At 47.0% G+C, this 226,398-nt stretch overlaps 3 protein-coding genes and 1 long non-coding RNA gene across 4 annotated transcripts; 1 reads left to right on the top strand and 3 right to left on the bottom strand.

Moving 5' to 3' along the window:
- Positions 1-7,162: 7,162 nt before the first annotated feature.
- LOC149348111 (uncharacterized) lies at positions 7,163-32,027 on the bottom strand. The gene is made up of 8 exons (XM_089585739.1): positions 31,976-32,027; positions 29,151-29,294; positions 22,160-22,392; positions 18,476-18,597; positions 16,263-16,380; positions 13,557-13,730; positions 12,191-12,337; positions 7,163-7,637 (listed from the first exon to the last, which is right to left on the bottom strand). Exons 1-8 carry the CDS (start codon positions 32,025-32,027, stop codon positions 7,488-7,490), a joined length of 1,140 nt encoding a protein of 379 aa, XP_089441865.1. The 3' UTR covers positions 7,163-7,487.
- A 28,834-nt stretch (positions 32,028-60,861) lies between these two features.
- LOC149348109 (uncharacterized) lies at positions 60,862-120,478 on the top strand. Its single transcript, XM_089541688.1, has 8 exons — positions 60,862-60,994; positions 68,583-68,805; positions 76,020-76,176; positions 77,622-77,734; positions 90,461-90,599; positions 92,949-93,125; positions 95,035-95,157; positions 120,269-120,478. The coding sequence occupies exons 1-8, from the start codon at positions 60,862-60,864 to the stop codon at positions 120,476-120,478; spliced, it is 1,275 nt and encodes a 424-aa protein (XP_089397814.1).
- Positions 97,427-100,416, bottom strand: LOC149348110 (uncharacterized). Its single transcript, XR_016292717.1, has 2 exons — positions 100,226-100,416; positions 97,427-97,593 (listed from the first exon to the last, which is right to left on the bottom strand). It is a non-coding gene; the product is annotated as an uncharacterized LOC149348110 (long non-coding RNA).
- Positions 120,479-122,532: 2,054 nt separating the features above from the next.
- Positions 122,533-210,507, bottom strand: LOC149348108 (fatty acid synthase-like). The gene is made up of 28 exons (XM_089585738.1): positions 210,372-210,507; positions 207,392-207,718; positions 205,723-205,923; positions 204,560-204,682; positions 202,182-202,415; positions 198,656-198,957; positions 197,022-197,408; positions 189,408-189,597; positions 183,503-183,732; positions 178,749-178,952; positions 175,371-175,628; positions 172,733-172,949; positions 169,715-169,969; positions 168,974-169,147; positions 165,649-166,873; positions 160,667-160,821; positions 158,428-158,637; positions 156,850-157,179; positions 153,930-154,049; positions 152,067-152,422; positions 149,250-149,603; positions 146,165-146,408; positions 143,961-144,203; positions 141,917-142,155; positions 139,310-139,537; positions 134,958-135,218; positions 125,162-125,419; positions 122,533-122,646 (listed from the first exon to the last, which is right to left on the bottom strand). The coding sequence occupies exons 1-28, from the start codon at positions 210,502-210,504 to the stop codon at positions 122,533-122,535; spliced, it is 7,572 nt and encodes a 2,523-aa protein (XP_089441864.1). The 5' UTR covers positions 210,505-210,507.
- Between the last annotated feature and the right edge of the window lie 15,891 nt (positions 210,508-226,398).

Genomic DNA, 226,398 nt, shown 5'->3' with positions numbered 1-226,398 from the left:
TAGATCTTTATTTCAGACAAGGTCACGGATACAAGGGCAATAGGCAGATGCACTCTGCCTGACGGGGCCCAAGCACCCGACACAATGCTCAGGACAAGCGGCAAAAGAAGCAAGAACTTCACACGTTCTCATTACAAAAAAAAAACACATAATTATACGAGGTAAAACTAGGAGGAAGGTGCATACTTTTGCAATGACATAATTATAAAGTTAATATTTACAAGGCACTTCACAATAAGAAAAAAACCAGAAATCACAGAGTTGACGGAAAAACAAGGACATCAAGAATTTCTGCGTGAACAACCCTTTAATCATTCGGACGAGAAAGGAGGTAAGCTTTAGCATTTCTATTGAAAGACTTTTGGGAAACTGATTTCTGAATAATTTCTATGGCCTGTGTATGTTTATTTAGAAGACTGGGAATTAAATATGAAAGCATTTCGGTTCCACAGTTAGTCCTTATGAGTGGTACTCTGTAACTGACGTGCCTTAATTAATAAGGCGCGTCACTACTAGAGTTTAATTGAACGTATTTAGTGGGATGATGTTTGAAATTGTTAAACACATAAGAAAGCAGTTTCAACACAAATAATTCGTTGACTTTTAGAATAGAATGCTTAGAGAAGTACAAACCTGTATGTGCTCTGAATGCCCTAGCTCATACCTTGAGTTTCAGCGATCCAGCGAATTCAGAAAGATCTTATTGCCAAGGGCCTAATACCTTCAATCGGCTGCGTGCCTGACACTTTCCTGAAGCATAGGAGGAACGAGCAAAATGAATCGCATGTGCCTTCTTTGCTACAGCTAATTCCACCTGTAGCATACAGCTACTCAAGTCAACTTGGTACAGGTATTGAAAAACTGAGATTTAAGAACCGCTAAAAGACACTGGTGCCGCTAGTTATACCTCACTACCACTTATATTCGTTTATATGATTTTGGAAACAATTACCAATGTGGCCTGAATTTTAAGCAATAATTGTTTTCGGCGTCATTCGTGATAGCGACCGCTCCTCATGATCATCATCCGGCTGTGCCATCAGCCAGTACCAGCCCTGTTGTGCCAAGTGCAGGAGAAACGCCCGTCCTTAATTTCTAATCGGCCGCCACCCGATCTTGCGCTTGTCCGTAGGCGGCCAGCTCAAACCCTGCGTAATGATTGGAACTAACCAGCTAGCTCAGCAAGATATTTTACCCAGTCTGATGCACTGATTTAATAATAAAAATAATCAGACCAACTACGTACACTCCCATTCATTCTTACCCTGCCCTGTGATAGATGTTCCTAGCACAACTTCACCAGCGCTGCGACGAGGAACAAAGACAGAGAAGGAAGGACAGGGACAAGCGCTACTAACAACTGAAGGTTTATTTGAAAAAAACATCGATTATATGCTCACAACTGACAACCCAAAGCGCCTGCGCTTCCCGCAAAAAGCATGCAAAAGAAAGTTACGAATCTAGAGACGAAATTTCACACTAATGTATGGTTACAGAAGGTGTGCTAACGCAGCGACACGTGCGCGTTAGCACACCATCTGTAACCATACATGAGTGTGAAATTTCGTTTCTAGATGAGTGTGAAATTTCGTTTCGTCCTTGTCCTTCCTTCTCTGTCTTTGTTCCTCGTCGCAGCGCTGGTGAAGTTCTGAAGATGTACCAACTTGCTCAAACCACGATTTTGCTCATGTTCCTAGCTTATCCTAGCGATTCCGTAATCTCATCTGCTTGCCTGCCTCCCTGTTTCCGTCTGCTGCATTACCTTATCTTGGAATGCTCTGTGTCACCTTAAGATACTGTCTTTTGTCTGATTGGCGCCTTGACTGTCTTGTTAAGGGCCATTTTCTCTGAGATTTCATCTGGACTAACATTAACTCACCTTTGTCCCTTAACCCAAGCTGCTGCGTTTCCATGTCTTAACTGCTTTGATTTTTTCGAATGGCTCGTTGCGCTGTGATAGATCAACTCAACGAAAGCGTCAGGCTATTTTGGCCATCTTCGCACCAATTTCTGTTATCTAGAATGGCTGCGTCAAACAACCGAAAAAACATAGAGACAAAATAATCGCTCTGTTTCTTCGTTGCGCACAGAAAGAAAGCTTACATGACGATTACTCGCAAATTTATTCTATGATCATGATGATTTGGATCTAATGGAGCTCAAGGATGAGCTCGAACACTCCTTTTGCAAAAAATTTCATCCGAGAGAAGCCGAATACGAAGTCAGGGAACACTTATACTCATTGGGAAATGATGGGCGCTTCTATAGAAGCGCCCATCGTACTATAGCCTGTATATTGTCACGTTGTAGTGACGGCAGTCCAGCGGTCAGGAAGACACCAACCAGTCTTGGAAACGACGCTCTTTATTTGGGCTGACTTGCGCCCGCAAAAGAACTGAATCACTGGGCGGCGGCGTAAGCAACAAACGTGCTCGTCGGTCGTCGATCTACGAATGTCCGCCGCTCGCGGCATCGCTCAATTTAAAGCCGGCAAGGAAACTTCCAGATAGCAGGACAAGATCATCTACAGTAATCTGGAAAAACCTAGATGCAGCCTTTCATGGCTGCGATCAATCGAGATTAGACTGGTCGCTTCTCGCGTCACGAACAAAAATGATAACACCCCTTTCCTGCTACCTTGCGCGAACGAACGGGCACTACAATGATACGTGGCAATATACTATATATATATTGACTATAGTCAGCGCCTCCCGCTTGAGAAGTGACTGCTCAGACATCTGAGCCGCTGCTGCGTGGTGGTGACTGCCTGAACCCGAGTTTAACTCTGAGAGGAGATGATAGCTTTTAACTGTGGCAAACGCAGAAAAAAATCTCTAAATCAGGAGCTGAATGTAAGACAAAACGATGAGCGATGAATGTTAGGCGTACTGCACACCACACTTGCGGAAACCCTGTTCCTAGCTTCGTGCATCGCCAATTTTTTCTTTGGCGTGCGAAATATACTGGTACGCATTTTCTCTAACAGGCTTGTTAGTCGAGCACCACTGGTTGTGATTTATCTCTTTCCTGAATTTTTATGTTGCATTTTGCTAGGTACTGGTTTTGAAATTTTTAAATATGAACGATTTCAGGAAATATTTAGGGATTGCTTTGGGTACCTTATCATAATGCATCGACAGCTAGTAAATGGCGTCGACCTCTGCATTTTGAAACCCTGAAACCTCAGTTAGGTAAGACAAAAATCTTCTGTACTACCTCCGATTTGTACCGCTCAATATAACTAACTGCAGTAACTGAAACTGATGTCCCCTGCTGATTCTTAAGGATTTGTCACTTCTTCCTGTTATTTACGAGGAATTCAAAGTTGAATTCTTTAGTTCCCAATTATAATAATAGTAATGATCTTTATTGAACCCATATAAGTGAGGGAGTGCGGGAAAAACACAATTAAGCTTGACTGGTTGCCAGCTCCCAAGAGTACAATTGACGCACACGAAAACACTTGGCGAATCATCTTCGAATAAAAACAAGCAATGATAATGCTGAATTAAGTAACTCACAAAAATTATAGAAATGAAAGAAAAAACTACAAGTTTTCCACTGAAATGCATGAAAACGCCAATGATGAAGCAAGTTGTTGTCTTGAAATTTAAACAGCCCTACCTTTAAACAGCGCCCGTTCTGTCATGTCTGTCTGTATATTCGTCAAAAAATGTAGCGCTGTTTAAATTTCAAGAAAAAAAAATGCATTACGAACCATCCCCGCAACGTGTTTTATAAAGCAAGTACACATTGATAACCCATGCAGATACCAAGCGATATAGAAGTTGAACAGTTGACAAGAAAATAAATGATACATGTTGTTAAACTTGCACAGAAAATTGCTTCTCCATGAATGTACACATTAGATAAACAGCAGGCAAAAAACAGGAGAAAGTCGATTACATGATAGGATTTTTGCCACAGGAAAACAACTATATTTTCTTTAATTAGGTAATAATTCTATGCATATAGCAGAAATTTAGCAAGTGTGGAAGCGTTATGTTTACCATTTGTAGTTCATACGCTGTTCTGCTCGTTTTCATTAGGCATGAATCGGTGCTTCTAGTGTCGTGGGGTATTGTCCTTTTATTTCATTTATTTACCCTAAGGGCCCTTTCGGGCATCACATTGGGGGGGGGGGGGGGGGATACAACTATTCAAAATTTGTTATAAATGCACATAAGCAAAAATGCACTTATAAGGTAACCATAGAATATATAAAAGTAAAAAATGTAGGAAGAAATAAACAAATTTGAACCTGTGTATTTATACAATAGATATATAGATTTGAATTATTGCACAAGGCTACAACAGAATTAGCCCTGTACATGAAGAGGAAAAAACGAGATAAGTAGTCTAAAACAATCAATAACAACAAAGCAATCAAAACAGCCTAACATTAAATACCTTCTAAAGCCTTGAGGAAAGATGCATGATTAAATATGGAGGCGACGTCTGCAGGCAAACTGTTCCATTGTGAGATGCCAAGTAAAAGAGGTGAATATTTGAAAAAATTTGTGCGCGCGAATTTGGGGCTGATTTTAAATGGGTGGCCTAAATGAGAAGATATGTGGGCAGCAGGACGCAGAAACAATTCTCGAAATTCTGATGAACCATGATTGTGCATGAACGATAGGCGGGCATTTCGTCTTCTAATTTAAAAATAGATGTTATTATAGATGTTCTAATAAAAATAGATGTTATTTTTCACTTCAAACTAGTAACGATTACACAAGCAATGCGTGTATAGCTCATCTATTTTCATTATACTTAGCTCCGAAAATCGCATAAAAGTCCGCCATTTAGCATTTTATGTTGTGAAGTACTTGTTAACAAAGGGTGCTGTAACACCTTGTACTAGGCAAGATGAGACAGCAATTGGGGCCGATACGCTACAGCGCGAGCGTTACATCATCTTCCAGGTCAGCTGCGCTCCACCTAACAATAATAGGTGGCATTAAATATTGTTACGAAGAAGAAGAGGGCAGTGGCGCGGGACGGAGCGCTCGCGCTAGGCCCACAGCCATTAAATCATATCATCTGTCATCATGTCGCCCTTTTCCTTGGCTTGCCACCTCGTAACATTTGGTGGAGGTGCGGGGTACATCGTCATCCTGGTCCCTGGAGCGTCGCCACCTTCTGCTCGCCTTCGTCGTTGGCCGAGGGGACCTGGACTCCGCCGCCCGGCTCAACCCGAGCCCGACCAGACCAGAACCGACCAGCCGATAGTGTTACCGATGGACCGTGAACGAAGAAGTGGCGGTGCGCTGAACGACGACGACGTTGACCGTTGGTAGCTGGGCCCTCGGTGTCTGAGCTGAGTGCTGGCCACCTCAGAGCAGCCGCCAACACAGACTTACCGCCGTAACATCCCCGTAACAATATAATAGAGGTGAATTATATAGAGGTGAATATATTCACCTCTTCCGAAAAAGAGGAGCATTGCCGTGATTCCGACAGCATCGCAGTCGACGTAAGGTGAAAATGGAAAACAAGAGAGGAAATAAAACCACGCGGAAAGCGGGAAACTAAAGCGCGACGATGACTCCGACACGTTCGCCGTTACTATGTGCAGTATGGCTTAAGCCGTACAACTTGCACAGTACCAAAGCTGGCCTGTCGGCGTAGCGGTTGCGAGGAACCCTCCGGAAGCACACTTTGCCTCATCTAAACGACGCAAGTGGAGTGTCACTCACGGAAGAGAGGACTCCGCAATGCGTTCACGTACCACACTTTGCTGGCCGAGTGCGTAGCCTCGCCGCCAGCGACTTCAAAGGCAAAATATGTACAGTGCATAAAAAGTACTTACAACTTTATTTTACATGCTGTAACACTGTTTTTAGAAAAAATTTGTTCCTTATAGCTACAAGCGAAGCAACAAATAAAGGAAACGTGATCAGATGCAACATCGCTGCCCGCCGCCATCTTGTTTGTTGCCGCAATTCTGGATAGTCTTGGCTGGTCTTGGCTTTTCTTCTATTTCTATTTTATTTTATCGTTAAAAACTGTTTAACCTCGTTTTATTTGCGCTATCACGTTAAGCAATCAAATATTATGAGTCCTTTTTCTTTTCCGTCGTCCTCTTCATAAATTCCGCTCATTTTCTGACGCCATTCCTTTTTACTACGAGTGCACTTCGCTTTCCCGTTTAGCACCAACGTTACTAGATTACCTCAATCTAGTAACGTTGGTTTAGCACCGCGTAGCCCAAAGTGTCACTCGGAATGCCGAAGTGCACTCCCCGTAAGTGCATTTAACTTGTGCGCTTGACAGGGGTATAACACGCTGTAGCACTTTGCAAGGGCCAAAATAGCGGCAGAACAGTTTCTCAGACAAGCCTTGGCGACGGATAAGAGTCCACACCCAGACTTGGTCGCCGGGGTCAGCTTGTCGATGGCGAAGATTGTGCGGCGCGCATCTGTGCTCTGCTCCCGATAAGAACGAGGGCCAGCTGACGAGCCACGATAATTGCTCGAGACTATCATGTACTATCGTGAGAAAAAGTAAGTGACCCCTTCGTCCTCTTCGTGTTCCGAACATTGGTGCACTGCGTGGGAGCGCGGCCACGTGGCAACATTAGATCACAAATTTGGAGATGCGTTCGTGCCCCAGGGCACAACGCGATTAAAACTAGCGATGAATGAGAGACCACGCTGAGAAGCTCCGACGAAAAAACTCAGCGCTTCGCCGTCCGCCTGGCGGCCGAGGCTGAAGACCTCTTCTCCTAGACGGAATCGGATGTCCTCCGGCCGCGGTGCGACAGACTGCCTCCCCGGACGCCTGCGTGCGGACCCGGAGGTGGCTGCCGCGCCATATTCGGCGGAAATAAATGTTCTTCCTCCTCCTCCTCCTCCACCTGAAGAATCAGATCTGGGGGCGAGAGCGGCGCACTGGGCCGGTTTCGACACCAGGTGTGCTTCGTCAGGTGGAGCCTCCATGCAGTGCGCCAAGGTTCGGGACACGAAGAGGGCAGAGGAGTCACTTTTGTATTACAAGAGTGATCGAACCTGCTTGAGGCCGTGTGAGGAAACTGAGTACGTAAAGCAAGGGCTACGCGCAGGTACGCACTTTATTATTCTTGTCATCCATACCTGCTGTGGGCCCCGATTCCACACAACATTAATGTCAGAGTGCAGCACGATTGTGACGCTATGGCTACTAGCAGCTCCAGGGATAATCGGTTGGCTAAACTTGCTTATCGAAGCGCACATTACGCCACGCACTTAATCACGGCCTATCCCCTATTTCCTGGAATACCGCTCACTGAGACTGCTTGTGTCGTGATCAAAAGACGATCTTAGTCCTCACGACACTCACAAAACGAAAGAAATGCAAAGTCAAAATAGATGTGCATAAATAGCCCGGTGATTTTGCACCAGTCAGTGGTGCCGCACTGTTGGCATGGCAGCCAGCGACGCACTTTTCTGGGGTGCAGCATTCCTAAAACCCGATGCATTACGAGTTGTGCGGTCAGGAGACATTGTTCAAGCCAACTCGCGCATCTTGACCAGGCGGAACGAGTCGCCGCCGCAGTTAGACGGGCCCAGGTTGAATGTGACGTCGTGGGCGAGCCACACCAATGTGCGCGTGTTGCTGGGGTCCAGGCGAGTAAGTAAGCTCCGGGCATTGGCCATCTGCAATGGAAACGAATCGTACTTACGCTTTCCTGCCATGGGATAACGCACATACATTTGTGGCCTCCCTTTTATTGCGAAAGCAATACTACGCTCATGAGCGGCCTTTCCCGTAGTGGCGGCCGGTAGCCACGTTTGACCTTTAGAATCACCTCTGTTCTCTGTTGGGGTTCGATGTATTCATTGGCGTTGGCGTTGACCACGTTTTACACTCCGATCATTTTAAGGGAAGGAAGTGCGCTCAATGGCTCCCTGGGTCAGCGGACGCCTGAATCGTGCTTATAGCTACGTGGGGTGATGAGAGAGAGATGCGAGCTGCAGGCATTGACAAGGTTGTGCCAGAAACGCGGCGCTGAAGATGGCGTTCATCGTGTTCATTGGCCTTGGCGTTGTTAACGCTTTACACTCCGATCATTTTAAGGAAAGGAAGGCGAGGCACGCCAGCTGTGCTTAGTGACGTCACTTGCTCCTCGCGCATGCGCAGTACGGTCGTGCAAGAGAGCACGCGAAACGGCGAGACTGTGGCCAATGTAGCTCACGCAACAATATACGGCTAAGGGCAGATATTGCTTTCGCAATCCTGCAGGTTTAACCAGAGCTAAACCACAGCCAATTTTTTTTACTTCACAAATGTGTGAGAGATTATTGGAGGAACATATACCAAGTGTTTCAGGAAAGCCCGCCACTAATCTTTAATACTACGGTTTCTCAGTCATAAACATCACTCCTGTGACATATGACTACAGGTGATGGTGGATATCAAGAAATAATGTGAATCACGACAACCAGGAGTACAGGTAACTAATTGCAGATAGCTAACTTTTATCTATAATAGTTAGGCGGCTGGTTGCATCAGAAGATTTTTAATGGGCTGTTGGTAATAGCGATATCGGTTTTTATATTTAGAAAGCGGGATTAAACTCAACGGTGTCGCTAAAGAAGTTTTAGCCGTCACCGGCCAAAAAGCGCACAGTTTCGAAAAGCACGCTTTCAAAATTCTAGACACTAATACGACTAATATTAACAACCTTCTACAAATCTGCAATTGCAACTAACTGCGTAACTGCTAAAGGTATACATTAACCACTGTGATGATAGTGAATTTTTGTGGCGCGAAGGCATGCTTTGACAAAGAGCGCCATGGCACATGGTGTTTTCCTTTGCTCAAGGTGGGGCCGAAGACCCATTTCCCAAGGATTTCATTCTGAATAAGCCGTGCACAAGGCCAGAGGTAGCTTGTACCCATTGCATCATCGGTGGGTGCTCTAAGAAGAAGAAATTAACCACGAGAAATTAGTTAACCATTATGCTGGCAACATCATTCACACGTTTTCTAATATCCGCCAGCACTGTTATTAACTGGACAGAGAACTCAAGAAGCACAATTTAAAAAATTAGCAGCGAGCTTCTCTGAAACCCTTGGTATGTTCTTGCAGTCTAGATTTTGACATAACGCAAATGTGGGTTTGCGTATAGTTCCATACATACATGCATACGAGCATAGACAGAGGGAAGCGCTTTTCCGCGTACGGACAAGGAAGTGCTGCCGTTACTTGCAAAGCCAACTCACCTTTTGTGTAACTCTTTAGGGCAGTATGTGTTTTCTTCAAGTTTTATTTAAACATTGCAGGTTAGTATTGCCAAAGTAGAATGTAAAATTCTAAGCTGTGGGACTTAACGTTTAGAAATGGCTCGCGGATAGCATGGAATGCGAGGAACATGGAACACTCTGGGGTTTTCGAACGTGCGCTGGCATCGCGCAACACAAAGGCGTTTTTACATTTCACTTTTATCGAAAACCGCCCGCTGTGACGGGGATCGCACTCCCGACCTAGCAGGCAAAATGCAGAGGCACTGAAACCCCGTTTCAGGTCCGAAGCAAAATACACACAGAAATCCCGAGCAAGAGAAGACAACAACGTCGTCCACCCTACATAAATCCGCCGGCATGCATTTCCCCCCGCATTGGTCATCCCCTTCAAGTAGCCCGGCCATGTACGCGTACAACTACATTTGCATCGTCATTCTTTCCACGCTCAGCCAAGGACTGGAACGGCCTTCCACACGACATCTGCGCAATCACCTGCCCATCAACATTTGCGAACTGTTTAGCAGCTACCTTTAACAGCGAATAATATTTTTACCTTACGTTTTTTCTTTGTTTATTCAGTCTGATTTTTCAATGTAACCCACCCCTTATGTAATACCCCAATCATGGGGGCCTTTAAGGTAATGAAGTGAAGTGAAATGAAAAAAGAAAAAAGGATGGTTTGGTTTGGTTTATGGGGTTTAACGTCCCAAAGCGACTAAGGCTATGAGAGACGCCGTAGTGGAGGGCTCCGGAAATTTCGACCACCTGGGGTTCTTTAACGTGCACTGACATCGCACAGTACACGGGCGTCTAGAATTTCTCCTCCAAAGAAATTCAACCGCCCCGGCCGGGATCGAACCCGCGTCTTTCGGGTCAGCAGCCGAACACCATAACCACTGAGCCACCGCGGCGGCAGAAGAAAAAAGGAAGGAGAAAACATTTGAACTGCCTCTAATTACTATCTTCCGGCGTCCTTAATGCACGCTGTCTAAAAATTCACATTGGTTGGTTTATGCGGTTTAACGTCCCAAAGCGACACAGGCTATCAGAGACGCCGCAGTGAAGGGCTCCGGAAATTTCGACCACCTGAGCTTCTTTAACGTGCACTGACATCGCACAGTACATGGGCCTCTAGAATTTCTCCTCCAAAGAAATTCTAGCCGCCGCGGCCGGGATCGAACCCGCGTCTTTTGGGTCAGCAGCCGAGCACCATAGCCACTGAGCCACCGCGGCGGCTTTATCCGAATGCAGTAAACATTCTCTGTAGTTATTATTCCGCAGTCAGCACAAACCAAGCCTTGCTAAGGAGGTCTCCTTGAGCCGGCTCAAGGTGAAGTGGTCTTTACCTGTAAGGTTTCGTATCAGTGCAGTAGCCGTCGTCGGCCATCACGTACAGTCTTTGTCAAAAGTTTAGAGCCCATGGGGTTTGCTTCTAAGCCTCGCAGTGGAACTCCTGTAACATTCGTGGTAGTCCTACCCATTGGAGGAGGCAGGGCCAGAAATCTTCTTACCTTCAGCAAATTTGGAGCGCTGGAGATGCATTACGAACCACACAGTGTGCTTCAGAAGCAGACCCCCTGGGCTCCGAACTTTTGACAAAGGCTGTACCTCCGAGATTACTCTGCCGTACCTACTGGGTACATGGCCAGGAAACTCAACGGTTCGCGAGGAGAGTTGTCTGGGAGCCCCTACTATCGCACCGTCACTTGGGGCTGACAGACAGTGCGTACGCTTTCAGTTTGTCACTATTTTGCACGGATTCAATGGAGGCTTATAGTCCTCTCTAATACCCCCTCTTTGTTTAACACTCTATGCGTGTGGCATTAAGAAATAAAACCTAAAATGTAAATTTCTATTTGCTGAATTTAGAGTACATGTTTCTGTGGGCGAATTTTCCGTGCTAGCATTCGTAGACAAGTTTATTTGGCGCAGGTTTTTTAGCACGCTTGCGTTCGGAGATTCAGCACTTATCTATCACGTCCTCAGGTTAAAGCAGGTAGCTTAACTTTCAGTGCGCGCACCATTCATACTGTTACATTAATAAATATCATCATCATCATCAGCCTGACTACGCCCACTGCAGGGCAAAGGCCTCTCCCATGTTTCTCCAATTAACCCTGTCCTTCGCCAGGCGCAGCCACCGTATTCCCGCAAATTTGTCTGCCGCCCCCTGCTACGCTTGCCTCCTCTTGGAATCCACTCCGTTACCCTGAAGGACCAGCGGTTATCTTGCCTTCGCATTACATGTCCTGCCCAAGCCCACTTCTTCCTCTTGATTTCAACTAGGATATCATTAACGCGCGTTTGTTCTCTCACCCACTCCGCCCGCTTCTGGTCTCTTAACGTTACACCTATCATTTTTCTTTCCATAGCTCGCTGCGTTGTCCCTAACTTAAGGTACTGCTGATCCAGTCCTGTCCTTGTCGCTTCCAGCACTGTATAAACGACAATCATGACAGAAAACATATTCCTGACGGCTGTTGCACGTAGAAAACAGCCGCTTGATGGAGCCGGATCTGTGTGGTCCACTTCGCCGATAGACCACCAGTGAGCGATGGCAGCTGGCAGCTAAATTGCCCGCAGCGCTTTACGGCTCTTGTGGTGCTGCCTCTTGGAACTACCCTCTAAGCGAAAATACAGCCCTAAATTTGGTCATTGGTGTCTTACAACTCACACCCTAATGCCCCTAATAAAGGGCGTCTGTCAACCACAACCCGCCCCCCTATCAAGGGATTTATGCAGATTTACATCCGGCCTTAAAAGACGGTTTGAACTGGAATGAGTGCTACCCTGCTGGTGAAATCTCTTCCAATAAATTACGTATGTCGTGTAAGTTGCATAGAAGACAGCCTGTGTTTGAGCATAAACCTGTTCATGGTGTAGATATGGTTACAGACACAACAGGTGCGACGTCTTCTGACCCATGACTTGCCCTCGCCAAACGTCTTTGGTTCAAACTGACCTTGCAAGTTACGGTCTGCGTCATCTCGAACGACGCCACTCCCTTCACTGTGCCATCATAGTAGCCGGCGAAAAAGCAGCAGCCGTCCGGCAGGTACTTGACGTCAGCACTGGAGGCAACGTGGCGGAACACTCCGATCAGGCATTTCTGCGAGGCGAAAACCGCGCAGAAGAAATTGCATGCGTCGCCATCTACCGCGGCAAAGAAGCTGTGTGTGAAACATTTGCCGGAGCTCCCATTAGAGCGGCGACAAAAGCATCAATCTCGAATGGTCTGAAGGAACTTGCTTCCTGTACGCTTTCTTAACCCTGAGATGTATTCCCGAAGAGTTGCCAGTTACATAAGGAATAAGTGGTTGTTGCTCACCTTGTTACGGGGGTGATAGTAAGTTTAGACTTCAGAAACTCTTCTCAGCTTTTCTACATCGTAGGATGCAAACGCGTAAGCAATTGCTCGGGCTAAGAATACAGCATCTGGCTCTGCACGCGTGCAGAACATAGCATGAGGTGGAGCACTGTCCTGTGCCCGTGAGGATAAAACTTATTTCTAGAATAAAACTAAGGAAGAGTCGATGTTCCCCTCCATAGACAGATTACCGCCGTGTCAAAGCAAACAGTTGATATTCAGTAAAAAGGCTTTGTTTTTAAGCAAGTCAAGGAGGAAAATTGAAATTTAGGCATAGTACCCACCGGACGTTTTCCCAAGTAAACTACAAGGACTTCTAAGAAATTTTTTTGGCTGTAAAACAGTGAAGCTTGGCTCCACTGTCACTGAATTGAAAACGCCAATCATGGAGTCCACTTTCTTCTTGACATCATGAGTTTGAATACAGTGGTGAAGAAAAAGTAGCCTTTTCCAATAGAATTTTATCAGCAACAAATATATCTTTTGCAACTAAACTAACATCAACATGGCTAAGAAGAGACTAATATCAGAGTTCTTGAAGAGAAAAACATGTGGATCGTGTTGGCCTCAGAGTACCGTTTAGATAAGAGAGGAGGGGTAATTACAGGTGAATGGTTTATTTTTTGGGGTTTCGCGCTTCTCCCACTAGGTGCGCTGGGGTCTAACAGGTGGTGTGACGTCATAAGCGAGGAGAAAGATGGGCTATCAACTCGCCTCTTCAGCGCAGCGTCGCTCGTAGCCACGCCGGGCGCTTCGCGCTTCTCCCACTAGGTGCGCTGTGGTCTAACAGGTGGTGTGACGTCATAAGCGAGGAGAAAGATAGGCTACCCACCACGGTCAACGACGTCGGTTTTTTTGCGACACGAGCTTCTTAGCGCTGTCGCGTTAAAAGTGTCATAACCGGGAATCGGGGTTTTTAACCGCCTAGTGCAATAAACTGAATTTCGCTGACTTTACTCACAGTTTCAAAGTTTTCACTGGACCGTTGGGTGACAGCCGTCTGTCGTAGCCCTTGTGGCGTCTGGGTTATCGCGCTGGTGTTGATTCCGTGAAAGACATCCATCCTTAGGCTGAGTGTTAGGGCAAATACAGTTTTCGGGTTAGTTATATTTGCGATCAATCGCACAACATCATCCTGCAAACCGAAAGCAGAGGACAGATATGTTGTGATTTCCATAAACAAATTACTGGCGTGACACGAGACACCATACCCCACCCCGCCTCTGCAAAAAATCGTTCTGAACTTTCCATTCTGCTATGTTCAGAAGGGTGGAGGATTGGGCTAGTTGGTACACATTTGTCATTTTTCGAAAGCGCTAAAACAACACGGACAAAGAAGGAATATACAGGGACTAGCGCTCGTCCCTGTCTGTTCCTTCTTGCTAAATATCCGCTGCCGTAGTGCTTAAAAACACATTGTGCCTCTTCCACCCCCCCCCCCCCCCCTCCCTCTTCCAATGTCAGAATGCATAAAAATCAGCTGCGACAAGTGGTCTCTACTGGAGCGAACTTCTTTGCATTCGTCAAATGTTTTACGATGGTAACAACTTTTCTCGGAGCCAGAAGTTCTGCGAGGATAACTGCCACCAAGTCGGGCCGCAGCTTAAGCTAGAAACATTGCGCGCCAGTTTGTTCTGAAATGGCGGTGTTAGAGACCTCCCTCAGATTGCGTCTGCCTCGTGGTTTGGGCATTTGTTGACGTTTTCATTAAGATTGGTGTTGACATTCGCCCGACATACTATCTTTAATGAACCAAGTACTAACAGCAAAAGCCTTTCTGCCCTCGACTACCCTCCATTTGACAATTGCCTCTGAGGAAGCACTTTGCCGCTTGAATTCACTACCCGTAACCGTTGCTAAGATTCTCCTATAGCTTGGCCTCACACAGGCATGGACCTCCGACTGAAGACTTTCTTTCAACGTCTTCTGCTACGGTCTCGAATAAAAGACGAGGACTTCAGTAATGCGATATGAACTTATGTTTAGTTCCTGCTGTCTTTCTCGTTAGCTCAAATCATCCACCTCGTCTCGTGTAGTATAGCGAACCGGTTATTGTCGGCTTAACCTACTTGCCTTTCCTTGCTTCTGTTTCACTTCATATCTCATATTCTGTGGGGACGCTCACTTTAGATCAGAGTAACATACCCGGAAGACCCTAGAACACCTTCTATGCATAGCCGTGTAGTAAAACATTAGACCTGTGAAATATGCTCACTGAAAAAGAAGAGCGTTCCTTGCCCTTGTATCTAGCCGGCATAACTTCGCTTATGAAGTTTTTTCAGTTGCTTATTTTAAAAGTGCGCGTTCACAGGCGTAAATTTAGTAGCCAGTTATGTTTTTATTCTAACGAAAATTGCAACTATTGCAACTAGGAGGCACCGCCACAATGTCTTGCCTCATTGTGAACAAGGCTCCCGTGTGGGAGCCGAAACGTCATTCCATCACTACTTTTGGTCGGTGAGACTTACTAATATCATGTACCATCTCGAACAGACGGTATTTCGTCAGACCCTTGACTACAATGCAACTATTTTGTTGAGAATGCCCGTAATTATCTCTAAATTGCTGGTCATAATCATGCAAAGGTGACGTGTTAAATTGTGTTGATATGAATATAAAATTGTCTCCAAATGGAGTTAATACTTTGACCCCTTAGCTTTGCCCTATATTGCATCTTACAAACCAGAGTTCCAATTCGCAGTGATAACGGTGTAAAGATTTTATTGGAACCAAGTCTGCATTTCTAAAAATTATTTTTGAAGAATTGCGTTTGTTTATTAGCTTCACTAAGAAGTGCGCCCTAACGAAAAGAAGTTTGCTACCTCCCGTTGTTCCTTCTTCTTATTCGAGTTATATTGATAAGGTTTCTGTGGCATGAAATTTCATTAGGACAAGATGAAAATTTAGCAAATTTCATCGAACTTTGGCCTCTCGCAGGCAGCAACAGAATATACATATAGAGCGAGTGGACACCAGAGCTTCCACGATTCTCTTGCCACCCGCAGCGAAAGTGTCCTCCGGAAGAAAGTAAGTTCCTAGAAAGCAGGGTGATGCTGCAGAGCTACTCACTGCAGTTATGTGCCTTCATGTGGCTTGCTATAATGGTACGTCTATTTTCAGCTCACGCAGTATGCGTGCATACTATCGTGGAATCCGAAGACTTTTTTCGCCACGTATTTTCGTACAAGCTCCGACTACAAGGGAGAACATGGAGGATCAAGAATAAACTTATTTGTAATTTTCGCATCGCACCAAATCAGACACGCATGTATATGGCATCCGGTCCACCTAGTGACGCGCGCAAAGATATCTGTTGTCAAGTTCTTCATTTTCTAAAGCCGGCAAACCTCATCTTCGTCCACGTGTAAGGTTCCATATCCGATGGGCGCCCATACATGCAAGTTAAAGGTGTTTGTTCCCTCTTTGCGGTGCCTTTACGAGATTTTGCGCAGTTGGACATAAACAGCACTACACTTTTTACGGTGTAGCGACGCCCAAAAATGAACCTGTGAGTTTCATAAAAAAAAAACTATCTTTTCAGGTGCTAAGGCGACACCACAGGCTGAAGTCACATGTTACTGCGAAATAAATTGAGTTACCTTGCAATTTCAAAAGTGGTATCAAAAGTCCGCTATTTCACTCGCGCCCTATTCCGTTGCGCTCTCACCATTCTCGGTTGCTCCTGATAGAAGAGGCACTTGTAGTCCCATGCAGTTGCAGGCTGTGGCTGCGGCAGTGCCTGACCTCTTTCCGTAATTGTCAAGATGATTACTAGAATTTCCATACTGGGGCATATGGAAGAGAACGACAGCATTTACTTGAACTGGAAAAGCACAGTTATGAGCCATCACGCAAACAAAAATGCTTTTCTAATGACAACACCATCGAAAAACAATAATTTATGCTAAGAAAACTTTGCCAGAAGCTATGCTTTCTTATCAATGACGTGAGGTGCCTGTATCATGATACACCTTTGATCGTATTTCCCTTGCAGTGCTGCAGAGTGCCTTACTGTCTGTTGCAGGCGTTCCCTATCTAGCGTGATAAGCTGTTTCTAGCTACCAGTCTCTTTTCTCTACTGAGCTGCCTTCCACTTTGCACTTTTTCATACACAACCTGCCATTCAGTGTTCTGACCCTCCGAGCATTGCCTACCTTTATAAAAATAGTCTATAACAGTCTATAGATTTTTTATTATTGACTCTACTGACTTCCTACAGATATTGCTTTTTGTCTATTCATAGTCTATAGATTTTCTATAGACAAAAGTCTACTAAAAGTGTATGGCGATAAATCTATAGATTGTTTATAGACTGTCTATGTCATTTGTATTGCCTATAGACTGTTCTCTAGAATTTGTCTATGGACAGTCTATAGACTTTATAGACAGAACTCCATGGACACTCTGTAGACTGTCTAAAGCTTTATTTTGTAAGGGAGTGCGCCTTCCTTTGTCTCGACCTGCGGTTGCTTAACGCACAGCATTATGCGGGCCAATCAGCGCTAAGCAACGTCACCCTGAAATGCTGTTCTGTCATATTTTCTTGCCAAGAGGGTTCATATAAACAACTAATGTCGGCGTAGAGTTGAGGCTGATGTCACTGTGACGCCATGGAAACCCCTGCATGTGGTGCGCCTCGAGACATTACAGCTGTAGCGGAAGACGCAGACCACGACTCGAAAAGTGTGGTCCCGTGAGCGCTCTTCGGTAGGATTACTTTTCCTAACGAGTCCTGCACTCGTTCCATGACACATACCCCGCGTCATATGCCGAATATACATGTGATCTATCGAAAGGTGTTGATGTTATGAGATTTCGTTATGCATAGCCGGTTCGTAGAATTATTCATACGTTGAATTAAACATTTTTCTATTACGGAGGATGCCATTCCGCCTGTCAATAGTCTGGTTTGGTTTGGTTTGGTTTATGGGGTTTAACGTCAAGCTATGAGAGACGCCGTAGTGAAGGGCTCCGGAAATTTCGACCACCTGGGCTTCTTTGACGTGCACTGACATCGCACAGTACACGGGCCTCTAGAATTTCTCCTCCAAAAAAATTGTAGCCGCCGCGGCCGGGATCGAACCCGCGTCTTTTGGGTCAGCAGCCGAGCACCATAGCCACTGAGCCACCGCGGCGGCGACTGTCAATAGTCATAACGGTGCTTGACCTCTAGTCTTTTAGTCTCGGCTACTATACGAGAGCAGCTCGTCAAGTGCAACTGAAAAACAGGTGAAAGTCGCAATTTTCTTGTTTTATTAGTTCTAGTCTTGTGCGGTCACGTGAGTGAATAATGTCCCACTTCGCGTTTCTGACGGAAGAGTTTTAGAAGTAGTGCATCTTCGAAACGTAGAAGTGCTTGAGAAAGGAGGACTTGTGTGACCTGTTTTCTGGCAGAAATGTGAGCACTGCTTTTATATATCTTTATATACTTACAGTGTCCTTAACAGATTTTAATCGAGAGTGTGACAGGGCTTGGAAGAACAACTTTTTATCATGATTTCTTTTTTATTGATTTCTTCCAATCACTGAAATTGCTGCTGCATTCAATTGAGGGAAAAGTATAACTTTTTTTTAACGAAATTATCAAAATGGGAGGATGGCGTATCTGATCTTACCGAATGATCTGGCTCAGCCGAGGCAAATGTTGATGCAGTCTAACTCTGGAAGGGGACCAAAATTTGTCCCAACGCATTTCTTGTAAACGCGTTCCAACTTACCGCAAATGTTCGAATTGACAGGTACTCTTACAATGTCCAAGCTTACATAAAATTCGCAATCATTTTGAGGACATTGTGGAAGTGGTGACAGAAGTGGCAAGCTAGATGAAGTTGACACTTTACCACTCGATCTTCCTCGACAGCTCTCGGAAGTAGCACTTACTGGCTGATGTCTTGCAGAAACGTCGTGTATGCATTAAAGAAAACTTGCAGTGCAACTGGCTTGAAGGCAAAGAAAAACACAGCTTCAGGTGATCCGAGCTGCGTCAACACGTCCCCAATTTTCTGAAACACAAAACGCAAGTAAACAACGAAATGAAAACAAAATGGCGTCGATTCACTTCATATGCGAGACGTTCCCACAATATGGCAGACCACTCAACGGTCTTTTCTTTATCACAAACAAGCGGCATCACAACCGCTAGGAACTGGACATGTGTTGCAAGGTGGAGTAGAAGTGCAAGCCTTAGCAGAGCACTCGCCACTGCTGGATACATAGCTTGTTGGTGCTGTGCACAGCGAACCTCAACGCGCTGAGCAACATGATATGAGCAAGGCCAAACGTAAAGACAAAAAAAAAATAAGCAGGATGTAGCCGCTACTACCCACTGACATTTTAATCCGAAACAGCAGAGTTCTTTAGATATTGGAAATGTGTTACCGCCTTTTGGAAAGCGCCATGTCGGCTTAAATTTTGCCAGTTACCTGTCGCGATCGACCTTGTTAAGAACCTGATTTCAAGTAGCGGGTAAAAGTTTAACGTTCTCGGTGGCTGGCGATGAAAAGTGTCTGCACAATTTCCCGGTTCCCTTCTTGTCGACAAGCAAGATAATCTGTTATCGCGAACTTTGATAATCACTTTTATTTCTTGCAGGGGTATCCTAATGTCACCTTATTTCGTCGCTAGCCTCGCGATGCTCGCAAAGTTCTCAGCCAGACAGTGGTCCATATGACTCAATTGTGAACACAAAGCTATCTCTTATTAAGTGATTTCTGCGGACTCCGGAGGAATACCAAAACGTCGTACGTAGTTGCAATTTTCTGACCATATTAGGCATAGCTACTCACATAAGCAACGACCTCAGGTTTCTCACTCTTCTAATATCAGTACTCATCAGTTTTCGTTTCCTTTTCATCAGCTTGAAGCACTCTGCTGCAACAAATTAAATGTTGTGATCCGGGATTCTACTTCACTCAGTCTAGCACCATATATCTGAACGCGTTTCCTGCAAGTAATATTGATGGGCAAATTTAAATACAACCGAACTCGGATATATCGAACTCGAAGGAAATCATTAGGTAGTTCGGCATTCATTTATTCATTCATTCATTCATTCATTCATTCATTCATTCATTCATTCATTCATTCATTCATTCATTCATTCATTCATTCATTCATTCATTCATTCAGAATTTATTTCAGACAACGGAGAGGTTGTCCAGGGTGACGTGGCAAAAGGCATACATTGCCTGACGAGGCCATGCCACACGGATGACAAGCGGCACCGCAGGCTACACAAATCAACAAAACCATTACAGGATAGTAACACACATTCATTATTTTTACACAACATATTAAGACATCCTTAGAAAACACTGGCTTTCGGCAGAAAAACAAACAGCATACTTTAACCACAATTCGACCATAGCAATATTTACAAAACATACACAACTGATAGGTATACGTTTAGTTTTCACCTTTAAGGTTCATCTACGAGCATTGCTTTATTTAACATTTTGTATTTACGCATAGACGGGGTGCTGCGTGCAGTATCCAGAATAATAGGGTATTGATTAATTAAGTCAGGAATTTGCCATCCTAACCTCTGAAAACCATAATTTGTGCGTACACGAGGTGTTTCCATACATTGTTTCCGAAATTCGTATGTGCTAAGTTTAGTGTGATAGGTGGTTTCGAAGGTTATATCGATGATTCTATATCGTAAAATACCGTGGATAAGTTTTCCTGTAACCTACAAGCATGAATACATCCCACCCACGCTAGTGACGCTGTTCTTGCAGTGACGTCTGGCGCTGGCAGCCCACCGCTGACGGCGTGCTGTGTATGCCTAACCTGCTTGTCCCCGAAGCCTCAGTGGAGGGCTCTGGGAACTAGGCATATACATGTATGTCTAGTCCTGCTACCAGTATAGTATAGAAGGAATATTTCCTCATTAAAATTAAGTTAGAGTTGGTTTTCGCAACGGCTTCAGCACAACAACGCCTTCATTGAGCGAAGCACACCACGCGAAGACCACTGCTAGGTTTACGCGAGTTAGGTTGGCTTCACCACATTCCAGCGACGCGCTGTGAAAAAATGAGCTCAAGAGTCCGAAGGCCACCCTCATGCACAGGGTACGTTCAGCGAGTCACGCGAATTCACAGCGCTATAATAAGGGAGTAATTACTCATTGACATCCACCCGAGCGCAGCCATACGGCTACAAAGGAAAGCAATACAGCTTTCTCAAAAACTTCGTAGTTAAAGAAAAATTCGTCCTGGTCCGGGGTTCGAGCCCAGGACCACCGCTTCACCGGAGCAGTCGCTCTACCAACTGAGCTAACCGGGACGGCAAGCTTATGGTAGGGCGAGAGCGAATTGATCAATAACTCGAAGTGGGAACTGTGTCAATGAGTAATTACTCCCTTATTACAAATCTACTCCGCCGCCGCGGTGGCTCAGTGGCTATGGTGCTCGGCTGCTGACCCAAAAGACGCGGGTTCGATCCCGGCCGCGGCGGCTAGAATTTCTTTGGAGGAGAAATTCTAGAGGCCCGTGTACTGTGCGATGTCAGTGCACGTTAAAGAACCCCAGGTGGTCGAAATTTCCGGAGCCCTTCACTACGGCGTCTCTCATAGCCTTAGTCGCTTTGGGACGTTAAACCCCCCAAAACCAAAACCAAACAAATCTACTCCACATTGGGGGATTCCCCTAAACATGTGACCATCACAGCGCTATAGTTCTTCAAGCAGATGCCCAAGACCGGACCCAGCGCTCAAAATATGATTGAAGAGCGTAGTTACTAGAAGCGCCGCATTCAAGCGCGCGGCGCTCAAGTTGAGAAGTCTAATTGCCGGCTAAATTGGAAATCGATATAATGGACACTATATATTTACAAGGTATTTTCAAGGCGATAATCTGCTTATTCGATACAGCCAATAATTCGAAATTTACGGGTTCGATATATTGCCATATAAAACTATTTGACCAGTACGGGATGCTCCTAAAGAAGCCAAATTGCTCATGTACAAAACTCTAATTCGCCCTATTCTTGAATACGCTCCTAATGTTGGGAATCCATATAAGCAATGTGAAATCGATGAAATAGAACCCGTACAACGTAAAGCTGCAAGATTTATTTTCCGCCGCTACGACTTTCATTTTTCACCCTCATCTGCGATGTCTTCCCTAAACTTAAGCCCGCTCGCATCCCGCCGAAAAACTGAGTCCTTAAAACTTCTTCACTAAATAGTCCATTCTGCTAATTGCCTTTCAGAGGGTAAGTATATCTCGTTTTCAAAACCATCTGCAACCAGGAGCCATCACGATCTTAATATCCAGCCTTTGTTTGCCCGCACTAACGTTTTCAAATACAGCTTTTTTCCGCGCACTGTGGAGAGTTGGAATTCTTTGCATGGTAACATTCGTGCATTATCAATCTCTGATTTTGCGTCGGCAATTGAGTCGTAGCATTGTATGCTGTTACTTTCAGCGTTTATATTTGTAATGCTTCTAATGTACGACTATATGCGTGGAATTGTTCCACATTTTATGTACCCACTCCTGCTGCAGCCCCTAGAATGGGGATGCAGTATTTTCAAATAAAATAAAATAATGCGATACTCACCGTGGAGACTGCATGTAGCAACTGCGTATCGGAAGGAGACTGGTAATCCGAGATGCCTTGCCTTTGGTTAAGGAGACCAAATCCTCGCAACCGGAGAGCCCGACTTATCTCTCGGGCGCTGCTGGCAAATTCCGGCTGGTTGACCATGAAGTGCACATTGCTCACAGTTCGTCCGACGTTGAGAGTGAACAGGTACTTGCTGTCGTGATGGTGCATGAAGAGGTACAAGGTTTCTGCGGCAGCCCAGCAAAACAACATCAGTACTGGGTGACATGGAGAAACGTTGTGCATGTCAGGACTTAATCGTTCCTCCCGCTTCCACCCATGAGTTGTAAATATAGCATGCTCTCATTTTTAGCAATGATCGCGGACACTTTTCCTGGCCTTCCAGTGCTTACTGCTGCCCAGCGCACAATGTAACGGAGTAGTGGACTGGAGGATACACTCAGTGCCCTTCCCAGTGAAACTGCCCAGTTTGTGCCGGCGAAAAGAGCCTCGGGCTACTCATCTCGCGCCTACTGTTGCGACAGTAATGTCTGCAGTGAATCGATGTAGCCCTCGTCTCACCGGCATTAGTCCTTCGCAGCCACCTCTGACCGAATACCAAGCAACATGCGGAACATCTAGTCTGTGAGGTGACGTAGTATTTGGTGCAAAAATTCAGGGGGGCATGTTGCCGACCGAAAGTGCGGTGAGGCGAAAGCCTTAAGCGCGGTGTTACTGCTTGTGTCAGTGATGTGTGGTTAAGGTGTTAAGCTTCGGCTCTAAAAGTGGAACGCGACAGCGTCTTGCAACGCTGCCAGAGAGTCCACAGAACGCCATCACCCGTTCGGTTGTACGCCTTGCTCGTCGGTAAATTAGTTTTGAGGAAAGGAAATGTATGTCTCGCATATCTTTGTGGACACCTCAAGCTCGCAGTAACGGGAAGGGAGGAAGATGGGAGTGAACGAAGACACCGTATTCACTGGTTGGTTTATGGGGTTTAACATCCCAAAGCGACTCAGGCTATGAGAGACGCCGTAGTGAAGGGCTCCGGAAATTGGGACCACCTGGGGTTCTTTTACGTGCACTGACATCGCACAGTACACGGGCCTCTAGAATTTCTCCTCCAAAGAAATTCAACCGCCGCGGCCGGGATCGAGCCCGCGTCTTTCGGGTCAGCAGCCGAGCACCATAACCACTGAGCCACCCCGGCGGCACTATATATAGACGCGCCTTGTTCATTCCAAACCATCGAGCTGGCATGGCGGAGTGGTTAGCGTGCTCGTACCGCACTCCGGAGACCCTGGTTCGATTCCCCAACTCGACCAGTTTCCTACTAAGTTTATTTACTTAACTGGTCTGACTAGAAAGGTTAATTAGGCTAACTGCTTAACTAATATTACTCAGTTGGTCATTAATTATCATGCGATTATCACAGAATGCATTAAATCGCGTTTCCGATATTATTCGAATGCCATCGATTAAGTATCGATTGGCATATGCCCATATAAGGCATGCATCCGAAACGGGACACATCTGCCGACATGGCTGCTGACGACATTTTGCGGCATTAAAGGCTTTTGCCTTAATATCCTTGTTACTGCTCCAGATGCCTAACTGCTTCGCCAGTGCTACAATCGTAACCACGGATTGCAGGCTCGTAATTATAACGCTGTATGGGCAGTTAGTAGCCTCTCTCTGTCCGCAGTCTATCCGCATCTTCAGAACCTTACATAGCGTTACATTGTGGTCGACCTCATCCAACCCGCTGGCAGAGCATGCTCAAGAAATCAATATACCTGCGCTTAGAAGACACGGACTGAAAGATAGAGACACACACACAAAGCGCTTTGTGTGTGTGCCTCTATCTTTCAGTCCGTGTCTTTTAAGCGCAGGTATATTTCAATATGGTAAACCAACTCGCCCAACAAACCACTCTGCTCAAGAAATTAATCACACCATTCACTTGGAGAACGCCACAATCTTAGATACCATCAAACCCACATCGGCACGACTGATCTTAGAATCTTTTTATATACAGACCACAGATCATGTCATTAACAGTACGGAGGGTAATCTCCCGGGTAACTACGCCCACTCACTGCTCTGTCAAGAGCGCATATAATGTTAATGCTTGATGTTAATGCGCTTGATGTTAATGAAATGAAATGTTGTACACATGCCCACCTGCTTGGTCTCTTTGAGACCGCAGTACTTGTAAATAAATAAATAAAATAAATAAGCGGCCCATTCCGTCCATCTTTCATAGTGAACAAGGGACCCGTAGCGATGTTGTTGTTGTTGTGACTGAGAGAAGGATGAAAAGGAAATTGCACGGGCCTGCCTACTGGCTCTAGCCAAGCCACCACCGCTGCCACGTGCAAATAGAGGAGGGTTAAAAGATAAGAGGAAAGAGACAAAGGAAAGAAAAGACGCGCGTCGCAGCAACAACATCGTCCAACAAATAAGCGGCCCATTCCGTCCATCTTTCATAGTGAACAAGGGACCCGTAGCGATGTTGTTGTTGTTGTGACTGAGAGAAGGATGAAAAGGAAATTGCACGGGCCTGCCTACTGGCTCGAGCCAAGCCACCACCGCTGCCACGTGCAAATAGAGGAGGGTTAAAAGATAAGAGGAAAGAGACAAAGGAAAGAAAAGACGCGCGTCGCAGCAACAACTGCGTCCGCAGTAGCGGACGCTGCTGAAAAAACAAATAAGCGGCAACCCGACCGCGGCGGCCGCGTTTCGATGGAGGCGAAACGCAAGAGGCGCCCTTGTGCTGTGCGATGTCAGTGCACGTTAACGATCCCCAGGTGGTCGAAATTATTCCGGAGACCTCCACTACGGCACCTCTTTCTCTGTTCCTTCTTTCACTCCCACCTTCCCCCCTTCCTTTACTGCGCGGTTCAGGTGTCCGCCGATATATGTAAGACAGATACTGCGCCATTTCCTTTCCTCAAAAACCAATTTACCAATTTACCGAAGCCGCGCTCGCCGAAGCGAGGTCAGGGATGGTCCCGAAACATCATGTTTTAAAAACCATCTTTGGCGAGTGTATGTTTTATTTTACCACATTGAACACTGATTGGTCCTCATGCTGCAGGCGCGCGTGTAGCTGCCGTAGCTACCGGGTACGTGGCGCCATCTGTCGCCGTCAAGGCGATGTGTGCATGCGAGCATTGGCTGCGCGCGGGCTCCCTGTACTCCGGTACCGGTAACGGGAACACAGTACACGGTATGCTAAAGGTGTCTATTAGCGAAGCTGTTCCAACTAACGCTTTCGCGCTCCTACCTTCCCTTCACGACATCCGAGCGTTTAGTGACGCTAAGCGTAGACAGATCCAGGGTGGGTAACAGTGTGTGCGCAGACACCTCCCCTGACCTGACCTTCTCTAAAAATGTGACAGATCTAAAATGGCGGAATTCAGAGAAAAATTTCGGCAGCGATCAATTGATAGCGAACTGCTTCACATGTGGGAGGCAAAACATGGCATGGAGCGCAGACTAAAGAAGCAAAAATGGAACCGTAATCTTAGAACGAGAGTCGCTAGACATACCAAGGAAATTGAAAATTATGCGATCAAGTTATGCGTACAAAACTGGTGTAGCAGAAGTGACGGGATGGAAGGCAGCATGAGCCTTTCCAGAACGTGGGGCCTGCTGAGACACCTGTTAGATCCGACCAATTCAAAAACCCAATCGGGGATTACATTATTAAAAGCCAGGCACGCATTTGAGGGAACAGATGCGGAATTTATGCACAAACTAATCAACATGTACATTCGTGATACCCATAGTACCACCCTCCCAGAATACGACGGCGCTCCCAACGAGGAACTCGACGCACCCATCACGGAGGCGGAGGTCAGGGCAGAAGTATTGGGACTAAAAACGAAATTGGCCCCGGGCCCTGACGGGATCACTAACAAAATTTTAAGAAACCTAGACGACGACTCCATCAGCGCTCTGACGGAGTACATGCAAGAAATTTGGACTAAAGTACACCTGCCTCGACAGTGGAAGTCGGCAAATGTAATTCTAATCACAAAGCCGGGTAAACCTCCGAAGCTGGAAAATTTAAGACCTATTTCCCTTACCTCATGCATGGGGAAATTGATGGAGCGCGTAGTCCAGACCAGATCTTGATGGAGCAAAACGATCTGTGGCCGCACGAGATGGTCGGCTTCCGACCGGGCTTGTGCACGCAGGATGTTATGCTCCGACTGAAACATGACATAATCGATTCGCGTTCTAGAGACGCCAAAGTAATTCTCGGCCTAGACTTGACAAAGGCTTTTGATAATGCCAAACACGAAGCTATCCTCCGAGGTCTCCGTGAAATTGGGGTAGGTGCGCGAACATACGATTACATCAAGGACTTTCTGTCAGGCAGACTGCTTGCAAGTTCCAAGACATCGAGTCTCGCACACTGAAGTTAGGGAGCAGGGGCACGCCGCAGGGCTCGGTTCACTCCCCACTCCTCTTCAACGTGGCAATGAGGGCCCTCCCCGAAGCTCTGCGGAGCATAGAGGGGCTAAATTTCAGTATGTATGCGGATGACATCAAACTCTGGCTTAACCAGGGGAGCGATGCGAGTATCGAGGAGCGCCTGCAGGCTGCGGCGGACACTGTCGTCGACTATGCTGCCAGTAGGGATCTCTCATGCTCTCCTCAAAAATCAGAATTATTCGTCTATAACCCGAAGTCCCTCCGATGCAAGCACAACTGGAAATTTGGCATTAAAGTAGAGGGGAAACCAGTTGCAAAGGTAGATCAAATCAGAATCATAGGGCAATTTATTCAGGATAATGGATATAATTATGGGGTAATCAAAAAGCTCGAGGGATTTGCCACGCAAGCCCTTGGCATATTTAGAAGGGTCACGCTGAAAGGACGAGGCCTGAAGGAAAGAAGCTTGCTTAAACTAACTCAAGCATACGTAATAAGCCGCGTGAGTTATGCCACACCTTTCTTAAATGTTAGGGCTGAGGAGAAGAAACTAGAGTCGCTCATTCGACAGTGCATAAAGAGGGCCCTGGGCTTACCGATTAGCACCTCCACAGAGAAGCTCCTCTCTATGGGAGTGCACAATACCTGGGACGAAATAGCGGAGGCTGTCAGAATTTCACAGCTCGAAAGATTAAGCCGAACAATCGCAGGCAGAGCCATCCTTGAAATGGTAGGCCTGCAAACAGATAGGGGACTACGAGCCAAATCGAGCATTCCGCAGGACTGCCGAGAAAATCTAATCATTCCCCCACTCCCTCGTAACATGCATCCCATATTCAACACTGAAAGGAGGGAGAAGAGAGCAAAAGCACTAATTAGACGCTTCGATCCGATGGACAGCGAGTCCGTTGCGTACGTGGACGCAGCAAGTGGCAAGTCGGGTGCGGTGGTCGCCTCAGTGGTCGACGGCCGCGGTGCCCCCCGTATCGGCAGCCACCATTAAAAGCCGCAACGCGGAAACAGCTGAAGAAGTTGCGATAGCGCTCGCTTGCGTTGGAACGGAAGCCAATTTTATAATTAGCGATAGCAAAATGGCCATCTATAATTTTGGAAAGGGTAGCATCTCGCCGAAAGCGGCAAGGATTCTGGCCAGTAGACAGCTAAACAGAAAAGTTAGCCTAATTTGGACTCCTGCACACGCGTCTATTCCTGGCAACGACGCGGCCCACGAGTTAGCCCGAGCTCTCTACTTCCGGGTGGCTGTGGAGCCGCCCGACTGCCGAAACATGGACGAGCGTGTGCAAAATTATACGGAAAATGTTGAAAATTATAGGTTACAGAGGAGACTGGTGCCACCACCGGATAACAGTCTAAACAATAGGGAGGCAATCGCATGGCGACGCCTCCAAGCTGGGAACTTCGTAAAGCCGGTCTGGGCCTATCATGTTCATAGAGATAAAGAAACCCATAAGTGCAAGCACTGAGGGGCGAGAGGGGCCCTCGACCACATAATCTGGGAATGCGCTAGCTCCCCAGGGGCTAACGAAAACATAAATTGCAGAGAAACCTGGGAAGCCTTGCTGTGGAGCGAGGCCCCTGCTTCACAGCAACAAGCCATCCGCCTGGCGGAAGAAGCCGCGAGGAATCAAGACCTCTTCTCCTGCTTCTAATCGCGGAGGTCCCGGCCCCCGTCACCAAGGCCTGCGTGCCGGGGACGGGGAGTAGGGGCTTCCTTATCTGGCGGAAAATAAAGTTGATACCTGAGCTGTTTTGTAATGCTATGACTCATGTTCCCAGCAAGCAGCGTCCGTGTTGTCCAGTCCCTCTCTGTCCGTGTGTTTTATGCGAAGTATATTACTAGAGCTACACTACAGCCCGTCGAGCGCGGCGGTGGAGCTACCATTGACCTTTAGCGTGACCACGTGACACCACGTGACAACATGACGTCACAGCAGAGGAGAGATGCGCTGCCGGCTCGCGCGGTCGGCCGCGGCGGTGGAGGCTCCACATCAGAGACGCTGCAGCTGACCACGTGACGCTACAGCAGCGGTATAAAGCTGAGCTTGTCTCGCTCTCCGGGCACTTACGAGGCGGCCAGGTGTTGGGATGCCGCCTAGAAGCAGGGCTCATTTGAACGAGAAGCGAAAGCTTCAGCGTGCCACAGAGACCGATGAAGAGCCGGATGAACGTCTGGCTAAGCGGCGTGCTCAATATGCGGCTCGACGACAACGTTCTACAACAACTGAAGAACAAAGCGAGGAACTTTACCAAGCCTAGCCATCAATATGCTTCGCATCTGACTAGGCTTAACCTTAGCTAAGCCTCAGCCATTTTTATGTGCGGTGGGAAGATGAGTCACAGTGTCGATTGAAGGCCCGCCCAGGAGGCAAGGAGCGTCCGGCGATAGCTACGGGATATAGGCGTCATTAAAGCCATTTGCTTCGTTCTAGAGTTGCTGTATATGCTCAGCATTTTCACTCGCAAGTATGTGCAGTTGCCGCGTTGTCTCAGCCACAGCTTGAGTTGTAGCGAGGCCCGACGTGAGCTCGTGTATACTTGCCGTTGTAGCCTCCGTTCGGCGACTGGTCGATGTCGAGGATCGTGTAGTTGCAAATGCCCGGCGGCGGCAGCCGCTGTCCCGCGTATTCCGCAATCCGGTGGGGGTCCCTTGATGCCTGGATGGTGCACAGCAGGGTGCCTGTCCCTGCAGCCACAGGTGGTGCAGCAACTTGGATGCGCAGTTATGAGTTTCCATGCGGCGTGCTTTTGTGTGTGGACAGAAAACGCTTGGACATCGTAACGGAAATATTTAAAATGAAATAGCAGGCTTCACATATAGTGAACTAGCGCAGGGCTGTAGAGAGTCGTGTACATATAAGGTGAGCGCTTTCCGCGTGCGACTAATTTGATAAATAGCAAAATTAAATTAGCTAGAAACCTATCGTTATCATCAACGCTAAATTGTTGGCGTTAAATTCCTGAAGGGTTTCAAAAATGTACATTTCTGTTGTCTCCGACCCGCCGCGGTGGCTCAGTGGTTAGTGCGTACGGCTACTGAGCAGGAGTACCCGGGTTCGAACCCGACCTTGGCGGCCGCGTTTCGATGGAGGCGACACGCAAGAGGCGCACGTGTGCTGTGTGATGTCAGTGCACGTTAAAGATCCCCAGGTGGTCGAAATTATTCCGGAGACCTCCACTACGCCACCTCTTTCTCTCTTTCTTTTTTCACTCCTACCTTCCTCCCTTCCCTTACGGCGTGGTTCAGGTGTCCGCCGAGATATGTGAGACAGATACTGAGCCATTTCCTTTCCTCAAAAACCAATTTACTGTTGTCTCCATCAAGGAAACAAGCGCCATCATTTTTTTATTAGATTAAAGTGAAGTCTGTGGGTTTCAAATCTTTGGCGTGACTATGAAATCCGGATTTGCAGGGTGAGCACCCTCAAACGGGGCCTTATTGAATGAACTGGTTTTATCTATGTGTAATGAGCCAACAAGCAACCGGACAAGGCAGTGGTTCGGCAATAGTTTTGTTGATCGCACGCGCTATTTCACGGCATGCCATAAAATTTCTGGCTCGTGACCTGATAACATTTATGCTCCTTGCACTCCTGCAACACCAAGATGTCGCCCCGATCAAATGGGAGCCTCCACATTACCGGTAGTCTGTTTATTGCCTGCGACTTCGTGCAATTGGTGCAACACTGGGACGCGGCAGCGCCCAGATCCGTGACAAGTTTTACATCTTTGGCATTCGACAAACAAAGACAATGTACCTTGATAAACAAAACTGCAGTAGGTGGTTTTCAGCAACAGCTTAAAATTGCAATTTTAAAATTCATGCTTGAGCTAACGACGAAAAAGTTGCAGCGCATCCAAGTATGTGCTGACCTAGTCGATGCAGGTAGGTCCACTTACTTGAAAAACAAAGTTTTGTTGTCGAACAACGAGAAAAGTATTTCGCAAAGGCAAACGCTTCGAGAGTCATAACAGGGCAGACGATTTTTTACTGTTCCCAACACCTCATGTCAGAGAAGGCGTGCACATAGTTAGCTATTAACTCATCACAAATGAAGTGCCCAACATTCTTTTGGTTTGGTTTATGAGTTTAGTGTCACAAAGCCACGTAGGCTGTGAGGGAGGCCGCAATGGAGGGCTCCGGGTAATTTAGATCACATATGGGGTTCTACTATGCGCCCTAACGTCGCACATTGCACATGCCTCTAGCATTTCGTCTCCATCGAAATGCGACCGCCGTGGCCATGATCGAACACGCGTCTTTCGAGTAAGCAGCCGAGGGCATTAACCACTGAGCCGGCATGGCGACTCCCCAACATTGCACCTTGTTTTTGCGCAAAGGCTTGAAAATAGCATTGGAAGCCGTCATGAAACAAATGGGTCAGTTCTTATTTTCCTCCAAGGAAAAGGAAGCCCTTAGCCCTAGAAGGTGACCGCCTCGAAATTTTGTTTTCATAACGCCGCAAAAGCGCCAATCTGAAGCTACAAGGCTGAATACTCGCACTAAGACCCTGCGACCAATTCTTGTAATAGTGTTTGTTGTTTTTTCCTGTACTTCGGTTGAAACTGAGTGCGTCCACATGGCGAGTGTTATGTGTCGATTTAGTCATAATTCTCCAGTGTTCGGTTTCGCTTTTTGAGCTTGAGTCAAAGCGACTCCATGATGCCTCCATTCATTGAGCTTAGGTAACAGTAGCTTCTACACCTTTAAATGCCTCTCCTGTCAGCCGAAATGGCGGATTAATCGCTTTTGTTGACGCTCAAATCCGTGTTTTTCGATTCTCTAGTTTTTACAATATTCATTCTAGCAACTCTTTCTTGGACCCAAGAGAAGCCAGCAGTATGTTTAAATAAAAAAAGCAAAAAAAAAACAGAGGTTATAAGAAGGGAGGGGGGGGGGGGGGGAGGGGAGGTTCGGGGTGAATCAGAAGCGCCGCTTGGAACAGCAGCGTTAGCGATACAATGCATGCACTAGCCGGAGCACCCCATATTATGGATGACTGGTTCACAGGGTTTCCATACCGCTCTATCTGGAAGGCTGGAGATCACATGGGTATTGAAAATGCAGGCAGTGTTCTTCCTTCGCGGAAATGAAGAAAAAAGAATGCAGGTCATGACTTTCCTTCAGCCAATCGCATATTAATACAAAATGATTAGAGTCATTGCAGAACCTTAAGATTACTCTGGTACTCAAGTGTCAGTACTCAGAAAGGTGTTCCTATGTCTATTATGTTGAGATCTTGCTTTGTTATAGCCCGAGCGGATATCGGCTTCAAAGCGATATAGGCACTCTTCCTAGCCCATAACAGGAGCACAATATCGAAACTGATTTGCACGCAAAATGGGGGCTTCACTCCGAAAACGTACAGTCAGCTGGCCAGATCGCTCTTGGTGTCGTAGGCGGACCTGTTGTAGGCATGGTTCTTCTGGACGTGGTCGCAGGTACTGAATAGAGCATAAAGTGGGAATGACAAATTATGTCCAGCTGATTCGTTCGAGATATACCTGGCTTCAAATTGAAGATATCTCAGCCTAGTAAACTTTAAACAAAGTGCCTCTGAAGAATTAGGAAATAAATAACATACTGGATACAAGCATGCTCCACGGTAGTGGTTAAGAAAACAGTAAGAGACATTTAGGAGCCTTCGTCTGCGGACGAAAGTGCAGCAACTCTTCCTTATGGAAAAAATACATTCCTTGCTGAATAAGGAAACCACCAGGAAATCAACACACACAAAAGAAAATTAGAGATCCCTGCGGCCACCCGCACCCGTCGCCTCTCTTTGCTCTCTTTATCATTTTATTTTTGTTTGTTAACTAATTTAACTACTAAATTAGCGTAATTATCTTATGCTTTGATTAAAGACTGATTAAAAAACTGATTAATTTACTCTGATTATACCTTCTTTTGTCTCAATCAACCATTTTGGTTTTTCAAATTTGGCGCCATGGTTGCTTTCTCGTCCACTTACTATATCCCTGTCCATCCTATTCAACCGTCCAATGGTTTTTGCTGATAATTGACTAACCAGTTAATCTATCTCAACGAAACTTTTTTGTCCGAATAATTATCGCTCATAAAATACATTTCAATTCATTTCATACTTTATTTTCACTCCTTTGTCTATTTTTCCATTATCTTGTCGCCCACGGCTGCTCCCCGTCCACTCACTTTATCGACTTCCGCGCTATTTCTTTGTTTTTTTTCAACATTTCTGGCTCTGATTAATTAACTAATAATCCTATCAGTATATATATATATATATATATATATATATATATATATATATATATATATATATATATATACATATATATATATATATATATATATATATATATATTTGCACAGCATTCTCCCATCATCCTCTTTCGATTACAACCACTCGTTTGATGCTACCTCTTCTGAGAACGTCAAAACTTCTGCGGACACGTTTTGCGGGACACGTTTTGCTGACACGACCCTGCCGAAACAGCCTAGAAATGGTTTTGCATTAATAATAGTATAAAGAGAAAAAATATGCGTAGGTAAATCAATAACGTTTGCGATGAAGACACAGACTAACAAATAAGCACACAGAGTAGGCATCAGCAAACAATGATCTTTAAGACACTGCTTGAGAAGCACCTCGAAGGTAGATTGAAATATATCTCCCTGATTTGTCAGAGAAAGTATGCATAGAACATTAGGAACTATCTTGAGAGGACGTAATTCCCGCGTTAAAAGGCTAGCGAAAGACCCCAAGCTAAATTTAAATAGATCATAAAATAAGACAAACGCCCAAAACTAATTGAACCGAGCCAAAAACAGAGACAGATTGTATTGGATTCTCTTACCTCTTACTGTAGCAGTCCCGGAAAAGGCTAAAATATTTGAAAACAGAAAAACCGAAATAATTAGCGCAGAAATTCATTGTTGTCGTGGGTCAAAAGACTTAAATAAAGGACGTGAAAATTTTCTATATGTGGGGACTTTCAACAGGAAAAAACAGAGTTCCTTTTTTATTTTGGGCTTCGATTTCATGCATTTTTTCGCTCGCTTTCATGACCATGTCGATAAAAAATATCCACAACAAAATACTTACTTTTCTCTCCACGCTCTTAAAATGTAAAGGAAAAAAGTTTTATGCGAGTTATCAGTACAGCTCTTTAGAGAGAGAATCACCACTAGGCAAAATAACAAAAGTTTATTGAATGCACAAGAGAAAGCAGATGGGAGGGTGTATGCTGGGGTGAAATGACTGCGAAATATCGGCGCCCCCTGTCACCACCCGTGCAGTCGTGGAAAAAGGCTTGCGAGATCCAGATTCGCGGAAAAAGAATTGTTTCCTGCATTGGCTCACTAGCCAGTCATTCTGTATTTTTTTGAGCGGTTGTTGTCCGCAAGTCACCTCTACCTTTTATGTTTCTTAGTGACTTCCTTTGAATGATCGTGCGTAAGTAAATATTCTTTAGAAACCGAATCCGCTAACCGTTTCTCCACCACTGTGCACATATGTCTGCGCGCACATGTTTTCAGGAATGCAACATCGGGTTGCATTCGAATGCAACATCGGGTGCCGAGCAAAGCCCATCTCCAACTGATGAAGATCTGTGTGTGTGCGCGCGTCGCAGCGCGTTTGCTGTAGTCAGTGTGTATCATTGGGTACACCATTCCGGAAGCAGATCTTTTCGACAGTTACCTTACCTTTGTTTTCTTTCCTCAGTGCTCTGGGCTGGCAAGTCCCCAAACAATTAAAATATTTTACCGTCTTTCTCCTTTTGAAGATGGACCTGCAAAGCCTCGAATATTAATCCCGATTTTATTCTTCAACTGACTTGGCGCGTCACATGACGACCTACGGAGACCTCTGGGAAAGCACAACTTTTTTACGCCAGACCTGAAAAGAAAAAAAGCGTCCATTTATACGATGCTGTTCCCTTACTTTACACATTGTCTCAAATAGTGCGCCAGTGGCACTAATTTAATAATAAGGCGTTTAATGACGGTAAGCATCGTTGTCAAGAACGCAAGAAATATTTAAATGGAAGGATTAAGGTTGCTCTTTTTGTCAATCTTTGCTGCATTTACGGGGGCAATATGAAATTCTTTTTTTAAAACATGCATTTTTTTTCATTACTCGTCAAACCAAACTGCATTGAAACTTATATTGTGTTAAAATAGCCATTCCATGTTCTAAACGTTCAGATAAGCACGAACCCAAGAAAATATATGACAGGCACTAAGCAAATCCCTGTAACTTAATGGGGAAAATGCGCAAATCTGTTGCGCGAGTCTTCCATTGCTGTGTGTATATAACAGCTGTAGCAATAGCGAAATGCTTGTTATCTCTACCACCGTGAACACGGCGGAATGCTGGAAGTTTTTCTTTTGCGACATTAAGATTCTGAAATTTACATCACTCTAGGTGGCACTTCGTTAGAATGTACAAAGAGCTTCAAATGAATGAAACACTTAACGAATATTTCCTATGTCTCTTCGATCGCTATACCGACGTGCGGATCCTTTCGGCAATGAAATTTCTCTGTATTCACTGGTTGTTTTAGTATATAGGCGGCCGCCTTTTTCTCATTACATGGCTTTTCAGCTTAAACAAGCTATCTTGATAATCCTAGGCTTCAGAGCGTGATGAAATGATGCCTACGTTTGCCTTAAACTATGGTCGCTCCACAATGTCATCTTGGAGAATACATCACTCCTTTCCCCGTTGTCCTTTCAACGTATGGGCGTTGCTAATGGATAAAGGCAGAAGAAGCTGCCTCATGTCCTTGTTACGACATTCTGTAAGCAATTGGGCTATGAATGTAACAGACAAAAAAAAATAAAAATAAAGGGTGTGCCGATAACAACCCCTAAACAACGGCTCAAAGCTCAGGCGGAGAGAAAGCCGCAAAGAAGAATAAATAAATACACAAACGAAACGCTACAAGCAAGTGGTAACCAACGAATGCAGAATCATTAGGGTAAGAATCAACTCCAGAAATATCGTCTATTTCGTCGTCGAGAGTTGGCGTGAGCATGGAATGCAGGAAAGGCATAGTACAGTCTAGTATGCTTAGTGCTTGTGGAAGATGCACTCGCGCATTGGCGAGGTCACTGGGCTGCCGAAACCGCTGCTGATTTCGCCCGCTGCTTTTTTTGAAGCGAAAAGCTTCACTACGCTAGTAAACACCGCGCTTCGCGTGAGCCCGCGTATGTCGGAGCACGAGTGACGTCACGCACGGCGCAGGCTACTGCGCATGTGCGCCGCCGCTTCTCCTCCTCGCCACTGTTTGACCTTTCGCCGCAGCCGTGCGCAGTGCGCATTTGAAAGGAGGGGTATATAAGGCGATCTTGCCCATAGAACAGGCGCACGCTGCCGCGAGCTATGCGTCATCGTTTGACGTTCGCCGTAACCGCTTGCCACAGAATAGGCGTGCGCATTCAACACGGAAGGAGAAGACAGTGATACTACCGATACAGAAGTGCTACCATGAGAGTTGGAAGCATATTCATAAGCTAAATCATAAAGCATAACATAACCATAAGCTAAACCGTAAGCATCAAAGCAGCTTTTCGCTTCCAGATATCCAGGCTTAACCTTAGCTAAGCCAAAGCCAATTTTTGCACACGGGCCGCGCTTATGGTCCCACTAGCGGCTTTCGTGGCTTGCGGAGCCGCCTCTAGCAACCGCTCCTCTGCCAGTCTTAAAGCGCGCTAGGCAGTCCTTGTCGCTTCTGGTGCCTCATGTTGAGCCGCAATGCTTGTCGCTTCAGGACGCGCGCTCAGCCTTCTTTGGCGCATACTTCGCTTGACGCGATGAAGCGCTGAACCCCTGTTCGGCCTTAACGAAGTGTTGCGCTGCGTTGGTCGCTTTCTCACCTTCGTGGGCGGCCGCACAACGCTGTCATAGGCAACATTTCAGAACCTTCCAACCTCGTGACACATTCTGCTGCGACGGAAGGCCGCGGCGGGAAAGCAGAATAAACACACTGAAGATCATGACAGAGATTTAAAACATGCACCGCGAAGCAACCAGCTGAAACATGTCGTCCGAGAGGGGGCCCGGATCTCCAAATGATGGAAGGCAATGGGGAACGAAGCTGCTCTGTTCTGTTCGGGCTGCCACTGATTCGAACTCCGCTCAAGGCTTTTGTGTGGGAAATTTAAGTGCATGAGCACTAAGGCCCTCACCTGCCTACTTCAGCGTTGTCTGTCTCAAGCCTCTGCAGACGTGGTAACCAGGTCACCGGGTCGTGCTCAACCAGCCAACGGGCTTTATGGACAACTACGCACAACACTTAAAGACAGAATACTCTGTGGCCGCGAGTGGGTTTCGAACCCGCAACGGCGCCAACACTTCAGCTTCGCTGCATTAGACCATTGCGCCACCAGTGTAGCCGAGAATCCCACGTGTTTAACTGCCAGTCTCTCGCTCTGTGCTTTCGGTGTCACCGTCTTCATAAACTTCCACCCTTGCCTCGAACAGAAAGAGAAGTGCTGGCGCACCTAATTCGGATTTGCCCTAAGCATGCTAAATCGTAGGTCACTTTTTAACCGTGACATGCTTTTAGCTCCTGTTGCCGGTGACCTGGTCTCCAGAACGCAGCAGAACACGGTGCCGAACCTGAGCGACCATTGGCGACACTCCGCTTCACCGCCTGGTGCCGTCGTTCGTCAGCCTAGCCCCGTTGTGGGCGAAGCCAGGGCGCGGCGCGAAGAAGCTGCAGCCCGAGAGGCGCATGCGCAATGCTTGCGGCACCTGTTGAGCGAGGCGACAGCGCCACGTAAGTTGACGTCGTTTCAATCTGTTTCTACTTGAATCACGGACAGTGTCAGATACTCTGACACACTGCAGTTTGCTGATTACCCCTAAGGTGTTCCTCTCTGTGGACGCCACAGCAGACGGTAACGAAAAAAAATCTCTGCCTCTCCCGTAACAGAGAGTAGAGTAAGCATAAAATGTTTACGGGCATAACACATTGGTTGTAGAGGCACTAGTCACAATGTTGAAATGGGTCTACTGTTCAACACACCACACCACACCACACCACACTCTTCTTGTTGCGTCGAAGCGATCATCTGCAATAGTGCGGGCTTAGGTAGGCAGCCGCGAACCGTGGCGGCCTTGTCGCTTTCGGGAGCGGCCTCATAATCATGGCGTTATCGGCAGGGGCGAGCAGTCTTCTGCTGTGGCGTATCACTCGCAAAGCGATCGCTTTCCGCAAGACGCTTCCTCGTCTCCTTTCATCAGACTTCATTGCTTGGCTTAAGCAGCTGTGACGGTGGCGGCATTGAAATGCAGGACGATGCAGAAGCGTACACGGACACGACGAGACGCAGGCCTGACAAGAATGTATACGCAGCGCGTTCGAATACTCCGCGAGCGTGTATACATGCGCCTGCCAAAGGAGAAAACGGCATGAGTTGAAGGCCCAGCGGCCAATCTTTTACATGCGTGAGTGTGGGACCGCAGCGCCATCCTTGGGGACGGCGTGGAAGCAGTTTTTCTGCCCAAAGCCCTTCTCGCCGTGGAGCTCCCCTCTTGCTCTAAGCAGCCCTCTCCCAAAGCCCCTAACAGATCACGTATGAATCTCGTTAAATCTCGTACGGTGTCCGGATGTTCTCGTTTCAGCTCCCGGATGTGTGGAATTCACTGCCCGGATTAGTGGAATTCAGTGTGCGGATGTTGGCGAATAACAGAAGGATGTGGTTCAGTATGGCAAATGTGCGAAGAAAACGCTGTAGAGCTCTACTGAATAGAACTGTAGCTGTTTCCTTCAGTAGGAGGAAGAAACCAACAACCACAATGCAGGTGGTAATCTCGTAGGCCGTGTTGATGTTGACTGCGACTGTGTACACCTAGACTCCCGGCTGACATTTAGCGCCCGAGTGAACAAGGTTACATGCTCCAGTTTCCGCGCGTTGGGCACCGTTTCTCGCGCTACAAGGAATTTCACTTCGACAGACTGCCTCTTGCTCCTGTACAAATCACTTTCCAATATTAAATTTCTGTAGCGCACTCTGGAGCGCTGGCCATTGCACAGTGCGTCTTGATTGAACGTGTAGAGAAGCGCTTTATTCGAATTATGTACTATCGGTGCTCAGGCTGGTGATGCTACTTTGACTATAACTGCCTGTTGTACAAGTCAAAGCTTGTTTCACTCCCTGCTCGACGCCAATTGCGTAACGCTGTTTTCTTACAGAAATGTTTTCGTGGTGTATTTCATTGTCCCACGTATAAAGCAGCGCTTTATACGAATGTGCCAAGATCAACCCTTATAAAAAGGCGCTATTGACAGTCTATCGATTTTTTTTACTCTGCTGCCTTCCTATATATATATTTTTGTCTATGCATAGTCTATTGCCTGCCTATCGACGAAATCCTTGTAAAAGTGTATGGCCATAAACCTGTAGGTTGTCTATAGGCTGTCTATACAATTTGTAGTGCATATAGGCTATTCTATAGGATTTGTATATGACAGTCTACAGACTTCATAGACGTCTATTGACCGTGTGTAGATTGTTTAGTAAAAGTGTATGGCCATAGATCTATAGGTTGTCTATAGACTGTCTATACGATTTGTATTGCCTATAGGCTATTCTCCAGGATTTGTCTATAGACAGTCTACAGATTTCATAGACAGAAGTCTATAGACAGCCTATAGACTGTATAAAGTAATATTTGTAAGGGAAACGCCCGAAGCTGTTGTCCATTCTCTACAAGCGGTGCAAAGCGTGTGTGCCCAATGATGAGCATTCAGCACATGTTTCACAAGCCTACCATGCTTAAACAGACCAGTGGCGGCATTGTTATGAAAAATAGTTTCACTTTATGCGAGCTAGCCTTTCTCTTCTGTTAGCTTTTAGCCCTTTTTTTCTCCACCTTGGAGCATTCAGTAAACAAACTGAGAAATGCATGCGCCGGTAACATAAATGGTGTGGCGCCATCCATGGCCGCGGCCAGTAATCAGCTCGAATTTGTTCTTCGACGTGGTGGTAGACAAAGCGAAGGCGGCGGCTTCGGCCAAAGCGTAAGTCTCAGCGTCTGCGTGGAACGTGTACTGGCACCACTCCCTCCTTTTCTGCACATGGCAGGCGCTGGACGTCATGCATAAAAAGTGCCCAAGAAAGCCGAGAGGAGTGTACGATGGGGGGCTAGTTGGTAATCCATGAACTAAGAACGAAAACCATGCAAAGGACGATACACAGGGAAGAAGTAGACAGGACGAGCGCGGACCTGTCGCGCTCGTTCTGTCTACTTCTTCCCTGTGTATCGTCCTTTGCGTGGTTTTCGTTCTAAAGCCGAGAGCGCTATCGCTCAGAGAAGTGGCTCAAGAGGGATGCTCCGCAAGACTCGAGCGCGGCTGTGAAAGTCTGTGAGCCGTCCTAGAATAAAGAACGCCTTTCCCGCAGTGCATTTCAGGTTTGCACCTAATCTCAAGAACGAGACAGTATGTAATTTTTTCCCCCTCTGGATACTATTCCCATCAAAAGCATTGGAATGTTTTCGGGAGGTCTTGGATCGTGTGCGGACTCAGGTTTCGCGTCATATGCGCTTTAGCTTCTTTTGCAGCATCAAGTTCGGGGGAATGTTTAAAGTGATTTGACCGATAATGGGAGCTGAGCATACTATGCCCTCTCACACGTGTGCATCTCGAAACACACAGCCACGCAATGGGAACTTGTCGTCATTCAGAATCAGGCAAGGACGATGCAGTGAAACACATGACGCCTGGCATCATAAAGTAGACTATCAAAATCGCTCTTATCACGTGGATGAGGCTATCTTTAACAAATATGACGCTGAACTTATACTTCGTAACATAGGCGAGGTTCTTTGCAGTTTGAAATACAGCACAGGCGTTCTTGTGTGTTCAAGCTGTCATCGGCTGACACACCGGCCATGTTTCATACCGAGTAATTGCGATGTCAGGCTCATAACAAAGCACACGCAATTATGAAGGGATTTGCTAAGTACCGCAACGTGCCACCTCGCCGGTAGATATACAGGGTTCTCAAACTTTCCCTCAGGGACACGAGGCTTCAGGTTTCTTTTTACAGCTCAGCATAATGAGTGCCCGAGTACCTGTGATTATGAACGTCATAAGCCTAACTACAACACCCACAAAAATGAAAGTCCTTCCCTGTAGACTTCCAATTAACCCTGCGCAGAGCCAGCTGAAGGTCAATGTATTCCTGCAAACTTCTTAACCTCGCTCTCTGCCTGACTACCTGTCACCCACTGCTACGCTTGCCTTCTACTGGAGTCAACTTTCTTATCCTGGAGGTGCATTGGTTATCTTCCTTTCAGATTACATGCCCTCCGCATGAGGTACCAGCAATAACAAGAAAGGGCTGCGAAATCTACCAAAAAGAAAACAGCACGATACCCGGGACAGGAGGTGCGCACACCACTCGGTGTAGCAGAAGCCAGGAACCACTGAGGGCCTACACGGGCATGGCTGCGTAGTAGCTCTTCTTCCTTCTCTGTTCGCCCTAAAAAACGCATGGTGCTGCTCTCACTGTCGTCCACAAATGAAAAAAACAGCGCATGCAGACTATGGCGGATTGGCCATCACAATTTGCAGTAAAATATTCCGCCAATTATGACAGAAGGCGTGGAAAAAGTGGCTATTAAATCTTCGACAGGCGTAATTTAAAAAGTATCAGGCTTCAGTAAACCGATTATAGTGCGAAAGTACGGGCGCGTCTTCAATTTCATTGTTGTCAATGTCAGTGCCTAATGCACGTCGGCGGCCTATGCTCCGGTGTTGCGTTTCTGCAGCAGTGTTGCCAACGCCAACGCGTATTGTTCTATTGCCGTGTTTTTGGCACAACGTCATCCACGCCAGCGCATGCAGCGCACATATCTCTATCCCTAACGACAGCTAGCTCAAGGCGGGAATATTAGTTTCAGAGAGAATTAGAGGACGAAGATGACGATGTGCAATGCACAGCGCGAGAGTCTGCTGCAGTTTAACACGAGGCCTGAGGACATCATCATCATCATCACGAGGCGTGTTCGGCTGTGGCGACAGCCTAGTGTTGCCTGCGATGGTGATATGTTCGCGCCGTAGCGGGTTGGACTCCCAGCCGTGGATGTTTATTTGGTTGTTTTTTTTTAACTTAACGTGGCTTCGCGGTTGCTAGGTAACGGCACAAGATCCTAAGATCCAAAGATGGCAAAATCCCTGGTCGGTGTCGGTGAGCGCATGAGTGCTTTCGAACTAAAATAAGAGCAAAGGAGTGAACAACGCTGTTATCATTGCACAACTGGTGTCAGTGTGGTACCATGCAGTCTTGAAGGGCGGCGCTGCTAAAAACGTTTAAAGATGACATTCTCTTCTTTTTGCTTTTATTAACTATTTGTCTATTTTTGTTTGTTCTTGTTTTTGATTTTTGTTTCTAGATGACTGCAGGGACCCACATTGAAGCGGGTGTATTTTTTCGCTTTTTTTTTCGTTTCATTAATTATGCCTCGTCAACCAAATTTTTACCACGTCAGCATTTTATCACACAGCATCTTTAACAATCACAGTTTCACAAATTTATTTTCGGATAACCGCGTAATCTTGCGGACAAAATGGCGGACACTTTTTGGTGACATGATGGAGCCATATAATGCTCCCCCATTAAATACGAAGAATTTAGCGTGTATTATTCTTAATTGTACCAAACCAAGAGGAAGGCGCAGGTCAGTGGGTGTGATGTGCACACCACACTGTCGAGGGATTTTTGGAACGCGGCGTGTCGGCAGTGGTGCGTCGGACATCAGAGCGCCGTGCGTGCCAGCTCCGCGTTGCGCGTGTGCGTGTGCGAGTGGTGTGCGCGAGGCAGGCACGAGGAGCGTAGAGCTACGTGTCAGCAAACCGAGGTGTTGAGGAAGACACCGCAGCACAAGTCTGGTCATTCAAACGTGGAAGTGGCAGCTGTCGGACGTTGGATCCGAGCTGCCAGTGACTTCCCTTGAATCATCGACGCAAGACCATTAAGCCTCATTCAAGCGTGGAAGTGGCAGCTGTTGGATGTTGGGTCCCAGCTGCCAATGACTTCCCTTGAATCATCGGCGCAAGACCATTGAGCCTCATTCAAGCGTGGAAGTGGCAGCTGTTGGATGTTGGGTCCCAGCTGCCAATGACTTCCCTTGAATCATCGGCGCAAGACCTTTGAGACCCGTTCAAGCGTGGAGGTGGCAGCCGTCTGACTTCGGGTCTGTGCTGCCGTGGACTTCCCTTGAATCAACGGCGCAGGCCTACTGCGATCGCCACTTTGCTGCCACAGCTTCCTTGGATGATGGGCTGCATAGGCCTACGGTGTATCGTGACGCCGTCGACGGGGCCTGGCTACTGTTTTCCTGCTGCAGCCGCCCAGTTCCTGGGGGTGGCTGAGAGGAGTTCGTCAGTCTCCCGAATCCATCTCCGTTCCTCATCTCCTGGATCTCTACCACCGCCTCCCTGGACGCAACGCCAGCGACGCATCGCAACTCGCCAACCCGCGTCTGTGTTACCCGCAAGGCATTCCCACTCCACCTGGGACGCTTTGTATCCCGTGAACTCTCTCCTTTTTATCTGTTGTGTTTTACGCGTGCCTAGTGTGTGTTTTCGTTGGTGTTTTCGCTTCTTCTATTTTCTCCTTTCTTTTAAAGTATAAACACGGCTTCGTTTTGTTTTGTTTGATTCGTTTGTTCACTTCTTCGAACCTGCACGCGAAAGCGTTCCCCTTCAGCAGTCGGGGACGCGTCACCCCAATTCGCGACAGTGGGAAGGCATAATCTGCCATGTGAAGGGGGCGATATATGCATGCGTGCTTGCGTGCAAAGGGAACGCAAGGAAGACGCAAAGAAAAACGAACTATGCGTAACCTACACTGAGAGTACAATGCGATAGTGTTAGAGATCCCTTCCGCGCAAGTACTACTTCTTTTCAGTCGATTCATACATCGGGGGGGAGTCCACGCACCGCTTCTGGCGCAGCGGTGCAGCAGATAAGCAGTGCGCTACTGGCCTGGCAGGCGGTTGTTTCAAAGACAGAACTGCCGGTGGCGCTTGTGAAACCCAGCTTTCGGCTTCCTGCCATAAGCCCCGTTTTTTAGAGAGAGATAGCTCTTCTGGGGGCCGTCTATCTCTCGCCCGATGAGCTGATGTGCAGTGCCACGGTGGGCAGGCGACAGTTGCATTGAGTATATTTGAATTAATTTTATTGCCACCTTTCACGGTGGGCACTTCGCCCACAACCTAGAGGGCAGGTTGCCAGCTGCTTTATCGTACTGACGGACGTCGGCTCTTTGTAGAGAATACGACCTCTTTACTTCTCGCTTTTAGACAGATTTAAGCCGGCTAAATGAGAACAGCAGTGGATGGAAACGTTTTTGTCAAGCGTTGTTTTTCTATTACCAGAAGAAAGCTCGTGGCTCCGAGGCACACCGCGTTTGACAAACACTGGGGGGGGGGGGGGGGCACTTCGCTCTCTCTTAAGTGTGCTACCCGATATCGTTAATTGGCCAGTACTCAGGTATGCGGAATCGGTCATTCTCAACTTCACATTCAATTATCATTCTCATACTACTGCCGGCGCAATGAATGATGCAGCCCCTTATTTAAATTGAAATTGAAATTGAAATTTATTTTCTTTCTTTCTACAGAAAGAGGGAGCCGGGGCAAAAGGCCAATTGGCCTGACGAGGTCCCGGCACCTGAAGCAGGGGCAGCGGTGCGCAGCACATACAAGCATGATATCATGGCAACAAAATACAAAAAAATTGGTGACATTGGTGGCACAAAAAGAGATGGAGATGCACTGTATTGAAAGTGTGGCTACGGAATATAACGCACAGGGGATGTAATATATATATATACATAAATGCAATGACATAACAAAATGCAAGCAAAGAAACACTGCATGCATTACTGGCAACGTCAATAGAACAGAAGATACACAATAATTATACAGAAGAGGTGCACAGACACTGCACAGAAAACGTACACCATGTAAACAAAAAATATTTACCAAAGACTAAAAGCATAGTAACTTAATAAAGTAACACGATATGCAGTACAAAAGTAAAAAGAACAAAATGTAGGCCAAAAACGAGACGACCTTAAGAAAGTTTCATGTTAGTAGAGGGTCAGTTTCTAACAAAAGCTTCTTGATTTTTTTCTTAAAACTATAAAAAGTGTCTATAGACAGTCTGTAGACTTCTTATTCACTATGCTGTATTCCTATAGATATTGCTTTCTGTCTATTCATAGTCTACAGACTATCTATAGACAAAAGTCTACTAATAGTGTATGGCCATAAATCTATGATTGTCTATAGACTGTCTACGGCATTTGTATTGCCTGTAGACTCTTCTCTAGGATTTGCCTATAGACAGTTTATAGACTTTAAGACAGAAGTCTACAGACACTCTATAGAGTTTCTAAAACTTCTTTTGTAAGGGGCGGGTAAGCGATGCACCACTGCCTTCCGATTGCAAATGCTGCCACCGGTCGGGCTTGCGAGACGCAAGTCACAACCAATCCTCTAGCGACCCATCTGTAATTTAACTGCCTCCTGCCACGGTGGGCACTTTTTTACAATCCTGTGGGCAGCTTTTGATGACGTCAGAAGTCACGTGACCTAAGTAGTCCACCTAAGTTGCTTCTCTGGAGATATTTCTCTCACTCCGCCGCCGCTGACGACGATGAACTGTATCCTAACCGCTATTGTCCTGATAGACCACCGCGGTTCAGTTGCTTTGTTGTCCTGCTGCTGATGGCAGAGCTGCGGGTTTCGATTGCCATCGTGGTCGTATTTCGATGGAGGCGCTAAATAAAAAAATATAGACGACCAATGGGATTGATGCGGTAAGGTAAGGGTTAGCATTAGTGTCTCCCCCAGACGATGAAGCCACTGCCGCTGACGGGTTCAGACCGTGCGACCGGATGGAGGGATGCAGTACGTCAATTACTGTTTGACACGACGTACTCACGCTCCACTCTCTCGATCGATTAGAGCAATCCCTGTGTGACACGTCGTAACCACTCGCCTACCACCCTCTCTTCGGAAGGCGGTGCGGAGGTTTTTCGTCTCTGCATTTTTGAACTTGCTTACCGAGGCTTCAGACGGACGGAGAGACGGATGAACATGTTTTTTCAACGGGGTGTTTTTCCAACGGGGGTTCGGGTTCTAATGCTAATGCCTTAAAGCACTCCCGTGCTGTGCGTTACGTCACAGAGTGTTGGTTTATCTTGACCTCAGGGGTCAAGATAATCGGGAGCCATCCGCTACCACGTTTATCGCAGCGAATGTGCAGCTATGAGGCTACTATTTCATTCCCTCCGAGTGAATGGAAGTAATGAATGCCTAGCATGAAAAAAAAGACAACTTCTGTGCATTTACAAGCTTTTATTTCATTATTTTTTTTACAGACTTTCAGTCCTTCAGGAATATGAGGCTGCTTTATAATACAATCGAGGCCTCTTATAACGAACCTGACGGTCGCGCAGATTGCACTCGTGGTAGCCGAGGCTTGTAGCTAGTGGACTTCGCATAATACAGTTAAAAATGCAAAGTTGGACAGCTCGGCATTTACTTCTTAAGCTTCCCCGCCGCGGTGGCTCAGTGGTTACGGCGCTCGGCTGCTGACCCGAAAGTCGCGGGTTCGATCCAGGCCGCGGCGGCTGAATTTCAATGAAGGCGAAATTCTAGAGGCCCGTGTACTGTGCGATGTCAGTGCACGTTAAAGAAGCCCAGGTAGTCGAAATTTCCGGAGCCCTTCACTACGGCGTCCCTCATAATGGCCTTAGTTGCTTTGGGACATTAAACACCAAGAAACCAAACTAAACCAAACTTCTTAAGCTTATTCAAAATGTACCCTATAGATCACTTTGCAAACTCTCCAGAACAACTACATGTTCGTCGCTGATACTGCTAGCGACAAGCTGTTTTAGAGACGCGAAATTACCATTGTCAATGGAAGCGTTCGCGGCAACTTGTGGTATGTCCCCCCCCCCCCCCCCCCCCGTCATCTTCTTCATCAGACTCCTGGAAGTAGAAAAAGTGTTCATGGTTGCGTACTAATATTTTCGTCAGTGCATGACTCTCCGACGACGGCGCCATCACCAATCAATGACGTCATCCCAGGCGACATCAGGACGGGACAGCTGTGCAGCGACGATGCATTGACACAAATCCACATGCCTCCCGTAACGTTGCTGTTCGAAAGGGTCATCCACCATTCATGGGCCCATAAACCCTGCATTACAACAGAAATTCTTGATGCACTCCGCAGTCATTGCGAAATGCGAAAGGGCAGCGCAATTCACAGGATGCCAAAATGCTGCCGCGTATGACTAGCACCTCCTCTCTGGTCGGGTTGGGCATCGAAAACTGTTCGTATGGGCCTTCCTCCTCCGCCTCGTCTAGCATCTATGCCTGGTTTCCTTGCTGGACGCTAGGTGTGGTGGCGATCTCAGCCCGACGGAAACGAGTTCATGTACACGCGGACGAATCGCGCTGAGTCAGCCCGACATCTGGCGCGAGCAGACTTGACCCGAAAGCGTCGGGCTCATTCATGTATACGAGGCTTACAGCCCGTCGTCACTGTCCCGGCCAGACGTGGTAAACTTGTGAGCAATGAAAATGGCGCTCCTAGAGTGAATTAACCAGTAAGCGATTGGGGTAATTGCACAAAGACTCAATTGCACAAAGAGCGACTGCTCCGGTGTGGCGGTGGTTCCGGGTTCGAACCCCGGACCAGGACGAATTTTTCTTTAACTACGAAGTTTCTGAGAAAGCTGTATAGCTTTCCTTTGTAGCCGTATGGCTGCGCTTGGGTGGATGCCAATGAGTAATTACTCCCTTATTAGAAATCTACTCCACCTTGGGGGATTCCCCTAAACATTTGACCAAAGACTCAGAGAATTTCTAGCCCGAACCCTGTTCGTGGTGGGATTCCATGTCTCTACCGGTGCCTCCAGTAGAGCCCGCAAGGCATAGCCGGAGTTTATTAGTGCCTTTCTTTCTTGCTGATACATGCAGGAGGCAAGGTCCACGTACAGTGTGGATGACACAAATAGGGGAATTTGATTAACCATTCCTCTGATTACCGCGGATGTGGTCGTGGCCCGCCAGTTGCCTCACAGCCTATTGCCTGTCTGGGCCCTGTCAAGCAGAGCCACATAGCCATGCGCTCAAACTTTCCCGCTGAGAGTCGGGAACTTGTACAACTTTCCATTTCGCATATTCGCCGCAGAGGAGCAAGAAAATTAGTATTTCGCCAGTTCAGCCAAGCTTATATGTTCAATTTACGCCCTTTTTTTAACCAAGAGTTCAGTTCGCCTTCTAGGATATATGGCGCCCATTCGGCCAGCTTCTACGCTGAATGGCGTTCGAACGACCGCGTAAATCACGAGTAGGGACGCAAGTGGCTTGGCTTGGGATGGCTACGTTTTTATTTTCCATAGGGAATCACTACTTTACCACCAAATACCCTCGACTGCCTCCAGCGTGTCTGTGCAAGCACTGCACAGGAAACTTTTCCGTTTTTATATTAACATTAGTTTCGGGGTATGTAGTGTCAATGAGGAGGGAAATGCATAGATTCCTCGGGCCATTTCTTTGCGCCACACGTCACATCGCGCGATACTCAGTGCCGATGAAGAAGACGTGCGCCCCTTGCTTCAAGCTGTGCCTGCAATCCGCGTCCTGCGAAGAAGTCCCCATCCAGGCCGGCGTTGCCAATTCTAGTGCGTTTCTCAACAACGGTGTGGATCATCTTTCAAGTGCCTGTGGTGAGTCACTCTCTGCTGGCTTCCTCACGCGTTCGTTTCAAGTATAAACGTGTGGACTTAGTGCAAGGCACTGTCCCAGTATGGCCTGGACTTAATGTACTGAGGGCATTGTGTACAATATTCCGCTCTCTTGTGGTAGGCAGTATATTGGACAATCTGGTAGGTGCCTGAACGATATGCTTCGGGAGCACAACAACAACATGAAGACATGTATACCGGCAGCAATCTAGCTTTGCATTGCAAAGATTGCAAGTGCGTGCCTCTTTTGGATAAATGCACAGTCGTTGCCAAGAGTAGAGATGAGCTAACTCGCGAAATTGTGGAAGCTGCACAGATTGCTGCCTTACAAGATAACTGTGTTTGTACACCGTCCATTTCCTTGTCTAAACGAGAGCTGGCCTTCTTGGGTTCAAAACAACCGTGATCTCCCATTTTTTATCGCATCTTTTTTCAGTTCATTTTTTCTTTTAGGTCAGCGCATGCGCTACTTTTGCTCAGGTTCCGTTCACTTGAGTGGTTTTGGCTTTCTTCGTCAGTCGGAAGTTAGCGCCTGTGTTGTGGGTTTGTGTTCTCTCCCCTTTTGTCCGTCGTCCTGGTTTTGCGCTACTCTTATGTTATGTTCTGGACTTAAGTTACGTTCAACTCTGCAGCACTCTGGGTAGTTCGGAGGCTTGGCCCGAGGTCGCGGGTTAGAACCCCGACCGTTGCGGCTGCGTGTGTACTCTGACATCTGCTCTGTCATCGCGCTGCACCCTCACGCTATGTGATGTCAGTGCATGTAAAAAGGTCTACTGGTCGAAAGGAATCTTGAGCCCTCCAAAACGACCTGTTTCGTGCTGTTCAGCTGCAGCTTTCGAACGTTGAACCAAACGCCACATACCGTACTGTTTTGTGAAAATGTTCGCTTCAACAAAAGCATGAAACCTATATATGTATAACATGTTTAAAAGCAGTTTTTTTTTCTGGCCGTGCCCAGCTGTAATGGCTGATGCAAGGGGGGGGGGGGGGCAATATAAGGAGGCGAAAGGGGGGGGGGGTGAAGGGGGTGGAGGGGTGAAGCGCTACGGTTTCGTACAGCAATCTAGTTGCGAATGCACGCCATGTGTACCTTCTTTCTCTCACCCACCGCAGAAAACATTTGCCCGAGCGCGATGTAAAGATTGACGCCATGAATGAAATGAATTTAGGTGCGGTTGCAAAAACTTCGTACGAAATTGCCGAGAGGAGCGTTAAGTGCTTAGGAGACCTCAAGGGCTGAGAGTACCCGAAGAAAGGAGCCACAGTGTCTGTTATTGGACGAATGCATGCGAAAAATTGATCGCTTTGTGTCGCAATGAGGCACTTTCTCTGTCAAGTATGAGTCCTAGAATTCCAATTCCGTGCCTCCGCAGTCCTGATAATGCTTGTCCTTTACGATAAGTTCTTATCGCTTCTTTACATGGTAGTTTATGGCTCCTGGAGCTGCTAAAACAAACAAGCGCCACAGCAATGTTTCAAATGAGCGAAGTGTTTGCTGCGGACTTTTTTTTATTAAGGATCGAAATTCGAAGTGCCGCTTTTACCTGATAGCTGTCTCAATTCTCCGGACCACATACTGATGACCAAGTAGAAACATTCGCCAGTTGGTGCTTGTTGGATATGGCTCAGGTACGATAACTGGCGCGCGAAACACGCAGTGGTCGAGGGCTGAAAACTGCACAGAGGAGATGCTAGATGAAAGCTCAAGTTGACTAAACACAGCTCTGGCAAAAGGTGGAAGCCTCGAACTACAAATACCATTTTTTTCTTTTCTCTTTAGGCAGACCTAGTTGCTGCAGAGCCGTGGTCCACCCGTATTGTTAAATACATGCTTTATCAAAACCACGTGCAATTTTTGTGCAATCTTGTGCTTTTCCTAGCCCTTATGATACAAGCCGTATATCTTGTCAAAATACGTGCGTTATAGGTACGTGTCGGCTCTATGTGGTGAGTGAATGAAGAAGTAATTCTTAGCTCAACCTCATCTCAGTTTTCAGTGTACTCTGTTACATAGACCTTAATTCGCCATTGGAGAAGAAATTCTAGAGGCCCGTGTACTGTGCGATGTCTGTGCACGTTAAAGAACCCCAGGTGGTCGAAATTTCCGGAGCCTTCCACTACGGCGTCTCTCATAGCCTTAGTCGCTTTGGGACGTTAAGCCCCATAAACCAAACCAAGCCATCAATTCGCCTTTATATCGATAATTCCGTTAAATAATCCGTCGTTTCTCTTTTCCTCGTGAGAGTAGAAATGGATTGGCCATTTATTCGGCACACAGAGCTCGTGTTGATACCATCTTTTTTGACTACAATGTCCGAAATTCTTGTTAATGGCACTCGAGTGGTGAGTGGCAGAGCGAAGAAAGCAGCTGGAATGCAAGCTTCTTTTTCTTGTGGAAGGTGTTCGTGCTTGCGCGGCAGCATTGCTTTTTGAGCCAAGTAGCTATGGCCAGCGCTCGCTTTTTAGCGCTCCATAAAAGACTGAGCGCTCTAGAACTAGAAGTCAAGACACTGACGCGTTGTGTACAGTCCGCGTACCCCTCTCCAGAACTCGGGAACGGTGCACGCCAGGGAATGCAGGAGCTTTTGCCGGAACCTCCTTCATTCAATAGAGATTTTCGAGGTATAAGAAGCAATCTAGAAATCACAAAAAAGCGCGCGAATGCTCCGGCATTGCTCTCAGCCCGAGTTGAGCTCTAAATTGAGCAACCAGTACAATGTCTAGTACTCCTTCATGCGCCCTATACACCTACGTAGATGTCTACACGATTCAAGAACACCGATCGTCGCCGTTGCCTGTTATCTGAATAAGTAACCCTGTTTTTACTTTGCAGGATGCCAGTTCCCTGATCAGAATGTCGGACGAAAATGTGGTCTATTACCAGGCGCCTTATTCCCAGGCCGCCGACCAGAGCGTACAGGCCCCGTACGACTACACTGCAGCTAGCACGCAGTACCTCACGGACAGACCTCCAGGTACGCATTGCTGATGATGCTTCCATCCCAAACCATCGAGTTGGCCTGACCTTGAAGTGTGAAGTGACAGACTATCGAGCAAACATTGAAGACACTGTCGGCTACTCGTTACCCCTTCCCATGGCCAAGCGCCTTCCTTACCTAATGAAAGACTCTCAGCTCAACTCAGTATTTTTGGGAACGGTCGCTGCCGCAGGCGCATGTTTTAAAGCAAAGTTCAAAACAGATAAATCGATGGCTTCGAGTTCTGCCTTAAAAAATGGTAGCGGTTTAGCATTGCTAAGTACGCAGAGTTGTGCGAAAGCACGGTGGGCCAGTCATAGTTCGGGGCTGGACCACCCAATCTTCTGGGGTGGGCCAAGCATATTTTGGTGGTGTCCCAGGTCGGTGCTGAACGTAGATGCACCCAGTTGTGAAATTTTCGGGGGTGGACCAACCCGATTTTCGGAGGAAGCCCAATTCTATTTTGATACTTGGCCAAGCCCTTCTTCTACCCGGGCACAACTAGATTCACCGGCAATCAAATTCCGCCAAAGGTCATTCCAAGGGCAAATTTCGGCTGTTCTAACCATATCTGGGATATGTGCGTTACCATGTGTTGTCTTTCTTATCCTGCAAGGCCATCTCCAAATTGAGCACTGTTTGGTGTCTCATATGCCTTTAAAATCTGCCAAGGTGATTCCTGGGTCGCATTTCGGGTCGTCCTGACCATGTTTGGGACATGCCTCATGTGCAATACGATGTGCTGTCTTCCCTACTTCCAGGGCCATCCCGAAAATTGAGATTTGCTGGGTCCATTGGCATGCACACCCATTCCCTTACTGAGTCTGGGTGAGGCCTCAGTTTCTACGCGCGAGACATTGTCCAAATCACTGGGAGTAGGCTAGAAGTGGTTTCGAGCCAATTAATCTCATTTCTCCTCGAATGCATTCTCCAGCTTATTTACTCAGGAAGCAACGCAAACTAAAAGACATACACACAGGACGAACGCTGACAAGCGCGCCCAGCGTTGTTTGTGCTTGTGTAGATTACTCTTTCTCGCATCTTGCTGAAATCAGCCGAAAAAAATTCATTCAAAATACAGCGCTGAATTAGCCCTTCTTTCTGCAAAAGTCATGTCTTCGATTCTATTGTTTGTCGAGCCGGTGGATAGAAATTATTCACGAACATATTACGATTTTAACCCTACGACACAACCTGAAGGACACCAGAATAGCGACTAGTGGCTGTTCGTAACGGACGAACTCCTTTTTTTCTGCATAAAATATGGATGCACAAAATATGATGTTGATCTTATTTAAAAGGGTGTAGTGGATTCAGTCGGCAATTGTGGCTGACTGCTAGGCATGAACTAGTTTTTTTGTATATATATATATATATATATACATATATATATATATATATATATATGAAAGAAGCCAACAGCCACAGAAACCAAGGGGCACAGGGGATTTTTTTTTTTTTTTTTTTTTTTTTTTTTTTTTTAAATTAATTTATTTATTTTGTGGTGTTGATCAATTTAGAATATTACTGAACATGTCATCGCTTAAAGCTAATTGATTAGAAAAGCAGAAGAAAAAACAACCACTGCCGCCGGTGGGATCCGAACCCACGACCTCCGAATTACGCGTCCGGTGCTCTCCTCTGAGCTACGGCGACGGCTGTCAAATCTTCTGCTTTCGGGGGTATTTATGTTTACAAGTAACCTAACCTTGAGAGTGTTCATCAGCGCCACCCATGTTCATAAGCGGCGGACGTAGAACGTCCTGAGTAACCGCAGGTAGTGACGTAGAACGTCATCGAACGGAAAGGGTGGAAGCTGCGTGAGAACCCTCTTATGCTTCCTATGGAGTCAAGGCTGCCAGAACCGAGGCCCTCGCTAAGCAATTAAGCAAACAAGGGAAGGGGAATGAGGGGCTCGTTATAAATATGAAAGAAGCCAACAGCCACAGAAACCAAGGGGCACAGGGGATTTTTTTTTTTTTAAATTAATTTATTTATTTTGTGGTGTTGATCAATTTAGAATATTACTGAACATGTCATCGCTTAAAGCTAATTGATTAGAAAAGCAGAAGAAAAAACAACCACTGCCGCCGGTGGGATCCGAACCCACGACCTCCGAATTACGCGTCCGGTGCTCTACCTCTGAGCTACGGCGACGGCTGTCAAATCTTCTGCTTTCGGGGGTATTTATGTTTACAAGTAACCTAACCTTGAGAGTGTTCATCAGCGCCACCCATGTTCATAAGCGGCGGACGTAGAACGTCCTGAGTAACCGCAGGTATATATATATATATATATATATATATATATATATATATATATATATATATATATATATATATATATATATATGTGTGTGTGTGTGTGTGTGTGTGTGTGTGTGTGTATGTGTGCGTGCGTATGTGGGTGCGTGTGTGCGTGCGTGCGTGTGTGTGTGCGTGCGTGTGTGGGTGCGTGTGTGTGTGTGTGTGTGTGGGTGCGTGTGTGTGTGTGTGTGTGCGTGCGTGCGTGCGTGTGTGTGTGCGTGCGTGCGTGTGTGTGTACGTGTGTGCGTGCGTGTGCGTGTGTGTGTGTGAGAGAGAGAGAGAGAGAAGCCAACAGCCACAGAAACCAAGGAGCACAAGGAGCCAAGGAGCTCAAGAAACAAGGAGCATATATATATATATATATATATATATATATATATATATATAGCACAATAATGTAAACGTACTTGGTTGCTAGTTTAAATAAGGTGCGAAATTGAGAAACGCTTCTTTTAAGCAATTGAGTCTTGAAAAAGGACAGGCTCTGTCCGAAACGTCGACTCCCAATAAACGTTTGCTTAAAAGAAGCGTTTCTCAATTTCGCATCATATGTATATATATATATACCGTATTTACTCGCATAATGCTCGCACTCGCGTAATGCTCGCACCCCCCACATTGGCTATCAAAAATTGGGAAAAATTTTTTCCCCGCATAATCATCGCACCCCCAAAATTACTGCCGCGAGCCGTCTGCTTCTCGTAGCTCTCTGATCAAGACGGACTCTGATCAAGAGTAGAATTGCCTGATAGACGTACGCAACGCGAGTAGTGACGGGAGGTTGCGCGCGGCAAATAAAGTGCTTTAGCAGCTTGAGCTTACGTTCACCTTGTACTTTCATAACGAAGGTAAGTTCCGCTTGAAAGTAATGTTTTCGTTATATTTACAATAGCGGACCTGACAATCCCGGTCTGGCACCCATTCATCTTTTCATTTAACACTCCGAAACATTTGCTTGAAAATTTTCCCCGCATAATTATCGCACCCCCAAACTTCGCGTTGATTTTCAGGGAAAAAAGTGCGAGGATTACGCGAGTAAATACGGTATATATATATATATATATATATATATATATATATATATAAAAGAAGCCAACAGCCACAGAAACCAAGGGGCACAGGAGATTTTTTTTTTAGTTCATTTATTTATTTTGTGGTGTTGATGAATTTAGAATATTAGTGAATATGTTATCGCTTAAAGCTAATTGATTAGAAAAGCAGAAGAAAAAACAACCACATCCCACCGGCGGCATGTGGTTGTTTTTTCTTCTGCTTTTCTAATCAATTAGCTTTAAGCGATAACATATTCAGTAATATTCTAAATTGATCAACACCACAAAATAAATAAATGAATTAAAAAAAATCCCCTGTGCCCCTTGGTTTCTGTGGCTGTTGGCTTCTTTCATATATATATATATATATATATATATATATATATAAGAGTATTGCAGTGCATTTTTTCAAGACATTTTCTTTGGGCAGCCTCTTTAAATTGGAAAGTGAGGGCGAAACGTTAGTGTCTTTGCACTGTAAAGTGGCTTTTTCTCCAACTGAGGTGGATGACTTTTTGAATCTTGCCTCATCCCATGCCAACTTTTTAAAAAGCCCTTTTGCTGAAATGTATTTTATATTACCGAGGTGCGACTAGAGCAATTTAAAAGATGAATTTTTCTCCTGCATATTTGTTCTGGCTGAGTGGTGAACATTTATTTAAGCCTAGATAAACTATGCAATGAGTGTAAGGCTGACGGTAACGTATTTAGGAGCGTGGCTTTCTTAAAATGGTCTCAAAGCACCCTGCTTAGAGTTTTCGTTTTTGTTCTGGACTTTCAGAAGCCAAGTTTACTTCGTAAGTATAGCCTTTTTTCATGTAGTGAAAGGTAATTAGCTAAACTGAAGAAGCGCAAGTGCTTTTTTCGTGTACAGTTCTTCAGCTGAACTCGATTAGATTTTGTTGCTAGTTTGAGTAGAGTCAGAATTATGGAAACAAAAGATGACGCCTTAGAAGGAACAATATAAAATAGAAATAAAAAGTGAAAATGCCACAAAAATTTAATCAGTACCGTCTGCACCATATTTTACACTAGCAGAAGTTTTCACTGTGATAGTATTGTTGGCTATATCAAGCAGTTGTCGGGAACGAGCACACAGTGGCCATGAAATCTTAAAGCGCTATGAAAGTCGCAGAACATTGACTTGTATAAAATCATATTAACAGCCACAGAGATGCCTTGTTGATGCGATTTTCTGTTGTACAAATGACTTGGGAAAATAGCTCAGGACATCGTTATCACTCAGCTAACATGCATCGTGGAAGAAGTGGGAAAGAACAGACTCAGAGAGCACATTTGTCTCAGCGTAGAAGTTTCTAGTGTTCTCATCCACTACTTCAGCTGCCAGACTTCACTCCTCTTGCAGCAACTATAATAATTCAGCATGGTACAATGGAGAATATTTTTGGATAGCCTGCAGCCTCACCCAGCACACAAATTGCTAATATGTTTTATATGTGCGGATCAATTAGGGGCATTAGTTTTCTAGAATTTAAAACAGCGTCCAGGTTATTATGTACTTTAGATTACTTTCTGGTTTGTTTTGCACCATCAAAGCGGCTTCTAGAATTCGGATTGCAATGCCGGCTATTTTGTAGTGATTATTTTCTTAAGGCAGGTACAGTGGTCAACGGTTGTTTTTCTCTGCTAAAAATTTACGCACGCCAAGAAACATATTTATCAACTGTACGCACACCAAGAAACATATTTATCAACTAGAGCTCATCCAAAGGAAGGCAGTACGTTTCATTTTTAATAAATATAGAAGGTCTGACTCCCCAACACAGCTCCTGAAAGACAATAGCATTCCGTTGCTTCGTACACGCAGAAAACTTAACCGTATTTCTTTCCTTCATAAAATTATCTCAGGCAAGCTTAACATTTCTCCCCCTTCATTCATTAAGCATTCCACTGCTCGAAGGACCCGCCATACTAGGGAGCACTCCTTACAGCCTCTTTTCGCTAAAACAAACTGATTTAAGCGCAGTTTCTTCCCTCAAACAACAACAGATTTGAACGCACTCCCTGAACTCCCCTGACGTAGAACAGGCGCTAAAAACATTTTTGCTTCAGTAAAAAGGAAGTGACTCTCCTGTATTCACTTTTAAGCATGTATTTCTCTTTGTCGTTGCTATGTTCATCTTTTAAGTTTCATTTTTGCTGTGTGTCACATGAAATGTTTTCACGTGGTGTTGTAATTTGTGTTTTCTTATGCCCCTCCTGCTTGGGCCAACGCTGGGCTGCAGTATTTTGAAATAAATAAATAAATAAATAAATAAATAAATAAATAAATAAATAAATAAATAAATAAATAAATAAATAAATAATTTGTCATATGGTATGCTCTGCTACGTAACGCTCTAAATGTAGTGAAACCGGTGAAGTACATTAAACATACCCAACAATTCTGGACAAAAGAATTTTAGAGTGGAAAACTGTTTATGCCGGCAGTTTCTTCATATAATGTAAAATTTTACTGTAAAAATCAATATATCCGCAGATGAACCGACGGCAGCCTTGCATTTATTTTTCCATATTAACGCTTTTGCTATGGCCAGAAGCGTCCCCCCACTGGTTTTCTAAGGAAGCCTTAACTGTTTACTGCCGTCGATGCGAACACTTTAAAGGAAAGACTTTGCTACATATCAGAACAATGGACTGTTACCTGCAATATTTCCAAAACAGTATCTTACAATATTTCAATTTTCAGAAGTTTTGTCCCAGAATGTTGGGCACCTCTAAGACCGACCTCATGGTAGCACAACAGTCGCAACGGGCGCATGGTGACGTGTCTGACGCTTCGCATGTCGGGCTTCTGAAGATTTGAAAGGTTTAACAGCTTTAGCTGAAAAATTAAGAAGCGCTTACAATCTGCTCCGTAACATGCTAAATGGAACTGTCGCCTTGCGGCCGGCTGCCATCCATTAATGCCTATAACCTACAGACATTTCTGCCACCTGCACGATCACAAGATCGCAATGAGTGCTCGATCACGTGAACGGTGCTCCTCCCTTTGGAGGTGCATGTAAGGTGATAGCAGGTGGTCGTCATGTGACTGATCACATAACCATAATCTCAATGTTGATGGTATACACACTGAACCTGCTGGAGAGGGCACTGTATAACGTAGTGGATTCTCATGCTCCTGCCGATAGGTGCACCGCCCAGGCACCCACATGGCAGTGGCGATGTGGCCGCACGTGTTACGTGTTACCACCGGCAATCCGAGTACGTTTAGATTGATTTCAATTAGAGAACCCCCCAAAGTATGCAAAGATCGCTTCTGTTCACGGCGCACCACTACATTTTGACCCCTCCTTTAGCGGCAGCTGCCCACACTGTAGTGCAGTGTCTTCTGACACCTATCACATGGTGTGGGCCTGCCCCTCCAACCCCGCTATTCCCCCCATCCCCAACCCGGGAGGACTGGGAGGCGACCCTGCTCGGCTGCCACGACTTACAGGCCCAACAAGCCTTAGTCGGGCGAGCCCGGGCGGCGGCAACCGCCACTGGGGTCCCATACTAGGGATCTCCACCTAGTGTTTGTAAGGATAGGTCCCTTACGGGCTGATCCAAACATACCTCCTGTTCATTTGTAATAAATGTTTTCACCACCACCACCGCCAATTCAGGCGCGCCCAGACGCACACCATTCGGGAAGAGAGATTCAAATAATTCTGCATGAGTTTCCGTAGCGTGTTCTAACTTAAGACCTTACGATGGTCTCCTCATTCGGTCGAAAATTGGAGCTAACGTCTTTTGTTCGTGAATAAGCTGGCCCCTATCTGTTTAAGGGCTACTCAGTCGGTTTATACAATGCCTAAATCATTACATTCTTAGGGGCTGTCCATGGTTTCCTGACGTTTTACCCACTCTAAATGCTCTTCAGAACTAGCAGACCATTCCGAATAACGGTGTGCGCCTTATACTTTCATTATATCTTACCCTGTAGTCTCATTTGCAGTTTTATGTCTCGCGCAGGCAGAGTGGCATGATCTCAACCACGGGGACAATAATGTGGTGCTTCGTCGCCCTTTTTGTCTTGCTAGCGATCTTCACGTCAGCGGTCCTTGTAATGGGTAAGTGCAGACTTTTCCCCACACTGCATTGACATCTGACATCGTATTTTGTGCCTGCGATCTCCACCTCCTTTATGCTAGTCGGTTTCGTGTCAGCAATTTGATCCTTTATGGAACAGTATCGTTGTTGTGACTGAAGGAAGAATGAAAAGAAAAATACACGGGCCTGCCCACTGGCTCGAGCTGAGCCACAATCGAAGTCACGTGCCGACACAGGAGAGTTGAAAAAGACGTGAGAGGAAAGATTGAAAGAGACGCGTGTCAGAGAATCTTGTCCGCCGAACGGTGCCTGTTTTAAGATAAGATACCCCGGTTCACACCCATGGAAGAGTTACAAAGGCAGTTTAAAATTTATAGTGTGGTCATGGGTGCCGCTTTGTCGAATTCTTTTTTTTTTCTGAGGAAATTAAAGGTGCAGTAAACATCAGTAACTGCTCCACTTCGCGATGGACACCTCAACACACCGCGAGGGAAGGAAGAAAGGCGGGAGTGAAAGATAGAAGGAGGTGCATGATAGAGAGGTCCAGTATAATTTCGAACACCTGGAGACGCAGTGGCGAACGGCGCCGGCTATTCGTTTCGGATTGGGCGAGCGGGATGGCTCCAGGAGCACGCGCAGCTAGAGTAGCTCACCGCCCTGGTTTCGCAGCGTCGCCGTTGTCCCTCGTAGCCAGCTCCGCAGCCTGGGAAGCGGAAGCTGTACGGCAACGTACTTCCATTCATATCTTTTGGTCACCCCGAGGTGAAAGCCTAATTCCTGAAGTGTCGTCTAGGTCGCCGCTTTATCGAAGCTGACTAGCTGAGCAACAAGCGCATCTTGTCTACCACACAAAAAAACTCACTGCAGACTTTCGAGCTCACCCAGAACGAATAGTGGCAGCACTACCTACACTCATCCTTATCCACAACCTCTTCCCCGGAAGGGCGGCCGCAAACTCCTAGACAGAGACTAGGACTACTTGAAACACATGACAACGCATGATACATTTTAAGGAAAGTGCACACTTGTGACCTCCGTGCTGTTAACTTATCCGGAAGCATTTGAACACATTGTGAATGCTATCCAGGTGAACGCGGTAGCTCCCGGTCGAGGCATAAAACGGCGCAGGCGATGTAGCGCCTGCCCGCGATGACAACAGTCACTGCAAGCATGGCTGACCACGCCACTGTCCTTTACCGGTGTACCATATTCAGGGATTGACTCCGGCGCCGAGACGGATGCGCCGGGTGATCCAGAAAGATACACTCCGGCACCCTCTGATCCTGTGTTAGTGGTGCCGGACCATCCTTGGGCGTCGAGGACCACTACCGAGAGGACGACTAAGGCGGAGACTACGGTGGCGACAAGGACCACTACCGGGAGGATGACGACGGCGGCGACTACGGTGGCCACGAGGGCGACTACCGAGAGGACGACGGCGGCGACTACGGTGGCGACGAGGGCCACTACCGAGAGGACGACGAAGGAAGCGACTACGGTGGCGACGAGGGCCACTACCGAGAGGAGTACGACGGCGGTGACTACGGTGGCTACGAAGACCACTACCGGGAGGACGACGAAGGAAGCGACTACGGTGGCGACGGGGGCCACTACCGAGAGGAAGACGACGGCGACGGGGCCCACTACCGAGAGTACGACGGCGGTGACTACGGCGGCGACGACGGCCACTACCGGGAGGACGACGAAGGAAGACACTACGGTGGCGACGAGGGCCACTACCGAGAGGAGTACGTCGGCGGTGACTACGGTTGCGACGAGGGCCACTACCGGGAGGACGACGAAGGAAGCGACTACGGTGGCGACGGGGGCCACTACCGAGAGTAAGACGACGGCGGCGACTACGGTGGCGACGAAGGCCACTACCGAGAAAACGACGAAGGAAGCGACTACGGTGGCGACGGGGGCCACTACCGAGAGGAGTACGACGGCGACGGGGGCCACTACCGAGAGGAGTACGACGGCGGTGACTACGGCGGCGACGACGACCACTACCGGGAGGACGACAAAGGAAGACACTACGGGGGCGACGAGGGCCACTACCGAGAGGACGATGGCCACGACTACGATGGCGACGACGATGACGGTGACAACGATGCCGACGAAGAATCCTTCGAAGGAAACGGAGTGGACGGGGAGAGTGACCTCGGGGTCGCCGACTACCGCCACGCCGACCGCACCCACCCTCTCACCCAGGATAGGTGAGTGTTCGTCCGCAATCCACCCATATAGCGCGCCACGTGATGAATCGCAGTATGCGTGAAACGGGATCATCAGTATTGGAGGACATGGGCAGTGAGGTGCATGAGCTATGGAGGAAAATATAAAAATGGTCTTGAAGAAAGCAAAGGTACAGTACTGTCTAATTTTAGAGCGCAGCTCTTAGGAAAAAATTGGTAAATTGATTTTTGAGGAAAGGAAATAGTCAGTATCTGTCTCACATATATCGGCGCCCGTTTCTGCGTTTCTCGGCGCCCCCGTTTCTATTGCCGTCGATGTCGCCGTCGTCGTTGTCCGTTGTAACCACGCCAACAACGAGGAGCGATTGCCTCGAAGAAAGACTACGGTCGTTCCGTATATGCACAAGGTGGCCCACAGCATAAAAAAGTGGCAAATAGGCATGGCGTCCCTGTGGTGTTTTCGGCGCCACGCAAGCTCGCCGGGTTGTGCCCAAGGATCAGCGCGGAAGGCTTTCGACGAAGAGCATGCGAGATAAAGCATGCGGCACAATTTGTCAAATGCGCCACGGGCGTTGTATATCTGATTCCGCTCAAGTGTGGTCGCGTGTATGTGGGCCAGACAGGACGCTGAGTGAATGAACGCGCAGGGGAGCATCAGCGGTTAATTATTAACAGAGAAAGAGCAAATTTGCCTGCTCATTGCATTGCATGCACCGGTTGTGAGCCACTGCTAAAAAGTATCAAAATTCTGGGAAGGAGCAATGACAGTTTCCCGTGAACTTCTAGAGGCATACCACATCAAGGCAAGAGGAGATAACTGTGTGAGTGACACCTCTGTTTCACTGTACAACGCGGAGAAGAATTTTTGGAGCGTTTTTGATGGATTGTCGCGCAGGGTTTTATTTGCCTACTTATCCTCTCTTTCCCCTCTTTGTAGGCACGTGTGCACACTGCCTATAAAGCGGCACTGAATCGAATAAACACCGGTTAATATTTTACGCTCTTTCAGTCTCCCTCGTGTTTTTTTCCTGCGTTTGTCTTTTGTGCGCAATTCGTACCTACAACAGTATGCACCAACTCGCCCAACAAGAAGTTATTCTTAACCAGCAGTGGACACCCTTTAAGCTGCGAAAGCAATGGAGCGGGAGCTTAGAGAAAAAGAAAGTAAAAGCTCAACCTCCTCCCCTCCTTAGCAACCGGCACGCAAGTGGAGGGCGCAGCTGTGCATAACAACCGTGACGTCACACAGAAGCGCTAGAACGAGCGCACGCGCGTCGGCGGTGGCTATAGCGATGGCAGCTGCACCGCCGCTCCTTCGCCAGACGTCTCGTTGCAGTCGAGTGAGTGAGACGCACGGCTCCGAAGCGGCCCTGTGATTCCGCGCCAAGCGGTTCGGGGGAAGCAGCAGTGGGTTGACCATAAAGCTTTCGCCAAGCACGCTTTAGTATTTCCAAAGTGTCTTCGGTATTTTTTGAGGAAAGGAAATGCGCGGCATCTGTCTCCCACAGCTGCGAAACCAATATAGCGGGGGCTTGGAAAGCAGAGGGTAAAATTTGTAAATTGGTTTTGGAGGAAAGGATATGCGCAGTATCTGTCTCACACATCTCAGTGGACACTGAACCAGAGGGCAGGCGCATAACTGCCCTCTTGGAACAGTGGACACCTCAATCATGCTTTAAGCTATGTGGCGGTAGTGACAGATGTTCCCTGCATGCTTTGGCATTGACAACGTTCTGCCAGAAACGCTGCCACCTGCAAGGGTGGCGGGGTGGGTGGGGACTTTAATGCAGACATAAAGACAAGCGGGAATTTCTTACCACTTATCCGGGAGAACATCCCGTTCCTCTCGCTCGTAACGGCTCCCACAGCTGTGACTGCCTCGCGAAATACTTGCGCAGATCCCGTCTTTGAGAACCAGGCCAGCAAGTCGAGCGTATATCTGTAGCGTGCCATCGTTGTCCGGCAGCCGAAGACGACGACTGTCCCAGTACGCCTGCCAAGCACGCGCAGACTGGATTTTCATGGCTGCTTAACTGCAAGGCCGGCGCAGCGCTGTTCCATCCCAGCCTGGCTGAGCGCGTCCAGCCGAATATATTTGTGGAGACCTGACGATGACTGGTGCCCACGCCCACCACGTACCCACGTACGCGACGAGGACTGGCACGATCGGGAGGGAATGCAGCGGCACAGTTAGCGATGACGTCGGTGTCAAGATGAGCAGGTTTAAGGCGGTCAACTGAGATTGTGTCCTGCCGGCCGTTGATGAGCAGGAGAAAGTGCTTAGGAGCACGCCGGAGCACTTGGTACGGACCATCGTATGGTGGCCGTAAGGGCGGGCGTACGGCGTCGTGGCGAACAAAGACGTGAGTGCACCGCTGAAGGTCGGAGGGGACGTGGACACGACGGGAATACTGGCGTTGACGTGGTGGAACTACACTGCTCATAGCGCTACGTAGGCGGTAGGCGTAATCTGAGACGTCAGCAGGCGTGGGTGGTGAGGGCTCGAAGAATTCGCCAGGGACACGGAGAGTAGTGCCAAACGTTAGCTCTGCTGCACAGGTAGAAGAGTCACTGCGAAGTGCAGTGCGTAGACCAAGCAGGACGAAGGGTAGGCGCTCAATCCGTGGCGAAGGAAAACCGGACGCCATAAGTGAAGCTTTCAGCTGCCGGTGAAAACGCTCAATGACACCGTTGGATATCGGGTGGTAAGAGGTCGTCTTGATGTGATTGACGCCGAGGAGCCGAGATAGGTTAGCAAATAAGATGGAGTCAAATTGACGACCACGATCAGTCGTAATGGTGCAAGGGACACCGTAGCGGCTTATCCACAATGTGATGAGTGCTCCTGCGGTCGACTCCGCCGTTATGTCCAGAAGGGGCATCGCTTCAGGCCATCTCGTGAACCTGTCAATGCAGGTTAACAGGTAGCGGTGGTTCCCGCAGGTAGGAAGGGGACCTACAATGTCGACGTGCAGATGGCTGAAGCGGGCGTCCGGGGACGGAAACGTGCCAAGCGGCGTCGTAGTGTGTCGATGCACTTTGCTTTTCTGACAGCTCAGGCACGCGCGCGACCAGCGGCGTACGTCGACGTTGATGGGAGGCCAGACATAGCGAGCCGTGACAAGGCGCTGTGTTGCGCGAATGCCAGGATGGGCCAAAGAATGGAGGGCATCAAAGACGGTTCGTCGGTATGGTGGAGGCACGTAGGGGCGAGGGCGACCGGTTGATGTATCACAAAGGAGGGGAACGGCGCAGTCAAGGAGCAAGACGTCCTGCAACACTAAAGAGGTGTCGCGCGTGCGAAATCGTTGCAACTCGGCATCGGCTCGTTGAGCAGCAGCCATAGCCGTGAAGTCGATGACTGGCCGTCCATTGTCCGTCGCATTGACTTCAGCACGAGAAAGAGCGTCGGCAACTATGTTGGACTTGCCGCTGACGTGACGAATGTCGCAGGTAAATTCGGAAATGTAGGCGAGCTGCCTGATTTCGCGAGGAGCGTGGGAGGTACTGCTGGATGCTAGCGCGGACGTCAGAGGTTTGTGGTCAGTGAGGATATGAAATCTGCGTCCCTCGAGAAAATGTCGGAAGTGCTTCACGGCTGAATATATTGCTAGCAGCTCTCAGCCGAATATATTTGTGGAGACCTGACGATGACTGGTGCCCACGATTCGTCTCCACATATCCATCTATTTCTCCGTCCACAAAACTTCCCTCATAACAATCAAGAACTGTTAGCGGGGTGTTTCTTGAAGAAGAAATATGTGTGAAAAATAACAAGTCGTCTGTAATTGTACATCATGTCTCTCTCGAATTCTTTGCCTCAATCTATAGAAAAGCTGAAACAGATGATGAGCTGCGCTCAAATTTCGCATTAGGAAGTAACGTCAACGTCAGCAATTTTTGTAGTGGGCACCTCAACCAGACCGCAAGTGAAGTTAGGAAGGTAGGAGTGAGAAAAGAAAGACAGGATTTTTTTCAGCCGAGGTGGTGCGCCCACCTGTGCGGTAAGAGAGGAATAAATCAAACAGGTGTATTATAAACGAAGAACAGAGCAGTACCCATACCGCGATGAGATATACACAGACCGAGGCAAGCAACTTAAGTGTGTGTTGTTGAAAGTTATATGTTATATTTTTTATTTAGCGATGTAGCGCTGCACTCTACCGTGCAATCTACTGTATCAGCCGCAAGACCTTATTAACTTTCATCGTCATGATCATCACCATCATCAGCCTGACTACGCCCACTGCAGGGCAAAGACCTCTCCCATCTCTCTCCAATTAACCCTGTCTTTCACCAGTTCCGGCCACCGTATTCCCGCAAATTTCTTAATCTCATCCGCTCACCTAACTTTCTGCCGCCCCCTGCTACGCTTGCCTTCTCTTGAACTCCAATCCGTTACCCTTAATGACCAGCGGTTATCTTGCCTTCGCATTATATTCCCTGCCCAAGCCCACTTCTTCCTCTTGATTTCAACTAGGATGTCATTAACCAACGTTTGTTCCCTCACCCACTACGCCCGCTTCCGATCTCTTAACGTTACACCTATCATTTTTCATTCCATAGATCGCTGCGTTGTCCTTAACTTAAGCTGAACCCTCTTTGTTAGCCTCCACGTTTCTGCCCCATAGGTGAGTACCGGTAAAATGCAGCTGTGTCACACTTTTCTCTTGAGGGACATTGGTAAACAGCCATTCATGATCTGAGAGAACCTGCGATGTGCGCTCCACCCCATTCTTATTCTTCTAGTTGTTTCCCTCTCATGATCCGGATCAGCTGTCACTACCGTCCTAAATAAACATATTCTCTTGCTACTTCCAGCACCACGCCATCAATTTCGAACTGCTGTTCTCTTGCTAGATTGTTGAATATTACTTTGGTTTTCTGCATCTTAATTTTTAGCCCCACCGTTCCTCTCTGCTTGTCTAATTCATTGATAATGATTTGCAGTTTATGTCCTGAGTGACTTAGCAAGGTAACGTCATCAGCAAATGGCAGATTACTTAGTACATTAACTCTTATCCCCAATTGTTCCCATTTCAGGCCCCGGAATAGGCTCGAATTCTCTTAATTGAATCGATCTTAAATTAATTTTTGAAATGAGATAAATTCAATTCCAATGCCACCGGCCAACCTGGGACGGTCTCCGGCAGGTGGTAGTTTGGGAAGAGAAACATCCTTCTTCTGGTTTGAGAGAGACAAGCCAGAGGAATCAGACCTAGATTTTTTTTTCAACAAAATTGTCTGCGGCAGAAACTGACCGACGACAACTAGCAGAGGACGAGACGCCGTTAGAATGAAGAACCTATTCAATACAGCTCTCTGTGCCGTCACAGCGAAGGCTTGGGTGGCGCCACAGTAAGCGATGAGGTTAAAAGTGCAAATGGGCTTTCAATTGAAGTTTCCCCGTCTTTAAGGGCGCCCATGGCTCTCATATTGTGCGCTAAGATCATAACACACCATGCCTATCCCGGCCTTTAAGAATTATTCAATGTCTACCTACATGGCATGGCACATGAACGGGTTATCGTTTCGGCAGCGCCGAAATTCGGGCGTCACGACCGGGATTTGATCTTTCTGCTCAGGTCTAAGCAGCGGAGAGCCAAAGCATGCGAACCACTGTAACGGGCCTAGAAGCATGAAACGTACTTACGAGGGATAGAAGTCTTCAGGATGACTAAGTGGAAACAGAGTCTGACAGCTTTCAATTACTTGGCACCAGCTCAAGCCTCTGAAATGTAAAGACGTACAGTCTCTGTCAAAAGTAACCAGGCTACATGGTTTGCTTTTAATTTGTATAGTAGAGCCTTTACAGCTTTCCCTAAGGTCGAAAAGTTCTTTGAAGATGAGAACAGGGGTTCTCCTTACCATACAGAGATTTAGAGCTTGAGGGCTGGCATAATAGTTTAAATAAACGACTGAGAAGCAAAACCATGCAGCCTGGTTACTTTTGACAAGGACTGTACTTAAGTTCTTCAATATTATGAGTAAGTGAAATTGGGTAAATACTGACAGACGCAGCCCCTCCGCGATAAGATTGCAATCCGCGCTTAAGCAAAGCTTTAGCGATATTAGGCTAAGTTCGCCCGCATGTTCGGCGTAAAGCTCTTCCTGACGCCCGTCTACAGGTTCCGACATTAACGTTTATTTGCTCAGAATAGGACCTAAAATCATTCCTTGCTTAATAACCGTGAACTAATCAGTACTCTCTATTTGAAATAAATATTTTTGTGAAATTTGTGCAGATTTGTATTGTAGTTCTAGGTAGGAGGCTATATCAACATTTCTTGCACTTGCACTCGCTACAAAGCGGTGCCAAAACATGGTATAAAAATGACGATGGTTGTTGTTGGGGATAACACGGGCAGCGTTAAGAGACAGAAAAAGATGAAAGGGGGAGGATCTAGACAAAGCGGAGCATGTTGGTGTGTGAAACATAAACAATAGGATAGCACTTTAGACCCGCTGCGGTGGCTCAGTGGTTATGGTGCTCGACTGCTGACCCGAAAGACGCGGGTTCGATCCCGGCCGCGGCGGTTGAATTTCTTTGGAGGAGAAATTCTAGAGGCCCCTGTACTGTGCGTTGTCAGTGCACGTTAAAGAACCCCAGGTGGTCGAAATTTCCGGAGCCTTCCACTACGGCGTCCCTCATAGCCTGAGTTGCTTTGGGACGTTAAACCCCATAAACCAAACCAAACCACTTTAGACCCGTCCTAAAGGCATGACGCGACAGAGTTAATGGTTATTTGCTACTTTGTTTCTTAATAGTACTCCTATTTCCACACACTCATTACCGCGCATCAGCAGACGTACTAAACCTAGTGATAGACCAGAAACGCAAAAAGTGCTCCTTTAACCAAGTCCTACGAAGGCGCCTCAGTTGCCTACGTGGTAGCGTGCCTGGCTGACAACCCAAAGCTCATGGGTTCGACTCACTACTAAATTTCACCAAGTTTCTTTTTAGCGTCATAAATTATTTTACATGTTTGTATGTCACGATTATACTTTGGTAACCGCCGCGGTGGCTCAGTGGTTATGGTGCTCGGCTGCTGACTCAAAAGACGCGGGTTCAATCCCGGCCGCGGCGGTTGAATTTCTTTGGAGGAGAAATTCTAGAGGCCCCTGTACTGTGCGTTGTCAGTGCACGTTAAAGAACCCCAGGTGGTCGAAATTTCCGGAGCCTTCCACTACGGCGTCCCTCATAGCCTGAGTTGCTTTGGGACGTTAAACCCCATAAACCAAACGAATTACATTTTGGTCGACCTAACGGTCGCAGTTTAACTCGTGTTTTAATCTTTTTCATTGCGCAGCTCAACTTGTGACGTCGCGACTCTTTCGACTCTTTGTGAATTTGTGTGACATCGCCCACTGTTATTCCTGAGTAGTCCGATACAGGAAAGGAATTCGTTGTCAGAGAAGATAAAATTATCAAGGGGTGACAGAGAGTTATGTACGCAGGTGAGATTATGAAGTGTGCTGAGATAACGTTGGGGCCAGCTAGAACTGGTGAGGATTAAACGGAGGTCATTGCATGAAGCCACGTCCTGCAACGGAGGTAAGTGGGCTAATGACGATAATGGAGATTCGATGGTTTGAACTTTTTGCGCAGCCATGGACCAGCAGCCATTAGTATGCACCATGGGCTCCAGGACGAAATCGGTGCTGCAGTTCCCGCCAGATGGCCTCTGCGACTACATCTTCTTCGACTCAGTCGAGAAGGATAACCGAAACCCGCTGGCCTACCCCAGACAGTGGGGCCAAGACCTGCGCGTCTTCATCGACGCCTATGCTCGATACAGCACAACGGCCTTCGGCATCGGCTTCGCCTTCGCGTAAGAGGGAGATACCTTTAGCTCTGACAATTGGACAAACGCAGCTGAAGCGCTGTGGTACAGCTCTTAATTTCACTGCATGCTTCCGGTATCAATGCCCGCACTGGTGATGCGAAGCATGGATGTGGCAAGGAAGCAGCGAACGCAAGTATTCGATATTTATGAAATACTCCGTATATAAAAGGACACGAATGGCATCTGCAGTCAACAGCGGCGCACTCTTGAATGCAAGCGCAGATGACCAGTGCTCATGCTGTAGCCTAAGCGTGCAGATATGACACACGCCTGGTTGAGATGCCTGCCATTTTTTATTGCGAAAGCAATACTACTAGCACTTTCCAGGGTGACCACCATCGTGCCGCGGCGGTGACCACCATTTCCCTTCATTTGACCTTGATTGCATTAGTTGGATTAGATTGGATTAGATTGGATTACATTAGATTGGACTGGACTGGATTGGATGTGATTGGATTGGATTAGATTAGATTAGATTACATTAGATTAGAGTTGATTACATTGGATTGGATTCGATTGGATAGGAGTGGATTGGATTGGAGTGGAGTGGAGTGGAGTGGATTGGATTGGATTGGAATGGAATGGATTGGATTGGACGGGATTTGATTGGATTGTATAACCGATGCATCACCACAAGTCTAACCACAAGCACCACCACCAGCTACACTACCAGCTGTACCATGGCGTAGGTACAGATATTGCTTTCGCAATTACCGGGCTTAACCAAGCTAAGCCACAGCGAATTTTCTTTGCCGGACTTCGGACAAGCCCCTTCAACGACGGCGAACATTTTTTTCACCCGCCGGTAGTGAGTTGTGTCACGATGCTGCTATGGAAATCCTGCTAGATGAGTTCGACGTGATACTCATTTTGACAGGTTTTGAGTATTCATGGTTAGAAATATGAGGGGCTCGTTATAGCACACAAAAGAAGGCAGCTAGCAGTCTTCGAAACCAAGGAGAGCATAGAGGAGTTATTGTTTAATTTTGTCGTGTTGATCCATGAGGAGTAAGTATTGTGATCAATTTATTGCTCAGAGAAAATTGATCGGCTTAGTGCCTTAGTCAGCGAAAGCTGATTGTCTTTAGGGGCCATGTGGTCAGGAGGGGCACGCCCAATTTTATGTTTCAGAGGCGACTACCCAGATTGGCCTCTACACGCTCACGTGCATACTCAGCCTTCTTGAGGCCTTCGATTCGATCGCTTTCCCGGTACACTTCACAGACCCCAGGACTCGCTTGCAAGCAGCAAATAGTCTAGTTCCGACTGTTGTCTCATTCGCTGTCTAAACCCTCCGTTGGCTATGAGAGGAGAGGAAAGGCGCGTAACTAGGTCACTGGATCAGTGAGCACCTCAGTATCGCTCTTTGAGGTATGGGCGGTTGTGTCCATCTAAAGCGGTACGTGCAACACGTTACACGGCGGCTGTTGTACCCCCTAAACTGCTTCTACTAAGCGGCTCGTTCAAAGCTATCACAACTTTCGATGGCAAGCACCGTCGTGCAGCCAGTGGGAAATCGAACCCACGAGCTCCTTACATCATATTTACTGCTTTACGAACTGAACTATGACGACGGCTGTACAGTCTTCTGCTTTCGGCGGTATTTGTGCTGCGTGCAACCTAACCTTGTGAATCTTCACTTGTGCTACCGTAGTCTATAGAGGCAGGCATAAAAAGTCCTGCATTACCGCAAGCGCCACGTGGAGCGTCATCGGACGGTGATGGTGGAAGCTGTGCTAGGTTGCGCGGAGTATAAATACCCCCGAAAGTGAGATGACTGTATAGCCGCTGCTTATCACAGCTGGTAGAGCGCACCGTACACGACACACGGAAGTCGTGGATTCCGATCTAAATGGCAACATGTGGTTATTTCGTTGCGCTGGCATTAGAACCCCCCTGTCGGGAAAATTTCTCCCTCCATCCGCCCGTGTGACGAACGCATACCCTGCCGCATTATACGCATTCATCGTATATAATTTTAACGGAGTAGCGGTACAGGCCCCGTTGCCCAGAAAATTCGGCGTTGACGTTGTTGCCGTTGTGAGCGAAAAATCACGAGCATGACTCTTGCAGGTGGTCCCCAGAGAGTAACCTAGGAGGCAGGAGTGCCACTTAGGTCACGTGACCTTGTGTCGTCATCACAATCTGCCCAAGGGATAGTGAGAAAACTCACCACCGGGGCAGGTGGCGGTTAAAAGCTCAGGGCGTAGGGGTCGGTAGAAGCGAAGTAGTAAATGTAACAATGGCGGCGGAGCCCAACAAAGTGGCTACTAGGAGGCCCGGAAAGAAAACTACGGAAAAGAAATTTAACGCCAGGATCAGTTACATAAACATGCAAGGGGGTAGAAAGAGAGCAAAATGGCTAGAAATATAACAGCAGTTGATGGGACGAAGAAGTAGGTGTGTACGCTCTATGCGAGACAAATCTGAGGGATCTAGAAGATCCACCTTTAATCGATGGCTATGTCTGGCAAGGGTGCAAAAGAACAACAACGGAGAAGAAGGGAGGAGGACTAGGTATGCTGATACACCAAGGAACAAATTGGCAAAGAATAAAATCAACTTGCAAAGAACATGTCTGGGTATCAGGTACAATTTGTGGTAAAAGGACATGGCTAGCGGTAGTTTATTTAGGGACCGGGGACAAATGCAGGCAAGAAAACAAGGATCTAGTTAAGTGTCTCAATGACGATATAAAGCAGTTTGGAGACGGTGCCGAAATTATTCTGCATGGAGACATGAATGGCCACATCGAGGATTTGGATGGGTACACGGATTGTAACGGGAAGTTAATGCTAGACTTCTGTGAGCGGCACAACCTAGATATTGTCAATAGAGAAACCAAATGTGAGGGACAAATCACGTGGGAATCCCGTAACGGGCAGACAACCATTGACTACTGTCTAATGTCGCAGGGCATCTATAGCAAGCTCGCAATAATGGAAATAGACGAAGAGGGGAAGAACAGCCTAGGAAGTGATCATAAACGTATTAGTGTACAGTTGGGAGCCCTAGTCTAAAGAGAAATGCAGCTAAGTCAAAAAGTCAACGCAAAATTAGAAGACCAACATATAGCGCTAATAGCAGCCGACATAGACGAAGCAATCGAGAAACGCCCTATGGAAAAATGGGATTATAATCAGAACTGCTCATCGCTACAAAAAAGAAACAAGTGAAAGGAGTAAACCGCTGTAGAGGAAAGAAGAAGCCACGAAGCTGGTGGAATATGGAAATTAAGGGGGCCATCGAACAACGGCGGGCGGCTTCAAGGGAACACAGAGAAGCAAAAAGGGCGCAGTTATCTGAAGAGGAAATAGGCGAAAAATCGGAATCTTAACGACAAAAGAAACAGCAAGTTCAGGTCCTCGTCCAGGCTAAAATAAAGCAGTCCTCTGATCTATGGCTGGCTGAAGTTCGCGATGCAAATAAAGGGGGGGCAAGAAAATTCTGGAACCATATAAGCTGGTTAGGAAAAACAAATCAAAGAAAGCAGGAACAGATTAAAGATGCTGAAGGAAAATGTTTAGAGGGAGACGATGCTGTGAACTGCATTACGTCAGTTATAGCTGCGTCATTTAGCAGCAGCAATAGGGTAATCTCCTCAAGGAAGGGAGCAACACAGGACAGCACAATAGAGGACAGCTTAGAACTGACTAGTCTTAACTGGAAAAAGGCGGAAGCAAATATTCCTAAAACCACATCGGCAGGTATGGACGAAATTCCAATTAAGCTGATTAATGCACTTGGCCCAAGAAGCAAGGAAACGCTGATAGAAGCATTGGAGACAGTCATAACAAATAAGCAAATTGCGCACAGCTGGAGGCAGAGCAAAATGAATTTGATTTATAAAGGGAAAGGAGATAAGATGAACATAAAATCCTTCCGTACGATTACGATAACATCTGTTATATACAGGCTGGCAATGCAGGTGGTGAAATAAAAAATGCAGTCATGGGTAGAAGGTAATCGGGTACTCGTAGAACTTCAGAATGGGTTCAGAAGGGGTAGGCGATTAGATGTTAGACTGTTCGTGCTTACCCAATGCACAGAAATAGCTAAGCCAGAAAACAGACCTCTATATTTAGCCTTTCTGGACATAAGCGGTGCATACGATAACGTGAATAGGGAACTCCTGTGGAACATGTTAAAAGATGTAGGTATCGGTCATGAGGTAATTGATTTTCTAGAGGAAATCTACCGAGATAATAAAGTAAAGTTGAAATTACATGGAAAGGGATAAAAAGTACCACAACTGTGGTGGTACACAAAGGATTAAGGCAAGATTGTCCTCTATCACCGCTGCTGTTCAGGCTTTATGTGATAAATATGAAAGAAGGCTACAAAATGTAATCTAGGTTATTATCTGTCGTACAGATTAGGCGGAAATGTAGTTGAGCAGCGGCTCCCGGGTTCAATGTACGCGGCGGACGATATTGTACTGTTAGCAGATAGCCACGAAGATTTACAAACTTTGGTTAATTGTTGTGGAGACGAAGCAGACGCTTTAGGTTTCAGTTTTAGCTCAACTAAGTCAGCTGTGATAATTTTCAACGATTCAACTGATCAGGTGCTTACAATACAAGGCCACGAAATACCCAAAGTGGCCGAATACAAATACCTCGGGATATGGCTAAACGAAGGGCAGATATACACGGAAAAGCATGAACAGGCTCTTAGGGGAAAAGGACGAAGAGACGCCGGGATAATGAAACATAGGGCGTTATGGGGGTACAACAAATATGAAGTACTGAGAGGTATTTTGAAAGGAATAATGGTGCCGGGGCTTACTTTCGGAAATGCGGTTCTGTGCTTAAGGGCAGAAGTTCAGTCGAGATTACACGTAAATCAGAGAGCTGTTGGAATATTAGCACTTGGTGCCCACTGCAAAACCGCAAACGAGGCAGTACAAGGGGATATGGGCTGGGCATCGTTCGAAGCACGGGAAGCTAAGAGTAAAATACTATATGAAGAACGCCTGAGGAAATTGGACGATAACAGGTGGGCAGCTAAGGCAGCGTTGACTCCCAGTGGCGGAAACGAACTAGAAAACTAACCAGTAAGTATGCCGGCCATGAGGACGGAGAAAGAAAGAGCATTAAACGACAGGTTAAAAACGTGGAAGTTAAAGATTGGATTAAATCAATGGAAAAGAAGCATAGTGTAAAACTATACCGACACTGGAAAAGGCAGATCAGGAAAGAAGTTTTGTATGCTAACTCCAGAGGCAGTGACCTATTCTTTGAAGCTAGGCCAGGGTGTCTTAGAATGCGCAGCTACAAAAAAAAATTCAGCGATGATGATGACACATGTGCAGTGTGTGGTAGAACTGGGGAAACAATTGAACACCTCATAATCAAATGTGATGGTATCCATCCGGATGTCGATGCAGGTACAGTCACTCTTCCTGAGGCCCTATGGTTTAGAGAGAACAATGGTCATATAAATAAATCTGCAGTGGAAGTTAGCAAAAAGCAATTGGAAGATTGGTGGGTGAAAAGCAGAGATGTGACTGAGTAGAACGTGTTGTCGGGCTAGTCGGTTCAATACTTCAGATATGGCAGTTGCCCGAAACAAACACACACATGACAGGTTACGGGACGAGCGGGACGAGGTTTGCGCTCGTCCCGTAACCTGTCTTGTGTGTGTTTGTCTCGAGCAACTGCCATGTCTGCAGAGATGTGACATAAGGTTAGAAGTGTAGGGAACCGTAGTGAACAGAAGATGGCGAATCTTAATGAGAATTGCCAACACAGTTGAACAAAAATAATGTAAGAAAAGCTGAGCACGGTGGCAATTGCCACCACCCCGTTTCAAAGGGTGCGCTCCTGTTCATCCATCCATCCAATGATTGCTCGCTCGAGGAGAGCAACCTCGTTGCACAAGGCCCACCACTGGGAGCACCTGCCATCGCAGGGCTCTGGCGCATCACTTAACTGCTGCACCACTGCGCCAGGTGGGTGAAGTGGAGTCCCAGGGATCTGTGGATGTAAAGTCGATGTCGATGTATGTGTGTTCGAGAATACTGTCAGTAAACGTGTGTAATGCGAGACAGTATCGAAAGGTATATGAAGCTTAAATTGGGAGCATTCCCATTGGGTAGAAGAAAGTGACGTCACCCGACCGGAACTGACATCATTTCCGCTGATGGTCTTAACAGCTGCTATCGCTATCGCACTGACAACACATAATGAAGTTGGCTGTCGCTGTGAATTCTTTTTGTTCCTCACAGTTCCATCATTTGTTCCTTTCTTTTATTTCTTTATTGGCCCCTAAAGGCTTTGTGTGCAAGGGGGTTGTTTGCAGCATTTGGAGCAAAAGAGTCAGTAAAAAACACAGTAGTAAACAATAGACAATGGCAGTAACCTAGAAAAAATACGTGAGCAGCGGAAACAATGTAATAGAGTGCAATTTGGCATGTGGAATTCACAAAATTTGAAAATAGCGGACACCATTCAGATACGAAGTCCATGCCGAACACCAAGTAAAGATAAAAAAGACAGCATTAAAAAAAAGAAAAAAGGAAGATTGTTTGTTTGAATGCATGGGTTTTTGCCAGACGTCAAGTAAAATCGGATTCGCTGCATATGTTATAGTAAAGTGTTCCATTTGGTAATGTTGCGTGGTGTGAAAAACAGACACAATGTTGGATCATACCCAACAGTTCTGAAGGAAAGCATTTTTGGGCGGGAAACCGCTGATGAATGCATATTTTTTTCATATAATGGAAGATTTTACTATAAAAAACAATATATCCGCAGATGACCCGACGGCAGTCTTGAATTTTCTTTTTCTATTAATAATTTTGCTGCCGGAAAAAGCGTTCCCCGTTGGTTTTCGGTGGCAGTCTTAACCGTTCGATGCGACAGATGGAAACACTAAAAATATTTTGCAACATATCAGAGGAATGGACAAATATCTTCACTATTTATATAACAGTGCCTTACAATTTTTATAATTTTCACATTTTTTTGCATCAAAATGTTGGACATGTCCAATTTATGGGCTTTTCTAAGAATGTTCAAGACGTTATAAGCTGCTTAGTTGTTTCTGAAAGAACTGGTTCACAGTAAGCCGGTCAAATAGGGCCGATCCCGCCATCATTCAAGTTATTGTAAACGCAACTGCATCAAGTCCAATCCTCTTGCTGATGCGGATACAAGAAATGTAATCCCCATCTGGTGCTTGCGGTCGTGGTGCAGCAATGCGTTCACTGTGATACGCGGGATCCGGGCTTCCAAACATCCGTCACTGCTGCTGCCCTTCTGGGACAAGAACATTTTCCACTTCGGGATACTGGATACGGATACGAGGAACACGGCGCAGCTGACCGTGACCATCGCCATCAACCTCTTGAAGGTACAACTGCAATCGCTGGCAGATCATTGTATTTACTTTGGCACACATGAAAGAGTAATGAGCAGGTGTTGTTATACGATTCTTTGAAAAATGTTGATATCTAGTACAGCAGATGGGGAGTGCAAATAGACCACAGTAAATCACAATAAATCGTTTGCTGGTCAAATGTTTAGGGGCATCGCCCAAGATGAGGTAGATTTGTAATAAGGGAGTAATTACTCATTGGTATCCACCCGGGCGCAGCCATACGGCTACAAAGGAAAACGCCCAAGGTGGAGTAGATTTGTAATAAGGGAGTAATTACTCATTGACATCCACCCGAGCGCAGCCATACGGCTACAAAGGAAAGCTAACAGCTTTCTCAGAAACTTCGTAGTTAAAGAAAAATTCGTCCTGGTCCGGGGTTCGAACCCTGGACCACCGCTTCGCCGAAGCGGTGGTTCCGGACCGAACGGTCCCGGCTGCGCTCGGGTAAATGCCAATGAGCAATTACTCCCTTATTATAAATCGTTTGCTATGAGCGTAACAAAAACTAAATTTCGTGTTTTGTAATACCATTAACGACATTTCGAACTATAATGCAGTAAATTTTACTGTTTAGGCGTTATATTTATAGACACTTTAAATTGGTGTGAACACAATGATCGCCATTTGTGAATGAGGTCAGCATAAGATGAGCCTCAGAAACACTGCACCTCTCGCTCAAGGGACAAACTATTAGAAGAACGCTGCATGAAAAATGTAAAGCATTGAACCAGAGCTCCCAGATGCCTCAACGAGAAACATAAGAAAAATTCCTCTGAGGTGCGGTTGGTGTCTAAATGAAACAAATATAAAATTGAATATTCGGTTCGTTGCTTTCAATTGCGCCCCTTTGTTATTTTCGCACAATGTCTGGCAAAACAAACAAACCCTTTTGAAGCCATTCCTTAGCCTTTCGAAGCAGTGTGCTGCATCTACTGAAATTTTCGTTAAGGGAAGTCCGAGTGCTGGGACGCGCCTTTTTCGTTGAAGGTACACGGAGCTTCAAATATAGCTTTGTATATCCCCCGGCAAAACCTTTTCTGAACTACAATAAGGGACCTCTAGTATACGCCTTACGTTGTTTCCAGTACATGACTGACAAGTTCTTGCTAAGCGTTGTTTCATCATCATCATCATCATCATCATCATCATCAGCCTTACTACGCCCACTGCAAGACAAAGGCCTCTCCCATGTCCCTCCAAATAACCCTGTCCTTTGCCAGTTGTGGCCACCGTATCCCCGCAAACTTAACCTCATCCGCCCACCTAACTTTCTGCCGTACCCTTCTACGTCTGCCTTCTCTTGGAATCCACTCAATTGCTTCGTACTAGGTTAAACCTGAGGCACCTTGGAGCAGGGTTCATGCAAAGCCTCTTGTGAAGACTTTCTGAGCTGACTGCGGTTTATGAATGCGTTTCAGGTGCTCGACCAAGAAGTTTACGCGCAGCGACGCCTGAGAAACCCTTCATTCATTTTTTTCGCGGGGATAATTCCTGATGACAGTTGGCTCGACTTCTATAAGGACTTATTTACGTAAGTATTACGCACAGCGCTTTAAAACTATGGCTTAAGGCACAGGCACTCTTGAATGCTTACGGAAGCTAGCAAAATCCGTTGCATCAGTAATCCTCAACCAGTGAGTTCTAAAAAGCACGTGGTTACCGCGTTTTAGAATTTGTTAGTCCGTGGAGCAGTAATGCTTGGCCATTTTTCATGCCAGAAATTTAAACATGAAATTCATGGTTAACTCCTTTTCCGACATTACCTGAAGGTCTCATGCTGGGTGTTCGAAAGTAAGCTTTAAAAAAATTCAGGGGGGCACTTTGTTGACCTAAAGTGCGGTGAGGCGGAACCCTTAAGCGCGGTGTTGCTGCTTGTGTCACTGATGTGCGGTTACGATGTTAAGCTTCGCTTCTGAGTGTGCAGCGCGACAGCGTCTTGCAACGGTGCCAGGGAGTCCACAGAACGCCATCGCCCGTTGGGCTCTACGCCTTGCTTGTCGGTAAATTGGTTTTTGAGGAAAGGAAATGTATCTCTCTCGCGTATCTCGGTGGACACCTGAACCTTGCCATAAGGAAAGGGAGGAAGATGGGAGTGAACGAAAAGACCGTATTCACCAGACGCGCCTTTGTTCATTCTAAACCATCGAGCTGGCATGGCGGACAATAAAGACAAAAAAAAGCTGGCATGGCGGAGTGGTTAGCATGGTCGTCTCGCACTCTGGAGACCGGGGTTCGATTCCCGAGCTCAACCAAATTCCTTCTCGATTTTATTTATTTATCTGACCTGACTAGAAAGCTTAATTAGGCTAATTAATGAATTAAGCAATGAACTAAACTCAGTACCACTTAGTTGGAGGATCACTATACGATCCCTTTAATTGAATGCATGGTTACTAGCCTAAGTACAATTGGCCCCGTTTGAAATTCGCGCACTGTGACGTCACGACCGTTTGCACCAACTGAAAAGTGTGACATTTCTGTCGACAACTCCTGCTTACAACGATGAGGCATTAAAGGCTTCCGCCTTAAAATTTCTTTCAATTATACACTGAGTGGTGCATGAAAACCACCTCTGCACATACTCCGTGCATGCGGGAGAACACAGATAACCACTGCTATCTTCAGGCACCTATTTAACTAAAATTTACTTATTAACTTCTTAGCCACAGTGGCTTGCGCTCATCTTTATAATGTAAACATAAAGGCGGTCTCGTTTCTAAACTACTTTATTTGGTAGAATTCTTCTGTACCATGCAAGCTGTGGGAGTCGACGCGAAATTCCTCTCTTGACTGACGCAGTTGCTTAGTCGGCCTTTTCTTACATTTAGATAGCAGATCGACGCGGTTTGAAGACGAAACTCCGAGTCGAGGTGGGAAGGATTTCGCGCCTTCCTCACCGCCTTGCTAATTCCGAAATATGCGGATAGTGCTGGAAATCTGGACACGAATACCTTAGAATACATGAACGTTATTAGTATTCAAAATGAAGTTGTGCGGAAAAAAATTCTTGTGGCTTAGCATTGTAAAGCACGAAATATTTTGCGAAAGGACAGTTTTTTTGCAGATGGAAACCACCGCCACGTACCCGAAAGCTCTACTGAGTTTTCCATTTATCCAGACAGACGGCTATGCGCGACTTCAACTTTTTCATCGTCAACTCAAGTTTACCTTACATACGCGGCGGCCTGTGCTCCTGTGCCGAGTTCTGTAGCAATGTTGTCAATGCCAACGTGCAATGCTCTAGTGCCGTGTTTTATGCGAAGCATATTACTAGAGCTACACTACAGCCCGTCGAGCGCGGCGGTGGAGCTACCATTGACCACGTGACGTTTAGCGTGACCACGTGACACCACGTGACAACATGACGTCACAGCAGAGGCGAGATGGGCTGCCGGCTCGCGCGGTCGGCCGCGGCGGTGGAGGCTCCACATCAGAGGCGCGGCGGCTGACCACGTGACAACATGACGTCACAGCAGAGGAGAGATGGGCTGCCGGCTCGCGCGGTCGGCCGCGGCGGTGGAGGCTCCACATCAGAGGCGCTGCAGCTCACCACGTGACGCTACAGCAGCGGTATAGACCAGAATCCAGAGCCGCTCCTGGGCGCGGCCATTTTCCGCCGACTGGTGCGCCGCGGTGCGGGCGTTTCTTTGGGGACTGCGGGGCTGCGGCAGCTCCGCGGCCGCGCCTGCATATAGCCGCGCTTCCGGCGCTAAAAAAACATTGCCGAGCATACTTCCGCAGCGTGGCTGTGTTGCAGGAAGTATTCACGTTATCAAAGGGAGCACATTGATGCGTTTTAATGACATTTAGTTTCACATTCACGTGAATTGTGCTGACGCTTAGAACGCGCTCCGGCGCTCCTGCTTATATCGCTACCGTCTTGGTGCTCCACTGCAAAAAAAAAAAAACTTTTTGTTCAATATGAAGTATTTGGTATGCGGCTAGCTTGCAGTTTCAATTCCCATGCACTCTTAATCCTTCGGCCATAAAGTACCACCCACAAACAGGGCTTTCTTGTCGCATGCGTGGTGCGCCAGTTTATCAAAACAAATTACCGCTGTGAGCTTAACTGAGTCGCAGCGCCAACAAAAAACAAAATTTGTCATTGTTTATGCAACCTGGCGCGTAAAAACGTACTTTTCCTCAAATTATCAAAGCTTGAATAGATATTAGCAGCGAATCCAGCTTTCACGAATTCTGAGGTCCGAAGTCGCTTTCATTTTATTCGGTAGCTCTCGCCGCGTGTGACAGCGTTGCGTAGGCGTGTGGCTAACTGTGAATGAATGTATTAATATCGCGCATTTTCCCATGATTAAGGTAGATAGCAAAAGCAGAAAGACACTACGGTAAACCCTTTACGCGTGCGGAAAGAGGAACTGAAATCGGTAGCAGTCGTGCTTACAATCCTGTGCATGAAATGTGTTTAATGGGAACTAGAGCAAGCTCAGCGCAAGGAGGTGAGCGAAAACACGCGCTTCATCGGGACAACCTTCAGTCTGCAGCTCGCCTATCCAGTTACTACACCACTCATTCAAATCAATAAATCCACATTCCTGCGCCTAAAATTATCATAGATGATAGCGCACGTAAAAGACGGCAACAAACGACACGCCAGCGCAGAAATCTGCTTAGAAGTGCCGGTTTCCAGTCCGCACGCTACCTGGCCGACTACTCCGCGGGAAAAATCCTTGCTGTTTGCAATACTATTCCAGAATTTCCCTGAGCAGCGCCGCCGCACCAGCGGCCCGGTGGAGCAGCGTCGCCGCTGCGGTGCCAGCGTTTAGAATCCTGAGCCAGCAGAATATCATCATTGAAAAACGTAGCGCGAAAAACGAGACACAGAAAAGGTGAAGACAGGACACGAGCGCTAATCATCAATATTGCTACGGACGCTGGGAGGACGACGAAGTGGTTTTGTTAAGAAGACGACGCTGAGGTGCGAGCTTGTGTGCTGTGAGACTACTCCAAGCCGTCGGTCCCTTGCGTAGCAGATTACCTCTGCTGTTTCTATTGCTGCTTCTAGCCGCCACGTATCATTTGGTGGAGGTTGCTAAATTCGATCCCCGACCTCAAGCTGGCTCTCCGCCGTGGCCGCCGTCTCGCCACCATGTCTAACGAGTCCGAGCCATCTCCCTCTCCGTCAACGCCGCCAGCGGTCGTCGTCGCCCACCACCGCGAACCGGGCACGTTCTGTGGTACCGACGACGTTGATGTGGACGACTGGCTGGCCCTTTACGAACGCGTCAGCACGCACAACAGGTGGGATCCAACGCTGATGCTCGCTAATGTCATATTTTATCTGACCGGCACCGCGAGAGTGTGGTTCGAAACCCACGAAGAGGACTTGACCTCATGGGACATCTGTAAACAGAAGCTCCGCGACCTCTTCGGAAAACCCATCGGCCGCCAACTCGCCGCCAAGAAGGCCCTCGCGTCACGCGCCCAAACTTCCTCCGAGCCATACATAGCGTACATACAAGACGTCCTCGCTTTGTGCCGTAAAGTGGATAAAGACATGTCCGAGGCAGATCGAGTTGGCCACATACTGAAAGGCATTGCCGACGATGCCTTTAACCTGCTTCTATGCAAAGACTGTTCCACGGTCGCCTCTGTTCTTGAGGTGTGCCGGCGTTTCGAGCAAGCCAAACACCGGCGCATTTCTCACCGTTTTGACCGGCTGCCGAACACTGCTGCTAGCTCCTCGTGTGAAGATCTGCCAACATTGCGGCAGCCTTCCGACCCGGCTAACTTAACCCGTATCGTGCGCCGCGAACTGGAGGCGATGACGCCCGCTGTTTCTTCCTTGCCACTGCCGGACAACACCTTGGCCCTCATCCAAGCCGTCGTTCGACAGGAGGTTGCGAACATGGCCGTCCCTTCTCGCGTCGTGGACAACGCTCATGCCAGCCCGGACCCTCCAGTGATCGCAGCTGCCACTTACAGTCGCAGCTTCTCGCCTCGGTACCGATATCGCAATCCTGCCGAATGGCGTACCTCTGATGACAGGCCGATCTGTTTTACCTGCTCTCGCGTCGGACACATCTCCCGTCACTGCCGCAGCCGTTGGTCCCCGCCACCTCGCCCCTAATCCTTCGTCGATCGCCGCAACGACTACGGCCCGCGCCTCTTCACCCCACGTCCCGATCCGCTCCGTGACGAGCCCGCTCCGCAAGCTCGTGGGTCCAGCCGCTCACCTTCCCCATTAGGCCGCCGCTCCCGTTCTCCTACCACACGCCGCAGCCCTTCTCCTTCGACCTCCCGCCACTTCTCGGAAAACTAGCCGATGCAGCCCCCGGAGGTGACGCTGCATCATTGACCCGGCCTGAAAATCCTCTCTTGACCCCCGCTGCCCAACGTAATCTTTTCAATGTTCTCGTGGATGGTGTCCCGGTCCTTGCCCTCATTGATACTGGCGCCCAAGTGTCTGTCCTGAGCTCTTCTTTGCGCCGCCGTCTGAAGAAAGTTTTAACGCCTGCCGCCATGTCCACGGTTCGCGTCGCCGATGGCAGCCCCGCTGCCGTGATTGGAATGTGCACTGCGAGAGTCAGCATTGCCGGACGTTATATACCCGTTCTGTTCACCGTCCTGACCAGGTGCCCTCAGGACATAATCCTTGGCTTTGACTTTTTAACCGCCCATTCAGCTCTTATTGACTGTTCCTCAGGCCTTCTCCGATTGGATCTGCCCCTGTGCAATGACGACTCCACCAGCTCACCTCGCCTTCAATCCACCGAGTTTGCTCGTCTCCAGCCACAAGCTGCTGTCTACATCCCTATGTCGCCTTCTCCTCCCGTCCCTGATGGAGACTACGTCGCCTGCCCTATCACCGCTGTGATTCTGAATCGTAACGTCCTCTTTCCCCACACCATTGTCCACATCACCAACAACTGCACCTGCCTCCCTGTCCTCAACTTCAGCCTGTCCCCTCAGGTACTTCCGACCGGCATTTCACTTGCTGATCTGTCCCCATTGACCGATTGCACAGTCTCTGTCCTGGCTCCTGACCCAACGACTGCCGTATCCAATGTCCCTACATCGCAGCCCTCCAGTGAGGATTCTATTTCCCGGATGATAGCGGCCGATCTACCCTCTGCTGATTCTACAGCTCTTCACAGCCTCTTGTCCTCCTACAGTGATATTTTTGACTTTGGGGACCGTCCCTTGGGTCAAACCTCTGTTGTCGCCCACCACATTGACACCGGCGAGGCCCGCCCTATTCACAGACGGCCCTATAGGGTCTCCCTCGCAGAGCGCCGTGTTATTCAGGCCGAAGTGGACAAGATGCTGGCCCGCAACATCATCGAGCCTTCGAGTAGTCCTTGGGCGTCCCCTGTCGTGCTTGTTAAAAAGAAAGATCAAACTTGGCGATTCTGCGTCGATTACCGCCATCTGAATGCCGTCACAAAGAAAGACGTCTACCCTTTGCCCCGAATTGACGACGCTCTCGACTGCTTGCACGGCGCCAGTTACTTTTCTTCCATCGATCTTCGCTCAGGTTACTGGCAGATCGCTGTCGATGAAAGGGATCGGGAAAAAACCGCCTTTGTCACCCCGGACGGCCTGTACCAGTTTAAAGTGATGCCTTTTGGCCTGTGCAATGCCCCTGCCACCTTCGAGCGCATGATGGACTCCCTCCTGCGCGGTTTTAAGTGGACGACATGCCTCTGCTACTTAGATGACGTGATTGTTTTTTCGTCCACATTCCAAAGCCATCTTCATCGCCTTTCAGCCATCCTTGCCGTCTTCCGCCGCGCTGGTCTTCAGCTGAACTCGAAGAAATGTACCTTCGGCCGCCGACAGCTCAAGGTCCTTGGCCACTTGGTCGATTCTGCTGGGATCCAACCCGACCCCGACAAGGTCCGCGCCGTGCGTTCATTTCCTACTCCGCGCTCCCCCGGTGATGTGCGCAGCTTTCTCGGCCTACGTTCCTATTTCCGCCGGTTCATCCAGAACTTTGCGGAAATAGCCCGACCTCTTACCACGCTCCTCAAGAAGGACATCCCGTTCTCTTGGGGACCCCCCCAAGCTGACGCCTTCGAAGCCCTTATCAATGCCCTCACTGCTCCGCCTGTGTTGGCTCACTTTGATCCTTCAGCCCCTACGGAACTTCGGACCGATGCGAGCGGCCATGGCATTGGTGCCCTACTTGCTCAGCGGCAACGCAACAAGCTTCGCGTTATTGCGTACGCCAGCCGTCTCCTTTCTGTGTCAGAGCGCAACTATTCTATCACCGAGCGGGAATGCCTCGCCCTGGTTTGGGCTATTGCCAAATTCCGCCCTTACTTGTTTGGGCACCCTTTCTCTGTTATCACGGATCACCACGCCTTATGCTGGCTTTCTTCGCTCAAAGACCCTACAGGCCGGCTGGGGCGCTGGGCTCTTCGCCTTCAAGAGTACACATTTTGTGTCGTCCACAAGTCCGGCCGCTTGCACCAGGACGCGGATTGCTTGTCCCGTTACCCTGTCGATGCGCCTTCCTCCAACGAATGCGAGGCTGACGCCTGCGTCTTATCCATCTCGGCCTTCCGCAACATTGCGCAAGAACAGCGCTTGGATTCTTCGCTACGTTCCCTCATCGACCGCCTCACTGCCAACCGCTGTGATGCGTCCCTTGCCCCGTTTGTGCTCCATGAGAACGTCCTCTACCGGCGCAATATGCGGCCTGACGGCGCTGACCTCTTGCTCGTGGTCCCGCAACACCTGCGCCGCAGCGTCCTTGAGCAGCTTCATGACGTTCCCACGGCCGGTCATCTTGGAGTCTCCCGCACTTACGACAGCGTGCGCCGCCGCTTCTTTTGGCCCGGTCTATACCGTTCTGTCCGCCGTTATGTGGCCGCTTGCGAGCTGTGCCAACGACGGAAGACGCCCTCGGTTCTCCCTCCCGGACACCTTCAGCCGATTCCCATCCCCGAAGACCCGTTTTCCCGTGTCGGCCTCGACCTGCTCGGCCCTTTTCCGGTGTCTGCTATGGGCAACAAATGGATCGCGGTCGCGACGGACTACTCCACGCGCTACGCTATTACGCGAGCGATCCCAACCAGCTGCGCAACTGATGTCGCTGACTTTCTCCTGCACGACGTCATACTCCACCACGGTGCTCCCCGTCACCTGCTCACCGATCGCGGCCGCTGCTTTCTTTCCAAAGTGGTCGCCGAACTGCTCCGCTTCTGCTCCGTCCGTCATCAATTCGCCACGGCCTACCATCCGCAGACGAACGGGCTCACTGAACGTCTGAACCGTACCCTCACCAACATGATTTCCATGTACGTCTCCGACCATCACCGCGACTGGGATATTAGCCTCCCATTTGTTACATTCGCCTACAATTCTACGCGTCACGATACAGCCGGTTTCTCCCCTTTTTATCTTCTCTTTGGCCGCGATCCTTTGCTGCCCTTCGACAGTGTGCTGCCCGCCACCGCCTCCACGAGTCCTTACGCCCGGGACGCCATCGCTCGCGCCGACGCTGCCCGTCTTGTCGCCCGCCAGCGGCTGTCAGCCTCCCAAGTCAATCAGAAACGACGTCATGACTGTCGCCGTCGTGAAGTCACCTACTCTCCTGGCTCTCTTGTTTTACTCTGGGTCCCTTCCCGCCGTGTGGGCCTTTGTGAAAAACTGCTTCCCCGATATACAGGCCCTTATCGGGTCGTACGTCCGGTGACCGCGGTGACGTACGAGATCACCCCGCTACATCCGCCATCCCCGGCCGCTGCTCCCCGCACCGACATCGTCCATGTGTCCCGCCTCAAACCTTACAACTCGCCGTCTAGCTGGCCTGTGTAGTGCGCACCGGGACGGTGCTTTTGCCGTGAGGAGGGTCATGCTACGGACGCTGGGAGGACGACGAAGTGGTTTTGTTAAGAAGACGACGCTGAGGTGCGAGCTTGTGTGCTGTGAGACTACTCCAAGCCGTCGGTCCCTTGCGTAGCAGATTACCTCTGCTGTTTCTATTGCTGCTTCTAGCCGCCACGTATCAATATCATCATGATGGGCACAAACAACGAGACAGACGCTCACTGCCTCGCCGCACTTACTCACATCCAAATGAACGGAAAAAAACTCGGAGATGTCACGTTAACGACTAACTGCACGCAAGATAACCGCAGTACTGTCTGGTAGAGGGGAAATGTGAGTAGTGACGCACAGCACACACCCTCATACGTTATGATGAAGCACTACAACGACAGAAGCGAACACGTAAACATGCATTCCACGCGCGGCGCCGGCGCGACCCGCAGTCCATCGGTCCGCGCGCGCCGATAGAAGGCGACTGGTGTCGAGAGTAGGGGCGCGCCAGCAGCCTGCGTGTGAGGGTAAAAGAATCTGGTCTATAAAGCTGAGCTTGCCTCGCTCTCCGGGCACTTACGAGGCGGCCAGGTGTTGGGATGCCGCCTAGAAGCAGGGCTGATTTGAACGAGAAGCGAGAGCTTCAGCGTGCCACAGAGACCGATGAAGAGCCGGATGAACGTCTGGCTAAGCGGCGTGCTCAATATGCGGCTCGGCGACAACGTTCTACAAGAACTGAAGAACAAAGCGAGGAACTTTACCAAGCCTAGCCATCAATATGCTTCGCATCTGACTAGGCTTAACCTTAGCTAAGCCTCAGCCATTTTTATTTGTCATGACGTTTTTTGCGCCAACGCATGCAAGGCACATCTCTACGCCACTACTGCCACATAGTTAAAAGCACGGATATCAGTTTGATAGCAGTATTAGCGGAGGAAGAAAATGATGTGCAGCGCACAGCGCAAGAGTGTGTTGCAGTTTAACAACAGGCGTGTTCGGTTCCGACGCTAGACTAGTGCTCTCCGCGGTGCAGTGGCTTCCGAAGGTGATCTGTTCGTGGATCCCAGTCGTGCATATTTATTTGGTATGCAATGAATTTTTCGGGCACAAAACACCGTCGAGGGCCTTGCGAACATCGACGGTCACAAGTTTGTGAACTTGAGTTGAGGTAGGTGACAGAAAGGTGTGCTGGAGAATCAGAAACAGGTCCTGTGCGCACACGCGGCGCCGGAAGCCAATGAGAGAATGGGGGAGGAATTCCCTCGCCTCAAGAAAATTAGAGAGGCGAGTCAGAGCCATACGCTTAAGGGTCTTACCAACTCACGACGTCAGGGAGATTGGGCGGAGGTTAGAGAGAGAGGGAAGTTTGCCCGGCTTTGGAATCAAAAATGAGGGAACGGGTCCAGGAGCTCGGCAGGCAGCCGCTGTCCCAGGCCTCATTGTAGGTTTGAAGGAGGAATTCTTTGTAATACTTGTTGGGGGGCTAGTTGGTCCATGTTTACAGAAAATGGTTGTAGCGCCGAAACAGACAACACACAGAAAGCTTGCGCCTGTCCCGTCTAGCTTTCTGTGTGTTGTCTGTTTCGGCGCTATAACCATTTTCTGTAAAGGAATTCTTTGACGTATTCAGGAAGGGTACGAAGTGCGGTGTATGTAATGGCATCCTCACCGGGAGCCGAGCGTGTAACATTAGCAGTCAGTGCCGATTCGAGCTCCCAGAGAGTGAAGCATTGGTCCAGATCGGGGCTAGGTCCGCCCGAGTACACCAGTTAGGACGGTGTCAGAGGGGGTGGGACGTACAGAGAGGCGAGCTGATGAAAAACATCGGAGAGAGTCCCCTGAGTGAGGGCTTTAGCTAGAGTGGGAGCAAGGGCAGGCTTGGTGCCAAGAAGGGATTTAAAGAGAGACCATGCGGATCGCGAGTTCAATGCAGAGTCAAGGACATCATAGAGAGCTCTTCGATGAGAGTGCTCGAGGAAGGTGCAGTGGGCGACGATCTCGGCCCGCAAAGCAGTGATCCGGGAGGAAAGTTGGGCATTTTGGGATTGGGAGCGAAAGGAGCATTGAAGACGTTTACTGCGACGCCATAAACGGAGAACGCGAGGATCTGATTCTGGGATTGGGTGACGAGAGCGAACGCGACGGCTACTGGACACGAGCGCTGCAGAGATGCGCGACGTCCAGTCGTCGTAGGATTGAAAGGAGTCGAGGGCGAGATTAGTGCGAAAGGTGTGCCCGAAAGCATACAAACATCCCAAGATCCTTGCTTGGGGCTGACCAATTGGAATAGTGTAACACGACTCCTGGTTAGTTTCCAATATAAACATGAGTTCGCAATTGGTAGCGAGGAGCTGGAAGTAGTAAGAGAATACGTCTACTTAGGACAGTTAGGTACCGCCGGTCCGGTTCATGAGAGGGAAATAACTAGAAGAATAAGTATGGGGTGGAACGCATATGGCAGGTTCTCTCAGATCTTGAAGGACAGTTTACAAATATCTCTCAAGAGAAAAGTATACATCACCTGTATCTTGCCGGTACTCACCTATGGGGCAGAAACGTGGAGGCTAACAAAGAGGGTTCAGCTTAAATTAAGGGCAATGCAGCGAGCTATAAAAAGAAAAATGATAGGTGCAACGCTAAGAGTTCGGAAGCGGGCGGAGTGGGTGAGGAACAAACGCTTGTTAGTGACATACTAGTCGAAATCAAGTTGAAAAAATGAGCTTGGGCAAGGCATGTAATGCGAAGGCAAGATAACCGCTGGTCCTTAAGGGCAACAGAGTGGATTCCTAGAGAAGGCAAGCATAGCAGGGGGCGGCAGAAAGTTAGCTGGCCGGATGAAATTAAGAAGTTTGCGGAGATACGGTGGCCGAAACTGCAAAGAATAGGGTTAATTGGAGAGACATGGGAGAGGCCTTTGCCCTGCAGTGGGCGTAGTCAGGCTCGTGATGAAGTTATTAAAGATGCCGGCTTCATGAAATTACTAAAAGTTAATTAATCGACTTTAGTTAAATAGTTGCCCGGCGTCTGCAATCCTTATTTCATTTTGTGTCCCCGTGGCTGCATAACTTATGTGCTTTATTGGCCAAGGTGAATTTCATGCACCACTCATTCCCTAATTTGAAGAAGTCTGAAAAACTTAATTTTGGACATCCTGTATTTTTATGGTTTTACTACCAGTAGCAATGCTGCTTGAGCTAAGCCTCGAGTTACTTTGAGCTCGTGCTCAACCCTTTCGTGCGGCTAAGTGTTGAGTTGCGAGCGACGTTGAATGGCTCTTGAAGTTGATCGCGCATACGGAAGGCTGCGAAAGCCTGTGTGCCAGCTTAGGCAGCAATGCAGTGTCTTGTTCTGACCAGGCAGCACCCTTAGTCCTTTTGAAAGCACATCTAAGAATTATCAGGCCGGGATGCCAAAAATCCAACTTTGTGCTCTTAACCCATACAAAATGTCCAATGGCCGGCTGTAGGCATTTGGCCTAAATAGCTATAAACCTTCCCTGTGGCCATCTGTAGGCGTAGTTTCAGGAGGATATACTTTTTCTATAGGCAGCAAAAAATAGTTGCATGGTTACAAAGCTCTAGCTGTAGTGGCATAGATTTTTCAATAGCTGGCATAAGCACCGCTTTGGATGTGTATAGACGTTCATAAAAGGCCATAGACGGAGATAGCTCTTTCGACAGACGCCCATACAACGTTTTCTATAGGAATATCAAACGCGGGACGTTTTAAGGCGGAAGCCTTTAATGCCTCATAGTTGTAAGCAGGGGTTTCGACAGAAATGTCGCGCTTTTCAATTGGTCGAAACGGTCGTGACGTCACAGTGCGCGAATTTCAAACGGCAAGTAACCATGCAACCAATTAAAGGGATCGTATAGTGATGCTCCAAGTAAGTGGGACTGAGTTTAGTTGATTGTTTACTTAACCAATTAGCCTAATTAACCTTTCTAGTTAGACCAGATAAATAAATAAAAACGAGTAAGAAATTGGTCGAGTTCGGGAATCGAACCAGGGCCTCCGGAGTGCGAGACGAGCACGCTATACCACTCCTCCATGCCAGCTCAATGATTTGGTGTGAACAAAGGCGCGTCTAGTGAATACGGTGTCTTCGTTCATTCCCATCTTCCTCCCTTCCCGTTAAGACGAGGTTTAAGTGTCCACCGAGATATGAGAGACAGATACATTTCCTTTCTTCAAAAACCAATTTACCGACGAGCAACGCATAGAGCCGAACGGGCGATGGCGTTCAATGGACTCCCTGGCAGCGTTGCAAGACGCTGTCGCGTTCCGCTCTTAGAGGCGAAGCTTAACACCTTAACCGCACATCAGTGACACAAGCAGCAACACCACCCTTAAGGCTTTCGCCTCATCGCACTTTAGGTCAACAAAGTGCTCCCTGATTTTATTACGGCCAGAGTATCCAGCGGTGATGAGAAAATGGACTGTTTGACATGAAGTCTTTGTTTCTGCGCAGGAACGTGTATAAGCCAGACCTGTTCATCGCTCAGGGCCACTTCTTTTATGGTGACAACACCTTGCCCAAGTGCCGCGTGATGCCTCCTACGGTACTCACCAGGCCGCCAGGAGTTGAAGAGACCTACCAAAACGACTTGGTGGGAACTACGTGATTGGCCAGCATGTTATAGTCGCTCGCTGTCTTCTCAGCTAGATGTAGTATAAAATATCGTAGCGAAAATTAACAGTGTGAAAGGGTTCATTGGTATATTCCTGCGGTTCATGCGGTTAGACGTCCCAAAGCGACTTAGGCTATGAGGAACGCCGTAGTGAAGGGCTCCGGAAATATCGACCACCTGGGGTTCTTAAACGTGCACTGACATCGCGCAGTACACGGGCCTCTAGAATTTCGCCTCCATAGAAATTCGACCGCCGCGGCCGGGATCGAATGCGCGTCTTTCGGGTCAGCACCCGAGCACCATAACCACTGAACCACCGCGGCGGCTAAGAGGGTTAAAGGGACCTATGCGAGACATGTAACGCAAAAAGTAACTATGCTCTGGCGTGTTTTAAAATGCACGAGTGACTAAGTGGTCGTGCTTGAAACGCAAGTTAAACCAGCCTGATTCATCAGAGAATAAGTTCATTGTGTGCTTGGTTGTAAGAGGGGATTCATGTGAAAAAGTAAATAGGCAACGACGGTACATAGTTGGGCCTGAAGATGAGACCAAATTTTTTGGTATAGGCTGGTCACGGAAGACGCAGGGCGGAGTAAATTGGAAGCTTTTGGTTGAGGGCTTTGCCCTGCAGTGAATGCAATACGGACTGTAACTCTTTTTCGGTACCCTTCCCTGACATGCCTATCTGTGCTCTTATAGATCACTGCGGATTTTAAAGTGTGAAATAAAAAAAAATGTCTTCAAATTGTTACTCGCAAACGAACAAGACTGTTGGTGTGATTAAGCTGTATGGTCAGTGTTTTATGCTCATGGAACGTTTTGCGCAATTGTGCGTCGTTGTTATTAGCTCAATAGAGTAAATTATCGGGTTAGTTGGTTCATAATGCACACATGATGGAACGAGCGAGACTTACCCAGGACAATAAAAAGAGGCGCGCGCGCGCGCACACACACACACACACACACACACACACACACACACACACACACACACACACACACACACACACACACACACACACACACACACACACACACACACACACACACACACACACAACACCGCTGAGCCTGGGACAGGGAATAGTTATTCGCAATCGTTTCGCCAGTTACCCGCCCTCGTAACCACTGTCCCTAACTGAGCCGGGGTAGCACCTTGTAGGCGTTTGAACGGATTGTTTATTAACCTTTCATTTCAAAATCTTCTGCCCGCATTGAACTTGTAATGCGGCTGCCACAGTTTATAGATGAGCACGCTTGTGTTTACAAGCACTAAGCACAGTGATCTTAATGTGGAATGGCACGGACCGTCAACCCTTAGCTTCGAGATCGCGCTGCTCTGAGCGCACAGAATTTCTAGGCTGATTTCTTAGACCCCCACTATTGGGAAATGTGTGTGGTGCATTTGCAGTTGTAAACAATGTCTCTGTTTTCGAACCATAGTGGTGACGGAGAATGCCTGCTGGACCTCTGTGCATGGAGAAGACGTCGTGTGTCGCCGCTACTTGTGGCCATTGATAGCTAGTTTTACCAAACGCACCAGATGCACTACTCCTCATGCTGCCCCTGTATAAAATGCAAGACTCTGATTGCGTTCCTTAGCTGTCGAATTCCTTCGCTGGGCCAAACTTAGGTGTTAGCTCATGTGTAGTTTCGAAATGTCCAAACCCCACAGTTTACAATTTCCGAGTTTATAATCGGGCCAAACTTAGCTAGTAGCCGACTGTGACGCCACCTACGACATTAAGTGTACAGCGGCGGTCTAAACATTCTGATGGTATCGAATAAAAGCTACATGTCGCCGCCAAGATCCAAATCCCGCAGGCATCGACCTGCAAAATTATTTTCTGCGTTCATTTTATAGGCATTGGTTCAGAGATTTTTCTGCGCGGCTGCTCGCAAATGATGCTACCCAAGAGTGTAAGCTGCTTGCAGTACATCGCACTAAAAACTAACAAAGAAACCGGCTAAACAATCTACGTTCACCAAAGAGGTTAGCTGCTGCTGCCACCATTCATACATAGTACTATGAGGTTCGTAGTCTGACTTACTTGGTGCTTGTACAACATGAACTGGTTGGCACGTTGGTCAGACGTGATTTCTAGTGCAACAGCACAGCGGAAAGAGGCCACAGGAAGAGAAGGGACGAGGCATAGCGCTGTCTCGTTCTTTCTCTTCCCGTGGCATCGTGCCGTTGCACTGTGGCACTAGAAATCATGACTTCGTGGTTGTAGAGCACTGAGCCGCACTGAATGGATAAATTAGGTGCACGAGTTACAGAAACCTCCGGAACTGTGCGCCCCTAATTACTTAACGCTCTTTTTCCAGAACATGGCTGCCGAAACCTTAAACAGGTTGTCAGGGCAAGGACTTTCGTTGATCTGGGCGCTCTCGGTGACCATGAAGGGCCGCTGGACGATGACCCTGCCCGGGCAAGGGCTCGCAGATTTTCTCTCAGACTGCGTGCACAACATAAGCGCCACCTCCTTCGGTAGTTATACCGAGGTGAGTTCCTTGTCTTCATACGGTTATTAACAAAGTTTCCAAAACACTCGGCTTCCTGAGACGTAACCTGCGTTTAGCTAATCCAGACACAAAGCTATTAGCATACACTAAATTAGTTCGCTCGAAATTGGATTACGCCTCTTTGATCTGGAACCCCCATCAAGAATACCTAGTAACAAAATTGGAGTCCCTGCAAAATAAAGCCGCCCGGTTCATATCGAAGAACTATTCGCCATCAGCGAGTGTAACTGAAATAAAAAAAGCTCTAAATTTACCTCTTCTCGAAACATGGAGAACGGTTTGCATACTGTCATTTTTCTAGAAACTATATCACAGTCATTCTTCCTTTGCTTCGTACCATATCAAGCCGGCTCATCGGATATTCCCACGCATTGATCACCAACTGAAAGTTGAACCCATCTTTGCTAGAACTAATCTCTTCTTTCATTCGCCTCTCCTCATCGCCATTCGTCAATGGAATCTACTCCCTGGCACCATTGCGTCTGCCAATAATTACGAAGCGTTTGTAACCGTTCTAAAACGTCACAACCTTCATATTTTTCGCATTCTTGTTGAAGCACTGTTTTTGAAGGAAACCTCAGTGTTCTTTGTCATGTGCCTTTATATTTTGAGTGTTTGATGCTTTTCAACAATGTGTTCCCGGCCAACGAATTTTGTACTTATCGAAAATTTTTCTTGCTTTGTTTTTACTGTTGTCCCCCCCTATTTAATGCCCGCTCGGGCCTTGAGGGTATTTGAATAAATTGAATAACCCTGTGTTTCCAGAAAGAGATTCGTGGAGTGGATGTATCGGGGTACAGTACAGGACACTCTAATAGGGAACACCTAGTTTTTCATAAGATTGTAGCCGCATTTCTCAGTTTCTCAAAGCAAGTACCTAGCTCTTTAGCCTCGTGAGGTGTTGTTGTTCTCAAGGGCTTGATGTCAAATACACTAGCGTGCACTGTAAAATGGAACACATAGTTTTCACACATGCCAGTAAGGTGCACCACCACATATTTGTTTTAACAATTATTTGGCGATGTTAAGTATGAAATCCAAAGTAATAAGCTAAAGGACTTCACGCTGAACGCCAGGGGTGATCAGTGCTAGGACCATTGAGGTGTTCCCCCATAGGGGACCATCGCGCACATCTCATTTCATTTCATTCATTCATTTCATTATATTACTTTAAATACCCCATTAGGGGTATTACATAAGGGGTGGGCAGAAATAAAAGAAATTCTCTCTTTATACATGATATGCGGAAACACTTTCACGGAACATCGAGGGACACTTGTAAGCTTCTTTAACAGATTGCTCATTGCCTAAACAAAGGAAATGGCCAGTGGAAGCTTTCTTCATTTATTGGTACCCATGGAACCAACCTTTTGCAGATGACAAAAGGCTTTATACGGGCCCATGGGCACCACATCTCAAAATGCATATGAATATCAAATATCCGGTTGCCACTGAACGGCATTTACAACAGCGTCACGGCGCTATCAACACCGCATTTGGCGCCATTGTTTTCGTGTACGCTGGTCCCGCAACCATTTTAATGGTTCACAGGGTTTACTTCAATGCACATAATTATTTTGGTTAGAGCGCACGGCAGTTATTTGAAGCAGGAGAGGCTTTATGGCATAGACAAAGTACACAACCTTAACGATGGCACACACTTTTCAGAAGAGGCTTGTGATGGCGAAATCAGTGATATTATGATGCTCTAAATACGTAGAGGGTTATTGGTGCTGCCTTTCTATTATGTGCCGATTTGGTAGAGATTTTTAATCCAGCGTAATAAATATCATAATCCAACGCTAAGAACATGAATAACAGCCGTTAAGATTTCTGCGCGTCTGCTGGTGAATGTAACTGACCCTTCCGTCTTGACACTCTATTCCAGATATGCAGGAACCCCAATTTCCCTCAGCCCGGCTACAGCGGTACGCAAGATGCCGTTCTGGCTAGGCACGACAAAGACAACGTTCTTTTCGCCTACGACAATGAAGTGGGCCTGTGCAGAAAGGTGAGACATCATAGGTCATTTGTCGGCATTTAGGACGTGCGAGATATTTGCAATGGGTAATTTTGGTAGGATGTTTAAGGGAATCCCCCAAGGTGGAGTAGAAATGTAATGAGGGAGTAATTATTCATTGACATCCACCCGAGCGCAGCCGGCTACAAAGGAAAGCTATACAGCTCTCTCAGAAACTTCGTAGCGAAAGAAAAATTCGTCCTGGTCCGGGGTTCGAACCCGGTACCACCGCTTCAACGGAGCAGTCACTCTACCAATTCAGCTAACCGGGATGACAAGCTTATGGTAGGGCGAGAGGGTGATCAATTATGGTAGGGTGATCAATAACTCGAAGTTGGAACTGTGTTGGTCCTTTGTAGCCGTATGGCTGCGCTCGGGTGGATGTCAGTGAGTAATTGCACCCTTATTACAATCGTTAATTTTGTGCCTCGCATTCTTATGTGTTCTGCACTCTCGTTTAGCTACCTTAGGTTTCTAATGCTTTGGTTCCCTGACTCGCACGAGAAGAAATTTCACTTTCACACGGTATGAAATCATAGCCTATTTTTAAGTGAGTAAACGCATCAATCATAGGAGAGGGAACCTTAAAGGTATGTATGCATTTTGATAAAGTGCGAAAAAAAAAGAAAGACTAAGCCTGTAATAATGTGATAGGAAAGAAGTGAAACGTAATGAAAGAAATTTACTAATCCATTTTAGTTTATTTTAGCGGAAAACCGAAAGCCGCTTAATCCACATTCGACCGTTATCTTTAGACGGACATCTCCAGCACGCCTGGATGGTGGAATGGATTTTCTACCAAGATAAGAGGGTATCTTACTAGCTTTGCTGCAGAGCCAGGAAGTGCTGAGAAACCGCAACCAGAACGTGTTCAAATCGGCTGGCGCCTCGCAGCCCCCGAGTGGCGACAAGGACTTCATACGAGTCTGCTGTGCAAAGGATTCATTGACAGTTCTTGCGGAAGAGGTCGCGCTAAAAACCACAGAAGAGTTTTGTTTCCAGAATTCGGTATCACTATGGTAGATGAAGACGGTGGAGCACGTTGTTCGACTAACACGCTGAACACCGCAGCGTAGGCGAAGCATAAATGTCGTTCAGGGCAAGACTGCGCTGAATGGAGTAATGGTGAACATTTTAAGATGCCGCCGGAAAGAAGAAATCCTGCACGACGCGCGTCTGTCACTGCAGGACCAGAAGTCAGAAGGCACCAAACACGATACGCGAAAGAGCACGCCTAGTTGGTGTGGGTAGTACCCAGGAAAGCCGGAGCCAACGCACCTGCAGAAACGAAAGGCGATGTAAACAAAGATGGCAAGAACAGGAAATTTGCGTGCGTACTTCGACGCATCCAACCAACGCTGCTAGGCCCGGAAATAATGTGTAGCAAAAAGTGATGTTATGAAGTCCCTTGACGTTTACTTTTGTGTGTTGGTTGGATGTGAAAATATTGGAAGATATTTATAACGATTGCACAGCTACTATAGTTCTCCATAAAGTCAGCAATAAAATTCCAATACGGAAAGGTGTCGGGCAGGTAGACACGGTCTCGCCAGTGCTATTCACTGCCTGCTTACAGGAGGTATTCCGGGGCCTGAAATGGGCAGAGTTGGGGATAAGAGTTAATGGAGAATACCTGAGTAATTTGCGATTCGCTGATGACATTGCCTTGCCCTTATAAAAATTTCTATAGAAAGTCCATAGACTGTCTATAGACTTTAGTCTATGAAGTCTATAGACTGTCTATAGACAAATCCTTTAGACTGGTCTATAGACAGTCTATAGATTTATGGCCATACACTTTTAGTAGACTTTTGTCTATAGACAGTCTATAGACAAATGTCTACTGAAAGTCTATAGGTCTATAGGAAGTCTATAGACACATGTCTATAGACAGTCTATAGACGATCTATAGACTTATGGTCATACATTTCCTATAGAGTTGTCTATAGACCGTCTATAGACACTTGTCTATAGACGGACTATAGACGACCTATAGACTTATGGCCATGGACTTCCTGTAGATTACTGTCTATAGACAGTCTACAGACAAAAGTCTACTGGTCCAGTAGACATATGTCTATAGACTGTCTATAGACATTCCATAGGTGTGTGGCCTGGCAGTGCTATAGACCTTTGTCTATAGACAGTCTATAGACCTCTGTCTACTAAACTATTAGTAGACCATTATCTATAAACTGCCTATAGACAGTCTACAACCACTGAAAAAAGTCACCAGAGTTCACAAATGACACAATCAATATACTTACAAATTTAGTTTTATTTCCAAGCTATCCAGGCCGGGAATATGCAATACATGGACCATAAGAATGCACAATAACATAAATGTTGAAAGTAACAGTCCCGCTAGTTTCCTCAGAAGCATTCTTGCGGCCTGTTGTCTGCAGTCAATCATCCGGGCATGTTCACCTGTACAGCACAAAGGAAAAAAAATAACAGAGGAACTGAAAAAAAAATTCCCATACCATCTCTACACATGTGCTTTACAATGAAAGGCATATCCTGGCTATGCCATTCTAGAAAGGCAATCTTGATCTTTTGGTTTGGTTTTATGGGGTTCAAAGACCCAAGGCGACACAGGCTACAAGACGCTGAAGTGAAAGGCTGCGGAATAATTTCGGCCAACTCTGCAGAGTACACAAGCCTTTAGCATTTTGCCTCTATTAAAATGCGACCGCATAGGCCGGAATCGAACCTGCATCTTTCAGGTCGCCAGACGAACATGATAGCCACTGAGCTATCACGCCGGCGCAATCATTTCAGTAAATACACGACAGATTATAAGTGTCTTCATAAAACATTGTAACAAAGACCCGTAATCCCTGGAGCACTCTACTCTGAATCCAGTACTGATACTGATTTCTGTACGGCAATCCTTTTACATTATTTGTAACAGAAGACATTGAACAATTGTGCCACATATCTGCATTGACTCGCAAGGAGGTGTTAAGAATGCCACCTCCATAAAATAAAGATTCAGCGCACCTTACACAGGGATCCAAAAAGAAGAATATTGCAGCATTTATTCGTATAACCGCTATAGAAGAAGCGCTTCAAAATACCCTGCGTGAAGCCTGGTATACCCGGCCAAATTTTTAACTGGCTCTGGTGTTGCATCGCTAAATGCACCTTGTAAAAAAGGTGCCTTTTAGCTACACTGCTGGCATATTCATGCTGTAATTTGACGAGTGAAATGTCATTTCGTGGTTCCTTTTTGTTCATATATTGTTTGAGTGCAGCACTTGCGTGTTTAGATCAACGTTATCAGAAATATTCGTCTGCCACTACAACAGCTGAAACAAGCGGCAGACGCAGCAATGAATCTGGTCCATATGGCCTCATCCTCTGGGTAAACTACCACTCCTTTCATGGCGGACAAGTCGTTTACCTAGAGTAAGTGCAAATGCGCCACCAGATCCATTGGTGCGTATTCCGCTTGTTTCGGCTGTTCGTAGCAGCAGACGATGAATATTTCTGATAACTTTGATCGAAACACGCAAGTACTCCACTCAAACGTTATATTAACAAAAAGAAACTATGAAATGCCATCTCACGTGTCAAATTACAAAATGAATATGCCAGCAGTGTAGCCAAAAAGCACCTTTTTTACAAGGTTCATTTATCGATGCAACACCAGAGCCAGTTAAAGATTTGGCCGAGTGTACGTAAGTCGATACTGAAACGGGCACAAGCTATACAAAACCGGCAAGCAGAAGCGACCAGTTCACCACAGATTTGCGCCTATAACTTGAAGCACAAAGATGGAACAGCATACTCGTACATCTGCGCGTGCTCTTAGAAACAAGCGGGTTGCAGCGCTTCCATGCAGCGCTCATTATTCAGAAAACCCATACTGCACACAGAGGCTGCAGCTGCGCCGTTTCAAAAGCAGTCGCGAGTTTAAGACAACAAATTACTGTCACGATAAAATACCGTCTGAAATTCAATTAGTCTTTCCTTCAAGTGCAGCCCCAACAGCGCCGTAAAGAGGTGTGTTTCTTGCATGGAGGTAGCCTAACCCAACGCTGCTAGAAAAATCAACGAAAGCATTGAACGCGCTCAAAGTACGAAGTATTTAAATGAAGCAATTAACGCTTTCAAGAGGCGCTTTCGTAAGTTAGCAGTCTGAAATCAGAAACACATACTTTGCCTCTCGCGCAAATGGTATTAGAGAAATCTGTGCACGCGTGAGCGGGATTCATGAACGAACCACTCGGAAAGAAATGTAAGCCACCTCTTGTCGAGCCGACCTTTACCCAGCTTTCAAAATGAAGTGCCCGCAGGCGAGCGGGGGCGGCCAACGGCTCTGATGACAGACATGGAGGAATCCGTACGTGTGCAACGACGGGGAGACGGGATGGAGCTCGTGGGTTCTTCGCGGTGTTTGAGCACGCCGGCCAATCGCGCGGGCAATGAATTTTATACCATCACACTAAAAGAATTCCTTCAGCGCTGCTTAACTACAACCTTGACAAACGTCTCGCGCTCCAGTCTGTAGCGTTACAAGACACCTTTGCTGAAACGTCGGCGCCCACGACGCGCACCGAGCGAGCGTCCATATACGTAGGAAGGAAATGCACACCTCAAAAAGAACAGCACTCCAAGGTCCAGACAAGCGATAACACAAAGATTAGAAAATAAATGTAATCCACCACAGAACGAGAGTGTATGTAAGTACGTTTTCGGAGGTGCAAAGTAAATTGAGCTCACACGGCGCTAACTACCGCACAGTTCCATTTCGGCCGTCATTCACAGGCTAAACGACATTTCTGGCCGCGCGACTACCTTGAAACACGAAAACTCTAGTAGACAGCTCGCGAGGAGCGGCTTATCATCAAGGGCATCGCACAGACTGCCTTTCCGCGCGTTAGTAAAGACAGCGGCACAGAGATAAGCGGCATTAGTCGAGAACCCGATGGCTTCCGCCTTAGAAACGAAGATAGGACGTTTGTCACTGCGCACATAATCTGTTCTGCACACACAGCTCTGCTTAGAGTGGTTTAGGAGACCAAATGAATAAAATATAAACGTATAGACTTACCGTAAGCGGACGATGCAGCTGGATTTTGAAGAAAACGTAATCCGCGAAAAAAACGCCGACTCCACCGATGCGGCCACGCACAGGGTTGTTTGCAGCCCGAATGATTTTCCGCCGTCTCGTGGTAAAACGGTAAAACGTGAAACAGAAACCCATTTCACGGTCGTATCTTTATCGCTCGCACTCTTTCCGTGTGGAGCTTGATCTGATATTCAAGACCACAGAAGGTAACTGGTTTATAAGCGTGAATTCTTCGCATACCCTCTAAAAACCTTATTGCTTTCGTGAAAAGAGAACCGAAATCTAACTGCTTGACTGTATACGCGCCGCATCTCCCACCGAATAGTATGTGGTACAATTCTCAAATAATAATTATAATGTTGCATAGCATAACGTCTTTTTTGCGTGTGTTCGTGTTTAGAAAACTGATATGCTCGATATGTGGTTTCAGAGCAAGTGTCCAGGGTGGGGGAAGACCTCTGACGCAGTGGAGGTTGTTAGGAATCATCGGCTCCGAAGCAACAGGTGCAAGGGTAGGAACGAAAAAATACTGGCTTTCTGATTGTTGCGTCGGTGAACTTATTCACGTGAATACAAACTGCAAAGGTATAAATGGGAGATGTTAATCGCACAGAGGACCAGGCTCTTTGAGACTATTCTGAGGTGTTTCTAAGCGATGGGCGCTTCCTTGAATTCTCACACCCGTCTTTCCCCCTTTATTTTCAGGACGTTTTAACGAGAAATGTAGAAGCGTTGATGAAATGTGTCTGCTTTCAGCGCGTTGGACAGTAACGATCGAAAGATGGAATGGAACTGTGTCGAGCGATTCCTTTAAGGGACAGCGTATTCATTCGATGCAGTACAGTTTGCGGCGCCTTTACTTCTAGAACGGCTGCCTTTCCGCGGCTTACTTGTTAGCATTAAATATTTAACTGTATTGACAATATACGTCGCGATATAACGAAAAGGAGCTTGTCAAGGCTCCTGAAAATATACAGGTGGGTGTTGTAATGTCCTCACGCAATACTTTTTTAATTTCCGTAATAGCGAAGGAGGTGGAGGACTCCCGACATAGTTGCGGTCACCAGATGCAGGTCCCCGCAGCATGCAGTGCAAAAATAAATTGGCATTGTTCTATACTTAGTCGAAAGTCAGTGTATCGAACATTGTTAGATAAAATTAGGATTGTTATAGACTGGTCTATAGACAGCAGACTATCTCTAGTGTACAGTGCATAGACGAAAGGAAATTGAGGTATTGGTAGACTGTAGTCTATAGAGAGTCTATAGACCGACTATAGACGAAAGGAAATTGAAGCAGCTATAGACCGTAGTCTATAGAGAGTCTATAGACCGTCTACAGACGAAAGCAAATTGAGGCTATAGACCTTAGTCAATAGACAGTCTATAGACCATCTATAGACGAAAGAAAATTGAGCCAGCTATAGACTTTAGTCTATAGAACGTCTATAGACAAAAAGAAATTGAGGCAACTACAGACCTTGGTCTATAGAGAGTCTATAGACCGTCTATAGACAAAAGGAGATTGTGACAGCTATAGACCTTAGTCTATATCGAGTCTATAGACAAAAGGAAATTGAAGCAATTATAGACTTTAGTCTATAGAGAGTCTATAGACAAAAGGAAATTGAGGCAGCTATAGACCTTAGGCTATAGCGAGTCTATAGACTGTCTATAGACGAAAGGAAATTGAGGTAGTTATAGACCTAAGTCTATAGGGAGTCTATAGACCGTCTATAGACGAAAGGAAATTGAGACAGCTATAGACATTAGTCTATAGGGAGTCTATAGACCGTCTATAGACGAAAGGAAATTGAGACAGCTATAGACCTTAGTCTATAGATAGTCTATAGACCGTCTATAGACAAAAGGAAATTGAGGTAGTTATAGACTTAAGTCTATAGAGAATCTATAGACCGTCTATAGACTAAAGGAAATTGAGGCTGCTATAGACTTTAGTCTATAGAGTCTATAGATAGTCTATGGACAAAAGGAAATTGAGACAGCAATAGACTTTAGTCTATAGATTTTCTATAGACTGTCTATAGACAAAAGTAAAAGTCTATAGGATGTCTATAGAGTCTATAAAAAGTCTATAGAAAGTCTATAGACCATTTTTATAAGGGTGCTAAGCCATTCAGGACAAGAACTGCAAAGCATGATCAATGAGTTAGACAGGCAGAGCAGAACGGTGGGGCTAAGAATTAACATGCAGAAAACAGCCTAGCAAGGGAACAGCAGTTCGCCATTGGTAGCGACGTGCTGGAAGTAGTAAGAGAATATGTCTACTTAGGGGAGGTAGTGACCGCAGATCCGGATCATGAGAGAGAAATAACTAGAAGAATAAGAATGGGGTGGAGCGCATATGGCAGGTTCTCTCAGATCATGAATGGTAGCTTACCAATATCCCTGAAGAGAAATGTATACAACAGCTGTATCCTACCGGTACTCACCTATGGGGAAGAAACGTGGATGCTGACAAAGAGGGTTCAGCTTAAGTTAAGAACAACGCAGTGAGCTATGGAAAGGAAAATTATAGGTGTAACGTTAAGAGAGTGGAAGAGGGCGAAGTGGGTGAGAGAACAAACGAGGGTTAATGACATCTTAGTTGAAATCAAGAGGAAGAAATGGGCTTGGGCAGGGCATGTAATGCGAAGGCAAGATAACCGGTGGTCCTTAAGGGTAACGGAGTGGATTCCAAGAGAGAGCAAACGTAGCAGGGGACGGCAGAAAGTTAGGTGGGCAGATGAGATTAAGAAGTTTGGGGGGATACAGTGGCGGCAACTGACAAAGGACAGGGTTAATTGGAGAGACATGGGAGAGGCCTTTGCCCTGCAGTGGGTGTAGTCAGGCTGATGATGATTTTGTGACAAGGCTGGCGTTGATGGCCGAGGACAGGAAACCCGCGTCAGCAGTAGCTCAGAGCTGGCACAGTGGATCCCTCGCAGCGGCGACGACAGCCTGGAAGCAGCAGGTCACCGCGTCCACGTCTCCTAGAGTCGTTCACTACGGGACTCCGTTGCGATGACAGGAAGCAGCAGTGTGGAAAGCGTTGGTGTCCATGCCCTGTCAGTAGGTCTCGAGAAGCAGACGACGAAGCCCTCATGCCGCGTTGCATCGCTGGTGACGAGGACGTAATTCTGCATATGCACACCTCATCTGGTCAAGAGGTTCCCTTTGGAAGTATGCAGCGGTAGCTAATTAGCATATACAGGACATGAGGAATGACGGCACTGATGAGAAAAGCAACCTTGCACGCCACAAAAGAGCCGGACTGACGTCCACCTTGCCTGGTCAAGAGGCTCCCTTGAAAGTATGCAAAGGTAGCTACCTAGCACATACAGGAAATCATTAACGACTGCACTGATTAGAAATATAACCTTGCACACCATAAAAGAGCTGGTCTGACGACCACCTTGCCTGGCCAAGAAGCCCCCTTGAAAGTATGCAGAGGTGTGCAAGACAGACAATACGAAACGAACAATTTATATTGAAAGCAGCATTAACAGACCGATTGTTATGTGGGCTGTCAGCTGTTGCAGACTCGTGACACAGACTTGCACTGTGAGTAGTAAAGCTTTTGTGGAGGGAGGAGGTAGAATACGTGAGGCTGGCAGGAATGGAATATCTGGCGTGGTGCATGGATGCCGCATCTAGCCAGGGAACCGAGCTCGCACTCGCTGAGGGGGCATCGAGAATCCAAGCCAGCGTTTCTGAAAAGACAAGTGGGAAAGCGTGGATGTGTGCATTGTTGTGCTTTTGCTCACATTCCGCTGGCCTCTCTGGAAACCAGCGCCGCGCGCCCGTCGTCTCGCAAAGCAAGCGCACACTCTCATCGGACATGTCGCGGCTTGCAGCGTGAATCATCCTGCCTCGCTGGCGCGGACCCTTCCTCCTCCTCCTCCTCACCGTCGGTTCGAACACCTACGACGCTTCGCCGGCCGCCCTTTCCAGTCTGCAAGCCTTCAACGGCCGAGCGCCCTCTCGACCATTCGTCTAATTTGAACGGTGGCCAGTGCCGTGACCTGATTGGAGGATTTGAACGGCTGGCTGCCGCAACGGACACCGGCGGCTATAAAAACGGAGCCGCGCTGAGCCCGAGCAGCAGACGGGCAGCAGAAGAGCCATCACGCCGGAGCTACGCTTGCCCGGGGCCGCCCTTCCCTCTTCTTGTGCTAGCCCGTGGTGCTCTCGGCCCTTGTATCTACCATGTAAAAGCCCTTGTACACATTGTACATAAACGTCCCTTGACTCACCGTCGCCTCGACCGTTTCTTGGCTCGGAGTCCCAGACCCAACAGCACGCAATCGAAGTGTCCGGTGGACACGCTGAACACTTCCCGCACTGAAGGGAGCAAAAGCGGCGTATGGCACACGAGCATGGTTTAGCTGGGCTTGCCGCCCCATTCCTGGTGTCAAGACGGCTAAAAATAGGGGTCGCATGAGAGCCAGGAAGGGAACACTGCGTGGTGCATGGATGCCGAACCAAAGATCCGAGCTTTGACTCAGTCGTCTTCCTGCTGTCCGCATTCAAGGGAGACCCGTAGCTAGTCTACCTACAAAGATAAAAAGTGAACCAAGGCAAACGTGGATGCCGTCAGCTTTCCAAAGGCGTCCGAGCAAAATCCGCTCCCTTCAGCAGCACTTGGTGTAAGTGTACTGACTTAGGGGGTACCGGTTTCATGTGCAGCCATGTCAGTTTTCTCGTTTCGATAAGTCGCTGTCCTGTACTTATCGAAAACGCCGAAGACTGGACGCTGCGATACAGTGACGTCGAAGATTCCGACAGTACAGTGCTTGGGGCGGTGGGCAGAGGGTGCACGACAGGAACTCTGCAAGACCCGCTTTCATATCCAGCCCGATGGCATCGCGAGCCGAATGCACCAGTGCCGATGAGGAAAGTGTAAGTCAGAACATCTGCAAAGAAAAAAAAAGAGAGTGACAGGCGCGCGAGCATATCGCAGTTACCCATACTTACTGTTGCAGCCTAGTGAGCGCGACCGAAGCCTGAAGCCGTGTGACTGAAAAAAAGGGAAAGCGAACAACCCACCTTGGCTGCAGCGGAAGCACGATGTGCCGCTGACTGTGGGCAACGTCCCTTCTTCGGAGTTGCTGGATGAGACTGGCGAGAATTTCTGAGCGCCATGTACAAGCACAAACCACATGTGGCTAACACGACATAGTGGCTTGGTCGCAACGCCGTTCGAAAAGGATTTTTCTCTGTGACGTAAACGGCAGCGGGCTCGCACATCTAAACCCTTGAGGCAGCGAGCAAAGCGGACTTTATATGCAGTTTCCTCGCTGACTCAATACCATAGCTGGCGTGCCTAGTGTGAGCTAAGGCCTAAAGATGTATGCACCGCGAATTCTAGCTCACCGCGTCTCCGTCACAGACAAAAAACCCGATGGCGACAGTACATGAAACCTGTGCTTAGGAGCAGTGGGAGCAGTGCATGGCTATTTTTCACATTAAATTTATTGTTCCACTTCAAATACAAAAACCATTGCGCATGCTCTGGTCTACACCAGCCTTCGATACGGGACCACTGTGTTTGCGCCTTGAAACCACGCATATATACACCTTTGGCCACGCTTGCCTAAGCAAATAAAAAATAGACAAATGAGAAAAAAGTTAACAGCCACCCGAGCTCAAGATTTTATACTCGGCTTCGTAAAGGGAAATGGAAGTATCGCGAATGCAGCCCTTTTCTCTTAATGTTAAAAGCTTCAAGGGACAGCCGCATGTGTTCAATTTTTCTTCTGACAGGATGTCTCTTCGAATCGCGATGCACATTTGCTGCAGTCACTTACGTGCGAAACAAGACGGGAGCATTTGTCAACTTTATTCTTTACGGTTAGCGCATGCTCCTTGAGTCGCTCATTAATTAATCGGCCTGTCTGCCCAATGTAATTCTTTCCACGTGAAAGAGGGGAGGCATACACCACTCTGAAGAAGCATCGGACGAAGCTTGTCTTGTGCCTGATTTGGTAGCCATGCCTTCCATCACCGCAAACTTGTTCGGCGCAGAAAACGCAAGAGGGACACCATGCTTGTTCGCAACTCTCTTGGGGTGGTGCGAAACCATCTGAAGACGAGGTACCACCGCTGTCCTGAAATATCTCACGTTCAACCGCAGCCCTCTTATTTGGCATTCTGTTTTTTTTTTGCTCCTGAATCAGGGCCTCGGCAGCAGCTGCCAAGAGCAGCAAAGGGAAACCTGCTTCCAAAAGCCTGCGCACCTGATTGTCAGAGCTTCCCTGCATTTTATGCACAGACGATTTTTGGAGGGCTGGTTTAATGCGCGAGGACGCTTGTTGCCCTTTCTATTGTCCACTGTTGTGCTCATCGTACAGCATAATAATAATAATAATAATAATAATAATAATAATACTAAATTATTTATTTGAAAAATTACACAGTACAAATACGAGCCTGCCCAAGCCAACAATGGGCTTGTGGGGCAGTGCTCGGCAGAATGGAGCAAGCCAGAGAAGGCACAGTTAATCAATACTGCACAAATTTAGAATGAAACTAAGGAAAGGCTGTGAGAAAGGACGGGGGGGGGGAGGAAAAAAAAGAAAAGAAACAAAATTAACAAATCAAAGATAGCAGATTTCACTTCGTTCTGAGTGCTGAAAGATAAAACATTATCTGGCAGGTCGTTCAACACATCAGGTACATAAAAGGCACGGACACGTTTACCATATCTTGTCCGTACTCTGGGCAAGGTGAAGCGGTCGCGTGGACGTAATGCTCTGGCGGGGACATACGGGAGGCAGAACTCATTGTTCCATATATACATAAGGATCACAGTTTCTTTGAATAGTAGCCTGAACGAAGGCATGTGCGAGCATGAAAAAAGATTGGAATTATTAGTAATGTGCACACCATACATCACAGCCCGAATTATAGATTTTAGTAAAGAATTCACTTTGTTGCGCCAAAACACTGAACAAAAATAAAAAGAACAAATTCCATATCGCAGCACACTGTACACCAATGCATGTGCTATTGTTTTCCTAATGTAAATTGGGCATAGTGCTTTAATAGAATATAGCAGGCAGGCTATTTTGCGCAGCCTTTCACAAACGTTAACCAAATGAGTGTTCTAGGACATGTTAGAATCGAAATGGACACCGAGATAATTGACACTTGAGAGGTATGGAATAGGAGAGCAAGAGCAATTGTTACACAGAGGAGAATGAAGAAACACTGGAGTAATGACAGAAACAGATTTCAGCGGATCGTGAAAACAGACTAATTTTGTTTTATTTTGGTTAATAGAAATGAAGCTGTTATGGTACCAACTGATAACATTTGCAGTGTCAGTTTGTAATTCAGCCACGGCTTGATGGTAATTAGTATGACGCGATACTAAAAGCGTGTCATCTGCGTATTGAAACACCCGACAGTGAAAAATTGCTTGACTGAGATCATTAACGTACAGGTTGAATAAAAGGGGAGCTAAAATCGACCCCTGGGGAACTCCAGCGGTACTGTCTAGGTTTGCTTTTAATATTTCCGAAAACTACTACTTGGATTCGACCGTGCAAATAATTCTCAAGGAAAGTTAGGAAGGGCCCTTGGAAGCCATAGCTATAAAGTTTACGAATATTTCATGGTTTACGGAGTCAAAAGCTTTTGATACATCTAGAAATAATGCACTACTTTCGAGAGTACTATTAAGGAAATCGGTTAATTCATCTAATGCCAACCTAGTGCCATGCCCGCAAGTAAATCCGTATTGATTAGGCGACAGTATGTTCTGCGCATCAATGAAGCTCTGCATTACGTGAAAAATATGTTTTTCAAGTATCAGAGCAATGCACGAAAGTATCGAAATGGGTCTGTAGTTTGTGACAACATTAACCTGTCCGCTTTTGAAAAGAGGAACTACAAGCGCTTCCTTGAGGCCAGGTGGTATTACTTGTGTGGCTATAATGTTATTTATAATTGCTAAAAGAACATTCTTCAGGGTCTCAAAATATCTGCGAAGGACGTTCACAGACACACCATCTAATCCAACCGACTTGCGCTGTTTAAAGTTCAATAAGATATGACGAATATCATCTTCAGTACACTCAGGCAGGAAGGCAGACTCAACCACCGATTGTGGCATACAATAACTAGCCGTATTACCGGACAAACTTGTTGCAGTAGACGAGAAAAAGGAATTAAATTGGTCTGCTAACGTAATAGATGGTGGACCGAAATTCTTAGCAATAGTTTGGTATGCGCCTTTCCGGGGACGACCCCTTAATTCGTTAACCACAGACCAAGCCTTGGACGGGTTATTTCTAAACTCAGAAAAATTACTCTGGAAGTGCTTTCGCCTGGCACCTCTAAGCACAGCAGTGACTTTATTGCGAGCCATCTTATAAGCTTCACGAACATGCTGATTATTAGGGGAGCGACGACAACGCGCCCAGGCCAGTTCTTTTTCAGCTATCGCGGTTAGAACATTTCCATTTATCCACGGGCATCCCGGCTTTCGTTGCTTTAAAACGACTACGTTTTTGCAAGAGTACACTGTCTGCGTATAAACGGTAATAAAAGATTCATACAAGTGACTGGCAGGAACTTTCGCAAGGAAAGATTTCCAATCATAGAGTTGCAACAACAAGTCCAGCTTTCTTTTTTCAACAACCTCTATCTGTGATACCGGGTTGTTAGCCGCAGCATACTGAGACGATAGAAAGCTACACCCAACAAAGAAGTGATCGGATAGCTTTTGCTCAATAATAAACGGAAATACCTGGTCGTTCTCAGTGCGAACGTTGACGTGATCTATGCACAAAGACACAAGTGATGCACCCAAAAATTTCGACACGTGTGGGAAGGTTGATAATGGATTCTATTCCAACGTCAGCAAGCGTGTTCAAGTAATCAGCTACAATGTGCCGCTCTTTCTTCAGCACGTCAATGTTAACATCACCTATCATGCACACGTGACCAGATGGAAAAGCAAGTAGACGCAATTCATCTACAAACTTTCTGACACTTTGATTTGGCGGCCTATAAATAGCGAGCAATGTGATGGCAAAAGATTGTCAAGATAAGGATGTCAGGCAACAATTAGCCCCAAGCGATGTTTTTAATGCGAAAACATTGCTTGCCTAATGGATGGCGTGACCACGAGATGTGTACACGAGATAACGACGATAAGAACGTTGTTAAGTAACAACAACCAGGTAATGAAAGGTGTCAGTTAATCAAGTAAAACAGGCAGTAATTAATGAAATAAAAGAATAATAGTTAAGTAATAAATAATAAAAAGTGGCAGTAATATTGACAGTAATAATATTGACTGCAATAGTTAGTCACAGTAACAGTTAATATTAATACAATAACAACGTTTTGTTGCACAAAAAGAATACAAAGTTCCAGAAGCAGACCTATCAAAGTCACCAATGGCTTGACGGACTAGGACCGACAAAGTCAGCGGACGAGCACGCAATCGTTGTCATCGAAATACGGAAAACTTAAGTAAGAGAGAAAGAACAGTTAGGAAAAATAGCATAAAGAAGAGGCGAGTCACAACATAAGGATCAACATATGATATCTGGCGCTTACATATACAGAAATAATGACAAATACATTTCGGCGGGTTACAGGGAACTAGCGTATTTTTGAAATGAATTTCTCGATGTAATCAGAGTACTTCATCTGGGAAATCATTCACAATTCTCGGCACATAAACACAACGTCTAGCTTCGCCATAGCTCGTGCAAAAGCGTGGAGCTACAACACGAACACTAGTGCGAAGACTTCGGGAAGCTGTGTATTATGATTTAGAGTCTCTGGACCACAAATGCCGTAGCACCACAGTTTGCAAAAACAGAGTCTAGAAGCATGGAAGGCGAAGTACTGAGAAGACGTTAGGATTTGTAATTGACGAAGTGTTGTATACTGTATTCCTTAGTATGTTCTTTAAAAAGAATTTTGCCATCTGGTGGGGTAAGACGCAAACACAGTGGTCCCGTATCGAAGGCTGGTGTAGACCAGAGCATGCGCAATGGTTTTTTTGTATTAGAAGCGGACAATAAATTTGATGGGAAAAAATAGCCATGCACTGCTCCTAAGCTTATTGCAAATGTGCGATAGGCGTGTGTGCCACGACACACCACTGTCGAAGTATACTCCCAGGTATGTCACCCGGTTCAAAGTTCACCGGTGTGCAAAGAGAGGGATGATAATTTTCAGTGCTTAGGGAAATTGGTGCGTCTACTACTGTTAATTTAAAGGAAATCTGAAGCACACCAGTTGGGTTTTCAGGCGCTAACATTTATGCATGCAGTTATCAGCAAACTACGTTAATGTTTTGTGTGCATTATTCTGTAGACTAGAGATGGCCATGTCGTAAGAAAAAGTTGTTAGAGTAAAACAGTGTCGTCAGCATACTGAAATACTAAACCTTTTGAGCTAACCTGAGCCAAATCATTAAAAAATATATTGCCGATTAGAGGGAATAGTATGGAACCATGAGGAACTCCCGTCTTGACTGGAAGTTTATCTCTTGATTTTATGATTTCGTCTACAAAAACGACTTATGATCGTTCAGCGTGATAGTTCTTTAGGGCGTCATAAAACAGATCCCTGAAGCCACTGGAATATAGTTTTTGTAATAGAATCCTGTGGTGAACTGCATGGGAAGCTTTAGATATGTCTAGAAACACAGCAACGTCAAACAAATTTTGATAAAAAACTGAAAATAGTTCGTCAGAAAACTCCGCTAGAACGGCTATCGTACCACGGCCTGTAACAAAACCAAACTGTCGAGATAAAAAAATAAAAAAATTTTCAAGAAATGATGACATAGATTTCACAACAATTTTTCAATAATATGGAAAAGTATGGGCAGTATCGAAATGGGTCAATAGTTTATGTCATCTTTTTGACCTCCTTTGAAAAGATTTGGTTTGGGTCTATAGGGCTTAACGTCTCAAAGCAACTCAAGCTATGAGGGACGCCGTAGTGAAGGGCTCCGGAAATTTCGACCATCTTGGGTATTTTGACGTGCAAGGACATCGCACAGAGCACGGGCCTCTAGAATTTCACCTCCATCGAAATTCGACCGCCGCGGCCGGGATCGAACCCGCATCTTTCGGGTCAGCAGCCGAGTGCCATGACCAATGAGCACTGCGGCGGGCCCTTTGAAAAGGGGCTCAACTTCAGCAGTTTTTCAGCTCTTTCGGAATACTCGCGATATCTACAGAAAGCCGTTCAACATGAGCACAATGTCGGGTATGGCTGCGAAGATCCTTTACTACACAGAATCGCTGATAAACCTTCAATACCAGGGTGCTTATTGGGCTTAAAGCTGAAAATTATTGGACGGACTTCCTTTTCGGAAATCTTGGGTAGAAAAGTAGATACTGAAAATAATTATATTAAGGGGCTCTGCAACGCCTTCCGAGGAGAGCACATCAACTCACATGAACACCCAAGCCAAGTAATGCACTTCTACAGGCAGCTGAAAACTCACAAAATTCAGGGAGGCGATTTGTTGACCTAAAGTGCGGTGAGTCGGAAGCCTTAAGCGCGGTGGTGCTGCTTGTGTCACTGATGTATTGTTAAGATGTTAAGCTTCGCCTCTAAGAGTGGAACGCGACAGCCTCTTGCAACGCTGCCAAGGAGTCCACAGAACGCCACCGCCCGTTCGGCTCTACGCCTTGCTCGTCGGTGAATTGGTTTTTGAGGAAAAGAAATGTATCTGTCTCGCATATCTCGGTGGACACCTGAACCTCGCCGTAACGGGAAGGGAGGAAGATGGGAGTGAACGAAGACACCGTATTTACTAGACGCGCCTTTGTTCATTCCATACCATCGATCGCATTTACGTTTCCGTAGATCTCCTTAAACGGCACATTTCATGTGATGTCAAGCCTGTTTCTTTCTCAGATCATGCTATGGGCATTGCGCGGATTGGAGAATGCCCCCGTCCCAAATTTAAGCCGCAGTGGGAACTGTGGAAGCTTAATTCCGAGCTTCTAAATGATGGGAATTTTCAGCAGCGAGTGATGACAGCTTTGGAATCTTGTTTGGTCATGGATGTCCCATTATTTGCAGCTTGGGAGATGTTTAAGCTAGAAGTTCGTAGCATAGCTATTGAGATCGGCTCCGTGAAGTCTTATCTTAAGCATGGTGAGGAGAAACGGTTACTTCAGAGTCTTTATAATCTGCATGCGCTTGAATGTGAGGCTCCTGGCTTGTACACAGAGGAAATTGGTGCTGTTAAGTGCAACCTTCAGAAGTTTGATGCAGAACGCTACCGTGCGGCCCGTGTACGATCCCGCAGCAACCGTGCTCTGCACTCTGAGGAGCCTACTAGACAGGCCTTGCTAGATGAGCGTCGTCACGTGGCTGCCAAGCGAATTTCTGAGCTCTACTGTGGTGGTGCCCTGGTCACAAGTACAGATGTCATAGTTACCGAGTTTGAAAACCACTATAGCTCTCTGTTTGCTGCCACGTCTAGCACAGCTGATGATGATCATATAGAGCGATTGGTGTCCATGATTAACCCACTCAATGAGGATGAGTGCAAGGCAATAAGTGGCTCTTTAAGTTTGGGTGCAATTGATCAATTGCCGCTTTCGAAAACTCCGGGGCCTGACGGCCTCTCAAGAGAATTTTACAAGGCATTTAAATCCGTTCTAGCCCCTGTCCTGCTCCAAATTTTTGAGACAAGTATTGATGTTGAATTTCTGCCTCAGTCATTTACGAAAAGTCATATTGTCTTTATACCAAAAACCGAGGATAAGGAAAAACTTCGATTTGTAGATGGCTACAGACCAATCACGCTTTCTAATGTAGATTATAAGATTTTTGCTAAAGTACTGTCAAATCGGCTGCAGCTTGCAATGTCTACTTTGATTGGGCCTCATCAAACATGTGGCTTGCGGAGACGATCAATACAATCTAACCTACATGTAGCGCGTACGGTGTTGCAGTATTGCAGTGACGCTCAAGAACAATTAGCAATGCTGCAAATTGACCTGGCAAAGGCATTTGATCGAGTGTGCCATTCATTTCTTTTTGCGCTTTTAAATCACGTTAATCTCGGTTCAATACTTTCTACTGGCATACGCCTTTGTTACAAATCCTGTACCACGCGCTTGATTGTTAATGGCTGTCTCTCGCAACCAGTCCCAATTCAGTCTTCGGTGAAACAAGGGTGCCCACTGTCTCCGCTCCTGTTCGCATTATACTTGGAGCCACTTTGCATAAGTGTTATAAACAGTAGAGCTGTCAATGGTTTCCGAATAATGGGCCACGAACTGAAGGTATTAGCTTATGCAGATGACCTTGCGTTTTTTTGTACTGATAAGCCAAGCACCGATGAGGTTATTCGTTTAACGGAGGACTTTGGTTCGGTGTCAGGAAGTCGGATTAATCGCTCTAAGAGTTGCGGTCTTTGGTTTGGTAGCTGGGGTTCGACACCTGCTGAATATGCTGGTATAACATGGACATGCAGGCCACCAAAGTACCTTGGCGTTCCTTTGAGTGCCTATAAGCATAGCGCACATTATTGGAAAGACCGCGTGTCAACTCTTCAGCGCTATGCTCAAACGTTTGTCCCCCATGGCCTCTCAATTTTTGGCAGGGCGATCGCCTGTAATCTGTTTCTCGCCACTAAAATATATTATGTACTGCAAATTATTCTTTGCGCAAGACTTCCTATCCAGCGTTTTCACAGGGTTTTCGCTACTTTTGTGTGGGATTTGTCTTTTGAATCCATGAGGCGTGATAACCTTTTTCGGCCTGTAAGCGCTGGCGGCCTTGGTCTAGTTCACCTGTATGTCCGACAGATAGTGTCACGTTTCATGTTTTTCCGTGACACTACACACCCAATAGTACGTTCATTCCTGCAAACAAATTTAGTTCATGTTTTACCTAACCTCATTGTGTCTTCCAATGTTTGTGACCGTCCGTGTTTGTGGGGCATAATGCAAGAGGTGTATTTGGCTGTCCGTTTCCTACTTGTTCGTTTTTCTCCTGAGTTCCTTTTCTTAGTGTCGAGGAAAAAGTTGTATAAGGATTTGATTAGTATGCTTTTCCCTCCGCCCATGTACCGCTCTCTGTATTTTGGTTTACCGGGGCATGACGTACTCAAAAGAGTACGTAAGATGCCAGTCTCGCCGTGTACAAAGACCTTTTTCTTTAAGTTACACACCGGTACGTTGCCCGTTAGAACATGTTTAGATAAAAAGGGCATTTTTGTGTCTACCGTTAATTGCCGCCTTTGTGATGAACCAGAAACAATTGAGCATTGTTTCATCAGTTGCAAAGATGCAGTACTCTTCTAAGATATCCTGCAACGCACATTTAAAAAAAGAATTCATCTGACTCCACATTCTGTTCGCTATCTCACTGCGCTGCCATTTGTTGATGAACCCGTGGACATGTTCTTTCTGATTGGACTGCACAGCCTCTGGAAAACCCGCATGATGGACAGGCACTGTGAACCTGTTGTGTCTACAAAGGATCACTTCAGTCGAATGGTTGTTCATATAAGAGACGTGTATGCCCAGACTGAGTACGAACCGGAGTGGCACTCACTATTAGTGATGTGCTCTGCATTGCCCCTTTTCTAGTACATGCTCTTTTGAATATGTATTGTTTACCACTGTTTTCATAATGGCTTGTATATAGTTCATGTACATAGAACATTACATCACTGTAATAAATACCATGTTGAAAAAAAAAAGCTGCCATGGCGGAGTGGTAGCGTGCTCGTCTCGCACTCCGGAGGCCCTGGTTCGATTCCAGAATTCGACCAATTTCCGACTCGGTTTTATTTGTTTATCTGGTCTGACTAGAAATGTTAATCAGGCTACTTGGTCAATTAAGCAATTAACTAACCTCAGTCCCACTTACTTGGAGCATCACTATACCATCCCTTTAATTGGTTGCAAGATTACTAGCCAAAGTAAAATTTACCCGTTTGAAATTCGCGCACTGTGACGTCACGACCACTTCGACCAATTGAAAGGGTTTCGTTTGGTTTGGTTTATGGGGTTTAACGTCCCAAAGCGACTAAGGCTATGAGAGACGCCGTAGTGGAGGGCTCCGGAAATTTCGACCATCTGGGGTTCTTTAACGTGCACTGACATCGCACAGTACACGGGCCTCGAATTTCTCCTCCAAAGAAATTCAGCCGCCGCGGCCGGGATCGACAATTGAAAAGCGTGACATTTCTGTCGACAACTTCTGCTTACAACGATGAGGCATTAAAGGCTTCCGCCTTAATAATACGCGAAGGTTGGCGCGTCCTTCCCGACGACTTTTTCATGCTCGCGCCCTCCTCTGTCGCCCACAACTGTGTATGCCAGTTGAGAGACTGCTATTGGTTAGATTATTTGCGACGTCAGGCAGCGACCATAGTCAGGAAGCTCCGCCCCGTCGGGAAGCTCCGCCCCCGTAGGTGGGGCCGGTGGCGGAGCGCCTACCTCCCTACAAAACAGATGAACGCAGCGCAACGGAACGAGGTCAAGAAGAAGAAACACGAACCACAGGACGGGCGCTGTGTCCGTGTTTTGTGTTTGACTACAGATAACTTAGCGTCTACAAAGCGCATTAAAAAACTTCTTGCTGGAGAACGTTCGTGAAGCGGCGTGGTTTAACATGCCAGGCATACCCCTACGTTATTAGAGCCCTTTTCAGAGCTCCTTTAAGCGTGTATTGAACGTCCTGACAGAAGATACGTTCTCGGAAGCTAGTGCAAGCAAATGGCTGAACTTATCCGCCACCTCGACCGAGTCGTCTGAAATAAAAAAAAAGTAAACCGAGGAAAATAGTGCTTTTTCCGAGGAAGCAGTGATTTTTCCGCGAATATGGTTTATCAGTGGCCATGTTTTTGCGGTACCCGTTGAGATTGGCGAAATTGCTGGAAGAAGTACTGGCGCTTCGTGGATCTTATCAGAGCAACTACCCTATTTCTTGCTGCTTTGTACTCTAGATGTAGGTTTTTTATCGTTTGGGACATTTTCACACCATTTCCAGAGCACGTCTCCGTGTGAAATGGCACGCATTATGTCCGCGGTCAACCAATTGGACTCCTTTCTACTTTTCCTTATTACGACATGCTTAAAAATATTTTCTAATTCCTTTATTTGGTCGCAGAATATTTTATACACCATATGTGGTGAATTAGACTTAGTTACGGATATCCAAGTAAAACTGCTGATCAGGTTATCTAAGACCTTCTGGCCAGTCACAGTGAGATAGATTAAGTTATTGGGTGCGGTGGTTCGACGTGCATTTGGCAACGGAACAGATGGCGACGAACGACAGTAATCAGCAAAACGTTGCAAAATAACACAAGAAGCAAAGGAGTAGATAGGAGCTCGAAAAGGGATGTTTTCAAGACACGATGTTCTTAAGTGGTCACAAACTATTTCTTTCTTCACGTGTAGGATCTGTTAATGTATATGAGACACCGTACACCGTACGATGACAGGAGGGACAAGTAGTCTGATTCGGAGCGCAGTGCAGGACACAAGGCGTTTGTATTCAGGTCTCCCATTAGACACAGTTATTCTACTGAGTTTCATGACTTCCACGTTTCATCGAGTTCCAGCAGAAAACGGGTAACACTGTCACAAAGTGGCCTATAAAAAGTTACGAGACTTAAAGACCATGACTTAATGGTCAAAGCCGCTGCGGATGGTGCTTTGGAACTACCGTCTGCCTATCATAAGATGTCGAATCCGGATACCAGCACACAATAAATAGATACCAGCGCCCTGCTCTCAAGCATAAGAGGAGCCGGCACCTCAAGGCAGCGGGTCTCTCACCGCGCAACCCTGCTTCATATATTGCCTGGACGCAGGGACCATACCATCGCCTACTACTGGACTTCATAAAATCAGCTAGCCTATTACCATTACTTTAATCATTACTACATCTTTCATCGCGCTTTCGCCCATTGATGCCCTGAGGCAATAAATCTCAAGTTACAGTTGGTTTCTCAGCGCCTTCGGCAGCAAAGCACGCTTTATTAGGGTGGGCTTCTCCTCATGGACCCATGTGGCGGAGGAAATGAGTACGATAGACAGAAGGTCACTCTCAAGCACACCGGCAGGTGCCCACAGGTGCCGACAGGTGCCCAAGGCAGCGAAAGTGACTCGCCTAAGCACGCGGAAAGTAATCGAACTACTCGATTCAGAAATGCACCGCTTGCAGGAACAAGGAGTGCAGTTCGATACATCAACACTTTTCAATGCAGTTCAACTCTTTTACGCGCCGTTTTCAAAGAAATAATCTGTGTACAATATAGACAATATTTCGAAACATCCGGGTTTGACAAACTCGGGCTCGACTGTAACTGCACCGCCATACCAGGTTGCGCTAAACTGCCTGCGAGTCTCGAAACATCACTAAATTTTGGACCACATACACTGGGCTGACTTCTCTAGGCCGAACATGGAGTCGAATGCGGCAACTCACATTGCCCACACGTCCTACTACTTGTAATGAAATTTTAGGTGGGCTTCTTGATTCTGGCTGACAAATAGAAAAATAGCGTTGATGTTGAGTCCTCAGGGTCCAAAGTGGGGCAACTGGGTATGGTGCTGCCCCGAAAGTACCCACATCAGGTCCCTGTGCGGGAACAAGTGGGCTTGCCCCCGCAGAAGCGCAATCGGTCTAATGTCGGTATTGCAGGGCCTAACTTAGATGGAAAACAAACTTTGCCTTAAGGCGTTCTCACAACTGTCCAGAGTACAAGCAATGCAGGCACTGCCAGGATTGTGCAATGAAGGCCCGATGTGTACATTGCTCTCAAATGGGAACGATCGGGATGTTTGTGGGACGCCTACTTCAGGTTCGTGTGGGCCCCGTTGCAAAGCCCACAGGAATCAAACACGAGGTGTGGGTGCGCTGCACACATCAGGCCGGCACGGGCCAACACTTCATAGCCCCCCTTTTGCGAATAGGTACGTAGGACAAATCGAGTCTGATGCTACAATGGCTGAAGAATGCATTTCGTGCTCCTGTGATTCTTTTGCCTCGCAGGTTGCATTGACTGCGATACTCCCTTTCAACCACCAGCACCAGCTGGCTCATTGCACCTTGACTTCCATAACGTCTTCACTGAGTCATCTCTGGAGCTTAGGCTATGAATAGGGCCCGGAAATTTAGGCACTTAAGACCCCTGAAATAGGCAAGCATCTAAACTCTAAAAAATATTGGAATAGGCTTTCTAAAGCACAAAATAAGCGCTTTGAATAATACTCTTTCTTCATAAGTACAAGATTTGCAAGTCAAGCACGGAGCATACGCAGCCCTCAGCTGAAGCATTAGAGCGCATTCTCAGGTTTTCGAACTTGAAGCTGCTTCGGTTTTCACTAAGCATAACTTAGTACTTTAAAAGATCATTTTGACATCACATGAACTTAGTGGCGCGAACCTAAAACATGAGTGTTAATAAAGGCTTAGGCCTTCAGGTGATGTGGCCGTATCGTCTCCGCGTAGAAAGTCTCTTATTTGGAAAATTGTTTCTAGGCATATATTTTTTTCTACCAATTGTTGAATCTTCGTAGAAGCAGTAGCACCCTTTTATTCCAGTCCCCGAAGTGCTGCTGGTACTTCTTCGACTGCCTTGAGTGATTCATATATTGAGAGTCAAGCCTTTTCCAACTTTGTCATCCTTTCTGTCAATGTTGAGAAGTTTGCATTAATGTATTTTAGGTCTCTTTCCAAACACGCCTCTTGCTACACTTCGAGATAAACACTTCGTTACACTACGTTCAAGCTACAATTCGAGAAAAACGTTCGGCGAGACCCGCGCCATTTGTGCGTGCATCGGCGCGCGTCTCTCACCATATATAGACAGATGTCTCAAAACTGAAAAACGGCACCGAGGACCGAAGTGCCCTATTTAGGCATTTATAGGCAAAAAGTGCGGTTAAACAGGTTGTATTTCCTAAAAAATGACAAAAAGGCAGGCAAGTGCAAAACTCCCACGTTTTGGCATGCTTTGCCGTTTAGGCAAAGCATGATCAATCAGTTAGACAGGCAGAGCAGAATGGTGGGGCTAACAATTAACATGCAGAAAACCAAAGTAATGTTCAACAGCCTAGCAAATGAACAGCAGTTCGCAATTGGTAGCGAGGTGCTGGAAGTAGTAAGAGAATATGTCTACTTAGGGCAGGTAGTGACCGCAAATCCGGATCATGAGAGGGAAATAACTAGAAGAATAAGAATGGGGTGGAGCGCATATGGCAGATTCTCTCAGATCATGAATGGTAGCTTACCAATATCCCTGAAGAGGAAAGTATACAACAGCTGTATCCTACCGGTACTCACCTATGGGGCAGAAACGTGGAGGCTAACAAAGAGGGTTCAGTTTAGGTTAAGAACAACGCAGCGAGCTATGGAAAGGAAAATGATAGGTGTAATGTTAAGAGATCGGAAGAGGGTGGAGTGGGTGAGGAAACAAACGCGGGTTAATGACATCTTAGTTGAAATCAAGAGGAAGAAATGGGCTTGGGCAGGGCATGTAATGCGAAGGCAAGATAACCGCTCGTCCTTAAGGGTAACGGAGTGGATTCCAAGAGAAAGCAAACGTAGCAGGGGACGGCAGAGTGTTAGGTTGGCGGATGAGATTAAGAAGTTTGCGGGGATACAGTGGCGGCAACTGACAAAGGACAGGGTTAATTGGAGAGACATGGGAGAGGCCTTTGTCCTGCAGTGGGTGTAGTCAGGCTGATGATGATGATGATGATGATGAGGCATTCATAGGCATGTTTAGGCAAATGCCTAAATTTTCGGGCCCTAGTTATGAGGCACGCTGTTAGCTTTGCTCAATATTCTAGCAGTAATACGCCGTTACATGTTCTGAATATTGCCTAAAGTTTTACTGTGGTCCTATCGATTGATTTTGGCTGAATAAATGTTTTTTATAGATTTCGCCAAAAGGACGTTAAGTTTCGGACAGCATGACGCTATAGGTAATCTTTACACTCGATAGCAACGAAAAACCTAATGTTATCCTCTTTCTCATTTTTTCCTTCCTCCTCTACAGTTGTGTACCGTGAAGTCTCAGCGTGTGGCATTACCGTTCGGCGTCGCCGTGTACGATCTGGACTACGAAGATTTTTCGAACACGTGCTGGGCGACGAACAAGTACGGGCCCTTGTCGCGGCTTCACGCTATCCAGGGCGTCGTCAACTTCTTCAGGACGAGGTTCAACCATTTCACCGAATTTCTAGCCTGCCTGCGGCTCAACGAGTGACATTCCTTCACTGAGAGCTGCCGCGGGGACTATAGTTTCTTTGAATGGATTGTATTGTGTGAAATAATAAATATCTTTCACTATTATTGCCTTTATAATGAAGAAAAAACAGGAAAAGACAGTGCAAGGATGCAGTCTTTGAGCTTGAATCGGAAGGGCTACAATGCACTCCTGGTAACGGACAAAAGGGCTTAGATAAAAAAGGAAGAGGGAATGTAAAGGTGAATGAGAGGGCATGTAGAAGAAATTGAAGTCAGTTTGCAAAAAATTGTGCCCGTAACTATATAACAGTTACGGGCACAAATACGGCACAAAAGCTTCGTGACTATAATAAAAGCATTCTGACCATACCCCCTCTCCCCCCTTCACCATTGTTTGCTTGGTGAGACCTCCTCCCATTTTTACGCCATTACGATGCTCTGAATATTATCTGAAATGCAACTGACTTTCTTTGGATTTTTTTCGGCTCCCATAGTACCTATTTCTTAGATCCGGCTAAAGGGATTTAACTTAAAGAAAGCATGGTCGCTAGGGATAATTTGTACTTTTCACTGTGACAAGAAGCTTCATATTTATTTCCTCACATCTAAGTCCCAGCAGCTATGTGCTGCTGTGTAGGCTCAACGCTTCTGATTATGTTTAGGCATCGTTATAACCTGAATGACGAGAATTTTCCTAATACCTTCGACGCTATGAACAAGTACAGAACCTTCTCACGGCTCCACGCTAACCTAAGCATCCGTAACTTATATAGCACGACGTTCAACTGTTTTACAGATCTGGCATCCTGCCGGAGGCCCATTTTACGTGACATTCGCTTGTGGACTGCTCAGCCTCTGGGGCTACTGACAATTTGAATAAAAATTTTATTCCATGAAGGGGTGAGCTTGTTTGTTGATTGTCGTTATAATACAGACACAAATAGAAAAACGAAAGAAACAGGACAGCCAGCAGCCACAAACTGACCGGCGAATAATTGCCCCCCCTATGCGGAAAAGCACACACCGACTGACGACGGAGCAGCGCTCGACGCCGCCGCGCCGACAGCTCCACCTGTCGACGAAGATGGCGTCACCTTTTGGCAGCTGCGCTCGTCGATGAGCCACCCCAGGCGCTGGATGTTACGCCGGACGGACGGACGGACGGACGGACGGACGGGAGAATAAGCCATTAAAGGCTTTCGCCTTAAAATCTTTCCCAACGCTGATGTTGGCGGAGGCGTGAAGAAGCAGGACGGCTGAGCCTTGCATTACAACCATCGGCGATCGCTCTGCCCGTGTTGCATAAACTGGGCAAAGTATAACTTCTACCACTGCTCCGAAGTAAGTTACAAAGTAACCGTAGTGCCACACACATTCGCGGACCATAAGACGATTTCCAGTGGCACGTTCCATCTGCTTGCACACAGACTGTACGTCTATGCAATGATTTTTTTCCTAAGGAACGACTGTTTTGTCTCGAGAGAAGCCATCGCTTTTCATTCCCACTTGCCGGGTGGTTACTAAATTTCAACTCCCAGGTTTCTATCACATATATGCTCTTAACCATTACTTCTAGTACTTAACACATCTTAGGCATAGTTCACCTTTTATACTTGCCGCTGGATAAATTCTGGGCTCCAAAGATAGCATCAGTCTTCACGCCAATTTCACCTTTTATGACGCTACATTACCCCTCTGCTCTGTCCACGTCGTCATCCTCACCAACCCCTTTTTCTACTCTTCTCCCTTTTCCAGAGCAGACTAGACGACCAGAATAGATAGATTTAGAAATTTACGCATTCATTTGCTGAAACAAGCTTTGTGGTAACACTACCTTCGGAGGAGCGCACAACCAGTTGGGATTAGTTAGCGCGAAAACTCTTTACTGGTTGGGCAGTCTCAACGCATTTATTCTGTAGAAACGACTGCTTTCTTCTGAGTGTGCACCAGACGCTGAAGCTTTAGCGCCGGTGGCAATGACAGACTCGTAGTTAGGCATAAATAAGGGGCGCTAACTTTTCGCCGCAGTTCATTTTCTCCGTAGGTCGCCTCCTTTGTTTATGAGGTCGGTCTTCACTGCAGGACCTGCTGAGCAATGATGGCAGAACAATGTCGGGCTCCTTGTCCCAAGATGAATTGCTCGTGAGAGCCGGTGACCACCTTCACTTCCACTTTCCCTTGAACGACCTGCAAAATTGTGGGACGAAGGGCAGAAACAATGTCATTATCTTTTAAAAACAGCTGTACAACTGGCATCATACACTATGCAAGACAAGCGCTCTGCACACGTAAAAAATCTAGACCAGCAGACGAACTCAGCGGTAAATGTGTTTCGCATACTTGCTGGTTCATCTTGGAGCAGTTCGAGGTCATCTCTGCTCAAACTGCACAACGTTCTGATACGACTGCAAGACCTTTTGCGAACCACGGAAGGGCCGTTACAACGGCTGATAGAAATTTTAGAGTGTGTTTGGGTGTTCCGAAAGCGACTACTAGCCCTCTGGTTATTCCAAAGGCACGACAGCCTCCGTTTCAAGCCTTGCGAGCAACCAAAACTTGCCGGAACATTTTGCGTCTAAAGTTCCAACATGAAAGACACCCGTAGTTTCGGCGCTACAGAATCGTGACAGCGAAATTCAGCAAATGTTTCTAGACCACCACCAGCATCTTCCGAATTATGAGTATTAGAAGGGAGATATAACATACCCCCCATGGCTCCTGTTGACCCCTAAGATCGAGTGGTCTGTAGAAGGTTTGTGTTGTGTTGTGTTGGATTTATTGGCGCATAAGCAGCTAAGGCTATCATGCGCCAAGAACAAGGTATGGAAAAATTGGCTTGAGCAGAGTTTGAAAACAAAGTGGACAAAAACGGTGGTATAAAGGACCTAAAAGTGATTTTTACTACCTAGCTGATGAAAGACAAGAATTTTAAAAATGTCTGATTGCAGAAACTTTTAAAGGTTAAGTTACCTCCGCAGACATCCTTGGCTCGGCAAGGATTTCGAGGCTCCCAACAACTCAGATAAAGACCTCAGCCTCCTTCTCATGATTGAGAAAGTGGCTGAGGTGTATAATTGTATGTAGTGAAGCACAGGGTGGGTAGATTAGAGGGTTGGGTTGGGTTTTATGGCGCATGAGCAAGGCTAAATGCATGTTTCTAGAATTTATGTGTTACAGTTGTTGTAACCTATAGTTTGTTTAGAATATTTGCTTCTTTTAAAAGTTAAATGTGCAGGACAAGTCGACAAGTGCATTCTCTCCCAAAACCAGTGATGGATGAAAAGGTATTTGCTCATTGTAAAACCGTATGAAATGTTTCTTCCTCAGTGTTTCGAGCTTTCGACATGAGTATAGCAGGTCTGTAGAAAGGATAATTAGAGAACGCGGCATGACGGCACATGGTGGTCACCATTTAGCCATGTACCAAATATACATGTGGTATCCTGGCCATATTGATGTCTATACTGGTGGCTTAAGTTTTCAAAATTCATCAGCATCTGTATTCGTAATTCGAGAGCTCAATTAACGACGAGTAGTTAACAGGCTCAAGCAAGAGTATCAGTGACAGATGAGATATGTGCTGTTTACTTGGCGCTACAGTTCATAGTATCAATAGGAGATCCACATAGGTGGGTGACCTTCAGCGACTCACAAACTGCGTTAAACTCCCTCGACAGCGCAAGTTCTGCAGCATGAAAGACAAGTCGGTTTACGAAACGATTAAAGAATTCTCAAGGCATCAAAGATGCAGCAATTAGTACTCTTTGAATGGATACCCGAGCATTGCTCTATCTAAGGAAACACTGAGGCAGACGTAGCAGTCAGGCAAGCTCATGCTAATGCTACAACTTGAACGAAAACATCTTCGACGGAGGTCCGTCTGGGTGGGTTTTTTGATAGTTCAGAGAAAAAAAAACTGACGCCAACCGATATTTTAATTTTGCCCGACGTTTCGGGACCAACTCGGTCCCTTCTTCAGGGGTGACTAAAGTGTGCCAGCAGCAGCGGGGTGTTGCCTTCGCTCTCCCTTTGTTAGCACGTGGCGGAATCCACTAACGTACGCAGTCCACTAACTGACGCCAACCAATATTACTAACGTAATGTTGGTTGGCGTCAGTTTTTTTTTTTCTCTCAACTAATGCTACAACTTGCCTATCATTATCAAGATGTGAAGTCCGCCACCTTTTAAGATACGAGTCGGTATGACCAGACAAATGTGGCTCCTGCCAGCCAAACTATACAACTACTAAACTTTATCAACTTGACCCCTCTCCGCAGTGGTATCCTAGTGGTTGACCATCCGCCTCGCATGCGGAAGGTATGGGGTTCGATCCCCAGTGCCGGCTGCGGCGGTCGAATTTCGATGGAGGCGAAATTCCAGAGGCCCGTTCGATGTCGGTGCACGTTAAAGAATCCCAGGTGGTCGAAATTCCAGGAGCCCCTCACTATGGTGTCCCTCATAGCCCGATTCGCTTTGGGACGTCAAACCCCATAAGCCATATAAACGCAAACCGGGAAGAGCTTAAACACGCCTCTGCGCCAGCACAACACGTCTTTAAAAGGCAACCTGGCTTTGCATTGCATCTGCCTATCTCTTACTGGTTGATGCCATTCGGCACAGAGTTTTTTCTCGCGCTCGAAGACGTCTCCATCAGTGCTTTCTGACACTTCCGCGAAAAGAAAAGATCTGCTGTGTTCTCACCTCTGAGAGGCCGTAGTCTGGCGGCAGTTGTCTCGCCATCTCTCGCGGCTGGGAAGCCTTCACAAGCACGACGCCGCCGCAGAACTTTGCCTCCGGCTGATAGTTCGAACCGACACTGACGAGGTCACAGAAAGCTCGCATCGCCGTGGCTACGTCCTCGCGGCTCAGTGGCGCATCTGGAATGGCCCTGAGAAAGATGTCAATAGCCACTTCCTGCATGGCGTCCCAGGTAGCGCATTGGTTCAGCTGGTTTCGAACCTGCGACAGGGACGTAGAGAAAAAGAAAGTATTTTTTTTTCAGGGAAAGTAGGGGATGGTGAACTGAGGACCATTATTCATTCATTCATTCATTCATTTTATTTGTTTTTCACAACATGACGTACACATTGTGACAGGGGCCAAGAAGAAAAGCCGTTCCTTTACGGCTTGAAAAAAAAATCTTGGTCCCCCCTGGCATTGACAGCAACGAAGCAACACAATCCAGAAACAAATGTACAGAACAAAATGTACAGATATATACAGAAACAAACAAAATTATAACTTGGCATTTTTATGAAAGATATGGCGACAAGCTCATGGAACGGTCGGGAAATAAAGACATGCAGTTATAATGAAACAGTGGCTAAATATCTGTACAAGGTGTTTTGTTTATGAAATGTGTGGTGTGTATTAGGGACATGCAAATTAATAAAACAACGCCTTCAGGTTCCGGAAATTTAGTCCTAAAATATCTGTTTCCGCTTTAATATGTTCATTTAGTAATCGAGGCAGGTTATTCCTAAGACTCTGAAACCCATAGTTCGTACGGCATTTTGGCACTTTCCAACGGTCTGTTGTCCTCGTATTATAGGCCGCGTTGCCTATTAATTCTAAGTTCGATATGTCCAAAAACAGCCTTTGATTTTCCTTGATGCTGAGTTTATATTCGCGTAGGAGTTTATAATGATACATTTTAGTTATTGGAATGACCTTAAGATTTCTGAAGATAAGTTTACTTGAGTAAAACTTAGGCAAATTATTAATGATCCGTAAAACCTTTTTTTGCATCCTTAAAAGACTACTGAGGTTTTTGTCGGTCGTTGTGCCCCAGACTAAATGAGAATTGTTCATGTAGGAAGAAAATAAGGCATAATAAATGGCTAGTTTTGCAGACATTGGAAAGACATAGCGATTTCGACTGAGTATACCTGTTATGGAACATAATTTCTGCAAAATATGGTTTACGTGGTCTGGCCTGCTACTGCACACTGGTGAAGCGGTGAGATGAGAACAAAAAGGGTTATGCTGGGCGACAGCGGGGAAAGATGACCGAATCCACTGTACACAAGCATGTTACGTGCGCCCTTAATTATACCGGCCAGTCGAGCCCCGCGTCACGCAGGAAACGAAACAACGGCCGTATTCCTTGGCGAGTCTCCAGTCAAGGGCTGAGTCCTCCAAGAATGGGCTGCTCTCGAAACGCGCGAAGGAAATGGTTAACTTAGCGCCAGTCTTTCAAGCGCATGCACAGGACATAATGTGGTCACTGCGCTTCTCTAGGCCAATTAAATGCAGGCACCACTTCGCGAAAGCAACGCTTATCTAGTCGTACTATGGGGCATGCACTTTTTCAGTACATTGCTGCAAGACTGTCCGCGATTTCATAGCAGCCTACAGATGCCATCTAGTGATTTCAATATCCGTTTACGCGGCCTTCAAAGGCGCGTATGTGGTTTCATATAGGTGCAGGCATGCAAATCAAAACCAACCTTCAATACTTTTCATAAGAGATGAAAACAGGTATTAATACCTTGTAGTGAGCATGAAAGAGCCGTCATAGTACTTCAGTGAGCATGCAAGATAATAAACGAACCCCAGACAAAGATGACGTTTACGGCTCATTTCGCAGCACCTTAAAAAGAAAATATGCAAATAATAACACTTTACTTTTGTGCGGCTGGCTCTTTGAGTTTCTATGGACATTTTTCATTCTGCCTTGAATCTGATTCTATAAACCCGATGCCCAAAAAATAAGCCAAAGGAATTGAGTTATGCGACCAGCCTCCTCCATAACTGCACTGAAAGTTTATCTCATTTATCCAGTCGGACAGAGAATTGTACCGATAAAGTACTATTATAGAAGGTAAGCTTTGCCATGGAAAGATTTTTCTTCTGCTATGAGCCGCCACGGTAGCTCACTGGTGATGGTGCTTGGCTGCCAACCCGAAAGACGCGGTTGTGATCCCGGCCGCGGCGGTCACATTTCGATGGAGGCGAAAAATGCTACAGGCCCGTCTACTGTGCGATGTCAGTGCACATTAAAGGTCCCCAGGTGGTCGAAATTAGCCGAAGCCCTCCACGACAGGTCACTCATAGCCTGAGTCGCTTTGGGACGTTAAACCTAAATGAATCAATCAATCCTGTGCGATGCTTCTGCTACACGCACAGATTCTCTGACGTTGTTTTCCACGCCTCCTTGCTGGCTGTTCTTGAATTTTGTGTTCTTAATTTTTCTTGTGCCTACTTTCCTCTTCGGCAGTTAGCAATTGGTAGCGAGGTGCTGGAAGTGGTAAGCGAATACGTGTACTTAGGGCAGCCAGTGGCTGCTGATCCGGATCATGAGAGGGAAATGACTAGAAGAATAAGAATGAGGTGGAACGCGTATGGCAGGTCCTCTCAAATCATGAATGGCAGTTTACCGATACCCCTCAAGAGAAAAGTATACAGCAGCTGTGTCTTACTGGTACTCACCTATGGGGCAGAAAGTTGAAAAGAGGGTTCAGCTTAAGTTAAGGACAACGCAGCGAGCTATGGAGAGAAAAATGATAGGTGTAACTTTAAGAGACTGCAAGCGGCCAGAGTGGGTGAGGGAACAAATTCGAATTAATGACATCCTAGTCGAGATCAAGAGGAAGAAATGAGAAGGCAAGATAACCGCTGGTCCTTGGGTAACACGGAGTGGATTCCAAGAGACAGCAAGCGTAGCAGGGGCGGCATAAAGTTAGGTGGGCGGATGAGATGAAGTTTGCGGGTATACGGTGGCTGCAGCTGGAAAAGGACAGAGTTTATTGGAGAGACATGGGAGAGGCCTTTGCCCTGTAGTGGGCGTAGTCAGGCTGATGATGGTGATGAGTTTCCTCTTCACCGTTTTTATACTACGTCCATTCCTTAGAGCATGCTCGATTCTATTTATATTAAACTTCGTTATGTCAGTTATCTTGCGCTTATTGAATAGCTTTGAATACTGTGCTAGTTGTATTCTGTGTGGGAGGTTTGATGCTTTCATGCATTGCCGTTCCTTCATCAGATCTTACGTGTCCTGAGATAACTTGTCAGTATCTTGTCGAACCATCCTACATCCAACCTCTGCTACGCACTCCGTAATGATAGCTGTGAGATTATCGTTCAAAGCTTCAACGTTAAGGTCGTCGCTCTCAGTTAAAGCCGAGGTTTTGTTCAGAAGCGATATCTTGAATTCATCCATCTACTTTCTCTCTCACCGCCACCTCGTCAATGGGTCTCCACTTCACTACTTAATTCCTTTTTCTGTTCAAGTCTAGGCTAATCCGAGACCTTGCCATACTGTGGTGGCTACAACGCACCTTTCCAACGACCTCTACGTCCTGCACAATGCCAGGGGAGCGCAGCGTATGAAGACTGTTTCAGTTTAGTCTCGCCATTGGGGCTTCTCCGCGTACACTTCCTGTCCTCCTGTTTGCAGAAGGTATTCATAATCTCTAAATTATTTCTCTCTGCAAACTCTACTAATAACTTCCCCCTGCTATTCGTAAAGCCTATGCCATATTCGTCTGCTGCTTGGCCTCCAGTCTGCTTCTATCCGTCCGTCCGTCCGTCCGTCCGTCCGTCCGTCCGTCCGTCCTCCTTGCCTACCATGGCATTGAAGTGACCCATCCGTACACTGTACTATGTTTTTACTTTGCTCATTGCTGATTCCACATCTTCTTAGAAGCTTTTGACGGTTCGGTCGTCATGGATGGATGTTGGCGCGTAAGCCTGTACAACCTTAAGTTTGTACCTCTTATTAACCTTAATTGCGATAACTGCCACCCTCTCATTAATCCTAAGAATTCCTGTATATTGCCAGCTTTACCACGATTGATGAGGAATCCCACATCTAGTTCTCGTCTGTCCGCTAATCCACAATTGCATAGTACGTGTCCACCCCTTAGCACTGTATTAACTCGGTTAAACTGCATTAAAACCTTACCACTTTTATTACAAATCAACCAGCGTAACTTAACCGCAGCTAATAGAGGATTTGAAGCCGTTCGTGATTAAAAAGTCTTAAGTGACTTTCTCTTTAGGCATATATTTTTTTTTTCAAGGGTGCTTTTTACAGGTCGCTTAGCCACTTGTTTGTTTCCTGGGTAATAGCTAGTGCAGTCTGATTTGAGCAAATACTGAGTACTGTTAACATCAATGAGTCAAAAGAAGCATTACTCAGACCTTGGACCATTAAATAGTATATTTAGTCAAATTGAGGGCATATGAAGACCGGACAGTAATGGCTCCATTAACCGCTTATGTGGCTGTAAATTTTTCTGTGCAGTCTTGACACATTCACTGAAGAAGTCGCAAGCGTTTTAATTTCCACTAAAGTAAATTACATTTTGTACTAAAGGAAATAAGAAAGAGTTCTGCATGGTATGCTACTTTCGTTACATTCTATGATGTTTGTATGTTTTTAGTTGTTGCGTTCTACCGTGAGCTCCTTTGCCGACACCATGTTCGGTTTCCGACCCAGTAAGTCCGCACAAGACAGTTTCTTACAGCTTCATCACGAGGTTCTCGAACCCATAGAACACCCACACAACGACAAAATAGTCCTAGCACTCGATCTCAAGGGTGCGTTTGACAATGTAAAACACGGCGTCATACTAAAGCACCTTAGCGAGACCAACTGTGGTCCTCGTACATTCAATTACATCAAAGATTTCTTAACAGACCGCTTGACCTATATACGTATACAAGAAACCGAGTACGGCCCGTTTGAGATGGGAACGCGGGGCACACCACAAGGTGCTGTGTTGTCCCCGCTTCTCTTTAACATTGCTATGATGTACCTCCCGGCACAGCTGGCGGCTGTCGGCGGTGTTCAGCATGCGCTGTACGCCGATGACATCACCATCTGGGCCACTACGGGAAACATAGGCGAGATGGAGGAATGCCTGCAAGCAGCGGCGAGCATAGTTGACCACTATGCCACGTACTGCGGCCTCCAGTGCTCCCCGTCCAAGTCTGAATTTGTGCATATTCGATCTTCTCCGAAATGCAAAATCTCCGTTCAGCTTTCTCGCGCAAGCGGCCCCATCCGTGAAGCGAAGGAGCTACGAATACTCGGTCTCTTCATTAATCAACATCGTAAGGCAGACACAACTCTTGCCAAACTCCGCAAAGTCGGCGACCAGGTGGGCCGAATGGTTCGCCGCGTTTCCAACAAGCGAGGAGGGTTGCGAAGTAAGGATGCGATGCGGCTCGCGCATGCCTTCGTAGCTAGTCGAGTACTGTACTCGACTCCTTACCTCCGCTTACGGAAACATGACGAAGATCACTTGGAGATTGTACTCCGCAAAATTTTCAAGAGAGCCCTCGACCTTCCGATATCCACTTCCAACGCGCGACTCCTCGCGTTGGGGGTGGTGAACACCTATCGAGAACTCCGCGAGGCGCATCTCGTTAACCAATACACGCGTCTCGCCGAGACCGTGTCCGGTCGCCGCCTCTTGGACCGGTTACATATCAGACATGATCACCATACCATGGAACGGGTTCGAGTGCCATAACTGTGGAGAAGCGCCCTCTACGTTCGACCCCTTCCGACTAAGATGAACAAGGAGGACCATAATGGCCGGCGCCAGGCGCGGGCGAATGCCCTGCACCGCCACTATGGCTCAAAGAAACACGTCTTCTACGTCGACATTGCAGGCCCTTACCGCTCCAGGGGGGAATGGTACACGGCTGCAGTTATACACGAGGGAAAACAGGTGGACGGCCTCTCGTTCAGAGCGCCCAACTCAATGCATGCGGAGGAGGTGGCGATCGCCCTCGCAGCCTCCCATCCCGACTCTAAATTCATCCTCACAGACTCTCGCGGAGCCTGTCGTAACTTTGAGTTCGGTTGGATGACTCCACTCGCTCAACAAATTTTATCCGCAGTACTCGCGACGGCGATCCAACTCATCGCTCAATCATATGGGTCCCCGGCCACCAAGGCATGCCAGGTAACGAAGCCGCCCATGAGGCAGCCCGCGCACTCACTCACCGGGCACCAGGCGTCCCTTGGGAGGAGCTTAACCCAGATCACAGCCCTCTCCTTTCTTTTAGAGAAATTATTGAGCACTACCGTGCCGAACACCGGCGATACCCAGTTCCTATAAATGGACTGGGTAAAGCTGGCGAACGAATTCTCCTCAGGCTCTTTACAAACACCCTGCTGTGCCCGGCGGTTCTCAAGCACTTTAATCCTTCTTTTGACGGCCGCTGCTCATTCTGTGGGGAGGTGGCCGACACCTTCCACATGGTTTGGGCATGCAGAAAAAATCCTTCTCTCCCCCCAATCACCCCTTCCCCTACCCGAGAGGACTGGGAGGCGGCCCTGCTCAGTTGCCAGGAACTATTACTACATACTAGGGACCTCCACCTAGTGTTTGTAAGGATCGGTCCTTACGGGCTGATCCAAACATACCTCCTGTTCATTCGTAATAAATGTTTTCACCACCACCACCAGGAACTATCGGCCCAACAGGCCCTGGTTCGGCGGACTTGTCTAGCGGTCTCGACCAACGGGATCCCGGAATGAGGGACTCCACCTAGTATTGTAAGGGGTGAGACCCATTAGGGGCCTCTCCCCGAGCACCTCTCTGTAAATTACTAAATAAATGCTCTTCACCACCACCACCACTCTGTTTTAAGTGTTTATGCTATCATTGGCGGCTGTCAAATGCGTTTAATTTGTTACAATTTTCACATAGGAGGGCAGGCCCTGTAGTCAGTTGTTCTGTAACGGGTTTTGTGTGCTCCTCCTTGCACTGTAACCCAAAACCAAAGCAATAAAAAAAATTGACGGGGCACTTTGACTGTCTAAAGTGCGTAGAGGCGAAAGCGTTTTCCGCACCACTTTGACTGCCTCAGTGGCACTGGTGATGTCACCACTGGATGACGCCACACATACTTAATATCCAATTACTAAGTAATGACAAATTACTAATTAATTGATAATTACTGATTAATGACTAAATACTAATTAACTGTTAATTAATGACGGTTAAGCTTCGCCTTTAGAAGTGGTGGTGGTGAAAAACATTTATAATACAATAAATATTTACAGAGAGGTGATTGGGGTAGGCCCTATTGGCCCTTTCCCCTAACAATACTAGGTGGAGCCCCTATTCCGGGGCCCCATTGGCAAGCAACGCCGCCCGCGTCCGGTGAACCAAGGCCTTTTGGGTCTTTAGGTCCTGACAGCCGAGCAGGGCCGCCTCCCAGTCCTCTCTGGTGGGGTTGGGGTTGGGGGGGATAGATGGGTTTGACTGACACGCCCAAACCATGTGGACTGTACTGTGCCCGGCGGTGCTTAAACATTTCAATACATTCTTTGATGGCGCGTGCCAGTTCTGTGGGGAGGTGGCTGACACCTTTAGAAGTGGAACGCGACAGCGTGTTGTAGCGCTGCCAGGGAGTCCACGAAATTTGCAGATTCCCAGGCCTCGTACCGCCACTACCTAAAGGGCGTGGGTGGTGGTGGTGGTGAAAACATTTATTAAATCATAGGGAGAGGTGTTGGGGGTCGTGACCTGAAGGGTCACGCCCTTACAACCACTAGGTGGGATGCCTAGACAGGTACCCCATTGGCGTTTGCCGCAGCCCGGGCGCGCTGCGTTAAGGCCCTTTGGGCCTCGAGGGTGCAGCAACTGGACAGGGTCGCCTCCCAGTCCTCTCGGGTGGGGTTTGGGATAGGGGGTAGGGATGGGTTCTGCTGGCAGGCCCACACCATGTGGTAAGTGTCAGACACCTCCCCACAGTGTGAGCACCGCCCGTCGAATTGAGGATCGAAATGTTGCAGAGTTGCCGGGCACAACATCGTGTTGGTGAGCAGGCGCAGGAGTACCCGCTCGTTGACCTTCCCCAGCCCTTTGCACGGGGTGGGAAGAGTTTGGTGCGTGGATTTGTAATACTCGCATATTTCTTTAAAAGTATAAATCGGATTGAAATCAGTGTCCTGGCGGCGTCGGGTCCCGTGGGAAATGCCCGGAGAGAGCGCGCGGGCGGCGGCGTCGGCTGCCTCATTTCCGTGGACGCCTTGGTGACCTGGAGCCCAAACGAGAGATCGGTGCGTGGCGACGCCGGCAACACATCGTATTCTTGCCACTGCCACCTCTCTCGACCGAACAGTTACTCTGTCGTGGGTCCCTGGGTATGCCTCGATCCCCGGTAATGAAAGGGTTCATGCGCTCGCCCGAGAACTCTCCTCCCGGACCCCGGATGATCAGGCACCCAACCCTGCGCAAGAGACCCCATCGGTCCTCTCTACATATCACCAACTAACCACATTCTACAAACTCAGCCGCATGGCACTGCCACCACCCCACAGTACCTTGTCGCCCTTATCCAGCGCCACATGGCGACAATTACATACAGTCTGCTTCATTTCCTCCCACCGTCTCTCATGCTTTCACCCCACCTTTCCTCCTGATTGTAACACCTGTGGCGTGCCCAGATCCACACTTTTCCACTACCTTTGGGAATGTCCTTCCCCAAAGGCAGTACCCCCCATCCCCAATACCACTCATTCTTCCTGGGAGGCTGCTTTACGGACCGCTCAGCCCGCCGGCCAGAAATGGCTAGTGGATCGGGCTTTGCGTGAAGCACAAGCCCGGGTACTCCTGGACCAGTAGGGGACCACCCTGGAAGATTTTTTTTGGTGTGTAATAAAGTTGTTTCCATCCATTCATCCATGGAGCGCCACCACTAGTTCGGCGCGATGCCTTGCCCTTTGAACGCAACGCTTCTTGAGGAAAGGAAATGGCGCAGTAATTCTCTGTCATCTCGGTGGACACCCGAACCCCACCGTACAGGAAGGGAGGAAGTGGGAGTGAAAGAAGAAAGCGAAAGAGCGGCCGTAATGAAGAAAATGAAAATTGTATTTGAGGAAAGGAAATTACGCAGTAACTGTCTCACATATCTCGGTGGACACCCGACAAAAGCGTGACACCTCTGCTGACAACCTTCTGCTGACAACCTTCTGTCGACAACGATGAGGCCTTAAAGGCTTTCGCCTTAAAACGCCCCGTCTTCTTCTGTTCTCATTCGTGTTTCTTCACCACTAGTCGTTTTCGACTGTTTTTGCAAGCAAACTACCTTTTTTCGAGGCAGCGAGTAGCGCCCAAGAGCGAGTCAGTTTACATAGAACCCCAGCGGTGGCCTAGTGGTTGAGCATCCTTCTCGCTGCGGCAGGTGCGGGGTTTAATCCGCCGGCAGTGCCGCCGGCTACCCTCCAGGGATACCATGGCCCTACGTGGCCTGGACACATGCGCGTAATGTGAGGGCTGTGCGGTGGCCCTGAGACCTTGTACGGTCCAAACTCACTTGCTTAATAAAGTTTTCCATCCGTCCATCCATCCAGGGATACAATGGGTACAAGCTTTCACCTGGTCTGTTGTTCGGCTTAATCAGGGTGAAGTGCCTAGGAAATGGGTCTTTGACCCCACCTTGAGCAAACAAAATGCCATGTGCCATGCCGCTCTTTGGCACCAGATCCCCTTGCCCCATAAAAATTCACTATCATCATCAGGTTCACCTCGAAAACGTCGATGTCAGCGTACTGCATGAGGAAGGCACAAATCTTCGAAGCATCGGCGTCGGTCTCGCGTCCCTCGGAGCGGGACTTGTGGTGCGACCAGAGCGCAGCAACGTAGCGTGGCGCACCGTCGAGCAGCGTGAGGCTTCCCACTGCGGCGCCCCTGGCCTGAAGTTGAACGCCCAGTTCGAAAGCCACAGCTGCTCCGAAAGAGTATCCCGCCAGGTGGTAGGGGCCCCTGGGCTGCACTCGTTTCACTTCCTGCGCCGTAGAGGAAATGAAGGTCGCATGTCAAGCCTGCCATGCCTCTCTTTACTCTTCATGCAGTTTCTGCTCCGCTCGTCAGCTGCTGCGCATTAAAGAAACTGGCAGTGGCTTAGCTCTGGTTAAGCCTGGATATACAAGCGAAAAGCTGCAGTTATGCTTTGTTTGACGTCATGGCTGTCGCAGTTCGCGCACAATGCACTGGGAGCACCACGATAACGGTTGTTGTTGTTGTGACTGAGAGAAGGATGAAAAGGAAATTGCACGGGCCTGCCTACTGGCTCTCTCCTTCCCTTCCTCTCTCTGAGAGAGGATTCCGTGTGGATGTGTATATATAAGGTGTTTCGACCAAGGCCTCGTTTTCTTTCGCAACCTACCGGGCTTCACCATGCTTAGCTTGTGCCATTTTTTTTTTAATTTCACGATAAGCTTCCATGTTGATCGCGGCAGCTTACTTCGTGCGACCCCGCCTTCCATCTCTCAAGGGAGTAGAAAAATGAAAGCGGAAGAAATCGCTTTTCTTGCGTTTGGAAACTGCTGGGCTAAAGTGGAGCGGTAGAAAGTCGATGGGCGCTTTGGAGAGAATTCAAAATCAGTGTCGTCAACGACGAAGGCTCTTGTACAACGAACGGGTGAGCGACAAAACTCGAAGCACATGTTTCTGCATTCAATGTCGTAGGTAAGGAGAGTACAGCGATTGTCGGCGATTTGTTTTGAGCTTGCGCAGGAAACAAACCTGAAAAGTTTTCCAGTTTTTGTCGCTTGGGCTTCAAATGATACCGGGGAGACCTTTTGTGTTTCTTCGCACTAACCAGATTGGTTTGGTTTGGTTTGGTTTATGGGGTTTAACGTCCCAAAGCGACTAAGGCAATGAGAGACGCCGTAGTGGAGGGCTCCGGAAATTTCGACCACCTCGGGTTCTTTAACGTGCACTGACATCGCACAGTACACGGGCCTCTAGAATTTCTCCTCCAAAGAAATTCAACCGCCGCGGCCGGGATCGAACCGGTCAGCAGCCGAGCACCATAACCACTGAGCCACCGCGGCGGCGCGCTAACCAGATTCATTAACCACGTCCAACTTTGTATAGCGATTTCTGATTCTGTGCACGGAAGCAGAGCGACAACTATGAGGTCAGGTTTTCCGCTCAGCGTTGTGTAAGGAGTGGACGGAAGGCCTAATGACTGCAAGGTCACAATTCTTCACAATGACACAATTCTTTTGATTCGATGTAATTCGATTCTTATGATCCGCCTGCCTAAAAGACTGATTCCACTCACAGCCAGGGCATGCAGGAATAACAAAGTGCAAAAAAGGAATCAGAATGGGAAGTAGTTCTAATAAAATATCATATCACCTCACTCCCATTTCCATGAACAAAGGACCTTATCAACGTACACGCATGTCGTAATAAGGCCTGTCATTCCAGACACAGTCAGGCGCAAAACTTTTCGTGCTGGGTAGGTGCCTGTTAGTCATGTGTACTCACTGCTCAGCGAAGTTTGTTAACATATAACTCCTCGCATCTGCATAGAGCCTTCTTGTTAAGGCAAACGGCCATTTTAGAAATGCAGGCTCGGTGCCTGATAAGCAATGCGCCGTCATGATCTTCCAAACATTCCACCTCAGCGGGAAAACTTCCTGTTCGCATGCTATCTCGGTTTTACTGGCAGCACAAAGATTACTCAGTGTCTCATAGTAACTCTGCTACCTCATTAGCTTGCAAATATTCATGCAACAGCTCTCCCCAAAAAATTAATTGATGGGCTAGTTAGTACTGCAGATTTAAAGTCCCCTTTAACATAACAGCGCAATGGCCGTATGCCGTTGAGCTGTTATATTAAAAACATGACATTAAAAGCTTTCTAAATCGCACATGTTTATAAAAGGAACTATGACAACACTTGCAGGTGTCGGCGAAGCGATCGCCGTGGAAAAAACGACGTGGTTCCACGCGCGCCGATTTTATTTAGACTAGGCCGCGGCGCCACGGCGTCAATTTTATGAAAATCGCCAATAAGCTCAAAAGAAGAACTCTAGTTTGGGCTAGTTGGTTCATGATTCAACAGGAAAATGGCGCAAAAGACGTGGACAGAAGAGACAAACATGACAGGACCAGCGCCAACTTACAACTGAAAGGCCGGTTTGGTGCGAAATAAAATTCAGTTGTAAGTTGGCGCTGGTCCTGTCGTGTTTGTCTCTTTTGTCCACGTCTTTTGCGCCATTTTCCTGTTGAAGCTCAAAAGGCAGCACCACCTTCAAAGGAAAGGAAGAGCGGAGCAGTGGGAATCAGCGAAACATGCGTTTCTCAGGGCCAACTAGAGTGGCGCTTCGAAAGCGACGGCACCGCCATTGGATGGGAACCATAGCCAGGAAGATACGGAGACCGACTTTGGCTTCGAACTTGATTCTACACCCAATTAACTACTCGGCACAATTCATAACGGAGCCTGCCACACATCCTCAGCTTCTATCGGCGGAAAAGGAACCATCCTGCCAATTTTTACCAGGCCTATTATATATTTCAGCAGGAGTGCTATATTGATCGAGTTTGGAAAGTCAGCTACCATTGCACAGTGGCATAGCAGGGAATCACCGCGCGGACGAGGTTGCACGAACTGTCCACTACGACGGCGACTGTTCGTCGGTCCCCTTTTCGAGACCAGACGCAGCGGGCAGGCTTCGCGCACTTCCACGGGAGATCTCAGTTGCCTTGTGGAATTCCGGCTAGTTTTAGAACTCACGTTTACAATCCCGGGACTCTGACCGGAAGCTCCGGCTTCCACCCGGCCTATCACGACGGGAAGCAACTTTGCTCTGTCGCCTATGGCTTCGTGTAGCTTTCACAAACCACTACTCCTTTATAATCGGTATGGCTGATAGCCCTGCATGTATCATTTGCGTTTGCGACAAGTCTATAGCCCACATTCTTTGTGAATGCCCCGCATACATTGTCGACAGGCAATCTCTCAGCCGCGCGCTGGAGCGTCTAGATCCGCGCTCGCTGAAGAAAATGAAGATTCTCGGCCACTGGCCGCGGCGATCGTGGGCGGTGAAGGCCTCCAGACACTGCTCTGGTTCTTGTGAACTTCTGGCCTGCACGATATGCTGTGACTTCATCGCACGCTTACTGACTTCGCATACAGACTTAATGTTCTGGGTACTTCCTTTCCTCCTTCATCTTTATACGCCCTCATTTCTTCTTTCCCCCGTGGGGGATTGCAAACCGGTTTCTTCTTCTGGTTAACCTTTCTGTCTTTCCTTCCCTTTTTGCTCCTCCTCCTCCTAAGAGCAAAAAAAAAAACGTTGCACTGTTTAATGCTGCAAGGTTATCAGCTGGGGAGACTCCATAACTACTTCTGTAGTTACTAACGAGGAGCTGGGGTTTAAGACCCAAAGCAACTTAGGCTATGTTGTTCGGTATATGGAAACAAGGTAAAGCTACATAGCGATGGAGAAAAACGAACTCCCAAGCAGTTCACCTTCTCAGATAGCGAACGGCATGCTCAACTGCACGCCGACACGGGCCAATCTGTGCTGAAGCACACGGTCTCCAATCGCACGTACGACCACATTCTCGACAGCCTCCACTACCTATGCTACAAAGCATAGACCCTCTTGCATAAGATTCTACTTGGCCACCTGACAAATTAGGCAGGCTTCGGTTCTGTCACAGTTGCGCCAAACAACCAACGTCCAAACAACGACGCAGTAAGGAGTAAACCGTTAATAACCTACGTCACTCAACCGCTACCGCCATAAAACAAGATGGCCAAACATAACTGGTTGCATACGGGCCACTCTAAAGGTTGCTTATTATCGCGTCACCGAATGACGACCCTTGTTAACAGCACACACACACATTTAATGCACTGCCGTAGCTCCAACCATGGTGCCGGCCACCGGGCAACTGCCCGCGCTCGTTCCCCCACTCCGTGCGTTCACCCTAGTCCCCACACGGGGTGGTGGCGCCATCTTTCGCGCCCGCACTCAACCACCATACACGACACTTATTTTTCGAATCATGTCCTGGTGCAAGCTCTACCCTTGACAACATACATGCAAATGCTTTGCGACCGCACACGCACCTGCAGGTAGGTGGTGGCCATCTCTTTGATGGAGCACACGGGGATGTCGGCAGTTCTCTGAAGTCCGATCGTGCGAACGGGGAGGTGCGCAGCGAGCTCGAAGAGGCCGCTCACGTGGCCCTGTACCGAGTGCACCACGAACAGAGGCACGGATCCCCCGAGGCCGTTCATTTCCACCAGGACGCGGTCGGGAATCAACTGCTGTGCGAGTGACAGCCGCGGCACTTCCTGCCGCTTGTGCGCTGAATCTGCAACGAAAATAAGGTTCTAATCGCTAACTTGGCGTCGTTAAAGAGTGCTTATTTCTTCTCCGCGTCGTAATATCCAACATGGAAAGAGAAAGAAGTGTGAGGAAAAAGTTTTTCGTTCCGACGAAGATGGTTCCAGTAAAGCCTGAATCACCGGTCTGCTGCAGCAGGTTGGGAAAACAAGAAACATTTGACCAAATGTTTAGGGGAATCCCCCAAGGTGGAGTAGATTTGTAATAAGGGAGTAATTACTCATTGACGTCCACCCGAGCGCAGCCATATGGCTACAAAGGAAAGCTATACAGCTTTCTGTAGCCGTATGGCTGCGCTCGGGTGGGCGTCAATGAGTACTTACTCTCCTATTAAGAAACATTTGGGAGGCAACAATGGAATCAGCGCTTTTGAGTACTGACGAATATATTTCGAGTAGAAATACTCGTTGCAACAGTGCCATTTCAGGCGCCAATGTACGTTTTGTCCGACTTCAGAAGAAGGAGGGTTTGCACAGAAGTAGAAAGAATTTTACAAAAAAAAATGCGCATAATATGTCTGCGCTCCCCGGTTTTCCTGTACGCATATGAGGTATAAGGTGCTGAAAATGCATTAAATTCTACGTCGTTTCTTACTCTCTCCTTTGTGCGTCAAAGACGTGCAAAAATGCGAAAATTGAACCAAAAGGAAGCCAGTCTTGGCAAGTAAGGAAGAGTATGGAAACAAGTACAATGTGGTATTGATATTTTAAGTTACGAAATGCTGAAAAGTTAAGCCAAAGGAAGCCATCTGGCCTACCCTGCACATGGCTGGCATTGCAGCGATATACAGGGTGTTTCAGCTAAGATTTTACACTTTTTAAAAATAGGTTTTATTAGTTAGAAAAACGCTTTCGTTTCGGCACGAGTACTCCCCGCGATCTGTGACTGTAAAGTAAGGAATGACGAATGCCGCACATACGGGCATGTAGGCCGAACCTAGGCGAAAGACATGGCGTACTAGCGTGGAAGGGAGTGTTAAGGGTCTTGTTCAGCGGAATAACCGACGTCGGCGTGTCGAGAATAACAGAAAAAAAAAATGGGGTAATTTGGAGTGGAACCCGTGACTTTTGGATATCCAGTCTGGCACGCTGCCTTTAGCCCACCGAGGCATATTCGTTCCCCTATAGGTTAAAGGGAGGCGCAGCGCCGTGACGTCAGGCACAATTAGTGACATGAAGGACCTGAGCTGTCACTTCACAGACCATAAAGTAATGCTGCTGGCGCTGGGGGAGAAGATGCCAAACAGCGGTAAGAAGTGCGCGTTGGCAACAGTGTCGCGTACGAGTGTGAAGTCGCTGTGCCATGGAAATGCGAGATGACAGAGTTTAAATTGACGGGTGATGGATTTGAAGCAGGACTTGAAGAAGGCGTGCACTTTGATTTTGAAGGATGAGAAGAAAAATACTTGGAAAGAGCATGCTGAGATGAGGTGAGCAATAAAGCATTATGTGATGCTGAAAGATAGAACAGTGTCTGTGACTGCGATGTACTATGCAAAGGCGACCCCTGCAGACACCCATTAACGCTATCCCTTCATACCCTTAATGCAGAGGTTGTGTCCCCCCGCCTCTCTCTGTTTTTTTTTTATTTCTGGAGGTGTTTAATGAGAGAGCAATGCCAAAGAACACAAAACCGTAACTACAAGCCCTATAAATGTGCCATTTAGCACTTTGTGTGCTCCTTTTTCACTCATCTGCGCTTTATTCACGCTACAGAACTCTAATTCATGTTAGGAGAAGGTAAGTGACGCCAACCAAGTAAAATACAGGAAAAACACGACGTTTCGGGACCGGCTCGGCCCCTTCTTCACGGTGTGACTACGGGCTAGCGCAGCTTGGCTTTTAAGCCCCTGCGTGGAGGACCTCCAGATCAATGGCCGCAGCCCATGGATGTAGGATGAGGGGAGTGTCCCCAGGGAACGTTTAACATTCTCTCGTGTTTGCTGAATGGGCTGCGGCTGCAACCATTGGGCTGCGGCCATTGACCCGGAGGTCCTCCACGCAGGGGCTTAAAAAGCCAAGCTGCGCTCGCCCGTAGTCACACCGTGAAGAAGGGGCAGAGCCGGTCCCGAAACGTCTTGTTTTTCTTGTATTTTACTTGGATGGCGTCATTAACCTTCTCCTAACATTAAATCTCCCAACCAGACAGACTTCTGTCGAATGTTTTCTTTTGAGTTTTAACTCTAATTCACTATACCAACTAACACAAGCAGCAATGTCCTTCAGTCGCATGAAGGCACTCCATGTGAAATAATTTTGTCGCGTGTCAGGTGAGGTAACCTCCGGAAACAACGCCAGGAATAGAGTGGGATACTCAAAGCATTGCACTGAGAGCTCACCCTTTCTTTGCCGTGGCTTGGCGCCGTTTCTCTCAGCGGCCGCTTTGTTGCCAGAACCCTCTCCTATTTCACGCAGGCTGTTGAGCGCAAGCTTGCGTATTTCGGTCATGGACATGATGACGTCGTAGTCTCTCTCCAGCGTCTGTTGCACCTCGACGCCGATCAGAGAATCCATGCCGAGGTCGCCGAGGCTGAGCTTCGGATCGAGGCCGCCTGGATCCTTCACACCTGCATGACGGTCGTAATGAAAATACTGCCGGCTTTTTCATAGGCGACGAACCGACGGGGTAGCAGCACTGCACCCAACCCTCATATCGCTATAATCCCCGCATACCACGTGATCACATGGATAATGTCCTCCTCAAAGCCTAATGTCACATAAGTTATGACTCAAGTTCGCCAAGCGAACGTTGTCTCTTAGAACGTGAAAGTTTTCTTTCGCGATAGAAGGCCGCCGCCACCAGTATACTTCAGAGAATGCCTCTCACACAGCTGTGGCCGCTACATGCTGCTTAACCGCCTCGAGTTGTGTAAGTGCAGATCTGCCGTCACAGCAGCTGTCTGTCTAATATTTTGGACATGACTTAGTGGTCCACTGTGGGAAATACCTCGAGCACGCACTAACTATGGTTACCAGATGCTACGTAATATGCTCCCGTCGCTTCTAAACAAACGAGTTGTTTCATAACCACAATACTGTTTTTTTGTAACTATATCATAGCCACAATAATTGCACTTTCTACCTTTTTCAGCATTGCACCGTACATTGTAAACTTCATTAAACACTCTCGTAGTCTTGTAATTGTCTTTGCTTATGTCTTGATTCTGTACCACATCCTCCCATGCGTTGTGTTTGTATTCTAGTTTTGTTGTCAATGCCATGTTTTTTGGGTCGTGAACCCCGTCAAGCCAAGTTGGAGGCTTTTTGTTCACGGTCCTCAGCATCTGTAATGTTCATGTTGAAATAAAAAAAATGATGATGAATAAACAGAAATTATTTCGGTAAAAACACAATGTTCTGTAATTGTTGCTTGTAGGTGCAAAGCCAGTCCCCTCGCGACAACTGACGACTTCTCCCTTCTACAGAAAGATCTGTCGTTACGACATAACGAAAGAAATCGGCCGCATTTTGGGACTTATCCCGTCATACGTTTCGACTGGATGGTGCGTAGTGATCTGTATTCAGTGATGACGATTTCCTCCAAGTTGAGGACAGCAAGGATTGAACTGAATGCACCAGCGGTACTTTAACCACGTAGACAAGCAAAGTACAATTCGTATCAAGCACCGCAGAAACTGAGGCCTTCAGGGAACAATAAAAATCAGGGGGGCACTTTGTTGACCTAACGTGCGGTGAGGCGAAAGCCTTAAGGCGGTGTTGCTGCTTGTGTCTCTGATGCGTTATTAAGATGTTAGGCTTCGCCTTTAAGAGAGAAACGCAACAGCGTCTTGCAACGCTGTCAGGGAGTCCACAGAACGCCATCGACCGTTCGGCTCTACGCCTTGCTCGTCGCTAAATTGGTTTTTCAGAAAAGGAAATGTATCTGTCTCGCATATCTCGGTGGACACCTAAACCTCGCCGTAACGGGAAGGGAGTGAACGAAGGCATCGTATTCACAGAGGCGCCTTTGTTCATTCCAAACCATTGAGCTGGCATGGCGAAGTGGTAGCGTGCACGTCTCGCACTCCGGAGACCGGGGTTCGATTCCGGAACTCGACCAATTTCCTACTCGGTTTATTTATTTATCTGGCCTGACTAGAAGGGTTAATTGGGCTAATTGGGTAATTAAGCAATTAACTAAACTCAATCCCACTTACTCGGAGCAACACTATACGATCCCTTTAACTAGTTGCATGTTTACTAGGCAAAGTACAAACGGCCCCGTTTGAAATTCGCCCACTGTGACGTCACGACCGTTTGGACCAATTGAAAAGCGCGACATTTCTGTCGACAACTCCTGCTTACAACGATGAGGCATTAAAGGCTTCCGCCTTAAAAGAATACACAGTATTAGCAGCCCGGCGCAGCTTACCAAAGATGCGTGCGATTGTCTGGACGATGTCCTGCGCCTGGGCTTTGACCCCGCTCGTCTCCGAATGCTGTTCGTTCTTCACGAAGCTGGAGACGATGGGCTTCTCCTGGCTCAGGAATCGGTCGAGCACGCTCAGACAGCTGCTAATACGCTGCGGAGCGTAGCCGGCGACTGCCGTATCGGAGTCTTTGGCCTCGCGCAGCACACCGACGTCACCGATGGCGCCCCACTGGATAGCCAATCCTGGAAAAACAGTGTGGAAAAATTTTAACTCGACAGCGTTGAGGCTCACGTATGGCCGAAAAGCTGATGACGTCATCGAGGTAGGCGTATTTGGTCGTGAGTGAAAAATCCCGATGAAAGCAAAGAATCAATAAAAATTCGGGGGGCACTTTGGCTCTCTAAAGTGCTGCAAGGGGAAAGAGTTTCCTGGCGCACTGTTTATTTTTATTTACTCTTTATTTTTCATATTTTGTTCTTTTTGCTCCTTTTTTACTTTTCTTATTTTTATTTTCATATCTTATTTTTATGGCTTTTTTGGCTATATCCTTATTTTTATTTTTTATTTTTCCTTTTCTTGACTTTATTCTTTTTATTTTATTTAAGAAACCCATGCATTCACTAGATGCGCCTTTATTCATGCTCGAACCTTGAGCCTTCGTGGCGGAGTGGTAGCGTCTCCGCTTCAAATGCCAAAGGCCCTGGTTCGGTTCCCACCCTCGGCGCAGTTTCTTTTTAAGCAGTGACGCCGAAAGGCGGACAAATCTGCCGACACGTCTGTCGACGCGTCTGCTAACGACAGTGTGAGGCATTAAAGGCTTTCGCCTTAAAATTGAGCTCAAAAGAATTGGATTAATGTTGGTTGCGGTCGAATCCAACCCGATACCACCGGACTGCCAAACGGACACGTTGGCCATAGGCCACGAAGGCTCATTGGTTCAAGCTAAACAAAGGTAGACCTATCGAACTTGTGGTTTTGGAATTAGCGAACCGCCTTAAAGTCAGCTACTGATGCGCACCGTAGTAATTATGGGTATTCGAATTAGGAATGAGGTAATTCAGTAGGCGATGTGAACGATACCTGACAACGCTATCCCCAGTTTTGGTGAGATTTCTCAGTATCAAGATGCCTTGCTGAATTTGACAGCTATCTTGGTGGAAACCACGACCACCATTACTCTCTTTCAGTACATTGTAATAAATTCATTTGGTTATCACCCTTAGCCAGTCCTTTTACGGAATGCTTTTGCACTTGTGCGTGTTCTGTGATGCGGCTAAAAGATAGTGATGACTCCGGATTAGAGCATATCGGCCTAAGCCGAATTTTCAGTTTGGGCGGTTATCCTATTCCTCTGGGCTGCGGTTAAACCACACCATCATCTAACACGCAGTAAGCACCATCCGTGTACTAGTGAGTTGTGAAACAACAGTCAGTAATGCATACAAGTTGGCGATTCGGTTATATCGTCTCTGTATATTTGCGCCAGCGTAACAGATGAAGACGTAGAAGAAGAAACACGCAGATCAACTATTGAGCATCAATTTGCTCTTTACTGCAGGAGAGCAAACATAAAGATTACTCACTTTGGGCCGGTAAGATATAAGGAGCAGTATCAGTTCGTGGGTAGCCGATGCGTACACCTTGCAGACTGTTATCTAGATGCGTAATTAATTTCCCTGATGTCGCCATTAAATGACTGCTGCTCCTGTCATCACCCTGTTCTTTAATGCAGCAGGCTTCCAAAGTCTGCCTGCTTATTTCTGAGTTTTTCTTTTCTCAAACGTGTGTGCCTTTCAACAGTGCCGTACACTTTCAGCATTTTTGGCACTTTTTTCAATCTTCGGCAAAATAGCCGACCACCTCTAAAGCTTCTACTGCCTCGCGAAGCTACCGCAGAGTGTTGTTCGGGGACGTGCCGCTTTGGCCGAGGTAGCAACCACTCCGTGTTGCTTGTTCTGAAATGTGTGGCATGTTTTAGCTGTTCTAACTACCAAAAAAAAAACGGCGAAGCAAGACATAAGCGAACACATCGATTCCTCCTAGGCGTCTAACCATGAACGTATCCTCCCAGTTACATTGACCAGCGCAGCGTTCCCTAATTTGCGCGAAGTAGGCTCTCCTTAAAACTTAGATCAGCCGTGCTGCTGCTCGAAGAGTCGCCGTATCAATGTTCTGGGTGAGGTGGAACGGAGTGTTAGCTCACCGGGCAGCCCATCGGCAACGCGGCGCTCACAGATGCGCTCCATCGCAGAGTTTGCGTAGCCATATCCAGTTTGGCCGACGTTGCCGTGACCAGAGGCGAGAGACGAGAAGGCGACGAAGTGGTCCAGCTCTGGACAGAACTTGCGCGAGAGTTCGTCCAAGTGGCGTGTGCCGTCCACTTTGATTCCGCATACTGCATCGAAAGCCTCAGCAGTCTGGTTCTCGAGCAGCGCATCACGAAGCACCTAATGCGAGAAAAGTTTTCGGCTTTAGGATGCCCACATTCATGCAACTTTATTCAGTTTTGCACAGAACTGCATGTTTATGGACGCGCAATGGTCCTCCCCGTGAGATCTGAGGCTATCGTTACTATCACAAAAGGGGTTGTTCATCCTAATTAAACCAGCTACTTCAAGACCTTACACCGACTTCTCGAAAATAAGCAAAAGGGCACTACGACCACATGTCGCATGTGATTTGCTTAGTCTCAATCACAGGATAACTAGTTGTAGTCGCCTGCGAGTAGTGCCCAATGAGCCCTCAATCTTTTCTTTGTAATCCATTACGTGCTTTTCATTACAGTTCCAGCCAAAGCTTGGCTTCATAGGAATCATTCTACCGCCACAGAGTGCTGTTGTCAGTTTGCCCTCTAAGCAGAACACACGCCGCTTGGCACCCCCGTAATTTGAGGGGCAGCCGTATGCGGCTTTTTAGTGACAGCTCATTTTTTTTAACTTCGAATATAATGCCATCAACGGAAAAAAACACATTGGCCCATGCAAACAAAGCACATCGTGTGCTTAATTCCTCAACGCCTCTTTTCGCCCGATCGTGACATGCCGTTCCCACACCGTTTATTTATTACTATATGTAGCTTCAGTACTCAGTTTAATGCGAACATAATAGCCAGTGCTTTCATATAAACACGTCTGGCCCCACTATGAGGAAGTTGTGTTAAAAATGGAGGGTGTAACTTTCAACCGGTATTGAACAATTCGTTGCGTCTCATTTCCTGATAAGTTCGCCACAGAAGTATGGTAAAGCTTACCTCACCATTTCATGAACAATTTCCTCCTCGAGCTGCCCTTAGAAACCTTGCAGTGATTGTTTGAAAAACAAAATGTTCGCAAAAATTTTTTATATTCATTTCAACGGTCGTTGTAACGTTTTCATTTTTTTGTGAGGACTCCGCTTCTTTTGCTAGTGTTTTCGACATGATAACGCACATGGCTGCCGCTTGTAAACGTGGTTCTTGGCTCCTCTTAAGGAATACTGTGTTTTTACTCTGATTGCCACAAACCACTGCACTGCAGCGCACATTTCCCCTTTTCTGGATGTTTAACCTGCTGCAGTATTCTGTGTAATATCTGCCTCATTTAGTTTGGTGGCTCCTGTAAGAGCGTGATATGACTTACAGTACTGATAAACAAAAAAAATTCGCTGTGGCTTAGCTTGGTTAAGCCCGGTAATTGCGAAAGCAATATCCGTAGCTACGCCATGGTTCAGCTGGTAGTGTAGCTGGTGGTGGTGCTTGTGGTTAGACTTGTGGTGATGCATCGGTTATACAATCCAATCCAATCCAAACCAATCTAAACCAAACCACTCCAATCCAATGTAATCTAATCCAATCCAATCCAGTCCAGTCCAATTCAATCTAATCTAATCTAATGTTATCTAATTTAATCTAACCCAATCCAGTCCAATCCAATCCACTCCAATCCAATGTAATCTAATCTAATCTAATCCAATCCAGTCCAATCCAGTCCAATCTAATATAATCTGATTCAATCTAATGCAATCAAGGTCAAATGAAGGTCAAGGATGGTCACCGCCGCGGCACGGCAAAGGCGTGAAAATGCAAGTAGTATTGCTTTCGCAATAAAAGGTGAAATAAAGTATTCCCCTGGATAAAAACTCCTCTCCTGTTCCTGAGCCTTCGAGATGGTTCATGGCCTTCCAGTTGGCCTGTCACATCAATCGAAGAGGGCCAAGCTCTAGTCTAGAACATCCCACCTGCGTGGTCCTAACGGCGGAAGCGGCTGTTGAAACCCCAGCGACCATCAAGGCAAAAAAATACAACGCAATCCATGACTCTAGCCGCGAATGCCAACATCCAGACCATTTCGAAATAGCTGTCATGGGTAGATTTCGCATGTCCAGTATAGGACACAGCGCGCAGGTGCGAGGTTTAGACAAGCGGTTTACACTTTCTCCTAGCCGCACACAGCGCACTAAATGCTAACTCTTGCTAATCGGCGCCATGCCTAGCTAGAACAATGTTGTGGTAATACTTTTTCTGCTCCGCCTTCACGATTTGGGTATTAAAAGGTCTTACTGATCATCTTTTCTAGAGCCGGTCCAAAACAAAGCAGCAAGGTTTATCAACTCATCCTGCTGACGTCATCAAAGAGCGTCTGCACTGAAGCATTCTCCTCAAACGCTATGCGCGCGCAGAAAACATCCTCGCTTATTTCTTTTTATATCTTGTATCACAATAATCTTCCCTTTTCTCCGATCAGTATCATCCCCCCGTGTTTCATCTCGTCTCTACTATGCGCATAAATTCTGTTCAGTGTTCGCGCGCACTAGATTCAATTCAAATCATTTCACCTTTATTTTCGATATTCCACAGTTTTGACGGTTGACGGAAAGAGTACCATAACTCACCTCTCGTTCTGGGCATAAACGAATATAATTCTTTGCCATCCAGCATCGTGTCACTGCTGATCTTGCCGCCTTTTCTGTCTGCATCACCACCTTTTCTTTGCACCCATGGCACTTCACAATATTTTTTATTCTTTATTGTGTTTTTTTCTTTCTATTGCTCAGTGCCGACTCTAACATCGCTTGGTCATTTAGTCTAGGTATTGCTTTTAAATTCTTTGCCGTATTTAGATGTACAATAATGTGTACTTTCTTCTTTCGAAAACCAAATGCTGTGCACCTTTGTTGTGCTTTGTTTTCTATGGTCCTGCTTTTTCATCAGTCACCATCTGCCCCCTATGTAATGCACTGCGGGGCCCTTAGAGCACTGTGAAATAAATAAATAAATAAATAAATAAGTGGTCATCATGCCTTCCACTTGCCAAGGATAGGTTGAAGATTCCGCCGATAGGTCCGATGGCCGAGGCTTCCTTAATGATCTGGCGGGCTCCTTCCTCCGTCGACGCGTCGGCTCTGCTCGAGATGACCTCGGCTCCACAGTGTTGCCAGCGGTAGAGGCAGAGCTTCTGGTACCCCGTCCGCACTCCCGAGCGGGAGCTGAGCAGCAGCTTACGGCAACCGCGGCCTACCATCCATTCGGCGAGTTCCAGGCCGAAGCCGCCCAGACCTCCAACAATGACGTAAGACTTGTGCTCATAAAACCATGTGCGCGCTACCGCCTCCACTGCAAGAGGCGATGCGGGAGCCATTTCGCGAGTGCGCTCTTCCGGACGAACCTGCGAGCAATGAGGATTGTTGCGTGAGCGGTCGACAGTAGGCAGGGCCCTCTTCCAGCGATCATTTCACATTGTCCAGCACACCGAAAAAACCATTGATTTCTTATTTCAAGAAATGCTTGGGCGCGGCAGACAAGGACAAAACGTAGAAAAAACACCACAGAGCGCCAACTAACAATTGATTTTATTGAAACCCGCGTCAACGAATATATGCTTTGCGCTCATCAACGACAAAAAAGAAAAAAAGATAACATGCAGTGAAGAGAGCATTAGGCACAAAATGATTAGCACCCATGGCACGTGTGACACAAGCGAACATCGTCATGCCCCAAACATAATCATTCTGATAGGAATTCTAATTCTCTCTTGAGAAGCGTCACAGATGGATTGCTCACGCTTGTGTTTGTCCCCGAACGAAGGATGACTGCTGCTTCAAAAATTTTTCTTTGAAGCATTGTCTTTTCTGCGGCGTAGAATAACTGTACCGCTGAAGAGCGGGAAATAGCCGCATTCTGTGCAGTGCGCCGGCAAATGCTGCCCAGTGCTGTTCTTGAGAGAGTTTGGGTGTTCTCTTAGTCTGTCATTTATGCACCTGCCGGTTTGTCCAACATAAAACTGACCACAGGTGAACTTGATTTTGTAGATCACGCCTACTGCACATGGCAAGAAAGGATTTTGGTGTTTTTTGCCGCAGACTATTCTTTCTGATTTTACCCTGCCAACCATCGGGCATAGTGTTGACAGTTTACAGTTTACATTGATTTCTATTCGTTTCCGGTCACGTTTCGCATTTCGCAAATGCACTTTGGATCGGAAGGTGGGGGCCAGGGCTTGCTTTACCAAAACAATTTTCAAAACAACCCTACTCTTCTTTGAAAGCACTGTAGTAGACAGAAGACACTACTTTGCTACAATTATTCCCGGTGTTCACCTATGTTTAAACGCCCACAGTAAGTACAGTCGCGAGCAAAAAATATTAGCACAGATCACTGGCGATCAGAATTCGTATATCTCACCAAGCGGCGCTGCGGTACGCGGACCTGCCTAACGGGCCTGTTTGCAGCCTAGGGGGGGACGGCAGGAAGTAAGCTTTATCAAGCGTGCAACGCTCGAGCGTTCAAGTGCCGACCCTACGTGACTGTGCTGCGGCATTTATTTTGGCTCGGTCATCATGAGCAAAGATGGCTTCTTTTTTATTAGTTTTTTTATGTCCGCGATGGTCAATCAAAAAGAACTCGCGGGAACAATAGATGATAGCGCTGCTTTTAGCCAGTAATTTTTCTATACGTGGCAGTCCGCTGAACCCCCCTAATACTGTAGAATGGGAACGACCCGGCACTCTCGTTATCAGCCTCTTCGCCACCCGCAGCGCCACGCGTTGTCATTCCGGCGCTCTGGTGTTCCGTCATGTGTGCTAATCTTTTTTACCCGCGACTGTACGTGTACACAACAAAACCGGCGGAGAGCAGCTTTTCAGAGCATCTAGGCTGAAGGCTACCAAATCGAGTTCGTGACCCTTAACTTTTATCGTGCTGTAATTCGCCAATTACTAAACTACGATGCCAACACCCTGATAGTTCCGGTCGTTCCTCGTAAGACTACGCGGCGATACGGCTGACAGCACGCCATGTAACTAAGTAGTAGCGTCTTTTATGAAGTTTAGCCGGAACATTTGTTTTTGGCCCGTGCGTAATCTCTCAGCAGAGAGGAAGCTGTCACTTGGAGACAATTACAAACAGGCTCTTTCCCAAATCTACATATACTAAACAAAATGCACCCTACCATATACGCGGACAAATGTCCCTGGTGCGACGGAAAACCTACTCTCTATCACATCACATGGGCCTGCCAAAACATAGACGTGGTCCCCAAAATACAAAACCCGAGTGCGGAGCAGTGGGAGACTCTGCTGTCCAGCGACCGCTGTGAAGACCAAGAAGGTCTGGTACAGCGAGCTCAACGGGCGGCAGTGGCCAGCGGAGCCCTGGACTGAGGGCAACCGACCACTGATTAGAGGCGGACGACTTCGACAGAGAAGACTCCTGGGGGTAGAATCAAGGAGAAAACGTCTCTGAAGATGTCCCCAAACCGCAGGAAAAAGGACTAGAGTAAAATAAAGTTTTTCCTTCCTTCCTTCGAGCCCCAACTGCTATCATTTAGACTATGCTTTGCGCTAGCCCCGTTCCGGACAATAAGGGCTGAAGTGTAGTCACGGCAAAACAGCTTACGTTTCCTTTTTTTGTTTTCTTTAGATGGTATTCTCTCTGCAAACTTTGTCAAATCCCTGAGCAAATGATAGGCATTGGTGATAAAAACTCGGTGCTACTTTTACCCGTCGCACCTGAATGGCATTTACTATCTCGTGCGGTTGAGCTCAGGAGCTGTCAGTTACAGCATGCTATGAAGAAGCCGTTTACATGCGATAATGTCTCAAGTATCGCTTCAAACTCCCGCCTAACTTACCTCTAGTACAACTTTTCCAATGTGCTTTCCGGAGGACATGAAGCGGAAAGCCTCTTCCGCCTTGTTCCGGCCGAACCGAATGGTGTCTAGTGGGCGCACCACACCAGAGGCGATGCCATCCTGAACGAGTTCTTTAAGGTGGCGTTGGTCTTCCGCCGCAAACAGGCCTTTGCCGTGCATTGTGTCCAGCTGAATTGCACAAAACATCGTCCTCTTGAGGAAGACTGACATTCCCAGCGGGGAGTCCTTGGCTAAATCGAACTTTCCGATTTCCAGGAAGCGGCCGTGGGTGGCCAGGCAACGCAAGCTGGCCTGCAGCTTCTCTTCTGACAGCGAGTTCAGCACGAGGTCCACTCCTAGTCGAAGGAGAAGAATGCTTAGCGGAAGATCAAGCAACAGAATTTATTTATTTATTTATTTCACATACTTTCCGGCCCCGAAGGCATTACAGAAAGGAGTGGTACAAAAAAATACAGTACATAGTTATACAAAACAAGTTATATGATGGCAGAAAACAGTTTTCTTGAAGTGCTCAACATCGGTAATGGCAGCGATGGAGGGAGGAAGGTCGTTCCAGTCAACGCTGGTTTTAGAAATAAAATAATCATGACACAATTTTGTTCTCGAAAATGGAACACCGACTTTAAATATATGATCGGAACGGTATGAAATGTATGAAGGGCTCGAAAAAAGATGATCCTTTAACACAAGGTTATGGTGATACAGTCTGTGGAAAAGACACAGTCGAAAACACTTTCGGTGCGAAGAAAGGTCTGGTGAGGCAAGTTTGTTTTTCATAGAAGTAATGCTGGCGTAACGGGAATAGTTAGATAAGATGAAACGTGCTGCATGATTTTGAATGGATTCTATTGTGTTTATCAGTGTGATTATATTAGGATTCCAAACTGCAGATGCATATTCTAACTTTGGTCGTACTAATGTTTTAAAAAGGGTTAGTTTTAACGGCAGAGGCGCGGTAGAGAAATTTCGGCGCAAGTATCCAAGAGTCCTGTTGGCGTTATTTGCGACATGTTCGACGTGTCTATGCCATGATAAGTTACGTGAGATATGAACACCTCCATACGTTCTGTGTAGTTGTAATGGGGCCACAAAGCTGAAAAATTAGCCTCTGCTGCTACCCCTTCTGGCTTTTCATGTTAGACTCGCCTTTGATTTAGGCATCAAACCCGATGGCCTCCCTGTTGAAGCGTGCTGCCCATTTCAGTGCTCGACATCGTACAATTGTTAATTATCTTCGCAGTGATGCAGACGACAGCTATATAGAGCACTTCAGGAACGCTAAGAAAATTGAACTTAGTACTGCAACAGGCAACAAACAGAACAGCCTGTGATACCGTAATGTGACAGAGCCTGCTCCTTTAAGTACAGCTGCAGGCAAACTGTTCAAATGAAGTTCTATCACATTACGCTAAAATCTGAGTCAAGCCCTACAAAACCACAGCACCCGTTTGAACGCTATCGCAAGTCATTCAGTAAGAGAAACCATCACATAGCTTCTTGACATAAGCTCTCTTTAAAGATCGTAGTATTGCGATGGAGCGAATAATGCTACTTAGAAGGTTGTGTTAATTTCAAAAGTATCCAATGAATGAACGAAGCCTTAGCTCGGTGGCTTTATTAAGGGCGCCAAGTAGCACGTTGTGTTTTCTGGTATATTATAAAACCACCAGCATTTAAGAACACCTTGAAGAAATACAGAATAGTTCCATTGTCCACAAAGAAAAAAAACTGTCCAACATAGCAATAGTAAAGTAAACAAGGAGTGCGACTGGTCAAGCATGCAGTGCACAAATCTTATCAGAACGGAGTGCTCTGTTATCGGAGTGCTCATAGTGTGCTCACCTCTGCCTTTAGTTTCTCGAAGCAGGTGCTCCTCGAAGGAAAGGTCACGAGAGCTTGCGATGTGCCGGTCCTCCAGTTGCGGGAAGCGGCGCTTGAGAAATTCCCGCTTTTCTTTGGAACCTAGGAAGCACGAAGAGAGGCTGTGAGAGGCGTTGTGCGCTGAGACCCTCTTCTGTTCCTGTAGGAAGGGCAGCATCAGTGCTTCCGCCATTGGAGACAGAACAGTAGTTTCAGCGAAAGGGTTTCATTTTTATTGATCAAACTGAAATAAAAACAAAAAAACTCCACGTCAAGGTGACGATCACTTGATGGCTGGAAACCGACGGCTGTCATCTCATTCTTCTTCTGAATATCGTGCATGGTGGAATACTAATTGGGAGCGAAACCGAGCTAAAAGAATTCAATACGAAAGTACGACTCAAAGCAGGATGAAGCGTTAAGGATTAATAAGCTGTTTCCTACGCTTACTAAGTTTAATTGCATCGTAAAATGTGGCCTTAGCACGTTGACTACCCTATTCCGATATCTTTCACAAATATCAGCACTTCTGCGTAAAATACTAGAAGAATATATCTAAACATTCTTTTGGTTAACTTTTGTGTATCGTGACAAAGGAGACCGCTACACGTTAGGCTCTTCTATTTAATGTAAGAAAATTACTTTACCACAACAAAATGGCAAAGAAGTATTGCACTAAACTAGTTTCATTGTTCGTAACGAATTAAATATACAGCTATAAGAAGGGTGTTTCACAAAAATGTAAGCTAAATTAATAAAAGAAAGCGCGGACGATTTAGCGTGGTGAGGTCAACTGCGAAATGCTTGCGCTAGTGCTACTGTTTTCAATTCGATCACGTTTCGATGCTCGATTTTCCACGTCAAAGATGGCTTGAGACAAAGATCAGTGAAATCGGACTTGACCTCTGCCTCAAAATTCCTCTGAAAAGGGGTCTTTCAGGTTGGCTATAAAATGGTTCCGTTAAGTAAAACAAGCGACGGAGCGTTCATGTCACGTACGAGACCTGGAAAGCGAGCCGATAATTTACAACATATGTATTTTTTTCATTTCTGCTTTCGTAACTCGCAGCGACCAGCGGTGGCGGGCTTTCGCGTGAATCCCGGCACACGACATCATGTCGTGCAAGTGACGTCAAGAGCGGAGGGCTCTCAATGGTTCGGCGCGCCAACTCTTTCAGACTTCACGCAGCAACCATGACCACGGTCACTCCGGCGGGACAGGAAGCTCCAGCTCCCCCGGGGAATTTTCATGCGCGTCGGCAGGGGGCAGAGGAGCCGAGTGGGTGGTGCCGGCGGAGAAGCGACGATATTGAAGCGAAAAGCTTCACTACGCGGGTCAGAGCCGAGCTTCGCGTGAGCCGTACTGGCGAGTTATGCGCATGCGTGAAGCCGAGTGACGTCACTCGCTGCGCAGGTGGTCGCTCCTTGCCGCAGCCGTCGCCGCCACCGACTCCGCCGCCGGACCTTTCGGCGCAGCCGCGCGCTACTGCGCATGTGCGTCGCCTCCTCGCTGTCTCTACAACTGCGCGCTTCGCCTCCCCCCCTTCCGTTTGACCTTTCGTTGCAGCCGCGTGTTGCCCGCGCCGCAGCCGGCAACAAGACAACAACAAGGCAACAAGGCAAGGAAGACAATGCGTCCAACAACAATAAATAAAGAAGTTTAATACTGTTGCTTCTCTGTCTAACTCGTAAACATATGCCATTGAGTAACCAAGTCTACGCCTATAGATAAACAATGTATACAATACCAGCTAAGCTACGAAGCATAATCATGACGTCAAACCAAGCATATCTGAAGCTTTTAGCTTGTATATCCAGGCTTAACCAGAGCTAAGCCACTGCCTAATTTTTTGAGCGCTCGAAAAGTGAAGAGAAGAGAGGAAAAGGCGCGAAGGCTCCGAAATTCAAAATTTGATTACAGATACCTCAGCTTCTACAAAACGTTAAAAATGTTCTCTCTGGAGGATATTTGCGAAGCGGCGTCCTTCGACATCTTAGGCATCTCGCAGCTTTATTGAGAGCCCATTTCAGAACAACTTTAAGGGCATTACGTGAATGCGTTAACGGCTTAATGCCCATATATGCGGAATTGGTCATTCTCTATTTTGCATTCATAGGTCGCCACTCCTGGCACAGGGGTGGATGCGCCAATGCCATGCGATGGCAGGTGCTGCCACCGGTGAGACCCCTGGCTGCTCTTCCCGAGCAACCTCAAGGTCAAGGAGATAGGCTCCGGACAGGCAAAGCGTCTTTTAAATCTGAGAGTGGGGATTTCAGATCCCCGCACTAAAATTTTTTTCAACCAAAAAAGACGTTTTCTTCGCCAAAATATTGTCGAAACTTTGGCCGACATCATGAACTGGCTAGCACGTGCTAACAGCAAGCTACTTAAATGCACCCTAATCGTTGCGCATTTAACAATAACAAAGAGCCTCTTCTGTGTAATTAGGTGTTTAAACCATGGTGTTAATATAAGCCGTCGCAATGTTTTGATCATCGTCGTCATTCCTACCAAAGATGTTTCTGGTCACGTAAAGGCGCCAAAACGCACCACGCGGCAGGCGAGCGTCCGCAGCCACGTCTGCAAGCCCACGTCACACTTACGCAGGGTTTCGGCACGCACTGGTTACCTCACGCCTGTACGTGTGCTGATGATAAAAATCAATCGAATCCTTTTTGATAATTTGCGAAGGTGATGAATAAGTTCATTCGGTGCATTCCTCTAGGACCCGACTGATGACACGAACGTGGTCTAGCATGAAGCACTGTGAATTGTGTCCATAACAACGGGCGCGCACTGTCACATACACACCGTACACGACACAGAGAATCTAAGCGAAGCTGACTACTTCCGTTCGCAGTGGAAAAATCTTCCTCACAGCGGTCGCCATTAGATACTGACCCACGGTGGTGAAGACGAGGCATCCCATGGAGAGCGCGACGGTGATGGCCGCCTGACCAACGCCTCCGCTGCCGGAGTGGACCAGGAGTGACTCTCCCGGCCGCATGTTGCCTCGCACCAGAAGAGCGTAGTAGACAGTCGAGTAAGCCGCTGGGACCGTAGACGCTTCTTCGAGGCTCCACGCATCGGGCACCTCCCATAGGAAGTCCGGATCAGCCACTACGGCCGTGGCCATGCCTTGTGCGGGAACCAATCCCATCACCCGGCGTCCCTGGGGATCTCGACCCGAGAACTCCACGCCAAGAAGGCAGTCAGGGGTAGCCGTGTCACCTGCGGCCCGTGGACGCGGAACCCCTCTTATGTGCATTGCTATAGTCTGGCGCTCAGTTTAAAGTACGATTCCAGTCGCGCCCACCCAGTGCGGCCGGCAACGCTGTGCGTGACATCACTTGCGATTAACGTTATTTGCCCCAGCAACCAGGCTCGTATGTACGTCGTAATTTTATGTGTGTGTGATACAATGTCGACAGCTCTACGCAAGTTGCTGCCAACTCTTGGACGTTCCCAGGTGCTTATGCGAGTACAGGATTAGTGGTAACTCGCCAGGCCACACTGGTTGCCACTGTTGGCCGTGCCGTACCTGTGTCGTTACGTGCACTGTAGAGATTGCTTTGCCCGCAAGCTTCTCGAAAGCGCATGCATTTTGGCGCGATGTAGCCAAAACTTGCTGGGCCACAGCGTCGGGGGTAACCTCGTTTTCAAAATTGTAAAAACTGATATGGATATCGCTTACGGTGGGTTACACGCCTCTCAATAATTCAGGAGCCTAACAGTAATAGTTAAAAAGTTAACTATTCAATATTAGTAAACCGGCCTGCTAGTTAGCACATCTTAGTTGTACTGTAATTGACTGCAGCGCTGGCAATGCTATGCTGAAATAAGCGGTCTTCTAACTCAAAAAGCCTATTTTAAGAAATGGTGCAGTCATAGGTGAAACACCCTGTATACTTCGCGCCTTGGACAGCGTCGGGGTCCACTGAAGTCAAATTAAAGTTTACGTTGGAATAGTACAACGCATAGAAAGCGCGAAGGTACGAAAAGATTTTCTTTTCGTAATTAACAGTTTTGTTAATAGTTCATGCTGTTTTAGTGATAGGGCATGCTCTGTTATGCCCACAGAAATTTCTTAGCCGCGGCTCATTCGCTTCCCCCTATCTTTACATGAGCGGTTTACATGAGCGAACTCTACATGAGCGGCTGATTTATAACCCAGAACGGAGCAAGGATTTATGCTCGAATGACAGTTAACGCAGGAGGCGTCTTGGGAACATACTGGCGAGAGCTGAAGTATTGTTTTTGCTGCACGCTTCTGCACAGTTGTCTGAAACTAATTATGTATCCAGCCGTCGCCTTTTATCACAAGTAATGACTTCCTCCGAAACCAAGACAAAAGTTGGATTCTTGATCAGTAGACTGACGTCACCATGCATGTTTTAAAGCAGGATTCAGTTCGTATAGGTTTGGAAGCAAAATCACCTGCTTTATAACCAATAACCAGGCCTCTTGCAGCAAACTCACCGAACAGTGCATTCGACGAAAGCTTGCCCGTAGCAAGCAACACGTCTCGGAAGTTTAGTGGAGCATAGTACACACTGCAGAGAAGTTTGGCCGAGTCTCTGGAAGGTTTCGTGCAGCGCAGAGAAGACTCGCACCAACGCAGAGTGGACAGGTCGCCGCGAGTCTGCACGTCGAGGAAGGCGTACTCCGTGTGCTTCCTGGGCTCACCACCTGCAGTTTGCATTGCATATTCACATGCATTTTTTTCCCCCTTGTGAAAACGATACCGATGTCATCACCATTAGCCTGACTACGCCGACTGCCGAGCAAAGGCCTCTCCCATGTCGCTCCAGTTAACCAGTGTCACCATGCGACAAAACTGGCGTCTGCATTCTCGCCTCGGAGAATGAATGGTTCGCCCTCAAGAAGCACTAATCAGCTCTTACCACCCACTGCCACCCTCGAGCCCCTATCCACCCTACAATTACCCGCTTTCACCAGGCAGTATCCACTGCTCACCCTCCACAAGACCGCCACCCACTGGAAGAAGCAGCGGTACGAAAGAGCGACGGCTAAATCAAATGCGAAGACGCTGCGGAAAATTCAGCTGCCCTCCTGAAGCACCAACCACCTTTCATCCTCTAACTAGTCATCGATGAAATCATTTTAGCATCAGACGGTCACCGACCCGTAATATTTTACTTTAAATTTTACTCTTCAATTTATTTACAATGCTCATCTTATATAATAAGGGAGTAATTACTCATTGACGTCCACCTAAGCGCAGCCATACGGCTACAAAGGAAAGGTATACAGCTTTCTCAGAAACCTCGCAGTTAAACAAAAATTTGTCGTGGTCTGGGGTTCGAACACGGGACCACCGCTTCACCGGAGCAGTCGCTCTACCAATTGAGCTAACCGGGACGGCAAGCTTATGGTTGGGCGAGAGCGAATTTATCCATAACTCGAAGTAGGAGGAATAACTCCTAGCTCAATTGGTAGAGCGACTGCTCCGGTGAAGCGGTGGTCCCGGGTTCAAACCCCAGACCAGGACAAATTTTTCTTTAACTGCGAGGTTTCTGAGAACGCTGTATAGATTTCCTTTGTAGCCGTATGGCTGCGCTTTGGTGGACGTCAATGAGTAATTACTCCCTTATTACAAATCTACTCCACCTTGGGGGTTTCCCCTAAACATTTGGTCAATGTTCATCTTAGTGCTCATTTTCAGGCTTGTGGTGTCGATCAAACAAGGCGCTCGTATATATGTGTTGGTGCAAGCGTTTCTTTAAGTGCCACATGCGGTCCAGTTCTAGCCTCAAAGCGTTTCTGTGGGCGGTTTCGCGCGGTCTACTGCCTTACTACCGCTACTGAACATGGCCATGTATTCCGAGACCAAGAATGTTGTGAGCCCAGGAACAGCTGCGTCCGTTTTACGGTGCCTGGACAAAATGCTGCAAAGGTCTGCAGACCAAAATGATCGGCTGCGTAATATTGGCGCGAAAACTCATCGTTTAACGGCATACGCTAATATTGTTATGTTTTAATGTCAGATATTTAACCCAGCGGAAACTGGCTACCGTCTACGAATCTACGAAGCTACGAAGCTGCGAAGCTGCGAAGCTGCGAAGCTGCGAAGCTGCGAAGCTACGAAGCTACGAAGCTACGAAGCTACGAAGCTACGAAGCTACGAAGCTGCGAAGCTCCGAAGCTGCGAAGCTACGAAGTTGGCTACCGTCTCTTAGAGAGCGCGGGTTTCAACCATGATTGTGAACGAAACTTTTCCACATTTAACTCGTTATTTCTTAGAGGGACCAAGATTAAAATGACTCATATTTAATAGATGTCTGGCCTTCAGGTATGCTCCTCATGAAGTGTCATTTAAAATTTCACGGAGAAATCATTGCACCACTAAAACAGTCGGAACCTTATGGACACACGAGCACTTTGTAGAGGCCGCAAACCTGGTCCAGCTTCAGCCTCTAATTCTTTCGCTTGCCTCCTGCGCACCTTGGAAATGTCTTTTCAGTAATACCTGATCTTGTCTTCACAACCACAGCGGTCACCAGTTAACTGTAATCAGCTATCGCTATCACCCACCAGAATAAAAAAAGTTAACGGGACATCGGTGTATGACAAGCAATTCAACCATTAAATTTAAACGTCGGCTTCACCCATTCCCCCTTACACAATTCCTTTCATATCATTTCCCTGCCTGTAGGAACCATTTCAAGCTCAGCCATTCAGCGAGCTATGAACTCACATCGCTGAGTTGTCAGGTGCCTATACGATCCCCACTGTCCATCGTGATAGACATTCATGACCAGGTCCCTCTCCAAAATTTCCTTGCGTGCCGAATTTTCAAGCATCAAGTCCGTTGAACTGCTCGACGGCGTCTGGCTGGCGTCAAGTAAGCACCTGCAAAAAAAGTAGCATGTAATGCAACAAGGCAAAAGAGGCGAAGGCTCAGAACAGATGCCACCGGTGCATTGTTGTCAAAACAGCCCAACACGCAGCGTAATGGATGATTCCATGCGAAGGAACTTGTGAGCACTAATCAAGCAAACCGAAGAAAAGGAAGCACGGAAAAGTACGAAAGAACTGGCACGATATAGAGCCAAGCAAGTAACGCAAAACTTCGGCTCGTCGGCACCACCCGAGTCAACGGCCACAGCGTGTGTTTAAAAAAGGCAACAACAAACAACGAAATAAAAAAAAATAAAAATATACAGCAAAGACAAACTTTCCGCATTATGCGCCCCTTCGTTCCGGTTTATCTTCGACGGTCAATCTATTACTCCATTCTATTTCACTTTCTTAAAGTCGAAAGGTCCACAAATTCTATCAGAGGATATTTGATTTAGAATAACTATTTTTCTCCTGATCCTGCGCCCACGTGCAACTGTATATTTATGTTTTTCTACCCTCCCCCTCTATCTAACGCCATCTTATGAGCGAGCCATAAGTTTATAGAACTGTTCTTTAAAGCTCCATTGGTCGCACTCAGTCTAAAGTAAAGTAAAAATTCGGCAGCGACACCTAAGATTGCTTCCGTGGGGGAATGGGAAAGTATTGATACGAGGTGGCAAGCCAAGGAACAGAACGACATGATAACCGATGAAATATGATTGTAATGGTTGCGGGCCCATCCCGAGCTCTCCGTCCCGCGCCACAGCCCACTTCTACGTCATCTGCTTCGTAACAGTCATACTCTCCGTGGGTGCATTGACACCCACACAAATATGCACGCATGATACCACCCTGTACGCTGTACGACGAACGGCTGCATCATAATTTTATACGAAAATTGGTTTCTGAGGAAAGGAAATGGCGCAGTAAATGTCTCAAATCTCGGTGTACACCTCAACTGCGCCTTAAAGGAAGAAGTAAAAAGTCCGTGAAGGCATAGAGTTAAAGGTTCATATGTCGTCGGTTTGAATCCCTCTCGCAAGATAGCCTCGAACTTGACGACCTCATGTAAGCTCTATGCAACGAGAAATTGTATGACACTACGAATAACACTGTACGAGAAACAATTGCTGACAATTTTGGTACGAATGTGGTAGGGAAAACTGGTGCTATACTGAGTTCAGCCAGTGGTGATTATATATAGAAGAATGACATGTACTCGTATTTGAGTGTCTGAAATGAGGATGCTTGACTTGCTGTGTGCGTCCTACGGCCGTTTAATGACGTCACCCGATTTTTCTTGCCATCGCTAGGATCTTTTTTTGCGCCATCTACGAGTACACACACGAACGCATGCCACCGAATTTTCTCGTAATGGGACTTGTAACGCTTTCGCACTAACAAGGCAAATTTATAGGCCCGAAAACCGAAGTTCCTTGCTCGAGAAAACTTACTTCACCCTCAGGAGTGCTTTTACTGCTTAATACAATCAGAAAGCTTTCTTCAGCGGAATTGTACTTTTTTCGCACATTTTCGGGTGACATATTGTTCTCCTGCCAACACACGGCATAAGTGGCTCCAGAGCAAGGTTACCCTATTACTAAATTTTATCAGGCGAAATCTATTAAGAAATTAAACTCTCGACCTGGCCACACTTCGGCGAAATAAACGCTCAGTTGTCAGTCTTTGCTGATCATTTTCTTCACGATTTTTCGTCACGCTGCGTGGAAACGAACTGGAACCTGTTCAGCGTGAAACTTGCTACTCTCATTGACAGATTCATACCCGTCATCAGTATCCCTTGCACTAACACAGCGCCTTGGTTTAATAGGCATCTACGTCGCCTTAATAACAAGAAAAAGCGCCTTTACAGACAAGCCGACAAGAACAGACACTCCGAATCTTGGCAACGGTACAAACTATGTGATAAGGAATATCAGTCTGAGTTGATATCTGCACGTAGGCACTTCTTCACACACGATCTACCGGCAATGCTAACAAACAATCCACGGAAGTTCTGGCAGATAATAAACCCCGCTAATCATCCTGACATTACTCTTACTAACGCGGAAGGCAGCAGTGTTCCAGTGGCCGAATGCGCCGAACTTTTCAATAACGCATTCACATCCGTTTTTACCCGTGAAGATCTCCCTCTACCTTCTATTTCTGTCAGCACTTCTAATACATCAATGTCCGAAATATTTATCAGTGAGACCGGTATCTTATCCTTACTAGGGAAGCTTAAAACAACATCAGCATCAGATCACCTTGGCTTTAATAACAAAATACTCAAAAATTCATCTGATGGTATTCATCGCATCTTGTCCGCTATTTTTTCACAATCTCTATCATCAGGCGTGATTCCGCTGGACTGGCGCCTAGCTAAAGTTGTGCCAATTTTCAAGTCTGGCGATCGTTCCTCACCACTAAATTACCGACCCATTTCATTAACTAGCACTGTTTGCAAACTTCTTGAACACGTAATTCACTCGCAGGTAATTAACTATCTTGAAGAACATAACATTATCTTTAAATATCAACATGGGTTCCGCAAAGGCTACTCTTGCGAAACGCAACTTGCCGGATTCATTCAAGACATACATTCATCGATTGATGCTGGCATTCAAGTAGACTCCATATTTCTTGATTTTTCTAAAGCTTTCGACAGAGTACCACACAACCGGTTATTAATGAAACTAGCACTGCTTAATATTAACCCTCTTGTCATTGCATGGGTTAAAGATTTTCTCTTTTCCAGGTCTCAATTTACAACTGTCAATAACCACAATTCGTCTTTCAGCCAAGTACACTCTGGCGTCCCACAAGGCAGTGTGCTTGGCCCCTTACTTTTCCTAATATTTATCAACGATTTACCGGATTCCATTTCTTCCCATATCAGACTTTTTGCTGATGATTGTGTAATTTATCGCAAAATTTATTCTAACACCGATTGCCAATCCCTTCAATCTGACCTGGATTCAGTAACAGCATGGTGCTCAACCTGGCTTATGCAACTTAATCACTCAAAAACTAAATTGATGTCTTTTACTAACCGAATGTCTCGAATTCAAACAGCATACTCCTTAAATAATACCTCACTCGAGCTAGTCACCACGTATAAGTACTTAGGACTTCACCTTCATTCAAACTTAGCATGGAACCACCATATTAACCTTATGCTTGCATCTGCTAATCGGTCATTAGGTCTCCTAAAACATAACCTAAAGCATGTTCCTCCTCACCTCCGTGCTCATGCCTATACCACTCTAATTCGACCTAAAATTGAATATGCCTCGGCTATTTGGGACCCTTACCAATCTTACCTAATAAATAACATTGAATCATTGCAGAACCGCGCCGTTCGTTTTATTTACTCCGATTATTCACGTAACACCAGCGTCACAGCCTTAAAGAAACGCGCAGGTCTCCAGGATTTATGTCTCCGCCGTAAAATTGCACGACTGTCACTTTTTCATAAACTTTATCATCATCCATCACTGCATAACGACTTTTTTTCTTTGCCTACTTCGATTTTTGACCGCCGCGATCATCCCTTTAAAGTTAGACGTTTCACGTGCAGAACATTTATCTATGCGCATTCATTCTTACCACGCACAATATCTGACTGGAACACTCTGCCTTCACATATCGCAACCACCACTGATCCTGATAAATATTTTAAACTTATATCTTCAATAACTACTGCTTAACTCTTCGCATACATTGTTATTTTATTTGTTCATGGCTTCCTTTTTTGCAGGGTTTGTGACTAAAAAGATTCATTGTATTAGTGTTCTGTTTGTATAATTTTAATAATGCAGTAATCTTCGTTCTTTACCGCGCTGCCATTCTTTTGATATGTCATGCAAAGTGTCTTATTTGTGCTTTTGATTGATTCTTTTGCTTACTTATTTCATCCAGTGTGTCTTATTTGTGCTTTTGTTGTTTGTTTTATATTTGTGGTCTTTCTTTTATTCTGTTCAATTGTCTGTGCCCCCCCCCCCTATGTAATACCCTCTCGAGGGCCTTTAGGGGTATTCTGTATAAATAAATAAATAAATAAACAATGAAACCCATTCTGCTATGGTTGCTACGCCAGCAGGTCCCAACCTTTTTCGCCAAATTCGTCTTGATAGTTTTTTGCCAACAGTTCAGCGGCAGGAATAACATTAAGACACTTGAAATAACTTGCTAGAATATGTATCTAATATTCATTATTTATTTATTTTCACAATACTGCAGACCCTCATTTGGATCCAGGCAGGGAGGGCAAAAAAAAAACACATTCACACAACACTGTAGAACATATACAATCTGAAATAGCTCACAAAGTGCATTGCCAAAATCAACAGCCGACATCACTTGTAGGGGCAGGGCGTTCCATTCGTCAATAGTTCTCGGGAAAAAAGAAAATTTAAAAGCGTTAGTATGCGCGAAGTATGGTGCTAAACTGATGCTAAACTGATGATGACGACGAGTTCTACGCGTTTCAGAAAACTGCACATGGGGGCTGGAGAGATGCCTAGTTTTCCATAGATTAGTTGGTGAAGGAAGGATAGGCGGGCTATCTTGCGTCTGACGTGGAGAGGTTAAGTATAATTTGCTGCTATTAACGAAGATGGGCAATCAGTTCTGTTGTACTTATTAAATATAAAACGTACTGCGCGCCTCTGTATTTTTTTTAATTCTCTTATATCTTTTGTTGCATGTGGGTCCCAAATTATGGTGGCATGTTCGAGTTTTGGTCTTATAAGAGTATTGTAAGCTAATAGTTTGCAGTTGCTAGGTGCGTCCTTAAGTTTATGGCGAAGAAAACCAAGAAAACCAAATAAGTACCTGATGCGACTCGTGCCTCTCTCCACTCTCAAGCAGTTCACCAAACCGACAATTCCGCTCCTGCAGGAGTCATTGGCGATCAACCAAACGTTTTGCCCCGGCGGTTTGTTGTCGCATTGGAGAATGTTCGTCTTCAGCGAGTCAACCCAGTCGAAACTCGAGTTCTTTATTGGGACCACATCTTGCTGCGTAACTCTGGATGTCAAGTTCGGTTTCCGCAGTAGCAGGACTGCCGACAAGGTGTTAGACTTGCGTCCTACCAAGCAAAAGCCAAAACCTGCGAACACAGATACTACTGTCTCTCTTGGATAGTGTGACAGTGGAACCGCAGCTACGTTAGACAAGAACACCTCTGCTGGAGTCAGGGCTGTGCGGTGGCCAAGAAGTATGAATGCACGCTCATTGCTTTGCTTTGACAGATGTTCAGCCAAAGCTTCCAAGCGGCTTCTTTCGCTGGGGGCATTGCGGATGACGATCAAGTCAGCCTCGCTAAGGTACGCGCTACTGGCGGAAGTCATGTCCCATAAGACAGTCCTGGCGCCTTCTGGCACTAGCTGCGACGAGAGGCTTTCGGGGTTTGGATGGGCAATGGTGTACTCCGTCTTGAGCATGGTATTGGACAGAGGGAGCAGGGAACATACTAGAGGCGCCACAAGCCAGCCGCTTTCTTCAAGGGCCAATTCGAGAACACGGAACCTCCTAGAACCCGTGTTTTCCACAGCTACGTCTAGAAGGTTTCTCAGAGGATCTTCTTGGAAGAGGATTGTATTGAGGAGGTCTTTATTCAGATCGTTCCCCACGGCAGCTATCGCCGACTGCACGGTGAGGGCCAGAGTCGAAGCAGTGCTGTGCATGTTCTTCTCGATGTTGGCCAGGACACGCAGAATCACGTGGTCTTCCTCAGGACTTTCAAGATACCGAGTCAGCACTTCGCCCGACACCTTGCAGCCATTGTTTGTGAGTTTTGCGATATCAGCCATGTTATTTCCACATGCTGAGATGATTCGCCCGGCAACGACACTACACATCTCAACGTAGTGCCGGACGCAAGCTTCCCGTTCTTGCTCGGCAGACTCGTCGTCAATGTACGGAACAAACTTGTACTCGTCGAGGCGTGGCACCTGCTGCTCATGGCGTCGCGGGACGGTGCTTTCCTTGAGGCCTTGTATTGCAACGCCTCCGGCACGGCACGCATTCAGGTAGCAATCGTGTGTCACGTGTATACCTGCAGAACCAAAAGGGTGGGTGACCTTATTTTCGCACGCGTTAATGGCTGTGGCAGCCATCAGAGGCCCCCAGCAGGAAAGAGAAGGCCCACGTGAACAAAAAGAAAAAACGAAACTTTGTATGCAGGACGGGACAGCATTTAGATTTCTTAAAAGGGTGTCTAAAAAGCCAACCATGGTCTCATCTCTAAAACGCATTTTTTTTTCTTTTCAAAACACTAACACACACAACTGAATTGAACCAGTTCCTTGAAGGTGGTGATGGCTCCTAGTTTTTTTGTTTTTTTTTTGAAGTGTTTTTCATTGATAGAAAGCAGGAAGCAGCATAAAGTATAGAATAGTACACAGAAATACAGCCTGCATTCTTTATTAGGAGCTGAGACAGATTTTTGCACTTTGGTTCGACATCGACAGCGAGGAGCTGTCGGCGATTATGCTAATATGTTAAAGCATAAACAGCTACTATAAAAAGGTGCTAGGAGCCATATTGCAAGGCTTTCAAGGAGTTACCTCACAGCCACTGTAGGTGAAGGACTTTCCCGAATGAGAAGCGTAGCACTCGTGCTTTGGCCGTGACGTCTACAAAGTCAAGACATCACCCAAGCAACACCCATGCTGCTGTCGTCATTCTTTATCCCGTTGAGTTACTGCACAGAGGGGCTGCGTGCCGGGACCAAAAACTTCCTTAGAACCGTCACTATTTTGAACACTTACTTTCCTACATAAATTTAGAAAACGGCTGCATTTTTTCCTCCGTTAATTTATTTCATTTTTGTCAATCCTTGGTGTTCGTCAGGATTAATGAGGGCGAAGTGCACGCATTTGCTGTGTTACTAGCTAACGCGTTTTTTTTTCTCTCTCTCTCTCTCTTTTTCGCGCTACGCCATGTATTTCAAGCAGGGGCTACCCGATAGGAAAGTTGGCCGCGGAGTCCACTTTGTGTTGCGTACTAAACGAAAAAGTTCTTGCGAAACCACTTTCACGCATTCACACAGATTGTAATCTAAATGGAAACTAAAGAAGCATGGTTGTAAAAGACGCGCCTGTGCTTCTCATAATTCGTACGTAACTTTTAAACTCATGGTAGTGTCAGCGGAACATGACACCTGCATACTTTTCTAGCAAACCAGTCGCTGCATCATGCAGGCCGACACCCTGATTTCGAGAATGGGAAAAAAAAACGTAAGCATAGATCGCGACGCCGTATCGGACACCAAACGAAAGCTATGAGCTGTCAGAATGCGATTAAGGTGACCGGCACAGGGTACTTAATATTTCTGATGCGGCAGTTTCATAAAAACGCCCCACTATAGACAGCGCCGTGTTTTCACCCCGCGTAAATGTGAGCTAACGACGAGATACACCGGAGACCATGAGAGAAGACATAAGCTGAAAGATCCAACTTGACTATTTTGTGTTCTAGTTGTGTTTGGCGAGCAAGCTAAACGTGCGCACAGTCACTGATGTCATTCATTGAATTTATTGAACCAGTTTGTAATATGCTGCAAAACATTCCTGATTTCCCGCTAATTCTTATTGAACACTAATGAAATTTCTTTGTTCGATTAGCCTAATTTTAGACCGCATATTCCTGAAAAAAAGAAATTTTTTTCGAATGAACATTCCATGTTACCATCCTCAGCGGTGCTGAAAATCATGATGCGAAAGGTTTATGCTATCGGCTTAGTTCACTTGCGCACAGATGACTCTTACTTGTTATGTTACATCAGCGAAATACTGGATATTTGCATGGGGCTGTAAAGACCTTACACTTATCCTTCCCGCCATGGCCAAAGGGTGCCAACCTAGCGGTGAATGAGTCACAAGTCCCGGTACGCCCCGCCGCGGTGGCTCAGTGGTTACGGCGCTCGGCTGCTGGCCCGAAAGACGCGGGTTCGATCCCGGCCGCGGCGGCTGAATTTCGATGGAGGCGAAATTCTTGAGGCCCGTGTACTGTGCGATGTCGGTGCACGTTAAAGAACCCTAGGTGGTCGAAATTTCCGGAGCCCTCCACTACGGCGTCCCTCATAGCCTTAGTTGCTTTGGGACGTTAAACCCCCATAAACCATAAACTAAACCAAACAAGTCCCGGTACTGACCAGCATCGCCTGATACCCGTGCCACGCGAGCGTGGAGCTGAGGGTCAGCGCGGCAAGACTGGATCTTTACGGGCAGCCTGAAAACTCGCTGAGGGTTCGCCAAGATGCAGAACTGGAGCATGCAGTCGAGGAAGGTCACCCAATTGTCCTCCCACTTGATTGTCCCGTAGGAACCTGTGAACAGGGATCGAACAAGCCAATCATCGCTGCGTCTTGCTGGTCCCGATAAATGCAAGTACAAATTAAGCGCACCGAAACCTCCAGAACAGCACAAGACTCAGATTTTGACTAGCAGCAAGCATTATTAATAGCCCCTCCTAAGCTCCATTCTGGCTACATTTTATTCCATTTCTTTTAACCACCGGGAAGACAATTACACCTGTAAAGGGTGATGACAGATTAGGAGCCAGAGAGGATAACAAAGATTAAACGAAACTGTTGGCTCTTCTGCAAACATCATAAGCAGCTTGAGAAAAACAGCGCTTGCAGACAAAGGACCAGAACGAGAAGGACACACAACTGCGCTGTGTGTCCTTCTCGTTCTGGTCCTTTGTCTGCAAGCGCTGTTTTTCTCAAGATGTACCCCAACCAACTCGCCCAGCAATATACCTTGATCATCAGCAGGTTATCTTCGCAATGTATTTGAGTGGATTATATTGTAGCTTCTTGGTGCATGGCAGGACAATTAGCTGAGCGTGGTTATCAGTGAGAACCGCTTTCGGTCGATGATTACTCGCTCACCCTGTAAGTCGGCCTTCAGGATACCTTGGAACCTTCCTCGGTATTCGTAGCCACGCAGCCTGAGCTCCTTGTAGACGTCGTAGGTGTCCAGCTCGTAGGCCGCTGTCTGGGCTGGCGGTCCCGGGGGCTCTTTGTCCAAAACCTTCCCCCCTTCTTCGGCTATGCGGATGCGGCCACTCGCCACAATCTTACCGGCTTCGCAAATCTCGAACTCGCCCGATGCTCGCATGACATTCACCAGGAAGCGCACCGGACCTGCCCAGAAATGACTGCGAGGTCAGCAACGCGGCTGTGCGCCGCAGTGTTTGCTTAGCACATCAAGTCCGATTAAATCGCATGCCGAACCAAACTAAGCCTAAGTCGTAATAAGGGAGTAATTACTCATTGATGTCCACCCGAGCGCAGCCATACGGCTACAAAGGAAAGCTATATAGCTTTCTCAGAAACTTCGTAGTTAAAGAAAAATTTGTCCTGGTCCGGGGATCGAACCCGGGACCACCGCTTCACCGGAGCAGTCGCTCTACCAAATGAGCTAACCGGGATGGTCAATACTGTTCCCACTTCGAGTTATTGATCAATTCGCTCTCGCCCTACCATAAGCTTGCCATCCCGGTTAGCTCAATTGGTAGAGCGACTGCTCCGGTGAAGCGGTGGTCCCGGGTTCGACCCCCGGACCAGGACGAATTTTTCTTTAACTACGAAGTTTCTGAGAAAGCTGTATAGCATTCCTTTGTAGCCGTATGGCTGCGCTCGGGTGGACGTCAATGAGTAATTACTCCCTTAATACAAATCTACTCCATCTTGGGGGATTCCCCTAAACATTTGGTCAAGCCTAAGTCGCTTTAAACTAGTCTCGTTGGTCAAATGTTTAGGGGAATCCCCCAAGGTGGAGTAGATTTGTAATAAGGGACTAATTACTCATTGACATCCACCCGAGCGCAGCCTTGCGGCTTCAAAGGAAAGCTATATAGCTTTCTCAGAAACTTCGTAGTTAAAGAAAAATTCTTCCTGGTCCGGGGTTCGAACCCGGGACCACGAACTACGAAGTTTCTGAGAAAGCTGTATAGCTTTCTTTTGTAGCCGTAAGGCTGCGCTCGGGTGGATGTCAATGAGTAATTACTCCCTTATTACAAACTAGTCTCGTGAACCTAATTGCCAGCTGTACGACAGGTCATTGCTCTAGCTGTGACCAGAAGGCGCTCCGACTCCAAGCAGATATTGGTGATGTCTGACACAGCAATAAGCCAGAGCTCTACACCGCTTTTTTAACGAGCACGCACCTGAAAGTAGCGTAGGACAGGTTAGCTCTGGGGCTTTACACTGCCTACACAAGCTCATTATCCCGAGAAGTATGACTCACGTGAAACCCTAGCAGCTTAGCCTATGTGGCTGCGTGAGTGCGTGCCTGAGTGAGTCGTCCAGCCCGTATCTCCACTAGCGCTGACTTGTGGCACCCGAACTGTAGGGTATCGTTTGGCAGAATGGAAAATCAGAGGTCATAAAATCAATAGAGAAAGCAGGATGACGGGAAGAGTCGAAAATGTGTAAGTGTATAATGTTTGACCTCTTACTACTAAGTCAGTCAGGTTAAAGCGTTAGTAATGTGAGGCTAAACCACGGAAGTCATGAAATTCGAGCAGACAGGCACATGGTCGCCTGAATCTGACGTAAAAAATCTGTTATTTGCAGCCGCGCCATGCCACGACGCACATCAACGCTTTACTGCATTCAAATGGTGCTTGTCCCTGGCAGGGCCTTCTGCCACGCCCATGCGTTTCGTCCCAGCAAACTAGACGTCTCTGAGAGGTTTTTGGTTTGCTGGGGTGCGTAATGCGAGTACAGAGTCTTCACCAAATAGGTGAATTCAGGCCTCTGCAGTCGCAGCCCAGGTTTCTCCAATATGAAAGAGAACAACCAGTTCGCGCAAAAAAGCAAATGCGTTAGGCATTTCTCAACTCAAGTTGAAAATGACACATGGATATTATGCACCAAGAAGAAAACTAGTCATACAACCGAAAAAGTGCGCTTTTGATCCACAATTATGAAGTAATTAAAAACTGAATACCGTGACTTTGTTCCCTTTCACATTGGAGGGACCGATGTACACAAAGCGCACTCACGCCGCCGCGGTGGCTCAGTGGCTATGGTGCTCGGCTGCTGGCCCGAAAGACGCGGGTTCGATCCCGGCCGCGGCGGTTGAATTTCTTTGGAGGAGAAATTCGAGGCCCGTGTACTGTGCGATGTCAGTGCACGTTAAAGAACCCCAGGTGGTCGAAATTTCCGGAGCCCTCCACTACGGTGTCTCTCATAGCCTCAGTCGCTTTGGGACGTTAAACCCCATAAACCAAACCACAAAGCGCACTCACAAGCCGCGGCCACTGTGGGGGAAGACACGATGCGAATGCAGGAAAGCACGTGCAGTAGCCCTCGGTATGGACCACGTGCAAATAATAAATGTTTGCCACCCTCCCCTCGGATACCTTTGTGTTCGCCATAGATTCCGCAGCCTGTCCACGGATCGTTTAATCATCAACTCTGGTTCAGTAAGAACACTTGCGGCTTCTCCGCCAGAACAAGTCTGTCGTGGGGATAGTTGTCCAAAGATGTCCTAAAACGCGCTTTTCGGGACCTCGGTTGCGTGAGCAACGTCCTTTTTAGAGCCGCACCAGAAAGCGGGTGTGCTTTCGTCAAACAGTAGATGTAGTCGAGATGATGGTGACAATGATGACTATGAAGAAAGCAACTTAACTCGCACAAGTTCGCCGCGCTAATGCGCACGCGCAAGCCAAATACTTCATTATGAAACAGCGCAGCTTGGGGAGTGCATGGACCCAAAGAAAGTTATCGAGACAGGCATTGCACAGGCCTTTAACGCCCCCACTCAAAGCGCCTGTTTCGCCTGCTTTCTTCGAGTCTTCCAGGCCCCACTTCCTCCTCCTCCCCACGCCCCCTTTACTGCGCTGTTTCAAAGTGAACGTACACACTTGCCCAATCATCAGCATTAAATCGGCCACCTACCACTCCTGGGCAGAACAGTGGCCCGGTGGAGAGTGATGTCCTCGAAGATCACCGGCACTTCCTGGAGGGGCTTCCCGTAGCGCTTGGCCAAGTACTTCCACGCCATCGTCATGTAGCCAGCCGCAGGGAACAGTATTCGCCCGTCGATCTGGTGACCAGCCAAGTAGGCGTCCCCCTCACTGGCCTCAAGGTCTACTTCAACGACGTCCTCCGTCGACTGCGCATTTTTTATATGTATTTTCAGGTCGGCATGAAAGGTGCAATTCAATGACATATTGAAACGTCTTTTTTTTTCTTTTTTATGACCATCAGTATTAAGAGTTCATGCAAAGGATTCTGTGGGATCCACAGGGAAGCTTTTCAGTCTTGTATCCTTGCACAGCGTTCACGGTCTCACTGGTGCAAGTAGACCGTCATCTTAGAGCGACACCTGTCGTTGGAGCCTCCGCCACAGACTGTGGTCGCCGCGTTTACAATGATTGTAACGGCGCTTCAAACTGAGCCAGATAGCCATTTGTAGATTCTAGCATGCTTGCATGAACCTACAATTCTACAAGAGGATCTCGAGCGAAAAACCTTCCTGGCTCCGGAGCAAATCTGAAGAAAGGAACCTGACAAAGAGGAGGTTTTAGTCGCATTAACTTACGGCGTCAGCGGTTTGAAGAGAGTGCTGAGTTGCGTGAACAGGAACCTGCTTAGAAATGCGAAAAATGAGAGGTGAAGTGCGCTTGCTCGCAAGCAGCGGTGTTCGTCACAGAAAACGTGGAGCTTGGCCACGGCTTTTTGACCGCCAACCCGCCGGGACACCTTTGCGACGCTAAAGAGTGACTCTTCCTTCTACTCGACTTCAGCGTAGGCCAGGCTAAGCACTGCTGCGTCCATGTCCACCAGCCCTGCTCAACTGTTCGGGGCTGGAGTCTCAAAGGGTTTTAACCCAACGGGCGTGAGTAGCGGCTTCGTCCAACGGGGTCCCGGACTAAGGACTACACCTGTGTAAAGAGCCGCTTTTGCCTGCAAACTCTCACATAGTGGTCGCTGGACACTTGGAAAACTCATTTCATTGCCGCTCTTCTTCCTTTTTTCCCCTTTGTTCCCCTCCCCAAGTGTAGGGTAGCCTACTGGGCATCGCCTGGTTAACCTCCCCGCCTTTCTGTTCATTCCTCTCTCACTCTCTCTGTTTCTTTTACTCACTGAAAAAAAGTTTTTACCACCACCAGTATGTTACGATGATGTAAGTGACTTCTCTATCTGTTTGACAAGGGATGTAGGGGTAAAGGGAAGGACACCGAACCTAAAATTGGAACGGCTAGGCTTACCTACTCTGTGATCATGCGAGCTTTTGGTTTCACGTACCATAGTTGGCAGCAATGGGACAAAAAATAGAGGGCAAGGAAAAAATAAACCAAGCGTTATTTTTTTTTTTTTCAGAATCGAAAAGGCGCAATAACTGTCTCACATATCTCGGTGTACACCCGAACCGCGCCGCAAGGGAAGGGGTAAAGGTGGGAGTGAAAGACAGGCAGAAAGACTTGCGCCATTTCCGTTCCCCTCCCGCTCCCCCCCCCCCCCCCCAAATAAAAAAAAGTTAACAAACGTTGCGCTTCGCACGTCAAACTGTGCAAAAAAGCATAACGAGATTAAGAAGAAGTTATGCAAGCAGAAGTAAAACAGACGTGAGAATATGGCGAGACTTCTTGACGTCCTGCGTCGGCTATGAAATTCCGTTTCTCCGAGGAATCAGTGGTTACAATCATACATCGCCTCCCGCACGCTCTCCCTCGCTCCCCTCCCCACTAGCTCACCTCTCCCAGCTAGTTTATCCCTTCCCCCCTTACCTCCCCCCCACCCCCCTTATCCAGATGGATGTCCCTTATGATTCAGGCATACATATACCTCTCTCTTTCACCAGCAGAAGAGCGGGTGTAGTTTGCTGTTAGGCCGAAAAGAGAGGAGACTTCATTATAACACATTTCTTTCTTTCCTGGTTGGCCCTCTTAATTCCGAAGTCCAGCGCGATCTCCCGCGCACTCATACCAAGCAGAAGCCGGTGGCTGGACCAAAGGAAGGGAGAGCGATTGATCACACTAGGCTTTAGCGAGGTTGCAGGTGTATGGTTGGAAGGAGAGATACTAGTCCGACTCTGGAGCTGGTTAGTGCGGGGAAAAAAAAGCATACACCCATTGACAGGCGTGAAGCTCGCATTCTTCGCCGAATACAGTTTAATCTCCTACATACACCAGCCAAAACTTTATCTATACCGGCACACTTCCACACCTCAGTGCCCAAACTGTCCACACACATATGCAGACATAGAACACTGCCTTACACAGTGCCACGTAGCCTTCCAGTCCCCCGCCTTTCCTTTCCCGCCACCCCCACCGTGGCCCATCTGGCTTGCCTCCCGGGACCTGAACCTGCAACGTGCCCTCGTCTCCTTGGCCCAGGACCTATTGAACGCCTAACATAAAGGCTGTTAATAAAAAATGTCACACCACCACCACCACCCATTGATGCAAAAGTAAAATAGAGCTCCGCAAGCCTTGCTGCGGGCCGCTGGGCCAAACCTCGTGTTATAAACGATATTATCGCCACACCGTTTGTTTAACGTTAGTTGGAGTGACGTGACGGGCCGCCTTACCCGTGCGTGGCCAGGGAAGTCGCTCCATTTTGCGACAGTCCAGCGCTGCGAGTGGTCCCAGCTGACCAGATGCGAGATGGAAGGCGTGCCCCGCGGCACTGGCCAAGGCACCGGCGGGTACAGTGCGGTAAGGTCCAGCTGGACTCCCAGTGCGTGCAATCTGCCCAGCGAAGCGAGGAAGAAAGTCGGGTTGTCCGCCTCACGTTTCATCAGGCCTAGACAGCTCGCGCCGGAGCCCAGGGCGCGCCTCAGGATGGGCTGCGAGTTGATGGAAAGGTGAACTGGTGCGCACTACCGTCACTCGTCTGCAAACATTCTCCAAGGATCCATGCCTAAGGATCCAGCTCTGGCATTGCTGTTGTTCTTTTCACTGCTAGAACCACGTTATTAGACACTTTTAGCATACCGCGTACCGTGTTACCGTTGCCGTCAGCGGAATACCGGGAGCCCGCCCACCACCGGTGAGCACACTCTGATTGGTCCTCATGCTGTAGGCGCGCGTGTAGCTGCCGGGTAAGTGGCGCCATCTGTCACCGTCAAGGCGATGTGTGCATGCGCATTGGCTGCGCGAGGGCTCCCGGTACTCCGGTACCGGTAACGGGAACACGGTACACGGTATGCTAAATGTGTCTAAAGGCTAAAGGCGAACTGAAGATGCTTCGGCGGTTTCCTCTTAGTGCTGCAATTCATCCAGTGCACCCTAGCCGCCACCTATCTGCCTTTATCTTCTGCAGGACAGTGCGTACTAGCCAGGCACCCTAGCTCATTTTCGTCTTACTGAAGTACATGACGTGCCTAGGCATCTCCGCTGTAAATACAGGGGAGGAAACTCCGATAGCCTTCAAAATTCCTAGGGGTTCTGAATTCATCTTTGTGCACCAAATTCACAATCCCATCTTCTGAGTACGGGCTAGGAAGAGCCCGTTACGGTAGGCTCGGGAAGGAGCAATAATAAAACTTTCCTTAGGAAAGGTGCGATTCAAGCTATATCAATGAATACAGCGCACATAATGGGCACAGGTAACAGTCATAAAAAGCACAAAATCTGCAGAAACGTTTTTTTTATATTTGTCCTTTTTTCTCAGAAATGTCTCGTAACTGAACGCTGACCTTAGCAGTGCGCAAAAGCGCGTTTATTGTGCAGACGGGGAATTAGAACTATAAACCTACAGCAAAAACTGCATTTTCAAATATATTTTGTGCGTTTTCATTGACTCATTAAAACGGAGAAAGAAATTAAGAAATTTATTTCCTGCTGTAAGCTCATAATTCTGGTTTCACTTTTGTCAAGTAAATCTCCCTTCACGTACTGCTAATTTCAGCGTTCTGTAAGTAAATAACTGAGGAGAAAAAAATTATCAAATGTGTAAAGCAATAAAAATGTAAAGAAAGCTGTTTTTGCAAACTAGCCTTTTTTTTGTAGCTAATAATTCTGTTCAATTATTTGTGCCAATATTTCTTCATGTAGCTTTCGTTATGTTATTGCTACCGAATACTTTATTCTTGCCTCTCTGGTCTCAGACCATCTTAAGAATTAGCGTTAGAGCCGTCGCGGTGGCTCAGTGGTTATGATGCCCGGCTGCTGACCCAAATTACGCGTGTTCGATCTGAGCCGCGGCGGTCGCATTTCAATGGAAGCGTTATGCAAGAAGCTCGTGTACTGTGCGATTTCAGAGTACATTGCAGAACCCCAGCTAGTCAAAATTATCCACAGCCCTACGCTACGGCGTCCCTCTTAGCCTGAGTCGCGCTGGGACCTTAAACACGATAAAACCAATCGAATCTTAGCGTTAGCCAAGCTGTCCAGCACCTGAACTCATATTCTATTCTATGAATTAGTCCTTCTGCTTTATATGGGAACAATAAACAAATTTCCTTTATTTTGACTGCGCGCCTACCCTCAGAGAATAAACGAGAAATTAAATCTCGGAGTACCACGGCCGATCATGAGCTGGATGAATTATCCTCTTTGGCCAGCGTTTCCATTCGACAGGCAACCTACAAGAACCAGATTCATGGGCCGCGATCGACTGAAGCCGAGCCTTCGACCTGTGGCGCCCATCTCAGGGCTCTGTAAGCCTGCAAAAAGCTGGAAAATACGGTGCTATCCACGCAACCAGCCAGCGGGTTACCAACAAAGAGCAGCCTTTGACAAAACATACAGACGGAGTAAGCTGAACTCAACATATACATTAGGCGGATACAGCATTGTTTCGCAAGCAGTTCACATTAAAAAGAAGTTAACAGCTAAATTCCGGTAATACCATAAAGGCAGCTAAAATCTCCCTCTGCAGAGTAACTATGACGCTGCAATCAGAAAACGTCTAACACGGAAGAAACATCCTTAGGTATGTACATGACAGGTGTAGCAAGGCTACACGTGTAACAAAAAGGGAAGCGGGATTTTTCCTTTCCGAGGTGAAATTGTCTCGCCCGTTGCAGAATGATATGCCAGCCATAGAGTTTCTTACTATTGCCTAGAGGAAAAGCGGGCAACCCGTCTATGGGAGTTTGCATGGAGGCCCCTCGAGACCACTTCAGCCACCATGGGCGCTCAAAGCATCATGGGGCGGTGAGCTACCGACTGCAGAACTACAACTTTTGGCCAAAAAATAAAGCTGTTCGATAACTACGAATGTCGTAACATTCAATATATTGTCTGTAAATTGCAACAAGCGAACGGAAAGGTATGTAAATGCAAAGTTTGCCCAAAATTAGAGATGGCTAGCTTTCCTATTGGTCAAGTAATGAACGCTACAAAAACTAATATTTCGTGATCAACAGGCGCGTTTTTAAAAGTAAATATGTTTTGAAAAAAATGTTGTTGCATTTTAAGTGCTTTTTAATGCCATTTCAGAAAAGTGAAACCCTTTATTGGCGTCGTTTGTCGTAGCGTTTTAACTACTATGGCTTTTGCACACTGCCTTCGCGCGAAAGTCGTCTGCGCACACAAGAACAGCATTTTTGGAATGAAACATCTTAGTAGTGCCACTCCGTGTTCCCTAAAAAATACGACTGTCACGCAACAAGTAGCTCACCGCCCCATGATGCTTTGAGCGTCCATGGTGGTGGAAGGGCAGCGCCGCCAGCTTTCCCTCTAGGTAATAGTAAGAAACTTTATGATGCCAGCATGCTGTAAGTTAGGCTTAGATACGGGAGTACCTGGTGCACGTGCGACCTTAAGATCACCATGTAGGACGGTGAAAGGTATGACAGTTATGAGGCCGAGCTACCGTAGCAAATGAATGTCCAACATCCAGAAACAAAGGCTATAAGTTAGCTTTGGATACGGTGTGACATAGTACATCTGTGACAATAGTACCATATAGAAGGGCGAAACATACGGTAGTTAAGTGCCAACTGAGTTTTGTCACGCACCTGAAGGAGGCAGTGGGATGCAATCTCGATCACGATGGCGTCGTCGGGCACGTGCTGCAGGGCCTCTCGGAAGAGCACGGGCGATAGTAGATTGTTGGCGTGGTACTCCGCAGAGGAGAACTGTGCGGCTGGCTCGTGCCAGCGACCCGAAGGCACCGAGGAGCTGACCCATCGCTCGCTGCGGAGCCTCGGCTCTGGAACCACCTGCTCGGGGGGAGGATTGTATTTCACTAAACAAAGGGTGCGTTCCAATACTCCCGAGTAGACGTCTACTTAGACGCCTTACCGGAGAGCCGCCATTTTGAGAGGCGTTCCATTTTTCACGAAGCCGCCCAAGAAGACTGCTTCGCCGAAGTCAACATCGATGCAGGCTAACTTCCTGTCTAAATATTACGGAGCAGTTGGTGCAGTCGGAGCTAAGCGAGCCGTGCTTTTCGCTGGCACTGGAGCCCGGAGACGCACCATCTTTCAAGTGTGAGTCATTACGTCAAGTTGATTTTTATAAGAACTGGCCGCCAATAAAGCAGTCTTTGTGTACCTACGATTGCTATAGCAGCTTATATGTGTGAATCGCGCGGGCGATATCGTCTGCTAATGCGGTAGCGATGAACGCATCATTATTGCAGCAAAATAAAAAAACTAGCAAACTACTAACAGCGCGTTTCAACTTATTTTATTAACAATCTTTAAGAACATAATAGAGCAACTATTCATAAATTTTAATTCAATTTGTATGCCGCAAGGTGGTGCGTGAAGTAGACACGTTCCAAACGGTAGACATGTAGCCGGCTTCCTAGACGTCCCACTAGACGTCTTGTCCGACGTCTAGAGAATTGGAAGGCACCCAAAGTCTCTACATTGCTGCGAGATATACTATCGAGCGAATATTTCCCATCGTATGCTTCTGACCGCAGATATGTGGCTGCAGTTGAAGCTATACAGGTTTGCACATTTTTTAAAGGCAATATCAGCCGAGTTAAGAAGTGCGGCAGACATTTGGCACACCGAATCCGAATCGATCAGTCCAGTAGCAGCGAATACAGCGCATCTTGTAGTAGATTAGGACAGCTGTAGGATATTGGTTACTGTCGACTGAAGATAAAGTAACGGCTCATCGAAAATCAGGCAATGGTTAATGATCTCTTCCTTGAATGCCATCTCACCCTGGCGGTAAACTTAAATCATTGTATCAGCATATTGATGGTCGTGAGACGGCATACTTGCATTCTGCAGGCACTTTCAGTGTTTTAAGGCGAAAGCCTTTAATGCATCATACTGTCGTTAGCAGACGCGTCGGCAGCCGTGTCGACAGACGCGTCGGCAGGAGTGTCGACAGACGCGTCGGCAGATTTGTCCGCCTTTCGGCGTCACTGCTTAAAATGAAACTGCGCCGAGGTTGGGAATCGAACCAGGGCCTTTGGCATTTGAAGCGGAGACGCTACCACTCCGCCACGAAGGCACAAGGTTCCAGCATGAATAAAGGCGCATCTAGTGAATACATAGGTTTCATAAATAAAATAAAAGGAATAAAATGAAGGAAAGCAAAATAAAAATAAAATAAGCAAAATAAAAGCAAAATAAAATAGGATATGGAAATAAAAATAAAAAACAATAAAAACAAGATGGAGCAAAATAAAAAGAATATGGAAAATAAAAAAGTGAATAAAAACAAACAGTGCGCCAGGAAACGCTTTCGCCTTGCAGCACTTTAGAGAGCCAAAGTGCCCCTGAATTTTTTAGCTATCAAAAGGGCTGCTCCGAATTCGTTTTCAAGTATTTTGCCAATAATGTAAAAATGAAGCATTACCAAAGTTATTTTTAAAGCTGGCTGTAATGATTCGTGATCAAGAAAATGCAATATATTATTCAGCCTTTCTGGCGCTTAGCGAGTATCATGTGCTGTTTTTATGGCGGGGGGGGAAAGGAAAAGGAATGCGCACTGTCTCTGAGCGCACATATCGACTGAAATTGCCACAGCACTCGGAATAGTATACGAAGAAATCTTCTCGTGGGATCGCTTTCAAGATCAAGTAGCAGTACGGTAAAAAGCTTCACCGCTACAAATGGCAGGATCCTGCTAAAGGTGGCAATCACAAATATTCGCGACACCCAGCATAAACGTTCGCAGGGAACTCAAGGTCAAAACGAAACTTCTCGCATGGATAGATGGGCGGATGGACGGCAGGAGCGTACCCCTTCAGACGGAGCCGTGGCGACTGCCACCATGCTCTGTATTTTTCCATTTCTCTAGCCAAACTGTCAAACCTAAAGGTACCGCAGGTAAACTATTCACCTCTTTAAAACGGAATGTATTGGCTTCTACGCTACAAATTTTTTTAATCGTGAGCTTGTATATTTAGATCACTGCTGTAAACCTACAAGCTAGCTACCCCCCCCCCACCTTTCTCTACTAATTTCTACCGCAGATTCATTCGCATAACTTCGATATCTCTAAACTCTAGCCCCTCGCGGATACCGACTGTACATGCGTCGGCATCTGGAAGAATACTGCCCCATTCTATACTCCGTTTCATACATAGTAGTGCGTCCGCGAAACCATATTACTCCGCCACGTATCATTCGTTCTTCTCGAAACTCCGGTCATTGTTTGGACGAATACAAAGAGCGGTATAAAACGATGTGGTAGCATTGAAAATAACGGTCGAAGCTGTGAGGCGCTCAGTGTTCGGGCTCTCTGGCCATAATTTTCACGGAGTGCGAACTACTTTTTGGGCGCGGCTATAGTAGGAGCGATTCGCCCTACCAACCGCGTATCATATCGCCACGTGTACTTTTTGCTTCTCAAAATCTCGACGAGTCGCAGGACGAAAATGTCGCAAGAGGTAAAACGAAGTCCAGGAGCTGCCAGTCACGACACTTAAGATTTCTCGCTGCGAAATATGTTTGTGTTCCCTTTGGTTGTATGGCGAACTACTTTTTGCATGCGGACTTAGCCTGCGCGAACAGGCGCGCTAGCTTTGGCAGCGTTGCCTGCTATGTATGAAGCGGAGTATAGCAAGATACGCTCCACTGTTTTTATATGTTAACCCCGCCCTGCAAATGTATCATCATATCTGGGTTAAACTTCTTTACGTAGCTTCGCTTTTTCGGCACTCAGATCCCGCTTCAAACAGCAGGGCACGGCCCCCTGAACTATCATTGAACACCTATCATAGAAGGTCTTTCTGCCTTCTGTGAGCACTGACTAGAGACAATAGCCATCACTAACTACCTCAGCTTCATGCAACACGCGTTCACTGTTTTCATCCTCATGCGAATCCTTACTTTAGCTTCGTCCTTTTCAGACATTTGTTCAAAATCTCCATCTTCGTTTCGTGCATTCCCTAATAAAATATTGAACTAACCGCAGCTCTCTGCAAGTTCGTACTTGCAACCTTTGCAAAACCCGAGCATCTGCTGGTGGTAAATCTAATTCTTATGCTATCTTAGATCTCAGCTGTTTTCCGCCGCGCTGTTTAGTTGTAAATACATACGACATCGTGCTGGGCGAATTGATTCATTTTTACTGCAGATGTGTCAGCGCAAGGGACAGTGAACCAGGAGGCAATGACGTAACTCTCTGCTCCTCCCCTCCTCTACGTTGTCTGTTTGCAGCCATGCGAAAAATTGCAGGCGAGATGCTGAAAACATGCAGGGGCTAACATTGCGACGCGGGAGCTGGTGGTCACGTGAGAGTTTTTAAATCTCGTAGAATATATTTTCACTTCCTAGGATAAAAACTCCGCGTAAGTTACTTGAAGAAAACAAATTCGAAAATTTGGAGGGACACTTAAGCTCCACATTTTAGGTATGACGCGATACGTAAATGAGTTACTGCAGATATATGCGGAACTGGTCATTCTCCACATTCGTAGATTCCTGAGAGTCCTTATACTACTCCTAGCGGAGTGGCGCAGCTTTTAAGCGATGCGTCAATGTCCTGCTATGGCAGGTGGCGCCACCGGCGGGGCTAGTGCGACCCAGGTTTCTCTCCCCGAGCAACCTCTTGCGACCAATCAATTGAACTGCCACCTGCTAGGGTAGTCAGTTTGCTCACTATCCGGTAGGCAGGTTATGATAACGTGACCAAGGTGTTCCCCCCCCCCCACAAGGTCACGTGACCAAGGTGTTCCCCCCCCCCCCCAGGTCGCTTCTACGGGCATTTCTCGCTCACAGCGCCGACGCCGACAACGCTGACGGCAGATTTTCTGCAGAACGGAAGCTTTAGCGCCGTCGCCTTAGTAAGCATGAGTCAGCATGCTCTTGCGTTAAAATTACCACGCAATAGCGAATTTGTGTCTGTTAACTAGAAAATTAAAAAATAAGTCAAATTTTTGAATGTTGACTCTAACAAGCTGAATCTTTACAGCCATGAACTACTGAACATAAGTAGAGAATTTAAAACTTGGCACTAGTTATCTGAAACAGCCCGTACACGTCAGCAGCGAACACAATGTAAGTAAGTAAGCAAGTAAGTAAGTGCTTTATTTTTCCGTTTGCAAAATACATTTGAGAACGGACAGGTTCGAGGAAAAAAAGCTGCGGAAGCAGCTTGACAGGTCCTAAAACCCGTTTGTTGGCAGCAGCAGCAGTGCGGGATGGCAATGCTTTCAAAACAATAAAGCACAAAGCATGAAGAACGAAACAAAGAAACAAAATAACAAACAAAAAAGGTGAATCTGCCAAGCTACATAGGTTAGTATTCAAAAATGTGCCTTTTGTTGCCTGTAACTGCGTTCTGAAAGTTTGCTCACCTTCTCAAGGGCCTCTCGGAGAGGTGGTCCAATGCATTCAATGTATCTGCTGTGGAAGGCCACATTCATACTGTCCACCTCTCTGGCGAATACCCCTTCGGCCTTGAGCTCTGCGACCAACGCGGCAACGGCGCCAGGAGGGCCGGACACGGTCACCGAGTCCTCGGCATTGTGGCAGGCTGGCACCACGCCGTCGCGGCAACGCTTTGCCGCCTCCTCCCATGTCAACCCTGAGAAAAAGAAACAGCCGTGTCACTGCCCAGGGCGCCATTCGGCATACCACACTTGTCTGCTGGGTTTCGACCGGCACTTCCCTTATAAAAATGGTCTATAGACAGTCTATAGACTTCTTATTGACTCTATTGACTTCCTATAGATACTGCTCTTTGTCTGTTCATAATCTATAGACTGTCTATAGACAAAAGTCTACTAAGTGTCATCATCATCATCAGCCTGACTACACCCACTGCAGGGCAAAGGCCTCTCCCACGTCTCTCCAATCAACTCTGTCCTTCGTCAGTTGCCGCCACTGTATCCCCGCAAACTTATTAATCTCATCCGCCCGCCTAACTTTCTGCCGTCCCCCTGTCCTTTGTCAGTTGCCGCCACTGTATCCCCGCGAACTTATTAATCTCATCCGCCCGCCTAACTTTCTGCCGTCCCCCTGTCCTTTGTCAGTTGCCGCCACTGTATCCCCGCAAACTTATTAATCTCATCCGCCCGCCTAACTTTCTGCCGTCCCCTGCTACGTTTGCTTTCTCTTGGAATCCACTCCGTTACCCTTAAGGACCAGCGGTTATCCTGCCTTCGCATTACATGCCCTGACCAAGCCCATTTCTTCCTCTTGATTTCAACTAAGATGTCATTAACCCGCGTTTGTTCCCTCACCCACTCTGCTCACCCACTCTACTAAAAGTGTATGGTCATAAATCTATAGATTGTTTATAAACTGTCTATGGCATTTTTATTGCCTACAGACTGTTCTCTAGGATTTGTCTGTAGAGAGTCTATAGACTTTTTAGACAGAAGTCTATAGACACTCTATAGACTGTCTAAAACTTTTTTTGTAAGAGTTGAGCCATTGTGACAGCATGGAGGGTTCAACGAACGTCTTCTGGAGAGTTTGTGTACTTATTTATGATGTATACCTTCCGCAGATAAATCAGTGTCAGCAGCTGTGCTAGCAACGGTGAGATGCACACTTCCTGGCGTGACCTTCAAAGTCTCCAGCAACATCAAACAGAGCACATGGACATGTGAGCAGCAAGTAAGCACGAGAGTTTGCCTCGTCCCTTCTGCGTGCTATACTGCTTCACTGTATAAGCAGTGCGTGCTTTGTACACTATACAGTGTCGCGCAGGATGATGCTTCAAGCACTTGTGTCTCACCTGTGAGGTTACGCGGACGCTTTTTAAAAACATCCTACGTTTTCTCGCAGAGCTTCCAATGACTCTCCTACGTAACCTAATAACAACTTCAATTGCATTCTGTGTTGGTAGGTTTTCATGTTCATCGCTTCTAAACTGAACTCATTTACGTTTGTCAAAGTGGATTAACTTTGTTTTCTAGCGGCTTCCTGAACAGCTGGCTTTTTTTTCTTTGCTGCTAATTTGCTGAAACGCTGCTTCCTGACTATTTCCGCTCTTTCTATAGGCTGATTCGGTACTTCGATTCGATTCGATACGCATCACATTGCCAAACGCTTCTACATTTTTTCTGCTGTTGGGATGAGCGCATATTACAGTGGCTCCTTCATTTTTATTTTCCCCATTTCAATTTTTGCATCTATTTATTCCTAGTTTCCCAATTCAAACTATTATATTTTCGACTCCTGTTCTCTGATCTTCAAAATATCTTCAGACTTCGAAAGCGCTTGCAAAGGAAATTAAATTCAAAGGTAATCAGTGTTTTTGTTGTTTTTACTGTGTTTAGTTGTGTGCTGTGCATGTAATGCTCCTTACTGCGTCGCTCGCATAAACCCTGAGTTGTTATGGCCTGTTCTTTCGTCTACTTCTCTTTGCCACCATTTTTTTTCTATAAACTTGCACTGTGGTCATGTGTGGGACAGTGACGACAAAATGCAACAAAATTCAGAACCTTCATAGAACATTTTCATAACCAGGATGTTAAAGTGTAGAAAGATGCTTTTAAAAATAAAATGTGAATCTTTCTTAAGGGCTGTGGTGTTAAATGAACGGGACTTTATAATGAAGAAGTATTTTATTGTAGTTAGCTGTTTCACTAAAAAGAACCACGACTTTTATTCCTTGTATTTGGGAGACATAATATAACAAAAAAGTTACGATCAGTGTCGGTAACTAAAACATCGATTTTCCGATTTTTCTAACGCGTGAGCCTCTTTAGTGCGATTGGGGAGAGAATTCTGGCGTTTCAGCCAGATGAAACAATTTTTTTTTTGAAATCCGAATAGTGGTACGTCAACTGAAGTCTAGCTCTTGGTCTTTCTTTACAATTAGATTTTAATCCGATCAGGCATGTAAAATATGACGGCTGGCTTTTATTTCAGAAGCTTGAAAATGAGAAACCGGCACCTATTCCTTTCATCAGTTTTTCCAACACACGCGCGATGAGGACAACTAGGAAAGCCTGTTTTTACACGTTACATAACCTGTTCGCTCAAAGCAGCCACTAAGGTAGAAAGAAAGTTGAAGTTGAAGTTCATTTTATTTACTCGACAATGAGAGGGAACACCGAGAGAAAAAAGCTCCATTGAACTTGACAGGCTCTCGAGCCCCAGCAAACAAACCAGACGGCAGCACTCCAAAGACAACAAATACATCGCTGAAGTAAAACGGTGACACACAAAAAGTGGGAGCATAAGATTTCCTATTTATCCTAGATTAAGTTTAAATGAAGTCAAAAATTTAATACATTGTGAAAATACAAAACAGAGTATCAAAAATATTAACAACTGAAATATCAATGACTATTTTGCAGAATAGGAAACAAGGAAGGGGAATTGAGGGGCTCGTTGTAAATATGACAGAAGCCAACAGCCACAGAAACCAAGGGGCACAGGGGATTTTTTTTTAAATTCATTTATTTATTTTGTGGTGTTGATCAATTTAGAACATTACTGAATATGTCATCGCTTAAAGATAATTGATTAGAAAAGCAGAAGAAAAAACAACCACATGCCGCCGGTGGGATCCGAACCCACGACCTCCGAATTACGCATCCGGTGCTCTACCTCTGAGCTACGGCGACGGCTGTCAAACCTTCTGCTTTCGGGGGTATTTATGTTTACAAGTAACCTAACATTGAGAGTGTTCATCAGCGCCACCCACGTTCATAAGCGGCGGACGTAGAACGTCCTGATTTACCGCTGGTGTGACGTAGAACGTCATCGAACGGAGAGGGTGGAAGCTGTGTGAGAACCTCTTATGCTTCCTATGGCATCAAGGCTGCCAGAATCGAGGCCCTCGCTAAGCAATTAAGCAAACAAGGAAGGGGAATTGAGGGGCTCGTTGTAAATATGACAGAAGCCAACAGCCACAGAAACCAAGGGGCACAGGGGATTTTTTTTTAAATTCATTTATTTATTTTGTGGTGTTGATCAATTTAGAACATTACTGAATATGTCATCGCTTAAAGATAATTGATTAGAAAAGCAGAAGAAAAAACAACCACATGCCGCCGGTGGGATCCGAACCCACGACCTCCGAATTACGCGTCCGGTGCTCTACCTCTGAGCTACGGCGACGGCTGTCAAACCTTCTGCTTTCGGGGGTATTTATGTTTACAAGTAACCTAACATTGAGAGTGTTCATCAGCGCCACCCACGTTCATAAGCGGCGGACGTAGAACGTCCTGATTTACCGCTGGTGTGACGTAGAACGTCATCGAACGGAGAGGGTGGAAGCTGTGTGAGAACCTCTTATGCTTCCTATGGCATCAAGGCTGCCAGAATCGAGGCCCTCGCTAAGCAATTAAGAAAACAAGGAAGGGGAATTGAGGGGCTCGTTGTAAATATGACAGAAGCCAACAGCCACAGAAACCAAGGGGCACAGGGGATTTTTTTTTTAAATTCATTTATTTATTTTGTGGTGTTGATCAATTTAGAACATTACTGAATATGTCATCGCTTAAAGATAATTGATTAGAAAAGCAGAAGAAAAAACCACATGCCGCCGGTGGGATCCGAACCCACGACCTCCGAATTACGCGTCCGGTGCTCTACCTCTGAGCTACGGCGACGGCTGTCAAACCTTCTGCTTTCGGGGGTATTTATGTTTACAAGTAACCTAACATTGAGAGTGTTCATCAGCGCCACCCACGTTCATAAGCGGCGGACGTAGAACGTCCTGATTTACCGCTGGTGTGACGTAGAACGTCATCGAACGGAGAGGGTGGAAGCTGTGTGAGAACCTCTTATGCTTCCTATGGCATCAAGGCTGCCAGAATCGAGGCCCTCGCTAAGCAATTAAGCAAACAAGGAAGGGGAATTGAGGGGCTCGTTGTAAATATGACAGAAGCCAACAGCCACAGAAACCAAGGGGCACAGGGGATTTTTTTTTTAAATTCATTTATTTATTTTGTGGTGTTGATCAATTTAGAACATTACTGAATATGTCATCGCTTAAAGATAATTGATTAGAAAAGCAGAAGAAAAAACAACCACATGCCGCCGGTGGGATCCGAACCCACGACCTCCGAATTACGCGTCCGGTGCTCTACCTCTGAGCTACGGCGACGGCTGTCAAACCTTCTGCTTTCGGGGGTATTTATGTTTACAAGTAACCTAACATTGAGAGTGTTCATCAGCGCCACCCACGTTCATAAGCGGCGGACGTAGAACGTCCTGATTTACCGCTGGTGTGACGTAGAACGTCATCGAACGGAGAGGGTGGAAGCTGTGTGAGAACCTCTTATGCTTCCTATGGCATCAAGGCTGCCAGAATCGAGGCCCTCGCTAAGCAATTAAGCAAACAAGGAAGGGGAATTGAGGGGCTCGTTGTAAATATGACAGAAGCCAACAGCCACAGAAACCAAGGGGCACAGGGGATTTTTTTTTTAAATTCATTTATTTATTTTGTGATGTTGATCAATTTAGAACATTACTGAATATGTCATCGCTTAAAGATAATTGATTAGAAAAGCAGAAGAAAAAACAACCACATGCCGCCGGTGGGATCCGAACCCACGACCTCCGAATTACGCGTCCGGTGCTCTACCTCTGAGCTACGGCGACGGCTGTCAAACCTTCTGCTTTCGGGGGTATTTATGTTTACAAGTAACCTAACAGAGAGTGTTCTCACACAGCTTCCACCCTCTCCGTTCGATGACGTTCTACGTCACACCCGCGGTAAATCAGGACGTTCTACGTCCGCCGCTTATGAACGTGGGTGGCGCTGATGAACACTCTCAATGTTAGGTTACTTGTAAACATAAATACCCCCGAAAGCAGAAGGTTTGACAGCCGTCGCCGTAGCTCAGAGGTAGAGCACCGGACGCGTAATTCGGAGGTCGTGGGTTCGGATCCCACCGGCGGCATGTGGTTGTTTTTTCTTCTGCTTTTCTAATCAATTATCTTTAAGCGATGACATATTCAGTAATGTTCTAAATTGATCAACACCACAAAATAAATAAATTAATTTAAAAAAAAAATCCCCTGTGCCCCTTGGTTTCTGTGGCTGTTGGCTTCTGTCATATTTTGCAGAATACATTACAAGGTAAAAAAAACGGACTCGCCAGGCTAAAGCAATTAATTCAACACTTTGAATGTCTAACATACAGGGACGACCACACACTTATGAACACAAATAATGACACAAATTTAAATGACTGGAAGAGGAAATGGTCAGACCAGCATCTGCAATACCATTGAGAAGGGAGGATGGTTAGTCCTAGGCGTTCTCCATAAGAAACGCTTCGGGGCGCTCACCAACGGCGGCCATGGCTCCACGCTGCAAGTTTCCAACGTCAACGCAGCGGCCTCGCCAGTAGGCGCACAGCACGCACTGCTCGGCCGTCAAGCACCCGTCGGCGTAGGCACAGGCAGTCTCCCCCATCGAGTGGCCGAGAATACCCTCTGGCCGGACGCCGACGGCGCGAAGCATGTCTACCAGCGCCACCTGTCCACAGTAGAGAAAAAGAAACTGCTGTACAGTTACCACCATGTTTGTTTGTTTGTTTGTTTGTTTGTTTGTTTGTTTGTTTGTTTGTTTGTTTGTTTGTTTGTTTGTTTGTTTGTTTGTTTGTTTCCAATACAAGGAAAAAGCGAAGGGAGAGCTAAATGCTACTAGCCTGATGAGGCCCTCCCTCCGCATACAGTTTCGACAACAATACAAGAAAAATTTAAGAAAACAGCACACACGTTTGTAGTTGCACTCTACACACTTCTATGTCATGGAGGATCCAGTACATAACACTTAACACAAATATATACAACAGATTTCTTGTCGTAGATGTGACAAAAAGAAAAAATACATATGAACACAAATGCAAAGCTCAGTCATCGTGGCGAACATATTTACATATGAAAAGGAGGAAAAAAAGAAAAAGGAGACATCCAACACACAGTAAAAGAGCCCTGTTTTACAAGCGCCACATACGGCTTTAAGAGAGAAGTCACTGGTAGCGAATTTCTTTCTCGATAACCATTGTTTTGACCGTTTCTTTCTTAATTGATTTGTTTAGGTCTACGTCATCTGGAAGTTTATTTCGAAGCACCGGAATTTGGTAATTTAATTGCTGTTTGCCATAATTCGTACGTGTTCGAGGCTTTCTGCGCTCTTGCCTTCGAAGGGCGAGCGTGTGTGTTTCAGCGGGACTGCTAAATGCGCGTAGTTTATGTTTTTGTACATACTGCAATAACATAAAGCAATAAACTTCATCAGCTCTTCGCAGAGAATACTTTACAAACAGTGGACCTGTTGGTAAGTCTTGTGGGTGTCCTGCATATCTTTCAAGTAACCGAAGTACACACTTCTGTAACTTTAGTATTCGGAGGTAGTTTCTACTAGAGGTTGTACCCCAAACCAAAATACAGTAGGAAAGTCTGGAATAAAAGAGAGTATAATAAAGAGAAATTTTAAGCCACAAAGGTATAAGTGAACTTATTCTATACAAGCAGCCGAGCGATCTACTGAGCTCCAGAGCAAGATTATCAATGTGGGTGTTCCAAGACAAGTTTTCTTGGAACCATACTCCCAGAAATTTTTGCTTCACCTCTTGTTTTAACTGAGTGCCCCGAAAGGTAATATAGGTAATATGAATATCAATCTTCATTGGCTTGTTAATTGGAGCGAATACAATATATTTGGTTTTATTAGTATTCAACTTTAAGCTGTTGGCATGTAAACAGTCAGAAAGTGACTCCATATATTTATTAACAATCTCCTGAAGCTCCGTAAGGGTACGTGCACTGAATAAACTATTCGTGTCATCTGCGTACATTATTAGTTTAGGAGAATTATAGATGCTACAGAGATCATTAATATAGACTAAGAATAATAGCGGTCCAAGAATAGAGCCTTGGGGAACAACTTGTTTAATTACTATTTTTGTAGTCGTTCCTTGGTGGACGTTTACATATTGAAGCCTATTGCTTAAGTAACTCTTTATCAGTTTAAAGACAACACCGCGAACACCGTATTTTTTTCGTTTAATTAATAGCACATCGTGACAGACTGAGTCAAAAGCTTTCCGTAGATCTACAAACAATCCTAGCGTGTAAAGCCTGTGCTCAAAGTTATGTATAATATCATGCTTGATACTGAGAAGCTCGTCCTCAGTAGATTTGCCTTTTTGAAATCCGAACTGCATATCACTTATTACCCCATAGTTCGCAAATACTTTTTCTAGTCTTATATTTATGACCCCTTCAAATACTTTCGATAGAACAGGCAGGACCGAGATTGGCCTATAGTTGCTTATGTCTCCTTCAGCATCACCCTTGTGAATAGGACAGATGCGAGCTATCTTGCGCGAGTCAGGGAATATTCCAGCCTCAAACATTTTATTTCTTATGTCTGCTAGGATATGGGGATAAGATTTCAGACGCATGCTTAATTGGCATTGCTTTAATTTCATCAAAACCAGAAGCAACGTCATTTCTAATCCCATTGATAAGTTTGTTGATTTCGTGAGGAGTCACTGGTGCGAGTACCATGGAGTTCACTATCGTCACGCTGTTATCAACGATGTTTTGACCTTCTTCACCATTTTCCTGCTCGTACACTGCGCTCATGGCAAAATAAGCGTTGAGACTCTGTTTCACGCGCGACTCACGCGCGACTCACGCGACAGAGTAAAAGGCCCCCGTTATGCAGAAAATCCGGCGTCGTCGTCGACGTTGTGAGCGAAAAGTCCCCGGATGAAGCCACCTAGGTGAGCCAGCTAGGTCACGTGACGTTGTGACGTCATTACGACCTTCCCACCGGATTGTGAGCAAACTGACCATGGTGGCAGGTAGCAGTTAAAGTAATGATTGGTCGCTCGACAAGAGCAACCTGGGTCGCACAAGGCCCACCGGTGGCAGCACCTGTCGGGGCAGTGGCGCACCGCTTAACCGATCCACCACCGGGTTAGGAATGGTATGAGGGCTCCCAGGCATCTAGAATGTCAGGTGAAGAAAAACCAATTCCGCATATACGGGCATTAACGCATTAACGCTGAAGTGCCCCCTCCGATTGCTCCTTATTACCTGTGTTCTTCTCTGGTAAAGTACGCGTTACGTCAATATGCTGCCAACGTCACGCCACTGTGTTCAGACTAATGCGTTGCGGCTACGTGCGTGACGTCACTGCCCGCTAATCTATTAGAGAGGCCCAGCGTTATGCCAGCACCAACACCGACGCCGCAGAACCAGGAAACATTCTTTCCCACGGTCGTCGTAGAAGGAACGTCCCATTTACTCATGGCACTAGACAACAATGAGAAAAAATCCACTGAAGAAATAGCGAACAATAAAAAACGCGAACAAATTCCGCCTGCAACTGGCAGCATACCGTCTCGAAAATGTTTAGCGAAGCCTCATTCAAGATGGACGAACAAAATACAAAATATCAATATTTGCAGCTTTCTTCAAGCCACATCCGGCACTTCGTTTAGACTCGTTTTTAGGTTCCAGTGGATAATCACCACATACCACGGTGTTCATGTCGTTTTTCCGATGGTCCGATGACCAAGCTTATCATCATCATCAGCCTGACTACAACCACTGCAGGGCAAAGGCCTCTCCCATGTCTCTCCAATTAACCCTGTCCTTTGTCAGTTGCCGCCACTGTATCCCCGCAAACTTCTTAATCTCATCCGCCCACCTAACTTTCTGCCGTCCCCTGCTACGTTTGCTTTCTCTTGGAATCCACTCCGTTACCCTTAAGGACCAGCGGTTATCTTGCCTTCGCATTACATGCCCTGCCCAAGCCCATTTCTTCCTCTTGATTTCATTTAAGATGTCATTAACCCGCGTTTGTTCCCTCACCCACTCCACCCGCTTTCGATCTCTTAACGTTACACCTATCATTTTCCTTTCCATAGCTCGCTGCGTTGTTCTTAACTTAAGCTGAACCCTCTTTGTTAGCCTCCACGTTTCTGCCCCATAGGTGAGTGCCGGTAGGATACAGCTGTTGTATACTTTTCTCTTCAGGGATATTGGTAAGCTACCATTCATGATCTGAGATAACCTGCCATATGCGCTCCACCCCATTCTTATTCTTCTAGTTATTTCCCTCTCATGATCCGGATCTGCGGTCACTACCTGCCCTAAGTAGACATATTCTCTTACTACTTCCAGTACCTCGCTACCAATGGCGAACTGCTGTTCCCTTGCTAGGCTGTTGAACATTACTTTGGTTTTCTGCATGTTAATTCTTAGCCCCACCGTTCTGCTCTGTCTGTCCAACTGATTGATCATGCTTTGCAGTTCTTGTCCTGAGTGGCTTAGCAAGGCAATGTCATCAGCGAATCGCAAATTACTCAGGTATTCTCCATTAACTCTTATCCCCAACTGTTCCCATTCCAGTCCCCGGAATACCTCCTGTAAGCAGGCAGTGAAGAGCATTGGCGAGATCGTGTCTCCCTGCCTGACACCTTTCCGTATTGGAATTTTATTGCTGACTTTGTGGAGCTGTGCAATCGTTATAAATATCTTCCAATATTTTCACATAGCACTCTTCTACACCCTGATTCCGCAATGCCTGCATGACAGCTGAGGTTTCCACTGAGTCAAATGCTTTCTCGTAATCAATGAAGGCTATATATAGGGGTTGGTTATATTCTGCGCATTTCTCTATCACCTGATTGATAGTGTGAATGTGATCTATTGTCGAGTATCCTTTACGAAAGCCTGCCTGATCATTTGGTTGACTAAAGTCCAAGGTTGTCCTGACTCTATTAGCGATTACCTTAGTAATACCTTGTAGGCAACGGACAATAAGCTGATTGGTCTGTAATTCTTCAAGTCCTTGACGCCTCCTTTCTTATGAATTAAGATAATGTTAGCGTTCTTCCAAGCTTCTGGTACTCTCGAGGTCACAAGGCATTGCGTATACAGGGTGGCTAGTTTTTGTAGCACAATCTCTCCTCCGTCCTTCAACAAATCTGCTGTTACTTGATCCTCACCAGCGGCTTTCCCTCTTTGCATTGCTCCTAAGGCTTTCTTTACTTCCTCCTTCGTTACTGGCAGGATGTCCCATTGCTGTGCTCGACTGCCTCCCTCAGTAACTTGATGATTAGATTCGCTACTGTATAGATTTTTGTAGAACTCTTCGGCTAATTCAACTATCTTATCCATATTGCTGATGACATTGCCCTGTTTGTCTTTTAGCGCATACATCTGGTTTTTACCTATGCCCAGTTTTCTCCTCACTGATTTTAGGCTACCTCCGTTCCTTAGAGCATGCTCGATTTTCTCCATGTTAAACTTTCTTATGTCGGCTACCTTGCGCTTATTTATTAACGTCGATAGCTCTGCTAGTTGTATCCTGTCCGTGGAGTTAGACGTCCTCATACTTTGACGTTTCTTAATCAGTTCTTTAGTCTCCTGAGATAGCTTGCTGGTATCCTGTCGAACAATCATACCACCTACTTCTGCGGCGCACTCTGCAACGATAGCTGTAAGATTATCATTCATTGTTTCAACACTACGGTCGTCTTCTTCAGTTAAAGCGGAAAATCTGTTTTGCAGCGACATTCTGAATTCCTCTACCTTCCCTCTTAATGCTAACTCGTTAATAGCCTCTCTCTTCACCAGTTTCCTCAGTTCCCTCTTCAAATCTAAGCTAACACGAGACCTTACCATTCTGTGGTCGCTACAACGGACCTTACCGAGGACATCCACATCCTCTACGATGCCAGGGTGTGCACACAGTATGAAGTCTATTTCATTTTTAGTCTCACCATTGGGGCTCTTCCCCGTCCACTTCCTGTTTGCTCGTTTGCGGAAGAAGGTATTCATAATCCGTAAATTATTTCTATCTGCGAACTCTACTAATAACTCTCCCCTACTGTTCCTAGAACCTATGCCATAGTCACCTACCGCCTTGTCTCCAGCCTGCTTTTTACCTACCTTTGCATTAAAGTCGCCCATCAGTACAGTATACTGTGATTTTACTTTGGTCATTGCCGATTGCACATCCTCATAGAAGCTTTCAACTATCTGGTCATCATGGCTTGATGTAGGCGCGTAGGCCTGCACTACCTTCAGCTTGTACCTTTTATTAAGCCTAATTACGATAGCTGCCACTCTCTCGTTAATACTGTAAAACTCCTCGATGTTGCCAGCTATATCCTGATTAATGAAGAATCCCACACCTAGTTCTCGCCTATCTGCTAATCCACGATAGCACAGTACATGCCCGGCCTTTAGTACTGTATACGCCTCATCTGTCCTCCTAACCTCACTAAGCCCTATGACATCCCGTTTAATACCGGCTAATTCCTCCAATAGCACTGCTAAGCTAGCCTCACTTGATAAGGTTCTTGCGTTAAACGTTGCCAGGTTCAGTTTTCAATGGCGGCTTGTCCGGAGCCAGAGATTCTTAGCACCCTCCGCTGCGTCACAGATCTGACCGCCGCCTTGGTCAGTTGCTCCGCAGATGCTGGGGACTGAGGGCCGAGGGTTAATTGGTTTGTTCATAGAAGGTTATGGCCATGTACTACACCAGGGTGGCCAAATCCTGTTCTGGTGAGGAAGTGCGTTGTCGGTTAGGTTCACCGAAATCAGGCCGCACTCCAAGGCTGGGTATGCAATTCCATCGACACGCGGAGTTTTTTTTTTAATCCGGTGGAGAATTGCGTGCCACCGGGATTCGAACCCAGGTCCTCTTGCACGCGAGGCGGATGCTCTACCTCTACGCCATCGCTGCACCTCCATGACCAAGCTATCCCTTTATAAACACTCTCCAGTAGCTGTGTTGTCTAAGGATTCATTGCGTTTTCATTTAATTTGCCCTCTCTCATTACTCCTTGCCCCAGGTGACGTAGACCGTGGTGGAGAACTTAACTCTGGTCGAGGCAGAAACATGTCCACGAGGGCGCTTGAACAAATGCCGCATCCGGTGGACCGGCACTACGCCAATAAATGACGCAGCACGACGACGTCTTTGATACGCCTGACTAGCTTTGATAATGCCGTCTCAGGAAAGAACTTTGGTTGAGCGGTGATTCTACGGAGCGTAGTCCTTGTCAGCCGGCCGCACCAGGTGTGGCGGCAGTAAGGTGGCTAGCGAGGACACGTGATGAGACTGGCCGTGCCTGTGATCGCTCGTTTGCTTCTCCATCTTCTATTAGAGAGTTTTAGAATTGGGAACCCAAGGCTCTTGGCTCCCAAGCCGCGTTGCGTTGTTGCTCTTGGGTTTAGAAGAACAGCAGAGTTTGAGAATTCGGTCACACGCAGACAGCGTTGGGTCGAGTGCTCGTTACGCCGCAGTGGGGAAAAAAATCGTGCTTGAAAGCAACAAGAAAGAAAAGCTTTTCTTGCAAGTGGAAACGAACAGAATGCATTTTTGAGCAAGAAGAGCGAGCAATAAAATCTCATAAACGTAATCGTTTTGTTAGTACCGCGAATTAAGTAAACGATTTTAAGTCAAGCAAAGCCAATCGCAGCCAAGTGCTCTTAAATAGTGTTTTCAGCGATTGACTTTAAAACTGAGAGTTCACCTGTGCAAAATGGCAAAAATCAGTCGAAGGACAGCAAGTTTGCTCTGCGATCATCTGCTGTACGGTGATTTCGTGATTTCTCGTCAGTCGCGAGGGTGACCCAAGACAGCTTGGGGGTCCACGCTAGTTTTCGATTTTTGGGTCTTGGGTTAACGCGAACGCAAGAGCCCAAGACTGCCTTGGGTTTTGCGCATGCGCACTTGCGGCCGGCAATTCTCTTGGGGCCCCAAGCCGCTTGGGCCCCCAATTCTAAAACTCTCTAATATTGTTTTTGCCACCCCTGACGTTGCGACCGAATGAAATGACGACGAAATGAAAAGTTACACAATATGGCTCATTACCAGCATGCATCTCAAAGCGGCACAGAACACTGAAGCAAGCTTCTCGGGATCACCTGAACAGCTGCCATGGAAGCCAGCACCGAAGCCACGTTGTTGCTCACAGCATCATCGCTGGTCACCAGGTCGGTCAGATCCAGGCCGAACTGCTTTAGCACATCAGCCGACTTGCGCATGGATCGGGCGAACACGTCGAATTGCATCATCTGCCTTGCCATCCCTTTCCACTGGCAGCCCATGCCGCTGAAGACGAACCACAGGGGGCGCCTCTCGAGCGGAGCCTGTTCGGCAACCTTGACGACTTCCTTGCCAGAGCCGTCCACGGGAACCACGGCGAATCCTCGGTAGGAAAACTGCTGGATGCTCCGCTGGCCGACCCGGTTTAGGAGGGCGTACGCAGAATCCGGGTACGGGCCCTCGGCTTCCACTCGATCTAGAGTGGTCTGCAGTGATGGCGATAACAGGAGGGACACTAAAGTCTTGAGCTCCATTTCACTCATCCGTGAACGCTATGGAACACAGCAGAAGCATTCGCCGAAAACATACCTCTAAGCCGTCGGTTAGTATCTGTTAGGAAGGCTTGGGAGTTCAAAAATCTAATTTATGCGGCAACCTGTTTTTTCTTTTTCAAGTTTGCCTAAAAGCATTCTCCTGCGAGAATCTTTCCACTCGTAAAAATTTCCAGATAGGTACACAAGGGCAGAAGCCATGCGTTTATCTAAACTACAAAACTCCTATTTTTAAAATTATGTGCATTCGCCAATACTTTAACAATATCACCGTAGTGTGGAACAAACGACAGCAGAGCACTTTGTAACAAAGGGGAAAAGAAAGACAGGCCGGAAACGACATTAACTTTGCCCGCATGTGCGTATTCTCGCCGGTTTGGCTGCCTCACTTCCTCACAGAGCTGTTTATGTAGCACAGGGGTGGAACTTACTTAGTTAAAAAAGTGGCTGAGTGCACATGCGCTTCAATTAATTTATGTTCCGTCTGAGATAATTATTTGCACCATTTTCGTGTATTTGTGCGCGAATTTATGCTAAGCTGAAATAAGGGAGTAATTACTCATTGACATCCACCCGAGCGCAGCCTTACGGCTACAAAGGAAAGCTATACAGCTTTCTCAGAAACTTCGTAGTTAAAGTAAAATTCGTCCTGGTCCGGGATTCAAACCCGGGACCACCGCTTCACCGGAGCAGTCGCTCTACTAATTAAGCTAACCGGGACGGCAACCTTATGGTAGGGCGAGAGCGAATTGATCAATAACTCGAAATGGGAACAGTGTTGGTCAAAATTCGAGTTATTGATCAATTCGCTCTCGCCCTACCATAAGGTTGCCGTCCCGGTTAGCTCAGTTGGTAGAGCGACTGCTCCAGTGAAGCGGTGGTCCCGGGTTCGACCCCCGACCAGGACGAATTTTTCTTTAACTACGAAGTTTCTGAGAAAGTTGTATTTGTAGCCGTAAGGCTGCGCTCGGGTGGATGTCAATGAGTAATTACTCCCTTATTACAAGTCTACTCCACCTTGGGGGATTCCCCTAAACATTTGACCAATACTAAGCTGAAGTATCCACAGGCGGACAATAGCAACGCCTTTGGGATCCCAACACTTAGACTGTGTACCCCGTAGAAGTTTTCACACAATGAAAGCAGCTCTGGTAGAAAGGATCATTGAACAGTAGGCTCACCGCGAGCGATTTCTTGCTTCTTCCACACACAAGGACGAGTCGCGGGAGCGCGCGACTGTCGCGCGGAACGCTGTCCACGTGAGGCCCCGTGTTGGACTCAAGAATGACGTGCGCACCGGACCCACCCATGCCGAAAGAGTTCAGGCCCACCATGCCACCATTGAAGGGGGTGCATTTGGCAACGACCTTGACGCTACCGTCGTTCAGCGAAGGAATTTTCGGATTGGCTTCTTGGAAGTGCAGATTTCCAGCGATGGCGCCAGTCTCCATGGCAAGGATCACTTTGGCGATAGAGCCGAGGCCTGTGGGCAGCAAATATGACATGTCTGGCTTAAAGCCTGGAACGCGTGTAAGCGAAAAAGAGAGCAACGCGACAAGGCGGCGCGACGAAGGCGATCATGGTTCGCTCTGTCGCGTACTGGGGAAGACGCATGCACGCGACAGCGCGATACCGACGGCAATGCGAAACGGCAACAGCGCTCAGTGTTGCTGGCATAGCACACCGCGAAGGTATTCGCAAATGCAACAACAGTAAAAAAAAAAATTGCAAGAATTTAAACCGGCCGCCGTTAAACCCGCCACAAGACAAAAGCCTGTACCGTATTTCTGTGAAATAGTATCATTCTAGTTCTGCATGCATGCTTTCCTTGTCAGGCAAATCTGCTACGCTGCAACGCGCATTTTCTGGCGAACGATAACGATCGCTCGACGACAGCTAAGACCACATGCATGAAACATAAATGAGCGCTTTCACTTCGCAAAATATTCAGTCTGCCTACTGAAGCAGTTAGCAGTCAATGAAACGAACTCAATGCAATTGTTTACAAAACTGCTCATGTGCACCGACGGCTTCTGCAACTCGGCGCCAAGCCGCATCAGAATGGCCACGATGTTTATAGTACCTGTGCTGCAGGTCCCAAAGGACCTATATACTCGCATTCGACGGCATCAATAAGGCGCTCATTGAAGTTTTGGTTGGCCATCGTTCTGTAGGAAGCGCGAATACGCGGCGATCGCAATGCAACGTTTCAAAACAAAAAAAAAAGCCCGCGAAATGACCGGCACTCACGTACGCTGACCGTTTATGCTATTGGCTGATCGCGCATGCACTTCCGGGCGAACGAGCGAAATTTTCTATTTCGGCAGATCCGAGCGACGAGCCAAGCGATACATACATTTCTGTTCGCGCGAAGTCTTCGCGCGACGCGTGTCGCCGTCGCGTTCGCGTGAGTTTTCGCGTACATGCAACTCAGCCTTTAATGTGCGAGTGCAAGGTGACGACTAACACATCTAATCGCGAATCTTTGTAGCGTTTGTTGTGTTTATTTGTTCATGCTTCAAGGCTGCCGGCACGCCGCTTTATCGCTTCGTTTGTGACGCAAGACGCGCCTAGATTTATCTCGATTGATCGCATCCAGGCGGAGCCAATTCTACTTTGTGCCAGAATGTTCTAGTAACTTTCCAAGCTTTATCTGGAAGGTTCGCTATCAGCTTTAAAAAGAGCACGGCCGACAGCGGCGGTCATTCTGTTCGACGACCGCTGAGCACGCTAGTTGCTACGCCGCCGAGTGATTCAGTTCTTTGCGGGCGCAAGTCAGCCCAAATAAAGAGTTTCGTTTCGAAGACACTCTCGCTGTTTTTCTGTTCGCGGGACTGTAGTCACCACTAGTGACAATATCAAGAATTTTGTAACTGAGTCAGATGACTTCATATTCATTTACACTTGGCATGCATAATCATTCACGCGATAAACACTACAGAACAAGCAGTAGAAAGAGGTGGGACGCTATCTATCTCTCTGCACCATGAGGCTTCCAGGGCTTCTTATACATGCTACGGACTCTTTATTAACAGTACATTCTGTTTTGGCGAGCGCCATGTTATAACCAACGTAGCATGTTTAGGACGCACTGGCACCGAGCTGTACGCTCGTAGCTGCGAAGGTCAACTGTAGCGACCCCAACGCTTCCGTAATTCCGAGCTGCGAGCTGCTGCAGCAAAATGCGAGCTGTAATTCCTGCGAAAAAAAAACATCCATAACTGCCCTCTATACGGCTCTTCCCTTATAAAAATGGTCTATAGACAGTCTATAGACTTCTTATTGTCTCTACTGACTTCCTATAGGTACTGCTTTTTGTCTATACATAGTCTATAGACTGTCTATAGACAAAAGCCTACTAAAAGTGTATGGCCATAAATCTATAGATTGGTTGGTTTATGGGGTTTCACGTCCCAAAGCGACAAAGGCTATGAGAGACGCCGTAGTGGAGGTCTCCGGAAATTTCGACCACCTGGGGTTCATTAACGTGCACTGACATCGCACAGTACACGGGCCTCGAATTTCTCCTCCAAAGAAATTCAACCGCCGCGGCCGGGATCGAACCCGCGTCTTTTATAAATCTATAGATTGTCTATAGACTGTCTATGGCATTTGTATTGCCTATAGACTTTTCTCTGGATTTTGTCTATAGAGAGTCTATAGACTTTATAGACTGAAGTCTATAGGCACTATATAGACTATCGTAAAACTTTTTTTATAGGGGTTTAGCCGCATCAAGGGCAGCGTCCTCTCTTATCGTATTGTGTATTGAAAAAGAATTTTCCTGAATAACTTCTGTTGGTGCACAATAACTTCCGTTGTTCATTTTGCATCTGTATCTGCGCGACATTAATAGTTCACCTGTGGCATAACCACCATGACTTTAAAAGTGTTGCGGGGCCCATTTCAATAACAATAGCTCTGCTTTTTACCTGATGAAGCCGTACTGTCGAGCTAAGTATTTCTTCTCCTGCTACAGGGGCCGGGTCTCCCCTCTAACGAATAAAATTCTAAGCCGTCATGTAATAGACCGGAAAATTACACTAGTCTGGACACCAGCACATGCATCCCTGCCTGGTAATGAAACGGCCCACGAGTTCGCCCGAGGCTTTTCCTTCCGGGCGGACCCGAGCGAGGTGGTCTTTACAGACAGGGATCGCATGGTGACCTACAGAGAAATTACACAGCACTATCGTTTGCAACGAGCTAGACTTCCTCCAGCGGATAGATCCTTGTCCAGATACCAAGCCATCAACTGGCGCCGGTTACAAACTTACACCTTTCCAAACCTGGCCCTCTGGAGTCTTATGTACCCAGGGCAATTGTCAGACAAATGCGCAAACTGCGAACTTAGGGCCACCTTGGACCACATACTATGGGAATGTCCTCATTCCCCCCGGGAGAGACGAGGTATAAACACAAAAGATCAATGGAAGACCTTACTACTGAGCTCCGACCCGGCGACTCAGTTACAACTCGTCCGACTGGCCGAAGCCGCCGCCGAGAGTCAAGACCTTTCGGCCGTCGTCTAGGCGGGTGGCCCTCTGGCTACCCTCTTTCTGTTGGACGTTAAAAGTTTTCCTATCCTATCCTATCCTATCCTGCTACTATGTGCACGATCCTTTTCCTTCAGCCTTGAATTTCGTTCAGTTCAACTTTGCCCTCTCTGGTGAAATGCAGTGAGAATTGCAGTGCGTGCTAACTCACCGGACGCAGCTTCTCCGTGGCCTAAGTTGCTCTTCACAGCTCCAACCATGAGAGGCGTTTTGCGTCCCGGCTGGCAGAGGATGCTGGCAATGGCTTCCATCTCCTGTGTGTCCCCTGCCTTTGTTCCCGTTCCGTGAGTCTCTACATACTCTACTTTGCGAGGATCAACGTTGGCTTCGCTGTAGGTGTCACGAAGCAGCTGTTTCTGCGCCTGGGCCGAGGGGTGCGTGATTCCTGGAACGTCGCGGAACAGATTATGCAGCGCCTATATGGAATCCTCACCAAGCATACTTAATTAACACCTTAGAAGCCATTCAAAACCGAGCAGCTCGTTTTATATCCTAAAATTACAATAGACACAACAGTATCACCAGGATTAAATCTGCACTTAACATTGAGCCACTAGAGCTCCGACAGAAAATCGCACGACTCTGCCTCTTTCATAAATTATATTACAATTTTCTTGACCTTGGTGACAATGATCTTGGTGACACATTGTTACTAGCTCCCATCAGAACATCGCGCTGCCTGTTTAACCTCCTCAGCATTCGACATATGCATGAATCGACTTTGGCATTTAATAAATCTTTTCTTCCAACTGCAATAGAAAATTGGAACCTGCTACCCGACTACATTGTTAACGAGCGCGACGCTACTAAATTTCGACAGGCATTAATTAATCACTGTACTGAATAAAAGATACTGCCCATTTGTCTCAAACTTCACCCAGTTACACTTATTCTTTTTCTTGATGTTGTTGTTACCGCCTAATTCAGCCTTTCACCATTGATTATTGACCTACGTTGTAGTGTGATGTATCGTTTTTCATTTCATTGCATTGCATTATGTTTTGTTGTATTAACGTGTTATTCTCAGTTGTATTTGCTTTGTCCCCCCCCTTATGTAATGCCTCAACAGAGGCCATTAAGGGTAAAATAAATGATGATGATGATGATGATGATGATGATGATGATGATGATGATGATGATGATGATGATGATGATGCAGTTCGTGCGACCCTTCAAAACAGTGGCCCAAGAAGACTTATACTGCCTGCTGTTTGAGCACGCGTATGTCCATTACGCCTTTCCCTTCCTTTCTTTCTGCCCTGCCCCGATGCTCCTTTCCCCCGATTGCGGGAACATGCAACCTCACAATTATGTGTTCTCTAGGGGGCAATTGTAACTGCCTCAGCTTCCGTGGTCGCTGCCTCAACTCCTGTGGCGTGGTCGGAGGCGTTCGCAGAAGAGTGAGAGCAGGAGAATAATTGACAGGAGAGGGAAATCCCGCTCTGTCATAGAGAAGCTCGAGCGACACGACTCCTCTTCAACAGCGCCGGACGGTATCGAAAAGCGCTTTAATTTTTTTTTTTTTTCAGTACATTTTATGCGTACTCTCTAGGAGCATTTTCTGGCGCGCTAGGTGCTGGGGTAATTCACCTACAAAAACAGCTCGAAAGAACAAGGACAAAAGAAAATAGGACACACACAAAGAGCGCAGACACCCACTCACTGAAAAGCCCGCCTGGAGCACCGTCATACTGAGCTTAATGACCAACAAAGGTGCCGTCTTATGCCACTCTAGAAATTGTTTTAAATTGATAGTTACTGGCCCACAGCCCAAAAAGGAAATAATAACACGTTGTCGCATGTTTAATTCTTTCATAAACGTACACATATTTTACTGCTAATGCACGAAGTCATAATATGCTTAAGTAGAACGTGTTGTCGGGCTAGTTGGTTCAATACTTCAGACATCGCAGTTGCGCGAAACACACACACACAAGACAGGTTACGGGACGAGCGCAAACTTACAACTGATTTTATTCAAAATGAAAAGCACATATTTAAAGGAAGAAAAATGGAATGCACTTCGGGCATGCGCATCGAAATTATACATCACGTGACAATCAGTAGCATACTATGCCCCAAGCACGCCAAAATGTGGTTCGTGCTCTTCGGCAACCAACTCAATGAGCCTGGTTATCTGAGAGGACTCATTTCGAGGTCCGATTTTAAAGATTGCTCAACAGGTGTATGCATGTTCATTTAATTAATACAAAATATGAGAACAGTTCAACTCTCAAGATAGAAGAAAATCCCATTTTTTAAGTTTATTGGTTTCAAAATTATTGAAACGTGTTAAGTATACACGCGACGCTGCCGGAACCAACTGACCGTACCGAGACCCTCGATAGATCATTGCAGCATCAAGAAAACAATATTGCGAACCTTAGCCTTCATTCGCGTCCTCACTGCTGCGCTCCGGAGCACGTCCGCCATAATTAAATACTTTGTTCTATTTTACTTCACCCTCGTAGGGACACTGAATCAATATTGCAGTTATCGATAATCAGGCATTTTCAATGCCGCGGTTACCTTGGACCTTGTAGCCGTCCGCAGTGGCTTTGGCGTGAATCACTTTCGCGTAGATTCGACGTGCCTCGGACACCCGCTGAAGGAAAAAAGCACCCACGGTTTCACTCCTGGCGAAGCCATTGCCTGCATCAACACCACATTACAAACAGGTTAGTCTCTCTCGCACGCCAACGGCACCTCCCTGCGCGAATACTTTTAGGAATGCTGCAGCACGGAAGATAACTGCCTATTTTATTTGACGAAGGGCATTTTCAAGCGCGCCGCCAGCGCCACTGAGTTCTCTACGCGTCAAGATCGTCAAGTTCACAAGGGAGCGATCACAGCACGAGAGGCAGCAAAGGGTGTGAGCGGAGCGGACTGCAGAGGGGGGCCGCGCTACCCTACAATACAAGCGGGAACCGTTAGTGGGGGCGCCAATGTCGGCGCGGTGCTCTTGCAGATGACTCTGAGCCAGTCGCAGGAACCGCCAACGGCGGTTAAAAGCTCGAGCCCATCATGCTAAGCGTTAGCGACATGTCTGAACTCGAAATCGCGAGGATGCCGCTGCCACTAATAGCATATCCATATAGGCAGAAGTATTTTTGCCTGCTACTGCCAGCTGGCCTGATTTTCGCGATTACCATTTTGAGTTATGCCGCCGCGGTGGCTCAGTGGTTACGGTGCTCGGCTGCTGACCCGAAAGACGTGGGTTCGATCCCGGCCGCGGCGGCTAGAATTTCTTTGGAGGCGAAATTCTAGAGGCCCGTGTGCTGTGCGATGTCAGTGCGCGTTTAAGAACCCCACGTGGTCGAAATTTCCGGAGCCCTTCTCTCTCATAGCCTCAGTCGCTTTGGGACGTTAAACCCCAATAAACCAAACCAAACCATTTTGAGTTATCGTCATTCAGGTGTCATTTTTATTTAAAATAGCTTTTTCTGCAGCCATGACAGCACGACCCACATATTATTACCCCGAAGGGGTAATTGATCTCTGCGGTTTTGCTTTAGCCCTCGGACCTCCCTGGCCCATTGTGCGCTTTACTGTGCCAACAGAAACCGTGAGAATGTGTCGCAGACGAGTACACTTGGTTCCATGGGAGTAAAACCTTTCCAAAAGGTGTTTATGGCACACAGAGGGGCAGTACACGGGCAGAGCACGAGCGCCCGCCTATGCTGCGCACTCACCTCGGGAATCGAAGGGCATGCACTTCCCATCAGGCGACAGCATGCCCAGGCGCAGAAAGCTCAATGCCGTGGCTGGCTTCAGGCTGATCATGCACCCAGCAACGAGGGCCGCCTCGCACTGTTCGGAACGGAGTGCCTGCATGGCCTGGTTGAGAGCCGTCATTGTTGACGAACACGCCGTGTCCACGGAGACGCTGGGCCCTGAAAGCCGGCCACCAAGTCATTTTATGTGTCGCTTAAACTTCCTCTCGCCGAAAACTGTCCGTCGTGGTGGCTCAGTGGTTATGGTGCTCGGCTGCTGTCCCGAAAGACGCTGGTTTAATCCCGGCCCTGGCAGTAGCATTTCGATCAGAATTCTCGTTTGGGCAGGTTGGAGACCGTTCATGCTGACTTCCCAACCGGAAACAAACAAGTATGTTGTCTGTTTCGCGCTGTGAAGGCAGATCAGAAAAGAATTTTTCTATGATAACTCAATAGGCAGTGTCCTACTTCTTGAAGCTAGGTCAGGGTGTCTTAGAACGGTCAGCTACAAAAAGAAATTTAACGAAGAAGATGACACATGTGCAGTGTGTGGTAGATTTGTGGAAACAATTGAACACCTCATAATCAAATGTGATGGTATCCATCCGGATGTCGATGCAGGCACAGTCACTCTTTCTGAGGCCCTAGGGTTTGAAGATAACAACGGTCATGTAAATAAATCTGCAGTGGAAGTCAGCAAAAAGCGATTGGAGGATTGGTGGCTGAAAAGCAGAGATGGGGCATAAGGTTAAAATTGTAGGAAACCGTAGGTAAAGATGATGGCGAATCTTAATGAGAATTGCCAACACAATAAACAAACAAAAGAAAGAAAAGCTGAGCATGGTGGCAATTGCCACAACCCCGTTTCAAAGGGGGCGCTCCTATCCATCCATCCATCCATCCATCCTGCCTTTCAGGCTGTTTACATGTTTGCAGCCTAGGGGGGGGGGGGGGGGGCGGCAGGAAGTAAGCTTTATCAGGCGTGCACCGCCCGAGCGACGAAGTGTCGACCCTACGTGACTGCGCATGCGGCATTTATTTTATTTATTTATTTATTTATTTATTTACCCTCAAGGCCTAGGAGGCGTAACAGAGGGGATGGGTACAGGGGTTGAACAAAATTCCAACAAAAGAATTTGAAAAAAAAAGAGATAAAGCACACGCGTACAGGCACTCCCGCTTGGGCAGCACTGCTGCCTGCAGTATTTGGAAATAAATAAAACCTGAATCATATATTGCAGGGCTTAAGAAAAGAAACAAACTGCTCTAGACACAGCAAACAAGCGATAAAAAAAAACATGAAATAAGCAGGCTAGACAGTTATCAGGCTCGGTTATCATGAGCAAACATGACTTCTTTTTATTACTGTTTCTTTTATGTCCTCGACGGTCTGTCAAAAGGAACTCGCCGGAACAATAGATGATAGCGCTGCTTTTAGCCAGTAATTTTGCTGGTCCGTGACAGTCCGCTGAACGCCCCTAATACTGTAGAATGGGAACAGCCCGGCACTCTCGTTATCAGCCTCTTCGCCACCCGCAGTGCCACGCGTTGTTATCCCGGCGCTCCGGTGTTCCGTCACGTGTGCTTATCTTTTTTACTCGCGACTGTACATACGAATATCAACAAAGATGACATAATATTTGCTTACCACAAAAGTCAAATGCGTAAGACAGGCGATTGGCGAACAAAGCCCGGGAGCAACCAAGTAAGTTATAGCCGTCGAGCTTTTCTGTGTCCAAGCACAACACCTCGCTAGATTCGGAGTCACCGCATCCAACAAGGACGCCGATCTTTCGACCCCGCAGTGTTTCCGGGTCGTAGCCGGCGTCCACGATGGCCTCGTACGATGTCTCCATTAGAAGGCGCATCTGAGGGTCCATTTGGTGTGCCTGCCTTGGGTGCACGCCGAACAAGTGAGCGTCGAACAAGGACAAGTCGCGGATTGTGCCCATGCGCTCCGGAAGGCCCAGGCAGCCTGCGAGTGAGAGATGAGAGGTATCCGAACATTACTATTTCAACTGCGGTTAATAATTTATAATGATTGTTTTTATGTTAAATTGCTCTATCCTTCCGTAAAAGGTAGTTAACGCCTACGATGCCAGGGCTCACCGCTAGTTTGCAGTGCCGGTGCCGGGCATTAAAGTGTGCACAGGTGGTACTCACTAATGGATAAGAGACAAACGCTTCTTCAGCTATTTAGTTCGGTTTGGTTTGGTTTATGGGGTTTAACGTCTCAAAGCGACTAAGGCTATGAGAGACGCCGTAGTGAAGGGCTCCGGAAATTTCGACCACCTGGGATTCTTTAACGTGCACTGACAGCGCACAGTACACGGGCGATGTCAGGGGACGTTAAAGAACCACAGGTGGTCGAAATTTCCGGATCCCTCCACTACGGCGTCTCTCATAGCCTTAGTCGCTTTGAGACGTTAAACCCCATAAACCAAACCAAACCAAACCGAACTAAATAGCTGAAGTTCATTGCTGCCCTATGTTCAAGCTGCGACAGTGTAAAGCCACACGCGGATACAGGCGCAGAGAAAACAGACTTCTATCTTGACCCCGGAAAGCGAGACGTCTTTTTATAGCCATCACAAAAAGACCGCCCAAAACAATAAATGTAACCAAACTCTCGGTCACTAAAGAAAGTACCTATACCGGTAAGAAAAAGAAGATGTCAAAAAATACGGATAAAGAACACCTTTTACGAAAGTGGGTACATACTGTGGATGTTGCGTACCCTCAGATTTATCCGAGTTGTTCGCAGGCGCCTTTGACGAAAGTGGGTACATACTGTGGATGTTGCGTACCCTCAGATTTATACGACTTGTTCGCAGGCGCCTTTGACGAAAGTGGGTACATACTGTGGATGTTGCGTACCCTCAGATTTATACGACTTGTTCGCAGGCTCCAACAGGCGAAAATTTTAAGGTGTTTAGCAAAAGTTGTCCCACTTTTCGCCCTCTCCCCTGATAAAGAACACCTTTTACGAAAGTGGGTACATACTGTGGATGTTGCATACCCTCAGATTTATCCGAGTTGTTCGCAGGCGCCTTTGACGAAAGTGGGTACATACTGTGGATGTTGCGTACCCTCAGATTTATACGACTTGTTCGCAGGCGCCTTTGCCGAAAGTGGGTACATACTGTGGATGTTGCGTACCCTCAGATTTATACGACTTGTTCGCAGGCGCCTTTGACGAAAGTGGGTTCATACTGGGGATGTTGCGTACCCTCAGATTTATACGACTTGTTCGCAGGCGCCTTTGACGAAAGTGGGTACATACTGTGGATGTTGCGTACCCTCAGATTTATACGACTTGTTCGCAGGCGCCTTTGACGAAAGTGGGTACATACTGTGGATGTTGCGTACCCTCAGATTTATACGACTTGTTCGCCGGCGCCATTGACGAAAGTGGGTACATACTGTGGATGTTGCGTACCCTCAGATTTATACGACTTGTTCGCAGGCGCCTTTGACGAAAGTGGGTACATACTGTGGATGTTGCGTACCCTCAGATTTATCCGAGTTGTTCCCAGGCGCCTTTGACGAAAGTGGGTACATACTGTGGATGTTGCGTACCCTCAGATTTATACGACTTGTTCGCAGGCGCCTTTGACGAAAGTGGGTACATACTGTGGATGTTGCGTACCCTCAGATTTATACGACTTGTTCGCAGGCGCCTTTGACGAAAGTGGGTACATACTGTGGATGTTGCGTACCCTCAGATTTACACGACTTGTTCGCAGGCGCCTTTAACGAAAGTGGGTACATACTGTGGATGTTGCGTACCCTCAGATTTATACGACTTGTTCGCAGGCTCCAACAGGCGAAAATTTTAAGATGTTTAGCAAAAGTTGTCCCACTTTTCGCCCTCTCCCCTGATAAAGAACACCTTTTTCGAAAGTGGGTACATACTGTGGATGTTGCATACCCTCAGATTTATTCGAGTTGTTCGCAGGCGCCTTTGACGAAAGTGGGTACATACTGTGGATGTTGCGTACCCTCAGATTTATACGACTTGTTCGCAGGCGCCTTTGCCGAAAGTGGGTACATACTGTGGATGTTGCGTACCCTCAGATTTATACGACTTGTTCGCAGGCGCCAACAGGCGAAAATTTTAAGGTGTTTAGCAAAAGAGGTCCCACTTTTCCCTCTCTCCCCTAATAAAGAACACCAGTATGAAGACAGGCAGAACCTGCGATGAGCGTGCACACAGAAGCTCGAATTGGTCTTGCTAATCGTTCTTGCTGTTGGCGGTGATGTTGCAGCTGCAACTTCAGGTGTGTTTAAACTCGTTGCATCCTACTCTGTTCAAGCCGAGGGGTACTGTAGTGAAGCGCTCCCACTTTTCACGATTATAATTTCCAGGAATAAGTGTTTAAAATGTTACGTCTCCCAAAGATGACCATGCCATATGCTCCCAGCGCGAGCTGCATCTTGACGGTGCGTAAACGAAAGGTTTCAATAGATGCTGATTTGCCTTTGTGTGAGACACAGATACCGTTCTTTCGACACACCACCTCTGCGCCTTGTTAAAATGCAACCAGTGATTTTCTGTATACTTAAATGAGAAGCTGTAAATATAGTTCGCAATCATGGAAACACTGCCGAGCCCGCTCATTTCATACCTCGAGGCCAGCGGGCCTCGTCGTCGGTGAGAAAGTCGACGCCAGAGTAGAGCTTCTTCTTGAACTCGGCGAAGTCATCCGCTTGTGGGAACCGGGCCGAGAAGCCCGTGATTGCAATTTCATCCTTTGCCATTCTCTCCTGCAGTGGGAAGAAAAAATTCAGGGGACACTTTGGCTCCCTAAAGTGCTGCAAGGCGAAAGCGTTTCCTGACGCACTGTTTGTTGTTTTTATTGTTTTTTATTTTTATTTTAATATCTTTTTGTTTTATTTAGTTTCTTATTTTTATTGTTTTTTATTTTTATTTTCATATCTTATTTTTATTTCGTTTTTATTTTTGTTTCTTTTCTTATTTTTATTTTTTATTTTTCCTTTTCTTGACTTTATTCCTTTTATTTTATTTATGAAACCCATGCATTCACTAGATGCGCCTTTATTCATGCTCGAACCTTGAGCCTTCGTGGCGGAGTGGTAGCGTCTCCGCTTCAAATGCCAAAGGCCCTGTTTGATTCCCACCCTCGGCGCAGTTTCTTTTTAAGCAGTGACGCCGAAAGGCGGACAAATCTGCCGACGCGTCTGTCGACACGGCTGCCGACAGTGTCTGCTAACGACAGTATGAGGCATTAAAGGCTTTCGCCTTAAAACCAAAAAAAAAGTGCTTAGCCATCGCTTGGGTGATAGGAAAAATTCGGCCTTAATTAAACGCCGGCCTTTCGAGGTCATTACGGACGACCGTTCCCTATGTTGGCTGTCCTTCGTAAAATATACAAGTGGCCAGCTCGGTCGCTGGGCGTCACGCCTTAAACGGTGAGACGTTCCTGTGGTCTATCGCTCTGGCAGAAGCCAACACTTTGTCTCGCTCACCTCTGCCCACTGAATGTGCTTGGTCATCCACCATCGACTGGGCTCCATTTTCGTTGAGCGAAATGGACACCGAGCAGCCCAAGGATCTCTGAGCCGCTTCTCTTGTCAGCTTTCTTTCGACCCTTCGGTTGTTTCGGTGCCTCGAGCAGTGCGCCGTCAGGCAGACTACTTTGGAATTCGAGATGGGCTGTTTTATTGCGAAAGCAATACTACTTGCACTTTGCACGGTGACCACCATCGTGCCGCGGCGGTGACCATCATTGACCTTCATTTGACCTTGATTGCATTAATTGGATTAGATTGGATTACATTAGATTCGATTGGACTGGATTGGACTGGACTGGATTGAATTGGATTGGATTAGATTACATTAGATTAGAGTAGATTACATTGGATTGGATTCTATTGGATTGGAGTGGAGTGGATTGGATTGGAATGGAATGGATTAGATTGGATTGGATTGGTTTGGAATGCATTGGATTGGATTGGATTGGATTGTATAACCAATGCATCACCACAAGTCTAACCACAAGCACCACCACCAGCTACACTACCAGCTGTACCATGGTGTAGGTATGGATATTGCTTTCGCAATTACCGGGCTTAACCAAGCTAAGCCACAGCGAATTTTTAGGCTCGAAATTACCTCTGTGACGTCCGCAAATGGCTCCTTCTCATCCACTGGAATTTACGATGCCAAATACGCTCTGCAATTGACAATGGCCCGCAAGCTCCTCACGCCGGTGCCTTAAAGACTTATGCACCGCTTCACCTCCGCTATTACTGGCACGGCTTCTACAACTACTTCCGAAGGTTTTCCCATTCCTGCCCCCACTGTCAACGCCGCAAGCCCGGTCACCACAGTTCGACCGCCCCGATGTCTTCCTCGCCCACCCAGGCCTTTCGATAGAGTTGGCATATACCTGTACGTACCGCTTCCCTACACTGCTGCCCGAAACCGCTGGAACATCTCCACTATGGACTACTCATAGTAGCACGTCGAGACCGCCGCCCTCCCTGATGCTACGGGACGGAACCTTCGTCTTGCACCTCGTCATACTTGAACACGGAACACGCCGTGAACACTTGAGCGGCTGTAGAATAGTGTTTCTGCTTGAGTTAGTGTCATCCTTTCTGCAGCAGTCTGACGTTATTCATTGCACCACTACAGCCTACCGCTCACAGGCTAACAGCCTCACTGCACGCTTTGAACAGATATTAGGCGACCTGTTTCAATGTACAGTCGAGCGCGATTTGAAGGTTATCGCGCGAGCGTCGACCAGCCTAGCACTCCAGACACCTGGCGGCCGGTTTTGGAACAGGAAAAATCAAGATTTCGCACTCTTCTCTCCCTCGTTCGCTGTTCCGTACAACAGCCATAACTCCCGCGACAAACCCACCGCCCTTTCTCTCTATTCTAAGCTTTCCATTGGTTGCGATAAAGTGTGGGCTTGGTTACCTCGTATCTTCGTGGGCGATAACAAAATTGGTGGGGAAGATCTGGTAAAGCCATTGCTCGGCACTTTTTGATTTTAACGACTTTGAAGTTGGAAAAAATACATCAACGTAGCATCGCCTCGTCATATCGCCTTTGTTACCAGATAATACCGAAGAATACGTCGTGCGCACTACAATCACTGCCTGTTCGCAGAACCAAAAAAAAAAAGAAACTTATAGCCCAGCAGGGAGTGACGGCTGTTGAAGGAACAGCAAAAAGAGTGCGCCTCGGCAGAGAATTCTGGGCCATGGCGCTGTTCATGTTCCCGGTCGACGCTCGCACGATAACCTTCAAATTGCGCTCGACTGCGCGGTTGAGGACCATTCGAACTGGGACGTAGTGCTACCCTTCGTCCCGTAAAGTCGCGATCAGAATGACCTGCAGCGCCCTGGCGGCCACCTTGTCCTGGTTTGCCTTTGATAGAAAATTAATACGCTGTGCTGCACAGTACCACGCGCGCGGGCACGCTGCTCGACAGATATTAAAGAACTTTGCAGCAGCGCCCGACTCGCATTGCTTCGTGACATCATCTCGTGCCACCTTATGCGTGTTGCAAGTCATACTGCGCGTGATAGTACGTAAGCCTACAACACCGCCACTCAGAGCGCTACTGGTTTCTCGCCATGTTTCCTCATGTACGGACGTGAGCCTTAACTGCTCACCACTTCACGCCATTCTACCTGACTGACCCGATTAATCGGAGTCTCCAAGCGTTCCCGAAGGCTTCGAACGTGCTGAAAAGTGCCGGTAGCTTGCTCGGTGGTGCGCCTACGACGACCAGAGGCGCCAATACCACTTCGACAACTCGCAATCCCTGGCTTGGCTGCGTGTGCCGTCTGCCTCTCCTGGTCTCTCCTCCGAGTTGCTTCCGAGTGCCACGTACCCTACCGCCTCCTGGAGCGTACTTCTCCAGTTACCTGCATCATCGAGCCCTGAACGCACTCCCCAGATCTTCGAAGACGTGGGCGAGACACTGCCCATGTGTCCCGCCGCACTTCGACGCATGCGTCGTGCGGTCCACCGAAGTTGCCAGGGTAGCTTCCTCTTCCCCCGGGGCCGATTGTAAACACGAATATGATCGGCAGCTCCAGCTGCCGCGCTGACGCGCGAAGTGTTCAAACCAGACATGTGTTTTCCTGCTTTGCCCAGTACTGCAGTCGAGCATGTCCTGCCGATAAGCATCGTTTATAACAGAAGAAAGAATCATAGTCTCAACATACAGCAAAATATTGAGCTCAGATTCAAAGGCCGTTGCCAGATAATTGTCAGCACCACTAATAGTTCAGATATTGTTTAGCCCCGAGTTCCGGACAAAGGTCGTTTGATCCATTCGGGGCAACGAGTCCGATTTGGGCGGTGAAATAACACGAAGCTCTGCTTTATTCTTAATAACTGCGACACAGACAGCTTTTCTTGTTTAAAAAAAGGCCGATTTTCTATTTTCACGCTTAACAACGAGAATCTGTCTGGTCATAGCAGTGAATTTTCTTTCTCGTTGTCCCCTCTCAAAAGGACGTTTTCACAACAATCTGTTCTTTATTTCACATGTTCTTGTCTACTACTGCCAAGAAAAAAACTCAGATTCTGTTTGACTTTCGCCACTCCCTTCCCCGACGCCAGTGCTTGCAACTATGTTCGCCAGCTAATGCCTCTCTGAAGCGCACAGGAAGCCTCTGAGTCACTGCTGCGGCAGGCAGTCATGGTAAGAGAGAGCTAGGAAAAGGCTCTTTGAAGTACAGATTCAGCACAGCGAGCGAGCGGGAAGCCTCAGTAACCTGACCACGGTTTCGACAAAAGGACTCGTCTTCGTCTGAGCAATTAAGGTCATTTTCGGTGAAGATCACATCGGCCCCATCACACAAGGATGAAAGACTGAAGTTGGACAAGGGCAAGGGAAGCGTCTGTTAGGGTGACACAGTTACAGTTTGCGGTACGGTATCTTCAAAAGGCTTTTTCATATGTCTGTTCGTGATTTCTTCTCCGCGTTGAGACTTTCTTCCTCTAGCTCAAGCGTTTGCTTCTGGCAGTAGTCGTAACCCCCTCTTCAGACAAATCAAGCGTTCTTTAAAAGGGAACACTACACTCAGGACAGCTTATGGTAAACATTATGTTTCAAGACAACCCGGCAAATATTCTACGGGATCAACTGCAATTTATTTCTTTCAACTGGCAGGATGTGGCGCAAATTCCAAACATCGCGAATATGCAAGAAAGCAGGAATCAACAAATTATTCGCCACAAAGGAGAGGTTCTAGTTACCGGTTTCCGCATGTGCTTATGCATATGCTTATGCATTTGCGGGAACTATTTTTCCCGAATGCGTTTTCTGGTATTTACTCGCAATTGCACTCACAAAATGAGAAGCCAGAAGTCGTCTAACGTTGAGCAGAAATCGCACAATCGCGCGCCCATTTTTCTTCACACAGCTTGTCCAAAGTGGTGGATAACAAAACACTGGCTACTGGAACGTATTCACATGAAAATTCCGTTCAAGCTCCACTCAGTAAATATTATACAGCATGCAATCGGTATGTCCCCTTTCGTGCCACTGGTCGTCAAAGGGTGGAATATCCAGTGGAATTCTCAGTGGAATTCTAAGCCAGTGGAATGCTCAGAACGATAGCGAGGTTTACGTTTTGCTGACTGCAATTAAACCAGTACAGTATGGAGACAACACATGCACTCTTTTGTTCTCTTTATCGAAAGAAATAGCACTCTTTTTGTCCTTCTTAGTGGTGTTAGATGGCTGATCCATAAGGCATAACTGCGTTGGCAAATGTCTGGATGCGTGTCAAACTTCTACATGTATTGCTAAGTTGATGGAATACATTTGTTGTTAGCTTTTTATTTCTGCAGAGAAAGCACTGAACGGCTGAAAAGCTTCCGGTCATCTCTTAGGAGTTTCAATTTTAATAACAACACAGTGAACTTCACCATAATCAGCTCAATTATATTACGTCATCCATACAATAGAAATAAGTTGCAGAAGGTAATAATTTAAGAAGGGGCACACTTATTATCATAAATCTTTCCATTACTAGTGTAGAAGGAAGATGAAACTAGGTACACCTGGGCCAAATTGATGAAGACGTCTTAAATGTGGTTTTCTTTAGATTGCATTCTAATGGTTTGGGCAACATCTCTAGACATTAGGAGAAAGCTTCAAGCTCCATCAGGGAGCATGAGGCTTTATATAATACCTATATACGTAAAGGGCAATCCAATAGAGAACCTTAATAAAATGGCTCTAATTACTCCATTGCTGAAGTTGCGCGGTAGGTAACAACTTGCAGTCCTTACTTTCTTCTCTAACATGTCTTTTCTTTTTGGAATTTTAATCAGCGATGGTTTGCTCTTTTCTCACGTAATTACAGCCAGTGACACATTTGTGAATCGGGCTGAGCGCAGTTTATAGCTTATAACTACCTTTTAATATCTCCCACAGACTTCGTGCAAAGTACTCACCAGACGGAACTTCGAGGTTGACGCAAAAAATGGAAGCCAGGCTAAGAACAGCACAGCGAGCGATAGCCAGCAGTTATATCAGTGGCATTAGACGATACAAGAAACCAGCGTTCATTGCTGAACAATATCTAGTTGACCATACTTGACCTCAAATTAACAACTGTTCAAAAGTACATAGTTCCGACGTGTAATGCGACGGACCAGAGTCTGTTCTGCAATAGGTGACTGCTGGATAAAAGAGACCTGTCGAACGGAGTGGCACCGGGAGACAGCGGGTCGGTAAATTACCGGATAGAATGGAGAGCTTAGCAGATGTGCTAGCAAAGTGTGTGCACGAGGTGTGCACGAGGCAGGTGTAATTGGAGACCTCTGCGAGAGGCACTTCTCCTACAGACGTCAATTGCAGGTGTCAAAACTGCCGGCTGCAAGGACCAAAACGACCGTTCCATTCTCAATATTCTGGTGGAAGTCTGGAATTGAGCAGACATCGTTCGTTTCCGAGCGTCACTAGTGTCAAAACAGGATGCGATTGCTCAGTCCGGTGCTATGCTTTGTTTTTTGTTCTGCTGCCGCGTTTTGAATGGCGGTACTTGCACGGCGATTTAATCGAAGTAAACGGCGTCCTGACAATAATAGCACTGTCGCGAGTTCCCGCCTAAGAGTCTGAGGGTTTGAGTCACAGAACACGGTCACACTCTTAATCCCACGACAAACATCAGCAGCACACCAACAGCAACAACGAAACAAACTCAACTGCTGTAATGACACTAAATGCAGCGGACAACAACCTAAGCTGCAGCGGCATTCGGCCCCATGGCGTAGAGACGCCACCGGCCTGCCTGCTAGTTCGCTGGTGCAGGAGCCTGCGGTGTGATGTTCTGGATACATCCAGGTGTGTGCTGGTCAGGTGATTTCGTCTCGAGCGCCACCTCGGCCAGGCAGACTTCCCCTGATCAAACCACAGCTGGTCGTGACCTCTCTTCTCAGCTTGTTCCCGAACACCCTCTTGCACTTCCGATCATTTTAATGCACAGCGCATAAAAACGCCCTCAAATGCATTTAAAAAACTGTCTGCTATCCATTCACCTCCAAGAACACTGCGGCATCAATCAGCTAAAGCGAGAATTTTTCGAATTCGTTTCGAAGGACATGAGTTATCGCGAATCAAAGTGCACCCTTTGCTCTCATTGTATTTTTTCCTTCTTTCTCTCCTCTCCACCGGTCCCTCCCAATAAGATTACATAATCGGATGTCATAATTAATCAGTCGCCTCGGTGGCTCCTTGTTTAGGCCGCTGGGGCTCTGGGCCGTAGTACTCGGGTTCAATCCCGGCAGCCCCGTTTCGATGGACGCCAAGTGCAAAAGGCACACATGTGCTGTGCGATGCCAGTGCATGTTGAAGGTAGGCGAAATTTATCTGAAGCCCTCTTTCCCTTCTCTCTTCTCTCTCGGTCATCCCTTTCCTCACTACGCGATTCAGGTGTCCACCGAGAACTGACAATTACGGCGCCATTTTCTTTCCTCAGAAACCAATTTTCAGCGGGAGCAAATCGAACTCGAATCGCGTTTTGTTTCGTTCTTTTTTATTTTTTACTGGAAATAGCTTTTGCCTGCGTTCGGGATGCGTGATATGCGCGGTCGGGTTCGAACCTGGAGTACCCGGGTTCGAACCCGACAGCAGCGGCCACGTTTCGTTGGAGGCAAAACGCAAGTGGCGCCCGTGTGCTGTGCGATGTCAGCGCACGTTAAAGATCCCCAGGTGGTCGAAATTATTCCGGAGACCTCCACTACGGCACCTCTTTCTCTCTTCTTTCACTCCCACCTTCCTCCCTTCCCTTACGGCGCGGTTCAGGTGTCCGCTGAGATGTGTGAGGCAGATACTGCGCCATTTCCTTTCCTCAAAAACCAATTTGCCAATTTGCTTTGTCGCTGTCGCCTCCTTCCCGATCGTGGATACTTATTTGATTTATTTTTATTGTTTGTTTCACTTGGCATAGACCCACAAACAGCGCAAGATACTTCTCGGGATTTACCCATAATAATAATGCCTTAGCTCCAATAAACAGCGTTGACGCACGGTGAAATGCACTGGACATGCTTGTAAATTTCAATCGGAGTGTGCACGTGTTTCACACGGTCAAAGACTCTCCTGAATTGGAATATAATATTAATAAAGCTCTTTCTTCGTCCTCCCTTCCATCAGCTTAGTGGTGGTGGTGGTGAAAAACATTAATGGGCAATTAAATTTTTTACAGAAAGGTGATTGGGGTAGGACCCTATCCTATTGGCCCTTAATATCCCTCACAATACTAGGTGGAGCCCCTATTCCGGTGCCCCATTGGCAAGCAACGCCGCCCGCGTCCGTTGAACCAAGGCCTTTTGGCACTCTAGGTCTTGACAGCCGAGCAGGGCCGCCTCCCAATCCTCTCTGGTGGGGTTAGGGTTGGGGGGGGGGGGATAGATGGGTTTGACTCACACGCCCAAACCATGTGGAAGGTGTCAGCCACTTCCCCACAGAACTGGCACGCGCCATCAAAGGATGTATTGAAATGTTTAAGCACCGCCGGGCACAGTACAGTGTTAGTGAGAATTTTGATGAGGAGGCGCTCGTCAGCGCGATCCAGACCCTTACAAGGGTTCGGGTAGGGCCGGTGCTCCTCCTTATAGTAATCGGTGATTTGTTTGAATGTAAGGGCCAGATTGTCTGATTGGGAGTACCCTTCCAAGGACAGGGAGATAGCCCGGGGAGAGACTGCGCGGGCGGCCTGATCGGCCTGTTCGTTTCCCTGGAGTCCCTGGTGACCGGGGGCCCAAATCAGGTTGCGTGGAGTTGGATCTTCGCATCGACAGCAATATTCCAGTATGCACCAGGCAAGCGGGGGAGCCCAGCCCAACTCATAGTTCCGACAGGCCCCTCGCGAGTCGGTGAGGATGTGTTTTGACTTGGGATTCGTGAGAGCCAGAGCAATGGCAATCTCCTCCGCGTGTGTTGCGCTGTAGGCTTTGAAAGTGAGCCCGTTAACTGTGTTTGTGTTGTGTACGACTGCGGCCGTGTACCACCCCCCGTGGTGTGGGCCGGCAACGTCCACGTAATACACGTGTTCTTGGTTACCATAGTATCGCGCCAACACTTCCGCGCGCCTGGCGACGACCGCTATGGTCTTCTCTGGACATGTTGCGGGGAAGGGGTCGGACCCGGAGGGCGCGTCTCCAGGGTTTTGGCACTCTCTCCCTTTCCTCAATGTGGTAGTCGTGTTTGATGTGTAGCCGGTCCAAAAGGCGGCGACCGGACGTGGTCTGTGCAAGACGCGTGTATTGGTTGACTAAGTCGGCTTCTCGAAGCTCCCGGAATGTGTTCACTACGCCCAAGGACAGAAGTCTCTGGTTGGACGTGGCGACCGGGAGATAGAGAGCCCGCTTGATGACTTTCAGCAGGATGACCTCCAGTTGGTCATCATCGTGTTTGCGCAGGTGCAAGTAGGGAGTTGAGTAGAGGATTCTACTCGTTACGAAAGCATGGGCAAGCCGCGGTGCATCCTTGCTTCGTAATTCGCCCCGCTTGTTGGAGACCCGGCGGACCATGCGGCCCACCTGGTCTCCCACCATGCGAAGTTTGGCTAGGGTGGTGTCGACTCTGCGTTGGTGGTGTATGAAGAGGCCAAGGACGCGGATCTCCTGGGCCTCCCGGATCGGTCCCGAGGGGAGACTGATGCAAAGCGGTGTTGTGTCCCGAAGGGAAGGACGTAAGTGCACAAATTCTGATTTAGCTGGGGCGCACTGCAGTCTGCAGTAGGCCGCGTAGTCGTCGACTAGGGTCGCCGCTGCTTGCAGACAGGATTCCATGTGGCCGAGGTCACCTTGCGTGGCCCATATTGTAATGTCATCCGCATAAAGAGCGTGATGTATCCCGGGCAAAGAAGACAATTTGGAGGGCAGACGAAGCATTGCCAAATTGAAGAGCAGGGGAGACAGGACCGCGCCTTGAGGTATTCCCCTCGAGCCGATGGTGTATGGCCCGTGTTCCGCATCTTGTATGCGTATATAGGCTTGACGGTCTGTGAGAAATTGTCTTATGTAATGGAATGTTTTGTGGCCACAGTTGGTGTTACTGAAGTGGTCCAGGATTACTTCATGTTTGACGTTGTCGAATGCGCCTTTAAGATCCAAGGCCAGGACCACCTTGTCGTTGTGGGGACATTCGACAGGATCTAAAATGTCGTAGTGGAGCTGCAGAAGTATATCCTGTGCTAACTTGTGAGGACGAAAACCGAACATAGTGTCCGCGAAAATGTGCTGTGTTTCGAGATAATCGGAGAGTCTGTCACGCACCATCGTCTCCATCAGCTTGCCGACACAAGACGTGAGGGAGATGGGGCGAAGGTTCTCCACATGGATAGGTTTGCCGGTCTTCGGGATGAAGGTGACGAGAGCCGATTTCCAATCGAGAGGGAGAGGAGTCTCTCCGTCCCAAATGCTATTGATGTATTTGAGTCAGCTTAGTGCGATGTCGCGGCAGACAGCGACACCACTTGGTGTTCTCGCAAACCTAGCGCGAAAACACATACAGGACAGAGGGGAACGGTGACAGCACTTACTACTGCGATCATTTGCACACAATACAACAAGAACCGCACAACAACGAAATGCATAGAGAGCATCATAGGGTCGCTGAAAAACCCCACTCAATCGACTGAAAAAAAAAGAAGAAATGCGGGGGCATCTGTGTTGCGTGTAGCATATGTTATATAAAGGAGACATGGCAGTAATTAAATAAATTACTTTTCTCGGTAATTCTTAATCTACTTCATTACTTTTCTGGGCTGGCAATTTAGTAATGCAACGAATTACTTTGCAGCAGTAATTTCATGGCAGAAGTAATTAATTAATTAGTTTTACTGTACAACGAGTCCGTGCTTCTCCTTGAATTGGCCTCGTGTTTGCAGGGTTGAGCGTCTACAAAGCAAGCGAAACGCGCGGTCATCATCTAACAAACGTGCCTCTGGGATGAGCCAGTTGAACAGCGGCGGTTGAATTTGTTTGGAGAAGAAATTCTAGAGGCCCGTGTACTGTGCGATGTCAGTGCACGTTAAAGAACCCCAGGTGGTGGAAATTTCCGGAGCCCTTCACTACGGCGTCTCTCACAGCCTGAGTCGCTTTGGGCCGTTAAACCCCATAAACCAAACCAAGCCAAACCAAACAGCGGAATTGGCAGCTTGTCTGCGCCCTGATGCATTTCCGGGAAGATGAGCGTTGGCAAGCAGTCGATGCACACCCGCTGTTTACGCTACGACAAATTCTCCAAAACCAAGAGGATGGGACCATATTACGCATTGAACGATTAACTTCTGGTTTAAGAGTGATGAGAGCAGTTATACCAAATTTTGCGATTAAGTTAATTAGCCTAATCAACATCAGCAAAGCGGCTGTTCAATGGGCGATTGCTACCTTTCTTCCAAGAGGGGCAAAATTTCCGACGCCTACTTTAAAGCTCAGTGGCGGTGCAAACAAAGAAATCAGAAAATTTTGTAGCAACTATGGCCAATGCGCAACTTTCTATTCGTCGATATTAAAGAGTAGTTTCAAAATAATTTGGATTACTTTTGGGAAGTAATTGTAATGTAATGTCATTACTTTCTGAGAGCAGCAATTTTAATTCAATTTAATTCCTTTTGCGAGGTTTCTAGAAAATTAATTAGTAATTTAATTTAATTATTTGTCAAAAGTAATTCTGCCATGTATGATGTACAGTAACAGTAAATAAGCGACTTCCGATGTTCAATGTTTGAGGCGATATATGCGTTATTTATGGGAGCCATAGTTCGTTGGGCTACATGGTATTTCGTGCATCTAGAATCGCATGTTGTCGGCGAAATTAGAGACAAGGTCCCGCGAATCCCCTTGCCTAGCCTCAGAAGGTTTGTGACATAAACCGAACATTTGTGGTTATTAGCCGCTCTGCCGCTAAGAAATTATAATTAGATAAGAGCGTTTTCGTAGTCTGACTGAAGGGCACACTATAAATACCTCGTGCAGTTCTTTTGTAGAATGTTGGTCCAATGTTTAGGGGAATCCCCCAAGGTGGAGTATATTTGTAATAAGGGAGTACTAATTACTCATTGGCTTCCACCCGAGCGCAGCCATACGGCTACAAAGGAAAGCTATACAGCTTTCTCAGAAACTGCGTAGTTAAAGAAAAATGTGTATGTGTATCTTCGCAACACTGGAGGACGCAGTTTGTCCCCAGGCTGGATAACAATTACGGGATGCGTCAGATGTTCCCAGGCCACAGCGTATTCTTTTGGGACGTGCACGGGAGCATCCACAACACGGCCAAAGCTCAAAAGCTCCCAGACGGGGTTGTGGGAATTATCATTCCCGTCTTTGAAAAGTTTGAGAGCTTCACAGGCATCTTAAGGGCCAGAATCTACGACAAAAAAGGTCCTGTGGCCTGATAATTTTTGACGCACAATGATTTGCGATTTATGTTTCGAACCTTCAAGTCCACAAAATTTATTTAAAAGATCAATAGAAAGATTATTTTTAGTGCACAATTAATTTATATCTTCCTAACACCTAGCGTACATCCTTGGATAGTATCCTCAATTATACAACAGCTGAACGCGAAAGCTTCATATTACAGAGCCTGCAAGAAACGCGTTTATTTCGATTTTTTTTTCGTTTTGTGTGGAGAAAGTGTCATGAGTAATATATGCCGATCGGAGTACAATCGTCAATGACCACCAAATGTTTAGGGGAATCCCCCAAGATGGAGTAGATTTGTAATAATGGAGTAATTACTCACTGACATCCACCCGAGCGCAGCCATACGGCTACAAAGGAAATCTATGCAGCTTTCTCAGAAACTTCGTAGTTAACGAAAAGAAAAAACCAGGACAAACTCAGGACGAAACCAGGACGAATTTTTCTTAACTACGAAAGAAAAGAAAAAACCAGGACGAACACAGGACGAAACCAGGACGAAACCAGGACGAATTTTTCCTAACTACGAAGTTCCTGAGAAAGCTGTATAGCTTTCCTTTGTAGCCGTACGGCTGCACTCGGGTGGATGGCCATGAGTAATTCCTCCCTCATTACAAATTGTCAATGACATGTGAGAGAAAGCTGCGGAACAAAGAAAGCCCAATGTGACGGCCTTTGCAGGGGTCGAGGCACTTCGCTCGCATGTACGCCATGTGCCATAACCATTTTGTTTTTGTTTCTTTTTTTGCGCAGACAAGACGACAGTTCGAGCGCAACGCTCTTTGCACCTGCGCCAGCGCACGCGTGTTGCTCGTGAACACGAATTAAGAGTGCGCCGTACAGCGTCGTCTGCAAGCAGACCGGAAATGTGTGTCTGTTTATTTTTTTTTTATTTTTTGCTCGCGCCAATACGGCGACGGAAATGGGCGCGTGGTTTGTATTGTGAATGTAATTTTCCTTCTTGCTGACACCCTCAGCACGGGCAATCGCGTGGGTTTCTGTGCTCAGAACCAGCATACTGGCGTTGTTCTTTTATTCCATGCACACTTGCACTTAAAAGCCGCGACAGATATCACAATGACATGTACGAGGTGCATTTTGCGGCAAGATATACATTACGTTCGCTACATTGCGCAGTTAAAAGACGACTAATGCAATGTAATTGACTAACACTTTATTTAACCGACACTTTTAAGGCAAAATATTTTAAATTAAAACTGAAGGATGTCGGCATTGAAGGCGTACCTATCATTTTTAGAATTTCTAAATCAGAATAGTGGTTCGAGACATCGCAGGTGGAATTTGCGCTAGATGACGTGATAACGGTACCCAGGCTCAACATGAGTGGTGTAGCCCCGGTGGACGCCAGACGGGCACACGCATTTCAAAACTAAATATGGAAACAGTATCCCTTGGGCGCAAGGTCTACAGGCGCCTTTCATCCTTGCGCTCGTGGTTTTTAGAAAAAATATAAATATAAATGTACTTAACGCGTTATTTTCGGGATCATTTTCATGTATAAGAGCACTAGTTTATGCATAAGATTTCAGAGGTGATAAAATTGTGATAGTTAATTCGTCTCTTGCTGTTATACTAGGCGTTCCAGCTAAAAGGACCCAGCCTGTTTAAAAATACGGAGTGTCTTAGGCTAAGGAAACCAAATGAGTGCTGCTGAAAGTCGCATAGCCCAATCAGCTGTATTTTTTCGTTCCACGAATATCTTTATTAGTAACGAGCTGACTTGTTAATTCTTGGTTCCAGGATTGATGCATGAATGCGGAATCGATCATACAAGGCGCAAGAGTAGACAAGACAATCGAAGAACGAACAGGGACAATGCGCTTACTGCAACTGTGGTTTATTGCACGAACTCGCCTTTTATAGCAAGGGGCCAGGAAAAAGAATTTAGGGACACATACACGCATGACTCTGTGACGATAGCTGTGTCGCTGATGCGGAATACACTACCATGCATGAATCACCGTGTGGTATTCGCCTACGACCGCTAAATAATTTATAATCGAATTTTTCTCTCGTGCTGTTTCGGTTTCGACAGCTGAATAACGGCTGTGACGACAAAGAGGTTACAGGTCACGTGAGGCATGAAAAACTGCGATATAATCGCTGCTTCACTGTTTTAATTCACTACAGTGCTTCCTCAAGCCAGCTTTCCTCAAGAGCCGGAATTGCAACATATGTAGAAGCACTGATTATATTGCGTTTTTTTCATGCCTCACGTGACATATATATAACTGTATAACTATAACCTGTATATAAGCTGTATAATTATACACTTTGAGGTCACAGCCACCATTCGGCTGTTGAAACCGAAAGCGAAGCAGCAACAGAAAGAAATTCGATTATAAATCATTTAGCGGTCGTAGGAGGATACCACGTGGTAATTCGCGTGTAATAATGTCTTACGCTTCATTACAAAGAAGCAAACGCACCTAAAAGTTGCGTGTTTATACTCCTTTAAGGGGCTTTGCGTACGCACTGGGAGAGAAATATCAGCGGTCACATGCAGATCTTTTACCTCGCGTGCTATCTTTTAAGGCCGGCAAATAAAAGGGTCCAAGCATTTCAGCCACCTCTTTTTCAAAATGATCTACAACCTCTCAACTGACATTGCATTTCTGAAGCCAATATTTAAAGAGTTAGGTAAATAGACTAAACATATTGTTACGGGGATGCTACGGTATTACCGTTGCGGTAAGTCTATACTGGCGGCTGCTGTGAGATGGCCAGCACTCAGCTCAGACTACCCACTGTCAACGTCGTCGTCGTCCAGCGCACCGCCACTTCTTCGTTCACGATTCGTTCACTTATTGAGTAACCAGTTCACTAGTAACAATATAATTAAATTGGGAAAAATGTCACGCTAGACCACGCTACTCTGAACAGCTCGTTTCACTCAGATGGGACATTCCGTCTCTGTAAAAACCATGGTTACTTTCAACTATAGCACCTGGTATATTGAGAACAAGTATCACTGCAATCCTTAGTTATCACGAAAAGCGTAGCAAAACCGAAATACACACCTCCGGATCCTCTCTTGCTAAGTGCTCTAACTGGCAGCCTCTTGCGCCAAACAGAAAAACTGCAATTGCCATATTCTGCGCAGTCAAGCTTAATGAAACTGAATTTTTCCGTAAATATCTGCTGAAGGGACACAACTACAACATATGCAAAATACGCACAAAATATGGCATGCAAAAGCAATCCTTTGTTACACCAGATTTGTTAAATCGTCACCCAGGCATCACGACAATTGTAAATCAATCATCGTCTATAGGGGTTTTCAAAAAGAAGTTGAATGCCTAGTTAATGTTATAGTAGAAAGGACTTGACTTCGTACATTTCTTGCTTTTTGAGCGCCAGTTTCTCACCTTTGCATAACGTTTTGTATAGCTGCCTGTTTTTCATTTTTTATCTATCCTTCAGTGCCTGCATCCGTTTTCATGTCCACATTTTCCTTTTTTCTTTTTTTTTTCTTCACCGTATTCTGAGGTGTTGTGTGTATTGAGAGGCTGACACTCGTCAGGCATCCGTGCCTATTTGTCAGCCTCTTAGACAGACCTGTACATTTTTATCTCGTCTGCCTGAAATAAACTTTCAACTTTCAAAATGTTCGAAATGTCGTATTCGTCCTTTTTGATAAGTTCGTTTCACGCCTGCAAGTTTTCTTTGCTGCTGGCGCTGCTGCCTTGGCTTTTCAATGG

The sequence above is a fragment of the Amblyomma mixtum genome, chromosome 4, assembly GCF_055824585.1.
Source record: "Amblyomma mixtum isolate Tamu chromosome 4, ASM5582458v1, whole genome shotgun sequence".
In the NCBI taxonomy this organism is placed as follows: Eukaryota; Metazoa; Arthropoda; class Arachnida; order Ixodida; family Ixodidae; genus Amblyomma; species Amblyomma mixtum.
The sequence above is the reverse complement of the archived record's forward strand: the minus strand, read 5'-3'. Positions and strand labels throughout refer to the sequence as shown.

Coding starts and splice junctions, on each gene's coding strand:
- LOC149348111 (XM_089585739.1), bottom strand. CDS start 32,027: ATGCCTACAACAGGTCCGCCTACGACACCAAGAGCGATCTGGCCAGCT. Junction 18,598..22,159: donor TGCTACATGCAGTCTCCACG/GTGAGTATCGCA, acceptor TTTGTGTTTCAG/AAAATTGGGGACGTGTTGAC. Junction 7,638..12,190: donor CGCAGACCGTAACTTGCAAG/GTCAGTTTGAAC, acceptor TTTCCATTGCAG/ATGGCCAATGCCCGGAGCTT.
- LOC149348109 (XM_089541688.1), top strand. CDS start 60,862: ATGGCGACGACGATGACGGTGACAACGATGCCGACGAAGAATCCTTCG. Junction 68,806..76,019: donor GGCATCGGCTTCGCCTTCGC/GTAAGAGGGAGA, acceptor GTCGTGGTGCAG/CAATGCGTTCACTGTGATAC. Junction 90,600..92,948: donor AGACCTACCAAAACGACTTG/GTGGGAACTACG, acceptor CTCTTTTTCCAG/AACATGGCTGCCGAAACCTT.
- LOC149348108 (XM_089585738.1), bottom strand. CDS start 210,504: ATGGCAAAGGATGAAATTGCAATCACGGGCTTCTCGGCCCGGTTCCCA. Junction 189,598..197,021: donor CTTCCATGGCAGCTGTTCAG/GTGATCCCGAGA, acceptor TACTGTGGACAG/GTGGCGCTGGTAGACATGCT. Junction 158,638..160,666: donor GCACCTGACAACTCAGCGAT/GTGAGTTCATAG, acceptor TGCAAACTGCAG/GTGGTGAGCCCAGGAAGCAC.